Source organism: Hemiscyllium ocellatum, chromosome 13 (genome assembly GCF_020745735.1).
Source record: "Hemiscyllium ocellatum isolate sHemOce1 chromosome 13, sHemOce1.pat.X.cur, whole genome shotgun sequence".
Classification (NCBI taxonomy): domain Eukaryota; kingdom Metazoa; phylum Chordata; class Chondrichthyes; order Orectolobiformes; family Hemiscylliidae; genus Hemiscyllium; species Hemiscyllium ocellatum.
Window position 1 is genome coordinate 18403356 of NC_083413.1, and position 288358 is coordinate 18691713.

Sequence of the window (288358 nt, forward strand, 5' to 3'; positions counted from 1 at the left end):
CAGGTAAAATAGGAAAAATATATTTGGAAATCAGAGATTATTATGTGAATTCATCATATTATTTCTTGAATGAGTGGTGAAGGTTGGTAAAACATGTATGAGTTACAGTGTCTGTGGGCATGCAATGTTGGCAGGGCCAGGGGAAATCCTAAGAAGACAAAGCCTTCATTGTCCCCCCCAACCAATTTTGGTATTTCACTTTCAACTCCCTATAGTTCAAGGCCTCATTTCTCATGTTGAGTTGAGATTGGTCCAAGCATTAGAGGGTTTTGCACACAAACAAACAGATGGATAGCTTGACACTTTGCATTTATATAGATTATCTTATGCCTTTACCAAGGGCTGGAACAAAGATACCTTTCCTGTGTTTATTTGAGCAAGTCGTTTGGTGGCTCAGTGGTCAGCACTGCTGCCTCACTGCACCAGGGTCCCAGGTTTGATTCTGGCCTCATGTGACTGTCCGTGTGGAGTTTGCACATTCTCTCTGCATCTGTGTGGGTTTTCTCTGGGTGCTCTGGTTGCCTCCCACAGTCCAAAGATGTGCAGGTTAGGTAAATTGGCCACGCTAAATTGCCCATCGTATTAGGTGCTCCGGTCAGAGGGCAATTGGTCTGGTTGGATTACTCTTCGGAGAGTTGGTGTGGACTTGTTGGGCCAAACGGCCTGTTTCCACACTGTAGGTAATCTAATCATTCAATACAAAGCATAATTTTTTTTATGAAAACTAAATGTGCTGGAAGTACTCAACTGGTCTGGTAGCATCCATGAGCAAAGGAAAAGAGTTAATAAATTGAGTTGATGATGACTCTTCTTCATTGACTCAGAAGCAAGAACATTGAAAGAAGAGTCACACACAACTCAAAACATTCAATCTGTTTCTCTTTTCACAGTTGCTGCCAGGGCTACTGAATATTTTCATTAGTTTCTGCTTTTTTACACATTGTCAGCATTCATAGTTTTAATTTTATTTGAGATTTTGCTATGTTGTTTGACCAGTACAAACCAGTTGCAGGACCTTCCATTTGCATTTGTACAAATTATTCTGAATTTAATTTGGGGATTTGGCCAACTCATAGTTGTTTTGACTTTAAATCTCTATCTCAAACAAATATCTTATCTCTTCATTTAAAATTCACTTTGTGCCCTAGCTATCAAAATGTCTTGAAACACTTCACAGGTTGGAGTTTGCGGTAAGTAGTTAAGAAATGATGCCCAGTGTTTGTTAGATTTACACTTAACTATCTTCAAGGGGTTTTACTGAGTGGGTTTCATTCAGCAATACATCTAAGCAAAGTGTTGCCCTCTGCACTGTATCTACATATGCCATATAAAAGGTACAATTGGGGATAATGTGGTAGCATGCATTGAGGATTAATTAATGGACAGAAAATGGATCATTTTCAAGTAAACAGGTTTAAACTGACAAGGGTCAATACTGGAGCCTCAAATGTTTGCAATGCATGATATTGATATGGGGCCTGGATATAATGTATCCAAACTGGCCAATAGTGTAAAACAAATAAGTGGAATAGTCTATATTCTTGGAATTTAGAGGAATAAAAAGTAATCGCATTGATATGTATAAATGTTTCAGAGGGCTTGACAGGATGGATGCTGAGAGGTTGTTTTAGTCAACGAGCATATTTGGGACTGAGATCAAGATATTTTTGTGTACAAAGGGAACCAAGGAATCCCAACCAATGGGGATAGAGAGAAAAAGAGGAGTTGGCAATTGAGGTTCAGCCATGAATTGGACAAACCGCTATGTATTTACTTAGCCATTCACAGGTACTGTAGACTTTAATGGGGAGCTGCACATTTCTCAGCCAGGAAATGAAAGTTGAAATAATAAGTTCAATGGCAAGTCAAGTACAGAAAGTGAAATAAAAAGAGTGGAGGAATGATTGGATTAAGAGAGAATTTTTTAAAAAGTATTTAAAAAGAGCATATTTTTAAAATTCTGAAAATTGATATATTGTGAGCTTTAGGGAGGATAGTGACAAACATTAAAAACCATCATGGTAGGAAGGGGGAAGACGAGGCTGATGAAATTTGCTGCAGAGAAGTTTGAAGTGATACATTTTGTTAGAAGAATGAAAAGAGGTAATGTAATTTAAAAAGCACAATTCAATGCTTTTCAGGAGTAGCAGAACTGGAGCTAGATGGAGTATTCTCAAAATCATGCCCCCTAATCTGTGAGACAGACCAAAATACAAATGTCCCATTTAATCATCAAAGTAGTCAAATTGTTTCTCTTTATTACAGTTATCTAAAACAAGAGACTTTCACCATGTTTATTCAGTGAACTGAAGAATAACTTAATTATTAGAAACAAAACTCATGTTTTAAACACTTTGCCAAACTGGTTGTCAAATAAGCTTGTTTACAGGATTACACTGTGCTTCTTTAGTCCCAAACATGCGCACGCACACACACACACAAATATTTATATAGAAACAGGACGAGATTGGACAGCTCTGCAGATCAACCATACATAGAGAAATAGGAAAAAACCCTAGTAAAAATCCAGACTGAAAATGTAGAATGAGGCAATTTCCTCACTGTGTCTTTGGTTTCTTGTGAATGAGATTACATTGCTGTCAGCCACAAGGCATTGGATGATCCTAGGTTTTGACAGGATCGGTTTGACATAGGTCTTAGGACTAACAACAGTTCATCATTCAAAAACTATGAGGAGATCAAAATTATTGATTTTGCAACTTTCTGAATTACCCAATTAACACTTCACTGAGTTATTTCTTTAGCAGGTTTCCCTTAAAGATTACCTTTTATTCTGTGAGTGGTAGAGAGATAGTATTATTTCCTTGCAAGCTTCTCCTCAACTGAACAGTTCTCAAGTCTATAATAGAACAAGAACCAAAGGGTCAGAGGCTGTTGCTAGGCAACCTTCAGACTGACATGTTGGTGCAGTAGTTAGCACTGATATCTCACATTGCTAGGGACTCAGATTTGATTCCATGTGGAATTTGCACATTCTCCTTCTGTTGGTCTAGGTTTCCATTGAGTGCTCTGGTTTCTTCCCACAGTCCAAAGATGTGCAGGTAGGGTGATTTGACCAGACAAAATCGCCCTGTAGTGTCCAAAGATGTGCAAATTAGGTGGATTAGCCATGGTAGATGTGGAGTCACAGGAATAGGTTGGGATGGTCTTCAAAAGGTCAGTGAAAAATCAATGGGCCAAATGCCCTCTATATGCATTCAAGGAATTCCAGATTCTGAATTAAAGCCTTTTCCATCTGTTTCTCTAATAATTATAGGCTATTAATTGTTCTCTGATCTTACTTGTAAAAGCTTTTCTCCCAAAGCCACTGGACTTCATGCAAATAGCAGACAATCTTTACTTTTTTTTTACCTTTTGTCTTTTGATTACCAAAAAAATGGCATGATAAACCTTTCGCAACCCAGGAATTGTCCAATTGTCATTTTTTTCAATTCTCATAATCCACAAATATGTATGTGTTCACAACAGTGTGAACAAATCATTAAAAATGACAGGTTGAGCTGAGAAGCTGCTTGGAAAGACAGATAAGATTTTGACCTTAATAAATAAAAGCCTAAACAAAAAGAGCAAAACAATTCAGATGAACCTTTATAAAACACTGGAATATTGTGTCCAATTTTGGACACTACATTTTAGGATGGATGTGAAGTCATGCACAAAAAGGATTGTGGAAAATATTTCAGAGATGAGAGATTTTAGTTACAAAGATGGATTGAAGAATTTGATTGATTGACTGTCTACTGAAATTGAGAGGAGAGTTGATAGTGATGTCTAAAGAGATGAAGTATCTCGGCAGTGTAGATTTTGACAAACAGTTCACGTTTGCAGAGTTACAGAACCAAAGGATACTAATATAAGGTGATTGTAAAAAGAAGCAATTGTGAGGAAAATCTTTTTTCAGCAGTAAGTGGTTAGGATTTGGAAGGTATAGTGATTGAGGCAGGTTCAATCATCACTTTTTAAAGGGAATTGGGCAAGTACCTGAACAGAAAGCACATTTGAGCTGTAGGGAAAGTATTGGACAGCGAAACCAGCAGAGTTCCTCATGCAGTGAGTCAAAAGGACAAAGCAATTTAACTGACATTTTACTGTTCCCGTCTATTTTTATAAAATTATTAGGTGAAGAAATTCAACTCTACAATTGTAAAATTGTTTTCACAACAGTAAGATGCTTGGCAGTGACTAAGGCTAATTGTACTATCAAAGAAGGATAGTTGGACTAAAATTGATAAACCTTGATGTTTTGACGTAAATAAAGTCTATATCCACACTGCCAGTATAAGGACTTTAAATGCATTTGAGTAGGGATCCAGATTGTGAGGTGCTCCTTATGGGCTGCAACCTCGGAGTTTTCTGCAATTAGGCTCTGTCAGAATTTGCTGCCCCACTTGTCCATAATTAATGATGCGCGCTGATAACATCGTTGATACCTTCCCAGTGGTATCTCGAACAATGTATTTCTACAAAAGTTTGTTGACTCTCACGATCCAATAGAAAAGGTAGAGCTATCAAATTATGCATTAGAAGATACAAATTCAGGAATAAACAGCAGAGTAGAACTGCTAAGATTTGGTTTGTGAAGTCGCCTTGTGGATTTTGGGAGCCTGCATTCACCAGGCCGTGTAAAATTAATGGAATACTTTTGCAACCTAGTTCATATGGAGAGAAATATCACTGATTTAACCTGACAGAAATAAGGAAAAGTACACATTAAATACATTGATGCACAACTGCGTGATGCAGACTACAGGGCTGTCAGCACTGATTTTCTCTGAGGTAATAAAACTGTGACCATACAAAATTTATGGGCAAGTAAATGCCAACTGGTTCATCAGGACTACTCACACCTCATAACAGTTGAAACCTTACTGACTCCACACTTCTTCTCATCTATCCATACAATGTAAGGCAGACCCTCCCCCCCCCTCCCTAACCCACTCCTCCAGCTTCTGTCCTTTGTCGTTAAACTGTGTAATCTCCTGGGAGAGCAAAAGGAAGAGATACAAAAATATAAGATCTATAATGGAGCAAAGACCCTGTGCATTTCATTTATTCTTGGGAAAGCAAGCATTTCTGAAAAGACCCATCATTAAAGTGTGGAGCTTCTTACACCATTTTGGAGGGCAGTTCAAGGGTAACCAGGTCATTGTGGGTCTGGAATCACATGCCAGCCAGGCTGGCTAAGAAGGGCAGATTTTCTTTGCCAAAAATTACATCAACAGATGTTTTCATATGAAATAATTTCGTGATTATTAGTAATGAGACCCGCACTTAATAATTAATCAAATTTAATTTGCATTTGAAATTATGGCCCCACGGGATTAGTTCAGGCTTTTGTATTACTGATTCAGTTGCACTGTCACGTTGTTACTGGTCTCTTTTTAACTACTGTGATCTCTGCCCCATTCAGCAACCAACTAGTCCAGCTCCTTGCGTGAAGGGAATGTGGAGTTAACAGCTATCCCACTAGCAGTCCTGACAATCACTCTCCTCAGGGAAAGGAAGAACCACTGGATACCCAGTTAATTTCTACACTTACAAAGACAAAGGCACCTTGTCCATTTCTTTATACACTGTACCTGCTTATGAACCATCAGAAGCATCAAAAAGGAGAAGAATCAACATAGTTTTCACGCTTTTCAAGAGATCATTTAAAGCAAGTCTCCCAGTCCATTGGGGTTGGTCAATCAGTTCCTTTAGGTCAAGAATATTGGAAATCAATTTATCTTCCTTCATTCCTTGGTGAGGAAGGTTGGCCAGTGACTGTGGAAGTTATGAATACTCAACCGTAGCACTGGCTCAGAGTATTGAGAAGATCTTCCCTGCTCATTTTCAAATAGTGCAGTGAGATGTTTTACGTCCACCTGAGCGGGCAAGTGAGGTCTCCGTTTAGTATCCCATCAGAAAGACTTTTCCTACGTAAGGGCAGTGACCACATTTCCAAAAGCACTCAGTGGCTGTAAAACATACTGGGACATTCTAACACTATCAGCAGTGCTACATGAATGAAAACTATATTATTACCACAGCAGGGACCTCCTGTGGGATGTGAAAATCAGTGCTGACAACACTAGTCTGCATCCCGCACTTGTCCATCAATGTATTTAATCTGTACTTTTCTTTATTTCTGTCAGGTTAAATCAGTGATATTTCTCTCCATACGAACAAGATTGCCTTTTGTTTAATTCAACCAGGGGTCATAGTCGATTATGACCTCCGATTTGCGATGTTCATGAGTTCAAATTCTGTTTCAGAGATCTGAGCATATGCAGAAGACAGTGGCATTTTGATAATATCATGAGTCTAGCAGCCCATTTTATCAGCCTGGGATATCGATTGATTCCTGACTCTGGCGGTTGGTGCAGTTTAAATTCACTTCATAAAATAAGGAACATAAAAGCTATTTCCAATAATGGTGACCATAACTATCACTGATTGGTGTATCATCTGATACACTAATGTCCTTCATTACAGGGCAGTAATGAGACTCATCTCAAATACTATGTATCTACAGAAAGATATTAATGTTTTGGAAATAGTTCAGAAAAGGTTTACTGGACCAGTATTTGAAATGAGCACACTGTTGGATGAGGAAAAGCAAGGACTGTATCATTTGATATTTAGAGGAGTCACAGTTGACTTAATTGAAACATGTTAGATCCTCCAGGGTCTTGACTTGATGGATGTGAAAAAGATATTTCTTCTTGTGGAAGAATTTAGAACTGGAGCTACAGTTTAAAAATAAAGGCTTGTCCATCTAAGACAGCGATGAAGAAACATACTTTTGTTGCTCATAGAAAGTTGTAAGTCATTGATATGCCTTTCCTAAAACAAAGTGGATGCAGAATCTTTAAATATTTTTAAGGCTGACGTTGATGGTTTCTTGATTACCATGGGGATGTAAGATTTTTGGTGATATGCAGGAATTTGAAGTTAAAGCTAAAATCAGATCAGCCATGACCTTATTGAGTGGTGGAGCAGAATTGAAGGGTTGAGTTTTGTCCCTTGCTAGAATGTTTGCATGTCCTTTGGGGAAGGAGGTCTGACATCCTTACCTGGTCTGTTCTACATGTTGAGTCAAGGCCCACAACAGTGGTTGAATTTTCTTTGCCCTTAATTGCAATTGGGGATGAATAACAAATTCTGACCTTACCAGGGACACCCACGTCCCTTAAAAAGAATCGGGAAAAGGAATTCCTCCAGAATGTTTAAGCTCTCCTTGCTCAAGGACTCCCTTCATTCTCCTGATCTTCATAAATATGAGGCCTTCCCAAAGCTCAATTCTGATGGATGCCTGAACTGAATGTACATTTGATCCTGCCTGGAAACCATCTGTTGCTCAACATGCTGTTCCTGCCTGTTCTGCATGGACAGCTGACCAGGAAACATCCAAAAGACGGCATTGAATTAAAATCACACAGCCTTTATGAGACCAAGGACAGGCAGACAATGGGTAGGCACTGATCAATTGCCCCTCTGACTACGGTTTGGGTTCTTTGTGATTTCTACGGCTCAGTTTGGATCTGGTTTGCCCTCATAATGAGAGGGCTCTTCCATTGTAACTTGGGCATAAAGAAAAGAAAGCATTGAAATAGTACCTTTTGTGATTTCAAAACATCGCAAAGTGCTTTATCAACCAATCAAGTATTTCTTTGATGCTTTGAGATAGGAATTGCCTCGTTCAATTTACACACACCATGTTGGCACATACAACAATGTGTTAGTGATGTTTTAGGGATAAAAAATTGAACAGAACACCAAGATGAACTGCTATGCTTCTGTTTGAAATGGTGCCCTTGGGTTATTTAGGTTCACTTGGGAGAGCAGGCAAGGCTTAAACTCAGCTGCTCTTCCAAATGGTGGTTTAAGCTGTGAATGAAGTTGATTTGTTGAGGCAATGAGTTACAAGTGTACAGCTGGATCATTGATGTTTACAATCTCCATGAGGAGGGCTCAAGGAAGTCACCCTACCTCTGAGTCAGGAAGCCTGGTTTCAAATCCCATTAGCTCCAAAGTTGTGGACTAAAGTCTCTGAACAGGTTGATTTGAAAATATCTATGTGGCCCCCAGATATCTTGGAACTGTACACGGAGCTGTCCACCCTTACAGGGGGCAGAAAACTGTGGGATATTGATCCTTATAGCCAGCATGTCTTCTTTCCATGATCAAGGCTTTGGGAAGAGAGGAGGGGTGATCACAGGAAGACATGCTTGTAAATTAATGTTAAAAATCACACAACACCAGGTTATAGTCCAACAGGTTTAATTGGAAGCACACTAGCTTTTGGAGCACCGCTCCTGCATCAGGTGGTTGTGCTTCCAATTAAACCTGTTGGACTATAACCTGGTGTTGTGTGATTTTTAACTTTGTACACCCCAGTCCAACACCGGCATCTCCAAACTGTAAATTACTGAACACAATACTTACAATACAGAGTGAATTTATTTCTTTTTTGCGAGTGTACAGTGAATTAACATTGCAAGCCACTGGATAGTTTCCAATTAAAGTTCATAAATCACTAAAATTAAAAATGCTTCACTTTCTCTTGTTATGCAAATACTTTGCAGTTGCAAGTATTTTGGCTTTGACCATTTATTGTTTTATAACTGTTGTGCAACTACATTGCCTGGATGCAGCGTTGAATTATTTCAGGAATTATTAACCAATCAGAGTTTTGCTATATCTGCACTTTCTAGCAAAGTTTAAACAGAATGATCATCCAAAAATGATGCATTTTGCCTTTAGCATCCCTACCAAACAAACAATTAATGGTATGCTTGCTAATGTTTGTTTTGCCACTGATAACTAATTAGAGCTGTTAAATACTTGAATCACAGCCACAAAAACCCTTTCTACACACTAACTTGATTATGTCAATGAGATACAGAGAGAGGACAGGAGAGAATATTACATTAAAACGTAGCCACAGAGTAAAATGCTGGTTTTAAAATGCTTAAGGAGCATTTTATCATCAAGATCACTGCTGTAAATAGAAATAATTCAGAGCATAGAGGATTCTCATCTGAACAAAAATTGCCTTTGTTTTCAAGTGGGAAATTATCTAAAGAAATTCAGACCAAAAACAAACACATAGGATTAATTTACTGCAGTCTTTATCGTGGCTCACATTTCTATAACTGCTTTCTTTAAATAGAAACCCTTGCATTAAAATAATGCTTTATGAAATCTCCCAGAAACATCATAACTCTCTTCATGTATAGTGGGTTAGGGAGGCTGATTTGTTGTAGACAAGCTTGAGAGTAGCTAATGCACAGAAAGATCCCATAAATCTCAATCAGAAAAAGGCTAGTTAATTTTGTTTTGTCAACGGACTGATGGAGCATCCCAAGACAGATTCCTGATCTTCTTTCAATGTTCTGCTATCTTCAAAGTTCACCTTGATGGATAGAGCTTTAGTTCAATACCTCTTACAGAGAATGCTGTTTTAAAGAGAGTGACACTTGCTCAGTGTTGGCTATAAGCATACATAACATTCTTTGAATCTTCAAATACAGCCTACATTCAGATCTCCAAATCTGGTCTTTTGCTTCTTCCTGTGTTTTTTTAATGTGTATATTCCATCATTTTCAATTGCGTCTTTACCTGTAGGGGTAAAAATAGAACTGAAAATGGTAGAATATTTGACCTCCTAGGGTCAGTAACTCTGGAATTCTCTCTCTAAACTTCTCCACTTGTCTACCTACATTGTCATTGATATACCTTAAACCTATCACTTCAACACAGCTTTTGGTCATCTATCCAACATCTACTCATGTGGTCAGCATTAAATTCTCTTTGGTAATGCTCCTGTTAAGCACCTTGGGATGTATAATATGTAACTCAGAGAATAGGAGGATGCCACCAAAATATATTTCTGCAAAGCAGCTTCTTTTCTTCCTCTGGCTCGGTTTTGGGGGTCCAGAAGGGTTTTTTTTGGGATGTCTGAAATCACCACTTTGCTGAGTTTGCATCAGCAGGTCATACCATGCATCAATGTCACATATGATGAATGTACAATATCTAGAGATATGAGGCAAAGATGGATAACTGAAATTCACGTATAGAACAAAAAGGTTATGATTTCAGATCCTGTTACAGAAACTTCAGTACAAAATCTAGCCTTGCTCTTTCATCCAGTACCTCACTGTTAGGAGTGTCAACTCTCAAACAGAGTCACAGCGTTATAGAGATGTGCAGCATGAAAACAGATCCTTTGGTCCAATTTGTCCATGCTGACCAGATGTGCCAACCTAATATAGTCCCATTTGCCAGCAAATGGCCCATATCCCTCTAAACCCTTCTTCTTCATATACTCATCCAGATATCTTTTAAATGTTGCAATTTTACGAGCTGCCACCACTTCCTCTGGCAGCTCATTCCATACACATACCACCCTCTGCATGAAACAGTTGCCCCTTACGTCCCTTTTATATCTTTCCCCTCTCCCCTAAACCTATGCCCTCTAGTTCTGGACTCCCTGACCCCAGGGAAAGGATTTTGTCTATTTATCTTATCCATGCCCCTCATGATTTTATAAACCTTTGTAAGGTCACCCCTCAGCCTCCGACGCTCCAGGGAAAACAGCCCCAGCCTGTTCAGCCTCTCCCCATAGCTCAAATCCTCCAAACTTAGCATCATCTTTGTAAATCTTTTCTGAATCCTTTCAAGTTTCACAACATCTTTCTGATAGGAAGGAGACCAGAATTGCATGCAATATTCCAACCGTGGCCTAACCAATATCCTGTACAGCTGCAATATGACCTCTCAACTCCTATACTCTGACCAATAAAGGAAAGCATACCAAATGCCTTCTTCACTATCCCATCTACCTGTGACTCTACCTTCAAGGAGCTATGAACCTGCACTCCAAGGTCTCTTTGTTCAGCAACACTCCCTAGGACCATACCATTAAGTGTATAAGTCCTGCTAAAATTTACTTTTCCAAAATGCAGTACCTCGCATTTATCTGTATTAAACTCAATTTGCCACTCCTCAGCCCATTTGCCTATCTGATCAAGATTGCATTGTAATCTGAGGTAACCTTCTTCACTGTCCACTATATCTCCAATTTTGGTGTCATCTGTAAAAATATTAACTATACCTCTTAAGCTCACATCTAAATTATTTACATAAATGACAAAAAGTAGAGGACCCAACACCAATCCTTGTGGCACTCCACTGGTCACAGGCCTTCAGTCTGAAAAACAACCCTCCACCACCACCCTCTGTCTTTGAGCCAGTTCTGTATCCAAATGGCTAGTTCCCCATGAACTCCATGAGATCTAACCTTGCTAACCAGTCTCCCATGGGGACCCTTGTTGAATGCCTTACTGAAGTCCATATAGTTCACATCCACTGCCCGGCCCTCATCAATCTTCTGTGTTACTTTTTCAAAGAACTCAATCAAGTTTATGAGACATGATTTCCCAAACACAAAGCAATGCTGACTATCCCTAACCAGTCCTTGCCTTTCCAAATATGTGTACGTCCTGTCGCTCAGGGTTCCCTCCAACAACTTGTCCACCACCGAAGTCAGGCTCACTGGTCTATAGTTTTCTGCTTTAACTTTACCACCTTTCTTAAATAATGGTACCACATTATCCAACGTCCTGTCTTCTGGCATCTCACCTGTGACTATCAATAAAACAAAATCTCAGCCAGAGGCCCAGCAATCACTTCCTTAGCTTCCCACAGAGGTCTACAGTACACCTGATCAAGTCCTGGGGATTTATCCAACTTTATGCATTTCAATACATTCAGCACTTCCTCCTCTGTAATATGGACATTTTTCAAGATGTAACCATCTATTTCCCCATATTCTATATATGCCAGATCCTTCTCCACAGTAAACACTGATGCAAAATACTTGTTTAGTCTCTCCCCCAATTCCTGCGGCTCAACACAAAGGCCGCCTTGCTGATCTTTGAGGGGCCCCATTCGCTCCCTAATTACCGTTTTGTCCTTAAAGTATTTGTAAAAACCCTTAGGATTCTTCTTAACTCTATTTGCCAAAGCTATCTCATGTCCCCTTTTTGCCCTCCTGATTTCCCTCTTAAGTATAATCCTACTGACTTTATACTCTCCTAAGGATTCACTCGATCTATCCTGTCTATACCTGACATATGTTTCTTTCTTTTTCTTGACCAAACACTCAATTTCTTTAGTCATCCAGCATTTCCTACACCTCCCTTTCACTCTAACAGCAATATACTGTCTCGGAACTCTCGTTATCTCATTTCTGAAGACTTTCCATTTTCCAGCCACCCCTTTACCTGTGAACATCTGCACCCAATCAGTTTTTGAAAGTTCATGCCTAATACAGTCAAAATTAGCCTTCCTCCAATTTAGAACTTCAACTTTTAGATCTAGTCTATCCTTTACCATCACAATTTTGAAACTAATAGAATTATGTCACTGGCTATTAAATGCTCCCCCACTGTCACCTCAGTCACCTGCCCTGCCTTACTTCCTAAGAGTAGGTCAAGTTTTGCACCTTCTCTAATAAGTAAATCCATTCAGAAATTTTTCTTGTACACTCTTAACAAATTCCTCTCCATCTAAACCCTAAGCCCTATGGCAGTCCCAGTCTATGTGTGGAAAATTAAAATCCCCTACATAACCACCCAACTATTCTTACAGATACCTGAAATCTCCTTACAAATATGTTTCTCAACAAGCGCTCAACTAAGGCTCCGTCTTCCACCTCAGGTTAACATCAAAAATTCCATGCCATTATTTTGTTGAAGAAAAGTGGAGTGGTCTCCAGCATCTTAGTCAATATTTGTCCCTCAACTAATATCAGGAAATAGTTCTGAAGTAACACAAAACCTTAACTTTGTTTTCATTCCATAGATGCTGCCAGACCTGCTGATTTTCTCCAACCATTTCTGTTTCTGTTTGTTTCAGAACTCCAGCAGCCTCAGTTCTTTGTTCTAATGAAATTGGGTTTTTGCCATAATGGTTAAGAGATGATTTACTGCAGCATTTCCGACATTATATTTACTACTATCTTTCAAAATTATGAAATTAGCTCTAAAGTGCTTTGGGATGTTGTGAAAGGCATTATATAAATTCAATGTCTTTCATTCTTAGTTTTGATACATTATAATGTTGATTAGAATTGGTTGGCCCTGTTGTAGAAGAGAGGGACCGAGGGTTCAGAAAAGATTTACAAGGCTGTTGCCAGGGTTGGAAGATTTGAGCTATAGGGAGAGGCTAAATAGGCTAGGACTGTTTTCCCTGGAGCATTGAAGGCTGAGGGGTGACCTTAGAGAGGTTTACAAAATTATGAGGGGCATGGATAGGATAAATAGACAAAGTCTTTTTCACTGGGGTCCGGGAGTCCAGAACTAGAAGGCATAGGTTTAGGGTGAGAGGGGAAAGATATAAAAAGGGCAACTTTTTCATGCAGAGGATTGTACATGTATGGAATGAGCTGCCAGAGGAAGTGGTGGAGGCTTGTACAATTACAACATTTAAAAAGCATCTGGAGTTTATAAAATCATGAAAGACATGGATAGGATAAATGGTAGATGTCTTTTCCCTGGGATGGGGGATTTCATATATTTAAGGTGAGAGCAGACAGATTTAAAGCAGGCATGAGGGGCGTATTGTTTACGCAGAGGGTGGTTTGCGTGTGGAGTTAACTTCTGGGAAAGTGGTGGATGGGGGCACAGTTACAATGTTTAAAAGACACTTAAGTAAGTTCATGAATAGGGATGGTTTGGAGGGTTATGGATCGAGAGCAGACAGGTAGGGATAGTTTAATTTGGGATTATGATCGACATAGGCTGGTTGGATCAAAGGGTCTGTTTCTTTGCTGTATGACTCTGTGACTCTAAGTATACTTGGTTTCGGGTAACCAACACTGTGGTTCTAAGACAAAAGCAGGTAGTACTGGAGATACTCAACAAAGCTAGCAGTGTTCATGGAGAGGAAAACAGAGCTGACATTTCAATTCCAATCATCCTTCATCAGAACCTGAAGGGTCACTGGACTCAAAATGTTAACTCTGCTTTTCTCTGTCCAGATTCTGCCACTTCTGTTTCGTTTCTGCAGCAATGTCTGTTATTTTGTTTCAGATGCCCAGCATTCACAGTTTGTTATTGTTATTATAGTGATTCTGATAGAGTGGGACAATAAGCCACAGTTTCTGAATATCTCAATTCCTGGGTTCTCACTTAGGTCAGTGCCCAATGAGTTAAATCAGATTTTCCTACTCGCCGGATGCTGCCTGACCTGCTGTGCTTTTCCAGCACCACTCTCATTTAGACTCTGATCGCCAGCAAATCAAATTTCTGCTGAGCACGACTTGCATGATGTAAATGAGCTTTTGGCAATGATCCCTCCAGATCCTAGAAAGGTGATTGTATATGTGACAGCCAGTCAGCCATATTTGGGATAGTCTGAAATATGTTAGTTTGCACATCCATGCTTACAGTAATAAAATGATATGAGTTTAAGAGGGCAAGATAACCATGGTAACGGGATGATTAGAAGAGATTGAAAAAGGTTAATGCATTTGTCTGGCTCCATTTTGTTATTCTGTTTTTGTTTTGTTATTCATATATATATATATATATATATCTGTTTTGCTATGATTTATTAGTGATATATGCTAGAATGCAAAGATCAGAAGTAAGAATTGTATAAGAGATGTGGGTGAATCATTGTATGGTATTTCCTCATAGTGGAACTGAGAAAGATGATGCTTCAGTAAAAACACAGCCCCACATTACCGCAGAATGTACGTTTGTGACTTGCTGTTTTAGGTTATAAGTAAATATGAATAAGGAAGAGTTCTACAGTGGCTTTTCAAAGGGTGACACAACTTGCAAGGAGTGTTCTGGTAAATTGCAATTTCCTCAGTAACCTCAATTCCCATCATGTAATACAAACAAAACAGTTGTTTGCCTGGTTGGTTAACCTAAAAGAGCATTTTATTCAAATGAGTTAAATGGATGACAATGTCTCTTTAAGTGGGATATATTCAGATGCAGATTTACTGGAATCAGCAAAGTCAAGTAGAAGTGGCACCGATTTATAGTTTTCACAGAAAAATGGATGGAATAATAAATAATTTGCGATGAAAATTCTAAGAAATAAAGTCAGAATTTGACGCATTCCATCACCATAATCCAGATACCTTTTATTGTGGATTTTTGTCAACATTGGGTTTTACATCAGTTCAGAACATCCTAATGTGCTTTACATCAAAAGTGTACCTACATTAGTGTAGTCACTGTTATAATGTAGGAAACATGACAGCCAATTTCTACACTGGAAGGTCCTACAATAATAATCACATTCGTGTAATGTCTTCAGTACAATTAAATATCCCAGAGTGCTTCATACGAATGTTAAAAATCATGGTGTGACACCCAGCTACATAAGGAGACATTAGCATCAGCGGTTGTAAAAGTGGAGTAAAGAGGTAAGCTTTTTGAGGGGTACGTTAAAGGAAAAGGGTTTCTCAGGGTTGGGGAATCAAGGAGTAGAGGGCATCAGTTTAAGGTGAGAAGGGAAAGAATAAAAGTGAACCTGCAGGGCAACTTTTTTACACAGGGCATGGTTCACATACAGAATGAGCTGCCAGCGATGTGGTTGAGGCTAGTACATCAACAACATTTAAAAGGCATTTGAACATATATATAGACAGGAAAAGTTTAGAAGGATATGTACTAAGTGACAAGGAAAGGAAATTAGCATTGATGGACATTTTGGTCAGCATAGACCAGTTCGGGTCAAATGGCCTGTCTTCATGCTGAAGGACTCTACGATTCTGTGAAAAGAGAGAGCTAGAGAGGGAATTGCAGAGCTTAAGGGAGAACTAGCCATTTGGATACAGAACTGGCTCAAAGGTAGAAGAGAGAGGGTGGTGGTGGAGGGTTGTTTTTCAGACTGGGGGCCTGTGACCATTGGAGTGCCACAAGGATCGGTGCTGGGCCCTCGACTTTTTGTTATTTACATAAATGATTTGGATGCGAGCATAAGAGGTATAGTTAGTAAGTTTGCAGATGACACCAAAATTGGAGGTGAAGTGGAAAGCGAAGAGGGTTACCTCAGATTACAACAGGATCTTGACCAGATGGGCCAATGCACTGAGAAATGGCAGATGGAGTTTAATTCAGATAAATGCGAGGTGCTGCATTTTGGGAAAGCAAATGTTAGCAGGACTTATACACTTAATGGTATGGTTCTAGGGAGTGTTACTGAACAAAGAGACCTTGGAGTGCAGGTTCATAGCTCCTTGAAAGTGGAGTCGCAGGTAGATAGGATAGTGAAGAAAGCGTTTGATATGCTTTCCTTTATTGGTCAGTGTATTGATTACAGGAGTTGGGAGGTTATGTTGCGGCTGTACAGGACATTGGTTAGGCCACTGTTGGAATATTGCGTGCACTTCTGGTCTCCTTCCTATTGGAAAGATGTTGTGAAATTTGAAAGGGTTCAGAAAAGATTTACAAGGATGTTGCCAGGGTTGGAGGATCTGAGCTACAGGGAGAGGCTGAACAGGACGGGGCTGTTTTCCCTGGAGCGTCGCCGGCTGAGGGGTGACCTTATAGAGGTTTACAAAATTATGAGGGGCATGGATAGGATAGATAGACAAAGTCTTTTCCCTGAGGTGGGGGAGTCCAGAACTAGAGACCATAGATTTCGGGTGAGAGGGGAAAGATTAAAAAGGCACCGAAGAGACAACATTTTCACACAGAGGGTGGATGGAATAAGCTGCCAGATGAAGTGGAGAAGGTTCATACAATTACATTTAGAAGGCATCAGGATGGGTATAAGAATACTAAGGGTTTCAAGGGATATAGGCCAAGTGCTAGCAAATGGGACTTGATTAATTTAAGATATCTGGTTGGCATGAACGAGTTGGACTGAAGGGTCTGTTCCTGTGCTGTACACCTCTATGACTCTATGAGTGGGCAGACAGGGCCTCAATTTTCTGTTTCTGTGCTTCACCTTGCCAGGACTAAACTGCATAATAAAGGAGGCCTTGTGCTCATCTCCTCGGTCAAATGCACAATCATCTTGACGGAAGGGTCCTGACAGTCTGAGCCAAATACATTTATCGTTCCTAATTCCTGGTTTTCAAATGCCCAAAGCCCTGGCAAAAAAAAAACCCATGAATATCTTAAGTTAGACGCAGCATTTGAATAATTCCACTATTGTAGTGTGGAGTTGCGGAGGGGTAGAGGTGATCTGATAGATGTGTGTAAAATAAGACGACAGTCGCATTGCCAGTGTGTTAACATACGCTTTCTGTCTGACAGATTGAAGAGAAACGGACGCGGAGTGGTGGTGGTGGGGAATGATGGGGGGAGGTGTGTTCCAACTATGGAGACTTGGTCGGTGTCTGTGTCCCAAAGGGTATTGAGCCTGTGGATTGAATGGGGAGCTGAACCTCGCCTTGAGAGGGATTAACGCATTACTGAGGAAGCACGCAGAATTGATAAGAAACATAGTTTAAAAAAATCACACAACACCGGGTTATAGCCCAACAGGTTTATTTGGAAGCACTGGCTTTCGGAGCGCTGCCCCTTCACCTGATGAAAGAGCAGTGCTTCGAAAGTTAGTGCTTCCAAATAAACCTGATGTGTGATTTTTTTTAACTTTTGTACACCCCAGTCCAACACTGGCATCTCCAAATCAATTTGAGGAATATGGTCTGTTTGACCTGATTTTGACAGGGGCTGCAAGGGTGGGCATGCAGGATATGTTATAGCTGCTTTTTTTTTTGGTCATCTTCCAGAGGGATTACCTGGTTGGGGAAATTGGGTAAGTGTCTATTAACGACTCTGCAGGCGCCAATATTGAACGGCGGACTCGACGGACCAACCAGTATTCGCCCAATATGTCAAAGAAACGGCGCAGACCCCAGGGCGAGGGAAGGAATATTGGAAGATTTGTGCAGGATAAAGTTGCCAGGAATCGTGCGTCTGAATTTCGAGAGGCAGAGGGCCTGGGAATTCATTCGCAATGATTTAAGAATGTGTGTGCTCGGAGGGAGAGACGGCGATCCTGCCAGTGAGTCTGCACGACTGTCAGGCGGACTTCTGACAGGCAGCTCCTGGGCTCAGGCAAGTTCCAAGGCGTGCTCGCCGTCCACGAATAGAAAGCTCCAGGTCATGCACTCACTGAAGGAACTTGCGCGCTTCTCTCGGATCCTGGAAGGCAAACCCCCCCTCCCATCTTCTGCTCCTGCTTCCACCTCCACCCCCCGTCCTCCCCCCTCCCCTCCTCCTCATTTCCTCGGTGATTTCAGAATCAGCTGAACCACGTTGAGCAAGAGCCAGAGCGGCTAAATGTAGGATCAGGTTGCCGCTGGAAGATACATGTCGCTGGGGAGGTGCTGCTCACAAGTTTCCGTGTGATCCGAGCGGAAAGGCCGAGAGAGAGAGAGAGACAGACAGACAGACAGGCAGAGAGAGAGACTAAAGGGTCTGACCGCGGCTTAATGGTGGTGTCTATAACATTCTCCTTCTCTCTGGGCTGGATTGGGGAATTGACACTATCACCTGGGAAATATCACCATGACTGCCGCTGCCTGTGTTCTCGGTCTGATTGGCCAGTGACATCCAATGACACTGGAGCAAGCCACACAACAGATACCTGGTAAGTTCGCTCTGTGTGTGTGTGTGTGTGTGTGTTGTCTTCATGAAGGCAACTGAGAGAGAGAGAGAGGGGGAGAGAGAGATAAACAAAATAGTTCTACACATTTTTTTTAAAGAAAGACGGTGCTAAATGTGTGATGTTTCTGAAATTTGAACCCTGACATTTGTTTGAAGGTGATAGCATCTCACTAAAGACTTGTTGCATATCCAATAGGTGGAACCGAGGTCCAGGGCATATAATTCCATTTGCAATCAGCCTGTAAAAGATGCCTTATGTTAATCAGGAATGCGTTCACCTCTAAGCGTTTGACAAGGACTTGGTTAATGGATCACAGTTAGTCAAGTGTTTGAATGATATTGACAACACATTCATATCCAAAACAAAATAATAAATACATGAGGAGGTGGAATGATCTGGACAGTGGTCTGAGGTAGAGGGTGGGTTGAAGATTACCTGTCCACTTTCACTGGAAAGCTGACCCCATCCATTGCCAGTGTTGACCTTCACTCGACGCCCCCTCCCTCAAAAAGCTTTCGAAATTCAATTTCAAGGAATTGTGTTTTTGTTAGGTTTCGGTCAGGGGCTTTGTGGGGTTGGGGATGATTGCGGGCCAGGGGCTGAGGAGAGGTAGAGGATGCCTTGCTTTCCTCCAAAGAGGAGCTGGAGAAGCCGACGGGTGGCCTGCGTGTTTGCGGGTGAGCTGCGTCCCCCCTACTCCCCTCTCGACAGCCAAGTCCCCCAGCCGGTGATCGGGACCCGGGCGACAGCACGACGTGACTTGAAGTGGTTAAAGGTGATCCACACATCAGCGGCAGCTTATTTCAAAACCAACAGGTCGGCAGAAAAAAAAAGCGAGCCTTTGGACTTTCCGCTTCGAAGCTTAATCTCACTTTGCAGCGTGACACAACCTTTATTCACGCCCTTCTGCTCAACTTGTTCGGTACAGAGTCTATTGCCCGCTCTGAACTTGGTCTGAAATTAAAGCACCCCGGGAATTTTCCATCCCATTGACTGACGCGCATCTTTCCATGCCATTTTCTACTCAGGAATCTTCAGCAGATTTTTATTTCAGATGCTCAAGATCTGATCAGTTCCCTATGACCTCACCCCCTTTAGTTTGCCATCACCGGGATAAAGTCCAGGACACCAGTTATATATAAAGAAACAATCCCAGCAACAACAATAAAAATAAGAACACCCTCCTATCAGAGATTCTTCTAAGCGGAGGAGACAGTTCGCCAAATTTAAAACTTGTATTCCCAACGAGAAGGTTGTAAAATGAGAATATAGTCACTATCGTATTACTTGCAATAGACGCGCCCCTCTGTTTTACGGTTGAAGGGTGCTGTGATATCGGATACAAATCTGTTACAGTAATTCTTCTCGCTGCACACCCCGTCCTAAAGAAACTAGTGACCCCAGGTAGACTCGGGAGTACGCTGTCTAAACGGTAACAGTTGCTGAAGCATGTTGTGAATACTGTTTGCCCTATGAATTTGGTATTTCTTGCGAATTGCCCTCGAGATGGAAGGCTCCAACAAAAGGTGTCTTAATTTCAACAATATTCAAGTTCTGTTTTATCACATGTCACTAGCACACAAAAAATGTCAATACCAAATTAATTCTATCCATTGGCAAACCAGCTGGATGCGTTTGGAACAGAGGGGCTAGATTTTATGTGGAACTGTATCTGCAGTTTCATATCCCAACAGATTGAATTCATTTTTTTAATATAACTCAAATAAACCAATATCAACTTTCATTCCTAGTCTCCCAAATACATCATTTGTACATCCCTCTAAAAAAAATGTAATTATGCTGGCTTGATTCGTTGTTATACACATGTAAGTGATACTTTAAACAAGAGATGCTCTGCTCTCTCTCTGAACCCACTATTCCACCCCTCACCCCATTAACTCACTTGTTCATTGTTTTCACTCCAATTTCAGCTCTCCTGTCTCTTCACCTAACAGCGTACAAACTAAAAGCAGTGGATCACACACACTTTCACCTTGCTTTCTTCAGAGGCCAAACTTGTGACGTAGCCTTAGATATGTTTGAAACGTTTCATCTCAGTCTGAAATTATCCTTAGCCTGCGCTCCCCTGCCCCCCAACACCCATGTTTTAGAGTCTTCAACCAATATCTGTGTCTATCTAAGTTAATACAATTGCCGTTGAAATGCTGATCAGGCGTTCCCTGGGCGCCAGACGCGAATGGTCTTTAACCCCCGATTTGATTGTAACAGCGCATCCAATAAAGCAGACTTGATGATTATTGGTGTTTTTGCTCTGACTGTCTCGCAGTTCCGGGGGCTGGTTTATTGCACCAGATCTAAACAGTTACCTTTCACTTCTCCTATGTCACTGCCCAGCAGCTGTTAGGCTGCTTCTCTGCTCTGTGTAAGTACACTCTGATACGCCACTCCCAAATAACACTTCGGAGTCACTCTCTCACTCCCAAACTTTACAGAACTAAAGTTAGTTGCAAATTTTTACTTGTTCTTCCAAGATACCAACGCGACCCAAATTTATTACCAAGTTGATCGGAGGGCGCCTCTCTATAATTTTATGACATCCGTGACTCTCCATCGCCCAATTAGTTGCATTATATTGTTCTTTCGGATGGAACGTGTCTCATTTACTTTGCACGATTAATGTGAAAATAGTGCACTTGTCTGGTTAAAATCGCTCTGTGCACGGCTGTTAATTCTGTCAAAGGGGGAAATCTGATGAGGGAGACAAGGAATTGCATCCTGTTTGTTCCTCGGAGCTGAGTGTATGCCTGGAATTCCCTTTAGATTCAAGGGGGATGTTCTCTGAGTTCAGTTTGCTCCAGGGATTCACAACAAAGTACACATGCTGGTCGTTCTAAAGTTGGCAAATTATATATTTTGGTGCAACTGCACAGAGGCTGTAATTATTTCAAAACTCGAGGAGACAGAATGTTGACTTCAGGACACCGTTTAAAATGATAGTGTAGATAATCATGGATATGGACGTTCGGTGGGTGCGGTTGATATAATCGAGTACACCGATTTTCGCTCTTATAACCGTGCAACATCTGGGGAAGGTGGTTTGGTAGAGCTGGCTATGGAAGGGGTTTAACTATGCGTTTGCTCTTCAGGTGGTTGTTATGGGCAAGTCTGAAAGCCAAATGGATATAGTCGAAAGGAACCCGCAAAAAACGAAGAAGTCGTGGAAGTCATGGAGCTCTCTGGAGATCGGGCTGACCACCATCGTGGTTTTACTGATGATTGTAGTCATTGCTTTGATCGCTTTATATGCAACACGCAAGGGTGAGTGCGGCAAAGCCACGTCTGTAAATGTCCAATTTTGCACCTATTCGTTTCTCTGTGTGTATGTGTTTGTGTGGGGCGGTGTGGGTGGAGGGAGAGGTTAGAATCCTGGTTTTACACAGGATAAAAATAAAAAGCCATACCCTAGTGCTTCGGGCAAATAGAATCACCGATGTAGCTTTTCATCCGAAGGTTGTGACAATGTCCCAGGCTTGCTCATAGACGGCCAGTTGAGGCAGTACGTTGTTAATGAAGCGTTACATGTCGTTATCGTACATGGGATTTTGGGTGCTGCCTATGCGGCCAGTATTTCCATCCCAACTCCAGTACCATACAGAATGCAGTGAGAATCCCAATGATGATGCCCGCCAGTGGGGAGCAAGGGGAGTCTTTTTGCAAGGGAGAGATGCAATGCAGTTTGTCTCCAGACTTAACGCAAGTTTAGGGATCACACTTCGGGCGCTGAGATCTTCCCAAGACGATGGGAATGATGGTTCCAGTTTGAAATTTTACAGCTGTGTGTGTGTGGACTGGTGGGGCTTACGTTTGCGCGCCTCCTGGCTTGGTTCATCTCTTTGTAATTTCCATTTTCAACCAAGGGAGCCAGCGACTCAAAATGCTGGAGAAACTCAGTAGGACTGGCAGTGCCTGTGGGCAGACGAACCGAGTTAAAGTTTCTATTCCACTAGGACCCTTCTTCAGAATGGGCTGGCTCTGGCTGAACTTCCCAAAAATTCTCGGTTGAAGGGAACTCTGCTCGTTGGAGGAACCCAAAGCGCTGAAGTGTAGGGAAGGGACAGTCCGTGCAAAACGGAACCGCGTTTCCAGCGCTGGGGGCAAGGCGAAGGCATTGTTTTCGCAATAGGATAGCGAATTGATTCTGATTTTTAACATAATTAATCCGAACAACACCAGGTTATAGTCCAACAGGTTTATTTGGAAGTATCAGCTTTCGGAGCTGCTCCTTCCTCAGTGAGGTGGGATACTTCTGTCCGACCCCTCCCGCCTCCCACAATCACAATCCTTAAAGAGGAAATTCTGGCGTGTTACATGGACTTATACAAACTCGCTACAAATTAAAATGACCCCGATTGATTAATCTATTTGTGGGATTAAAAGGGGGAAATCTGGTGTTTTCGTTCAGATACAAGAGACGCTGTTGAACACGGACAGGGAAACTCCCACTGCCCCTAGCTTCTGCATATTCACATCAGAAAGCGCTTTGTGGCCTCACACATGCTGTTTTGCTGGTGCCTGAGCTGGAATCCCGCCAGAATTTAGATAAATGTCAATGACTTGTCACTTCATAAACACTTAAATAAAAATAAAATCCGTTCTCTATATACCGTCCTTTAGTGTTATGATAAATAGCATCTCTTACTGGACCTCAGATGAAGACTAATCGCGTTATATTGTACATTCTGCGGTTGAAATCCTGTGCAATCCAGATATATTCGAAACAACTTGTTCTGAGAGTATATTGCACTGCTCTGGGGTAGGTGGGACCTGAATGCAGACCTCTTGGCACAGAGGTAGGGACACTACCACCACGCCAGAATAGTCTGCCCAGCACTATCTATATGGTCTGCACAAATTATGGTATACTTTCACTAATTACTACAATGTTGCCATAATTGGAGTTCTCCAGTCAAATAGCACTGAAGGTGGGCCATTCGGTGCATTTAACCCATGCTAGATCTCTGTAGAATGGTAGTCACTTGCATTCTCTCACTTTATCTCCAATTTCAACCCAATAGTTTTTCTTTGTTTGAAAAGTATATTGCAGCTTTTATGTTAAAATCACAAGAACTTGAACAGGGAAGGAGGCGACTTTGTCTGTCCTCCGGTGCTTCCCTTTGAAAAAGTAGAAGTAGATGTTGACTTCTGGTTTGTAACTGGAAATGGCTTTCCATTCTCAAGTGCCCAGTAAAATCCCAGTAAATACCATGGAATATTAGTAGGAGAATCATCAGTAAGTGTTCCAAATCATGACAGCTATCTAGGAATACAGGGATGACATGGAATATTGTGTTGAGGTAGACTAACAGCCATGATCTAAAATGACAAAGTAGGCTCAACGGGCTGAATGCCCTTCTGTCTTTTCTGTATTTCTATCTTTTGCCAATGGCTTTAAATCTGACCTTCAGTTTTTGAGTCACTAACCAGAGGGAAAAACCTTTATTGATCATGTTAAAACTTTCATCTTGAATTCACCTTGGAGATTCTAATAATTGTAACTTTACTAATCTTCCTTCATAACTGATGTCCTTCAGCTCTAGCAACAGCCCAATAAATCTCTGCTTTCCTTTTTCTGAGGCCTTCGTGTCTTTCTGTAGTGTGCTGCCAAGGTGTGCGTCTATCTCTGATGCTTAGCCAGTTGTTTTCAAGACATAGAGCAAAGAATAGTACAGCAAAGGAATAGGCCCTTCAGCCCATCAATGTTTGTGCCGACAATGATGTCAATCTAAACTAACCCTACCTGCCTGCACATTGTCCATATCCCCCTTTCCTTGCCTGTTCATTTGTCTCTCTAAACGCCTCTTAAAATTTATTATATATCTACTTTTACCACTTTCCTGGTAGCTTTCTCTACTTACAAGGAGACCTGGTGGTGAGCATCCCTGCCTCTGAGACATCAAACTTTGGTTTCAAGTCCCACTCCAGGACTTGACGGTCAGAGAATGTACATTCATAATGCAGCCAAATGATTTGATATTAGCCTATGAATTCTTCAATACATCTAATTGTTACAAGCTTTGAGAGCTGCTCAGCTGTACATGGTGTGGAATGGTACCTCCAAGAGTTAGCATCTGGAAACAGACTGGCAATCTATTCCAGGAAAAAAATAGTGATGGAAATAAGCACGTGCTTTGCCTTCTTCATGTCACTAGATATGAGCAAGATCTTATAAGGTAATGAATATGCTTTTTTCTAACCATTTATAAACCTATCCTGCCACATTTGTTTCTATGGATACCAAGGTCACTGCTCATCAACACCTATCAGACTTGGACCATTTTTAGTGTCTTGCCTTTTCATATTAGTTTTTCCAAAGTGCATCTCTTCACACATTGCTTTATTGAACTCCATCTGCCATGTTTCTGCAGATTTCAAATCTTATGTCATTCTGAAGGCAACGGCTGGCCTCCTCACAATCTATTACATTTCCAAGTTCTGTATCATCTGCAAAGTTTACACTGCTGTTCTTTAAACAGGGCTCTAGGACACCCATCTAAAGTAGGAGATTGTAATGGACTCAAAAGATTCAAGAACTGTGGACGACAGGACAACAAAGAACAAAGAAAGTTACAGCACAGGAACAGGCCCATCAGACCTCCAAGTCTGCCCAATTCAGATCCTCTACCTAACCTGCCACCTATTTTCTAAGGATCTGTATCCCTCTGCTCCCTGCCCATTCATGTATCTGTCGAGGTACATCTTAAATGATGCTAATGTGCCTCTACCATCTCCGCTGGTAACGCTTTCCAAGCACCCATCACTCTCTGTGTAAAGAACGTACCACACATATCTTCCTTAAACTTTTCCAACCTCACCATGAACCTCTAGTAATTAAGTCCTCCACTCTAGGAAAAAGCCTTTTGCTATCCACCCTGTCTATTCCTCTCATGATTTTGTCGACCACAATTAGTTCCCCTTCTCAATCTCTGTCTTTCTAATGAAAATAATCCTAATCTACTCAAACTCTTTTCATAGCTAACACCCTCCATGCCAAGCAACATCCTGGTGAACCTCCTCTGCACCCTCTCCAAAGGATCCATATCTTTTTGGTAAAGTGGCAACCAGAACTATACGCAGTATTCCAAATGTGGCTGAACCAAAGTTCTATACAACTGTAACACGGCCTGTCAACTCTTGTACTCAGTACCCTGTCTGATGAAGGAAAGCATGCCATATGCCTTCTTGACCACTCTATTGACCTGCATTGCCACATTCAGGGTATAATGGACCTGAACACCTAGATCTCTCTTTACACCAATTTTCCACAGGATATTTCCATTTACCGTATAGTTCGCTCTTGAATTGGATCTTCCAAAATGCATCACCTCACATTTGCTCGAATGGAATTCCATGTGCCATTTCTCTGCCCAACTCTCCAATCTATCTATATTCTGCTGCATTCTCTGATAGTCCTCTTCACACTATCTGCTAGTCCACCAATCTTAGAGTCATCTGCAAACTTGCTAATCAGACTACCTATACCTTTCTCCAGATCACTTATATATATCACAAACAACAGTAGTCTAAACATGGATCCCTGTGGAACACCACTAGTCACAGTTCTCTATTTTGAGAAACTTCCTTCTACTACTACTTTCTGTCTCCTGCTGTCCAGCCAGTTCTCTATCCATCTAGCTAGTACACCCTGGACCCCATGCGACTTCAATTTCTTCATCAGCCTACCATGGGGAACCTTATCAAATGTCTTATTTAAATCCATCTGTATACCAACTACAGCCCTTCCCTCATCAATCAATTTTGTCACTTCCTCAAGGAATTCTATTAAGTTGGTAAGGCATGACCTTCCCTGCACAAAACCATGTTGCCTGTCACTGATAAGCCCATTTTCTTCCAAATGTAAATAGATCCTATCCCTCAGTATCTTCTCCAGCAGCTTACCTACCACTGACGTCAGGCTCACCGGTCGATAGTTACCTGGATTATCCCTGTTACCCTTCTTAACCAAGGGGACAACAGTAGCAATTCTCCAGTCCACCAGGACCTCACCCGTGTTCAAAGATGCTGCAAAGATATCTGTTAAGGCCCCAGCTATTTCCTCTCTCACGTCTCTCAGTAATTTGGGATAGATTCCATCCGGATCTGGGGACTTATCCACCTTAACGCCTCTTAGAATATCTACCACTTTCTCCCTCCTTATGCTGACTTGACCTCGAGTAAACAAACATCTATCCCTAGCCTCAGCATTTGTCATGTCCCTTTCCTCGCTGAATACCGATTCAAAGTACTCTAAGAATTTCACCCATTCTCTCTGATTCCACGCATAACATCCTTCCCTTGTCCTTGAGTGGGCTAACCCTTTCTCTAGTTATCCTCTTGCTTCTTCGATATGAATATTAAGGCTTTGGGATTTTCCTTAACCCTACTTGCTAAAGATATGTCATGATCCCTTTTAGTCCTTTTTCCTTGTTTCAAACTGGTCCTACTTTTCCGATATTCTTCCAAGGCTTTGTCTGTTTTCAGTCATCTAGACCTTGTGTATGCTTCCTTTTTCCTCTTAGCGAGTCTGACAATTTCACCTCTCATCTGTGGTTCCCTAATGTTGCCATTTCTATCCCTCATTTTCACAGGGACATGTCTGTTCTGCACTCTAATCAACCTCTCTGTAAATGCCTCCCACATAGCAAATATGGATTCACCTTCAAACAGCTAATCCAAACCATGTTTCCCAGCTCCTGCTGAATTTTATTATAATTGGCCTTCCCCCAATTTAGAACTCTTCCTTTAGGACCGCTCTCATCTTTGTCCATGAATATTCTAAAACTTGGGAATTGTAATCACTATTCCCAAAGTAATTCCCTGTTGAAATTTCAACCATCTGGCTGGGCTTTCCCTAATACCAGGTCCAGTATCGCCTCTGCTTGAATTGGACTATTTACATACTGCTCTATAAAACCCTTTTGGATGCTCCTTACAAATTCTGCTCCACCTAGACCTCTAACACTAAATGAACCCCAGTCAATATTGAGAAAATTAAAATCTCCTATCACCACCACCATGTTGTTCCTACATCTTTCCATGATCTGTTTAAATATTTATACGGGAAAAAGTGAGGACTACAAATACTGGAGATCAGAGCTGAAAATGTGTTGCTGGAAAAGCGCAGCAGGTCAGGCAGCATCCAAGGAGCAGGAGAATCGACGTTTCGGGCATGAGCCCTTCTTCAGGAATGATTCCTGAAGAAGGGCTCATGCCCGAAACGTCGATTCTCCTGCTCCTTGGATGCTGCCTGACCTGCTGCGCTTTTCCTGCAACACATTTTCAGCTTAAATATTTATACCCCTATCTCACATTTGCTGTTGAGAGGCCTGCAGTACAGCCTCAACATTGTTACCGCACCCTTCCTATTTCTGAGCTCTGCACATATTGCCTCACTACTCGAGTCTTCCATTGTGCCCTCCTTCAGCACAGCGGTGATATCCTCTCTGACCAGCAAAGCAACTCCTCTACCCCTTTTCCCTCCCTCTTTATCCTGCCTGAAGCATCTATATCCTGGGATATTTAATTGCCAGAAATTGAGAGTTTAGTCAGAAAGGAAAAGGAGCCATATGTGAGGTTCAGGAAACTGGTTCAAGATAGCTGAAAAGAACTCAAACAAAGAAGTGGGGGGGTTAAAAGGGACCATGAAATATTTTTTGGCAAACAGGATTAAGGTAAATCTCGGTGATATAGGTAGCAAGATGATAATTAGAGAAAGGAAAGATCCATTCAAGGACCAAGGAGGGAGTTTATGTGTGTAACCAGAGGAAGTGGTTGAGGTACTTAAATATTCTGCATTGGTGTTCACAAAAGATGGTGATTGTCAGAAGAAGTATTCAATACTCTAGGGCATGTTAATACAAAAAAGAAGGAGGTGTTGGCTGTTTTGAAAAGCATTAATTTAGCCCAGTCCCCAGGACCCGGTAGATCTATTCCAGAATGATAAGGGGGCAGGTGTAGAAATTGCTGGGGCCTTATACAAGATCTTTGTATCCTCTTTAGGGCACAGGAGAGGTTCCAGAGAACTGGAGGACAGTCAATATTGTTCCTTTATTTATGAAGGTCAACAGGGATAATCTGGGACTTTGCAGGATAGTGAGCTTTATGTCAGTGGTATAGAAATTATTGGAGAAGATTCTTAGGAATAAGATAGAGTCATAGAGATGTACAGTATGGGAGCAGAACTTTCGATCCAGCTTGTCCATGCCAACCGAATATCCCAACCCAATCTAGTCCCACCTGCCAGCACCCGGCCCATATCCCTCCAAACCCTTCCTATTCATATACCCATCCAGATGCTTCTTAAATGTTGTAATTGTACCAGCCTCCACCACTTCTTCTGGCAGCTCATTCCATGCACGTACCACCCTCTGCGTGAAAAAGTTGTCCCTTAGGTCTCTTTTATATCTTTCCCCTCTCACCCTAAACCTATGCCCTCTAGTTCTGGACTCCCCCACCCCACGGAAAAGACTTTGTCTATTATCCTATCCATGCCCCTCACAATTTTATAAACCTCTGGAAGGTCACCCCTCAGACTCCAATGCTCTAGGGAAAATAGCCCCAGCCTATTCAACCTCTCCCTATAGCTCAGATCCTGCAACCCTGGCAACATCCTTGTAAATCTTTTCTGAACCCTTTCAAGTTTCACAACATCTTTCCGATAGGAAGGAGACCAGAATTGCATGCAATATTCCAACAGTGGCCTAACCAATGTCCTGTACAGCCGCAACATGTCCTCTCAACTCCTGGACTCAATACTCTGACCAATAAAGGTTTAGTCCCATTTGGAAAAATACAGATTTATTAGCAAAAGGCAGCATGGTTTTGTGCAGGGAAGATCATGTTTCACAAATGTGATTGAGTTTTAGAAAAACTGACAAAGATGATTGATGAGGGCAGGGTAGATGTTGTTTATATGGACTTTAGCAAGGAGTTTAACAAGGTCTCTCAGGACAGACTGACACAAAAGCTTAAGTCACATGGGATACACGATGAGCTAGATAGTGAACTGGCTTAGTCATAGAATGATTTGGAGGTGCTAGAGCTGGACTGGATTGGACAAAGTAAAAAATCACACAACACCAGATATAGTCCAACAGGTTTATTTGGAAGCACTAGCTTTCGAGACACTGCCTCTTCATCAGGTGGTGAATAGGCAGCACCTTGAAAGTTAGTGCTTCCAAATAAACCTATTGGACTACAACCTGGTGTGTGATTTTTAACTTGGTCATACAAGGCAGAGAGTGGTGGTGGAAGGGTATTTTTCAGAGTGGAGATCTGTGACCTGTCGTGTTTGGCAAAAAGTGACACTGGGACACCTGTTATTTATGATATAAATCAATTAGAGGACAATGTAGGTGACATGATTAGTAAGTTTGCAGACAAAGATTGCAAGAGCAGATCATAAGGAAGATTGCCAAAGGATACAGCAAGATAGAGGTAGGCCAGAGCACAAAATTCTGGTGCGGCCACATTTGGAGTATTGCGTACAGTTCTGGTCACTGCATTATAGAAAGGATGTAGAAGCTTTGGAAAGGGTTTAGAGGAGATTTACTAGGATGTCGCCTGGTATGGAAAGAAGGTCTTATGATGAAAGGCTGAGGGACTTGAGGCTGTTTTCATTAGACAGAAGGTTGAGAGGCGATGTAATTAAGACATATAAGATAATTAGAGGTTAGATAGATTAGACAGTGAGAGCCTTTTTCCTTGGATGATGATAGCTGGCACGCGGGGACATAGCTTCAAATTGAAAGATGAGAGATAAAGGACAGAAATCAGAGGTAGTTTCTTTACTCAGATAGCAATAGGGGCATGGAATGCACTGCCTGCAATAGTAGTAGACTTGCCAACTTTAAGGTCGTTCAAGTAGTCATTGGATAGGCATATGGATGAGAATGGAGAAGTGTAGCTTAGATGGGCTTCAAATTGGCTCCACAAGTCAATGCAACATCAAGGGCCGAAGGACCTGTACTGCACTGTAATGTTCTGTGTACTATGTACTTGGGTGGAGAAATGGCAGATGGAGTTAATCTGAACAAATGCAAGGTAATGCATTTTGTAAGATGTAATGCAGGACGAAATTATATAGTAAATGACAGAATCCTTAGTAGCATCAACATACAAAGGGATCTAGGTGTACAGGGCCACAATACCGTGCACATAGTAATACAAGTTTATAAAATGGTCAAGAAAGCATAGGGTATTCTTGCCTTCATCAGTCAGAGCATAGGGAATTAAAAAGTGGCAAGTCATGTTTCAGCTGTATAGAGTATTAGTTGAGCCACATTTGGAATATTGTGTACAGTTCTAGTTGTCTCACTACCAGATGATGTGGAGGCTTTGGAGAGGGTATAGAAACAGTTTACTAGGATGTTGCCTGGTTTGGAAGGTATTAGCTATGAAGAGAAACTTGGTTTGTTTTCTCTTACATTTTGAACAATGAGGGGTTGAGTCTGGAAAGAATGGATAATTAGAGTCTTTTTCCCAGGTTAGGAATGTCAATTGCCAGGGAACATAGGTTTAAAGTAAAAGGGGGTAAGTTTAAAAGAAATGTGAGAGGCAAGTTTTTTACACAGAGGATGGTAAGTGCCTGGAATTCATTACCAGAGGAGGTGGTGGAGGTGGATACAATAGTAATGTTTAAGAGGCAACTTGACAGATATATAAATAGACAGGGAATAGAGGGATACAAACTGTGTGGAGGCGAAATATTTTTCAGTTTAGAAAGGTGCCATTTGTTGGTGCAGTCTTGGTGGGCTGAAAGGCCTGTTCCTGTGCTGTTCTTTGTTCAAAACCTGGTTCTTGGTGAGTATCATTGCACATCAGTTTCCATTCACTACAACCCTCTGCTTTCATATCACCTCAGTCCGAATTTCTGAGGCCAAGTTCAGAGCATGCCTGTTGCTAAGTCAAATATTTAGGATCAAGTCCCACTTGAATTCAGTGTTGCCTTTCAAATGAGATATAAAACTGAGGTTCCATCTGTCCTGTTAAGTGGGAGATAAAATGTCCTGTTGCACTATCTTGGGTAGGTTGTATGATGGGGGTAGAGTTGAGGTATGTGGGAGGCATGTGGTGAAACACAGGGGAACTCTCCCAATGTGCCTTGACCAAGATCAGAGAAAATAAATCTCCACTCATAATCACATTGCTGTCTGTGAGAACTTAGTGCATGCCTTTTATCATATTGCTGACACACAACAGTGGCTATATTTTTGAAGTTAAAAATTACACAACACCACGTTATAATCCAATGGGTTTATTTGGAAGTACAAGCTGTCGGAACACTGCTCCTTCATCAGTAGCTAGTGGGACAGGATCACTCTCACTCTTATACAGTCTCATACACACACTCCTATACATGCTCACACTCAAACTTACACAGGCCCTCTCTCATACACACACTAACTCTCAGATGCAAACATCCACACACGTTCACAAACACACCCTCTCACAGGCATATACTGCATCACACTCGCAAACATAGTTTATCAAACACTCAGACAGACACACAGACACGAACACAGTCTCTCTCTCTCTCTCTCTCTCTCTCTCTCTCTCTCACACACACACACACACACACACACACACACACACACACACACAAACATATAAGTTTATGGGATGAACTTGCATTTGCAGATTTGTATTTGCAAATACATTCTATTTTATTGAAAAAGCACACTATCTGTCGGCATTCAGAACATTTGAGATTTTATAAATTCCTACTTTAGAAATAGAACTAGACTGGCTCAAGATTGGGATACAGACAAACTCTAACCTCATAATTTTAATGCATTGTCTGATCTGAGATGTCACCTTTTTTAAAATCAAACCTTAAGTTATCTAGGGACAGTGACTTGAAAGAAGTTCTGGGATTTACATACTAATAACTCAAAACCTGAATTCCCATTCTAAGTGTTTAAAAATTTAACAGCAATCTAGGTTTGTTCAATACTTTGCATCAGTTGTATAACACGTTGATCTTTTACTATAAATTCTGTGTCCTATGCTCCTGCTCCACTAGCTACCTGATGAAGGAGCAGCGTTCCTAAAGCTTGTACTTCCAAATAAACCTGTTGGACTATAACCTGATGTTGTGTGATTTTTGACAACATTTTTGAATGCTTCCTAATTGGTTGTAAAGCATTTTGAAGTGCCTCATGATTGGGAAAGATAAAATCGAATATGCAAATTGTTTTTCTTTGTGTTTTCCTGCATTTCCATGTAATAATTGGAAACAAATTTGAGGAATTGATATTAATTGATACAATCACATTCGTGTTTTTTTCTAACATTATACAAAGCACTAGTCAGGCCACAGCTGAATACTGTGAACAGTTTTGGGTCCCTTAACTAAGAAGATGTACTATCATTAGAAGCAGTCCACAGAAGGATCACTGTTCTGATACAGGTACAGAAGGAATGTCTTGTGAGCAGAGATTGAGTTAGTTGGGCCTGTGCTTGTTGGAACAATGGAAGGTGACCTTGTTGAAACATTCATGATTCCTATGGAGTTGGTAAGGTCGATGGGGAAAGGTCTGTCTCCATGTGGAACAGCCTAGGACTAGAGGGCATAATCTAAGATGTCATATTTAAGACACAGATTTTGCTTTCTCGAAGGTAGTGAATCTGTGGAATTTTTTACTGCAGAAGGCTGTTGAGGCTGGGTTGTTAAGTATATTCAAGACTGCAATAAACAGATTTTTTAACCAGGAAGGGAATCAGACATTGTAGGAAAATGACAGGAAAGTGAAGTTGAAGATTCAGAACAATCATAATCTCATTGAATGGGGGTGCAGATGTGAAAGGCTGAATGGCCTACTTCTGGTCTTACATTGGATGGTCACATTACAGCAATGTTTTCACATGGTTCAGATTCAAACCAGCTTCAATAATAAAAAGGGAAATTGGCTTTTGTGTAGCTGAACGGCCTGCTTCCACACTGTAGTGATTCTATGATTCTGTGTTGAGGGCAAGACGAAAAGTTTCCATAAAATGGATTATCTTTCAGCTTCACTCAAGTACTGTACTACTGTACTGTACTACCAAATGGTTATAGTCTAATGTAGTGACGATGATTAAAGGACAATTAATTAGCTACAGAGACAGCGATCAATTCCTGTTCTCCTTTCAAAGGAGTGCAAGGGCATCTTTTATGCACAATTAAGAGGATAGTCAAAGCTGAATGGTTTACTTCTATTCCTATACCTTGTGGTCTTAACATCTCACCTGTCAGTACAATACTTCCTCAGTACTGTGTCAATGTGCTAGCATTGGTTTTTATACTTTAAGCACTGGACTCGAATGTGAACTCAAATTCACTTGCCTCCGAAAAAGAGTGCTACTCACAGCTAATACCGCTGCAAAAGAAAATGCAATTAATTTCAGGAAGGCCTACATTTACAAAAGCATAGTCCCTTCATGGCAGTCAAGATTGTAGCCGTCGGTTCAAATCCCACTTCTCAGTTTTTTAAAAAATGCAGTTCTCTCTTACAATTGAATCTATTTCCATTAAGTTTAAAAACCTTGCTTTCCAGATCATAACTATTACCTTTATTAAAAGATTTCCTCATGTTGGCCCCCATTGTTTTGTCAATTATCTGAAACAATGTCTTCTTTTTACCAATCCTCTGTGACTGGTAATTTACTTACTTCATCAAAGCTCTTCATGTTTTATTTAACACATCTGTCACATCTTTTCGAAATATTCTCTGCTCTAAGGAGAAAAAAAATGTTTTCTTAACCTCCTGAAGTGAATTGGAGTCCCTCACTCTTGTTGCACTTTAGATAAATCTTTGCTTAATGCTGCCTAAGATCTTGGATACCCTTCCTTGGGTATGGTACAGAGAGTTTAACACAAACTTCAGCTAGGGTCTAGTCAGTGTTTTATATAGGCTTAGCTTAACTTCCTTGCTTTTGCACTCTCTGCGTCTATTGCTGAAGTATAGATTAGCATGTGTTTTTTCAACAGTTGAAAAGTGTGATGTTGGAAAAGCACTGCAAAGCAGTCAGCGTCAGAGGAGCAGGAGAATCAACATTTCGTGCAAAAGAATGGCTTTTGCCCGAAACGTCGATTCTTCTGCTCCTCAGATGCTACCTGACTGGCTATGCTTTTCCAGCACCACACTTTTCGACTCTGGTCTCCAGCCAACTGCAGTCCTTTTTCCTAGTGTGCTTTTTCAACAGCTTATTCAATTTGCCCTGTTACCTTCAAAGAATTGTATACACAAATCCCCAGGTTCCTCTGATCCTTCACCAACTTTAACAGTGTCATTGTATTATTTCTCCTTATCCTTCAGCAAAAAGCATCGCTCTTTTATCTCTTACCCACTGACCTGAATAGTTTTGCACCATCGACTTTAGTAAAGAGCGCAGGAATCTTCGTTAGCCTTTTGCTGTACTCTTGCTGAATTGCACACCATCTTTTATGGGATATTTTCTCTTTCTCCCAGATCCTCAAATCCTTTTCTGTAGGTCTACCATATTCTTGTTTAAATTTGCTAATGTTGACTTCACTCTGTTCTTTAGACTCAATATCTTTATGTGAGCCATTGATAAATCAATTTGCATCGTTCACTCCTGCTATGCTGTAATTGGGATCAGGTTGACTTTGTTAACTACGAGGTTCTTGATTGGAGTTGTTAACCTCGGCAGACTAGGAAAGCATCGGCTGACTAATATAACCAGAAAATTAGAATCTCCTCAGTGGAGGATTGATATCAAGCTGGCTGGCTGCAGCCAATGTCCTGTGCACTAGCAAATAAAAGGTGACTTGATGACGCGACCTGGCCACTGTGCATTTACTTCATGCTGTTATGTCTTCTCCAATCACCATTCCCACCTCAACTCCCTCAGTGCCCTTCAAATATTTCTGACTTTGAATCTGTGCTCCTTTCGTCTGGACATCTTGCTTGCTAACAACACAGTAGTTATCATCATCATTCATATATCGATTTTCATCTGTAACTCTGTTACACGGATAGTAGCAATACACAGTCTATACTCCTAGCCTTCAATTCATGAAATCTCATTTAACAGTTTTGAGGAATTTAGCAAAGCAACAATCTAGATACTTTTAATGACCGAGTTTGCCTCAATGAGTTTTTCAGCTAACCTGCACAGTTGTATCTAAGATAATCTGGTGAGTAGTACATGAGCCCAAAGGGATTGGGTAGCTTAGTAAAGTAGAACAGGGACCATTCATACCTAGAATTTGGATCTGTGTATGTATATAAGCCAATGTAAGCACTTCACGCCACAGGCAGCATCTACTGACTCCGTCTAGGGTTGCCAAAACCCCAGGATAATCCACGAGTCTCCAGTAATTGAATAATTTCAAGAGCACTGTTGCAAACAAAACACTGAAGAAAAATAAAATGGGGGCATTAAAAATAATTTAAAAATACAAAATTACAATCTTGCGTTTTAAAAAGTTGTCTTTGAACAAATTGATTTATTAATTGTGCTCAGATGGGAATTGGAGAGGACACTGAATTGGGTCATCAAGGATCTGTTCACTCGCCAATTGACTGAAGGAGGTAGTGTGCCATGATAATGGCCTGTTTGACAATTGATGATGGGAGTGAGGACATGAGGTTGAGAAAGGTGGGGCCTCATGTCATGAAAACTCTAGGACTACATCCGTACAGAGTCATCAACCCTAGTCCTGCCTCTGTGCCAATGGTGAATGGCAGATAACAGTATTTACATAATGTGAATTCAAAGTAATGCTTCAGAGTTAGGATGACAAAAGCTTCAAAGTCAAACGACATAGTAATATTCCCTCCCTATACTCCACAGATCACATAGACAGCTACAATTCAAGAAGATGGCTTACCATCACCTTCCAAAGGCATTAAATGCTGGCCCAAACAGTAACGGCCACATGCTAAGAATGATCAATTTTTCAAAAGGACCTCTTATAATCTTCAACACCTTGGTCAGGTCACTGTGCTGAAGGACATATAAACCAAGTTTATGCAAACTTACCTGACAGAAGAAAACACGTCCTGAAAGAGGAAGGGGAAGTAGAGGTGATGAGATTTAGGCCTAGAATTCCAGAGCTTCGGGCTTGTACAATTTAAAAGTTGGATTGTGCAAGAAACTCAAATTGAATGGACACACAGATCTTGGCAGGTTGTATAGTTTAGGATGATACAGGGAAATGAGGGATGGATTGAAAAGCAGTATAAGAATTTTACATTGGGTCATTGTGGGTGAGAAGCCAATGCAGATCAGCAAATATAAGGTTTGTAGGTACACAGGCTGTGTTTCAGGTGCAGGCAACAGATTTCTGGAGAAGCTCATGTTAGCAGAAGCAGGAACAAGTGATGGGAGACTTTTGTTCTGCAGCACAAATTGAATTTGTGTGCACTTTTACGGTAGGACAATTTCCCAGGCATCTTGTGAAACAAATGCCTATGGAATATATTAGTATCTTAGGTGCAGGAGTGAAGCCAAAACCAATAGCCTTAAAATGAGTTGGATTCATTCTTTATAAATTGGATTCTGTAAGGTTTTAATTTGTTTTACAGGAGGCCATGGCTTGATAACAACAACTCAGTGAAAATAGTGGTGAATAATTAGAATGCTAATAAAGAAGATTGTACAGTCTAATTAATTATGATAGTACTGGATTATGGGATCACTCATGATTATTTCCTTTGTTTCTCCCCAGATAAAACATGTACCACTCCATCGTGTGTATCAGCAGGTAAGTTCATTTAAAAAAAAGCAAACTGTCATTGATATACGACCGTCAGCCTATCTCTCTAATTTTGCACCCACAATATCAAACATAATAAATCCCAAGTTTAGTCATAAAATAAGTCTCATTCTCCTTCACAGAATGGCTGCCACAGGGTTGTGGAGTTACCTCCTACACTTTGCCATTCGAAAAGACCCTCCAAACTCTGAATGCGTAGCCCAAAGGCAAATTAAGCAACAGATCCCTCAAACACTTTATCCTTCCTCTAGTCAGCGTAAACTCTTATCAGACTACCTCTACATCTGTTAGCTGTTGCTCGTTACCACACAGTCTGCTCGTTTCAGTCTGTAATAAATGTTATTGCCCTCAACCACTTACCTGTTACAGATCTTTCCTTTTTATTGCATTTGCACAAAGCATGACTGACCAATGTCCACCTATCAGCCCATGGCAAAAAATTGAAATTTCTGGAAAACCCACTGTCAGTTGGCTGATTTAATTACATGTCCACAGTCATTTAGTTTGAGGTTGATCTCTCATATCTGTGAGCTATGGACAGTGGCAGAATCACTTTGGGAATTTTGCCCATTTTTTAGTTCTGTTGCCATGGTTCTAGTAAAATATCTGCGGATGTGTATATATTCCTGTGACTTTGTTTATTCTAACGTTTTGACCAGGTACAGAAGGATAACTGTCTCTCTTTTCCAACTCCACATTTGAATGCAAGAGGTTTTCTAAATTAAAGCATTCTGGACTGCCAATTCAGTATGCTTTTTATAGAATCACTACAGTGTGGAAACAGGCCCTTTGGCCCAACAAGTCCACACCAACATGTAACCCACGCAAATCCATTCCCCCTAACTAATAATCAGGATCCTATGGGCCATTTAGCATAGCCAATTCACCTAACCTGCACATCCTTGAATTGTGGGAGGAAAGTCATGCAGACACAATGAGAATGTGCAAACTCCACACAGACAGTCACCCAAGGCTGGAATTGAACCCAGGTCCCTAGCGCCATGAGGCTGTAGTGCTAACCACTGTGCCACCCCATGTATGTGTACATTACTGCTTGCAGTCTTGTAAGAAATGGACAGTTGATTAAGTAAGCAGATAATTTCATTGCTAAAACCCACTCGGCTAACAATGGACAGTGTACAAATCCACGTTGCTTCTCAAGAGTGCACACAAACATACCCAAGCCGCAAAATATGTAGAAAGAAATAACTTTACACGATATCAAATCTTTCAACTTGGCAAATAAAAGCGAAGCCAATAATAGGGCAGCACAATACTCAGTGGTTAGCACTGCTATCTCACAATGCCAGGGACCGGGGTTCGATTCCACCCTTGACCACTGTCTGTGTGGAGTTTACACATTCTCCAGTGCCTGTGTGGGTTTCTTCTGGATGCTCTTTCCTCCCACAGTCCAAAGATGTGCAGGTTAGGTGGATTGATTGTGTTAAATTGCCTACAGTATCCAGAGATATGCAGGCTAAGTGGATTAGCCATGGGAAATAAAGCATTGTCAGGTAGGAGGGTGGATCTGAGTAGGATGCTCTTCAAAGAGTTGGTGTGGACTCAATGGGCTAACTGGCATGCTTCCACATTGGAAGGATTCTATGAAAAGATTCACTGACTAGTTAAATCTGCATGTTTTGGTTCTCACTTAAACAGTTGCTTTGCAGTAACGGCTGGTTATTGCTCTACTATAGAATTCATCGATAATGAATTGAAATCTCTTAAAATTCTGTTTGCAACAAGATGGTTTCCTGGTTGATTTTCAAGCCATAATCCTGACTCTGATCAGAAAGTTCAGAGAGTAACATTTGGTCTGGCAATTTATAAAGTGTCAGCCCAAATCAAAATTTAAACGTGTGCCAAAAATATTGTGTCACATGATTTCTCTTTGTTGATTGTCTATTCTAGTAAATATAAAGGATTGGCTCATGTCTCTCATAGTTCTCATTAGCCATTACTTATTTATTGCTCATTCATAATTGCCCAGAGGGTGAGTTAAGAGTCAACCCCATTGTTGTCAGTCTCGAGTCATATGTAGACCAGACCCGATTAGAATGAGATTTACAACAATCAGCAATGGTTACACAGTCACCTATAAGCTTTTTATCCCCAGGTTATAATAGATTTATATTTCACCAACTGCCATGGTGAGATTTAAACACTCGTCCTTAGGCCAATAGCGATTGCTAGCCGACCGATGTTACTGCTGCCTCTCAATAATTATTCTTTAAATTCCCAGGCTTCTGAATTATCCATTCTCCAACTTAATGGGATAGGAAGGAGTCAGGTCATTCTCTAAGATTTTGGATATCATTCCTTGTTTTAGTGACATGTTCTTTCCTGTTGAATTTTATTTTAACAAAAAAGTACCTCATGTGAAAACAGTTGAGGGAATTGCAGTTTATTATATCCAACAGTCCGCCTTCATCAGATAACATTGAAGTGTTGAGGCTCTGGGTCAGTTTAAAATCAATCAAACTGATGCTGATAGATTTTTCATGGGCAAAGATAATGGAGTTAAGATACCATTGAATTGAATCGAGTTGAGTTGAATCTGCTTATAGGTTAGCTCCTGAACCAGGCTCAAGGGGGTAAGCCTATAGGCAGAGAGGAAACGGTAGCAAAGCCAATGACATAGAGACACAGAGTCATGCAGCGCAGAACCAATCCCTGCCATACAGAATGACAAACTAAACTAGTCCCACCTGCCTGGCCCATAGGCCTCCAAACCCTTCCTGTTCATGTACCTATCCAGATATCCTTTGAACATGATTGTACACACATCCACCACTTCCTCAGGAAGTTCATTCCAGACATGAACCACCCTTAGTGTAAAAAACTTGTTCCACACATCTTTTTTAAATCTCTCTCCTCTCACCATAAAAATGTGCCTGCTAATCTTGATAACCCCATTCCAGGGAAAGACAGCTTCCATTAACTCCATCAAACCTCTTATGATTTTATAGGAATTAATGTAAAAAACAAAAACATCATCTTCTGATCCTAGTTACTCATTGCCACTTACTGCCCATACTTAAAATTAACATCCTGACCCCACTCCACCATTCTATTTGACTGTTGGTGATCTTAACCTTAACTCAATTTCCCTTCTTGGTCCCATCACCCTTGCCTCACAAAATATCTGTCAGCCTGTATTTTGATTTTGTTTTACTGACCCTCAACAAAATTAAGCACCTATTCTCATACAAAAATCAAACCTTGCATTTAAATAGTGCCTTTCGTAGCCACTATCTACCCATTTGATATAACCAAAAGTGTCCTCCTTGAAGTGGAGTCACTGTTGTAAAATGGGATACACAGCAAGCAATTTGTATGCAGCAAGCTCTCACAAACAGCAATGTGAACATAGAATATAGAACAGTACAGCACAGTACAGACCCTTTGGCCTTCGATGTTGTGCCAGCTTTTTATCCTACTCTAAGATCAGATTAACCTTCTTTGTAATATATTCCATGAGCCTATCCAAGAGTTGCTTAAGTCACCCTAATGTATCTGACTGTACTACCACTACCAGCAGTGCATTCCACACACCCACCACTCTGTGTGTAAAGAACCTACATCTGCTATGTTTTTGTGATGATTGAGGGATTGGCCAGAGCACCAGTTATAACTGCTCTGTTCTTATTCAGAATAGTATCATGGGACCTCTTATGTTCATGTGAAAGAGCAGAAGCAGGTACTGGTTTTAAAATCTCAGCCAAAAGAAAAGATAAATCATTTAGTACATTGATGACTTAGCCACCAAAGGAATCCTTATCTTGACATGCTTCATATATTTTCTGATCTTCGTGCAAAATTCATTGCTTTTTTTAAACTTACATCTTTATTTGACCCCTCAGCTGCCCGTATTGTGGTGAATATGGACCAAACTGCAGATCCTTGCAAAAACTTTTATCAGTATGCCTGTGGAGGATGGTTGAAGAAACATGTCATCCCTGAAACCAGCTCCCGATATAGTACTTTTGACATTCTGAGAGATGAATTGGAAGTCATCTTGAAAGGTCAGTCGAGGTTCTAGAAATCAAATATTAAGATTGAGCATTGAAGACATTTTACAGGCCACATTACCTTCGTTAATTTGGTCAATAATTTCAAATTAGAATCATAGAATTGTTAAAGCAAGGAAGGAGACAATTGGCCCATCTACCGTGTTGTTCTCATCATCTCCTTATTTCATCTTAAGCTCCATGCCATTATTGGTCAGTGTATTGAGTATAGGAGTTGGGAGGTTGTGTTGCAGCTGTACAGGACTTTGGTTAGCCCACTTATGGAATATTGCATTCAATTCTGCTCTCCCTGCTATAGGAAAGGCGTTGTGAAACGTGAAATGGTTCTGAAAATATTTAAAGTATATTGCCAGGATTGGAAGGTTTGAACTGCAGGAAGGTGCTGATTAAGCTGGAGCATCAGACACTGAGGGGTGACTTTATAGAGGTTTATAAAATCATGAGGGCTATAAATATGGTGAGGAGACAAGGTCTTTTCCCTCAGATAGGGGAGTCTAAAACTAGAGGGCATTGGTTGAAGGTGCAAGGGGAAAGGTTTAAAAGAGACCCGAAGGGCAACATTTTCACACAGAGGGTGGTGTGTGTGTTGAAAGAGCTGCCAGAGGAGGTGGTGGAGGCAAGTACATCTTCAATATTTAAAAGTCACCTGGATGGGTACATGAATAGGAAGGGTTTAGAAGGATATGGACCAAATGCTGGAAAATGGGACAAGATAAATTTAGGAAGTCTGGTCAGCATGGATGAGTTGGACCAAAGGGTTTGTTTCTGTGTTGCACATATCTATGAATCTAAGTTAATTAAACATAACTGATCCATGTCGTATTAATGCTGGCTTTCATTGTCCAACTCACAGTATTTTCTTTTTTAATCTTTCATGTTGTGCTTGGCTCTGTTGAACTTACTATAGTTGCTGGTTCTTTAGAACATAGAACGTAGAACATAGAAGGATACAGCGCAGTACAGGCCCTTCGGCCCTCGATGTTGCGCCGACCGAATCCTACCTAACCTATACTAGCCCAATAACTTCCAAATGCCTATCCAATGCCTGCTTAAATGACCATAAAGAAGGAGAGTTCACCACTGATACGGGCAGGGCATTCCATGAACTCACAACCCGCTGTGTGAAGAATCTACCCCTAACATCTGTCCTATACCTACCACCCCTTAATTTAAAGCTATGTCTCCTAGTAACACCTGACTCCATTAGCGGTAAAAGGTTCTTAGTATCTACCCTATCTAAACCCCTAATCATCTTATACACTTCTATCAGATCTCCCCTAAACCTTCTCTTCTCCAATGAGAACAGCCCCAAGTGCCTCAGCCTTTCCTCATAAGATTTTCCTACCATTCCAGGCAACATCCTGGTAAACCTCCTCTGCACTCGTTCTAAAGCTTCCACATCCTTCCTATAGTATGGCGACCAAAACTGCACACAATACTCCAGATGAGGCCGCACCAGAGTCTTATACAACTGCAACATGACCTCAGGACTCCGGAACTCAATTCCTCTGCCAATAAAGCCCAGTACACCATATGCCTTCCTCACAGCACTATTTACCTGGGTGGCAACTTTCAGAGATCTGTGTACATGGACACCAAGATCCCTCTGCTCATCCACACTACCAAGTAGCCTACCATTAGCCCAGTAATCCATCATCTTGTTATTCCTACCAAAGTGAACGACTTCGCACTTAGCTACATTGAATTCCATTTGCCACATTTCCGCCCAGCTCTGCAACTTATCTATATCCCGCTGTAACCTACCACTTCCTTCCTCACTATCCACAACTCCACCGACTTTTGTGTCATCCGCAAACTTGCTTACCCAGCTTTCAAGTCCTTCCTCTAGATCATTTATAAAGATAACAAAAAGCAATGGTCCCAAAACAGATCCTTGTGGTACACCGCTAGTAACTGCGCTCCAAGATGAACATAATCCATCAACTACTACCCTCTGTCTCCTTCCAGCCAGCCAATTCCTAATCCAAACCTCTAATGTATCCTCAATGCCATACCTCCGAAGTTTTAGCATTAGCCTACCATGGGGAACCTTATCGAACGCCTTACTAAAATCCATATACACAACATCTACTGCTTTACCCTCATCCACTTCCTTGGTCACCTTCTCAAAGAACTCAATAAGGTTTGTGAGGCACGACCTGCCCTTCACAAAACCATGCTGGCTATCCCTGATCACGTTATTCCTACCCAGATGTTCATAAATCTTATCCCTTACCATTCTCTCTAAGACTTTGCCCACCACTGAAGTCAGACTCACTGGCCTATAGTTGCTAGGGCTATCCCTACTCCCTTTCTTGAACAATGGGACCACATTCGCTATCCTCCAGTCCTCTGGTACTATTCCTGTTGACAACGACGACATAAAAATCCAGGCCAATGGCTCTGCTATCTCCTCCCTAGCTTCCCATAGGATCCTGGGGTAAATGCCATCAGGCCCAGGAGACTTATCTATATTCATCCTTTCCAATATTCCCAAAACCTCTTCCCTGCATATTTCCAGGGCATCCATTCTAATTATTTGTGATTCCATATTCACATCAGCAACAGTGTCCTGTTCCTGAGTGAATACTGAGGAAAAGTACTGATTTAATGTCTCTCCAATCTCCTCCGCCTCCACACACAACTTCCCACTACTATCCTTGACTGGACCGATACCTACCCTAGTCATCCTTTTATTCTTGACATACCTATAGAAAGCCTTTGGGTTTTCCCTAATCCTACCAGCTAAAGACTTTTCATGTCCCCTTCTCGCTTCTCTTAGCTCCCTCTTTAGCTCCTTCCTGGCTACCTTATAACACTCAATCGCCCCTACTGAACCTTCACGCCTCATCTTTTTTGAACAATAGTGTGATAATTGCAATTTTCCACTCTTCTGGCACCAGCTGAGTTTGAGAAAGATTGGAAAACTGTGGCCAGTGGATCCATAATTTCCATACTCACTTTCATTCAATATTCCTGGACCCATCTCATCTTGTTCTGGTATCTGTTCAACATGAAATACCTTCGCATAAACCAAATCATCCACCGACATTTCCGCCACCTCCAAAAAGACCCCACCACCAGGGATATATTTCCCTCCCACCCCTTTCCGCCTTCCGCAAAGACCGTTCCCTCTGTGACTACCTGGTCAGGTCCACGCCCCCCTACAACCCACCCTCCCATCCTGGCACTTTCCCCTGCCACCACAGCAACTGTAAAACCTGTGCCCACACCTCCTCTCTCACCTCTATCCAAGGCCCTAAAGGAGCCTTCCACATCAAAGTTTTACCTGCACATCCACTAATATCATTTATTGTATCCGTTGCTCCCGATGCGGTCTCCTCTATATTGGGGAGGCTGGGCGCCTCCTAGCAGAACGCTTTAGGGAACATCTCCGGGACACCCGCACCAATCAACCACACCGCCCCGTGGCCCAACATTTCAACTCTCCCTCCCACTCTGCTGAGGCCACGGAGGTCCTGGGCCTCCTTCACCGCCACTCCCTCACCACCAGACACTTGGAGGAAGAACGCCTCATCTTCCGCCTCAGAACACTTCAACCCCAGGGCATCAATGTGGACTTCAACAGTTTCCTCATTTCCCCTTCCCCCACCTCACCCTAGTTCCAAACTTCCAGCTCAGCACTGTCCCCAAGACTTGTTCGGATTTGTCCAACCTGCTTAGCTCCTTTTCCACCTATCCACTCCACCCTCTCCTCCCTGACCTATCACCTTCATCCCCTCCCCAACTCACCCATTGTACTCTATGCTACTTTTTCCCCACCCCCATCCTCCTCTAGCTTATCTCTCCACACTTCAGGCTCACTGCCTTTATTCCTGATGAAGGGCTTTTGCCTGAAACGTCGATTTCGCTGCACTTTGGATGCTGCCTGAACTGCTGTGCTCTTCCAGCATCACTGATCCAGAATCTGGTTTCCAGCAGTCATTGTTTATACCTCATTGAAATACTCACAGCCTATCCAATACCTCCTTTTCAACAAGAGTAAGCTCTTCAAGTATCTGAACTAGCTCCCTTTCCACCATGACCTGTAAAAACTCTCCTTCCTTGGCAAAGATCAACAAAGTATTCTTTCAGTACCTGGGCAATGATCCCTAGTCTATCAATAAATACATTTTTTTGATATATTATTGACCCCACTCCTCCTTTTACAACCTTTTCGCAACTCTTTTGCTATCTTTATGGTAGAAGACTTTGTTCGTTGCCAGGCTGTTTTCATACTCCGCGTTTTTTTTCAATTTCCCTCAACCTTCTCAATTTAGTCTAGTTCTCAGTTGTAATATTCTTCTGAGATCTGTCAAGGGCACTTTCATTCTTCATGGGAATCTCTATCTCTATTATTTATCCATGGATTCTGGGTTTGTTTTCGCTACTGTTTTTCTTTGTGGAGCATATACCAGGACATTCTATCTCCTCTTTAAAGGTAGCCCAATGTTCAGTTATAGTCTTGCTTGTCAAGATTGATTCCATTTCGCATTTGATTCATTCTTATCCCATTGAGGTTCATTGCCCTGGTTAATTATTCTTGTCATTTTTGATAGACAACCTCACTTAAGGGAGAAATTTTCTTCTCTCTAAAAGAACTGACAAGGTTGTTACCATCTTGCCAGGGACAAATCTCCCTCTAATTTCTCCTTCTCAACAGCTCAAAGTGTTTTTCTCGTTCGCCCACCATTAAGGCCCTTGAGTAGTCAATTCACGGCCATTCAAGGGCCTCACCTTCCCATTTCCCCATCAGCTGCCACCCTAGCATGCAGGAAAAGTGGCTAGTTTCTCAATTAGGAATCAGGATGACCAGCTTTTATAGGTTAGTGAGTAGAGGCTTCAAGTTGCCCAAATCCTGGGGGCAAACGGAGACAGAGATTGGAGAAAAGAGGGTGGTCTCACAATCACACCTTGCCCTTACTGCCGACTCTCCCGCCAACTTGCACTCCATGAGTACAATAAATACTTACCTCCTCACCAATAGGTCCCCTGAGGAGTAGGCCTCAAATGGCTGACCTTAGGACCATGAAACAGTTTGGCTCTTATTGGTTGGCAGCTCTGGCAACCCAACAAAGCTGTGTTGGAGCTTTTATTCACTTTCCACAGTTTGCTGGTTGGTTCTTAATGAGCTGTTTGGCATGTGGTATGGTGAATCACCTCTGAATACCCACATTATAAATATATACATGCGAAAATTCCACTCTGTGGTATCACAATCACTGTTCCATAAATATTTCCCTGCGGACTCCTGATCCACTTGCTGCACCGCATTCCTGAGAACCAGCCTCTTTTATTGTTGGACTATATATATAATATATACACACACCATATTACAAAATACTCCTGAACACACTTTAGGATCGCCTCTCTCTCTCTCTCCCTCTCTCTCTCTCTCTCTCTCTCTCTCTCTATATATATATCCTCTAAATTACTCCTATCTGAATCTAAATTTAGACAATTAAAGTGCCAGATTACAACTGCACTATAATCCTTGCATATCTCTGTAATTTACTTGTAAACTTTGAGAAAGGACATGAAGGGAAAGCATAGAATTAAAGAAACCAAATAACATTAGAAATAAAGCATTAAATTTACAAAAGTAAAAAGTATCAAGTCATATAGCTTAAATAAAGATTTCAAGCTTTCTGGGAAAAGCAGGAAGTCCAGCTCTGTGCAAAAACAAGTTTAGGCAGCCTTGAAACTTAAAGTTCGTTATTAAGGAGGAACAGAAACCACAATGTAAAGGAAGACACATTGACAGATGATTTCAAACTTAAAGTACGTAGGAGAAAGGACAGTAGAGGTTTGGATAAAGAGTTTACTGATCAAGCACATGAGGTGAAAAATGATAAGGAATGGGCTTAAGACGTGAAAGACAGTCAGTAATCGGGTTTAGATAAGGACATGAGGTGATGAGTATGTGATTAAACGTTAGGGGATACCAGCAAATAATGTCATCACCCAAGTCAGTACAAACGGTCACAGTGGCAGCTTTTTGTTATCGCAACTCTAGATCACAAAATCAGTAATGTAATTAAATGATCATAGTCAGCAAAAGACGAACATAGGTTTATCATAAGCATAGCAGGAATGTGGTGAGAACATCATGTTCATTAGCAGATGTTTGATTGACATGCTAATTGGGTAAAATCTGTATAAATACTGAAGATTGAGAGTGCCACTTTGGAGTAGTCCGAGAGAGCATTAGGTTGGTAAGTGTCGGTGCCACTACTCTGCTCGGGTTTTCAAATCTCTACTTAGATTAGGACTTAGTGTCTTACTACTCAGTAACTGTGATACCGTATTAAATTGTGAATGATTAAATAAATGTACTAAAATCTTTATGAACTGCTTGTAAGAATTTTATTCCAGGCAATTGAATGATCTCAGGGAAAGAACCAGGGAAGGTTGAGTAGACTCCGGTACAGAGTCCTCCCTTGCCCACAGAAGCTCTTGGGGAGGCTTTGACAGCTTGTACATCTTTTCAAATAGTTGGTGGCTTATATCTAAAAGAAAAGAAAGATTTTCGGTCCCACAACAAATTACAGAGTTGTGTGTGTGAGTAAACCAAGGAAAATTTGCTGTGATTTGTTTTTTCCAGCTTTTTCCAGTTGGGTGACATGGTGACTCAGTGGTTAGCACTACTGCCTCACAGTGCTGCAGACCTGCATTTAATTCCACCCTCAGGCAACTGTCTTTCTGGAGATTGCACATTCTCTCCGTGTCTGCGTGGATTTTCTTTGGGTGCTCTGGTTTCCTCTCACAGTCCAAAGATGTGCACGTTAAGCGGATTATCCGTAGGAAATACAGGGTTAAAAGGATAACATTTGTGGGGTAGTTCTGGGTGGGATGCTATTCGGAGGGTCAGTGTGGACCTGATGGGCCAAATGGCTTCCTTCCACACTGTAGAAATTCTATGTTTAAAATCTCCCGTCTATGAGGTGAGAGCCTAGCATGAAATGACATTGATCAAACTCAGTCCACATCCAGCTGGCCCACAGGAAAAATCTATTCATAAGTTGGTACAAAATTTGTGACTTCTGTCCAGGTGAATGGTTTAATTTGGGAAACAAAAGCCTACCTCACAGCCTGCATTTTCTGAGGTGAAAGTTGAGGCAGGTTGAACTAGTGAACTAGAGGGAAGTTTATTGCACACTCAAATGTGATGCACTTTACTTGGAAGGGGGTTGGTGCTTATGTATCGAATTGTGAAAATGTTTAACTTGCTGGATGGATGATAGTGCAAATAACAAATCTATTATCTGTTTGATAGCCAGCTGTAACTTCCTTCCTTCCCCAAGTGAAAAGGGATGTGTGTATGAAGTGGGCCCCCATCAAGATCAATGTTTCCCTAGAACCCTCTAGATTTTGTAGTCTTTCAGAACACCAACTTCTTCAAATGCTTAGGATGAAACTTCCCAGACTGTGAATGATATGGGCATTGGCGAAAGCTGGGAGAATCCTGTGAGATCAGTCTTGATCTCACAGTCTAAATGCAGTCACTGTCAAGAATAAAAAAAATCTCATTTTCCAACAGTGTTGAACAGTGAGACTAGTTTCTCACGAGTGAGCAGTGAGAGGCTTATTTGTATGCATTAACAATCACATCATGTATCAGCTCACTTTGTTAATATGAAGTTTCCCATTTTTCCACCCACCAAAGGGAAACTAGGCAGCAGTAATTCCTGACTTGAAAGTCAAAATTAAAACTTGGCGACTCCAGGGTAGTGCTTACTTCTGTGGGCAGCTATCAGTCACCAGCATCTCAGGACATGCTCCATGGGGGTACTGATGGCATACACTCCCTCCATTTGACAGGACTTCCAGGTTGCCATAGCCAATCACCCTCCGTTCAACATGTCTGGCGCAAATGTACAATGTAGGGCAGCTGCAGACTGTAACCACTCAACCGGGTACATGATTGGACTTAACAGATGGCATTGGTGCCAGAAATCCTGGAAGTCTCAGCAGTGGCCAGTACATCTGTCTGTTGTGACTGGGAGAAAACAAAAAGAGGCATCATTGGGTGCATAGGCAATGAGGTGAGTATGGGACAATAGTGTGTGAAACCTCACTAGTGCTCACAGAGAGAAACTCACTGTAAGACTTGCCAAAATTGTATGCTGACTTTTGGCTAACTTCAGCCACATGTTACTATCCTCATGTAGAATGCCCAAACGCAACCCTTTTATGTGGCAAGTTTTGTTGGACTTGCTCCAATGTCAAGTTTTCAAAACAAACTTTGTCATTCATGTGCGTATATACACTTTTCCTATTGACTACTGACTGCTGACGGATGAGCTCCAAAGAAATTTATACTCTCCCACCTCCCCCCACCACTCAAAAAAAAAGCAAACTTAGTTGAGGACGATCCAAGCATTTACAAGAAAATTATGCTCAGAACGATTATGCTTCGGCCAGGTTATTTTTTTGCTGATTGTTTGTTTGTCAACTTTGTGATTTACCGTCTAAATCAATGTTCAGTCATTATCCTGGTCATAAATTATAATTAGTTTTTCCACAATAATGAGCAAAAATGCTCAAAATGCAAGTCAGAATAATAAGTTACAATTTCAGATAGTGTCTTTTATCATTGAGATACAGGATCTTAAAAAAAAGGAGCAGGTCATTGAGACCCGTGAGCTTGTTCACCATTTAATTAGATCATTATTCATAGATTCTTTACTCCATTCGGCTACCCTTGTTCCCTCTATATTTGCCTCATATCAACCCACCTAGCTTAGTTCTGAAAGCTCTTGAGGCTTCAGGGACATAGAGTTCCAAATATGCACTACCCTTTGTATGAAGAAGTGTTTCCTCATTAGATAACTACATTATCCTGCTCTAATTTTAAGATTATTCCACCCTTTCTTGATTCCCTTCCTCCAATGAAAGGAAACTTTTCTTTTCCACAGCAAAGCTTTTAATATTTTCATCAGCTCATTCGAGTCTCTCCCTGTTTGGTCCTTGCAGATACCAACAGGAAAATTAGTTCAACATTACTTGAACAAAACAGATGATAGATGGATTTAATCATCCTTCAATGGAAAATACTTTGGTAAAGGTTACATTTTGTGCCATGGTCACCTCATCTACCCAGTGGAGATGTGGACAAAACTTCACCAATGATAATATTCATATCTGGTCAGTGGCCAGTTGTGATTAATGTGGGGTGAACCACTACCATTTACAAAGACTGTGCTTTTGTTGAGTAGGATCTCAAGTTGTATTATGCAGATACATCTTTTTAATCATAAACTGTGTAGTTCATGTGCCCTATGGACTAGAGCATTCCTCAGCATACAGCAGATTCAGCAATGTGTGATTAGGATAGTTATCTACAGGTCATTTACAAATGCTGACTGTTCCTTGATATAAATGAGTCATAAATTTTTAACTATAAGTGTAATAAGGCGTTTTGCAAACTAAAGTCTATGAAGTTGCTGTTATAACTTTTCTAATTTTATTGCTTTCTTCATTTTAATTGAGACAGGTTTAATGTGTTTATATATTGTGCACAGAACCCATAACATCCTGTATTTTTGAGGACCATATGGATACTGAATACTGAAAGAAGAGAAATTAGATTTAAATGGACATAGTTAATGAGTTGAAGAAAAGATAGGAGTATAAAGATGGGAACTAAATCAGACTAATTTTGTACTCCTTGGTTTGCTGTTTGCAAAACTGAACATGCTGAGTGAGTGAAAACCTTTGTCCCAAATTAAAAATGCAATGTCAACCGTCCTTGGCAGAGTGCAACAGCATCTAAAGGAATACACCTGTTACAATTTAGAGCTACTTTTTAATTATTTTCATTGGCTTAATGTGCCTGAGTGCCATTTCTAATAGATGATCAGTAAAGGGATACTCCTGCTGATTGTCTGAAACTTCTCCTTTCTGAATCCTCTCCACTGGCCTTTGTCTTTCCGAAAGCACAGTGCCTTGAGTGAGACATTCCAGTAGAAATTCTGCCAGTGTTCTGCACAAATTTTCATGCTTTTGTACTCTGTTCCTATTTAATAAAGTCATTGATCTGATATATTTTATTAACCATTTTCACATGCTGACCTGCCATTGTAAATGCACCACAATGGTGGTGGCACAATGGTACACAGTTGGGGAAGGCTGCCTGGGAGTCATTGGTGTTGATTTTGAACCCATTCAATCTTACGGCATTAGGTCAACTATCGGCAAGGAAACCTCCTAACTACCAGGCACACCAACCTCCTTTTAGCTGTCAGCTGGTGAATCAGTACCTTCCAGGTTGAGCTGGACTTGCATTGATTTGAAATTTTATTAGTTTTATTGTCACAGGTGCACAGATGAGTACAGTGAAAGGTTTATACGTTGCTACTTACCCCACCATCTTAAGTGTAAAGGTGCCTAGGTACAGCTTCTTCAGTTCCAGATTAGTTACAATGTAATAATGTCACCAACACATGGCACCATTTTAGATAGAGTGTACCTTGGTTCAGTCCTTAATTACAGAGTAGAGAACTGAAGCAAAAGAGTTACATTACAGTTATACACAGTATAGTCATAGGTCAGAAAGACAAGAAGCAAGTTAAAAAGACAAACATTACAATGTCTTCCTAAGGGCTGTCCCAAGTAGATGAGCGCAGGGGCTTTGGAGAAGCACTGAGGGTGATGAGGGCAAAGAATGTACTATAGATGCAGGACTTCAATGACTATCACAGAGTGTGACTCATTAGCACCACTACTGATTTGAGCTGGTTGAGTCCTGAAAGATTTAGCTGCAAGAGGGATTCTGCAATTGTTGGTGGGCAACCTAACCAAAGGACAATCAAGCTTGGCCTCATCCTCACCAATCTGCCTGATATAAATGGATCTAACTCTGATAGGATTGGTGAGAGTAGCCATACTATTATCTTGTGGAGGCAAAGTCTAATCTTCACTGTGAGAAAACTCTCTGCTGTGGCACAATAGCATGAATGAATAAATGATATATGGGTAAATGATTTATTGTCACAAATATGGAGGGAGATGCAGTCAAAAGTATTCTGTCACCTCAAGTCTGTGCTATTTTGATGTTCAAAAGAATAAAAACAAATGGCTTAAATGCAATTCATCTTCATCACCAGAATCACAAACACAGCTCCAGGACTTCTGCAAGGCCCCTGCTTTGGGGCGATCGCAGCCAGGAGCATGCTAAGTGGATATATTTAAACAGATCGTGCAACACACTCACGTGGCACTGTGAATCATCAGTAGCAGCAGAATTGTATTCAAACACAATGTGTAACCTCATGACCTGGCATATTCCTCAATTTATCATTCCCATCCAGCCAGGAGATCAAAGCTGGCTGAAAGGAAGGCATGCCAGAAGGAGCACAAGGCGTACAGAGAATTAAGTGTTAACCTGGTGAAGTTAAAAACAGGACTACTTTAATAACAAGTACCAGAAACTGCATGTGATAGACAGAGATAACTGATCTCACAACCAAGAGATCAGAGAGAGTACCATTTTGCAAAAGGTTAGTTTGTACATTAGAGAGATATAGTGGCTTAGTGTGGCCTCTCAGTGCCAGGGATCCTGATTCAATTGCATCCTTAGGTGACTGCCTGTATGGGTTTCTGTCAATTGCTGCTACAGTCTAAAGCTGTTTAGGTTAAGTGTATTGGCCATGCTACATTACCCCATCCTGTTCAGCGATGAACAGGTTAGGTAAATTAGTAATTGGAAATTTGGGATTACAGGTGTAAGGTGGGGTGGTGGGTTTGGGTGGGATGCTCTTTGGAGGGTCGGTGCAGACTTGTTGGGCTGGATAGCTCTTTCCGCACTGTAGGGATTCTAGATTCTTGCAAGGACTGAGGCTGAAGCACCCACCTAATCGATGGCGCATCTCTGCCTCCTCTTGTGGTCCTCAGCATCTCAGAAGCCAATCTTCAACCAATTCAATTCAATTGACCAATATGGCATCAAGAATCAGCGGAAGGTTGGATACTGCAATATTCTGAAAATCGTAGAGAAGACCTTGATTCCAAAGTTAGTTGCTCACCTAGACAAGCTGCTCCAGTGCCGCTACAACACTGCTATTTACACAAAAATATCGTAATTTGTGGGGTGCCCTTTGCACAAAAGGCAGGACAAATCCAATCTAGCCATATACCCCCCTATTTATCCACAACAGGTTGCCAACAGTGCTATAAGGTGGCACATGGTCAGCAATAATCTGCTTGCTGATACACAGTTTGCATTCCACCAGGATCATTCGGCACCTTCACCTCATGACGGCCTTAGTTCAAACATGGGAAAAAGAACACCAGAGGTAAGGATGACTACCAATGACAACAAAATTGATGTACAGGGAGATCTGGGTGTTCAGGTCCATTGTTCCCTGAAGGTGGCAACACAGGTCAAGAGAGTGGTCAAGAAGGCTAACGGCTTGCTTTCATCGGACGGGATATTGAGTACAAGTGCTGAGTACAATTTTCATGTTACAGTTGTGTAAGACTTTGGTTCAGCCACATTTGGAGTACTGCATACATTGTTGGTCACCACATTATCAAAAGGATGTTGGTGCTTTGGAATGGGTGCAGAGGAGGTTCACTCGGATTTTGCCTGGTATGGAGGGTGCTAGCTATGAAGAAAGGTTGAGTAAATTAGGATTATTTTCATTAGGAAGACAAAGGTTGAAGGGGGATCTGATTGAGGTCTACAAAATCATGAGGGGTATAGATAGAGTGGATATCAAGAAGCTTTTTCCCAGAATGGGGAACTCAATTACTAGGGATCATGAGTTCAACGTAAGAGGAGAAAAGTTTAGGGGAGATATGCATGTAAAGTTCTTTAGTCGCAGAGGGTGGTAGGTGCCTTGAATGCGTTGCCAGCGGAGGTGATAGTGGCAAGCACGATAGCATCATTTAAGATGTTTATTAAGAGGTTTATAAAATCATGAGGGACATGGATAGGATAAATAGACAATGTCTCTTCTCTGAGGTGGGGGAGTCCAGAAGTAGAAGGCATAGGTTTATAGTGAGAGGGGAAAAGTATAAAAGAGATCTAACGGACAATGTGTATGGAATGAGCTGCCACAGGAAGTGGTGGACGCTGGTACAATTGCAACATTTAAGAGGCATTTGGATGGGTATATGAATAGGAAGGGTTTGGAGGGATATGGGCCAGGTGCTGGCAGGTGGCACTAGATTGGGTTGGGATATCTGATCGGCATGGACAAGTTGGACCGAAGGATCTGTTTCTGTGCTGTACATCTCTATGCCAATGTGACTCTATGTATCTAGACAGATACATGAATGGGCTAGGAGCAGAGGGATACAGGTCCTTAGAAAACAGGCGACAGGTTTAGATTGAGGATCTGGATCAATGCAGGCTTGGAGGGCCGAGGGGCCAGTTCCTGTTGAATGTAATTTTCTTTGTTTTTTTCCTTTGTTCACTAGTTAGTCATACCTCTGGCAAACGGTCGTAAAATAAACAAAGTGATGGCCAAACCCGATAGGTGCGCCAGAATCTGTGGGGAGAGAAACAAAGTTAATATATTCAGTCTGATATGACTCTTCTTTGGATCTTGAGGCAACTTCAACATAAATATTACTTGCCACTTATGAGCTCAAGCCTGGATGTTGTTCAGGTCTTCCTACTTATGGATACAGGTGATTTCAGTTGCTGAGGAATCAGGAATGGTATTGATCATTGCACAGTCATTAATAAACATCCCATCCCCTGATTTATGATGAAGAGATGGTCATTGATAAATCAGCTGAAGTTACAGTTCTTGGGACACTGCCCTAAGGACCTCCTGCAGAGATGTCCTGGGTCTGAGATGACAGGCCTCCAACAACTGGAACAAGCTTCCTATTTGCATTTTTATGACTATTGGACAGCGCAGAGTGGTTTACAGCCAGTGAGGTATTTGTGTTTTACAGGGAACACAGCAACTAATTTTGGACACAAATAAAATTCATAAAAAGCCATTTAATAATGAGCAATGAAAGGCTTAAAGATGTTTACTTAGAGATATGTTTGTCTGTGAAACTGTTGAGGTGGGTATCTCCCCTGTTATTCTTTAAGGTAAACAAACCAGATAACAGTTATGTTTATTGCCTTATATGAAACAAAATGCAACAGAAAGTGCAGCACACCTTCAGTACAACACTAGGGTATCAGTCTTCATTTTCATGCTTCAATTCTGGAATGCAACTGGACCCCAGAATCTTGTTTCTCAAAATTACAGCTGGAAGTGTCTGATAATTGAAAAATATGTTGTGGGAGGAAGGATTTTTTTTTGTGATCAATCAGACACATCTAGCTTTGCACTTCCCCGTTTTTCTTTTCTCGTCTATTTTATTTTGCTTACCTCTTTGTGAAGAGCTTGGTCATGGCAACAGCAACGGCAACCGCGAGTGGGCCCAGCAGCACTGATTCGAGTAGGCCCAGCAGCATGGGCTGGAGTAGGTCCAGCAGCGTGGACTCGAGTAGGCCCAGCAGCACGTACTCGAGTAGGCCCAGCAGCATGGGCTGGAATAGATCTAGCAGCATGGACTCGAGTAGGCCCAGCAGCATGGACTCGAGTAGGCCCAGCCAATGTGGACTCTTGGCAGTGGCCTCTGCATCATCAAGACAATTCTAATGCTGACTAATGGCTGCTGCTGCGGAGGCATGTTTGGGTTCCTAGTGGCACAGTGGCAGTAGAGGCATATTTGGACCCAGTAAAAGACCCAGTGGCATTGGCGGTGGCTGCAACAGTGAGGTGGGCCTGAAGTTGACCCATAGCAGTGCAGTGAATGGGACTCATTCCTGGCCACCAGATCTATGGCCCACGATGGAGTAGTTAGCGGGAAGGACTGTAAAGTTGGACACTTCCTTTATTTCTTCATTTTTCTGCCATTATATTCTATATTTTTGTTTGTTTTTCTGTTTTAGGGCGGCGCCAGAGTGGGGCGACGCTGTAAACCACTTTTCCCTATATCTTAGATACACATGCCAATAAATAAATTAAATTTTACTTCCACTTCTATCTTCTGTCCTTTTTCAGATGTTTGCATGCAGTGCTGTGTCTGTGGTATAAAATGGATATATAAGCCCTAGCAAAGATACAAAAAAGAGATTTCAAAGAATAATATCAAAGAAGGGTTCGATTCCAGCCTTGGGCGACTGTCTGTGTGGAGTTTGCACATTCTCCCTATGTCTGGGTGGGTTTCCACTAGGTGTTCTGCTTTCCTCCCATAGTCTGAGGATGTGCAGGACAGGTGAATTGGCCATACTAAATTGCCCATAGTGCTCAGGGATGTGTAGGTTAGGTGCATTAGTCAGGGGTAAATGTACAATAGTAGGGTAGGGGAATGGGTCTGGGTGGGTTACTCTTTGGAGGGTCAGTGTGGACTTGTTGGGGCCTGTTTCCAATGATAAGGAATCTGTGGATCTTAAAATTATATAGGCATCAATGGATATATCTAGAGAAAAAAGTTTCCACTCCAAGGATTTTTTTTTTGCTGGGACATCAGTGTTAGATAGTCTGTAATGAATCCAATAAGAAACTTAGCCAAAACTTCTTCACTAAGTTACAGCATGGAAAATGCAACTATGGAGAATAATTGAGGCAAATGGTATGGATGTATTTTAGGGAATAGTAGATAAATACAAGAGGCATTGAGGAGAAATACAAGGATTTGAAGGGTATGCTGCTGGAATGTGCTGGAAGAGGGCAGGAAGGAGCTGGCACATGAAGTCACGCCAAATGGCTGATCTTTTTTGTGTGTCATCACAATGGGAGGATTAATGGTCTTTATGCATGTTTGATCAATAGCTAGTTCCTTTTATTGGAATTATTTTCCACCCACTAATTTAGAAAACACTAAGATAAAGCACCATACCCTTGGGTCAATAAATTGAAGGAATGTGATTGCAATCTTATCTGCTTGAATGTTCATTAATAGCAAGCTATTGAGAAGAACGCAGATAAAATAAATGAGACTCATAAAATCCATTCTAAATCCAATCTGATTCAAAACATTGCTTGCTCGCGACTAATGAAGTTAAATGCACGCCATTATCTTTGTCAAATTGCTTTGCCAAGTGCACACCAGAGAATATCTGCTTCATGAACCAAAAGTTAGACATCTAGATATCAAAGAACTTTGAATTACAGAAGCACCTTGCACAGTGCTGCTTAATTGCACATGAAAAGAACATGAAGCATGGATGGAAAATGTAAATATGACCTTATAAGCACATTACATGTGCCAACTATAGTGTACTCTGCTCAGCTCCTTAGCCTCTTGCAGGAACATTTGCATAAATGAGTCTCAATCAATGAAAGTAATCAACGAAAATGCTATCCCTTTCCCCTTTAGATTTCCTTTCTTGTTAAATAGCTCTCAGAAGAATGAGGGAAGGAATTTCCATCTGTGTTACTTTTTGTTTATTCATGGGTTATGGATGTTGCTGGCTGGGCTGTCCAGAAAGCAATTACAATTGCTAACACCTCCTCCTTGTGAACCTCAATCTCATCTAGTAGAAAGTGAGGACTGCAGATGCTGGAGATCAGAGTCGCCAGTGTGTTGCTGGAAAAGTACAGCAGGTCAGACAGCATCCAAGGAGCAGCAGAATCAACGTTTCAGGCCAGAGCCCTTCATCAGGAATGAGGCTGGGAGTCTCGGGGGTGGTGAGATAAACGGGGTCGGGCTGGGGAGAAGGTAGCTGAGAGTGGATGGAAGTATAGTTAAAGGTGATAAGTTGGAGAGGAGGGTGGTGCAAATAGGTGGGAAGGAAGATTGACAGTTGGGACAGGTCATGAGCCCGGTGCTGAGCTGTAAGGTTGGAACTGGGGTAAGGAGGGGAGAGGAGAAATGAGACAACTGGTCCACCCTCCTCTCAGACCTATTACCTTTACCCCCACCTCCATCCACCTATTGCACTCGTAGCTACCTTTTTCCCAGTTCCACCCCCCTCCCATTTATCTCTCCACCCTGAGGCTCCCAGCCTCAGTCCTGATAAAGGACACTGGCCCGAAACATTGATTCTCCTGCTCCTTGGATGCTGCCTGACCTGCTGTGTTTTTCCAGCAACACAATCCCGATCAATCCCGTCCAGTGTAGCAGCTTGTACCTCAGTCTTCTCCTCGATAACATTATCTTTTTCCAGTGTGAATACTGGCAAAAAGTATTCTTTTAGTGCTTCTTCTATCTCCTTGGACTTCAAGCACAACTTCGCACTACTGTCCTTGATTGGCCCTAATCTTACTCTGGTCATTCTTTTATTGCTGATATACCTATAGAAAGCTTTAGGGTTTTCCTTGATCCTATCTGCCAATGACTTCTGATGCCCCCTGCTGGCTCATCTTAGCTCTCTCTCTAGGTTTTTCCTGGCTAACTTGTAACTTTCAAACACCCTAAATGAGCCTTCATGTCTCAATTTAAAATAAGCCTTCTTCCAGTTGATAAGAGATTCAACTTCTTTACTAAACCATGGCTCCCTCGCTCGACCACTTCCTCCCTGTCTGATCGGAACATACTTATCAAGGACATACAGTAGCTGTCCCTTGAACAAGCACTACATTTCAATTGTGCCCATCTCCTGCAGCTTCCTTCCCCATCCTATGCATCCTAAATCTTGCCTAATGACATCATAATTGCCTTTCCCCCAGCTATAAGTCTTGCCCTGTGATATATACCTATCCCTTTCCATCGCTGAAGTAAACATAATCGAATTGTGATCACTACCAACAAAGTGATCAACCTACCTCCAAATCTAACCCCTGGCCTGTTCAATACCTATTACCAAATCCAATGTGGCCTTGCTGCTTGTTGGCTTATCTACATACTGTATCAGGAAACCCTCTTGCACATGTTGGACAGAAGCTGACCCATCTAAAGTACTCAAACTATTGCATTTTTAGTCAATATTTGGAAAGTTAAACACCCCCATAACAATTCCCCTGTTACTCTCGCTCCTGTCCAGAATCATCTTTGCTATCCTTTCCTCTACATTGTTGGGACTATTTGCAGGCCTATAGAAAACGCTCAACAGGGTGACCTCTCCTTTCCTGATTCTAACCCCAGCCCATTACTACCTCAGTAGACAAGTCCTCAAACGTCCTTTCTGCTATCGTAATACCGTCCTTGACGAACAATGCCACACCTCCCCTCTTTTACCATCTTCTCCGACACATCTAAATCCTGGAACTTGCAACAATCATTCCTGTCCCTGCTCTATCCATGTCTCCAAGATGGCCACAACATCGATGTCCCAGGTATCAACCCATGCTGCAATTTCACCGATCTTATTTCGGATGCTCTTGGTGTTGAAGTAGACACACTTCAAACCACCTTCCTGCTTGCCGGTGCACTTTTGCGACCTTGTAACCTTAATTTCTGACCTCATTACTCTCAACCTCCTGTACACTGGATCTACCATTTAGGTTCCCAACGCCCTGTTGAATTAGTTAAATCCCTCCCAAAGAGCATCAGCAAATGTCCCCAACCCCCCCCAGGATATTGGTACCCCTCTGGTTCAGGTGTAGACTATCCTGTTTGTAGAGGTCCCACCTACCCCAGAATGAGCCTCAATTATCCAGGTATCTGAAACCCTCCCTCCCACACCATCCCTGTAGCCACGTGTTCAACTCCTCTCTCTCCCTATTCCTCATCTCGCTAGCACGTGGCACAGGTAACAAATCAAAGATAACAACCCTGTTTGCTCCAGCTCTAAGCTTCCATGCTAGCTCCCTGAATTTCTGCCTTAAATCCCTATCCCTTTTCCTACCTATGTCGTTAGTAACTAGGTGGATCATGACTTGGGGCTGGTCCCCCTCCCCTCAAGGATCCCACAAACACCATCCGAGGTATCACGAACCTTTGCACCTGGGAGGCAGCACCCCAACCGTGAGTCTCTCTTGCATTCCCACAGAACCTCCTATTTGTCCTCCTAACTATGGAGTCCCCAATTATCATGCTCTGCTCCTCTCCCCCCTTCCTTTCTGAGCAATAGGGACAGACTCTGTGCCAGAGACCTGTACCCCATGGCTTACTCCTGGTAAGTTGTCCCCCCAACAGTATCCAAAACTTGTTATTGAGGGGAATGACCATAGGGGAATCCCTGTCCTGCCTGTCGGTTCCCTTTCTGTCACCTGACAGTAACTCATCTGTCTTTTTCTTGTACCTTAGGTGTGACAATCTCCCTGTATGGCTTTGATTAATTCACCTTGCCTGGACATCCCTTTGGGCAATTTAGCAAGGCCAAACCCCCTAACCTGCACATCTTTGGACAATAGGAGGAAACTAGAGCACCCAGAGGAAACCCACGCAGATACAGGAGAATGTGCAAACTCCACACAGTCATGCAAGGGTAGAATCAAACCCGGGTCCCTGACACTCTGAAGCTGCAGTGCTGACCACTGAGCCACTGTGCTGCTGATATATGTTATAGAGTTACATGTATGCTGGACCAAGCAAGGACAGCAAATTTCCTTCCATAGCGGGCATCATTGAACCAGGTGGATTTTTACAACAGAGATAATAATGACCCCCTAATAATCATCATTACACTAGTTATTTATCCCAGGCCCTCTTGGGGAAAAAAAGACCTCAGATTTCACCTTCTGCCATGGTGGGATTTGAACGCATGTCCATACCAGAATTTAATGGTTATCAGTCCAGTTAATGTTACCACTACATCATTGCTTCCCCATTGGAGCTGATATAATTAACTCGAATTGAACTAACTCAATACTTATCCCTGGTATCTTCCACCCCACAAAGTGTCAGCTATAGCTCAGTGGCTGGCATTCTGAGTTATGAAGTTAGAGATTCAAATGATATTGCAGAGACTTGAGTGCATTGAGTGCATAACCCAGATTGATGTTTGTGTGCAATACCCTGGAAGTGTCATAATGTCAGTGTTACTGTCTTTCGATAGGACAATAAATGAAAGCCCTATCAATCTGCTTCAGGTGAATGTAAACGCTCAAACACTGTTTTTTCAGGTAGTACATTATAGTTCTCATTTTGTGCTGGCCGGTATTTATTCCTGAATCAACATATAAAACAGATAAGTGGGTCATTTATTGCCTTGTCGCTATGGGGACCATGCAGAGGAAAATTATTTGCTGTGTTTCCTATATTCCAGCAGTGACTGTACTTAAAATGCTCTTCACTGGTTATAAAGCACTTCTGAACTTCCTGAGGTTGTGAGAGGCACACTTAGAATCACTTCTTTCTTCTTTAAAGTGTATAACTTGATAGCCAAATCTGCATCTTCACTTCCTCTCAACATCTTAGAGATGGGTGATAATTTCCCCCCTTTTAAACCACTGTTTCAAGAATATGTTTCTGAAATGTAATCTCTCATTAATAGTCTGCCAATGAGTAATTACATCCTAACAACTGAAAGCTACTTCAATCAATTGGGATAAATGATTTTGTAAAATAATTCACCGCTTAGTTGGAATGCAGTGAGCAAATGAAAAGTATAATACATCAACATTCATTTTCAAATACTTACGCCCATTTGCATCTGTTACAATCATGTCATATGGAGCCAAAGAGCAGGAATCACATAGCTCAGATGGAAGCCATTTGATCCAATCTGTCAGTTCCAGTTCTTTGAGAAAGCTATCCAATTTATCCCAATCCCCCATTCTTTTCCCATGAATTTATCTTACTCATCTACAATTTACCTCATTCGTTTTGCAAATTACTTTTGATCTTTTGGGTGCTGTCGTCCAGTCAATAACAAGTCACTGAGTAAGAATACTTTTCTCTCATCACTCCCCTGCTTTTTCTGTCACTTATGCTAGCTCTGTATTCTTTGGTTACTGATCATTTGTCCATTAAAAACAGTTTCTCCTTAACTACTCTGTCTATCCCTTAGAGTCTCTTAACACTCTCTGTTTAATGGAGATTAATCCCAGATCCTCTAACTATTCTACACTCTTGTTTCATGGAGTTGCCACTCAATGGGATCCTTAAGTAAGTTAGTAGGAGGTCTTGCCATGCAGAAAATCAGTCTTTTTTGTGGTCGCTTAGAGGTTGCCAAGAGGGGGAGGAGGGGGAATGTGGTAGTCAGGAACCCTTGTTGTCAGGCACTCAATTCTACATCGAGGGATTTAGACTTGGGATTAGGGGCACTGCTGCCACCTCACCTGACTGATTGGCACTTAGATGATTAGATTAGATTCCTTACATTATGAAAACAGGCCCTTCGGCCCAACAAGTCCACACTGACCCTCCAAAGAGTAACCCACCCAGACCCATTCCACTGCCCTATATTTACCCCTGACTAATGCTCCTAACGCATGCACCTAGTTAAGCATGCACATCTTTGGATTGTGGGAGGAAACTGGAACACCCCGGAGAAAACCCACACAGACACGGGGAGAATGTGCAAACTCCACACAGACAGTTACCCGAGGCTGGAATCAAACCTGCGTCCCCTGGTGCTGTAAGACAGCTGTGCTAACCACTGAGCCACCATGCCGCCCCACTTAATTTGATGGACTTTCTCCAAATAGCTATCAATTTGAGTAAACAATGGCTTAGTTTTAAAACAAAGGCACACATAACGTATGCAAATATTTCAAAAAATCTAATTGACCCAGAAATCCCGTAAGTTATATAACCAAAAAGAGAATAAACACTCCCTAGTGTCAAATTGCCTTTGAGCCAAAGTTACACTGATTGTATTCATTTAATTGCAAGTTCAGAATTCTTGTGTTAATGCCAGCTATCATTAGGAATAGATTATGTACAACATGTGCAACAAGTATGCCATGTGACTGAATAGGCAATAAATTATGGCTGAGGATTTTAAATTTCATTGATTAAATACAACTGGAATTCAAAGTGAGAATCAATAATAGTGACCAAAATTGTCACAAAAGCCCATCTACTTCACTTATGTTCCACAGGAAAGGAATTCTGCTCGCACCACATGATCTGACCTGTTTATCATTCCAGAAGCACAGAAAAGCAGTTAATTCATATGTGCCCTGTGAAATGATTTAACAAGTCACTTAGTTACATTCAAGAAGGAGGCTCACTCTTTTGTCCTTGAGGGCAGTTAAGGATGGGCAGTAAGCGCTCACCCTGCCAGTGGTGACCACATTTAGATCATGAATATGTTTGCTACCACCCATGCAGGTCATGGGTTTATCAGCAGCAGAATTATATTCACCACAATCTGTAACTCGTGCCCCTATATATCCCTTACCTCGATCAGCCATGATATGAGATGTTCAACTCAGGTTGAAGAACTCAAGTGTGGAATACTGGACATATTGAAACTGAGCTACCAACAAGGTAAAACAATAGCTACATAAGAAGCTTGTTGTGGAAAGAGCTAAGTGAGCCCATAGGATCAGGTCAAAGCTCTGCAACACTGCACAATGGGTTCTAAATGTTGTTAGACAATTGAGAAGCTAATGTAGAAAGAAGAATTCTTGAACAGCCCCATCGTCAATGATTAGGCAGCGCAACACATGAATGCAAAACGAAATATTGAAGTGTATGCAGCCATCCTCAGTAGGATGTACTCAGCAGATAAACCTTCTTGACTACAGGTCACTACCATCACAATTCAGTCTTCAGGCAATTTGAATCCACTCCACGTGACATCAGGATACAACTAAATGCACAGAACACAGAACATCTATAACCTCAACAATAGCCCAACTGTAAAGCTGAAGGTCTGTGCCCTAGTACTACCCATGCCTCTAACGATGCTTTTTCAATATAACTACAATATCCACACCTCCCCAACTCTGTGCAAAATTATACATTTACGGTCCAAGTGCAAAAACTTGCAAATTCAACGCAGGCAATTATGATAGGAAGAAGAAGATGAGGGACAGGAGGGTGTCAAGTTCCTAAGACTGACGATAACCAACAAATCATCCAGAACTTTCCACATAGATGCAAGAAGGTCAAGAAGGCACATCAACTGCTCTTCTTACTCAGGCGGTTCAGGGAATTTGGCTTGTCCATAAGGACCTTTACCATGTACCATTGAAAGCATATTGTCGGGGTGCATAACACCCTTGAATGACAACTGCTTTGCTCAGGACTGCAATAAACTACTGAAGGTGGTGTGCACAGCCCAGGCCATCACAGAAGCTAAAGTTTCATCCATGGACTCTATTTCCACCTCTTGATGCTGTGGAAAGGTTGCCAACACCATTGAAGACCCATCACACTCTGGTAACGTTCTCCTACAACCTCTTCTGTCAGGCAAAAAATACAGAAACTTGAACACATGCACAAGCTGGCTCAGGAACAGCTTCATCCTGGCTGTTATTAGATTGATGAATGGACTCTGAAATACTGCTGATTTTTCTAATGTTGATTTTGTCTTGTGCATGCCCTGTGAGACATAACTTGTATGCCTCTGTCTGAGTTTTTTTTTCCACCTTATGATCTATTTGTCCTTGTTTGCTATAATCTGCCTGTACTGCTTGTCAACAACGCTTTTCACTGTTCTTAGGGTTAGGGAACATGACAATAAATAAATCAAATCAAATCAGTATAAGTTAAACAATATAATTCTAATGGTGTTTCAGGAACAGAGGGATGGGCACATATGTATACAAATCTTTGAAGTTAACAAACAGGTTGAGAAGGCTGCTACAAAGGTGAATGGGATCTTCCACTTTATGAATTTACAAACTTAAGGACATATGCTTATCCTTTATAAAGTACTGGTTTGACTGCAAACTGAAAATAATGTTCATTTCTGAGCATCATGTTTAGGAAGAAAGAGATCGTAGAGATTGCAAAAGGAATTCACTCAAACAGTGCTTTATAAACACTTTTCTACTGTGAAACCATTTTCAGGCTTAAAAATTGTTTTACCTTCCCTGTGAGAGTGTGGTATGGGGAAGGAGTGCACAGAACAGAACCACATGGCAGCTATTGCTGTTTATGAGTTGAAATACTTATGAAAGTTAATAACATGGCAGCTAGGATAATCTCTATGGATTTTGCCAACATGGACTTCTAAGAGATATGTAATCAGATTCCACAAGGAGGTAACCTTATGAATTGAAGGTAACCATATGACATTAGTGAACCAGACAGGTTTTTACAAAAATAAATGATGGACTTACTATCATCACTGCTGTGACCAGGACCTGGATTTTTATGTGGAAATTGGATGTGTACACTCAGCATTCCTGGCTCCAATTTTCCCCTAATATTTACCATACAATGCCATTTTGGGTTCTGACTTCCACTTTGGGAAGCCCTGCATTAGAATGGGACCAAGAATGAGGGATTCTGGTTATGTGAAGTTGGTGGAGTCTGCATTTCAAAAAGGAGATAAACAAGGAAATTCATTAAGGTGTTCAAAGTCATGAGGGGTTTCCATTGAATTAAATGAAAAAATATATCTGCTTACAATGCCAAGGGTCAGTGACCAGAGGATATAGATCTAAGGTGGCAAAACAACCAGCAGCAGGGACAAATACATATTTGCAGAGTGGGTTTTTGTCATCTGGAAAACATTGCCTGAAGATGTGGTGGAAGCAGATTTATTTATAATTTCCAAAAGGTGTTTGGATTTATTTCATTTGTCTAAACACTTGTAAACTGAAAACATTTGTCGATTGAAGGATCTTGGAAGTGGTAAAAGGATAACATTTTTCTCTGAGGATAAGTCTTTGAATGCTTTTTGTTTTGTTTGCTATTGATTTCAATAAACATTTCCTACCTAAATTGTGGCTCTCCCCCCAAGATTGTTTCTTTTTTCTTCATTAATTCTTAGCGTCATAAATTTGGATATGAACACAGGCAAAGTTTGATGTGTTTCAGGATTTTCCTATTTCATTTGCATTTTCATCTGGATACTATTATAGAGACAGAAAAATTGAACTTTGTTCTCAATTTGCACTTAACAAACTCTTTGATGATGGAATTAACTGAGGCCTTGGACAAAAATAAGTATATGAAAGTGAACCAGCAGAGATTTGTGAAGGATGAAGCTTGTCTAACTAATCTTGTTGAAATACTTATGGAAGTTAATAACATGGCATCTAAGATATTCTCTATGGATTTTGCCTACATGGACTTCTAAGAGATATGTAATCAGGTTCCACAGGAGGAATGAATGAATTGGAGGTAACCTTATGACATTAATGAAACAGATGGGTTTTTACAAAAATAAATGATGGACTTATTATCATCATTGCTGCGACCAGGACCTGGATTTTTATCTGGAAATTGGATGTGTATACTCAGCATTCCTGGTTCCAATTTTCACCCAGATGTACATATCTGCTCTGCCTTAAGGAGCCAAAGCTATTTTAACAAATGGAACAGAGACCTGAGACAGAGTAAGGAGGATACCAGTTAGGGAGTGTTTCTAGGCAGGTGGGCTGTCTTGGGGTTTCAGTGTCCATGAATCAAGCATAAAGAATATGACATAAAAACATCCGTTCAGCTTTCTCTCTCACTTTCCCTCAATACGCCACATACTGCCCATCCGCATTCATGCAAACCTATGCCACCTCTTGCTTTGTACCTAATTCAAAACCACTCATAGTAGCCTCCAGGCAAGCTAAACCTTATGCCAAGCTCAATGACTCTTCATAGCCCTAATGCCTAGCTATTTCCCTCCCTCAACCTCAATGTTCATATATGGCCCTTAAGGCAATTTGGTGCCAACCATGCCATCATGCACCAATCTTTCCACTTAACTTGACAATTCTTTAAATGTCCATAACTTCATAAGTTCATAAGATGTAGGAGCAGAATTAGGCCATCAGCCCATCGAACCTGCTCTGCCATTCGATCATGGCTGATATGCTTCTCACCCCCATTTTCTTGCCTTCTCTCCATAACCCTTCAACCCATTACCAACTTAAAAATCTGTCTAACTCCTCCTTAAATTTATTCACTGTCCCAGCATCCACCAAAAAATGTTTGAACAAAAGAATAATGTGAGCCTAGATTGGTTCCATGATGAGTAGAATTCAGAATTCATGCAAAAATGAGATAGAACTTTATTTAAGTGTTTATTGTAGACTTCACTATATTAAAACAATTTTTCATTCATAAAACCCATTTCCTACATTTACATTCCTTCAACTACATAAGCCTTATAACAACAAAACTCATTGAAGTGTCCAACCTTTATAGCAACAAACATTGGAATCCATAGCTTTCCTTATAATACTACTCCATGAATGATTTCACAACCAATCATTATCACAGCAGGATGTCTACCATTCCATTGTTTGAAGAACATTGACACAATGGCTATAAACTCTTGGACTTAAGGGTGACTAGTGCAGCAACATGTAACCACCTCCTCCAATTACTGTAATTAGTTTTGAGGTGCTTTGGGATACTTTTTTGATTTGAATGTCACCAGGTAAATGCAAGACCTTTCTTTACAACAATATAAATCATCCCTGCAGTGCAATGTTACATAATATTTTGCAATACAGAAACAAGACACTTGTTTCATGTTGATTTGTGTCAGTATTTATGTTGCACATAATTTACACTCTGAACATATCCTTCTTATCCTTTTAACCTCATGTATTTTACCTAATCTTCTTTTAGATGCATCTATGATATTCACCTTAGCTAGGCATTGTGGTAGCAAGTTCCACGCTCCTTCATTAATAACATTTCTCTTGATTTCCCTATAAGATTTAGCAATGATCAATTTGCATTTATAAGCTCCTATAAGCAGAAACTTCTGTACATTTATCCTAGAAGGTACTCTTATAATCACAAAGTTCGCAATTGAATCTCTTCAGTTCTTTCCAATTTTTTTTCTCTCTGAAAGCTCAGAAACTTCATTTACCAACACTTGATTGCCCTCCAGCCATGAAGTATCCTCATGAGATCCAATACAGCATGTTGTACATTTATCCCTGCTGTGTAGGCATTTATCCTTTTGTTTATCACATTACTGACGCAAATGGAAACCACATCCTTTGGCATCTAGCCATGTCACTTTAGATGAGTGAGAAAGTCAAGTTTAAGCAGATTGCTCCCTCACTGATGTGCACTTTAATCAAAGAGCCCAAATATATTCTTAAGTGCCAAGCTTTCCCAAATTAAGTCTTTCTGGAGCATTCATCATTCCCTTAGTCAAACCAATATGTTTCAATATGTAGTACATTTATCTTGAGCCAAATATTTGAACTAATCAGCTGCTCGTGTACATTTAGGACATTCAGTTGCTACACTATCTGCCTGTTGTCAAAATAAAATTGCTTTCTTTGTTTGATTTTCTTTTGGGAAAATGTAATGGTTTGAAAATCCCCATGCAAAGATGTGAAGAAAAAGGCACATGCTCAACTTAAAACTCTTGCTGCCTGCATGCCAAAATTACTGGTGTAAGTAATTAAAAAAAAATCAGATTTAACTGTGTTATAACTGCTCTACTGGGTTGATAACAAAGCGTAAAAGAGCAAAATTATGTAAAAAAAAGAGATGAAACAATATTTCCTTAAGCACAGAAGATTGCAAACTTAGGAAGTTAAGAACAGTGGAGTGCCACAAGGATCGGTGCTGGGCCTTTCTGTCATTTACATAAATGATTTGGATGCGAGCATAAGAGGTACAGTTAGTAAGTTTGCAGTTGACACCAAAATTGGAGGTGTAGTGGAAAGCAAAGAGGGTTACCTCAGATTACAACAGGATCTGGACCAGATGGGCCAATGGGCTGAAAAGTGGCAGATGGAGTTTAATTCAGATAAATGCGAGGTGCTGCATTTTGGGAAAGCAAATCTTAGCAGGACTTATACACTTAATGGTATGGTCCTAGGGAGTGTTACTGAACAAAGAGACCTTGGAGTGCAGGTTCATAGCTCCTTGAAAGTGGAGTCGCAGGTAGATAGGATAGTGAAGAAAGCGTTTGGTATGCTTTCTTTTATTGGTCAGAGTATTGAGTACAGGAGTTGGGAGGTTATGTTGCGGCTGTACAGGACATTGGTTAGGCCACTGTTGGAATATTGCTTGCAATTCTGGTCTCCTTCCTAACGGAAAGATGTTGTGAAACTTGAAAGGGTTCAGAAAAGATTTACAAGGATGTTGGCAGGGTTGGAGGATCTGAGCTACAGGGAGAGGCTGAACAGGCTGGGGCTGTTTTCCCTGGAGCATCAGAGGCTGAGCGGTGACCTTATAGAGATTTACAAAATTATGAGGGGCATGGATAGGATAAGTAGACAAAATCTTTTCCCTGGGGTTGGGGAAGAGAGCACAGGTTTAGGGTAAGAGGGGAAAGAAATAAAAGAGACCTAAGGGGCAATTTTTTCACGCAGAGGGTGGTACGTGTATGGAATAAGCTGCCAGAGAAGTGGTGGAGGCTGGACAATTGCAACATTTAAGAGGCATTTGGATGGGTATATGAATAGGAAGGGTTTGGAGGGACATGGGCTGGGTGCTGGCAGGTGGAACTAGATTGAGTTGGGATACCTGGTTGGCATGGACAGATTGGATGGAAGGGTCTGTTTCCATGCTGTACGTCTCTATGACTCTATGACTCTAATAGTGAGCAGAAATAAGCAATTCAGCACTTTGAGCGCACCAGTCAATACAATCACAATTGATATGATTATGTCCTAAATCCCACTTCACTGTCTCCTTCACCACTCCTCTGAACCCATGACTCCATTTAGCGATCATAAATAGTTGATACACCAGCTTTCTACAGATTACCAGACTACACATGACTTATTTACCCCAACTTGTTTTTCTGTTAGTTAGTTGGTGCTTCATCCAGAGGTCATCAAATTATTTAATATGGTTGTTGGGTTAATTGGGTTGATAAAAGGAAAATATTTTTCTGGTTATAGGAGTTTAGAACAAAGAACAAAACCTTAAAGTAGATCCAAGCCATGCAGAAACAATTTCAAGAAGCAACAAATATTAGAATCCATAGCCCTCCTAATAATACTACTTCATAATTGATTTTGCAATCAATGATTATCACAACAGGATGTCTACCATCCCTACCATCCCATTGTTTGAAGAACATCTTCATACGAAAGGTTAGAAAGGACTCAACATATTAACTCTGCTTACAGATGCTGCCACAACTGGTTCAGAAATGATTTACAAGGATGCTGCCAGGGTTGGAGGGTTTGAGCTACAAGGAGAGGCTAAATAGACTGGGGCTGTTTTCCCTGGAGTGTCAGAGGCTGAGGGCTTATCTTAGATATGTTTGTAAAATCACGAGAGGCATGATACAGTAAATAGGCAAGGTCTTTTCCGCAGGGTGGGGAGAGTCAAAATCTAGATGGTATAAGGTGAGGGGGAAAGATTTAAAAAGGACTTCAGGGGCAACTTTTTCATGCAGTAGGTGGTGCGCATATGGAATAAGCTGCCTGAGGACATGGTGGTGGCTGGTACAATTACAACCTTTAAGAGACATCTGGATGGGTGCATGAAAAGAAAGGGTTAGAGGAATATAGGCTGAGTGCTGGCAAATGGGACCAGGTAAATTTAGGATAGCTGGTCGGCATAGATGAGTTGGTCAGAAGGATCTGTTTCTGTGCTGTACACTTCTATGACTTGATGCCCCTACCTGCTGAGTTTTGCTAGCAATCTTTGCTTCAGAAAGCTATACCCTCTCTCCCAAAATGTTGTGGAAGCTGTGGTCAATTGAAAATTTCAAATCTGTGGATATTGCTTTAATTTAATACATAGGATGTGGATGTTGCAGCCTGGCCAGTAATTAATGCCCAATCCTAGTTGTTGTTAAGAAGGTGGTGGTTGAAATAACACCTCAGAGGCTGGTATCCCATCACCAAGTTGCCATTTATTTACACGTGGAATGCTCTTTTCACTGATCAAGCTCTCAGCATGAACAGAACTTCTGACACTCCTGTTAATATCTGTCAGCCAGGGCTCCCTGATTGTACCAGATTAACAGCTGCAATCAGGGAATTCATATTCTATGATGTCCACCTGGCTGACCTCATTAAAGTGATGAGCTGCTTTCTCAAACTACTGCAGTCTGTTTTGTTTATGTAGACATTCAAAGGTGTGAGAGGGGGCAATTCAGGATTTTGATCCTTTGACAGTAAAAGCATGGTGATATATTTCCAAATCAGGATGGTGAGTGACTTGGAGGGGATCCTTCAAATGATATTGTTCCCATCTATCTGCTGCCCTTATCCTAGATGTATGTGTTATGAATTTGGAAGCTGCTAAGGAGCTTCAATGAATTTTTGCAGTCCATCTTGTAGATGGTTCACACTGCTGTTACTGAGCTTCAGTGGTGGAAGGAGTGGAAATGTATCAATGTCAGGTTTTTCAAGTGTTTATGGAACTGTATTCATCTAGGCCAAGTGGGGAGTGTTCCCTCATACTTCTGACTTGTGGCATGCAGGTGATGGACAGGCTTTGGGGAGTCAGGAGGTGACTTACTTGCTGAAGGATTCCTAGCCTCTAAGGCACTGCAGTTTCTGATCAATAATAAACCCTAGGTTGTTGATAGTGAGGAATTCAACAACGCTGTTGAATGTAAAGGGTCATGTATTTGAGTCTCTCTTGTTGGATATGATCATTGATAGGCATTTCTGTGGAATGAATATTACTTGTCACTTGTCAACCCAAACTTAGACATTGCCCAAATGTTGCTGCGTTTGGACAAAGTCTGCTTCAGCATTCGAGAAGTGATGAATGGTGCTGAACATTGTATAATCATCGGCAAACATCTCCACTTCTGACATTATGATGGAGGAACGGTCATCAAATGAAGCAGCTGAAAATAGTTGAACATTACCCTGAGGAAATCCAGCAAACATCTCCTTGAGCTGAGCTGACCGATCTTCAAACATAATGATCATCTTCCTTCGAGCCAAATATGACTCCAACCAGGAGAGAATTTTCCACCTGACTCACATTGATTTTAATTTTATGAGGAATCTTGATGTCATATTCAATCAAATGCGGCCTTGATGTCAAGTGCAGTAACTCTCACCTCATCTGTATTGGTAACAGATGTGTCTGAATGGATTTAAAATGCAGATCAGCCATGATCCAAATTATTGGTGTAAAAGGCTCATTGTGCTAAATGGCCCACTCGCATTCAGCATTCCTTCCTCAATAAATTAATAATTAATAGCTACAAAATTATTGGTTGGGTTGAGGATGAAATTCACTGCTGAATATTGAATGAGTAGCTAGGATCAAAACGTTCTCAAAAACTAATCGTTGGTCTAAATTGAATTGGCTGACCTCAACTGAGCCAATGTTAAAAGTGACAAAAATTCACCTGGTACCCTGAACCGAACTGTTTGTCTTGCCTGAAAGTGATGCATTCCTGTGTTAAATAGGTGAAGCGGCTCACTAATGTGGCTATTTGGTAAGCAGTAGGATATGTCTGATGATTCAACAATGACCTTCACGTTGCAAGGAGTTCCTTCAGTCTCCTGCTTGGTCACAGTTGGAAATTGTTGGTTCACATCATCCCTCACATCCCATTCCTCAGATAAACCTAGGCAAGGCCATAAACAGGAAAGTAGCCATTTTGCCCCTCATGCCTGAATATGGCTTATTTTCCACCTCAGTCTCACTTTGCAGCCCTCGCCCCATTTCCCTGGAATTCCCTTAGTATCTAAAAATCTATCAATTGTCATAAATGTGCTCAGCATCTGAGTCCTTATGTTTGTTTGGAGTAATATTCAAGCAACGGAACAGGAAGCTTTCCTGATAGGCTGAAAGGATGAGGTGTATGAGGAAGCTGTGCTGTGAGTAAAAAATAACATGGATAATCTGACCCATTTTGTGCAACTCTCAGTTACAATAGGAGGCTGGGAAATCCTCCCAGAGTTTTCAGCCAAAAGGCTGAAGGGAAAGAATGGGGCGTTACGTCTGGATGAGGAACTCATTCAGAGTTCCCACTGTCCACCCATGACTACACCAAGTGTGCAATGGAATCAACAGAGACTAGCCATGACTCCAAGTCTGAAACATTTCTCACTGTGCGTTGTGCATGCAATTCTGATATATTTGTGGAGTTTGCTAAAGAGAATTCAATTGCAGCATTGCCCATTGTATATCATACAGGAGTGTCCATTTGTATGTTTTTAAATAAAGTGAGCAGTTGAACACATTTTATTCCACCCTGCATAAAATGTCCCATTTCAAGGAGTTATGAACCTGCATTCCAAGGTCTCTTTGTTCAGCAACACTCCCTAGGATCTTACCATTAAGTGTATAAGTCCTGCTAAGATTTGCTTTCCCAAAATGCAGCACCTCACGTTTATCTAAATTAAACTCCATCTGCCACTTCTTAGCCCATTGGCTCATCTGACCAAGATTCCATTGTAATCTGAGATAACCTTCTTCACTGTCCACTACATCTCCAATTTTGATGTCATCAGCAAACTTATTAACTATACCTCTTATATTTATATCCAAGTCATTTATATAAATGATGAAACGTAGTGGATCCAGCACCGATCCTGGTGGCAATCCACTGGTCACAGGCCTCCAGTCTGAAAAACAACCCTCCACCACCACCCTCTGTCTTCTACCTTTGAGCCAGTTCTATATCCAAATGGCTTGTTCTCCCTGTATTCCATGAGTTCTAACCTTGCTCATCAGTCTCCCATGGGGAACCTTGTCGAACGTCTTACAGAAGTCCATATAGATCACATCTACCACTCTGCACTCATCAATTCTTTTGGTTACTTCCTCAGAAAACTCAATCAAGTTTGTGAGACATGATTTCCCACACACAAAGCCATGTTGACTATCCGTAATCAGTCCTTGCCTTTCCAAATACATGTACATCCTGTCCCTCAGGCTTCCCTCCAACAACTTGCCCACCACTGACACCAGGCTCACTGATCTATAGTTCCCTGGCTTGTCCTTACCACCCTTCTTAAACAGTGGCACCATGTTAGCCAACCTCCAGTTTTCCGGCACCTCACCTGGGATTATCAATGATACAAATATCTCAGTAAGAGGCCCAGCAATCACTTCCCTGGTTTCCCATAGGGTTTGAGGGTACACCTGAAGAGTTTTGCCAGCATTTCTCTGTCTTTGGTTCAGATCTCCAGCACACGCAGTTATTTGTTGCATTTTACTCAAAATGTTTTTTTTTCTCCCATTTTGTTTGTGGAAACTATGTGCAGCACTGTGGCAAAGGAGCAGGGGAGTTTCACAAAATGGATATTTCTTTCTGGACAGAATTTTGAAAACTTTAATCAATAGTCACGATGAGGGCTTGTAGAGATACACTTGTGAGTACAATTAAGATAGGGATCAGTTCACTTTAGACCATTTCCATGTTTTACTCTGGCACTGGCTGTCTGCATACTTGCCTAGGATATCTTGCCAAAGGCTGCCAATTAAGAGGTCACGTTCAGGACTGCATTCAGCTAAGGGCAGTGCACAGCTTCCTGAGCTTTACATTGATGGTTACCAGACCACTGTCAGTCTCAGAGGGGGAAGTGTAAAGTCAGTTCCATTTAAAGTTGTCCTCCCAAGACCTTTGGATTTGTTTGAACAAAACACTGACTATCATCTGTGAAGCCACTGCTCTAATGGAAAAACCTATGGACAGGAAGGCTAGAAACAGCAGCTATAACCCCATTGTGGGTCCTGGGCGGTGGTATGCTGCGTGTGGAGAAGATACAGAGGGGAGGATGGAACAGGGCTTGGGGGAACATGTGGCAGGTGATCTACACTCCTCCCCATCAACCAATGGCAGAGCAGTCAAGAGCTTGTTTTCTGACAAAGGTCTTGAAGCCGGCATCTACTAGATAGGTTCCACATTCACAGAGCTGGAGCAGGCAAGATGAGTTCAATGATCTTTTCTTGTGTTGTATGCTTCTGTAACTCCATGTTGTCATGTGAAAGAACAAACAAATTCTTCCACTTAATTTATGTTGATGAATCAGGAAAAAGGCAAATTTGCACAAAGGGAAACAAATGTGGTCTACTTAAAGCAATAGATTAACATACACATAAGTTCATGAAATTCCTTCGCGAAGAGTGAAATAGTTAGGTGGTTATTTTTGACGAACACAACTTTGATGGGCTGAAGAGCCTTTTTCTGTTCTGTAGACTAATTAAGAGAAACCTAGTGTAAATACTTTTGATTTAATTTGATATTTTGTTGTCATGTACTGACCCAATTCATGGGGTTACAGGGGAGAAGCTCTTCAGCCACGTTCTCAAACCCCACTCCGGCCTATCACCCTCACCTTAACCTCCTTCCACCTATCACATTTCCAATGCCCCTCCCCTAAGTCCCTCCTCCCTACCTTTTATCTTAGCCTGCTTGGCACACTCTCCTCATTCCTGAAGAAGGGCTCATACCCGAAACGTCGATTCTCCTGCTTCTTGGATGCTGCCTGATCTGCTGCGCTTTTCCAGCAACACATTTTCAGCTCTGATCTCCAGCATCTGCAGTCCTCACTTTCTCCTAGAGTATATGGCCTGTACTGGCATGGAATTGCAAACAAAATCCTGTAAAAGTGCAAACAATGCAAGAGACAATCATTTTAATGGAGGCACACTGAACAAATTCCATGCTAAATACTGACAGAAGTAATTCTGGTGTAATGTATATATTTTAGATTTTAGTGTAAGTTCTGACACATTCCAGATAACAATGCAACTACTTAGCAACTGCATGAGTTTCCATTGTGTATAAAAATGATACACTCCAGTAAATCTAGCTCCGACTGCAGAAACAGTAAACCCCATCTCATATGCCGAAGAAAACCCAACAGGAAATTCCACTGTTTATACTAACACTTTCGAAATAATCAATAGTAAATACTGGCACAATACATGGTATCCTGCTAATACTGACACACTCCAGAAAATTAAACACAGACATTGATACATTAGAGGAAGTTCGAAAAGGCACAATACTCAAGATTGTATTGCAATTAATTATACTTTGCAGACAATGTGGACACTTTAAGAAAGCATACATTGAAGTACTGACACATTAAATAACTCTAAATGCTAGGAACCTCCAGAAATTCAAATTTAAACACAGGGACACTGTAAAACTGCTCACAATACTGACATATATTGGAGATTGTCCATTAAACTATTCTACTTCAAATGCTGACTCACTATGGGAGATTCCATCGTAAAAACAGAGGAATTTCAGAAGATTACAATGTAAATATTGACACATTCCAGAAAAAGTAAACACTGAGAAAAGGTGGGAAATCCAATTGAAGCGACTGACACATTCCAAAGAGTCTCATTGTAAATACTGACTCACTCTCTGAACTGCCTTGTCAGTATTGATACACACCAGGAGATTACACAGTGAATGTTGTTGCACCACAGGAAATCCCACTGTAAATCCTGTTTAACTGCAGGAGATTTTAATGCATATGCTGACTCATTCTTAAAAAAAGTATTCTCCTTTAAGTACTTAGAATCTACAGTAAGGTAGATAAACTAGTGGCACAAAATGATCTATGTGGACTTCAGTAAGACGTTCGATAAGGTTGTCCATAGGAGACTGTTTAGCAAGGTTAGATCTCATGGAATATAGAGAAAACTCACCATTTAGATAAAGAACTGCCTTGAAGGAGGAGGATAGAGGGTGGGGGGAGGGGGGGGGGGAGGGTTGTTTTTCAGACTGGAGACCTGTGACCAGTGGAGTGCCACAAGGATCGGTGCTGAGTCCAATACTTTTCATCATTTATGTAAATGATTTGGATATGAACATTGGAGGTATAGTTAGTAAGTTTGCAGATGACACCAAAATTGGAGGTATAGTGGACAGTGAAGAAGATTACCTCAGATTAAAATGGCATCTTGATCAGATGGGCCAATAGGCGAAGGAGTAGCAAATGGAGTTTAATTCAGATAAATGGGAGGTGCTGCATTTTAGAAAAGCAAATCTTAGCAGGACAATGCATTTAATGGCAAGGTCCCAGGGAATGTTGCTGAACAAAGAGACTATGGAATGCAGGTTCAAAGCTCTTTGAAAGTAGAGTCACAGGTAGATAAGATAGTGAAGAAGGCATATGGAATGCTTTTCTTTATTGGTCAGAGTACTGAGTACAGGAGTTGGGAGGTCATGTTGCCACTGTACAGGACATTGGTTAGGCAACTTTTGGAATCTTGTGTGCAATTCTGGTCTCCTTTTTATTGGAAGGCAGTTGTGAAACTTGAAAGAGTTCAGAAAAGACTTACAAGGGTGTTGCCAGGGTTGGAGAATTTGAGCTATTGGGAGAAACTGAATAAGCTAAGGCTGTTTTCCCTGGAGCGTCGAAGGCTGAGGGGTGACCTTACAGAGATTTATAAAATCATGAGGGACATGGATAGGATTATGAGACAAAGTCTTTTCCCTGGGGTGGGCGAGTCCAGAACTAGGGGGCATAGGTTTAGAGTGAGAGGGAAAAGAAATAAGAGACCTGACGGGCAACGTTTTCATGCAGAGTGTGGTGCGTATTTGGAATGAGCTGTCAGAGGAAGTGGTGGAGTTTGGTCCAATTGCAACATTTAAAAGACATCTGGATAGGTATATGAATATGTTTAGAGGAATATGGGCCAAGTACTGGCAAACAAGACTAGATTAGTTTAGGATAACTGGTCAGCATGGACGAGTTGGACCAAAGGGTCTGATTCCAGGCTGTACATCTCTATGACTCTAAACAGAAATAAATGGTTTAGGTCTAATTGCCACTACAAAGGCATGCTTATAAGGTGATCAAGGCTGAGAAATAAACGTCCCAAATTACAAAACACTTCAAAAAGACACCTGATTTCATTTATTGTTGTCACATGTACCTAGGAACAGTGAAAAGTTTTGTTTTGAGTGGAGTACAGGCAGATCGTACCATACAAATTTCATTAGAGTAATCAAACAGAGTGGAGAATACAATGCTATGACTGCAGATAAGGTGGACAGAGAATGAGATTGGCATTAAATTTAAAATTTGAGAGGTCCATTCAGAAGGCTAATAGCAGCATGGAAGAATTGTATATGTGTATACAATTTTCTGTGACGGAAGGTGATAGGTAGAATGGAAAGGGAAGAGTAACCCAGATAGTATAGGATATGGATAAAAATAAGGGCATCAGTGAGAGTGGATGGCATCTTAGAAGATCAAGAAGTAGAAACAATGTGGGTAGAGATTAGGAATAACAGTCAGAAAGCACTAGTGATAGTAGTTTTAAAGATCCTTTAACAGTAGTTATACAATCAAACACAGCATTAAATAAGAAGTGATTGAAACTTGTAACAAAGGCTGTGTGAGGCTGAAATAGGTGGAGCGTTGGTCTTTCAGGAAATTGGGTGTACTTAAAAGCAATACTGAACTGAAACAGGATGAAAAACATCCAAGGTTATTGATGGCAGTGAGTGGAAATTACAGAGGCACAATCTCTAAACTTCTCAATCTCCCTTGGATTGGGTGGTGATGCTGAAGGACTGGAGAGTTACAAATGGCTTGTAATATTGATCCAGCAATAGAGACCCTCTGTAGTGATGAAATTTCTATAAACAGCTATTCTGCACAGAATTAATTGTCACATGGAAAAGTTGAAAATGTGTTGCTGGTTAAAGCACAGAAGGTCAGGCAGCATCCAAGGAATAGGAAATTCGATGTTTCGGGCATAAGCCCTTCATCAGGAATGAGGAGAGGGTGCCAGGCAGGTTAAGTTAAAAGGTAGGGAGGAGGGCCTCCTCCCTACCTTTTATCTTAACCTGCCTGGCACCCTCTCCTCATTCCCGATGAAGGGCTTATGCCCGAAACATCGAATTTCCTATTCCTTGGATGCTGCCTGACCTGCTGTGCTTTAACCAGCAACACATTTTCAACTGTGATCTCCAGCATCTGCAGACCTCATTTTTTACCCTGTCACATGGAAAAGCCTGGATTGATTTTATTACAACCCATTAGGTTGTGAACTACAAATTTAGCCCCCCCATTCCTGGAATCATAACAAACATTAAAGATTTATTTTCTAAAATATGCACAGTATCCTAAATTATCTGACTTTCAGACTAAGACTGATAGAAAGCAGAGATCAGATTTATGTACCAAACAAGAATTATAATTTATTGTAAGTAATTAGCCTGTAGCTATAGGCAAACAAATATAAATCATTGGCATATCAATACTAACTAAAACACTAATCCATTTGCAAACCCTCCCTTAATATACACACAACCAAAAAAAAACAGAAAATAGTTTATTAACAGAGATAGAAAAACATTGAAAGTCATTTCTGTGATCTTTGCTTCCCAGTTCTAACATTCGGGTGATCTTACTTTGCTAAATTAGGCCCATTGGTCTTCAATTGGTAATACCATAGACCACAAGACATAGAAATAGGAGTAGGCCATTTAGCCTCTTCAATGAGCTCTGTCATTGAATAGGATTATTGTTGATTCAACACATCTCATGTCCATTTTCCTGCCCTTTCCTTTGATTCCTCTCCTGATCAAAAATCTATCCATCTTAACTTTAAATATGCACAAGGAATCTGTCCCACAGTTCTCTTTGACAAGGCATTCCAAAGACTCACAACTGTCTAATAGATGAAATTCCTCCTCATCTCAGTCTTAAATTAGTGCCTACTAATTCTGCCCTCTGATCCTATGTTTGCTGGTCTTTCTCTAGTCTGCAAGAAATGCAAAGCAACTCATTCATTTGCAAAATGAATCTGATTGATCAATTCAATAATCATAGCTCACAGAGACTGCTGCAGGAAAGTTAATCAATTTTCTTCAAGTAATTGTTTACTGCAGAGAACAGCCAGCTTCTGTTAGGAAGAATAACTGCACACGCTTCTGTGAATTTCTCCCTGTGTGTCATATCTCCGTAACTTATTCCAGTCTGCTCAGTTAGCTGAGAAACAATCTCAGTTTCACTTGTAAATGACACATCAGCTCATGATCGTCTGCACTTTTCAGGAACCCACAGCCACAAAAATAGAACGCCTAAAATGTCTCAAATTAGTTGCTGTGAGATTATACAGCCAACTTGCTAAATTCCTGTTTGAAAAATGTTTCTTTCTCATTGCTTTCCATAATTTTTAAAGACACAAAATAAAAAGACATAGCCCTTACAATTTGGAAGAATTAACATGGATTTGTTAAGGGGGAATTATATATAAATTGGTGAAGAACTTTTGAAGAGGTAACAGAAAGGCTTGTTAGGGGAAAGGCTGTTGATGTGGTGCACAATGATTTCCAAAAGGAAATTGATGTAGTGATGTTGAAAGACTGGTGAGAAAGGCTATAAGCCATGGAATAATAAAGCTAGTAGAAATGCAGTTACAGCTGAACATGTGTTGCTGAAAAAGCACAGCAGGTCAGGCAGCATCCAAGGAGCAGGAGAATCGACGTTTCGGGCATGAGCCCTTCTTCAGGAAGGGCTCATGCCCGAAACGTCGATTCTCCTGCTTCTTGGATGCTGCCTGACCTGCTGCGCTTTTCCAGCAACACATTTTCAGCTCTGATCTCCAGCATCTGCAGTCCTCACCTTCTCCTAGAAATGTGGACACAAAACTGGCCAAAGGATAGAAAACAGTGGATAATGATTAATGGGTATTTTATGAGGTTGGTGGAAAATTTGTTGCTGAGTTCTCCAGGAATTGGTTTTAAGATCTTTGCTTTTGCTAATATGTATACATGATCTAGATATTGGTGTTCAGGGGGCAAGCTCAAAGTTTGTGGCTGACACATAGCTTGAGAAAACTGTAACGTATGAGAGGAACAGTGTAGAACTTGAAAATGACATTCACCAGTTGGGGGAATATACAGTGTAGAACATAGAACAGTGCAGCACAAGAACAGACCATTTGGCACACCATATCTGTGCTAACCATGATGCCATTCTAAACTGATTGCATCTGCTTGCATATTGTCCATATCCCTCGATTCTCTGCCTGTTCAAGTGTCTGTCTATATGCCCCTTAAATATTGCTATTCTGTCTGCTTCTACCACCTTCGCTGACAGTTGATGACAGGTATTTCTCTGCCCAACTTTCCAACTAACCTATATCTTGCTGTATCCTTTGATAACTTTCCTCATTATTCACAACACCACCAATTCTTGTATCGGCTGCAAACGTAATCATCAGACCGCTTACATTTTCATCTAAATCATTCATATTAATTACAAACAATAGCGGTCCCAGCACTGATCCTTGTTGAACGCCATTGGTCACAGACCTCCAGTCAGAAAAACAGCCCTCCAAATCTAACCTCTGTCTTCTATGACCAAGCCAATTTTGTATCAAACTTACAAACTCACCTTGAATCCCATGTGACTTAATCTTCTGAACCAGCCTACCATGAGCAACCTTGTCAAATGTATACAATAACCCCCACTCTCATTAGTAGTCTTCCTCACTTGCTTGACAAACTGAATCCAATTTGTGAGTCAAAACCTCCCCTGCACAAAGCCATGCTGACCCACTGGAGTGGATGGATAGGAGGCAGATAAAGTTCAAAGCTGTGAAATATGAGTTGATATGCTTTGGTAAAAAGAAATTGGAGAGACAGTTAAGCTAAAGGGTGCCATCTTAAAGGGTGTGAAGGAGAGCTGGTTATATGTGTGCATAAATCATGAAAGTTGGCAGGACAGAAAGAGTAAAGCATACTGTATCCTGGGCTTCATTAAGAGGGGCATAGAGTTCAAGAGCAGAGATATAGAGGTTTATAAAATCATGAGGAGCATGGATGGAGTAAATAGATAAGGTCTTTTCCATCAATAAGGAGTCTAGAACTAGAGGGCGTCGGTTTAGGATGCGAGGGGAAAGATTTAAAAGGGACCTAAGGCGCAAATTTTTCACATAGAGGATGCTGTGTGAATGGTCTAAGCTGCCAGAGGAAGTGGTGGAGGCTGATACAATTGTAACATTTAAAAGGCATCTGGATAAGTATGCGAATAGGAAGGGTTTAGAGGGATATGGGTCAAGTGCTGGCAAATGGGACTAGATTAGGTTAGATATCTGGTCAACATGGACAGGCTGGACTTGAAGGGTCTGTTTCCATGCAGTACATCTCTATGACTCTACGTTGTGATGAACTTATACAAGACACTAGTTCGATCTCAGATGACTATTATGTACCATTTGGGTGTCACACTAAAGGAAAGATATGAATCCATTGAGGAGAGTCTAGTCGAGATTTACCAGAATTATTTCAGGGGTGAGATTCTTGAGCTCTGAGGAAAATTGATGGAACTGCTTTCCTTCAAAAGTAGAAGGCTAAAGAGGACAATTGATAGAAGTTTTCACAATGAAGAAGGGCCTAAGAGAATCAATACAGAGAAATTGTTCCCACTTCTAAATGGAATGAGAATTAGAGGACACATTTACAAAGTGTTTTGCAAAGGAAGCAAGTACAAAGAGAAAGTATCTTTTCCACACAGTGAGTAGTTAGGGGATGGAACATGCTGCCTGACATTGGATGATTACAATCACAATTACAATTACAAGACACAATCTGCCTGGTTACAGCAAGCTGGCAGGTGATTGGCACTATGCTGAATTGTTCATAGAGCTGCTGCTGACACAATGGGTTAAATGGCTTCCTCCTACGCTATCTGACAAGGTGTTGAGCTAGATGGTCATACTGAGTACCAGAACTGACTCAATGGGCCATATGGTCTACTGCAGTTCCAATTGCTTATGTTGTTATGGTCTTGGGCTCTCACTCAGAAAATCCCCACACTGAATTGCAAGTACAGATTCTATTCAGAACACTCACAGTCTTCAGAAACTCCCACTGATAATGGCTACACCTTCCAGGAAATATCATTGTTTACACAGGCTCAAACCAGAAAATTGGATGAAAATTCACACATTTAAGCAAATGCCACTGCAAAAACTAGCACAGTCCAGAAAATCCAGTGTAAACACCAAAGCACTTTAAGTTATTTCATAAAATAAAGAAATACTTGAGATAAAGCTGGAGAAACCTAGCAGGTTTAGCAATATCTGCTGCCAGACCTGCTGATTTTCTCCAACAATTTCTGTTTCTTTAAAAAGTTATTGCGTCACTGATTGTTCAAAGGGATCAGTTTGTAAGAGGTTGAGGCCAAAATGTTATTTTTTTTAAACAAGGATTTAGAAATAGTTCTAAGGGACAAAGAAATCAAAAGGTGCAGGGAGAAAACAGGAAGAGGATATTGAGTTAGAATATCAGCCAGGATACTATTGAATGATTGGCAGCGTGGTGTCTTAGAGGTTAGTACAGCTGCTTCGCAACACTAGGGACCTAGGTTCAATCCCAGCCTCAGGTGACTGTCTATATGGAGTTTGTACATTCTTGCCATGTCTGGGTGCTTGGTTTCCTCTCACAGTCCAACTATGTGCAGGTTAGGTGCATTGGACACGCTAAATAATGCAGGCTTGATGGGCCAGTCATGGGAAATGCTGGAGTAGGGTGCTGGGTCTGGGAAGGATGCTCTTCTGAGGGGCAGTATGAACTCGATGGGCTAAATGCTTTCACACCATAGGGATTCAATGAATGGTGGAGCTGTCTCAAAGGGCTGAATGGCCAACTCCTACTCGTGTTTTTATGTAAAAATAACAGGCGATTTTTTCGTAATTGCAGATGTAATTTCAAAAATGTAACTGTAAATTATGACCCATCTTATGATATTTTTGTGTAATACAGACAGACATCAGTAAACTCTGACTGCAAGAAATTCCACTGTAATAATGTCACTCTCCAGATAATCCCAAAGTGATACTTTCCAAAAACTTCCATTGCAAATGTTGACAGAATCCAGACAATTCCACTGAAAATACTGGCTATACATTAAGAGATGCTACTCTGATAAATTCAGAACTTCTAACTCCAAGGAAACATGCACTCAAGGATGTCTCACTATAATTACTGACGCACACCCCCTGGGAACGCAGTGACGAACTCTTGAGACGTTCTGTTGCAAATTTTGAATCCCATTATTCAAAACACTGACTCATTCTGGGAGATCTCACTGAAAATACAGAGGCACTCAGGAACCTATCACCCTCCAAAAACGGCAGCAGGTACTGTAAATACAGATACAATTAGGAGCACTTAATTCTAATTAAGGTGATTCCCCTTGTGGATCCCATTGTAAAACAAAAGACAAATGCTGTAGTGTAAAAGGAAGAGGACAAGAATCTCCACGGTTATCCCCTTGAGACCAATTATACCTGCTCATCATCTTATTTAGACCTTTGCAACATGAAACCATTGCAACAAAATTAGGCCATTTGGCCAAATCGGGACTGCTGCACCATTGATCACGGCTGATATGTTTCTCAACTCTATTCCTTAATCCCCTTACCAATCAAGAACTTATATATCTCTGTCTTAAAGACATTCAATGACTTGGCTTCTTCAGGCCTCTGTGGCAGTGAGTTCCACAGATTAACCACACGCTATCTGAAGAAAGTTCTCCTCATCTTAGTTCTAAAAGGTCATTCCCTTTACTCTGAAGCTGTGCCCCTGGGTCCTTGTCTTTCCATTCAATCAAAACATTTTCGCCATGTTCTCTCTATCCAGGCCTCTCAATATTCTGTGAGTTTCAATCAGTTTCCTCCTGTCCTTCTAAACTCTTCTGACAGGCTGTTCATCTCTAAGTGGGATTATTCTTGTGAACCTCATCTGGAATCGCTCCAAAGCCAGCACATCCTTCCTCAGATACGGATCCCAAAAAATTCCAAATGCGGTTTGACCAGAACCTTATACAGACTCAGCTGTACATTTCTGCTGTTGTAATCTAGCCCTCTTGAAATGAATGTTAATGTTGTGTTTGCCTTCCTGACTGCCAGCTGAATCTACATATTAACCTTAACCGACTCCTGACCTAGGACTCCCAAGTTCCTTTTTGTCTCAGACATCTGAATCCTTTTCCCACTTAGAAAATGGTCTACGCCTCTATGCTTCCTAACACAATTGCATAACCTCACACTTTGCCACATTGTATTCCACCGATTACTTTGCCAGTCTCCTAGCCTGTCCTTTCTGCAGCCTCTCTGCTTCCTCAATACTATTTATCTTTCCACCTACCTTTGTGTCATGTACAAACTTGCCAACAATGCCCTCAGTTTCTTTATCCAGATATTTCATGTGTAACATGATTACTTGGGGTCCCAACATCAATCCCTGCAGAACTCTACTAGTCACCAGCTGCTATCCTGAAAAAGAACTCTTTATCCCTATCCTATGCCATCTACCAGTCAGTGAATCGTCTATCCATGCCAATACCTTGCCCCTAACATCATGAGCTCTTATCTTGTTTAGCAGCCTCCAGTGCAGCACCTTGTCAAAGCTTTCCTGAAAATTCAAACAGATCACATCCACTGACTCTCCTTTCTCAAACTTTTGCATTACCTCTTCAAAGATTTCTAATAGATTGGTCAGGCATGACATCTCCTTGGTGAAGCCATGCTGGCTCAGTCTTACATTATCATGCAATTCTAAGTACTCTGCAACCTCATCCTTAATACTGGATAATAATTTAGTGCTGGTAGAGGTGACAGGGCAGCCGATAGTCAGGTTGTGGAAGCTGTAAGTTACTGAACAGTTGGGGGTGAGTCAAGGCTGTCTGAGGACATTACCATCACTGCATAAGAGGGTCAGCAACTCATAGCTGTCCACTTAGTTTTACACAGGCGGCAGGGCTTGTGGTCACTTGAGATTGTAAACATGGTCAACAAGGCCTGACATCGTGAATTAAGAATAATGGGGACAAGGCTGCCACATGCAGTTCATCAGGGGCCCACTCAGGAGAAAGGCTGCAGTTGGCATTGGGGACAGAACAGGGTCAAATTCAGGGTGATGATGGACACTGAAACGGAAAGATGGGTAGTTGAACAGCAAATTGCAAACTTGCATGATAGAATCAACCACTGAAGGGGGAGCTATCTCCAGATGAATGAGAACCAGTACCACAGTAGACCAACACAGTAGTCAAGCTGCTCTCAATCTTCACAAAACAACATACAAGAGAATCAGTCAGTCCTTAAACCAAAACCAAACTCAGATATAGATCCAGACCTGGTCAGTCAAATATTTCACCTCCCATATATTATGAAGAAAAGAATCAGGAATGTTTTAAGCTCTCCCCATATCTTGTTAGCACCCTCCCTCAAAACATTGCTCATGTTGAGGAGATCCAACACCAGAGCAGCTGCTCCAGATAGGCTTTCTACAAACTACAGTAGTCAGTACTTGACAATAAAGAACTCCACAAGTCAACATAAGTCCCAATGTGCAGAGAAGTTGTCATCTCCACCCAGCCATACTGCAGTGAGAACAAAACTGTGTATCAGCAATGCTGAAGAAATTCCACCAACATTGCCTCCATCGCATTCTCTATCCAAGAGGAAAACAAACACATGCAAGTGTCCTTCTTGAAGCCAGCTCAGCAAACATTTAGCTAAACCTCTGCAAAATCAATAACAGTAGACTGGACAGCATGTGTGGATGGCCAATAAACATTTCTCCCATTATGGCCTGGTTGCAGCTAATGGTTGAAAGTCATTATTGTGCAAATGGTCATATTCCAGTTGTTGCTAAATCAAGTCAACATGAGGAACTATTTACCAAAATGTAGCTCTGTGATATTTAATTCCAAGATGGCCCTATCACTTTGTCTCCATTGACCATGCTCGCTGTCACTATACTGATCTCCAAGGCCCTCTCCTTTGTAAGTTGATTATGATGGAAACCTACCAGTCCTATCTCTCCAGTCCACTGTGTCTCCTTGGTGTTCTGCACTCCTTTCTCCTGCAAGGAGTGAATGTGTGAGAAATGCAATATGTTGAGAGAAGGGATGGCCAACATTTGTGGAGGGTGATTGTGAAAAGTGTGCTTGAAATGGTAAGAGGTTGAGTGTGAGTGTGCGATTGAGATGTGAGGAGATGAATTGTGAGTGAGGAATGGGTGTTATTTTGAGGAGTGCTGAGTAGGAGACAGCTTGAGATGGAACAGAGTGATGAGATTTGACGATGTCATAACACCTTTCCTGTCCCGATGAGATCATTGCAATGTCGACTTCTCCACTTCCTGATGCTACCTGGCTTGCTGTGTTCTAGCCTCCTGCCTGTCTACTTTGGATTCCAGCAGCTGCAGTTTTTTTTATCTCAAACCGTGTCTACTTCCAGATGCTGGTATCATGGGAAATAACACTTGTTTGTATGCCACAGCAGATATTCCTCCAAGATCTGGGAGGTAGGGTGTAGTGTCACCCTGTATATCTTACTACCTCATCACTACAGTTATTGCCCCCTGCCTAGAATGGATCCATTTAGTCTCTTAACTAGGGACCTCTAAATTAGGTTACAGTTGTCACCTTACCTGCTTTGATTTACTGGGAAACAGTTTTTAATTTATTCATAGAATGTGGGTACCACTGGCTAGGTCAACATTTGTTGCTCATTCTTGGTTGAGCCTTTGAACCGAATGGCTTGTTAGGCCATTTCAGAGGGCACTCAGTGTCGACTACATCGCTGTATGTCTGGAACCACATGTTGGCGTTGGCCAGACCAGGTAATGATGACAGATTTCATCTTGGTTTTTATCTTCATCTCTTTTATAACAAAGTTAAAAATCACACAATACCAGGTTATAGTCAGACAGGTTTATTTGGAAGCACTAGCTTTCGGAACGCTGCTCCTTCATCAGGTTTTTAAAACAATAATTGACAGTGGTTATGACCACCATTAAGCTAGCTTTCAATTCCAGATTTAATTAAATTAAAATTTCACCGTCCGCTAAATAGGATTTCAACCAGTGTCAACCAGTAATCGACGATGCCCTCCACCGCATCTCCTCCACTTCCCGCTCCTCCGCCCTTGAGCCCCGCCCCTCCAACCGCCACCAAGACAGAACCCCACTGGTTCTCACCTACCACCCCACCAACCTTCGTATATAGCGTATCATCCGCCGTCATTTCCGCCACCTCCAAACGGACCCCACCACCAGGGATATATTTCCCTCCCCTCCCCTATCAGCGTTCCGCAAAGACCACTCCCTTCGTGACTCCCTCGTCAGGTCCACACCCCCCACCAACCCAACCTCCACTCCCGGCACCTTCCCCTGCAACCGCAGGAAATGTAAAACTTGCGCCCACACCTCCTCCCTCACTTCCCTCCAAGGCCCCAAGGGATCCTTCCATATCCGCCACAAGTTCACCTGTACCTCCACACACATCATCTATTGCATCCGCTGCACCCGATGTGGCCTCCTCTACATTGGGGAGACGGGCCGCTTACTTGCGGAACGCTTCAGAGAACACCTCAGAGACGCCCGGACCAACCAACCCAACCACCCCGTGGCTCAACATTTTAACTCTCCCTCCCACTCCACCGAGGACATGCAGGTCCTTGGACTCCTCCACCGGCAAAACATAACAACACGACGGTTGGAGGAAGAACGCCTCATCTTCCGCCTGGGAACCCTCCAACCACAAGGTATGAACTCAGATTTCTCCAGTTTCCTCATTTCCCCTCCCCCCACCTTGTCTCAGTCGGTTCCCTCAACTCAGCACCGCCCTCCTAACCTGCAATCTTCTTCCTAACCTCTCCGCCCCCACTCCGGCCTATCACCCTCACCTTGACCTCCTTCCACATCTCCATCACCCCTCCCCCAAGTCCCTCCTCCCTACCTTTTATCTTAGCCTGCCTGGCACCCTCTCCTCATTCCTGATGAAGGGCTTATGCCCGAAACGTCGAATTTCCTATTCCTTGGATGCTGCCTAACCTGCTGTGCTTTAACCAGCAACACATTTTCAACTTTCAACCAGTGTCACCAGAGTATTATATTAAGCTCTGGATTACTAGTCCAGTGACATTATTGCAAGTCAGCACTACTATTGTGTGAGCTGCTGAATGCTGTGGCTTACTTAAGTAACAGCAGCAAAACCACCTCCAAGATCTTTCAAGTTCTGGACTTTCTGTCGACCTTTTATTGTTTTGAATGTTTAAATGTCATCTCAGTTTTCTTCAAAGAGAGCAAAAGCTACTGGAGACCCCACATCTGATTTTTCTCCAAGGAGCATTCCTGGTGATAGCATGTCAGTGGGAACAAAATCAGGCATCAGATGTCATTTTCTAACAGTCCCTGCCAACAGAAATAATAAAAGGTGACTGGTCAGAATTACAACTTTGGAAAGAAAGTAATCAAATCTATCTACAGTATTATTATTAATTCTGTTTTATCCAATAATTATTCAGCAATGAACGCAGCATGTCTTAGTTACAGTTGTTCAGAGATTTAAAGTGACTTTTGCCAAATTGACATGAATTCAAGTTGGGAGACAAAGAAATGGCTTTGGGATGCAATTTTCTTTGATTGGCTTGAAGACATAAAGTTTACTCTTTGCATTAGTCAAGCAATGTTATTGCTAACAAAATAAATGCTGTTTGTTCTTTATATAGCTTGGACCAGGGAATTATTTGTAAGGGCAGCATACATTAATTGAATACAACTTTGATAAGTCTTTAATTTTGTCAAAACAATGAATTCTGCAGACATAGGAAGCAATGGTTAAAACCTACAAATGTAAAACTTTTAGCAAAGCACGATTCACCAATTGGGTGTGTAGGATTAATAATATTGCAACAGAAGTACAATCTATACACCTATTTATTGCAGATGTGCAACATGGAGATATTATTGGACAAATAATTGCAGGTAAACCAGGGTATCAGTCAAACATCAGAGCCATGATAGGTATTGCAGCAGAACTATTTAAGAAAAACTTGCAGAGCTATATAAGAAAGAAGAATAGAACGCTTAATTTTCTTCTGAACGCGTGGAACTAAAATTTCAGCTCACAAAGCCGAATGAAGAGCTGAAAGTGAAAGGAAGGAATCAGATTGAACTACAAATTCTGTACCATCAACCCAATAAAAAGATTGGCAGTTTACAGGAAGATCTGGAGCAAATCACTTGTATGTTAGATCAGGCTCGGCTGGAGCAGTTACAGAACTGTCAGCTTGCACTCAGAGCAATGACGGAGAAAATGCAGACCTACATAAATGGGTAGTTATACATTATGCACACAAAAAGGAACTGAAAATCACTTATGGGCCAGTTTATCAATTCAAATATACAGGAAGCCAAACAATTACTGAAGAATCAAATGGAACAGGTCGAGGCTTCTCAATTAAATAAAAAGGAAAAAAAATTAAATTGAATGGACTGGACATTTATTGGAGCAGGTTGAGGAGAAAACAAAATACTGGACCATTTGGATGTTAAAAGTTTCATAGCATTCAAAAAATGCCATTTTAAAACCAAAAGCTTCAATATGAGCTAGAAACTGTGAAGGACCAAAGACCAAAATGCCAAAAACATTTGAATACCTTGAGAAATGTGGTCAGTCAATGGATAATCTGGAAGAAAACTTGCCTGTCATACATCAGAAACAAATAGTGGAACATCGACTACAGTTCATGAAAGAAAAACTTGACAATGAATGACAGGCAAAAGTCAGGTGGCACAGTGGCTCAGTGGTTAGCACTGCTGCCTCACCATTCCAGGGACCTGGGTTTGATTCCAGCCTTGGGTGCCTGTCTGTGTGGAGTTTGCACAGTGTTTGCGTGGGTTTCCTCCCACAATCACAAGGATGTGCAGTTTAAGTGAATTGCACCATAGTGGTCAGGGATGTGTAGGTTAGGTGCATTAGTCAGGGGTAAATATAGGGTAGGGGAATGGGTCTGGGTGGGTTACTCTTCGAAGTGTTGGTGTGGACTTGTTGGGCTAAGGAGTCTGTTTCCACACTGTAGGGATTCTAATTAATACCACAAATGAGTATGGTAGTCAATAACATCAGCAGACGAGATCATCATCATTAGATTTAGACATATTATTAAATTAGCAGTATAATTAGAGACCTTTGAGCTGACTTTTTAAATGAAAGATTATTTTGGAAATGAAGGGGTTATTTTACACTCATCTTGCCTTTAAGGGAATTCACTTTCAAAGATTCCACATGCTGTGTATGTTAAATGTTGTGACTCTGCCTGGATGTTTGACAGCTGTGAGTCTGTAAGTTACACACATGAAAATCAATGGGTTTTCTGTAATCTCTGCTCTATAGCTTGTATATGTTTTATAGTTTCAAATAAACTAACCCACAGTGTTAATCAATCGCTGAAGAGCAATTGGTCATTTGACCATTATTATTATCACGACAGGACCATTTTGCATGGAATGTGTTACAACTCACAAAAGTCAGAGAGACCCTGGAATTGGGCAGGAGCGGGCTAGTTAGCATCCTGATTGCAAAGATTGAAGGTTGAATTAAACAGAGGGGAGGCAGAAAGAAAATGAGCCCACGTGAATGTGATGGGAAACCAAATGAGATTATTCAGAGTATTGTTAAGAGAGTTATGCAAGCTGCTTAGAGGCATAGAGTTATAGAGATGTACAGCACGGAAACAGACGCTTTAGTCCAACTTGTCTAAGCTGGCCAGATATCCTAAATAAATCTAGTCCCATTTGCCAGCATTTGGTACATAGCACTCTAACCCTTCCCATTTGTATACCTATACAGATGCCTTTTAATGTTCATGATTTGGAGATGCCGGTGTTGGACTGGGGTGTACAAAGTTAATGTTGTAATTGTACCAGCCTCCATCACCTCCTCTGGCAGCTCATTCCAAACATGCACCATCCACTGCAAAAAAATGTTGCCCCTTAGATTCCTTTCAAATATTTACCTTCTCACTATAAACCTATGCTATCTAGTTTTGGACCTACCCACCCCAGGGAAAAGATCTATTTACCCTATCCATGCCCTTCATGATTTTATAAACCTCTATGAGGTCACCCCTCAGCCTCTGTGTTCCAGGGAAAAGAGTGCTTGTCTATTCAGCCTCTCTCTGTGGATGAAACCCTCCACACTGGGAAACATCCTTGTAAATCTTTTCTGAACCCTTTCAAGTTTCACAACATCCTTCCTATAACAGGGAGATCAGAAATGCATGCAGTATTCCAATAGTGGCCTAACCAATGTTCTGTACAGCCACAACAAGACCTCTTCCAATAAACATACTTATTTTCCTGCCATTTTTCCCATAGTCCTTGATTCCGGCTGATTTGAGGTCCACTCCTGCATTGACATCGCTAAATTAAATTCGATAATTTATGCTGAAGAAGATCTTCAGCCCTTCTAGATTTCCTTTCTGCAGTATTTCCTGGGGCATTTTCATTAAATCTGAATTTCATTATGATTTCAAGGCCCCAAAGCATGTTTCCTGGGGTCTGTCTGTATATTGAGTTAGCATTCAGTAAAAGAAAATGCCTAATTTTCCATTTTTTGTCTTTAATTTTTAATTACAGCACTTATCCATGCAAAATTTATGTGAACCTTTCATAATTTTGGATAATTCTATTAGATCCCCTCTCTTCACAGCAGAGAAAAGACACAACCATTAATCGTGCATCCAACATAATTTCCTCAATTTCTGGGACAATTCCTGCAACCCTATGATTTTATGAATTGAAAATAAAGGAGGAAGCCAGGTTCTTCTGATTTGATCTCACTAAAGTGGAAAATAGCTTAAAAATGATCTCTCGGGATTGATATGTCAGATGTTCCAATATTCTGCTTCTTTTATAACCAACTTTGGAAGATTTTGCTGATGGTAGTTCATTTCCATTGAGATCACAAACATCAACCTTCCTTCTGCCAGATCTCAGAACCATACCTATCCCTTTATTAAATTGCATCTGCTTACTAACCAACCTTCTTCAGAAACTTGAATTTGGATGTATCAATATTCCGGAATTAGTGCTGCTCCCAAATTGATATTATCAGAAAAGTTGAAACTCTGGACACACTTCTTTGTTATAATTGTTTCATAAAAATTGGTAGAGGTAAGGTTGCCATAGCCACAGAAACTCCTGGTGTGTGGTTTATCCTGATGGTTACTACATCTCAGGCAAGGGGAGAGGTTGAGAAAGAAAATCCTTCATTGTAACCTCAGCTAGTGCTGGAATTGAATTCATGCTGTCACCATTATTCTGCATTGAAAACCAGTCATCGAGCCAAATTAGATTATCAACCCCTTATTAAAAAAGTTTGCATCCCTCTGACTCCAACTATTTACTACATTGATGAAGTTATGCCATTGTCCAAGAACCACTGTCCATTGGCACCAGTAGGTTTTTTTTATTTTTGCTGGGGATGTGAGTGTGGTAGCACTTAGTGATGAAGGGCTTGTGCCCGAAACGTCGAATTTCCTGTTCCTTGGATGCTGCATGACCAGCTGCGCTTTAACCAGCAACACATTTTCAGCGCTTAGTGACCAGACTTAATTGCTCAAGAAGGTGGTGAAAACCTGCCTTTTTAAGCTGTTGCAGTCCATGATAAAAAGATATATCCATAGCTCTGTTGACACTACATCTGTCCATCTCCAAATGGTCTAGACTGGCCTAGGACTGATACCAATGCCAGAAATCTAAAGTCTTCCCTCCTGCATCATTTCTTTATCCACATGTTAATTCCTAGTTTTATTCCTAGCCAGTGATGTGCGATTCATCATTAAAGGTCACACTGTGATCTTCACATATGTCAGTATGTTGTGAGTGCTACCCAGAGGGCAGTTAAGAGTCAACCACATTGCTGGGGTTGGGAGTCACAGCTAGGCCATACCAGTTAAGGACAGAAAAAATCCTTCTTGAAAGAACATAAGTGATGCAGATGGATTTTTACAATGATCGAATGGTTGCCATTAGTTGAGTTTTTCTTTTAGATTTTATTGAATTCAAATTTTATCATCTGTCATGGTGGTATTCAAACCCATGTCCCCAGATTATCAGCATTGGTTTCTAAATTATTTGTCCAATGACATTGTCACTACAATCGCTGCCTTCCCTTAATTTCTTGGCGTGATTCTTCTTTCTGCTGAATGTCTTTTGCAACTTAAACTGTTCTTAACAGTTTTTCATTCTGTCCCTGAACTTTCTTAGTGATAAATTGCTTTTGCATCATTAAATTCATCATTTTGAAACTATTGGCAGTCCCTGTGTTGTGAAGAGGTTCCATTCTGGAGTCCCTTTGCAATTCGATTTGTATCCAAGTTAGAACACAATGCAGGCCAATATAATGGAGCCATTCCTAAGTACAGGAAATGCTCCAGTGTTGGATCTTTAAAATTAAACCCCTGTTTGGGATAATATTTGTAGATATGAGTGTTAGTAAGTCAAATGCCCCCTGCGTTATGCTCCCTTTTCAGCTTTAATGTTGTAAAATGTAGGAACAGAATTAGGCCGATAGACCTGTTGAGTCTGCTGGCCCATTTCAATGACATCATCGGCTAATCTTCCCAAATACATTTTTTCTGACTTTTCTCTAGAGCCTTGATTCCTTTATTGAGTAAAAAATGTCTATCTCAGCTTTGAATACACTTAATGACCCAGCTTTGATATCCCTTTACAGAAAGAATTCAACTGATTTATTACCATCTGAGGGGAAAAAAAAGTAACTCCTTGTCTTTGTCTTAAATGAGCAACCCCTTTTTCTGTGATTTCCTTTTTATGATTCTTAGTATATACCTCAGTAATATAAGGGGGGGCCCATCAGTTTCTTCATAAGGCATGTGCACCATATCTTAGTCAAAAATCTGATGATGCACTAACCAGTACCAAAAAGGTCAATGGACAACAACAGGATAGACTCATTGAGCACATTGCTGCACAATGGCATTGATTCTCATAGGACAGAAGAAGGCCATTCTGCCAACCATACTTGTGCTGTCTCTTTGAAAACACTATCAAATTAGTCTATGCTGGGTAATTCCATGTTAGCTATGCAAATTCATGTATAGAACCAATTCTCTTTCAAATCCCACTATTGAATTTGCTTCCACCATCTTTTCATGGATGGCATTCCAGATCATAAAAATACTCTCCATAAGACAAATTCTCTTCGCTTTCCCCCGATTATTTGCCAAGTTCCAGAAATCTATTTCCTCTGCTTACCGATTCACTAGGCATTTTATGCTTCACGTCTTGAACCTAATGCATTCTTAAAAACAATAAAAAGAGAAAACTGCTTCTTTAAACTCTCATTTGTATCATAATGTTTTCAAAAGAAACATTGTTCATGCAGAAGCCAATTAAGAAGGTGTATTTGTTCTGTAAAGGTGGGATGAATTTATATTGACGTCAGTTAGGTGACCACAGACATCTTGCCTTCAGAATATTCTGTTCCAATTTGGAGACTTTGTATGGTACAGTTTGCTGCCTTTGTTCTATTTTGCTTTCGTCAGTATGGCATAGCAATTTACATTAAACGATGTCCAATAACTGAAATGTGATAGGCTAATGCATACCATTGACACATGTTGAAAAGATTTACAGGTTGATATTCAATCTGTTTGACGAGGTTATGAACACAGATTCCTTGGCCATTCAGTCCTGGAGTGCGACTCGAGCCTGGGGACCTTCGGGCTTAGAGAGAGGACATTTGCACACTGTGGGACAAGACCTCTGAAAGAAAAATTAAATCAGAGATAAACTGGGGAGTTTTTTTTATTTAATTGTGGGTCATGGGTGTCACAGGCTGGGCTGACATTTATTGCTCATACCTAGTTACCTTTGACGAGGTGGTGTTGAGCAATTGGAGGGCTGACTATTTAATTATGGCTGAGTAGCTCTGACATTTAATATTTTAAGTTTGTTTAATTTGAAAAGGTAATTAATATGAAATGAGTTGAGAAAATTCATCTGATAATAAACTTGGCAATGCAAGTTATCATGAAGTTGTTCAGATGAGAGAAAAGTTTTTTTTTCCTATTCAAAACACAATATTTTATTCCTTAAAGGTCACATTACAGATTTCTTACAGTGTGGGAACAGGCCCTTCGGCCCAACAAGTCCACACCGACCCGCCAAAGTGCAACCCACCCAGACCCATTCCCCTACATTTACCCTTTCACCTAACACTATGGGCAATTTAGCATGGCCAATTCACCTAACCTGCACATTTTTGGACTATGGGAGGAAACCAGAGCACCCAGAGGAAACCCACGCATACACGGGGAGAATGTGCAAACTCCACACAGACAGTCGCCTGAGGCGGGAATTGAACCCAGGTCTCTGGCACTGTGAGGCAACAGCGCTAACCACTGTGCCACCATGCCGCACGGTGCTCTGGTTTCCTCCCATGGTCCACAAATGTGCAGGTTAGGTGAATTGGCCATGCTAAATTGCCCATAGTGTTAGGTGAAGGGGTAAATGTAGAGGAATGGGTTTGGGTAGGTTGCGCTTCGGCAGGTCGGTGTGGACTTGTTGGACCGAAGGGCCTGTTTCCATACTGTAAGTAATCTAATCTAATCCCATTGTTTAACTGCCAAAAGAATACATTGCTTAAAATCTATTATGTCCCTTGTTGGGATATAATTGTAAATTGAAAATCAGTAAATCTTTGGTTCCAGGTCAGGAAAGCAAAGTACAAACTAATAGGCTTTCGATGCTCTTTTTTGAAATAAATTATTATGATATTTAGATAACGTAATGAAGACAAGAGCAGACAGGAAAAGAAAATGATCCCTATTCTTGCTGTTGATCTTAATGTGCATGTTACCCAGTGACTTATTCAGAGTCAAATAATTGGGTGGAGTTGCTAAATGTTTCCAAATAAGGGGCCAAATATTTTTAAATCGGCTTCTTAATTAATAAAAACTTTTCACCTCATATTCCTTATATGAACATTGAGTTAGATCAGAAGTAGGCCCTTAATTCTCTTATTACTGAAAAATCTATCAATCACTGTCTCAGATATGCTCAATGTCTGACTCTCCATGGCTGTCTGGGATAGAGAAAGAGAAATAGTAGCAAAGGGTTAATGTCAGCAGGCCAGTAATCAGAGGCCCAGGTTAATGGCTGGTGGATCTCAATTCAATTAATAAAATCTAGAAATTAAAGCTAATCGCAATAACATTGACTATGTAACTGTCATTGATTGTTGTAAAAACCTGAAACCATAAAATGCAATGAAGAGGCAAGTTCTGTAATCCAACTGTATTATTTTTAGCATCACTTACAAGCTGTTTTGGAATGCTTGAGTTGAGAACTGGTCAGTAGAAATAATTAGCTGGTATGATTGCCTTTGAAAAAAATTTAATTTTAGTTATTGCAATCAAGTATCTGTCCACTTAAGTAAACCAGTCATGTTATCATTAAAGGAAGATTTAGGGCTTCCATTTTGTTGTGAGTTACTTAAAGATAATATTTTATTCATGCAAAGTTATAGAATTTTCTGGCACAGAACAGAGCTGTTCTGCCTGCTATGCCTGCATCAGATCTTTGGTAAAGTTATCCTATAATCCAAATCGTTTCTTTTTCCTGTAGCCCTGTAAGTAGCTTTGTTTTAAATCAGTTCCGAACTTTTCAAGTACAACAGAAATCTTTAATAACTCAAGAGTCAGTACAGGGAACTATGCAGAGACAGAAAGAAGAACATAAGAAATAGGAACAGGAGTATACCAGTTGAACCTTCAACAATTCTGTAAGACTGCGGTTTATCAGATTGTAGCCTTTCCTGCCTATCGCTCATGATCTTTGAGCTCTTTTGTTGATCACAAACCTGTCTAGCTCAACCTTCATTGATCATTCATTGATCGAGACTCCACTTCATTCCAGAGAAAGGAATTCCAAAGAAAAAAAATTCTTCTCATCTCTGACTTAAATCGAAGATTGCTTGGTTTGAACCTGTACCTCCGAGTTCTAGATTCTACAATGGGGGAAGCATCCTCTCCATGCATATCTTATAAAGCCTTCTTGGGATCTTAGAAGTTGCAATCACATCTCAGTTTTAAAACCTCCAATTGTATGGCCAATCTGCTCAATCTTTCCTCATAAGGCAATCCTTTCATCCCAGGAATCAACTTAGTTTACCTTCTCTGAACCACCTCCATTGCAAATATACCTCTCCTGTTGAAGAGGTATTATTGGTTTTAGCAAAACCTGAAACAATTGTAGCAAGCTTTTATATTATACCCCTTCTATAATGTGCAATTTCCATTTGCCTTCCTAATTATTTGCTGTACTAGTAAGTTAATACTTTTGTGATTCATGCATGAAAATTTGCAGATCCCTCTGTAGCACAGTATTCCAAAGTCTCTTTCCAGTTAAATAATATTTGGCTTTTCTATATTTACCACCAAAATGTTCTCCATCACATATTCCACATATTGCTCCATTTGCCAAATTTTCACTCAGTCACTGAACCATGTTATATTCATTTGGAGAGTTTTTGTGAGGTTCTTCAAACATGCATTCTTCTCTAACTTTGTACCATCAGCAAATCTGGTTCCAACAAACCAAGTTTCCTCATCCAAGTATGATGTAGGTTGATAGTAATTGTCAATATTTGGGAACTTGGGTTGAAAATGAAGGAAAAATAGGTCTTCATTTTCAGTTCTGTAAAGGTGATTTGATTTATTTAACAAAGGTCAGAAAGTCATTTTTGATCAGTGACTATAAAAAAAATCATTTTTCAGAAAGCTTCTGATTTAAGTAACTTAATTAGCTATTGAAAAAATAATTTGCTGCATATTTACAAAGTTGAGGTTTTATGATTTCTACAGAAATAAATGGTCAGAAGTCAGCAGTACATTGTGGTCAAAATAAGAGAATTCATCCATGCGGAAGGACAGCTTTTTTTTTGTTAATCAAAATCTCCAGACTGTGAGAGTTCAGATTATAGAGGTCTCTAGCTTGTGACCATTTGTAAAAGTCTCAAGGCTGTCAAGAAAAAAATGATCAAGACTACATTACTTAGAAGTTGAGTAAAAAATCTAAAAGAATTAAAAAGAAGTGTTACTTTGCTGCGATTGAGTAACTGTAAAGGCGTTTGCTGGGGCAAGTGCGAATCATTTTTGTTGTTTATTAGATTAGATTTACAGTGTGGAAACAGGCCCTTCGGCCCAACAAGTCCACACCGACCCGCCGAAGCGCAACCCACCCATACCCCTACATTTACCCCTTACCTAACACTACGGGCAATTTAGCTTGGCCAATTCACCTGACCCGCACATCTTTGGACTGTGGGAGGAAACCGGAGCACCCGGAGGAAACCCACGCAGACACGGGGAGAACGTGCAAACTCCACACAGTCAGTCGCCTGAGTCGGGAATTGAACCCGGGTCTACAGGCGCTGTGAGGCAGCAGTGCTAACCACTGTGCCACCGTGCCGCCCACATTTATGTTAAGGTCTTTCTAAATTGTTACATTCATAAAGCTTGTTTTCTTTTGTGTAATAAACATGTGTTATTTTGCTAATGGCTGCCTCTTGTGAACATATTCAACGACAGAACACTATGATAACCAAACTGCAAAGGTAAAACCTATGATCTATTAAGTCAGGTTTGACTCTGGGATCTGTTGGATCAGACCAGACAAAACAGATGGACAAAACATAGTCATTAAGATAGATTGCAAACTGTTGAAACACTGCCATAGATTCCTGTGTCATTCCACCAGTTGCAGTTTGTCATGCAAAAATTCCCCATTTATCCCATTTCCTGTTAATTAGTCAATCCTCAAATCCATACTCATCCATGCCCCAAACACGATGAGTTCTTATCTTGTTAGTAACCTTTCTGTGTGGTTTTATTAAATTACTTTTGGAAATCAAAATACATTCTGTTACTGTTTACTTTTATCTATCTTGCCTGTTACATCTTCAGAGCACTCTGGTAAAATTGCCAAACACCCTTTCATATTGACTCAGATTGTGTTTATGGTTTTCTATATAATCCCATTACAATTTCCTTAATTACGGATTCTACCATTTTCCAGTGACAGGTGATAGGTTAACTGACTAATAGTTTTGTGTTCTCTGTCTCCATTTTTTATTGAATAAAGATGTACGTTTGTGGTTTTTAAGTCTGCTGGCATATCTCCAGAGGCAGGCCCTGGAAGGTCTCAAACTTGAACCCTAAGCTAGCTGAGTTAGCTGCCAAAACAGTAGCAGGTCACTAATATGGATCCAAGTAACCTTCAGATGGGGACAGTTTGTCAATGATTCCCACTCTTAATGACTGTCAATCAGTTCAGACAATGAGTGCTGGCAAGGCAGTGAAGAGTGATGGTGGTTCTTTGCAGCCAAATGATATTAAAGCATAAATGGAAGGGCAATCATTCAAAGTAATGAATTTTGTTATACAGAATGAAGGTCAATTTCTTACTAATCTTAAAAACTGAAAAGGCTAGAAGCAGTTGATCATTCAACATCTGTGGAGAGAAAGACACAGAGTTAACTGTTCAGGTCCATGAACTTCCAGCTGAACTGAAAGATTTTATTTCAGACAGCATCTGTTGGTGATGTGTCTACTCTTACCAGTTATATTTCCATTTGACACTTTTTTTTTACTTCCTTACTGGTTACTTTTGCCATCCACTTTTTTTTGTCATTTCATGGTTGCTGCCTTCCATTGTATTGCAGACTTTCCATTTTCTTTTTCCCCTTTGTCTTTTTCTTCTCCGAATCTCTGAAACACATAGTTCTTTCCTAGCACTACCTTGGATCATTGGTCAATGCTTATTGCTTCTCTGTGATGACTCCATGGAGTTCCGTGCACCACATCCTCAATCTGTCTCAGCAGATTTTTATTGTCAAATCACCTGTTGATTTGGGCTGAAGCATTATTTTGACCACTGCTATCAAACCCCCTCAATCTCTTTTGGCTCAAGGAGAATTGCTCAAATGTGTCTAACCTGACCTTGCAGCCAAAATACCTCACCAGTGGTACCAATCTGGTCAATCTCAATTGTAACATCTTAAAGTCCATCTTGAAGTGTGGTGACCAGAACTGGATTTGGTGCTTTGGTTGTAGTCTAACCAAAGGTGCATAAAGATGGTCAGTGAAAACAAGTTAGTGAAAGCAAGGAGAAAAGAATAGTTGAGATTTAATTGAACCGAATGAAAAATATTCAAAAGATACTGTAAGCACTCAGATCTGACATCTGTTTACTTGTCCAAGTGAAAGGCTTTCACTCAAAGGACCTATTCTGAGAATGCACCTTCATTATTTTCCAGTTGATTTCCAGTACTGTGGGAGGCCATTTCTACCACCTTGGAGATTTGTGCATCTAGACTACTTCCCATCTGTCAAGGAACCTGAGTCTCTGGTGCTGTGAGGCCATAGCGCTAACAACTGAGCCACCATGCCACCCTTCTGTTGTGTTGATGGCAGAGCTTGGGCATAGATTCATACTCCGACTCATATCCATCCAATGCTATTTTGAAAGTGTCACCTCTAATTGTGTCAGCAATTTATGGCTTGTGGTAAAATCCATAATATACATATTATAGGTTTGAACCTGGATTTCAGAAAAGTGGAAGATGGACATGGGTCCCCAAGTTGTTACGTCCCCAACCAACCTAACCCCAGTGACACCCTGAACTAATTAAAAGGTCCAGGCACTATTAACATTTTTTTGGGAGTACATGCAATTCAGAGGCCATCACTTCCGGCCATTTGATTGGCTAGCAACTCTTATGGGTGGGTCTTCGATCCCCAACAAACAAAAGATTGACAGCCTTTGAGGTGTGTTGAGTGGCTCACCTCTTAACCTTTCCATGGGGCTATGGGCCACTCCCTCTGCTCCACTCTCAACAGCAAGCTCAACTCTCTATCTTTCATCAGTTTATCTAACCCACAATTATTCCATAGTGACAGAGCCCAGCTCTCCAGTGCCCTGCCCACACGTGAGACTGAAACTATCATTGATACTGCCGAGTTGCAGGACAAAGCCATTATTCACAAATCCCATCACTTGTAGGATAGCGATGGCGTCTGCACTGGCTTTCACAATGATTTTGCCATCATACTGGGCTCATGGCCCAATGAATTTCCAGTCACTATTTCAATGGCGCTCAATTGAGGATCTTCACTGTTTACAATGATTGCACTTGTGTCAGGAGCTCCTGTTATTAACGATTAACTCCAGAACTTGACACAGTCTTTTAAATGCTGCAACAACAACTGATTTCCATAGTAAGAGGTTTGCACTAAAATTTATCTTTGATGATGAGAATTTGCTGAGTCTACCCCAAAAATCCCCAGCAATGCTGCCATAATAACCAAAGGTCACAAGCATTACACATCATCTAAGAAATTCCTGGTCAAAGATCAGACAATAAAAACAATGTAATTATTTAAATATTTATCAGTTAAGGGTAGCATTGTCATGCTGAGTCAGTGGAATGGGTTCAGATTTCACTCCAAGGATTTGACCGTAAATAAAAGGTTGATGCCCTCTGTACAGTGTTGATGGAGTGCTGCTCTGTCAGAGGGGCATCTTATAGACAAGGTGGCAATCCAAGGTCTCATTCACCCTCTCAGTGTAAAACATTCATGAAGCAATTTCAAAGGCAAGCTCTTCCTGGTGTCCTGTAGCTATCCATCTCTCAAGCAATATCGTTAGAATGGATAAGATTATTGCTTATTTTGTTATTGTCTGTGGGATTTTGTTATGCACAAATTGGTTGCAGAGTTTTCTACAATAATGGTAATGTTAATGAAAGTACTTCATTGGTTATAAAGTGCTTTGGAAAAGATCAAGGATGTGAAAGTCACTATGAAATGCCATTTTCACAAATCTGCAAAACCCACAATAACAATGATTTGGAGATGCTGGTGTTGGACTGGGGTGTACAAAGTTAAAAATCACACAACACCAGGTTATAGTCCAACAGGTTTAATTGGAAGCACACTAGCTTTCAGAACGACGCTCCTTCATCAGACAATCACCTGATGAGTGAGCGTCTCTCCGAAAGCTAGTGTGCTTCCAATTAAACCTGTTGGACTATAACCGGGTGTTGTGTGATTTTTAACACAATAACAATGTTTGCTTTTTGGGCGTCCCACCTGGTGATGCCTACTGTATATGATTATCAGTGATAAGAGATGATCTCCATAAAAGGCACTTACCGCCCATGTTTGTCCCCTCAATTAAATGCAGAAAGACCATTCATGACTGTCAATTGAATTTCAACTAAATTAACAAATCTGGAATATAAAACTAGACTCAGACACAGTGGCAGTAATAACTGTCACTGGTTATCATATAAACTCACTTCATTCAAACATGTCCTTTGGGGATGGAAATCTCCCAAAATTATCCAATCTGGCCTCATGTGACTCCAAACTCGTAACAATGTGTTGACCCTTTAACTGCCCTCTGAAATTGTGTTGTAAATCATTCTACTCAAGACCAATTAGGGACAGGCAATATTGGTATTGCCGGCAATGCCCACATTCTGTGAAAGAATATATATTTTTTTAGAAATCTTCCTGCCACGCACACATACTAGGGCAGTGATGGGGAAATTATGAGGATCTCACCTGCCATCCTTCTTTTTCTCTTAATGAAATGCCCTGCTACCAAACATATCATGGAGGAGTGCATGAAATTCTATCCAACATTTCAAAATTGTTCACAAAGACTCCTTATCATGTGAACCTAATTACAATGTGGGCACATTATAAAAATTAGCTCCGAGATTAAGCTGCAAATCTATTAGAACAATATTTGAAATTGTGCATTGATGGCAATTTTACTTTCCTGTGTATTGTCACTTTTTTTTGTTGCTATGGGAACTACAAGTAGGCTGTGGAACCTTCTCTGTCCTCAATAGCTCAGTGCCTTTTTAATCTATGGAAATTGTGGCTGTAGCTGTGAGGCATTTGGAAGTACAGGTGATTAAAATGTCAAATTGCAATGAAGCTTTTGTTGGCATTGCAACCGTTGAAGCAGTGTGCTATTTGTGAAATGATCATCTTGAGCTTGAAGGTGTTTTTAAATAAAACAGCTGTTGAAATATTGCTGGCTTTTCCAGTAAAGGTCTGCCACTGGTGAGGAGTGCAGGTAAGCATACCATTAATTCAAAAGATCATCTTCAGCACCCAGTATTCAGCTTGCCAAATTTGCACAAGTGAGAAGGTTTGTGTGTTGATTTTAAGTAAATGATTAGTGTGGCCATTTTATGGCACACTGAAATTGTAAGCCTAGTGCTCCCATTTTAAGACAATTCGCATAGAATCATGGAATTTTACAGTATAGTAGGAGACTATTCAACCCCATCATGTCTTTTCCAGCTCCCAAAAGAGTTATCCAGGTAGTGCCACTCTCCAGCCCTATCTCTCTAGCCCTGTAAGTCCATCGCTTTCAAATATATATCCAGCTTTCCTTTGAAGCTTCCAATGGAATCCATCTCCACCATTCCCCCAGGCAGTGCATACCTACTCTTCACAACTCTCTGCATAAAGAGGTTTCTCCTCATCTCACTCCGAGTTCTCTTGCAGACAAGCGTGAAATTGCGATCCCTATTTTTTATTCATTAATTTGCTACATTCTGTGTCAACAGTGCCAAGTCCTAAAATATCTACTCCCATGTATAAAATTTTAAATTATCTATAATTCTATTTGGATTTGTACATTATGAGTGTAAAATGGGAAAATGGTAGGCTCTTGTTATGTTGGCAGTCAGCAAGGATTTACTACTAACACTGCTTCCTTGTAAAATTTTGACCTATATAGTGTTGGTAGCAAGTTCTGTTTCTGAAGGCATCCAAGGTGGTTAGTTCCAGCAGTGAAGAATGCACAATGTAAGTAGAATCTAGTCATACACTAATATTGAGCCCTGATGCTAGATCTCTATTGATTATTTAAGAGAGAGGGTGATTGGAGTTGACAGTTTTCTTCCAAGTTATGGTTTTCATTATCGTGTCCAATTAATCCTCCAGTTATTTAGCAAAGCTTCTTTAGGTATGTGTAATGGAAGTGTTATGCTATCTTATTATTATTAAGCATTTTGGGTTCTGATATAGATAGAATGAAGTATAGCTTTAATTAGGCTTGGTTTTCCATATTGTATGTTGTTCGGAAAGTTGTTTACATGCAGTTAGAAGTTAGTCAGGGCAGAACAAAAAAGTCTTCAGCAATTTAGAAGTTAGTAAGAGAAAGCTTCAGAAACAGAGGTGTTTAAGGTGTCACAGAGGAAGGCATCCAAAAAGACTTTTGATTGCACAAGTTTAAGGAATACATGTTAAGGGATAAGTGAGATGTGTTAGCAGTTTATTTAAAACCTCACAAAAACAAAATAACTACAGAACTTAGTGAACAGTAAATGTAAACATTTGTTGGAAAAACAAAACAAATATAGTTGTGGTAAATAAACAAAGAACATTAAAGTGGAAACAGAGTTACCCTTCACTGGGGTTTTGTGAGGGAACAAGGGTGAAATCTTTGTTTTTGCTATTTGTGATATGATGATTTCAAATAATTCTGACATAATAGAATATAGTTTACTTCTCCAGTTTTTTGTGTAATGAAGCCTGATTTCCTTTTGTTAAAAATACATTGGTACTGTCTTATGAATATGTTCAGTAACTGTCCAGGACAATAAACAAATTATAAGGAAGAGCTGTCATGGTGACAATGTCATTGGTCTAGTAATCCAAAAGTCCAGGTTAATGTTATCGGGATGTAGGTTTTGTCAGATTCTAGTCAATGGTAAGCCCCCGGATGTTGATAGTAGGGGAGTCAGAGTTGTAGTGCCATTGAATGTCAAGGGTTGGATTCTGTTTTGTTGGAAATAGACATTGGTTGCCATTTGTGTGGTGTGGATGTTAGTTACCACATATTAGATCAAGCCTGGATGTTGTCCAAGCCCTGCTGCATTTGCATACAGCCAGGTTCACTATGTGAGGACATGTGAATGGTTCTGCACATTGTACAATCATGAATGAATGCCCTCACCTCTGACGTTATGGTGGAGAGATGGTCATTGACAAAGCTGAGATAATTGGGCCTACGACACTATGAGGAAAACTTACAGTGATGTCCTGGAGCTGAGATACTTGAACTCCAATGATCACACCCAATTCTTTGTCCGAGGTATAACTTCAACGAACAGAAAGATTTCCCCCGATTTCCATTGACTTCAGATTTGCTGGAGCTCCCTGATTCTATGGTCATTCAACAGTCCTTTGATGTCAAGGGCAGTCACCTTCATTTCTCCGATTGCGTTTCACTCTTTCGTCCATGTTGGCGAAGGCTTTAATGAGGTCAGGAGCTGAGAGGCTCTAGCGGAACTGAACTGATGATCACTGAGGAGGTTATTGTTGAGATAGTACTTGACAGCATTGTCAATGGCACCTTCCATCACTGAGAGTAAGCTTTCTGTATTGCTGTGTAGATGGCAGTGTTGTAGCTGTTCTGGAATTGCTTGACTATTGTCAGCCAGTTCTGGAGAATAAGCTTTGATTATATTGACAAAATATTGTTAGGGCCCTTAGCCTTTGCAGTGTCCGGTGCCATCAGCTGTTTCTCGATATGCCATGGATGAAGACTGGTTTCTGTGATGCTGTGGACATCTGAAGGATGCCAAGATGGATCATCTATTTGGCTGTCTTCTGGCTAAAGAAAAAGCCTTATCCTTTTGCCAAGTGACTTTTCTTTATATATAATTATAGCCAATGAGTTTCAACAGATTAGCGACGTGTGGAATGCAATGACAAATGCAATTCTGAGGTATTTTGACATATTTGTTTACAGCTAAAGAAGGACTTTTGAAATTTGTTCATCACTGTTGTGAGGCAAGAAAACAGCAGTTAATTCTTCTCCAGAATATCCTACAGGTAATGATCAGATGAGGTATTGATTAGATCATTTTAGGGGTGCTGATTGAAGGATAAATATTAGCCCAGAATGCAAACCATAATTCCCTTGCTCTTCTTTGAAACAATGCTGTGGTGCTTTTTACAGATAGGGAATTAGTATAATGTCTCATTAGTCTGACAGCAGTAATTCTGCATGCTGCCAGTATTTGAACTTAGTGTGTCAGCCTGGCTTATGTGTTCTGCTTTCTGTTATTGGAATTGAACCAATGACCAATTCTGAGTGACCTATTTATTGAGCCATTGATGATACCAGGCGAATGACTTCAGTACGTTAGCCTAAACTGCGTATTTCAAACAACTTAATTTAATTTAACACCAAACATATTGCCATGTAAGAAATACCAATTATCTGTGAACCAGTGACTTCCAAGATATCTGTGATAGGTAATACTTTGCATCTGTGGTTGCAAAGTAGGGATTGACCTGAGAGGAATTGGAGTTGAAGGTCATTCTCTGTAACCTGTTAATTTATAGCCTGTTAGAGAGCTTGCATAGCTGGAACTGCTGACAAATTCCACATGTCAGCAGAGGTGAGTTTTAAACTGTCCTGATGTACTCTTGTAACTGCATCCAATGCTGGAATGCACTGATCGTGAGCTTTACTGTATTGCTGTTAAGCACATGTAGATTCATTGTTCTGCAACTAATATTTAGCGTGAAGATGGGCATTGGGAGGTCATGTTGCAACTGTACAGGACTTTGATTAGGTCACTTTTGCAATACTATGTGCAATTCTGGTCCCCCTGCTACAGGAAGGATGTTGTGAAATTTGAAAGGGTTCAGAAAAGATTTACAAGGATGTTGCCAGGGTTGGAAGATTTGAGCTATGGGGAGAAGTTAAATAAACTAGGGCTGTTTTCCCTGGACTGTCGGAAGCTGAGGGGTAACCTTATAGAGGTTTATAAAATCATGAGGAGCATGGATAGGATAAATAGACAAGGTATTTTCCCTGGGGTGGGAGAGACCAAAACTAGAGGGCATAGGTTTAAGCTGATGGGAAAGATTTGAAAGGGAGCTGAGAGACAACTTTTTTTTATGCAGTCGGTGATGTGTGTATGGAATGAGTTGCTAGAGGAAGTGTGGATGCTGGTACAATTACAACATTTAAAAGGTATCTGGATGGGTATATGAATAGGAAGGATTTAGAGGGATATGGGCCAAATGCTGGCAAGTGAGACTAGATTAATTTAGAATATCTGGTCGGCATGGACGAGTTAGACCAAAGGGTCTGTTTCTGTGCTGTACATCTCTATGACTCTATAAGTCTATGTCAGCAATGCAGTCCAGCTAACATTGTCAACTTTCCAAGATTGTCCTCCATTCTAACCATAATCCTATCACAGGGAATTAAACAGTAACCTACTGAAAACATTCTGTGGAGAATAATTGTGGCTGATTTAATTTCCATAAGATTTCTTCGGTTTCTAGGTTTTTAGTTAACAAAAAGAAATGGAAATGAAGGAGGAAAAGAAGCTGTTTGATTATTCAGGAAATGAGATCATAAGATTGAAGAATCTTCACTCCCCAATTGGACAGGGGTTGGCAGGGTATCATGATGATGGACCAGTTGGGTGTGCAGTATAGAAGTTTGAGACGTGGCAGAACAGTTTGGAGACCGTGTTCTAACATGTACAAGAATACATCCAACAAGAGTTGACAATTGCAACCCCACACTTGTGTTTGACTCTGCTTGTCCACTGGAGATTGACAGTTACATGACTCAAAAGGCAGTCATAAACTAGAGAAAGTAAGGTCTGCAGATGCTGGAGATCAGAGCTGAGAGTGTGGTGCTAGAAAAGCACACCAAACCAGGCAGCAAGTGAGGAGCAGGAGACTCGATGCTTCAGAATCCTGATGAAGGGCTTATGCTGGAAACATTGAATCTCCATTGATTTCCTGACAAACTCTGACCTAAAATACTTCAATAGAAGAGGCAGTCATAAAGAAAGTTGCCCATATAGTATCAGGAAGGGATGACAGAGCAAAGGAAGTTATGTAGATTTTGTTGCAGGCCATCCACTGAGTGATTAATGGAAAAAATAGGTTTGAAGTGCTGAATGGATTACTCTTCTTCCTATTGTTATTGTGATCATTGAGCTTGGGTGAAATAATTTCATATCATTGAGTGGTGATGGAAAAGTTCTCAGAGCGACTTGAGGAAAACATGTCTCTGTTGTCTTGCTGAAACTAATGACTTATTTTTCTTTGATTCCAGATGTCCTTGAGAAGCCAGACAATGGAGATCCTGAAGCGATCAAGAAAGCAAAGACGCTGTATAAATCGTGCACAAATCAAAGTGAGTGCCATTGGATAATCTATCCATTTTCATGTACGTCTTGATGTGTACTAATGTCTTTCCTTTATCTTTACTTCAGCTGCCATTGAAAGCAAAGGTGGGACACCACTAATTAGCATGATGACCGGTGTATTCGATTGGCCAGTCGCAATAGACAACTGGGACGAGAATTACAGTAAGATCAGAACATGGTTTTATAATGCTTGATGCACTTTTGCATTTCATTCAAATTGTTCAGTTGAAGAAAGGAAAGTCCACTAGTTAAGTTGAAAGCACAGGTTCCTCCTACAATGCGCAAAGAGCCAATGTGGCCCATTGAGCCTACTCTAACCCTCTGAAGAGCAAACCATTCCGACACCATCCCTGAGCCTATCCCTGTAATCCCACATTTACCATGGCTAATCCACCCCATCTGCGCAATCCTGAACATGAGGGGGCAATTTAACATAGCCAATTCACTTAACTTGTAAATATTTGGACTGTGGGAGGAAACTGGACCACCTGGTGGAAACCCATGGGGACATGGGGAGAATGTCTGCACATAGTCGCCTAAGGCTGGAATTGAATCTGGGTCCCTGGTGCTTAGGTAAAATTGCTAACCACTGAACCACTGTGTCTCTGTCACTGTCATGCATTAAACAATGTGCTCATGCCAGTTTTGCAAGTCCATTAATTGCAGCTCTCTGATGGAATCATTATAGTTTGCTGTGTGCATAGTTAATCAGGATTCTAAAATTGAAGATGTGGCATCCAAGTATGTAGACAATGCTAACATTGAGGGCCATATAATAAGGTGGAGAACTGCACCAATGCACAGAAAGGCTTCAAAAGGTTTCAGACCACACAAATCAATGGGAAACTAAGGTGGCCATTGCAAAGTGTGAGGTAATAGGTGGAGGCTGCTTAGCGCTTGGAAGCTAAGATTTTCAATGGAATAACAGGAAAAAGACACCAGGGAATCTGGATACATAAAAAGTAACAGCATGTTGTTAAGATCTTAACGATGTAGACCAATAGCTGTGAATGGCCCAGTTAGTAACGTATAGCAGAATTAATATCCAGTCCTCAACCAAATCCCTCCAACTCTCCACACAAATGTTTGGGAAAGGATGTCAATGCATTGGCAGCAGTTCAGAGATGGTTTACCAAGCTACCTGGAATGGATACATTGCCTTAAGAAGAATGATTGGACAGTGAAAACATACGTCCACTGGAGTTTAGAGAAGATGACTTATAATTATAGAATCACTCAGTATGGAAAAGGGCCTTCAGCCCATCGAGTCTCCACAACAAAAGCCTACTCTAAAAATCCAAAAGAATTATGGAAGCTGGAAATCAGAAACAAAAACAGAAACTCAGCACTGAAGTGTTATTGGTCCCAAAACATTAATTCTGATTTCTCTCAACAGATGCTAAGTTTTTTCCAAAAAGGACTCCAAATCCACCCTCCTCCTACTTTCCAGCACTTGGCCCATTGCCTTGAATGTGATGACATTTCACGCTGTTTGATTTCCTGCCTCAACTATTCTCCCAGGTAGTGCAGTCCAGATTCTTAGCACCCTCTAGGTTTATTTTTTAATTCACTTGTGGAATATGGGCATCATTGGGAAGACATCATTTATTGCCAATTCCTAGTTGCCCTTGAGAAGGCGATGGCGAGATGCAATACATGTGCTGTAGGTTGACAAATAATGCCATTAGGGAGTGAGTTCCAGAATTTTGACTCGGCAACAGTGAAGGAATGGCAACATTTTTCTAAAGTCAGGATGATAAGTGCTTTGGAGGGACACTTGCACCTACTACCCTGTCCTTCCAGGTGGAGGTGGTTGTGGGTTTGGAAGGTGCTGTCTGAGGAGCTTTGAACTTCTGCAGTGCATCTTGTCGATAGTACACACGGCTGCTCCTGAGAGTCAGCGGTGGATGGAGCGGATGTTTGTAGATGTGGAGCCAATCAAGTGGACTACTTTGCCCTGGATGGTATCATGTTTCTTGAGTATTGTTGGAGCTGCACCCATCCAGTCAAGTGGAGGGTATTCCGGCACACTCCTGACTTGTGCCTTGCAGATGGTAGACAGGATTTGGGGAGTCAGGAGGCGATTTACTCGTCATGGTATTCCCAGGCTCTGAGCTGGTCTTGTAGCCATTATTTATTTGGTGAGTCTAGTTGAGTTTTTGATCAATTGTAACTCAAGAATGTTGACAATGGGCGACTCAGTATTGGCATCACCATCAAATTTCAAGGGACAGTGGTTAGATTGTCTCTAATTGGAGATTAATTGTGTGGAATGAATGTGCTGGTGAAAACTTTTTCCTCAAAACCCCTCTAAACCTCCTACCTTTCACATTAAAGTTGTGATCCCTTGTTATTCAACCTCCAACATCAGCGAAAGCTGTTTCCTAGCCACCTCATCCATGCCCCTCATAATCTGTTACAACTTAATCAGATCCCCTCTCAGATTTCTCTGTTCTAAGATTTGATTAAATGGTTTGATTAAAATAGATGCAATCCTGAGAGGTCTTGACAAGGTGGATGTGGAGAAGGCATTTCCTCTTGTGGATGAAGTTAAAGTCATGGATCACTGTTGCAATACTAGGGTTTGCAAATTTAACACAGATCCGGGGAAGCTTTCCAAAGGGTCATGTGTCTGTGGAACTCTCTTCCTGAAAAGATGATGGAAGCAGAGTCTTTGGTATTTTTAAGGCACAACTGGATAGAGTTTTGATAAATGAAGAAGTCCGATTATCGGAGAAAAGAGGGAACATAGAGTAATCGGATGAACCATGATCTTATTGAATGGTGGTGCAGGTTTGAGGGGTGAAATGATCTACACCTGCTTGCAATTCATGCACAGATTAAGGTCATAAAATTGCTAAGTACTTGAGTGCATTTCTAAGAAAACTAAACATCTTCTAGGGGGAAAGTGTTACAGATGGGTACAACATTGATTGTTGACACACAGGCTGATGTAAAGTCCTGGCCTGCGAACCTCCTACAACCTGCTGAAGAATTTTTCATTTTGCATTGGACAAGGGAATATTCTTTGAAATAAAGGTTTTCCAGTTTGTCATCCTGTTTTGTATTTGCTTTCTCCTAGGTAAAAATTGGACACTTGAGACTGTCCTGTCAACATTGACTGCCAGATTTGGAAAGCGTGTCATCATAGACTTTTTTGTTGGGACAGATGACAAGAACTCCAATGTTTACATAATCCATGTATGTGACTTTGATAAAATTCTCTATTGCAAAACTGCCATTTTGATGCATTCTTTTACAAAATATTACTTTTATGCATAGCATGCACATTTCAAATTTCTTTTTGTCTGATTGAAAAAGTCACGCTGGGGTAGATTTTGTAAATGTATCCTCATTACAGACTGTAAGGAGGAAAGCTAAAAGAGATGAGGATTGAATGGATCATTGTTGGAATGAAAAGAAGAGGTGGGATGGGGGTGGGGGTCTATAATTCTACCAGCAGGTTCTGGAGATTCATTGCTTAATTCCTAATTCCCTGACCAGGCTAATTCACACATTGCCAGCAGCACATATTGTTAAAACAATATTACTTTGTCATTGATGTCTAGGTCAAGATTACACTTCAAAAATTTGTAATCGATGTAACATTAAATGTATTTTAACTTTTGGTGAATTAACAGATTGATCAACCCCACCTAGGCTTGCCTTCCCGGGATTACTTTGAATGCACTGGTGCTTATAAGGAGGTATGTAGTTTTTAAATTATGTTTCAAGTGGTTTTAAATCTTGAATATAGAGTATAACATGAATCATACATTAGGTTAGGGAAATGTTTGACAGAATAAATAAGAAGCAACTGTTTCCTTTGGCAAGAATGTATCAGAGAATTAAGATAATTGATCAATTAATAATGAGATAAATTTAGAGAGGTAAGAGGGAAATTTGCTTTGTGGTGCTTTAATTTGGAATGCATTGCCTGAAAATGGTGGTGGGAACAGAGTTGGAGGTAATTTTACAAAGAAATTGGACTGTGTGTGATGCAGAAAAGAGAAGTAAAGTTCAATGAATGGGTTTGCAACTTGAAAGACTGGGCAGAGAGGTGGTGAGCTAACTGGCCTCTTCATATGTTCTGTATTCCAAGAAGCTGGAATCAAACACACTTAACATCCAGTATCGCAAATCATATCTCACCACCTTGGTCACACTGAAACCTAATTGTATAGAGGCTAAGTCTTCAGACACATCAACCTTCTCAAGATTAGCTGATTAATTTTTCACTGCAAAAACTTAATAAAACAGTTGATGCTGTGTTTAGTTTTTGAAAGGCTATGGACTTATATAAATTAGGAGCAGGAGTAGGCTATTCCATCCCTCAAAATTGCTCTGCCCTTCAATAAGATCATGACTGATCTATTTACTCCACAATCCCACTAATGCTGTAAACATTTGAATCCCTTGCTTTTGAAGAATCTATCCACCTCTACCTGAAAGAAAAGGTTTCTATTGCCTTTTGAGGACGAGAATATCAGTATTAGAATTGCAGGTCCCTGAAGCACCAACCTTAAGATATTTTTAACCAATGTGTTCAGACACATGACTGGGAAAGGGGGGACTTTCAACTCTGGCCTACTGGCCCAGAGGTACAATGGTCAACCTTAACAGCTTCTCTTATTTCTGTTTCTTCTTATTGCCTTTGTGTGGAGACGCAGAAAATGGGGGAGATACTAAATGAGTATTTTGCATCAGTATTGACCGTGGAAAAAGATATGGAAGATATAGACTGTTGGGAAATAGATGGTGACATCTTGCAAAATGTCCAGATTACAAACCAGGAAGTGCTGGACGTATTGGAACGCATAAAGGTGGATAAGTCCCCAGGACCTGATCAGGTGTAGCCTAGAACTCTATGGGAAGCTAGGGAAGTGATTGCTGGGCCTCTTGCTGAGATATTTGTATCATCGATAGTCACAGGTGAGGTGCCAGAAGACGGGAGGTTGGCAAACATGGTGCCACTGTTTAAGAAGGGTGGTATGGACAAGCCAGGGAACTATAGACCAGTGACCCTGACCTCGGTGGTGGGCAAGTTGTTGGAGGGAACCCTGAGGGACAGGATGTACATGTATTTGGAAAGGCAAGGGCTGATTCAGGATAGTCAACATGGCTTTGTGCGTGGGAAATCATGCCTCACAAACTTGATGGAGTTTTTTGAAGAAGTAACAAAGAGGATTGAGGGCAGAGCAGTAAATGTGATCTATATGGACTTCAGTAAGACGTTCGACAAGGTTCCCCATGGGAGACTGATTAGCAAGGTTAGATCTCATGGAATACAGGGAGAACTAGCCATTTGGATACAGAACTGGCTCAAAGGTAGAAGACAGAGGGTGATGGTGGAGGGTTGTTTTTCAGACTGGAGGCCTGTGACCAGTGGAGTGTCACAAGGATCGATGCTGGGTCCTTGGCATTTTGTCATTTACATAAATGATTTGGATGCGAGCATAAGAGGTACAGTTAATAAGTTTGCAGTTGACACCAAAATTGGAAGTGTAGTGGACAGCCAAGAGGGTTACCTCAGATTACAACAGGATCTGGACCAGATGGGTCAATGGTCTGAGAAGTGGCAGATGGAGTTTAATTCAGATAAATGCAAGGTGCTGCATTTTAGGAAAGCAAATTTTAGCAGGACTTATACATTTAATGGTAAGGTCCTAAGGAGTGTTGCTGAACAAAGGGACCTTGAAGTGCAGGTTCATAGGTCCTTGAAAGTGGAGTCACAGGTAGATAGGATAGTGAAGAAGGCATTTGGTATGCTTTCCTTTATTGGTCAGAGTATTGAGCACAGGAGTGGGGAGGTCATGTTGCAGCAGTACAGGTCATTGGTTAGGCCACTGTTGGAATATTACATGCAATTCTGGTCTCCTTCCTATCTGAAAAACTTGAAACTTGAAAGGGTTCAGAAAAGATTTACAAGGATGTTGCCAAGATTGGAGGATGTGAGCTATAGGGAGAGGCTGAACAGGCTGGGTCTGTTTTCCCTGGAGCGTCGGAGGCTTTATAGAGATTTACAAAATTATGAGGGGCATGGATAGGGTAAATATGCAAAGTCTTTTACCTGGGGTCAGGGAATTGAGAACTAGAGGGCATAGGTTCGGGGTGAGAGGGGAAAGATATAAAAGGGATCTAAGGGGCAACTTTTTCACGCAGAGGGTGGTACGAGTATGGAATGAGCTGCCAGAGGAAGTGGTGGAGGCTAGTACAATTGCAACATTTAAGAGGCATTTGGATGGGTATATGAATAGGAAGGGTTTGGAGGGATATAGGCCGGGTGCCAGCAGGCGGGACTGGATCAGGTTATGATATCTGGTCGGCATGGATGGGTTGGACTAAAGGGTCTGTTTTTGTGCTGTACATCTCTATGACTCTATCTGGAGGCTAAAGACAGCAATAGGTTGCAGTTGGAGTGTAGTGTGCAAAAATGTGAGATTGTTCATTTTGGCAAGACCAATGACTGCAGAATTGTAAAGTGGAGAGGTATTGTAGTGCTTGAGTCAACAAACGCTAGCATGCAAGTGCAGCAAATTATCAAGAAGGTTGATGGAATTCGACCATTTATTACAACTGAATTGTACATAAAAGTAGGATGTTGAGCTTCAGTTATACAAGGGCTTTGGTGGGAAAATATCTGGTGCACTGTTTGCAGATTTGGTCTCCTTTCAGGAAGTATATAAGTACATGAATTTGGATGTTGTTTACCAGATTGATATCATGAATGAGCAGAATGTCTTATGAACAAGGATTGGGCAGACTGGGATTGTTTAAATGAGTGAGGGGTGAATTGATTGAAGAATGTAATATTGTAGAAGATGGTGACAATTGGGATCTAAAATGGATATTTCCTTCTGTGGTTAAGACCAGAGCTAAGGGACATGATTTAAAAGATATAGTCTAAGTTTTAGGACAAAAGTGAGGAAAATAATTTTCCCAGGGTGTTTTGCAACTTTGTAGATTTCTCCCTTTAAGCAGAGGATGGGGGGTGGGGGGGGCGGAGTTGGAGGGGCAATCATTAATTTTTCTTGAAGTGGAGGTGGATACATTCTTGTTGGGCAGGGAAATCAAGGGTGAGTTGGGAATGGAACATTCATGACATGAACAGATCAACAGTGGTCTGATTGAATGGCAGTGCAGGCTCGTGGAGCCAAATGCCTAAGTGTGCTCCTGATTTATGTTCCCACTCTATCCAGTGGGCTGGGATGAAAGGAGAATGCAGGGTGTGGTGGTGGAGAGCTTGTGATGAAAAGGAAGCAACGCCCTTTGCTCAGCCTCCAGTGTACCAGGATTCAGCTTCCCTGCTGTAGGTAAAATCCAGTGGTGGTGGAGGATGTCCTATTACTTAGCTGCTTCTGGGTCTCAGTTGGCCCAGAAGTGAGAGATCCCTGCTGTTAATATCACTGTGGGGACAGGGAATGGGGAGTAGGCAATGGGGATAGCATTAGTGTTATGGCACCCCCACCTTTATCTCTCAACTAATCTACCTCCTCTTCCACCCTTTGCTGGGTGGGGTGGGCAGTTACTGTAAAACTCTGGCCAACATTTTCAATGTTTAGTCTCATCAAGCCAACTTCTGCTCCAAGCTATAGCTGTTAAATTTTGGAACCAACTTTGATTTTTAAAAAAAAGGCACAGACTTACCATATGGATCTTTATTCCTTGAAATTAAGTTGACAGTCTTTGTTGATCACAAGCCTGTGAATCTGTTTTAATGAATGCAATTACTGGAGATCATTTGTTCTCTTTTTGCAGATGTAAGGATGTTTGGGCTTTAAACTCAGTGAGGCATTAGATTGTGAATGTGGCTGGTATTACACATTGATATGGATTTTATTACTAGGAAAGCATTTAACTTAATAATACCACAGTTAGTTCAGTATGTAACCTCGGGCCATCAAAAGCAATGCGTGTCTGTGGAGATTCTGAAATGTTTATTTAGTAAATCCATTGACTATTAGATTAGATTACTTACAGTGTGGAAACAGGCCCTTCGGCCCAACAAGTCCACACCGACCCGCCGAAGCGCAACCCACCCATACCCCTACATTTACCCCTTACCTAACACTACGGGCAATTTAGCATGGCCAATTCACCTAACCCGCACATCTTTGGACTGTGGGAGGAAACCGGAGCACCCGGAGGAAACCCACGCAAACACGGGGAGAACGTGCAAACTCCACACAGTCAGTCGCCTGAGTCGGGAAATGAACCCGGGTCTCAGGCGCTGTGAGGCAGCAGTGCTAACCACTGTGCCACCGTGCCGCCCACTAAAATATAAATGGCCAACAATTTCAGCTAGATTTCATACTTTTATAAAACAAATACAGAGAATTGTGGAGAAATTCAGCAGGTCTGGCAGCATCCTTTGGAGAGAGAAACAGAGTTAACAATTCGAGTCTAGCATGACTCTTTTTCTTGATCACTTCTTAATCATTTGCAAATTGTAACCTTATGGACATAGAATAGGCTGCTCCTGCTCCAATTTTGTATGTTTGTTGGAATTATTTTAACTTCTCACACACATGTCCAATATCTAACTCCCCACTCCCTATGTGTCTCAAAGATGATGATTCAATTCAGTAACTTTCCATAGGGAGCAACAGTTGGTCCCTCTCTCCGAAAAGTGGGCTCAAAAGTTTAAAAGACAAGGCTGATGTATTTGTCCACCTTCAACCAGCATGCCGAGGAGATCTCAGCCTCCCCAGCAATCCCAGTCTTCAGATAATTTGACTTGCTTCACATGATGTCAAGAAATGTCTGGAGACACTGAGTACTCAAATGCTATGGTCCAGATAACATCCTGGCAATGGTACTGAAGACTGAATAGTACTTTGTGTGGATTGTGCACATTCTCCACATGTCAATGTGACTTTCCTCTGGGTGCTCCAGTTTTCTCCCCACTCCAAAGCTGTGCACATTCGGTGGATTGGCCATGCTAAATTGCCCATGGTGTCTAGGGATGTGCAGTTTAGGTGGATTAGCCACAGTAAAAATTATATGCAGTGTTACAGAAATGGGGTGGGAGCTGGGTCTAGATGGGATGCTCCTTCCAAGAGGATCAGGACATACTCAAAGGGCCAAATTGCCTCTTTCTGCATTGACTTTTGCATTAAGAACTAGCTACACCCATGTATAAACATTTCCAGTAAAGCCACAACATTGGCATCTGCACAACAATATGGGAAAAATACTCAGGTATTCCTCTGTGCGACAAGAATGATAAATCCAACTCTGTCAATTACCAGTCCACAATCTACTCTCAATCGTAACTAAAGTGCTGGAAGGCATTGTCAATTATGCTATCAATCACCAATGAAAATTGTTCTGTTCGGACCTCTGCAACTTCTGAAGCTGGATGTCAGTGCTCCAAATGCTGTCATTGTGCTGGTCACCATGCACAGGCCCTCAGAGCATTTGCAGATTAGAAGAAACATTGCTTAATAGCAGCATTTACAATGTAATAACCTGTTCACTGTGGCTGAGTCTGGGCTCTCCCAGAACCATTCAGTTGCTGCCTCAATACAGCTTTAAGCCAAACATGGAGGAAAGAGCCGAATTTCAGATGTGAGGTGAGAGTGGCTGTTTTGGTTATTGAGGCACTATGTATCTGCATATGGTAAAGGATCCTAGCAGAACTGGAGACAATGAGAATCAGGGTGAATATTTCCCACTGGTTGGAGTCATACCTAGCACAAAGTAAGATGGGTATGGTTGTTGGACATTAGTCATCTCAGGTCAGATCGAGAATTGAAGGAACACCTCAGGCTATTATCTTTGACGTAAATGTCTTCATCTGCTGGATCAATAATCTTCCCTCCATCACAAATTCAGAAGAGGGACTGATGATTGCTCAATGTTCAACATGTCTTCAAATACTGAAACAAGCTGTGTCAACAGGAGACCTGGACAACACCCAGACTTGAGAAAATAAATAGCAAGTAACATTCATGCTATCATCTGGAGCAGTGACCATCTCCAATAACAGAGAATTAGCCATATTCTTCAAATTCAGTGGCATTGCTATTGTTGAATACCAAATGTCAACTTCCTACCATTACTTAGAAACTGAACTCTTTTGTGGCTCGAAAAGCAGATCAAATGTGAGCAATCTTTAAACAAGTAACTCACTTCCTTTCTCCCCTGTGTCTGTCCACTATCTACAAGGCATATGTCAGAAGTGTGATGGATTACTCCCTTTGTGTCTGGATGTGCCTGCTCTAACAACGTCCAAGAAGCTTGACTTCAAATGGGACAAAATAGCTCACTTGATTTTGTACCCTATTCACTACCTTCACCATTCACTCCCTTCACCACTTGTGTCATTTATAAGTGGACTGCAGTAACTCACTAAGGGTCCTCTGATAGCACCTTCCAATCCCATCATCTCTAGCACCTAGGAGAACAAGAGCAGCTGCTGCATGGCAACACCGGAAGAAACATCAAAGAAGCGCTTCGCAGGAGGCTCCGGAGCACTGATGATGTCGCCTAGCCAGGGGACGAAATGTTTGCAACAAAAACTTCCAGCTCGGCGAACAGAACCACAACAACGAGCACCCGAGCTACAAATCTTCGCACAAACCTTGAACTATTTGTTTTGTTGTACAGCTTATCCTCCAGTGTAAATATTCAGTCGGTCAACATGAAGTTGGTCATCAACATTATCATATAGCATCATGCACTGGAGATTATTGGAGGTGGGAGATATCTCCATTTTAAACATTTCTTTCTTTGTTATTGTAATAACTCTGCTAAGCTAAATAAGATAAAGGCAGTGATACATCTGTAAAGTAGCAAACCAGAAAATGTGCAAACACATGGTAATTTTTCCGACAGTGGCTTCAGGCCTTTAAATGGTGGTCACCTTTGATCCCAATAAAAGCTGATAATGGGTTACATAGATGCACTTTCCAGCTGTACCTGTGAACAAGTTCATCCTTGGTATTGAAGCTACCAAGGCAATTAAGACAGTTGTTTCACTGTGGCAGAGTCCATATTATGAGTGTCCACAAGTTGAAAATGAGATGGCTAGGAAAGTGAAATGCTTAGATTAGATTACGTACAGTATGGAAACAGGCCCTTCGGCCCAACAAGTCCACGCCGAACCGCCGAAGCGCAACCCACCCATACCCCTACATTTACCCCCTACCTAACACTACAGGCAATTTAGCATGGCCAATTCACCTGACTTGCACATCTTTGGACTGTGGGAGGAAACCGGAGCACAGAGAAAAATCATGCAAACACAGGGAGAATGTGCAAACTCCACACAGTCAACCGCCTGAGGTGGGAATTGAACCCAGGGGTCTGGCGCTGTGAGGCAGCAGTGCTAACCACTGTGAACACAGATGGGACTTCTTGACCCAAGGTTAAAGCAAATTGGGGTGTACGTAACCTGTGCATAATAATACAAGAAATAAGAACAAGATTAGGATGTATGGTACCTCAGGTCTGTTCTACCATTCAGTCCGATTGTCATTCGGTAGTACGGAGCATGAGTATTGCTGGAAAAAAAAGTTCTATTGAAGCTTTTTGTCTTGCAGTCAGCAGAACAATTTTGTAAGAAAAGATATTGTGAAGGGATTTAACAATTGAGAGGAAGTGCTCATTACTTGGCAAGTGTATTCTGACTGGCAGAAGCATTGCCATGGAGAATGCATCAGTTAGCAATGACTGACAGCTAACTCACAAACCTTGTTTAAATTCTGTAGAAGGCAGAATGACTCTGATGGTTCTGATTCCATGACATATGAATTGGAAAATGGTTGTCACCGATTTTGTTACATGTATACAGGCACAGTGTGTGTACATGTTCTTTCTGTCTACAAAGGAGCCTATTTATTAATATATGTAGCTTCCAGTATGTGTAAGTATGCCATACTGTGATCCTAGTTGAGTTAAAAAATGTGGTGCTGGAAAAACGCAGCAGGCCAGGCAGCATCAGAAGAGCAGGAGAATCGATGTTTTGGGGCATAAGCCCTTCTTCAGGAATCTTCTGCTCCTCGGATGCTGCCTGGCCTGCTGTGTTTTTCCAGCACCACATTTTTCAACTCTGGTACCCAGCATCTGCAGTCTCACTTTCTCCCTGTGATCCTAGTTGACAACTGTAAGTTGATTCTCAGCATAATTCTTCATGCACTCAGCATGATGTAGCAGATGGTGGACCATTGCAAAATCACATCAAATATTGGACATGGTGTTTGCAAGTTTTGCGAGTGCTAGCTGGCTGAGTATAGTCAGTACCTGACTTCTTGCAAACAACCAAAGTGATATGGCTGTTTAACATGATCTGCTGCTCCTTTGAACATATGGCCTGGATGCCTAACATCACACAGGCTTTTGAAAATCACGATGCTCGTCATTTTGTAATTTGATTGGCAGCTCAAGATGTTTTGTTTTTAAGAGAATTTCAATGCAGTTATATTTAATAAATGAGTTTTTTATGAAATAATGATTTGTTAAAGGACAATTAAGAAGTTATCTCATCATGTGTCCTAAATCTTACCAGTGCTAGATACAGGGTGAGTTGGTATTGTTGGTATAAAGGACAAAAGGATGCAGTTGTTGTCTGTTAATATTGTCTGAGTTGCTAATAAATTAGCATAAGGGCCATGGTTACTGGTTACAGGTGTGTAGGTTGGCGTGAAAGTTTGAGTTGCTATGTGGATGGGTACACAGACATCAGAAGGGCCGAGCGAGCTGAGTGGAGAGAAAAAGGTGACATTGTTTGGCATAAATGGAGCACAGGCAGCATGAAGAGTGAAAGAGGAGATGGGAGGGCTGAGTTTTTATTTACAGTTTTGGCTTTTTTGCTATATACATGGCCAGGTGCACCAAGGCAGGCCTTCCACCCAGTCCACCACCTCAAACAGAAGCTCCTGCACTATTTGCAGTCCAACTTCCACAGCTTCTGAATAACCTGGATCAACTCACCTTCCAATAAACGATAGCCCCCTTCACCTCTACCAGCCCCAAATGTAAACCCCAACCTCTTGGATAGAGAAGGGAAAAGGTGGCATCATGGTAAGTTCGGTTGTAGTTTATATGATCTCAGCAGCTTTTCCTTCTTCATCTATGAAGATACCTCCACACGATAAGAAGTGACACTTCCCAGCTGGGCTTGACCCAAGTGCATCTGTTCAGTTGTTTCATCTTGGTTCCACGACACTAGTCAAAGATGTGCAGGCGACCAAACCCACTAGAGAAATGGACAGGTTGACCATTTGCTTTGTTATCGTGAAACTTGCCGCATGCTTTGTCAGGGATGCCTGAGCATAGATCAGCTGTGTTTATACTTCAGTCACATAGGAGTCATTGATACTGTTGCACTGTTGGAAATCTTAAGAAGGCAATAGAAAAATATTTTGCATTTATACAGCACTTATCACAAAACACAGAATATCCTAAAGCATTTTCCAAACACTGGTGTATTGTTGCAATTGAAATCACTGTAATGGTACAGGTAGATAAACACCACTACAGAACAGCCTCAATTATCCGAACCAAGTTGGGCAGGGAGCATTTTGTTCGGATAACTGATTGTTCAGATAACTGATCTGATCACAAACAAAGGAAGCGTTTATAGGACCTTGAGATATTGTTGCAACAATCTGGAATTTGGATAATTGATGTTTGGATAACTGAGGTTATTCTGAATTGCAAATGTAACCGTATTATTTATTTGGCGGGTGGGGAGAAGATGGAGAGACAAAACAGATAATTATAGTCCAGTCAGCCTAACATCAGTAATGGAAAAATGTTGCAGTGTATTATAAAAGATTTAGAAAGTATTCACGGATTTGAACAAATCCACTGGAGTTTTTTTGAGGATGTAACTCATAAAATAGGTAAAGGAAAACCAGCGGATGTGATGGATATGGATTTTCAAAAGAGGTTTAATAATATCCCACATAAGAGGTTAGTGGCCAAACTTAAAGGACATGAGATTAGGTATAGTACATTGGCATGGATTGAAAATTGGTTGAGACAGGAAACAGAGAGGGAATAAAGTGGTCTCTTTGCAGGAGATAGTCAGTGACTAGTGGGTACTCAAGAATCAGTGCTTGAGCTCCAGCTATTCACAGTATATGTAAATAACCTGGATAAAGGAATCAAATACAACATTTCCAAGTTTGGGCAAGATAGTAAGTTGTAAGGAGAATGCAATGAGGCTTCAAGGTGATTTTGACAAGTTGAGTGAGTGGAAAAACACATGACAGATGCAATACATTGTGGTTAAATATGAAGTTATACAGTTCACTGTGAAGAATATTATGTCAAATAGTGATATTTGTGAAATATGAATGTACAAGGTGATCTGGGTATCCTTGTACACTAATCAATGAAAGCAGACAGGCAAATATAACAGGCAATCAGGAGAACAAATGGCATTTTGGGTTTTATTGCCAGTGGATTTGAGTAGGAGTGTCTTGCTGCAGTTACGCAGGACTTCGGTGAGACCACACCTGGAATATTACATTCCATTATGGTCTCCTTATCTAAGAAAGAATATATCCACTGTGAACAGAGTGCAATATCAGATTATCTACTGTGGTAGGAAGTAGAATCCCCTGAAGTGACATTGGTTCAACTGTGACTATATTCACTGGAGTTTAAAAGGATGTGAGGGGATCTGAACAGATGAAGTTCTATAAAAGCTGGACAGACTAGATGCAACTAGTCTTTCCCTAGTTGAGGAGTCTAGAACCAGGGATCACAATCCCAGGACATGAAGTAGTCCTTTTAGGACTGAGGTGAGGAAAACTTTCTTCACTCAGAGTAGTGAACCAATGGAAGTCTCAACCACAGAAGACTGTGGAGGCCAAGTTGCTGACTATATTCAAGAAGAGTTTGGTACATTTTTAGATATTAAAGGTTTTAAGGGATGTAGGGAGAAAGCAGGAACATGGCATTGAGGTAAAGGATCAGCCATAATTATATTGAATGATAGAGCAGGCTTGAAGGGCCGAATAGCCCACTCCTGCTCCAAGTTTCTATCTTTCAATTTATCAGTTAAAACACAACACATTCCCCAAATAGCGGTGTAACAGCGGATAATAATCTGTTTCAGTGATTTGATTGGCTGATAATTATTGGACATACTTTCTGCTCTTCTTCAAACCATGGCATGGGATATTTTGCATTCGGAGTCGAAGAGTGTGATGCTGGAAAAGCACAGCCGATCAAGCAGCATCCGAGGACTAGAAGAATCGATGTTTTAAGCATAAGCTCTTCCTCAGAATCCTGATGAAAAGCTTATGCTAGCAACATCGATTCTTTTGTTCCTCAGAAGCTGCCTGACTGGTTGTGGTTTTCCAGCACCACACTCTTTTACTCTGATTTCCAGCATCTGCAGTGCTCACTTTCCCCATATTTTACATTCACCTGAGAGGACAGATAGAAACAGAGATCGACATTTGGCACCTTCAGCAATGCAGCACTGCCTCAGCACTACATTAGGGCGTCAGTCTATATTACATGTTCATTATTTTGCAGTCAGAGACGAACAACCTTCTGCAGTAGTCAGAGGAATGGTCCATGTTCTTTCTTTTCTGTGCTTTTTGCTATCTGAAACCATATAGGCACCTGATTCAGTGCCTGTTGAGGTTATTTAATCTTTCAAATGATATGGTTCCTAGAGAAGGTTAAGCTAATTTTTTTTTGTAGTAATAATGCTGCTAATAATTGACTCTGTTTCCTCTTATCACTAAGTTTTTGCTGATGATCATGCTCAGTAATTAGGATGCATAAGTTCATAGGCAGTGCAGACATTTGCCAATTTTGAAGTGGTCCTTCATTCTTTGATTGTTGACAGGCAGCAATAACCACGATGGTAAGCATGGTGTTGTATTCTAACAAAGCAGGTCCAGGGAGCAATTCCATAGGTCTCTCTTTTTGAAGGGGTCTTGCATTTTCTCTACAGCATCCTCCCCTAGAGTGTAAGTTATGTTATGACTTCAAAGATTCCATGTTTACTTTTACCCAAGGCTGCTACCTTTCCCAGTGCAGTCTTTTCCAATACGTAAGACATGTAATTGGCACTCCAGATGAGTCTAATTTTCCAGCAAAACAAATGAGCAACAGACAGTTAGTATTGGACTGTCTTCTCAAAACTCATATATGCAGCTCTTATGCAGATGAACTATAAGCTATCTTTTTGACATGGTCAGATGAAAAGCAGGTTTGTGAACATTTTTTTTGATCACTGTGGCTGCATTTGCTTCCTTGGCTAGTCGATGGTGGTAAATCTTAAGTGGATATTCACAAGTGAATTTTATTTACCAATATGTAAAACATTCCGAACCAAGTTAGTATATAATGTCACCATAGCCACATCTGCAGCTAGTTAGCTGTTTCCATTGGATCACATTATTCGAATCTGAGTGTGTTTGAGGTTGTTTTGTTTCAAACTATCTGAAATGATGTGGTTTTAGAGTCACAAGCAGAAATAGAGAATAAGTCATAAAGTCTATTTCCACTTAGGAGTTTGTTTCACAATTTAGTTAGGTCATCACAAATATATCTCCCTGTCTTGATTCCCTGACACTTAAAGCTTCTCCTTAATAAAAAAGTTCAACTTAGAAGGTATATGGATTCAGCAACCAATGATTTTAGAAGGCAAATTGCCACGAGAAGCGGAAAAAATTGAAAGAAGCAGTCTTGGACGATATTCATAACCCGTTGTCAATGAAAAAGGCACACATAAAGGACTTTGTGCATAACTTGTTTGGACAGAACCTGGAATTCCATCCTTATCAGGATTGTGGCTCTCCCTATAATGCATGGAATGGAGCTGTTCAATAAGGTATCTTGCTACCACCTTCTCAACGGCAAGTAGAGACAGGCAATAAAACCTGGCCCAGCCAGCAACATCCTATGAGTGGATTAACAGTAAGACTGCCAATCTCTGCGGTGCTCCCCTTGGCAATGCCCTGGCCAATCAAAAGCCTAGCTCCATGTTCTGAGGTTAATCAGCAAATTATTATTGACAGTTATTGGACCCAACTGGATCACCATACTAACCATGGTCCCACCAATCAGCACTCTCTTCTCATGCTATTTAAATTAATATTTCTTTTCAAGGTTTTGTTTCTCAGTCATGATACATGCAAGATGAAAAGCGTTGCATTTTTCTCTTTTTAACAAAGTTCAAGTTCTGTATTTCCAAGGAATGATGAGATACAATCAGAACTTAACTGATCTTATTACAACAACTACCTCCACATGAAGCTCCTTCTACTAGCCTCGTCTCACCTTGTCAATATGGCCTTCTATTTCTTTCTCTCACAAGAATCAGAAGTACAGTATCAACATTTTTACGTGACACCAAACTAAGGGGTACTGGTTATTACTGAGGAAGGCAGCAATAAAATCCAAGACCTTAATACATTTGCTGAATGAGCAAGTATATGTTCAATAATAAATGCTACATTTTGACAGAATAGATGGAGTAAGATGCACATGGCTTGCAAAATAAAATGGTGTGGAAGTGTAAAGGATTGTGGGATACAGATTTGCCTATTATTAAAATCAGCACCGATTAATAAAGTCATAAGAATTGCAAACAAAGCAGAAGAGCTTTTGTTTAAGTCTTGAGTGGGATGGGAACATCACTGTCATGGTCAATATTTGTTGCCCATTCCTGATTGTCTTTAAACTGGCTGTTCAGAGAATTTCAGAAGGCAGTTTAGAGTCAACCATATTGTTATAGTTCTGGAGTCAAATGTTGATCAAACCCAGGTAAGGATGGCAGATTTCCTTCCCTAAAAATCAATAGTGAACTAGATGGGGTTTTAGGACAATGGACACCTTTAGACGAGCTTCCAATTTCAGATTTTTTTACTGAATTCAAATTTCACCTCTTCAAAATGGTGGAAATGATTCCCTGAAGATATGATTTCAGAACTAGAGAAGATTAGTCAAAACTTATGTCAAATCCTGCTTGCACCACACTGTACAATTCTGGTTTTCACATCATGAAAGGAATATAGAGGCATTGGGAAGGTGTAAAAGATTTAGCAGGATGATATCAGAACTGAAGGGTCATAGCTTCAAATAGAGATCTGCTCGCCTTGGGGTCCTTTTTACCCGAAAAATAAGACTGCAAAATTATACTATTGGCTATTTTAACAAAACTGGTGGGAATCTAGATTTTTTCCAAGACAATTATGTATCCATTTATTTACTTCCCTACAGACATGTCAAGCTTACTCGATGTTTATGAGAAATGTGGCTACATTGGTTCGTAAGGACAAAGGATTAACCATAAATAGCTCCCAAATTGAAGATGATATGAATATGGTTCTGGAGTTCGAGAAGGAGTTAGCTAATGTAAGTCCTTTTATCTTTTTACTGTCTCTTATGTGCTTCCTCACATATACAGATAAGATATGGTGAGTTGATTTCACTCCATGGTACTGAAAATAACTGAACTATACAGAACAAATATCTTGCGTGTTCTGACTGAAAAAAGACAGTTATTTGAGGTTGTAGTGTTGTTATCAGTCATAAAATCCAAGCTTGGAAAGAGGAAACTGAGTTTTGATTTGTGATCCTTGGCTCAGAATTTTTAAAAATTATTTTATGGAGTATGGGCTTTACTGCCTGGGCCACAAAGGGGAAACAACCTTTTACATCTATCCTGCCAAGCTCCCTATGTTTCATTAAAGTGTCCTCTCATTCTTCTAAACTTCAAAGAGTTCAAGCCCACATACTCAATATCTCCTTACAAGAAAATCACTCTGTTCATGGGATCAACATAGTAAGCCTTCTCTGGGCTGCCTTCAATGCGAGTATGTCTTTCCTCTGATGAAGGAACCAAAACCGTTCACAGATTCCAGCTGTGATCTGACTATGCATTACATATTTTTAGCAAGACCTCCCTAGTTTTAAACTCTATTTCAAAGGGAACAAAGATCAACATTTCATTTGCCTTCCCTATTACCCATTGAGCATAATGTTTGCATTTTGTGTTTTATGTACTATAATATGTCAACCCCTCTTTTCCATATCTTTCTGCACTTTTTCCCCAATTAAATAATATTCAACACTTCTATTCTTTTATAATAATTTTCCCATAGTACATTCTGTCTGCCTAGTTTATTTTTAACTCATCAATTAACCTTTCTATATTCGCTTTGTATACTAACCTTGCAAACATGCATTCACATCAGTGTCATTAATAAATATTCTAAGTAATTATGGACCTGACACTGATTCCTATGGCACTCCAGTTGTAGGTTGCCATCATGAAAATGTCAGTAATACAAGTGTTGTCTTTCAGATGAAATACTAAGCTGTGCTCCCAACACCACCACATGCTGCCGCACCCCCTCCCCACCCCCCCACCATACCCCAACACCAATCCTCACGACTATACTCTGCCTTCTCAGAAAGATGTAATGGATTCTATAGCATTACTTTCAAGAAGTATGGGCAGCACAGTGGCTCAGTGGTTAACATTGCTGCCTCATAGTGCTGGGTTCGATTCCAGCCTTGGGCAACTGTCTGTCAAGGGTTTGCATGCTCTGTGTGTTTGCTTGGGTTTCCTCTGGGTGCTTTGGTTTCCTATCACAATCCAAACATATACAGGCTAGGTGACTTAACCATGCTAAATGCCTACAGGATGTGAAGAATAGATGCATTAATCAGGAGTAAATGTACAGCAATAGGGTAGGGGAATGAGTTTGGGTGGGTTACTCTTCGGAAGTTTGCTGTGGATTTGTTGAGCCAAAGGGCCCGTTTCCACACTGTAGGCATTCAATGATGAAGTGTTGGGGAGTTCCTCCCAGCATCCTGGCTAATAATTATCTGGCAATCAACATTACTCAAATGCAATAATCTGCTTGGAGGATTCTGCTGTGTGCAATATGTCTTCCTACCTTAACATAGAAAGCACAATCCAACAGTGCTTTAATTTTACTATCTTCTGGGATGTGGGTGTAGCCAGCCAGGCTAGCATTTGTTGTCCATTCCTAATTATCACTGAGCTGAGTGTCTTGCTGGGCCACTTCAGAGTCAACCACATTGCTGTAGGCTTGGAGTCACACCTGGACCAGACCAGGTAAGAATAGCAGCCTTCCCTTAAAGAGATTAGTGAACCTGGTGAGTTCTTTCAGCTGTCTATGATAGCATTGTGACTAAGATTAGTTTTCAATTCCAGGGGCTGTCAACTGACAGACCAGACAGAAGCCAACCCCACAGCCAGATTGTGCTATGGATGGCCGGTGTTGCCAACTTTTAGGAAAGTCCTGCCTTTGGTACCTGCTGACCAACTTGATTAATTGGCAGCTCTATCACACTAGGCTGTATCAATGATCGATAATGGGCACTGCTCAGTCTGTGGGAAAAACCCTGACATACTGTAGATCCTGGCCACCCCAAGAAGGTGAGCACCAGGGGTTTAGTGTGGGGAGGGTAACCTTGAGCCCAGAGAGTGGGTTGAGGAGGTCATGTTCTGTTGAGCAGGCCATGTGGAAGGAAGAGATCACAACCCCAATGACGACAGGACACCCACTCAAAATGAAATGCCAACCTACTTTCCTGCCTTTGTTCATGTAGAACTTTTAAAGCAGCTTATGGACCTACAAGTCATAGTGTTTTACAGAATGGAAGGAAGTCTTTCAGCCCATTCGGATCATCAAGTACCCATCCATTCTCATCACATTTTCCAGCATTTCAGCCATAGCTTTCCATGCAATGAAATTTTTCTAAGAGTTCATCTGTATTCTTCTTAAAGCTGAGATGGTTCTGATCCCCACCACCTTTTCAGACAGTGAGGTTTGGATACCCAACACTCTGTGGGTGAAAAATATCTTCCTTAAATAACATCTAAATTTCTAACCCCTGACCTGAAATCCATGTTGTCTGGTTACTGACCCTTTGACCAAGGGGCAAAGTTTCTTCTGATCTACCTTATCTATGCCCCTCGAATTTTGCATACCACAGTTAGAACCCCCTGCGGTTTTCTGTCCTCCAAGGAAAAAGTGCCAGCCTATTTAATCTGTCCTCATAGGTGGAACATGCAGGCCCAGGCAACATCCTGGTGAATCTCTTCTTCACAATCTGTAATGTAGTCACATCCCTTGTATAGTCCACCTGTGCCCTAAGTAATATGTACAGTTCCATGATAACCCCTCGTTCTTGTATTCAACTTGCCTCAAATAATAAAGGTAAGTCTCCCATATGCCTTATTAAGCACCTTATCCAATTTTTCCTGTTGTCGTCTTGGCTGTGTAGATATGCAGGGCAAGTTCCCCTAATCCTCATTGATCCTACTATTTAATGTGTTCTCCCTTTCTTGTTAAATCTCCCAAAATGCATTACCTCACACGTACCTGGATTGAATTCCATTTGCCACTACTCTGCCAGTCTGATCAAACTGTCTGCATCATCCTGTAGTCTAAGGCTTTCCTCCTCAATGTTTGCCACACCACTAAATATTGTGTCTTCTGCAAACATACTGACCAAACCTCCTACATTCGTGTCTGGATTATTAACTTACATATTCAGGGCAAAGGACCCAGCAATGAGCTCTGTGATAGGCCACTGAACATGGGCTTCCAGTCACAAAAGCAACCTCTGCTTCCTGCAAACTGTTCTGGATTCCATGGGCTCTTACCTTCTTGACCATACTGCCATGTGACCCATGGGAAAAGCCTTACGCAGTCCATGTAGACTGCATTAACTGCACTACCCTCATCTGCACAAGTCGTCACCTCTCTGACAAAATCAATCAAACCTGTCAAACATGATTTCCCGCTGACAAAGCCATGCTTACTCTCCTTGACAGTTTCCTGATCCATCCCTACCACCCTTTTGAATAGTAGCACCACATTAGTATCTTACCCTCCTTTGGCTCCTCTCCTCTGACCAGAGATCAGAAAATTAATGTCAGGGCCCCTGCAGTCATCTTCCTTGCCTCCCACAGGATGATTGGATTCATTTCATCAGGGTTTGGGGTCCAATTGAACTTGAAGCCTGTGAAAGCTACTTATACCTTTTACCTTTCAATTGTAATTTGTATCTCATAGTCCTCCTCCCTAAATTCTGTACCTACATTTCCCTATAATGAGTAGAGATGCAAAGTACACTCTTATCCATTGTTGCCAAATAAGTACATTATCAGGATAAAATGGGATTCTAACAACTTTAGTTAATCTTTAATTATTTTTTAGATGTGGGGTTAAGCAAGCCACCTAACTGTCTTGTGTGCTGTTACACCACATACACACCCAGTAGGGTCGTGTAATATCCAGCCATGATTTGTTTCAATCTAATAATACAGTGTGATTCCCATCAGTTACGATGTTCTCTACAATAAGGTAACTTTGCAGAACACCTAAGTTCTACCTGAATAAAAGACCATGAGCTTCCAGTTGCCTGTCGCTTCAACGCACTACTTTATTCCCTGGTGAAAATCTCGGTTTCAGGTTTGTTGTGGTGCTTCAGTGAAGCTCAGCCCAAGCTGGAAGAACAGCACCTCGTTTTCTACTTGGAAACTCTACAGCTTTCTGTATTCAATATTGAGTTCAACAATTTTACAGCTTGAGTTTCTTCCATGTCCTACTCCAACCCCCACACACCAGGCCTTGTATCACATAGTTTGCTATTACACAAAACCCATTATTAGCCACTAACAGTTCCCAGTAATAACTATACGTTCATCCTTGCCTGATTGTCATCTGTTCCTTTGTCTGACCAATTGTTCTTCTCTCCCATCTGGCTCTATCTCCACTTATCATTTACTCCTTACCCCCTTCTCCCACCCTATCTTCTCCATTAAAAAAAGAAACATTTTCCTAGCTGCTACTAGTTTTGAGGAAGGGTCACTGGACCTGAAATATTAACTCTGATTTCTCTTCACAGATGCTGCCAGACCTGCTGAGCTTTTCCAGCAATTTCTGTTTTTGTTTCTGATTTCCAGCATCTGCGGTTCTTTCAGAATTGTTTTTTGTTGCTCTGGAGGGATTTGAACCCATGTCTGCAGGGCATTAACCTGAGCATCTGACTTACTTGCCCAGTGTTATTACCATTGCACTTCCACTGTCTCCTCAATTTAGTAGCTGATTTAAAAAAAATCTTTGGAGTGTTCTGAGTTTATAGAAAACTATATAAATTCAAGTTTTCCTTTCTTTACCCAGGCAAGTTGCCATTAAATAAGAGGAGAGTGGCTTATGCTGCCCCTTTTAAGCTATAGAATCTCACTAACTATGGTTGGAAGGATAAATGTTACAGCTATCTCTGAACTGGCTTGTGTGCTATGTAAAGTTAATCCTTCAGTGTTGATAATCAAAGCTTGTGTGGAACATTGGTGTGCCTCCAAGATACTTGGAAATGTAAAACAGCCTGAAAGTCTGCTTTCGATAGAAAGGCAAAAGGAGAGAAATGGGCTGTTTGTGCTCCATGTATTCTGCACATTTTCGTTTCTGCTTCACAGCTCCAAACTATAATAAGGAGCTTTCTAAACACTCTTATTGCATGCAAGCTCTGTAATTCGTCCCACATTTCGTGGGCGTCCATTTGGCTCAAGGTCACTGAAAATAAAAATAAGGAGAGAAGTACAACAGGTGCCTGACTCACTATCAAGCATTTTACACTGACACACAATGTCAAAATTATACCCCTCAGTGTTCATTCTGATGCTGAGTATTCGTACATTAATTGCTCTTTCATCAGGATTCTTTGGAGATAATATTAAATTGTTTTCTTTGTAACAGTCCTCATCAGTCTTGTGTTACTGGAATATATTATATTGCAGTGCCCCAGTGATTAAGCTTTGCATATATTTACTCAATTCAGATAAAATTGCTCTGTCCATTTCTTTGCCATGCAGTTAATTAGTTTAAAATAAGTTTGCCAGTAAACTGTGTATCTCTAAATTTCACTGCTGGATCATTATTGGCAAGGTCCTCATCTCCTTTGGCCCTAAACTCCAAAATTCCTGCACAAAACCTCTCCCTCTTGACTCCTCATCCTCCCCTAAGCTTGACAATTCTGTTGGTAAACATTGCCTGCATCATTTGCTTTTCTTTATCATCTGTACTAAAATCACCTTTGTTTTGGCTGGCTGTCAAAAGTTCTTTCTGTATGAGTTGCTGACTTAAGAATGTTTCATTATGTGAAATATGCTGGAAAAATAAAATGGTTTCTGTTGTTATTGTCCCTTTTTAAACTGCCCATAGTGGAACTTGGCCTGAGGATGTTAAACATTGATGTAACAACACCAAAATTCCAAGTGTGCAAAAGCTATGCTTTGATTTTCTTCTTATCTAGTAATGCTAGGCTAACTTAGCAGATAACTTGCTTACTTTATGAAACTCAGCAGACTGCATGTTCCGGAACAACTACAATCAGAATCCTACAAACAACTGGCTTTGATTGCTAGATTGTAAAGCAGTACTCGTGTTTTCCTGCACGTGGTGAACAGAACAATTCCAATCCTCTCCTACTCTGCTCAGTGGAGCAGTGAAGTGCAAATTGCAATTTAGTCAGAATTTTTATTAACTTTAAACTTAGCTTGGAGGCAAGCATTTTAAGTCCTGACTTCTGTGCCAACCCCACTGCTGACTCATGGTATCACTATATGAATCCAAAGATGTAGCCATGGTAAATGCAGGTTGCGGGTTTTGGGAGGTGGGGTGGAGAGAGGGGAGTGGCGTTGGTTTTGGCAGCTCTGAAAATGGGCCACTTCCACCACACCACTCTATCCAATGACACCTCTGACAATGAGCCATTTCCATTGTATCACTCTATCCAATCATGCCTCTGACAATGGGCCATTTCCACTATATCACTCTATCCAATCGTAGCTCTGATAATGGGCTATTTCCACTGTATTACTTTATCCAATGGCACCTCTGTCAGTGGGCCATTTCCACTTTATCACTGTATCCAATCGTATGTCTGATAATGGGCCATTTCCACTGTACACTGTATACAATTGTACCTCTGAGAATGGGCCATTTCCACTACACCACTCTATCCAATGGCACCTCTGACAATGGGCCATTTCCACTGTATCACTCTGACCAATGGCACCCGTGACAATGGGCCATTTCTACTGTATCATTCTGTCCAATCCTGCCTCTGACAATGGGCCATTTCCACTGCATCACTCTATCCAGTGGTACTTCTTACAATGAGCTATTTGCACTCTTTCACTCTCCCCAATGCCATCTTTGCCTCAGCAAACCTGGGCTAATCCAATGTGGGGTCCTCAATCTAGCACTGGGAGTATCAGATCATATTCTCCAACTTCTGGAGTGGGGCTTGAACATGCAAACGTCTGATTTGAAGACAAGAGTGCAACACGCTAAGACACAGGTATGGCACTGAATAACTTGTACTATTTTTGCACAATTATTGTTTTGATGAAATAACGTGATAAAATTGAAATAAGCTAATAAGAATATTCATACCAAAGTATTTTATTTCACAGGCAACAACCAAATCTGTAGACAGAACTGATCCTAATCAACTCTACCACAAAATGACTTTGCAAAACGTGACCGCAAACTTCCCTATCACAGTTGATGCTAAGGTAAGATGGTTTCTTGAATGAAATGATGTGGCTTGCCAGAATCAGAAGCTAGTGGATAGAGAATGGAAACTATTCTCCCATTGATATCAGTGTGAATGCCACTGGAATGTTGCAGTGAATATTGCTGGAATGTTGCAATATGCCAGCACACTATTGTATTTTAATGCAAATTAGACAGATTTTCTTTTGAAAATAATACCTCAGGATCCAGTATATGAACAAATTGAAGCATGATATGAGAGGAGTTCACCCTGCTTGAGAGGAAGATTAGATTACTTACAGAGTGGAAACAGGCCCTTCGGCCCAACAAGTCCACACCGACCCGCCAAAGCGCAACCCACCCATACCCCTACATTTACCCCTTACCTGAACACTACGGACAATTTAGCATGGCCAATTCACTTGACCCGCACATCTTTGGACTGTGGGAGGAAACCGGAGCACCCGGAGGAAACCCACGCAGACACGGGGAGAACGTGCAAACTCCACACAGTCAGTCGCCTGAGTCGGGAATTGAACCCGGGTCTCAGGCGCTGTGAGGCAGCAGTGCTAACCACTGTGCCACCGTGCCGCCCACAATGAGCTTTTGAACCTCCGATGGCTAAAACTCTCCATATCATCTCTGGCTCCATGTATGCTGTTTGATCGAGATTGCTTGTTATGTTAAGTCACAACACCATTACCTTTTAGAAAGAGATGGTGGAAAATTAACCAGATGGGTCATGGTCTTTATTTTTCTAACAATTTTGACAGTGTTGTCTCTTTACAGATTTCTCTAGTAGGTTTTAGAAAGCTAAATAAAGTGCATCTGTTGAGAAATTCATGGTGCCAATTTGAGTGGCTGAGAGGGAATTGTTTCTGAATATCATGAGGGGCCACTGAGCTCCACTTCTGTAGGTGATCCACAATTAGCTGGCGATCTGGTTAGCTGCTGAATTCCTGGCTTTGTGTGGAGTAGCCAAACTCTGCTGAGGCCATTGGAGATGAAATAGCCCATTGCCAGTGGTGGCATTGGAGAGATTGATGGAGTGGAAATGGTCCATCAAGAGATGTGGTATTGTAGAGAGTGATGGAAAGGAAATTATCAATTGACAAAGGTGCCTTTTCAGAGAGTGATGGAGAGGAATTGGCCTGCTGATAGAGGATGCAGCTGCTTAAGATTAATCTGATCTGATTCTGATGTCACAGCAATCTTTGGAATAGTCTTATTCATCAACAAAACCCTAATTTTAAATCCCTCAAATTTCACTGAACTGCCAAATTCACTTCAGTGGATTTGAACTTGAAAAATACTGTTGGCCATTTCAGTGGCTGAACATTTCAAGAGTTGATGATATTGGTTCATGGTTTTGTTTTAAATTAACAAAGAGGGAAAGCTTTAGCCAAACCAACATAGAGTCCTAGAGTCATAGAGATGTACAGCATGGAAACAGACCCTTCGATCCAACCCGTCCATGCTGACCAGATATTCCAACCCAATCTAGTCCCACCTGCCACCCGGCCCATATCCCTCCAAACCCTTCCTATTCATCCATCCAAATGCCTCTTAAATGTTGCAATTGTACCAGCCTCCACCACATTCTCTGGACGCTCATTCCATACATGTACCACCTTCTGTGTGACAAATTTGCCCCTTAGGTCTCTTTTATATCTTTCCCCTCTCACCCCAAACCTATGCCCTCTAGTTCGGGCCTCCCAGACCACAGGGAAAAGACTTTGTCTATTTATCCTATCCATGCCCCTCATAATTTTGTAAACCTCTATAAGGTCACCCACCAACCTCCAACACTCTAGGAAAAAATGCCCCAGCCTGTTCAGCCTCTCCTTGTAGCTCAGTTCCTCCAACCCTGGCAACATCCTTGTAAATCTTTTCGGAACCCTTTCAAGTTTCACAACATCTTTCCGATAGGAAGGAGACTAGAACTGCAAGCAATATTCCAACAGTGGCCTAACCAATGTCCTGTACAGCCGCAACATGACCTCCCAACTCCTGCACTCAGTACTCTGACCAATAAAGGAAAGCATACCAAACGACTTCTTCACTATCCTATCTACCTGCAACTCCACTTTCAAGGAGCTATGAACCTGCACTCCAAGGTCTCTTTGATGAGGAACACTCCTGAGGACCTTACCATTAAGTGTAAACGTCCTGCTAAGATTTGCTTTCCCAAAATGCAGACCTCGCATTTATCTGAATTAAATTCCATTTGCCACTTCTCAGCCCATTGGCCCATCTGGTCCAGATCCTGTTGTAATCTGAGGTAATCCTCTTTGCTATCCACTACAGTTACAATTTTGGTGTCATCTGCAAACTTACTAACTGTACCTCTTATGCTCGCATCCAAATCATTTTATGTAAATGACAAAAAGTAGAGGGCCCAGCACCGATCCTTATGGCACTCCACTGGTTACAAGCCTTCAGTCTGAAAAACAACCCTCCACCACCACCCTCTGTCTTCTACCTTTGAGCCAGTTCTGTATCCAAATGACTAGTTCTCCCTTTATTCCGTATGATCTAACCTTGCTAATCAGGCTCCCGTGGGGAACCTTGTCAAACACCTTACTGAAGTCCATATAGACCATATCTACTGCTCAGTCCTCATCAACCTTCTTTGTTACTTCTTCAAAAAACTCAATCAAGTTTGTAAGACATGATTTCCCACTCACAAGGCCATGTTGACTATCCTGAATCAGACCTTGCCTTTCCAAATACATGTACATCCTGTCCCTCAGGATTCCCTCCAACAACTTTCCCACCACCGAAGTCAGGCTCACCGGTCTATAGTTCCCTGGCTCGTCTTTACCACCCTTCTTAAACAGTGGCACCACGTTTGCCAACCTCCAGTCTTCCAGCACCTCACCTCACCAACATATTAGCTGAAATATGAACAGAAATTGCTGGAGAAGCTCAGCAGGTCAGGCAGCATCTGTGGAGATAGAAACAGAGTCATTTGGAGTCCAATCTGACTATTCTTTGGAATTGAAGGTTCTCTCACAGATATTTCCAATCCTGCTGGGTATCTCCAGCAATTACGATTTTGTGCCAAAACTTCTCTAACCATGGCATTTGCCTTTTTATCTGCTATAAGCTTATGTGATTTGTGAGAAGGGAGTAAGAATTATGTAACTACAATATGTAACTGGCATAAAGACCTAAATCAATCAAGATGTAATTGAATTGTGGATTAGTTTTAAGATGGCGATGGTTCCAAAAGGCTTAGTAGATTGATACCTAAATGAATGGGTTGCACTAGTTTGACAGATTGAGCTTGTTTCCACTGGAGTCTAAAAGAGTGAGAGGTTACTTGATCAAAGTGAATAAGTTTCTGAATGTTCTTGAAATATGCTCCCTCTTGTGGATCAGTACTGAGCTGTGGCTCACTGTTTCAAAATGAAGAGTCACCCTTTGAGAGCATTGAGTATAGGACTTGGGAGGTCACGTATCGGCTGTCCAGGACATTGGTTAGGCCATTTTTGGAATCCTGTATGCAGTTGTAGTCTCCCTCCTATCAAAAGGATGTAATCAAACTTGAAAGGGTTCAGAAATATTTTAAAAAGATGTTGCCAGGTTTGGAGCATTTGAGCTTTAGGGAGAGGCTGAATAGGGCTGTTTTCCTTGGAGTGTCGGAGGCTGAGGAGGTCCGACATATAAAATCATGAGGGGCATAGATAGTATAAATAGACGAGGTTGTTTCCTTGGGATGAGGGAGTCCAGAGAGGGGAAAAATTTAAAAGGGACCTCAGGGGCAACTTTTTCACACAGAAGGTGGTGCGTGCATGGAATGCGCTGCCAGAGGAAGTGATGGAGGCTGGTAGAATTACAACGTTTAAAAGGCATCTGGATGGATATATGAGTAGGAAGGGTTTAAGGAATATGGGCCAATTGCTGTAATATGATATCTGCTTGGGTTGGATGAGTTGGACCGAAGGGTCTGTTTCTGTGTTGTACATTTCTGTGATTCTATCACTGTAACAAGGATGAGGACAATTTGTTTTCTCAGAAGATTGTGCAACTTTGGCACTCTGCTTCAGAAGGCCGTAAAGGGGAATCGTTGAGTATGTTTAAGAAGGAATTGGAAAGATTAATGTTAATGTGATTTGTGAGAAGGGATTAAGAATTATGTAACTACAAAATGTGGAATTCAAAACAAATGCAGACAGCAATGATCTTATGGAATGATGCTGTAGACTCCAAGGTCTCCCATTTCGTATGAATCTCCTCTTGATCTTATGCTTTACATTTTATTGTTTCAATTTTGAACAGCTGATCAGATCAGGTGCAACATCCATCTAATCTAATTCCTTATTGAATGGAATGGAGTGTGATACAGGGTAGGGGATAAAACCAGAGTTCTTATCAACCCGTTAGATTCGCCGAGGTTAAAATTAAAATTGCCTCCAAATGTCTACTTATAAACATAAGGCAAATGAATGTTCAATTCAGACTAAATTGAATCAAGAAAGTCAAAAGGTTTACCAGATGTCCTAACTGAAATCGTGCACTGCAGCTGCATCCTGATCAGCATTAGCTGACTTAATAAATGTAACTCATTTTGAAAACTTCCAATGAATTAAGATTGACTTTGACAGGTCAGTAGTGTAAAGCACAGCCTGAATGACATAATGGGAATACTTTGGACTATTTTCATTAAAATTTGAAACTATGAACATAAAAACAGAATAGGTCATTTATCCTCTGAACCTTTTTTTACATTTATTTATGGGATGTCAGTGCATCACTGACCAGTCAGAATTTATTGTCCATTTTCCCTCAAGTCCATAAGATCATAAGATCTAGGAACAAAAGTAGTCTATTCAGTCCATTCTGTTCTGCCATTCAATGAGATTATGGTTGACATGATAATCCTCAACTTCACTTTCCTGTCTTTTTTCCCTCTAACCCTTGACTCCCTCACTGCTTAAAGGTCAGTCTATCTCTGCCTTGAATATTCTTAATGACCCAGCCTCTACTATTCCCTGTGGTAAAGACTTCTTCCTCTGAGATTGGGCTTTCTCGTCCGAGATTCTCTCACAAAGAAAAAACATTTGAGGAAGGACAGGAGATCGGCATTAAGTAATATAACCTGTAGAAGCACTGTCAGCTGACTGGCCTTTTCTGCATCTACTCTCTCAAATCCGATTAGAATTATGCATATTTCAATAAGGTTGCCTTTCATTCTTCTAAATTCCAACAAACATAGGTCCAATCTAATTAACCTCTCCTCATAAGAAAATTCATCCATACTTACAATCAACCCAGTGAACCTTCCCTGGATTACCTTCAAGGTCAGTATGTCATTCTTTAGATAAGGGAACCAGAATTGTCCAGTGTATTTCAGTCTGACCAGTGGCTTGTATAGTTTTAGTAGGACTTAAGTTCAATTATGACTTCAGACTTCAGTTATGAGAATAGATTGAAAACGTTGGCACTTTATTCCTTGAAGTGAAGAAGGCGGAGATTAAATTTGATAGAGGTTTTCAAAGTCATGAGTAGAAAGGATAAGCTGTTCCTGCTGGTAAAAGAAAAAAAGAATGAAAGGGTATAGATTTGAAGGGATGTACAAATGGACAAGAGAATAACCCTTTACACGCAGCAAGTAGTTAGGCTGTGGAATGCACTGCCTTGAAATCTGACAGAGACAAGTTCAATTGAGGTATTCAAGAGGCCATTGGCTTATTATTTAGATCAAAATGCTGTTCAGAGATATGGGGAAAAGACTAGAGATTGGCATTAGGTGATAGAACTGGTGCAAGCACAATCAGCTGAATGGCCTCTTACTGTGTCAAACTGTAATTCTACAATTTCCCTACTTCCATACTCAATTCCAAGTACCTTCCCCAATACCTAATGAACTTGTGTGCAATTGCTTTTTGTTTTATGCATGAGGACTCTCAAATCCCTCTGTGCTATAGCTTTCTATAATATTTCAGCATTTAAATAATATACACCACCTCCATTCTTCCAGTTGAAGTGCATTACCTCACATTTCCCATCATTATATCCCATCTTCTAAGTTTTTTGCCTACTTAATTAATCTGTCTATATCTGTCATCCACACAGTTGTCTTTGCACCTATTTTTGTGTCAATCGCAAACTTGGCTAGAGTCCATATAGTATCGTAATGGTGGAGCCTTCATAACCGCTGTTGATCATGTGACTTAGGTAGACATACAGTGCTCTGAGGGAGGAAGTTTCAACGACAGTAAAGGAATAGTGATATAGTTGCAAGTCAGGATTTTTAGACCTGCCAGTGAATGTGTTGCCATATATCTTCTGCCTATCCCTTTCATGATAGCAGTACAGTGCTATTGGAGCTGCAGCCATTCAGTTAGATCATCATCTGCAATGGAGGGCCATATTGTTCCCCATATGCTGTATACTAAAGTTAATTAAAAACCTAGCTTTTTCGGATTTAAAATTTACAATTGATCTTATATTGGTTGCTGTTTATGGAAGCAAGCAATTAACTTCTATCACCCAATAAAGAGTCTAGAATCACAGAGTCACACAGACTTATTGCACAGAAACAGATCCTTTAGTCCAACCAGTCCATGCCAACCGTAATCCGAAACTAAACTAGGGCCACCTCTCTGCACTTGGCCCATATCCCTCCAAATATTTCCTTATGTCTTTTTCCAAATACTTTTAAATATTGTAACTGTACCTGCATCGATCACTTCCTTTGGAAATTCATTCCATACAATAACCACACACTGTAAAAAAAAATGCTCTTCATGTTCTTTTAAATCTTTCTCCTCTCACCTTAAAAAAATATATGGCCCTCGTCCCCCACCATATGGAAAAGACACCTACCATTCACCCCTCATGATTTTAAACATCTCTAGAAAATGTTTAAACCTACTACACTCCAGTAAAAAAGATCCTAGCCTATGCAGCCTCTCCTTATAACTGCACTTTCCCGTTCCTGGCAACATCGAGAGAAATCTTTTTCTGAATCCTCTGCAGCTCAATAATATCCTTCCTATAACAGTGCAAACAGAACTAAACACAGTACTTCAGAAAGGCCTCACCAATATCTTGTAAACCCTCAACATGACTTCCCAATTCCCATACTCACAGGTCTGAGCAATGAAGGCAAGTGTGTTAAATGCTTTCTTAACCACATTGTCTACATGTGACACAAACTCCAAAGAATTATGTACCTGAAGCCCTTGGTCTTTTTCTTCTACAACATTAGCCTCGTAACTTTTTTTTTGCACAATCTGACACTAATTTGCAATCTATTCCCCTTGGTACCGAATTTCCAACTTGGTAGAAATAGCTGACTGTTTAATTGCTCAACACCTTTTCTGTCTGTTTTTGGAATTTTTAAGTAAAATGTGTAAGGAGCTGTGTACTCGGAGTTTGCATCAGCACTTTCTTTCTCTCTGTACTCATGCTTCAGACAGGCCATTGCTATCATTGCTCATTCTTAATTATCCTAAGAAGATGGTGTCAGCCTGCTTGCTGGGCTATGTCAGGGGGCAGCTAGGAGTCCGCCATGTGGGAGTGGGATTGGAGTCACATATATAATCCCAGACCAGTAAGGATCATAGATTTCCTTCTCTGCAAGGTATTAGTGAACCAGGTAGGTTTGAACAATAACTTGTGCACTTTACAGTGATTTTTGGTGCTGATAATGCTTAATATCTTGAGTCTCTTTTCAAGTGACAGCTTATTGAGATCATAAATGCTAAGTGTGAGAGTATGGAGTTTTCATTTGTTTACTGATTATTAAATATGAAGTTCAGTGTTCAATTCCTGTGATTTGTAAATATGAATTTCCATGTTCAGTTTCTGTGTTTTCTTATTTAAGGAATTCAGCTGGAAGAATTTCATCAAAGAGATTCTCTCTACTGTGGACCTGCATGTGACAGATAATGAACCAATTGTTGTTTATGCTCCAGAATATCTTGAGAAGCTGGCACCTATTCTGAGTAAATATAAGCCGAGGTATGTATACAAGAATTAACATGATGTAATGTCTATTTGCAGCATTTATTGTGGGCCTCCGGGGTCATGCATGTTGGTTGGAGAACCAGCTAGAGTCTGGGGATGTGACTTTTTAGGAAGGCCTTCCATGTTGAGTACCAATCATGCAGTGAGTCTCCCTGGTGTCAAGGACACCAGCGCTTGGAGTCTTAGGGTTTGAGGGAATCAACAATATGGGATTGGAGAGGAACAGAGCCTTACCAATACTTTCCCCACACCTTTCCTGATGCCAGGTCTGTCAAACAGGTGGATATCATGACTGCCAGTGAACAAGAACCACCTGCAGACAGTGTTTGCTTTCTGATTGCCCCCTATTGGATCAAAACCAGGGTTTTGCCAAATGAGACCCTTATATGGGTATTAATTGCCCCATTAAAGGTTGGTATAAGGTGGGAAGGCCAATCATGACCTTTCCTGCCACTGATTTCATTGAGGCTGAGGTGGGAAGTTGGCAGGGACCCTGTCAGTGTTAGGAATATAGGTCAGTCTAACAGTAAGACGAAACAATTCCATTGCAGGTAATGCTCATTGCACTTTGTCTTTAAGTTGGATAGTTAGGGTTCTTGTGATGCAGTGATAGTGTCCCTACCTCTGAGATAGGAGGCCTGGGTTCAAGTTCTACTTGCTCCAGAGGTGGGCCTTAACAGATTGATTAGAAAGATAAAGATTCTTCTTCCTGATCTTTGGGCATTGATGTGGAGAAGTGTGACCAGGTTGGAGGGACTCTTTATGGGTGTGCTGCTGGGCCTGGCCAATTTGGCCATTAACAGGTCCAGGTTGTGGAGAGGCTTGTATCTGCCGACTGTCTGCCCTTTGTGCTCAGGAGTCCTTGGAAAGGGAACACAGTGTCCACCAATAATCAAAATGCTTTTAGAGAATGGTGGGCCCATTAGGCGGTGGAGTGACTTATCCTCCCTTCCAATTCCAGTTGATTTAGCCCCCTCTCTCTTTCTCTCTCACCTTTGGTGTTTTGTATTGCCCTTGCCAAATGTTGCACAAAATTTGATTAGTTGGAAACACGGGTGATTTACTGGTGATGGACAATATTTGAAATGTCCTACAGATGATTTAGTGGTGGTCAAAAAGCCGTTTAGTTGTGTGTAATAACACTTCCAGATATGAGAAGAAATTTTCAAAAATACAGCTGGGTTCTTGGCCATGGAGATTAATTGTCCCTGACTGCCTGACCCTCTTCTCTGACATGTCCATTCCCTAGTGTACTTAGAGAAGCGGCATGCTATGTCCAGTAACACCCTCAATGCCTTTAGAGAGATGGTTGGACAGCAATATTTCTCTCTCCAACTCCATTTTAAATTAGTTCCTTCTCTCTTTGCCTATCCCCTCCCCATATTTGTTATTGTTGCACTGCTCCTGATGGATAGTGCTTGTTAGTTTATTAGCTTCTTAGTTGTTGTTTTAATTTGTAACATTTGGTGATTTGGTGGTGGTGAAAAAATATGCAGATTTGTGTATGGCATCTTTGAACAGAAAAATGGAAACAAGTTGTTTTCTTCACCAGTGGGGTGAGAGACTTGTATCAGGGAAAGGATCTAGAAGGGGAAGGTGGAAACTGGTATTTATGTTAAACAATGGATTTACAATAAAACCTTGGAAATCTCTGCCTCTTTCACCGATTTGGTATCATTCTGTTAAAGAATCTCTACTTTCCATATCTTGTCACCAAACTCAATACAAAAGGAGGCATTAAATTCCGTTTTATTTGAAAAAATGAATGCTGTTGTAACTTAACCCTTCTCGATTAATATATATCATTATTTATTAGCGTCAGATAATAGGCCTGCGATACTCAGCTAACAAAATTAGCATAAGATCACTCCTGATTGCTCTGCTGCAAATGTGTTGCTGGTCAAAGCACAGCAGGTCAGGCAGCATCTCAGGAATAGAGAATTCGACGTTTCGAGCATAAGCCCTTCATCAGGAATAAGAGAGAGAGAGCCAAGCCGGCTGAGATAAAAGGTAGGGAGGAGGGACTAGGGGGAGGGGCGATGGAGGTGGGATAGGTGGAAGGAGGTCAAGGTGAGGGTGATAGGCCGGAGTGGGGTGGGGGCGGAGAGGTCAGGAAGAGGATTGCAGGTTAGGAGGGCGGTGCTGAGTTGAGGGAACCGACTGAGACAAGGTGGGGGGAGGGGAAATGAGGAAGCTGGAGAAATCTGAATTCATACCTTGTGGTTGGAGGGTTCCCAGGCGGAAGATGAGGCGCTCCTCCTCCAGCCGTCGTGTAGTTGTGTTCTGCCGGTGGAGGAGTCCAAGGACCTGCATGTCCTCGGTGGAGTGGGAGGGGGAGTTAAAGTGTTGAGCCACAGGGTGATTGGGTTGGTTGGTTCGGGCGGCCCAGAGGTGTTCTCTGAAGCGTTCCGCAAGTGAGCGGCCTGTCTCACCAATATAGAGGAGGCCACATCGGGTGCAGCGGATGCAATAGATGATGTGTGTGGAGGTACAGGTGAACTTGTGGCGGATATGGAAGGATCCCTTGGGGCCTTGGAGGGAAGTGAGTGTGGAGGTGTGGGCGCAAGTTTTACATTTCCTGCGGTTGCAGGGGAAGGTGCCGGGGGTGGAGGTTGGGTTGGTGGGGGGTGTGGATCTGACAAGGGAGTCACGAAGGGAGTGGTCCTTGCGGAACGCTGATAGGGGAGGGGAGGGAAATATATCCTTGGTGGTGGGGTCCGTTTGGAGGTGGCGGAAATGGCGGCGGATAATACGTTGTATGCGCAGGTTGGTGGGGTGGTAGGTGAGAACCAGTGGGGTTCTGTCTTGGTTCTGTCCTGATTGCTCTGCTGCAGCAATGACATGCATTTATGTAGAGACTTTAAAATAGTAAAAGACATTCCAAGGTTCTTCACGAGAGAGCGAGATGGACTATGATCCAAAGAAAGACTTATTTCAGACAGGCTGAATTGAAGTGGGAGGTTTGAAGAAGGAAAGCGAGTCAGAGAGGCTGAGAGCTTTTCGGGTACAAATAATGAGGCCATAGCCAATGATAGTGAAATGAAAGTTCAAACTGGCCTTAAGAGGCCAAGATAAATTGAGACAAGATTGAGGCCACGTTCTTTGGGAATTAGGCTGACCAATCCTTCAATCCATTCACCATCGGGACAGATTACCTGAAGGTGCTGGGAATATCATTTGGAGGGATTGGGGCGTGCGCAAGATCATGGGAGAAGTGCATCACGAAGATGAAGCAGAAACTGGTCTTTTGGGAGCACTGATCTCTGTCCATTGTGGGTGAAAACCTGGTCATCAGGTGTGAGGCACTCGATCTGTTGTTGTGTATGGTGCGGGTCTGGCCCATCCCCCAAAACTGCACAGTTATAGTCACCTGAACCATCTTCCCCTTCATCTGGTGGCCTAAGATAGACTGTGTCTGCAGGGACTCCATGTGCAAAACTCTGGACAAGGGGGAAGAATATACGCAATGTTGCCCTTATCCTGATGATCACCTTTGAGTGTGGCTGCATCAAGTTGTGTGTAGATCCTCGTTACACAAACACCAAGTGTCACCACATACTGAGGCCCTCCCTACTTCCAGTGTTGTGAAGGATAACCTCGCTGCTGCAGAATACTCCCAATAGTTGGATCGTTCCATTATACTTGTCCTTCTTGGAGAAACTTTCAAACAAAATCACCTTTGCCCACATTCCATCAGGAAGTAGTCAGCAAGTACTGTCCTCCGGACGTTGAGGGAAAAGGAGAGGATGGATCCTGTCTCGTGGTTTCCTGAGCAGAATGGCTCAGTCATTTGGCAGAATGCCTCATCACCAGAACTTTCCAACAAACATCAAGACGTAATTTGTCTGGTGATGAGGAGGGCACAATCTGTCATATCCTTCATGTACACCTGATTGGTCTGTGCCACCACACGCTGCCCTCAAAGCAGCTGCAGTGGGGTTGAGACTGTCACACATCTCCTTCTGGAATCTGCCTTTGCAAAGAAATTCTGGAGGAAGGTGCAATTGTTTTTATTAAGGTTCAGCCCGAGCAGCTCCATCACGTGGGACTCTGACCTCTACGGTCTGTTCCCTGGGACACACACTGAGACAAACATCGACTGCACTTGGAAGACTGTCAATTCAGTGAAAGACGCTCTTTGGTTTGCCTGAAACTTGTTGGTCTTCCAAAACAAGAAGTTGACCCCAACTGAGTGTTGCAAATAGATATGTAGTCCAGGACTATGTGCTGAGGGACACACTAAAGCTTCGGGCAGCTGCTGCCAAGGCACAGTGGAGAAAGATCACCATCTGAAGTCTTCCTGCTGAAGATAAATGGGGGTCTGTTCAGTTTTCAGGCTCTCCCAGTGTCTCAAATATATGTAAGTAGTAATTATGTATGTATAAGAGTGGTCTTTGGTTTTGTGAACAGAGTCAAAGTCAAAGTTTTTGTTTATTTATTTGATGTGCAACTGTACAAAAGTGAACTGCATTTCTGACCTTGTATATAAACAAAGATTTTTTTAATGAGCATATTACACTTTTGAAATATGAGAAAGGAACTGAAGGAGGTAGGAGCTGCATGAGAGACCGGAGCTGAATGCCACAATGTGCTCAGATATTATGGAATTCAAGGAGGTCACAGATATAGGGATTCTTATCGGAATATGTTGTATATGCACGTCAATTAAGGACCGATTTCATGTTTATTTGTAATGGTTCATCTCAAAGGTAATATGCCATTCATTATAGTTTGAACTCTCAAATGAGGAATAGCCATTTGAGTGAAACATTGAATGGTTTCTGGTAGTAATGAAATTGTAGTCCAGTATCTGATTCATAAAACAATTGGCTTATGTAATCTGCAGGGTCCTTCAAAACTACATTATATGGAGGCAAGTGATGGATCTTGTGGGTAGTCTGAGCTCTGCCTACAAGGAGACAAGAGCAGCGTTCCGGAAGGTGGGACCGAGATATCTTTTAAATACTCATAAGCTGTTCACAGCTTTACCTGCAACGTAATTAGTTGATGAACGTAATTGATTCTTTTAAGTGCACAGTGGCAAAGAAAGGTTGCATTTAGTGCACACACACACACACACACACACACACCAGGGGTTGCACTTACTGTCTATGTGGCCTCATTGCCTGTGATGTCACTGCCAGCACCCCCACAGCCAGCTGTCTGCATCAAAGAACAGGACCAAGAAAATTAATGTCTTTCAAATGTTTAAAAATCAGCTGAAACCCTAGTTTGAATCAAAGATAACCCTCCACTGCAGAAAGAGGCTATTCGGCCCTACACCAACCCTTCAAACAGCATCCCACCCAGAGCCACCACATCTCTGTAGCCCCGCATGTGCCATGGTTAATCCACCTAACCTATACTTTTCTGGACACTATGGCCAATTTAGCATGACCAATCCACCTAACCTGAAAGAAAGTGAGGATCGCAGATGCAGGAGGTCAGAATCGAAAAGTGTGATGCTGGAAAAGCACAGCAAGTCAGGCAGCATCCAAGGAGCAGGAGAGATAATGTTTCGGGCATAAGCCCATCAGCAGGACTGTTGGGGGGGGGGGGTGGGGGGGGTGGAGGTGGGGGGGGGGGTGGGGGGGGGGGGGGGGGGGGGGGGGGTGGGGGGGTGGGGGGGGTGGGGGGGGGGGTGGGGGTGGGGTGGGGTGGGGGTGGTGTGGGGGGGGGGGGGGGTGGGGGGGGTGGGGGGGGAGAAGGGGCTGAGAGATAATTATAAGTGTGAGGGTGGGGCTGGGGGTAAGGTAGCTGAGAAGGCGATAGGTTGATGGAGATGGGAGGGGTGATGGTGATAAGTCAGAGGGGAGTGTGGAGTGGATAGATGGACAGGTAGAACAGGTCAAGAGGACGGTGCCGATTTGGAAGGTTGGATCTGGGATAAGGTGGGGGGGGAGGGGTCATGAGGAAACTGGTGAAATTGATGTTGATGCCACCAAGGAGACACAAGTCCTGGGCCTCTTCCACCACCAGATCCAAGCCCCCAATTTCTGGAGGAAGAGCACTTTATCTTCTGCTTTGTGACCCTCCAACCACTTGGCATCAACATTGATTTCACAATTTCCTCATCTCCTCTCCACCCCCCATCTCATCCCAGGTCCAACCCTCCAACTCGGCACCTCCCTCTTGAACTGTCCTACCCGTCCATCTTCCTTCCCACCCACGTGTTCCACCTTCCCCTTTGACCTATCACCATCAGACCACCCCCCCCTCCATTTCCTTCTACCTATCACCTTTCCAGCTAGCCTCCTCCCAGCCCCATCCCCACTGTCCTATTTATCTTTCAGACCCCTTCCCCCTTCACCTGCACCTACTTATGCCTGCACCTTGGATGCTGCCAGACTGGCTGTGCTTTTCCAGCGACACACTTTTCGACTCCGACCTCAATCCACCTGTCCTGCACATCTTTGGGACAAAACTAGAACACCTGCTGAAAACCCACGCAGATGCATGGAGAACTTTCAAATTCCACACAGACGGGGGGTCACCCAAAGCTTGAATCGAACCTGGGGTCATGGCACTGTGAGATAGCGGTGCTATCCACTGAGCCACTGGGATCACTATTTGCTCACTATACCATCCCCAAGACATGCCCGCTGCACTCCCTACACCTCCAAGGTTCCTCCTCACTCATGCCTGTACTACCCTGCTATTCATTGTCTCCAGGGTAAGCAAGTGGGTTAGTGAGCAGAAGCACCGAGTGGGGTCAGCAGGTTGCTGGACAGGGGAGAAGGGCATTGGGGTAGGATTAGAGACAAAAAAATCTGTAGATGCTGGAATCCAAGGTAGACCAGCAGGAGGCTGGAAGAACACAATAGGCCAGACAGCATCAGGAGGTGGAGGAGTCCACTTTTCTTTATGTTGTTCTTTTGTGGAACACATCAGAGAGTGCAGTGTGGAGAAAGTGTACAAACGATGTCAACAGCAACATGGACAAAGCTGTGGGACGACTATACGTAGACTATGCTTTTGTTGGGGAGAGTAAAAAAAGGTAATATTATTCCTCAATTAAAACATCATAAGAGATGTGTGCTTTTTAAATAGTTGTATGAAGTCATATTACTAAGGCTGCTCACCACCACCTTCTCACGGACACAAGTGCAGGTCCAGTCAGCAATGTTCACATCCCAAGAATAGTTAAAAGAAAATAAATAATTTGGTATTGGAAAATCCAAGTTCCCAGCACAAATAAAAGTTGGCATTGATCAAATACAGATGTTTGCAGTTCCAAGTCTGCTGTTATGTCTTTGAGAGAGGACCTGTTCAAGTGTTCCAATTGTCGAATTTTTAAAAGACTTGTTGCTGTCAATAATAGGCTGAAAAACAGGGCCACCAGGATTCCTAACGAGGCCAAGCTACAGAGACCTATCATATTGCCCATGTCCCTCTACCAATTGGAAGCTACTTTTTTAACAATCCAATGAAAGAAAAGACTTCCCCTTCTGGAGTGCCTTTACATAACCTTGGATATCCCAACTGAGTACTTTCGAAGAAGGTGTAACCCTTCTTCAGGATGGGGAGCGGGTGTGAGGGGAGCTGTAGATAAAGTGGGTTTGGGGCTGGGTTTTGGGTGGACAGAGGAGTGGTGTGGGTAAGGTAGGGGTAGGTGAACACATATCGAGGGTGCAACCTGTTTGGTCGATAGGAGGAATGAATCCATTGATAGCTAGAAGGAAGGGAGGAATGAAAGGGAGGGGTAGGTGCTGGAAATAGAGTCAGGAGAAGGGAAGGGAGGTTATTTGAAATTGGAGAACTCAATGTTGAGTCCTCCGGGCTGGAGGAGCACAACAACAATTAGAGTTGCTGATGATTCCTCCAGTGCCATTGGCTGCACACATAAGCATATGGGGAGAGTTGGTGTTGGCTTCCAGCACCAGGATTCATGTTAATTACCTCAGTGACACTACCATTATGTTCTGGTGCATTGGCAGCTGTTACACCAACAGCCAAGTTGGGAGAAAATCTACAGAAATGCTATCCACAGTGACATCTAGAGTTCAGAACCTGAAACTACACCATGATTGTTGACATTGCAAAACTGAATGGGAATTGTTAACACAGAAATTGATAGTGATAAATGTTAAAAGTATGAAGTTTATAAACAGAACTACACATTCTCAGCACATTTTTCAACAAAAGTACTACTAGGAGAAATGTAAAATGTTCTGTCAACTTGTTATCAGTCATTTTGTTCTTTCTCAGAAAATCAAAATGTACCCAAACAAGTTTAAAATGGAAAGACATACTGTAAGCATTTCTCACAACTACATCCTCTTCAAACGGCTTGGTACACTCATAGGGGAAGAATTTATTTCTGATTTGATTCCACTCCATTTTGGATTCCTACATAAAGTTGGCAGCAGTTTTGTTCAGGTTAATGCAGCCTAATGAAATCAGCCGTTCAAATATAAATGTTTTACCTCATGTTTCTCTTTTGTTTTGCATCATGCAGGCTCTTTATGGAACAACATCAGAGAGTGCAGTGTGGAGAAAGTGTGCAAACTATGTCAACAGCAACATGGACAAAGCTGTGGGACGACTTTATGTAGACGATGCTTTTGCTGGGGAGAGTAAAAAAATGGTAATATTATTCCTCAATTAAAACATCATAAGAGATGTGTGATTTTTATATAGTTCTATGAAGTCATATTACTAAGTCTGCTCACCACCCTGGCCAAGTCAACAATGTCGCCATTCCATGAATAGTTAAAAGAAAATAAATAATTTACTATTGGCAGGTCCAAGCTTCCAACACAAATAAAAGTTGGCATTGAGCAAATCCAGATGCTTGCAGTTCCAAATCTGCTGTTAAGTCTTTGAGAGGGGACCTGTACAAATGTTCCAATTGTTGGACTTTTAATGGACTTGTGAATAACTTGTTGCTGTCCACAATAAGCTGAAAAACAGGGCTTCAGGATTCCTAATGAGGCCAATCCACAGAGATCTACCATATTGCCCATGTCCCTCTACCTATTGGAAGCTACTTATTAAACCATCAATTCAATCCAGTGAAAGAAAATATTTTGTTTTCTCTTGTGCCGTTACTTAACCTTGGATATCCCAATTGAGTGCTTTTGAAATGCAGACAGTTTGGGAAACACAGCAGTTGAGTTACGTATAGCACTCTCCTATAATCAGCAAGATAATAAAGACCAGATAGTCTGGTTTAGAAGAAAAGCCAAGCAGGTTGAACATATGCTCATTGACATTTTAGAGACTGCAAGATTATCTTAGTGAAGCATCGAAGATTCAAGGGACTTGCTAGCTCAATTGGTAAATCTCAGACTTCAAACCTTGCAGGCAAAGGTTCAAGAACTTGCCTGGGTACTATTTTCAGAATGGTACATGTGTCAGTAGTTAGTACTGCTGCCTCACAGCGCCAGGGACCCAGGCTCAATTCCAGCCGCAGGTGACTATCTGTGTGGAGTTTGCACATTCTCCTTATGTCTGCACGGGTTACCTTCAGGTGCTCCTGTCTCCTCCTACAGTCCAAAGATGTGTAAGTTATTTGGATTGTCCATTCTAAATTGCCCTGTATTGCACAGGGATGGGCAGACTAGGTTGATTAGCCGTGGTTAATGTGGGTCATAGAGCCTTAGAGATGTACAGCATGGAAACAGACCCTTCAGTCCAACCCGTTCATGCTGACCAGATATCCCAACCCAATCTAGTCCTACTTGCCAGCACCCAGCCCATATCCCTCCAAACCTTTCCTATTCATATACCCATCCAAATACCTCTTAAATGCTGCAATTGTACCAGCCTCCACCACATCCTCTGGCAGCTCATTCCATACACATGCCACCCTCTGCATGACAAAGTTGCCCTTTAGGTCTCCTTTATATCTTTCCCCTCTCACTCTAAACCTATGCCCTCTAGTTCTGGACTCCCCGATCCCAGTGAAAAGACTTTGTCTATTTATCCTATCCATGCCCCTCATAATTTTGTAAACCTCTATAAGGTCACCCCTCAGTCTCCGACACTCCAAGGAAAACAGCCCCAGCCTGTTCAGCCTCTCCCTGTAGGTCAGATCCTCCAACCCTGGCAATATCCTTATAAATCTTTTTGGAAACCTTTCAAGTTTCACAACATCTTTCTGATAGGAAGGAGGCCAGAATTACATGCAATATTCCAATAGTGGCCTAACCAATGTCCTGTACAGCCGCAACATGACCTCCCAACTCCTGTACTCAATACTCTGACCAATAAAGGAAAGCATACCAAACGCCATCTTCATTATCCTATCTATCGGCGACTCTACTTTCAAGGAGCTATGAACCTGCACTCCAAGGTCTCTTTGTTCAGCAACACTCCCTAGGACCTTACCATTAAGTGTATAATTCCTGCTAAGATTTGCTTTCCCAAAATGCAGCACCTTGCATTTATCTGAATTAAACTCCATCTGCCAGTTCTCAGCCCATTGGCCCATCTGTTACAGATCCTGTTGTAATCTGAGTTAATCCTCTTCGCTGTCCACTACACCTCCAATTTTGGTGTCATCTGCAAACTTACTAACTGTACCTCTTATGCTTGCATCCAAATCATTTATGTAAATGACAAAAAGCAGAGGGCCCAGCACCAATCCTTGTGGCACTCCACTGGTCACAGGCCTCCAGTCTGGAAAAACAACCTTCCACCACCATCTTTGAGCTAGTTCTGTCTTCTACCTTTGAGCTAGTTCTGTATCCAAATGTCTAGTTCTCCCTGTTTTTCGTGAGATCTAACCTTGCTAATCAGTTTTCCATGGGGAACCCTGTTGAAAGCCTTACTGAAATCCATATACGTCACATCTACTGCTCTGCCCTCATGAATCTTCTTTGTTACTTCTTCAAAAAACTCAATTAAGTTTGTGAGATATGATTTTCCATTCACAAAGCCATGTTGACTATCCCGAATCAGTCCTTGCCTTTCCAAATACATGTACATCCTGTCCCTCAGGATTCCCTCCAACAACTTGCCCACCAAATACACCAGGTTCACTGGTCTATAATTCCCTGGCTTGTCTTTACCACCCTTCTTAAACAGTGGCACCACATTTGCCAACCTCCAGCCTTCTTGCACCTCACCTGTGACTATCGATGATACAAATATCTCAGCAAGAGGCCCAGCAATCACTTCTCTAGCTTCCCACAAAGTTCTCTGGTACACCTGATCAGATCCTGAGGATTTATGCACCTTTATGTGTTCCAAGACATCCAGCACTTCCTCCTCTGTAATCTGGACATTTTGCAAGATATCAACATCTATTTTCCTACAGTCTATATTTTCCATATCCTTTTCCACTGTAAATACTGATGCAAAATATTCATTTAGTATCCCCCCCATTTTCTGTGGCTCCACACAAAGGCCATCATGCTGACATTTGAGGGGCCCTATTCTCTTCCTAGTTACCCTTTTCTCCTTAATATATTTGTAAAAACCCTTTGGATTCTCCTTAATTCTATTTGCCAAAGCTATCTCATGTCCCCATTTTGCCTTCCTGATTTCCCTCTTAAGTATACTCCAACCTTCTTTATACTCTTCTCATGATTCACTCGATCTGTCCTGTCTATACCTGACATATGTTTCCTTCTTTTTCTGAACCAAACCCTCAATTACTTTAGTCATCCAACATTCCCTATACCTCCCAGCCTTCCCTTTCACCCTGACAGGAATGTATTTTCTCTGGATTCTTGTTATCTCATTTCTGAAGGCTTCTCATTTTCTAGCCGTTCCTTTACCTGCGATTATCTGCCTCCAATCAGCTTTCGAAAGTTCTTGCCTAATAAAGTCAAAATTTCAACTTTTAGATCTGGTCTATCCTTTTCCATCACTATTTTAAAACAAATAGAATTATGGTCGCTGGCCCCAAAGTGCTCCCCCACTGACACCTCAGTCATCTGCCCTGCCTTATTTCCCAAGAGTAGGTCAAGTTTTGCACCTTCTCTAGTAGGTACATCCACATACTGAATCAGAAAATTGTCTTGTGTACACTTAACAAATTCCTCTCCATCTAGACCTTTAACACTATGGCAGTCCCAGTCTATGTTTAGAGAGTTAAAATCCCCTACCATAACTACCCGATTATTCTTACAGATAGCTGAGATCCCCTTACAAGTTTGTTTCTCAATTTCCATCTGACTATTGGGGGGTCTATAATACAATCCCAATAAGGTTATCATCCCTTTCTTATTTCTCAGTTCCACCCAAATAACTTCCCTGGATGCATTTTCAGGAATATCCTCCCTCAGCACAGCTGTAATGCTATCCCTTATCAAAAATGCCACTCCCCCTCCTCTCTTGCCTCCCTTTCTATCCTTCCTGTAGCAATTGTATCCTGGAACAGTAAGCTGCCAGTCCTGCCCATCCCTGAGCCATGTTTCCGTAATTGCTATGAAATCCCAGTCCCATGTTCCTAACCATGCCCTGAGTTCATCTGCCTTCCCAGTTAGGCCCTTTGCATTGAAATAAATGCAGGTTAATTTATTAGTCCTACCTTGTCCCTGCCTGCCCTGACTGCTTGACTCACTATGGTTCTCAGCTGTACCTGTCTCAGATCGGTCTCTTTCCTCATTATCTCCCTGGGTCCCACCCCCCACCACCTTAATAGTTTACATCCTCCCAAGCAGTTCGAGCAAATTTCCCTGCCAGTATACTAGTCCCCTTCCAATTCAGGTGCAATCCGTCCTTCTTATGCAGGTCACTTCTACCCCAAAAGAGATTCCAATGATCCAAAAATGTGAATCCTTCTCCCATACACCAGCTCCTCAGCCATGCATTTATCGGCTCTATCCTCCTATTCCTGCCCTCACTAGCTTGTAGCACTAGGAGTAATCCAGATATTACTACCCTTGAGAACCTCCTTTTTAAATTTCTGCCTAACTCTCTGTAATCTCCCTTCAGAGTTTCATTCTTTTCCCTTCCAATGTCATTGGTTCCAATGTGGACAATGACCGCCTGCTGGCCCCTCTCCCCCGTGAGAACATTCTGCACCCTCTCTAAGACTTCCTTGATCCTGGCGCCAGGGAAACAACACACCATTCTGCTGTTTCTCTGCTGGCCACAGAAACATCTGTCTGTACCTCTGACTACAGAATCCCCTAACACAATTGATCTCTTGGAAGCCGACGTACCCCTTGTTGCATTAGAGCCAGTCTCAATACCAGAAACTTGGCTGTTCGTGGTACATTCCTCTGAGACTCCATCACCCCCTACATTTTCCAGAACAGCATACCTGATTGAAATGGGTATATCCACAAAAGACTCCTGCACTAGCTGCCTGCCACTCTTACTCTTCCTGGAGTTAACCCATCTATGTGACTGTATCTGAGACTTTTCCCCCTTCCTATAACTGCCATCCATCACATACTGTTGCTGTTGCAAATTCCTCATTGCTTCTATCTGTCTCTCCAGCCCATCCACTCGATCTGATAAGATTCGCATTCAACAGCATTTATGGCAGATGTAATCCTCAGTAACCCTTAAATTCTCTTTAAACTCCCACATCTGACAAGAAGTACATATTTCTGCAAAGCCATTTTTGCTCCTTCACAATCTACAGACCCAGAAAATAATACCATCTTATTCCCCAGGTTAAATTAATAGCTTTATATTTATAGACTTTATAGACTTATATTTTAAGTTTAATCAAGAGACTTATCTCCAAAAACATATAATCAAGAAAGAATCCAATTTACCCACTACTGCAGCCTTTCTCTTGGACAGACTTAAAACAACAATTAACTTTTCTGATTCAGTGCTGTGAAATTCGCCCAACAGTTCCTCCAAGATTAGTTGTGAATTTCACTGTTTGTTAATTTTCCCAGATGCACTTCAATGTCCAGCAATACACGAACTCAAACAGCAAAGGCGGTAACTGTGCAGGTGTTCTTTCTCTTTCTCTTTCTCTTTCTCTTTCTCTTTCTCTTTCTCTTTCTCTCTTTCTCTCTTTCTCTCTTTCTCTCTTTCTCTTTCTCTTTCTCTTTCTCTCTCTCTCTCTCACTGTCCTCACCATGTGCTTCCTTTGTCTGCTCTTCTTCCTTTTAAACTGCTTTTGTTTTGACTTTTTTTTCCAAAGTTCCAAAACAATGCAACAGCATATAAAACAGGAATTGCTGCTCCTGGAATTCGAGGAAATCACCTCCAACACCTTAAATACCTCAAAAAAAGGAGCAGCTCTTACAGCCAGAAATTTTTCCTGTCCTCCATCTTGGAGTACCCAGAATCCTTATACAGGGATAGAGCAGGGTCTAGATCTGGGTGGGATGCTGTTTAGAGGGTTGGTGCAGACTTGATGGGCTGAATGGCATCTTTTTGCACAGTAGGGATTCTGAGGGGACTTGGAAGGATGAAGGTTAAGAAGATGTTTTCCCTTGTGAACTGAGCAGCAGAGTGAAAATGTAGGTAAACATGCAAAGCTGTATTGTCAATAGAGGGCCATCAAACGTGATAATGTACTAGCTGTTCCATCTGTTGTTCCTTTCAAACCTTACCTTTTAATTTCTTATCAGCTTACTACAAAGTTTATTGTTGTAATGTTTGGAATGAAAGCATGATTAGGCAGATGACAAAAGATAGTTATACTTGCACCACACTGTCTGCATTAAGTATAAAGATGTAAACAGACCCTGGAGCAAATATGTATTTTTAAAAACTGCTCATGGACGTCGCCAGTAATTTTGAAAGAAGAAAGAACAGCAACCGGTAAATAAGTAATCAATAGAATCGTCATCATAGTCCATCTAATTAGTTAAAGGTTAACTTTTTTTAAATCAGAAATAAAATCCTTGCCTCTGTCAATATATGGAAAGACATGGCAGCAACCAAACACAATAATCAGACTATACTGAGGGACAAAACTTTGTGTCCATTAAATAAACTTTGTGCCATCATAAAATATGTTAATCAAATGTCCTCTAAAGTATTTATCTACAGATTCTTTCCCTTCACTTTTAAATGAAGAGTCCCATTAAATCTAACATTTATCATTTTAACAGCATCTTGAAATTATAGTCAGTTTGGACTTAACCAGAATAAAAAAAAACAAAAGTTGTGAGACCATACTCCAGTTGAAGTTTCTCACCTGGAGGGAAGGCTGATCAGGGTATGATGTGTCATGGGCATTGTGCCTGTTTTGCTCATTCCCAACTTTTAAAAGACAATGGATGAGATTTTCTGCTCATTTCTCACTTCATCAATTCTTTGATGGATTTTTGTTTCATTTGTTTATGGGATGTTGCTGGCTAGGCCAGGCTCTGCCAGAGGGCAGTTCAGAGTCAACAACATTGCTGTAGGTCTAGAGTCATATGTAAGCCAGAACAGGTAATGATGGCAGATTTCCTTCCCAACGGACATCTCTGAACCTGTTGCACACAGAACATTAGCCTGGGTTCTGGACTACTAGCCCAGTGATATGACCATGGTGCCACCATTTCCCCATAGTTTGGATTTGAATGGATGAAGTAACGTATATGCAAAAAACCTTGGAGTGTAGGTTCATAGCTCCTTGAAAGCGGAGTCGCAGGTAGATAGGATAGTGAAGAAGGCGTTTGATATGCTTTCCTTTATTGGTCAGAGTATTGAGTACGGGAGTTGAGAGGTCAGGTTGCGGCTGTACAGGACATTGGTTAGGCCACTGTTAGAATATTGCATGCAATTCTGGTCTCCTTCCTATCAGAAAGATGTTGTGAAACTTGAAAGAGTTCAGAAAAGATTTACAAGGACGTTGCCACTGTTGGAGGATTTGAGCTATAGGGAGAGGCTGAACAGGCTGGGGCTGTTTTCCCTGGAGCGTCAGAGGCTGAGGGGTGACCTTATAGAGGTTTAAAAAATTATGAGGGGCATGGATAGGATAAATAGACAAAGTACTTTCCCTGGGGTGGGGAATTCCAGAACTAGAGGGCATAGGTTTAGGGTGAGAGGGGCAAGATATAAAAGAGACCTAAGGGGCAACATTTTCACACAGAGGGTGGTACGTGTATGAAATGAGCTGCCAGAGGAAGTGGTGGGGCTAGTACAATTTCAACATTTAAAAGGCATTTGGATGGGTATATTATTAGGAAGGGCTTGGAAGGATATGGGCCAGGTGCTGGCAGGTGGGACTAGATTTGGTTGGGATAGCTGGTAAGTATGGACGGGTTGAACCGAAAGGTCTGCTTCCATTTCTCTGATTCTATGACTCTTTTGTATCATGGTCTAATTCAGTTTATTAATTATGTGCATTACTCCAAAGATTTATTGAGGTTTTTTTTTCTTGGATGGCACTTCAAACCAAGACCCCATGTGGAGATGATCCTTGACATAAATTGGCAGAAGGACAGAGGAGACATCTCTGGTGTCCTGTCCATTGTTAATGTCTCAATCAACTTCATGAAAACCAATTTACCTGATAGTTATCACATTCTTATTTGTGAAGAGCTTGCTGTGCTTTAATTGGCTATGTAATTGTTACATTGCACAAGTGAGTACTTTTCGCAAGTGCAACATTATTTGCAAAGTATTTTGGGACACAGCTATCTTGAAAATGTTACATAAATGCAAATCTTTTCCTTGCTTTATGTTTTGTTATGTATTATAAATGAATATGTCTGCCTCATAGGAATGTAAGAACAGATATAAGAACATTCAACCTGAAAGATAATTGATACCATTCTTCAGTGATTTCAATCTCACCCTACGCTAAATGTTCTCCAGCATTTCCTGTTCAAGAGGTCTTGACATAACCACCTTTACCCAAGTCACCTTCATTGTCAGGAACCATACGTAAATGCTTAATAATGATGTTTCTGCTTGAGATCAAAGAGTTTCTTTTATTCCGATCCTCATCCTTATTAACCTCCACATTGCCAAGATTTTGAACATGTCTACTTTTTAAGGTCACCTCATCAACCTTTATTGCAGAAGGACACTAGTGACTTCCTGTGCTGAAAAATGATTTTGTATGATGAACAGATGCTTGAAAATGGAAACCGTGCTTTCCAGGAATGCGTCCTCGGCTGCTTCCTATTGAACACATGGGTCATTATTTCAGTTTGCTTAAAATAAAGGGTGAAGATCAGGTCACAGCTCCCTTCAACAAATAGATAACTTCCATAATCGTAAATGTATCAATCACAACTAGCTCGTATATCATTCAATTACATTTTGATTGATCATTATTCTAACTCTAGTTATGCATCTTCATTATATAAATTGATTTCAGTGTTGTCACTTTTTGATTGATGTTCAGCATCAGCAGCTTTTTTATGGAGAGAGAAGGGTTACATAACCCAAAAAAGAATTTCCATTACCCTTTCTGTGAAGAAATGCATCCTGGCATTGTCCTTAAATGACCTACCTCTAGTTTTACATTTTTGCCCTCTTGTTCTGGAAATATTCAAAGGAGGGATATATGTTTTTTTCCCCTTTCTATCTATCCTAAATTGGAACACATTCCAGTGATTTCATTAAGGAGAAGAATGCAGCCTTCGTTTTCTCCAGGATTTCAGATGTACTAGCACCTGCAGAGAAAGTGGACAAGGGCTTTACAAATATAATATAATGTGGAGAGATTCACACAGCAGAAACATTTACCTGAAATTTATCTCAAAGTCAATATTTCCCACATAACTTTTCATCTGCTCAGTACTGCTTGTGCCTGGAGCATTTTTTTGTAAAATCTATCCCCATGATTTCAGCATTTTGTTTGTCTACACTCTCATGCGCCAATCGTGGGCTATTGATGGTTACAAAAGTCTTTCGGCTAACCCAGTGATTCATCTACAAATCTCCCCAGCCATTCAATTCTGAACTTTCTTGTAACCACTTGTACCTTTGTCCTGCCATTCCTGATCTTGGGAGAGAAAGCAGATTCTCTCTCACAACTCAATCTTGTTGATGTTTAATTTGATTATCATAGAATCCCTACAGTGTGGAAACAGGCCTTTCAGCCCAACAAGTCCACACTGGCCCTCCAAAGAGTATCCCACACAGACCCATTCCCCAACCCTATTATTCTACATTAGCCATGACTAATGCAACTAACTTACACACCCCTGAACACTATGGGCAATTTAGTATGGCCAATTTACCTAACCAGCACATCTTTGAACTATAGGAGGAAACCAGAACATCTGGAGGAAACCCACGCAAACATGGGGAGAATGTGCAAACTCCACACAAACAGTCGCTCAAGGGTGGAATCGAACCCGAGTCCCTGGCGCTGTGAGGCAACAGTGATAACCACTGAGCCACTGTGCCACCCATCTTTAATGTTTCTCATTTAATCTCACCTGTGTGTCGTCTGAACTCAGCGAATATTTTATTTTCTACTCATGCCTCCAGGTTGAAGAACTAATTGAGCAGATTCGTGAAGTTTTCGTACAGAATTTGCATGAGCTCAGCTGGATGGACGAGCAGACCAAAAGGAAGGCAGAAGAAAAGGTACACAGACATAGTCATCTGTTCCACTGATATTTTTAGAACTTTGAAAGGATTGTTTAATATTTTAAATTTTATTGTATGCGATGTGGCATCAGTGGCAAGGTGTGCATCTGTTGCCCAAACCAAATGGTTCAGGTGTTAAGAAGGTTGTTAAGAAGGCATTTAGTACATTTACCTTCATTGCTCAGACCTTTTGAGTAGAGGAATTGGTCTGTCATCTTGAGATTGTACAGGATATTGATGAGGCCTCTTCTGGAGTTCTGTGTCCAATTCTGTTTGTGCTGTGATAGGAAGGATATTATGATGCTGAAAAGGGTTCAGAAAAGATTTGCCAGGCTGTTGCTGAGAATGGAAGGTTTGGGTTATAAGGAGAGGCTGCCTAGACTGGGACTTTGTTCACTGAAGGGTAGGAGGTTGAAGGGTGACCTTATGGAGGTTTATAAAATCATTAGAGGTATAGATAATATGAATGGCGGGTGTCTTTTCTCTTGGGTGAGGGATTTCAAGACAAGGGGGATATTTTTAAGGTAAGAGGAAAAAGACTTTTTTAACAGAGTGGTTCGTGTGTAGAATGAACTTCCAGAGGAAGCGATAGTTTCAGGTACAGATACAGCTTCCAAAAAAACACTTCGATAAGTAAATGTATAAGAAAGGTTTTCAGAGATATGGCCAAGTGCATGCTGGTGGGATTAGTTTTGTTTGGGATTATGGCTGACATGGACTGGTTGAACTGAAAGGTCTGTTTCACTGCTGTATGACTCTAAATTGTCATTGAGATGGTGGTGATAAGCTTCCTTTTTCAACTAACTGCAGCCCATGTAGTGCAGGTATGATAATAGTGGGCGGCACAGTCGCTCAGTGGTTAGCACTGCTGCCTCACAGCACCAGGGACCCAGGTTCAATTCCGGCCTTGGGCAACTGTCTGTGTGGAGTTTGCACATTCTCCCCATGTTTCCTCCAGGTGCTCCTGTTTCCTCCTACAGTCCAAAAATGTACAGATTAGGTGAATTGGCCATGCTAAATTGCCCATAGTGTTAGGTGCATTAGTCAGAGGGAAATGGGTCTGGGTGGGTTACTCTTCGGAGGGTCGGTGTGGACTTGTTGGGCTGAAGAACTTGTTTCCATACTGTAGGGAATCTAATCTAATAATGTGATAGCAACGTTACTGGACCAGTCATCCAGATTAATGCTTTGGGTAACATGGGTTCAAATTCTTATCCTGTGAATGTGAATATTGACCCAGTTTACTCAGCATCTCAACAAAGGATAACACTGTGATCTTAACTTCACTGTGGGACAACTTCATGAACCTTTGCTGCAACTCTATCTTTGCACATAGAAACCAAATATGCATATGATATTCCAGGTGTGATCTCATCGAAATCCTGTAACACTGTAGCAAGACCTCTTCATTCCTGTTTTTCAATCACTGTATAATGAAGTTCTTGCATTTGCCTCCTTAACTGTTTGCTTTGCTTGCATGATAACTTCTTATGTTATAAACGTAAGATACAGGAGCACAAGTAGGCCATTCAACTCATTCAGAATGTTCTAGCATTCCATTAGATCTTTGCTGATCTGATCATCCTCAACTCCACTTTCATGCCTTTTTCCCCATAATGTTTGATTCCCTTACTGCCTGAAACTCTAACTCAAACTTGAATGGTCTTTCTAAACACCCTCTGAAAAACAACACTTACTAGTTTTGCATCTTTGTAAAAATGCTGCTTTCGTATTCTTTTGACCAAAGTGAATAATTTCACACTTTCCCACATTTACCCCTATCTGCTATCTTGTTACTCATTCATTTAAACTGTCTATACCTTTTGTAGTACCTCTACATCGTCCCCAGGGCTCATGTTTTGACTTAGCTTTAGATCAGCAGTAAACGTTGATACATGAATAATACAATATCTCTTCATTTATTCATCCATGGGATGTAGGTTGCAAGCTGCCCCATTATTTATTTTCCAGAAGGCAGTTATATTGTCAACTATATTGTTGGGGGTCTGGAATCTGAAATTTGTCAGTCAGACCAGAGCATAAAAGAAATAGTGAGCCTGATGGATTTTTACAACAATCAACAGAAGCCACTATTCAGCCATTTTTAAAAAAATACCTGATATTTCTTATTGAATCCAAATTTCATCATCTGGGATTTGAACCAGTGCCCTCAGATAATTAACTTGGAGCTCTGCTATTCCAGGGACAATACCATAATACCTCCCCACATCTAAATTATTAATGCAGACTGTAAATAGCAGAGGGTAAAAAATGAGGTCTGCAGATGCTGGAGATCACAGCTGAAAATGTGTTGCTGGTTAAAGCACAGCAGGTTAGGCAGCATCCAAGGAACAGGAAATTCGACGTTTCGGGCATAAGCCCTTCATCTTGATGAAGGGCTTATGCCCGAAACGTCGAATTTCCTGTTCCTTGGATGCTGCCTAACCTGCTGTGCTTTAACCAGCAACACATTTTCAGCTGTAAATAGCAGAGGCCTCAGGACTGATTCTTGAGGCACTTCCACTAGTTCCAGCCTGCCAACTTGGAAATGTTAACATCCTTTCAGGCGATGCATTTCAGCTCACTACAGGCAGCTGCATAAAAACAAAAAAAGGTCTTGTAATCTCATCTGATTCTTTTGCAAATTACCTCAAAAATCTAATCATGTTCTTAATGTCTACTGATAGGAAACATAAGAACCATAGCGCTTAATGGCAACACTAAAATATTTGACCCTCAGACCCTGTCCGAAACATGGAGAAGCTGTAAAGTGATAAGCCTAGAAGTGTCGATAAGTGTAGAACAAAAATATGGAGGATTGAATGATAAGGAGATGTTGGGTAAACACGGGTTTGTGCTCTCTGAAGTATAGAAGCTTGAGGTAATCTAATTAAGGTGTTTACAAGGATTTGATAGTTACACTCAAAATCAGATTACCTCTAATACTCTTGCCCACTCCCTTGAATCAAGGTGGTCTTTCTGGAAGACCAGTTTTCAAATTCTAATCTTCTAAACTCAATTTCACAACATTCTGTTACTGTCCCCTCAAATCTGGCATTTCTGTAATAAACAATTTTGGAAATTAAAAGTTAAAAGACTTCATCATTTTCCCTATGTTAAGACTCCACTTCCCTGCCTCTTAGAGACCAAGAGCAATTTTCACTTTTTGTTTGTTCCAAACATACAGTGAAGTATGCTTCACTGTTCTCTATTTGGCTTCCAAATCTGGCTTCCGTGTAATCCCTTTTTCCCACCATCATCTTGTCCAACTATTCATCTCTGGAACAGTTAAATACTTTTTCTCCTAGTTCTTTTGCATGCCCCTATTCTGCAGTGAATGTACCTCAGGGCACAGTTTGTTCCTGTGCAAATTACTTAAATATACATATTAAATTCCCTTTGTTTGGGTCAGCTTAGCATGAAAAAAATGCAGTAAAGTTTGACACAAGTGCTTTCATTGTTCATTCAAGCACAGAACTTAGTCAGAAAATGTCAGGGTGGATAACCACCTGGGTGGAAATCTATGGTTTTGGATGGACTGCTCATTGTAGAAGCTACATGATTGTCATTTTCATTCAAATCAATGAAATGGTTGGGTAGTCTGCTTCACTGTGATACACCAGGAAGGATTTTTTATGTAGTAAGTTGTAATGATTTGGAATAAAGGCCAAAAAATGCTAGTGGAAGCTGATTCAATGGAGACATACAATGGGAATGAATAATTGTTTGAATGTAAAATATACACAGAGCTATGGGGAAGAGCAGGAAAGTAGGACATGACAAAATGGGTGTTTTGGGTACCCTTTTCAAAAAGCCAGCATGGTATTGTGGACCAAACGGCGCCTTCCTGTGCCATAATATTTTATGCTTCTTTTAGTATCCTAACAGTAATAATGTGAATTCTCCTACCCCAAATCTCTTAAGGTCCTCAGAGAAAGCACAACTTGTGTTTTGATAGCAATTTTATTACTAATACAGAAATAATTCCCACATATGGAACTCCTTCCATGACTTCATGGGTGTCTCAAACCACTTCACTGCTAATAAAGTGTTTTCAAAGTTCCATCACTGTTGTAATGGAAACAGGGCAGTCAATTTCTGTCCAGCAAGTTCCCACAAACAACAGCGCTGTAATGACTAGTTAATTTGTCTTTTCGACGGCTGTTGGCTGAGGGATGAATAGTGTCAGAACACTGAAAAAGTTTCACCCGGTCTTCACCACATCACCCTGTGGGATATCTTACTACGAGCTGAAAGGGTTGTCAAATTCTCTTTTCAGCATCTAATTTGAAAGGCAGCACTTGGATACTTCCTCAGCTTGAACTCATTATTAACAGTAGAAATAAAATAGATATTGCTGAAAATAGGCAGCTGGACTAGCAATACCAATGGGGAGAAAAGCAGAGTTAAGATTTCAGGTTTTTGACCTTTCATAGTCTTGTATTATCTGTTCATGCTGGTGTAGGAGTTGGCCAGCATTTATTGGCTATCACACGTTGCCCTGGAGAATGTGGTGGTGGTGAGATACCTTTTTGTACTGCTGCAACTTATGTGCTGCAGGTAAACCCACAATGTCATTAGAGACAGAATTCCTGAATTTTAACCTATAAACACTAAAGGAGCAATAATATATTTCCATAGGAAATTTCACCATGTTTCATGATAATGAGTGACTTGGAAGGTACTGGTTTACCCATGTATCTGCTGCTCTTGTCCTTCTAGATGGTAATAGTCATAGGTTTAGAAGGTGATATTTCTCGCTGAATTTCTGCAGTACAACTCCTAGATAGTGCACACTGCTGCTACTGAGAGTCAATGATGAAAGGAATCAGTGTTTGTGGACATGGGCTCAATCAAGCCAGCTGCTCTGTCCTGGATGGTGTCAAGCTTCTTGAGTGTTGTTGGAACTGCACTCACCTAGATAATTGGTGATTATTCCACCACACTTATGATTTATGCCTTGAGTTGTTCCCTGGCCAATATCTCTGTCTCAGGCTTGCTGCAGTGCTCCAGTGAAGCTCAATGCAAGCTGGAAGAATAGCACTTCATTTTCCGCTTGTTAACTCTACACCCTTCTGGACTCAATATCAAATTCAACAATTTTAGGGCTTGAGACATCTCCCATGTCCTTACCCCAACTCCCACACACCAAGCCTTGTTATCAGATGGTCTGCTATTACATGACACCCATTGTTAGCCACTAATAATCCTTATCAGTAGCTACTCATTCTCCTAGGCTGAACATTATTCTCTCATTTGTTTGTCCAACTGTTCTTCTCTCTCTTTGAGCTCTACCTCCACCTATTGTTTACCCCTTACCCCGTCCCCACATTCTATCTTCTGCATAAAAAAAGCTTTTCCTAGCTGCCATCAGTTCTGAAGAGTCACCTGACCCAAAACATTAAAACTGATTTCTCTTCACAGATGTTGTCAGATGTTTCTGCTGTGTATTTCCAGCAATTTCTGTTTTTGTTTCTGATTTCCAGTATCCACAGTTCTTTAAGTTTTTATAGCATGAGTTGTTCTTTTTCTCTAGGCTAGAGCTATCAGACAGAGAATCGGATATCCACCTGACATCAAAGATGATGCCAAACTGAATGCTGAGTACAAAATGGTAAGTCACTACTATCATTTCCTGCTTATTTTGTCTCAATCATTTTGCCTGTAAACTCATTGAATTCATAAAACATTGGTACAATTCTACAGCAGATTTTATCCTTACATATCGTATAATCATTCTACTCTTCTAAACCCAATTGTAAGTCTATCAGAATTACTGACAATGTTCTTTCACCTTCTCTGCAGCCATAACATTGCATTCTATTACTCTATTACTCCACTGCACTTTGTATGGTATAGCCTGTCTGTACTGCACACAAAACAACACTTTTCATTGTACTTAAATGTATGTGACAACAATAAATCAAATCAGTTACATCCCAAATTTTCACAATTGAATCCAAAACCAAAATGGTCAATTTTAATCCCAGAAAATGGGTGTGTTTTGAGTCAACTGGAAGTTAAAATTTACAAAATGAAGAACAAACCACCTCAAGCCCACTTCAGGTTTTGATGAAGGCAGAGACTGACCAATCCAAGTCACAAAGGAAATGCAACTGGCAAAACATTTTAAGGACCCTGGGAAGCCATTTTTACTTTTATTTTCTTTTTCATTCTGGCTGGGCTTCTAGGTGTTCAGGAACCCCAGCAGGGAAAAAGGAGCAAAGAACAGCTAGATTCATAATGCCTTCATGTGATTGTGTGTCAGGAAGTTATATTGCCCCACAAACAGGCTGCCATGTAAATGCTTCCCCCCCCGCCCCCCCTTTCACAAATGGTGTGCTACCATCTCATCACTGACTAATGTTCCTCCTCACAAAACTACCATAATCTTCACAGCCTCCTGATCCGTTCACCTGGCCCAGTCTTTCCCAGTTTCACTACTGACTCCTGTGGTCCATCCTGTTCATCAGGGAAGCTGGAGAAAAAATATTAAGAGACACTCTACAGTTAAAAGATTCTGATATTTAGGAGATTCAGATGTATGGGCTTTTCATTTATAATTCCCACTGTCATCTCACCCATGCAATGTGTAAACCACAAGTTTTGGGAAATATATGAGGGGCAGCTGATTTGCAACAGCACACACAAAAGCCTGGACATCATGTCAATACACCCTGTGCATTTTGAAGTTAGAAATCTGAATTTCTCTTCTTGGTTCTCCAATCTTTCCAGGGCCTCACCCCTCCCTGTCAGTGTCACTTCCTCCAGCCCTGCAGGTTTCAGAGATGCCAGCTCTGATACAAGTCTTGTGTGTCACTGATTTTCATCATTCCATCATTGGCAGGCATGCATACAATTGCCTGGCTCCAAACCTCTGGAGTATCTTCCCTAACGCTCTCCCTTGCAATGCCTCTTCCATTCACTTAAGATACTCTTGCAAACTTGGATCTTTTAAGACATCATTGGATATAGAGTCATTGAGTCATAGAGATGTACAGCACGGAAACAGACCCTTCGGTCCAACCCGTCCATGCTGACCAGATATCCCAACCCAATCTATCTATCTTAATATCTGCTGCTCTAGTCTTCCTTTGAAACAGCTCAAGGGTTTTACTCCGTTAAGAGGTTTCTCTAAATGCAAGTTGCTGTTCTCATTGTTGACTGTGGGTGGAATACAACCAGTGGCAATTAGCAATTCTCTGGAAAGAGATGCTGGAAGCTGTAGGTTGCAGAATTGCTGTGTGAAATGTGTCAACTTAAAGAGTTAAACAATGCATATCACGAGTTTAACATCAGGGTATGTTGATGAGATAAATCTGTAGGTGATTTCGAGAAACCCGACTTAGAATCTGATGCAACTGAGTTCGATTGTTAAGGAGACAACAAAAAATGGCATGATTTTGGATCAAACATTAGTCTAACACTGGAGGATCATAACTTCAAAAACTATGTTTGCTTCGGGTGAGGTTCTGTGTTTACTGGAGAAGGGCTTCTGTGATGAGTTGATCACCATTGACGACATTGTCAAGCATTGCGGGTTTTTGCAGATACAAAGTTTCTGTGCTTGCATTCCAAACAGGTCCTAAATACAGTTTAGCTGGATTGAAAAGAGGATTGCATTAATATTCCTTTCATGATCTATGATAGTGAATTAGATGAGTTCAAATCATCCAGTCAAATAATGCTCATAGCGAAGTAAGAACTGTTGTTAATATTGCATCTTTCATGACTTTAGGATGCCCCAATGAACCTGATAGCCAATTTGTACAATTAATTTGCACACAGCATGATCTTACAGGTAGATATGATTTAAATTATTAGTGATTTACTGATGTGAGATGGTTAAGAAATTGCCATTAGCCTTGAGGCAGGTGAGATACACCATGTCCCTCTCTGCTATGATTATTTTTAGTGTCTACCTACCTAATGTCATCTAAAGAAACTGTTTTCAGAATCATAACTCCTCAATAATGTACAGATTTATCACTCATATTGTACTCTGGAGTGGGACCTGTGTGTACAATACGATTCAGAAATGTGAGTGCAAAGTTCATCCACAGCTGATCTCAAGGAAGCTGATGTCTTAGCCTCATTTACCTTCCTTTCAAGATCCTTCAGAGGCTTTGGTTGCAAGGAAATAAGGGGCCATTTGCATTCTCAGGTCAATACAGAAATTTGTCTCAGGTGATCAGTCTCTGACAAGCTCTCCGTGTATGACTTAGGAATAATTGATCAAGTTATTTTACCACCTGAAGCCCCAATATCTCCACACGATCTTTCTTTATAGCCTTTGTGGCAGAAGCCCTGTATAATACAAGGTAAGACTTTTTTTATAAGCACACTTCGTTAGTTTTGAATTACATCGCTATACTTTCTGGTGCCGTCTCCATGTGTTTTTTTAATCCTGGGCCTTCTTGACAGAATCCCAAGGCCAAGATTGCATTTATATCGGGAGTTTCACCCAGCTTTGTTATTTTTAATGCTGTTATCAATCTCCAATGCTGAGACAAGGAGACGCGCTTATTAATCTGTCTCTAAATGTTTCCTTGTTTAAAGCCCTTCTACATTGGCATGATTTGTCTTTGCAGAATATACAATTGCTAACAAGATTTTGTCTTCAATAAATTGACCATCCTTCCCTTATGCCCACAGTTCAGTATTTTTGGTGTTTTTGGTCTGTGCCTTCTTTCACCTCAATGTCCCATGTTATCGCTATGAGATAAACTCCACACATGGGTTCAAGCCAAAACTGGTTTGCACACATTCATATCAAAGATGTAAATATAGGGCTTAAGCAGTTTTAAATATGTCAAAAAAGACAAATGATGCATTGGTTTACGAGAAACTACTGCATAGAGAGATAATGCAGAAACAAAAATATGCAGAAGCATAGAAACAAGGAGTCATTCATTTTAGGTGTTGAAGGGCTAGTTTAAAGCAGCTTGATGGACAGGAATGTTAAATGAGGCCAAGTTGCCTGTTTTCTGAAGAAACAATGTTGATACTCTATCAGGAATCAAAAGTTCACAAGGCTTTTCAGTATGAACTAATCTTGTGCTCATCCAAGTGGGTCATCTTTGTTTTTCAGCCTAATGGTGTCACAAGATAGCACTGACTTTCTTTAATGGTATTAACTCTTTCAGGGTTTTCTTTAGTTCTTGGTTAGTTTAATGTATTTTTCTTAGAATAGATCCAAGAGTCATAGAGTCATAGAGATGTACAGCATGGAAACAGAACCTTCGGTACTCTTCCATGCTGACCAGATAACCCAAACCAATCTGGTCCCACCTGCCAGCACCCAGCCCATATCCCTCCAAATACTTCCTATTCATATACTTCCTATTCATATTCATGATTCCTGAAGAAGGGCTCTTGCCTGAAACGTCGATTCTCCTGCTCCTTGGATGCTGCCTGAACTGCTGTACTTTTCCAGCAACACATTTTCAGCTCTGATCTCCAGCATCTGCAGTCCTCTTGTTTTCCTATTCATATACCCAACCAGATGCCTTTTAAATGTTGCAATTGTATCAGCCTCCACCACATCCTCTGACAGCTCATTCCATACACATACCACACGCTGCGTGAAAACGCTGCCCCTTAGGTCTCTTTATATCTTTTCCCCCTCACCCTAAACCAATGCCCTCTAGTTCTGAACCCCACCAGCCCAGGGAAAAGATTGTCTATTTATCCTATCCATGCCCCTCATAATTTTATAAACCTCCTTTGAGGTCATTTCTCAGCCTCTGATGCTCCAGCGAAAACAGCTCCAGCCTATTCAGCCTCTCCCTATAGCTCAAATCCCCCAACCCTGGCAACATCCTTGTAAATCTTTTCTGAACCCTTTCAAGTTTCACAACATCTTTCTGATGGGCAGGAGATCAAAATTGCATGCCAAATTCCAAAACGTGGCCCTAACCAATGTCCTGTACAGCCGCAACATGATCTCCCAACTCCTGTACTCAATTCACTGACCAATAAAGGCAAGCATACCAAACACTTTCTTCAGTATCCTATCTACCCGCAACTTTACTTTCAAGATGCTATGAACCTGCACTCCAAGGTCTCTTTGTTTAACAACACTTCCTAGGACATTACCCTTAAGTGTATAAGTCCTGCTAAGATCTGCTTTCCCAAAATGCACACCTAACATTAATCTAAATTAAACTCCATCTGCCACTCCTCAGCCCATTGGCCCATCTAGATTGTGTGTTAAATTGATTTGAGCTGCAAAAGATTTGGTAGGCTATGATAGAAAGTAGCGTCACTTGGGAACCCATTGGTGGTTGGCAGTTGGAATCTCAGCAATGATCTTTCTTCATGCAAAGTTGTACAAAATGAACACCAACAGGTTCTCTGAGCGTGGTGACCATTATGGCTAAATCTGTTCCTGAAGAAGGGCTCATGCCCGAGATGTCGACTCTCCTGCTCCTTGGATGCTGCCTGACCTGCTGCGCTTTTCCAGCAACACATTTTCAGCTCTGATCTCCAGCATCTGCAGTCCTCACTTTCTCCTAAATCTGTTCCTAGCCTTACACAGCATCAATATTGAAAGCATCTTGCAAAAATCATTGGGAAATAATTACAACAAGAACAAAGTTGATATTTTTTCAGTCTGTGTTTTAGCCCACTCCATTTTTCTGATTTTGTTTTCCCAACTTGAGCCTCATAGCCAGTCTCTTTGTCTTACCGCTGATGGTCATACCTTCAACCTTCTAGGCCTTGTAGGTTCTGGATTTTTCTATCCTTGATCTTTACACCTTCTCCAATGATCCTCCACACAAGCTACGTCTCTAACATGTGTTAAAAAAGTTAAAAGTAGATTTAACTCCTACAGCATTAAGCACAACCATCAAATGTCGCAAAGCACTTTGTAGCCAATAAAGTCATTTTTAAGTCCAATGACGGTTGTATTATATGAAATAGAGACCAGTTTGCAAGCCCCAACATGTGCCTTGTGAGAACAGTTAGTGACTCAGATTTGACATTATATTTGAGGAACAATTATTTGCAGGGATACTGGGGACAATTCTTTATGTCTATTGTTTGAGGCCCTCCCATGTTAACTGTGCTGTTTTAATGCAGTTACCTTCTGTTCGTAAGCATGTTTGACTTTAATTGCATTGCTTAACCACTGTCAGTTATCCCTTCAGCTGTTTGGACCTTATGGTCTGGAATTACTGCTTTTAAGCTTCTCCACCTCCCGCTGTCTTTTATTTAACTGGAAGTAGTTGTTTTCCAACTATGATGTAAAGCTTTCCTATGTGGATGCTAGAGCAGTACTAGCAACAAATCAACGTCCAGTCCGCCATGTGATTAGAGAACTTGTGTAAAGGGTATATGAGGCTGATAACTGAACTGGAATATGAAATAGGTCCAAGATAATTGGTCTGCATTGTTTTCATTCAGTTGAATTTCACCATCGACGAATATTTCACCAACATTCTTAGTAATATGGAACTGGGACAACGGAAGAACCTGAAGAAACTCAGACAAAAGGTTAACAAAGAAGTGTAAGTATTCCTTTATTATTCTGTTGTGCACTTGAAGTTGTTTCTAAACTTGAACATTTGCTGCCGTACAACACCAGGACAGGACGGTCTGTCACCAGAGAAGGCCGTTACAGGGTATGATGTGGAGAACTTATTTCTTGCTTACTTATGGTGTTTTCTTCAGGCATGTACTGTATGAAAGGGCAATAGTAACAGATTCAGTTGTCACTTTCAAAGAGAATTTGGTAAATACTTGTGCAGAATTACAGGATTATAGGGATAAAGCTGGGATTAATTGGATGCATCCAACAAAAGAATGAGCACAGATACAGTGGGCCAAATGGTTATGCTGTGCTGCATCATTCTGATTCTGATTTATTTCTGTACTGGAAACCAGAAAAAGGTTTTCGCTTGTGAAAAGAATCAGCTCTGTGTTGGGTAGCTTTCAACTTGCCTCCATCCCAATTTCTGGTAGTTCTAATACAACTGTTTTCAACTGTATTTGAGTATCATGATAATAGATGTTGGGGGAGTGGGGAGGGCGGGGTGCAGTTAGCTGAGCTGTCTGGACAAATGGTTTGTGATGCAGAGCAGCATCAATAGTGAGGGTTCAATTCCTACACTGGCTGAAGTTGCCATGAAGGACTCTCCTTCTCAACCTCTCCCCTTACTGTGGTATGGTAACGCTCAGGTTAAGCCACTACCAGTCATCCTTCACCAATCAATCAGCCGTCCGATGGTCTGATTAGTTAACAACAACGTTGCCGTTTTAATAAAAGTTCACGTTCATTTTAATAAATCTTCCTTGCACACCCACAATGTTGCACACTGTACCACTCAAAATTATTCTGACTGAAGATTTCAGGAATGGAGGGAAAACAATTTCCAATATTGAAATCATGACAAAGAATGAATCTCAAAGTTTTGAAATCCAAGTTTGCTGGCATCTGAGTTTTTGATTTAGAAAGAAATTTAAGATTCAAAGGCCATTTTACCTTAAGAGGCTTATCTTCTGCACAGCATTAATTTTAAGCCAATGTGCTTACTATTTTCTAGTATCCCTTTCTCCCTTATTCTTATAAACACTATCTTTAAGCTGTTGTCATCCATTCAATCATTATCTCATTATGTTCTTCATACATCCCCTATTCATGATCATGGGACAGTTGTCCCAGTCTCAAGGTGAGGACATTAGATTAGATTCCCTACAGTGTGGAAACAGGCCCTTCAGCCCAACCAGTCCACACTGACCCTCTGAAGAGTAACCTACCCAGACCCATTTCCCTCTGACTAATGCACCTAACATTAACATGGCCAGTTTGCCTGACCTGCACATCTTTGGATTGTGGGAGGAAACTGGAGTACCCAGAGGAAACCGATGCAGACACTGGGAGAATGTGCAAAATCCATACAGACAGTCGACTAAGGCTGGAATTGAGCCTGGGACCCTGGTGCTGTGAGGCAACAGTGCTAACCACTGAGCACCCATGCCACCCTCAAGAAAGCTGTTGGAGTGAGAACAGAGATCACTCCATCCCTAGGTGGCCGTGAACCACCAACCTTTCACTGACCAATTGGAATACTGTACATGCGTTACTCAAACATTTTTCTGGCATAAAATTCACTAAAGAGGAGGAAAACAACAACAAACTGCCATTCCTAGATGTTGCAGTAAAGCGAACAGCAATGGGGAACTTCAAACCAGTGTCTATAAGAAAACAGCACATACGGACCAAATACTGAACTACAGAAGCAATCATCCCAACACCCACAAACGAAGCTGCATCAGAACATTATTTTAATGAGCCAACACACACTGCAGCACAGAGGAACTATGCAGAGCAGAGAAAAATCACCTATACCATGTATTCAAAAGGAATGGGTACCCAATGAACATAGTCCATCGATTTTTCAGTAACAAACTCAAACAAGCAGACAAAACACATCCAGAAACCTTAGCCACTCTCCCCTACATCAAAGACATCTCAGAAATGACTGCCAGACTACTCAGACCCCTTAGCATCATGGTAGCCCCCAAACCCACCAACACACTAGCAGCTAATGAACTTGAAAGACCCTATACAGACAACAAGCAAAACTAATGTCATATACAAAATGCTGAGCAAGGACTGTAACAAACACTACATTGGACAAACAGACTGAAAACTAGCCACCAGGATACATGAACACCAACTAGCCACAAAAGGACATGACCCTCTCTCACTAGTATCCTTACATATGATGAAGAAGGACACCACTTCGACTGGGACAACACATCCATCCTAGGGCAAGCCAAACAAATACACATACGAGAATTCCTAGAAGCATGCCATTCCATCCGGAACTTTATCAACAAACACATTGAGTTAGACCCCATCTACCACCCCCTGAGAAAAGGAACAGGAAGTGACTTCACCATAAGAAATAACATCACCACAGGAAATGACATCATCAAACCAAACATATAAATGGAAAGCCGAAATTCTCAGCATTGCATCCCTGAGGGCCACTGAAAATGTTACTTAGTAGGGTAACAAAACATCTAGAAATGAACCTTGCAACTCAGTGAGCAAACCAAAACCTCAACCTGAGCTACAAACCTTCTCAAAACTCGATAGACAGAAACTATTTCTGATAGTTGTTGAGTCTAGAACTAGGGGAATAGCCAAAAATTAAGCCTGCCTTTGATAAGAATGAAATCAAGAAATATGCAAATACCATATAAGTTTGGAATTCCCTTAAACAGAGAACAATTGATGCTTGATTGAAAATAAATTTTAAATATGAAATGCATTTTTTTGCCAAAAGTTTAATTCAGAAATGTGGGACAAAGACACACATATGAAGTTAGTTCACAGCCCAGTCATAAGCTCATTGAATAGCAAATAGTCTTGAAATGGTAGTTGGCAATTCATGTTCCAGTATTCCCATGTTTCTTTTCTCTATATTTTTAGGATTTAATGGTCACTTTGCAGTAATTGCACTGGATTACACATATGTGTGTATCTCTCTTTTTTTAATTTCTCAAAGCAGTGTGCTATTTTCTTCAATTAAATTTGTTTATCTTTTTGCACCCTTCTCTCTCACCTTCGTTTCTTCAAGTTACAAAGTTTGGGGTCAAGTATTTTTCCACTTCTCCATTTTCTCTCATTTGTTCATGTGATTCAGGGTGCTACTGACTCGGCCAGCATTTACAGCCAATCTTTAATTGTTCTGGAAAAGACGGTCATGTAGTTTTGAATCATGACTGTTCTTGGGGTGTAGGTATCCCATAATGTTATTAGGAATTGTATTTTTAAATTATACTAGTTCATTGCTAAAAGTCTGTACTGTCTTGTATGTATTAAATCAAGAGATGATTCTGTTGACTAGAATACCATGGTGAACAGCAACACTGGTGTGAAATTTCAATCATTCATTTGTATCCATTTAAATTAGGCTGATTAATTTTCATCCAACTGCCTTGGTGGACAATTCACTGGATCAGGCAGAAGCCCAGTTTGATGCCCCACCCACTACCTTCAAGGAAGAGTAAAGTTGGTGGCATAAAACCAACACAGTACTTACTCCCATGAAGTACGTGGACACTGGGTTAGGATAAAATTGACTCCTCTTGTTCAGAAGGCCCACAGTTTTGTGACAGAGCTTCCTGAGGGAACTTGTTTGCTGCCATGACATCCAAGTGGTGGGTGGAGTCAGCCCACAGAAAGAAATTAAATTACTTACTTCAATAACCTGGTCATATTTATTTGTGGGATTTTGACATCGCTGGCGAGATTAGCATTTACTTCCTATCCCAAAGTAATCCTGAAAAGCTGGTAGTGACCCATCTTGAACTACTGCATCCTGTGTGGTCTAAGTACAAGCACAGTACTATTCAGGAGGAAGTTCCAGGATATTGACCAGCAGCAGTAAAGGAATGATGATACAGTTTTTACTCAGGATGGTAAAAGAGTCAGGGTAGTGGCATTATCTGCTCTCTTTGTTCCTCCAGGTTGTAGAGGTTACAGGCTTTTTGCAGATATTATTGGAGTTGCTGCAGAGCATCTACATGGTACATATTGTTGCCATTTTGCAGTATTATTTGAAGGAATAAATTATTAACATAATAGATGAGGTGCCTCATAAGACTACTGTTTTACTGGATAAAGTCAACTTCTTGGCTGTGCCTGGAACTTCACTGATCAAGACCATGAGTGAATATTCCATCAAATTCATGGTTCTTTTGTAGACGATAGGCAGGTTTTGCTGAATTAGCGTTTGAGTAACCTTACTGCTGCTTTTGTAGCCATAGTATTTTTGTGGCTACGAGAAAGTGATATTGCAGATGTTGAAGAGCAGAGTTGAGAGTGTGGTGCTGGAAAAGCACAGCATAGTCAGGCAGCATTTCCCTTCATCAGGAATGCCTAAAACGTCAATTCTCCTGCTCATCGGATGCTGCCTGACCTTTGTGCTTTTCCATAACCACAATCTCGCCTATTTTAATGGCTAGTCTAGTTCAGTTCCTGCTCAATACGAACTCCCAAAATGGGAGTTGTTGATATTGGGGGAAATTTGGAGATGATGATGTCATTAAACAACAAATGATGATGGTTAGTTTCTCTATTGCTGGAGGTAGATATTGCCTGACATTTGTGTAGCACAAATGTTGTTTGCCACTTGTCAGCCCAAACTTAGATATTGTCCAAGTCTTGCTGCATTTGAACATGTACTGTTTCAGTGTCTCAGGAGTTGCGAATGGTGCTGAACATTTTGCAATCATCAACAAACATCTCCACTTCTGACCTTATGGTGGAGGAAAGTTCATTTTGAAGTAGCGAAAGAGTGTTGGGCCTACGACATGACCCTGAGGAACTCCTGCAGAGATGTCCTAGACCTGAGGTGATTGACATTCACAACCATCTTCCTGTGGGCCAGGCATTACTCCAACTAGTGGAACGTTTTCCCCTGATTCTCATGCACATCACTTTTTTACAGGAGTTTTCACTGCACACTTTAGCAACTCTGCCTTTGAGTTTTTGGAAAAGTGAGGGAGGGAGAAGAAGGTCCATCAAGTCCTTTTAATGAAACTAGACCCCTGTTCTAATTGACTGGAGGCAATGCATAAGCTTAAAGTCACAACAGGGATGGAATGTGCGGAGAATAATCATTTTATGTTTGAATGGCTTTCTAGGTGGATTTCTGGAGCTGCAGTAGTAAATGCCTTCTATTCATCCAGCAGAAACCAAATAGGTAACACCTCTTCATTAAAAATCTAATAATTCCTTACTTGCATCATTAAAATGAAATGTTTTGCATGTTACTTGTGTTATCCAATCTGCTGACTCTTTATGTTTTACAAATGCAGTTTAAACATAAACAAATGTCAGCCATTGATTATAATAATGCTTGTTGAAAAAGATGGTTCATTGTGTTTTTATTTATTAGATACTGTAGCCCTTGCTGCTACCCTTGAATAGTCAAAGAAATGGGTTATCTGCATTTTTCAAACAGTTAATAAAATGCCTATAATTCAGGCCATTTCACCCTACTGTTCTGTGCTAGTATTTAGGGTTCACATGCGCCACTTCTCAAACCTCTTCTTCATCTAAACTCATTGGGTGTATTCTTCTGTTCCTTTCCCACTTAAAGCTCCTTCTTCTGTGCATCTATATTATTTGCTTCAACTACTCCCTGTGGTTTGTGAGTCCCACGATCTCACCAGTTTTTGAGTAAAGACATTCTATTGGACTTGAATTCTATTTTGGACTTATTAATAGTTGTCTTGTATTTATAGCCCCTAGGTCTGCACTCTATCACAAATATCTACTATGCGTTTGCCCTATTAAATTCTTTCATGATCTTAGGGGCAGGTATTGGTCACATTTCAGCTCACCCTTTCCTGAAGTAGAGGGACTAAGCTTTTGAGTTCCAAGGGTTTTATTCCCATTGTTTCAATTCCTGTAGAGAGCCATAACTTTGAAAAATTAAAATGAATTCTCCATGACCAACTGTAAGATTCCACAAAAATTATGTATTAAGATTTTTGCCAGCATGAAAAAGTGAAGATGGTGGTATTACAGTGATAGTGACACTAAGGTAGTAACCCAAAGGGAGAGTTTGGGGATATGGGCTTATGTCCTACCATGCAGATGTTCAAATGCAAATTCAATTAGAATCTGGAATTTGAATCAATATAATAACAACCATGTAACCATTGTCAATGTCCTTTATAGCAGAAATCTGCTGGCCTGCTTATGTGGTTGATTGTTAACCACCTTTTCAAATGGCCCTAGCAAGTTGAAGGATAAATAGGGATGGGCAATAAATGCAGGCCCAGCCAATGAAGCCCATGCAAGTGACATCTTAGTCTATTATCCTCACAAGTACATTTTATCAATCGGAAAGTCAGCTTTCCTCGACATCCTATTTACACAAAGTAGTCTGTTTCTCTGCCTGGCACAGGTTCCCTCTCTAAGTCCCTGACACTGAGACTCCACGTCTAGAAAGACTAACTGCACTTGTTTTCGGGCCAGTGTATGAAAACTGCACTTGATTCTTCATAGATTTCAGCTGAGCTTCTTGCCCCTCAGTAATCATAAGATTTCCAATTTTTATTTTCATAGGTACAATTTGAAGTTAAACTGTTGCCGGATATTAATTATAACAGTGCTTGTTGGAAATTTTGATTCATCATGTCTTTATTTGTTGGAACATATGGGCCTGGCTGCTACCTTTGAATAGTCAAACCAATTGGGTATCTGCATTTGTAAACAGTTAATACAGTATCTACAATACAGGCCATTTGGCCCAACTGTTCCATGCCTATGTTTAAGTTTCATAGGCGAAGAAATCTCATGGGCCAGTCTCTCCAGGCAAAGTTTTCTTTTCCAACCATCCTCCATTGCAGGCCATTCTGTTTTACCTTAAGTTAAAGGAGATAGTTTAAAGCATAGCCACATTCTTAAATCTCACATTCATTAAAAAAAATTAAGAAGTTAAAAGTACGCATTGTTGTAGGACAAGCAAGGCCTTTCATCAACACACAATCATTCACGTATCAAATTTCACATGTTTTCACAATATTGAAGATGTTCCCAATCTACAAACAAAGATATTTAAGCAGATAATCTGATGCTGATTGAGCATTAAATATTATCCATGGAAGAATTGATCTGCTCTTCTTTAAATCATGCTGTGGGATCTTTTATTGACAGGGCAGATATTTGATCAGCTCTTCTATTCCTGTCTACTTCATTTTGCCTTTATCTAGCTTCCACTTAGATGGATTATTCACTACAAATATACCTTCAGCAAATTTCCGTTATAGAATCGTACAGCATGAAAGCAGATCCTTCGGTCTCATGCTGACCAGAATCCCAAACTAAACTAGTACCACTTGCCTGCTCTTGGCCCATGTCCTTCTAAACATTTCTTTTTCATGTACTTAACCAAATGTCTTTAAAATATTGTAACTGTACCTCATGTCTTCTGGAAGTACATTCCATACACAAATGACTCTGTGTCAAAAAAAAGCTGCTCGTGTCTTTTTTTAAAAATCTTTCTCCGCTCACCTTAAATGCGCCCAGCCCTGAAATTCTCAACCCGAGGGAAAAGAGACCTGCTGTTCACCTTATCTATACCCCTCATTATTTTTAAACCTCTATAATGTCACATCCCAATCTCCTATGCTCCAGTGAAAAATGTCTCAGACTATCCAGCCTCTCCTTATAACTCAAACCTTCTAATCTGGGCAACATCCTGGTAAATCTGTTCTGAAGCCTTTCTAGCTTAATAATATCCTTCAAGCAATAGGATGACCAGAACTACATACAGTACTCTAGAAGATGTCTCACCAATGAGACCTCTTCTAGAACCTCAACAACACATCCTAACTCCTATACTCAAAGGTCTGAGCAATGAAGGTAAGCGTACTAAATGCCTTCTTAGCCACCTGTCTACATGTCATGTAAACCTAAACACCCTCGAGGGTAAGGAGATTTTTCCAAATTTCTCTTTAGATTTAATTATATTCCTTGTACTGGACTGCACCACAAGTGGAAATAGCTTCTTCATGTCTATAGTATCAAAACAGTTTCATAATCTTAGCAACTTTTCTCAGGTCATCCTCGATCTTTTTCATTGAAGGTAAGAATTCAGCTTCAGCCTCTTCTCAGTTTTGCAGTCTCAGTGTCAAGACCTGTCCAGCTGGCATTAGCTCATTAAGCTCAGACCAAACATAAAACCTTTTTAATGTGCCTGGCCCAGTGTCAGATGGGACTAATTAAACACAATGAAAGAATGCAGTTAGTACATTTGACATGACAGCATGCAGAGTTCCATGGAAGGAAAAGGGGTCAGCTTGATGTAAATGTTTCGTGAAAGGCTCTTGTGAAGCATCTAATGAAGTAGACATTTCAATATCCCCAATATAAATTGATTTTAGTATCAAGGAGTTTCGCTGGAACAACCATGTTATTCCAAGCTGAAATAGTGCAAACCAAAGTTGCCCCAATGACAAATAAATGGCTATTATTGACACTTTTAAACTCTTAAATAATTTCTTTATCATGCTGAGGAGTTGGAAAGAAAGCTACATCACACCTAAATCCAATGCTGTTTGTACCAATAACTTAACTAACTTTAATTCCTCTGTACGACCACCGTTATATTGTCTCAGCTATATTTGTCTCCCAGTCCACCAAAGACTCCGATTTAAAATCCCTATTCACATGTTCACTCTCTCCACATCCTCACTATTTCTGTATTGTCCTCCAGCTCTTCAAACTTCTAACATCGCTGTTCCCTCACAACACTGATCTCTTGCACATCCCTAATTTTCACCACTACCATTGACTGCCTAGCCTTCAGCCAAAAGTCCCTAAAATCCTGGAATTCGATCCCATATCCTCTTGACCTCTCTTTCTCCTCTTTAAAGCCTCTCTTTAAATTTACTACTATAACTTTTTAGGACATTATACTTGCTGTAAAATCTTCTTCTTTGGTTTGGTGACAGATTTTGGCTAAATCTGCCCATTAACTTAGCTATTCAGCTCCAGTGACTCTCAAAGGGTGCCATCAAGTCACAAAAGGGTGAAAATCTCGTCCTGAGCCAAGTAACAGTCCAGTATCCGTTCAAGAGGCTAGAGCTTCCAGACAGGCCTTGATCCAGAGCAGTTACCTCTGCCCTAGTTTCTGATTTGGCTCAATGGTTAACACTCTCCGGTTCAGAAACTCCTTCATTGGATTTATTAATGATGATCTGGGCGGCACGGTGGCACAGTGGTTAGCACTGCTGCCTCACAGCGCCAGGGACCTGGGTTCAATTCCCACCTCAGGCGACTGACTGTGTGGAGTTTGCATGTTCTCCCCGTGTCTGCGTGGGTTTCCTCCGGGTGCTCCGGTTTCCTCCCACAGTCCAAAGATGTGCGGGTTAGGTGAATTGGCCATGCTAAATTGCCCGTAGTGTTAGGTAAGGGGTATATGTAGGGGTATGGGTGGGTTGCGCTTCGGCGGGTCGGTGTGGACTTGTTGGGCCGAAGGGCCTGTTTCCACACTGTAAGTAATCTAATCTAATCTTTGCATTTATGACACCTAGTTTTGGACTTGCCACGTGTTTTGACATTTTCTTATGTTTACCTGAATTTAACCCTTTAATAGACATGAACTTTTCTATCGAATCGTCCCTCGACATTTCTCTGTAATATTCACGGCTAAATAGAGTTGCATAAGGTTTGCATAAAGATTTGTAGCTTGAATGCTGGTTGCCGTAATTGTGAGTTTATTCACCAAGGTGGGAGGTCAATTTGCTGACGTTTTGTCCCCTGTCGAGGAGACATCTTCAGTGCTTTGGAGACTCCTGTGAAATGCTGCTGTACTGTAGCTTCTGGATTTTATTTGGTTCCTGTTGCTTCCAGTTGCCGGTTCCAGTTGTTCATTGTAGTGGCCATATATTGGGTCCAAAACTATTAGCCATACGCACAGATGACAAGGATGACATACTCAACTTGGACAACACAACAATCATAGGACAAGCCAAACAGAGGACAGCCAAAGAATTTCTAGAAGCGTGGCACTCATCCACAGACTCCATCAACAAACACACAGACTTAGACCCAATATACTGGCCACTACAATGAACAACCAGAACTGGCAAAGGAAATAGCAGGAACGGAACCAAATAAATTCCAGAAGATGCAGTACAGCAGCGCTTTACAGGAGGCTCCAAAGCACTGAAGATGTCACCTGGACAGGGGACGAAATGTCTGCAAACAACTTTCCAGAACTATGGCAGATTTGCACAAATTAACAAGTGGTTATTGGTGGTGGTGTTAACTCAGTGGATAGCACTGTCATCTCGGATTTGAAAGATTTTGGGAAGCCAAACACTGCAGACTCGAGCACATGGATTGCCATTTTAGTGCAGTGCTGAGGGGGTGCAGTGCATTTTGGAGGTGCCACTGTTTGAATGAGATGTTGCACCAAGGTCCCAACCTCCTCTTCAAGTGGATGACAAATCCCCTAAAGCACTACTTGAAGTACAGAAACTGTTGGCAAGGGGAGGGTGAGGGGTAACTTGTGAAGGCCCTGGTCCAGGAGAGCAGATAGTATGAGCTGGCATTTTAAAGATTACAAAGAAACAAGGTAAGGACAAGAACACTATAATGATCATTTCTCTTTCTGGTTATTAACTCTAGTTTATTTTATGACAGTTTTCCCAGCTGGTATTCTTCAACCACCTTTTTTTGAAAAAGGACAGCCGAGTGCATTGAACTTTGGTGCTATTGGCATGGTCATCGGCCATGAAATCACTCACGGATTCGATGACAATGGTAAGACTAACCAGTTAGTTCTAAACTTCAGAGATTGTGAGATTTGGCACTGAGCTGGAATTCTAACAAACCAATTTGTATACCTGATGCAGGTCGTAACTTTGACAAAGAAGGAAACCTCATGGACTGGTGGACTAAACAATCAGCCAAGAATTTCAAAGCCCTCTCACAATGCATGGTTTACGAATATGGGAACTTTTCATGGGATCTGGCAGGTGGACAACACGTATGTCAACAAATTAGAAATCAAATTCTTGTTTACATAGATTTAAACTGTATTAAAAAAAACTTTAGACTCAACCAGGCCTTACAAGCGTTTGTCCTCCACTTGAAGCTTCTCCCATCTTTCACCATTTAACTCCGTCAATATAATATTCCACTCTGTTCTGATTTGTATGACACCAGGTTATAATCCAACAGGTTTATTTGGAAGCACTAGTTTTCAGAGCGCTGCTCCTTCCTCACCTGATGAAGAAGCAGCGCTCCGAAAGCTAGTGCTTCCAAATAAACCAGTTGGACTATAAACTGGTGTTGTGTGATTTTTAACTTCGTACACCACAGTCCAACACCGGCACCTCCAAATCCTGATTTGTATGCTTTTGCTTAAATGCAATGAAACGTATAATTAATTTGCTCTGTTGTCTTCTTCACCTGTAATAGCAAGATCCATTTTCTCAGCACTCTCTTTTAATGTAGATTCTTCTGATTTTTTTTGGCTATCTTATTTTGATGGGTTCGAGCTGTTCTCTTCCCATAAGTTAAAAACTTCTCTGTGTGTTGACTCTTATCAGAACTTCCAAAATTAGGAAGACCATACTCCTGTAAACCAGTGTTAGTGATCACTCCCAGAGTCTCTGTGATGCACTATACATCGCACTGGAACAGGATGCCAATGCTACTATGCCTCCAGTAAATGCTCATCATCTGTTTTCTCATCCTGCTCTCCATTTCGCTCACCATCCCACTCAGTTGGCGCCGTGACCATCTCATTCTAGGCCCATCATTAGCTCCCTCTCGTGTGTGGCTCTGCTCTCTTGATCATGGGGAGCAATAAACAGTGTGAGAGAGCAGAGCAGTGAGCAGGAGGTGAGTTATGAAGACAAGGTCCAAAGTGAGATGGCCAAGGAGACAGCAAGTGGATGAAGAACTAAATGTGAATGACACAGCCAGTTATTGGCTGTGATGTGGCAAGCAAATCTGGTATTCTGGCAATCAATCTTCTCTACAAAAAAAACTGTTAGACTAGCAGAGTGGGATCACACAGCTTTTAAAACTCTGCACATCAAAGAAACAGTAGAAAACGACATTTTCTTGGTGCCACTCATTAAAATATCTTAATGTTGCTTAATATTTATTGATCATATTCTTTGATGCAGGCAGCTCTTGCAGCATCTGCAGTAGTAGCTTACTATGCATCATGACTTCAGTTGTTGTAAGGGCAGTCATCGTGGCAAAAAACTTAGCCTTTTTATAGTATAATAAGCAGAAATTTACTCAGTCGATCAAGTCTAGATTGACCAAGGTCAATAGAAATTCAGGAATTGTTGGATAAACGCAACAGTCCGGCACCAGCTGTGAAGTGAAAATTCCTGAAGAGTTTTTTAAAAAAATGTGTTTCGGATCTCCAACATCCGCAAGTCTTTGCTTTATTTTAAGGTTCAATACAAATTTTGTAGTTCTCAATTCATTTGGATTAATAACTGACAATTCTGACCAAACAAAGAAGGTTGAATGAGGCAAGTGAGTACTGATAGCAGAGACTCCTAAGGAACAGCTCGTTCCAAATAAAAGTGTCAGCAAAATGATAGGTCAGGTGCTTACAGAAATAAAACAGTTGCACAGACTTCAGCTTTTATTCTTCTGCTGAGTTGGGCTACGCTGTAGGCTGTTGGAAAACAAACATGGTACCACTTGCTGAACTCTATGCGATCACTTTTTCCTGAAAACTAGATATTTGTGCACATTGGCTAAGAGACCAGATTTCTCCTTCTCACTCCCCCCAACAAATCTTCAGTGCATCTCCTGTCACTCATTGTCTAACACTCACACATATATGGCATTTTTAATTAGGTTCCACAGGGCAGTTAGCTACATTATGTATTTTACCAAAAAGTGTAAACATCAAAGAGATGGAAATGGTGAATAAGATACATACAAATTGCAAATGCAAACAGGCCATACAGTGCAATTATCTTCCATGAACAAATATTCCAATCACACTTACCCATCTCGTCCTTAACCATAACCCTTGCCTTTTATTCACCTCTCCAGCTTAGTCCAAATGTTAACATATAGCAAGAACTTCCTTCAGAGCTCTGACTTCACCAAATACATAGTTGGATAGGAGAAGCTGTGTGCAAATTCCTGGCCTACATTTTCTGCCTGGACTACAAATCCAGAAAATAGCATCATAATGGGCGAATTCCACCTCCCTAACAAGCATTATTTGGTGTGAGATCTGTAATGGGATGAAATTCACAAAAACCAAAGTGAACAGTCTTGGAAGACACTGCATTTGCTCATTTAATCCATGTTATGATTTTGTTTTTCAAATCGCAGCTCAGTGGCATTAATACATTAGGAGAGAACATTGCAGATAATGGAGGCATCAGACAAGCCTACAAGGTGAGTCAACTTATTATCCATGGGTAACAGCAAAAACTTACATTTACAGTGTGTCACTGAAAAAATCCCTGTGTGGTCAAAGCTTTCCATCATATCCTTCTCCGGACAATTCACAAGAATACCAACCTAAGGGGAAGATCAACACATATGGCAGCATGGTGGCTCAGTGGTTAGCACTGCTGCCTCACAGTGCCAGGGACCTGCATTCAATTCCAGCCTCACGCGACTGTCCGTATGGAGTTTGCACATTCTTCCCGTGGCAGCATGGGTTTCCTCCGGGTGCTACGGTTTCCTCCCACAGTTCAAAGATGTGCAGATTAGGTGACTTGGCAACGCTAAATTGCCCATGGTGTTCAGAGATGTGTTAGTTATGAGTGAATGTAGAGTAGGGGAATGGGTTTGGGTGGGATACTCTTCGGATGGGCGGTGTGCACTTGTTGGGCCGAAAGGCCTGTTTCCACACCGTAAGGATTCTATGGATATACTGAATGAAAGGAGAATGCTAATTTGTTGGCAGGGGGTCTCTGATTGGTAGAGATGTTTGCACGGAGAATAAACTAATTAAAGATGGTCAAGCAGTAATAGCTAGGCCTTGCTTAAGTTTTAAATAAGCCATTAACTGTTAAGGACATTGCCCTGAGAAATTAAAAAACACTCTATATGGCAATACCTCTACTTATCAGAGTCCAAGTGACAATCAATCAGCACTGTTCTCTCATACAGTATATATATTCCCTTGATATAGTATTCTTGCAAATTGTCCTGATGCATACAGGATGAAAAGCTTAAAAGAAATGTGTTTTTCAACAAAATTCAGGTTCAGGATGAACAGGCAGTGTCCTTAACATAGTAAAACCTCCTGTGGTACTTCACAATTGACTCCAAGCCGTATAAGGAGAGACCAGGAGATGTGATCGATAGCGATGTCAAAAGTAGATTTTAAAGAATGTATTTAAAGGTGACAAGATAGGTGAAGATATTCCTACTGAGTTTGAATATGAAACTTTGGGTTGTAAATATATTTCCCTTCAACTGGTTCTCTTCACTGTTAACATTGTTAAACATGTACTATACTTCACATAATGTAGAAACTGGAACAATTGTCAGGTTTGTGCATTAGTATTACTTTGCAGTCACATGACTGGTTGTAACAGTGCCAGGTACTGGAACTCTATCCAGTGTTGCAGTCAGCTGGTGAAAGTGCTATTCAGTTTGGCTATTTGTGACATGATAGAGACTGAGCAGCACTACTCTGGAGAAGAAATGTGGATCCATTTGTCTCATGAGGTTCCAGAGAGGTATTGGGTGGCCCACATACTATTGGGCTTGTTTAGGCTTCTATGGCCAATTAATGGTTTCTTAAGGGCCTTAACCAGCCCCTGCTGGATTTTTACCCAAGCCTGGGCAAAGCTCACATCTTTCCACTTCCTTATCAGAAGTCCAGCAGCTGCTGTTGACAAACAAGTGTTGAGCAGGTACACCTACTTTGCAGGTGCCTTCTCTCCTGCGTCCAACAAAGGTATTCCCCAGTCACCCACCACAACCATCATCCGCAAGATCATTATATAACATACCCCTCTCTTAATGAAATCGTGGCCTCTTGAACCTGTCCTCACCCTAATTGCCCCACTTGTTGAGACCCTTGGTGGGCATGCCTGTAATCCTAGCTGTGACCACTGCTTCTGGCTGGTGCTGTAGAGTCAATGAAGGTGCTGGTCATCTGGTTTGAGGGAGATTTCACAGTATCATAGAATCCCTACATGTGGAAGCAGGCCATTTGGCCCATCAAGTGCACATCAGCCCATTAAAGAGCATTCCACCCAGACCTCCCCCCCTCCCCCCCACCCCCCAACAAACCATGGCAGTAACCTTGCATTTCCCATGGCTAATCCACTGGCCTACAACCTCTGGACATTATGGATAATTTAGGAGGGCCAATCCACCTAAGCTGTGCATCTTTGGACAGCGAGAGGAAACCGGAGCACCTGGAGAAAACCCATGCAAATACAAGGAAAATGTGCAAACTCTACACAGTCACCTGAGGCTGGAAGCAAACCCAGGTTTCTGGTGCTATGCGGTAGCAATGTTAATGACCATGCTGCCCTCAGGAGAAAGGTTGGAAAACTCATCATTAAAGCTGTTCCAGCTTCAATGTTCTGCAAGATTATGAGAGCAGCGGGGATCAATCATTTTGCTGGGGGGGAAAAAGACAAGGGATTATGATATTGTATAAAATACAACCCTCTGCTTGAGACAATGAAATAGTAATTTAACTTGTATTCTTTACTGGACTAAATATTACTGGATGTTAATGTCATAAGATGTTAATGACGCAAGCTGTTATTAGTGTATGAATCAGCCAGCAAGTGATATGGTGTGTACTGCAAAACTCTGCAATTTGCTGATTGATGCTGTTGCACTTTTTGCTTTGCACCAATGACTTCCTGACCTTTGCCCCTCTGGTACCTTCAAGAATTGGTTGGGTTAGAACTTTAATTGACCATTGAACTCTCTGCAGAAATGTAAAACTTACCAGTAATCATGTAAGTAACATTTTGGAAACGTGATTATTGTTAATGATTGTGAAAGTTGACAGAGCCTCTGTTGATCACTGGCCTTGTCGGTTTCTTGACCCATAATTGTCCCACTGCTATCGTGTCAGCTTCCTTTCCTGCAAATATCAAAGCATGTAACTTGGCAGGAAGTACACTTCAGGAAGTTGTAGGCACACAACTCCTCAACTTTCTCCCATTAAACTGCATGAATAACAATTTGAATCAGCTTAATATTACCTTGGAATAGTTAAAGAGTTTCCATTGCACGGTAAACAAGAGGAAGTGTTGGTAACAGCTGAAAGAGAAGAAGATAAGATAATGTTCTCAGTGCTTTATCAGAAGGATATACCTGAGGCTTTGACTCAGGTGGTAAGAAATGTGGTAAGGAAAAGCCAGGGAACTGTAGACTGGTCAGCCTAAAATCGGTGGTGGATAGGTGTTGGAGGGAATTCTGGGGGACAGAATTTACATGTATTTGGAAAGGCTAGGACTGTTTAGGGATTGTCAGCATGGCTTTGTGTGTGGGAAAAATCATGTCTCATGAATCTAATTGAGTTTTTTGAAGAAGTAACAAGGAGGATTGATGAGGTTAGAGTGTTGGACGTGATCTATATGGACTTCAGTTCGACAAGGTTCCTCATGTTAAACTGGTTAGCAGTGAATCCACTGCTTTTCATCATTTACATAGTTGATTTCAATGTGAACAAAGAATGTATATTTAATAAGTTTGCAGATGACACCAAAATTGGAGGTGCAGTGGACAGTGAAGGAAGTTACCTCAGAGTGCAACAGGATTGTGATCAGATGGGCCAATGTGCTGAGGAGTGGCAGGAGGAGTTTAATTTAAATAAATGCCAGGTGCCTGCATTTTGGAAAGACAAATCAGGGCAGGTCTTAAACACTTAATGGGAAGGTCCCAGGGAGTGTTGCTGAACAAAGAGACCTTGGAGTGTGGGTCCATAGTTCCTTGAAAGTGGAGTCACAGGTAGATAGGATAGTGAAGAAAGTATTTAGTATGCTTTCCTTTATTTCAGAGCATTGAGTATACAAGTTGGGAGGTCATGTGACAGCTGTACAGGACATTGGTTAGGCAACTTTTGGAATATTATGTGCACTTCCGACCTCCCTGCTACCGGAAGGATGCTGTGAAACTTGAAAGAGATCAGAATAGATTTACGAGGATGTTGCCAGGGTTGGAGGATCTGAGCTATAGAGAGAGGCTGAATAGGCTGGGGCTGTTTTCCCTGGAGCGTTGAAGGCTGAGGGGTGACCTTATAGAGGTTTATAAAATCATGAAGGGCATGGATAGGGTGAATAGACAAAGTCTTTTCCCTGGGATTGGGGGGGGGTCCAAAACTAGAGGGCAAGAGAGTGAGATTTAGGGTGAGAGGGGAAAAATTTAAAAGGTATCTAAGGGGTAACTTTTTTACACAGAGGGCGGTGCGTACAAGGAATGAGCTGCCAGAGGAAGTGGTTGAGGCGGGTAAATAACAACATTTAAAAGACATCGGATAGGTATATGAATAGGAAAGATTTAGAGGGATATGGGCCAAGTGCTGGCAAATGGGATTTGTTTAATTTAGGATATCTGGTTGGTATGGACAAGTTGGACCAAAGGGTCTGTTTCTGTGCTGTACACCTCTATGACTCTGATTTATTTGAGTCATGATCCATCCTGCTTTCTTTTCAAATATATACAGCATTTCTGAGAAATCCAGTCGTTTCTAATCTGCCACATTGGTTGTATATTTACAGGCTTACCAATTACATGTGAAGAAAAGTGGGAAGGATAGCCTGCTCCCTGGGATCGACCTGAATGACAATCAGCTATTCTTCCTGAACTTCGCACAGGTCAGGCCTGCTACTTTCATGTCAGCTCAGATGAAGAGTCATCTAGACTGGAAATGTTCACTTTCCTGCTCTCCATGGATGCTGCTTTGAATTGCCAGATTCTGCAGTAATTTTCTCCTACAGCTATTTTATGCTTTCTTTTGCTTTCAACCTGTCTCAGTAGAATTGAACAGCAATTAGGCCAACTTGCAGTATTTGTGCCAGGATACCAGTTGATAAGCCATGTTTTTTTTTCCCATTTTATCCATCCACCCACATTCTCCTGAAGGCTGTTCTCAAGCTCCTCATAGTTTATTCAACTTCCAAATCTCATATTGTTTTCAGACTTTGAAATTATGCTGTTTTACTGAACCCAGTAAAGGTCTTTTGCCCGAAACGTCGATTTTACTGTTCCTCAGATGCTGCCGGAACTGCTGTGCTTTTCCAGCATCACTCTAATCTAGACTCTGGACCCAGTTCAAGACTATTGATGTGTATTGGGGTGAGCAGTGCTCCTAATCTCCACTCTGGGAAACATTATCCCACTCATGTATTCAACCTGAAAAGGAAGGGATCTTACTTGTTGATTTCTATCCCTTAGTCAGTTTTATGTCCGTGACACTCCCTTTAATTCCATGAGGTCATATTGGACAACATAAGATGGAGATTGTTATTCTTTCCGGTAAGAACTGGGCTGAGGGAATGGTACCTGTGTGAACTCAGGCAAGCCCTCTTTTATATTAGACTGATGTGTGATAGGAGCTTGACACAGCTCCCCAGGCTCTCCTCCATTGAAGTGGATATTGGTGTTGAATTGGCATGGCATCACCTCTCAGGTTGGACACTGGAATTCAGGCAGGGACTTTATTTTATTGGAGAGTAAATGCCTAAGGAAGTCAATAGTCCACTCCTTTCTCAATTGCCCACAAGAAGGGTTTGCAGTTTACAGAGTAAATGTTTTACATTCTTGGCAATCACAGGAGATCACTGAAGATTGCTAAGTGGATGACTGATAAGTGGTCAAAAAGGGCCCTTTTATCAGTTTCAGCCTCATAATCTACCTAAAAGTGAGGCTCAATTTCCTTTCTCAGACATCAATTGGGATGTATAAAAAATGAACTCCATAATCAAGCACTGGGATCAATGCCTTCATAGCTTGAGTAGAGCCCATCTCATTGCTAACTTGATGTTTTTGACACATGTTTTATGTGCATTTTATGTATTCCAATTTCTTCTTTGAGATTTAATTCCTTTAAAGTGCTTTTGGATTTTACTAGTTAAATTAATTTGGCAAGCGAGTTATGAGGGAGTTATGAAGTGGCATGGTGCACGTAGGTTAAGTACATTATTCAGGGGTAAATATAGGATAATAGGGTTGGGGAATTAGTCTGGTTGGGTTACTCTTCGGAGGATCGATGTCGACTTGTTTGGCTATAGGGCCTGTTTCTATGATATCAAGTATCTCCCTCTGAACATTTTCGGGATTTGTTCTGTCTGGCTAAGCATCTTGCATAATTGATGTGTGGCTGATCTCAACAGGAATAATTAAATTCCATTGTGTGTTGTGGGGGCACCTTTAGAATCAGCTTCAGCTGTGAAGCTCCCACAACCGTTTGGTTTTGAACAAGATAACAGAGCAATAAGATCACAAATGTGGTAACTGAGAGAATGAAAATAGTTATCCATTTTATTAATTTTGGGGAAATTAGTTTGTTGTGTAGCATTTTAAACCAAACCAACAGTCAAAGGTCACACAACCTTTGTTTTATATTAATGAGAAAATAGTCTCTACTGGAAAGCCAGTAGACTTCTTCAACAATAGTGTTTTAAGCAGTTTATTTATTATTCTATAATAACAGTGCAACATATGATTTAAAAACAGACTGAAATTTCGAGCTACACAGCAATGACACAGGATAGGCACCATTAAGTAATCTAATTAAGGAGGGGAGGAGGATGTTGTCACAAACAAATAATCCCAGATAACATTCATGTACCCTATCACAAAAAGAACTGAAATCCTTACGGAATCTTTTATGTGGAAAACAGTGTGAGAAAGTGTGAGATTTGGCACTTTGATTGGAAGGATAGAGGCATAGACTTTTTTTAAAAATGAGGAAAGACCTCAGAAGTCTGAAGCACAAAAGGACTTAGAAGTCCAAGTTCAGGATTCTGTTAAGATTAACATGCAGGCTGTTTTGGCAGTTAACGAAGGCAAATGCAATGCAATTCAAGAGGCTAGAAAATAACAGCAGGCATTGTTCCTGAGGATGTATAAAGCTCTGCTCAGACCGCATTTGAAATATTGTGAGCAGCTTTGGGTTCCCTATCTAAGGAAGGAGCAGATCCAGAGGCGGTTTACAGGAATGACCCTGAGAGTGAAGAGCCTGTCATGTGAGGAGTGGTTGAGGACTCTGGGTCTGTACCCGATGGGGTCTAGAAGGATGGAGAGGGATTTCATTGCAACTTATAGAATACTCAGAGATCTGGGTAGAGTGGACATGGAGGAAATGTTTCCCCTAGAAAGAGACACTAGGCCCCCAATGGTACAACCTCAGTGAAAGGACAAACATTTAGAGCTGAACTGAAAAGGAATTTCTTCAGTAAGTGGGTTATTAATCTGTGAAACTCATTGCTGCAGAGGGCTGCAGAGGCCAAGTCATTGAGAGCATTTAAGACACAGATAGGTTCTTGATTCATAAGGGGGTCAAAGATTAAAGAGAGAAGGCAGGAGAATGAGTGTTTCAAATGGTGAAGCAGCTTTGATGGGCTGAATGGCCTAATTCTACTCCTATATATTATAACGATCAGCTTAGGAGCCAGGGATTCCCCTGATGTACTAATCTAAGGTATAATTTGTCTGGTTAGAATGCAAAACATAACACTGTATCTCAGTATATCTGACAATAATAAATCTAATCAAATCAAATCAAATCACTTCGATGAAATGTGCTATCTGTAATTGTAGAAACAATGTCCTCACTGAATTTCTGTTCAGAACAGAATTGCAGGATCAAGATGGGTGCTAAGGAATAATAATCCAGCTGGCTTTCCTTCAGAGATGTGTTTTTGATAATGTTTACTGGAACCAGCCATATGCCTCCCATATCTGTATTGAGGTTGATGCCTTTTTTGCACTTTGTAGTGTTAGCATCCAAGAATAATTTTTCCATTATTGCTGTCCAGTTCAAAAGCACCAGTTTAAGTGTCAATGATATTCCCAAAAATTACCGCCCATTCCCAATTTCTCCAAAAAGTCAAAGAGTAGGCTTTCTTGCTTCACAATAGTGAAAGTTCTGTTACATAGGAAGTTACAAACTTTTGGCCTGATAACTTTGAAGGGATATGTCCAATATACCCAATTTGTTAAGAAACAATATTCAAAACATGTGAACATATGATTTAAGAATCCATTTTGTAATTAACACAAGCACCGGAAGTGCTAGTCCAGGATTCTCTCAAGGTTAACTTGCAGGTTAATTCTGTGATTAAGAAATCAAATGTAATGTTATCATTTATCTCAAGAGGGTTAGAATATAAAAGCAGCAATGTGCTTCAGAGACTTTATAATGCTCTAGTTATGCTCCATTTAGAATATTGTGTCCAATTTGGGCACCACACCTCAGGAAGGACATACTGGCACTGGATCGTGTCCAGCAGGGATTCACACGGATGATCCCTGAAATGGTATGCTTAACATACGATGAACAGCTGAGGACCCTGGGATAGTATTCATTAGAGTTTAAAAGGTTGAGGGGAGATCTAATAGAAACTTACAAGATGGCTTATAAAGGGTGGATGCTGGGAAGTTGTTTCTGTTAGGCAGGGAGAATAAGACCCATGGGTACATCCTTAAAATTTCCATTAATTTAGGATGGAAATAAGGAGACATTTCTTCAGCCAGAGAGTGGTGGGCCTGTGAAATTCTTTGCCATGGAGCACATTGGAGGCTGGGACATTAAATGTCTCAAGGCAGAGATTGATAAATTCTTGATCTCGCAAGGAGTTAAGGGTTATGGGGAGAGTGTGGGTAAGTGGAGTTAAAATGCCCATCAGCCATGATGAAATGGCGGAGTGGACTGGATGGGCCGAATGGTCTTACTTCCACTCCTATATCTTATGGCCTTATGGTCTTACTTAAGTCCTCCATTATAATTCATGTCAGGATTTAAAGCATATTCATTGTACTCTGAAATGTCAATATAAAAAATAGAATTGATTTTATTCATTGCTGTCAGAGCTTGCATTTTTCATGAAGCTGCAGAACTAATTTCCAATCACTATTCATTAGCTTTCAAGAGATTTCAGACATGCAATTAAGGATTAAATAGTTTTTTATTTTCATAATAAAAATACCATAATGGAGCCACGTCTCACTGTGCAGGACACCATCAAGGTTAAAAGGAATAAACAAGAACCAGAGTGTGAGGTGAAGAGGCTTTCTGTACAAGTTGTATTCTGGAATGGACGAATTGGATAGCTGTTGCAAAGAACAGTACAGACTTATGGGCTGAATAGTCTCCAAATTTGAGGAGAAGATAAAAAAAATGGTGCTATGGTTAGATCACAAAAAATAAATCATTGACAATTGGTGTTTATATAGCACATGTAACATGCGAAAACATCCTCAAGTGCATTACAAGAGGTTGGGCAGATTGGGGAAGACGGTGGCTGGTGGCAAAACACTGAATAGTTTGAAGACAGGGGTTCAAATCCCACCACATCCATTGCTGAGTTTAAATTTAGTTAATAAAGGTTTGACATTGAATGCTAGCCTCAGTAATAGGGGCCATGAATTGTTGTTAAAACCCATTTGATTCACTAATGTCCTTTAAGGTAGGAAATTTGCCATTCATGTCTTGTCTGGCATACACCAACATGTCCCTGTGTTATTTTGTCCAGTGTGGCACCTTTGCCTAATTTACCTTAAAAAAATTGGAGAAAAAGATAATCTCAGGCTGTGACAGATGAGGTTGTTTCAACCAAGTTCCAATTTAAGATACATGATTGGATGGTGTAATAAAGTTATCCCTATACCTTACTGTTGGTAGAACGCTTTGTATCAGGATTAGGTGATTCAGTTCTCAAGCCTGCTCCATCGTTCAGTAAGTGTGTTTTTACCTGCCTGAGCTCCATGTTCCTTCATTTTCTGACTAACATTGTTGATCTCAAATTTAAAATAATTAAGTTAGCCTCAGCTGCTTTTTTGTGGTATGATTCCACGCATCTACCATCCTTTTCAGACCTTATCTCCTGAATAAACTGGGTCTGATTTTGAACAGTAATATCATTGATCAATATCATTATGTAGTTGTCCTCTGTTGAGGCAATAGCACCAAGTAGTGACCCTTTCCATATCCCTTCAAAATTCACAAAGGTCCAACTTGAGGAAGTGAGGAGGAATCTGTTTGCACAGCAGGTTGGCAAGCTTTGGAAGGCACAGACTGAAAGGATGGTGGAAAGGTTTCGATTAGCAGAATTAAACAGACATTTCATGTCAAAGCTTGTGTGAAGATGGTGAAAACCAGGAGAGTCTATGGAGCTAGTTGAACAGCTTTTTTTCAAATAGCTAAGAGAAAAACAGTTTCCCTTTGATCCATATGATTCTTTTTTTTTCAATAGCTAGAATGTGATGAGAATATACCCAAAAAGATGGCTCTTGTGTTGCTGTGGTAATGGTAGTATCACTCCCTCTGGACCAGAGGTCTGGGTTCAATTCCAACCTGCTCTATAGGTGTGTCACAATAGTTTGGTTCAGATGCCATAACTTGAGCAGCTTAAAATGTGTTTGCACTGCAATGACTGTAACTTATTGCCTTATCAGGTATGGTGTGGAATATACAGACCAGAATACGCTGTCAACTCCATTAAGACTGATGTGCATAGTCCAGGCAAATTCAGGTGAGGGCTTTTACTTTTTAGCATGTAATCTGATTTGTAAGTTTTCCTAATTTTATCAAAGAAACCCATAAATTAATCCTATGTAGTAGAGACTGACCTACCTTCCAACCTCCATTACCATGATTTCACATTAAACTATGCTTTCCAATCCTATTTCACATTAAGAACATTCAACATTCATTTTTTTTTTATTGACTTTCATTAGCTCTCAGTATATCGACATCTCAATTTTATAATTCTTATCCTTTCAATCCCTCAATGACTATACTCCTTTTGATCTCTATGAATTCCTCCAGCACTACAACCTGTTGATATATTTGAGTGCCTCCTGTTGTGGCCTCTTGTGCATCTTCAGTTATCTTGATCTGCTAATGGAAAATGTGACATTAGCTCTCTCAACTCTATGTCTCCAATTCCCTTACTAAATTTCTCTGTCTCACTAATGTTTATCTGTTTTTTGAAAATATCTACTGTTTGGCTATGACCCAGTATTACATGACAGATGCAAGCCAATTCAGAAGTACAGAAACACACATGAGTAGACTATACAACCATGCAACAAGTTGAAGTAATACCAAGACCAAAGGCGAATGTTTGAGACATTTTGAGATCAATCAGATCAGCTGTAGGACATTGCGATAGAAACTCCTCAGAGTAGTGTCTTCAGCCTATCCACCTTCAGCTGCTCCACCAACCTTTCCTCCATCTTGAGACCAGATACTGGGATGGGCACTAATGATTACACAATGTTCAACACCATTCACAACATCTCAGGTACTGAAATAACCCATGTCTATACACTGCAAGATCTGGACAGCATTCAGGCTTGCACTAGGAAGTGGAAGGTCACATTCTTCCCCACACAAGTACTAGGCAATGACTATTTCCAACAAGGCAAAATCTAACCATCTCCCCATAATATTTGATGACATTGCCACCACTGAATCCCTAACATCCTGGGGTTGCCTCTGACTGGAAATTAACTGAAGGAACTATATAAATACTGCAGCTACAGTGTCAGGTCAGCAATTGGGAATTCCATGGCAATTAGTTCACCTCCTGACTCCCCAAAGTCTTTCCACAAGGCAAACATCAGGAGTATGGTGGATTATGAGGGTTTTAAAGAGTATAGTTAAAGTTGTGTAGTAGCGGCTTAGTAATCCTCAATCATAGAACATAGAACAGCATAGCACAGGAACAGACCTTTTGGCCTGCCATGCCTGTGCCAACAATGATGTCATTCTAAACTAAACACATACATCTGCACATGATCAATTTCCCCTATTCTCTGCTTGTTCATGTGGCTGTGTAAATGTTCCTTCAAACTTGCTATCGTATCTGCTTCATATCTGCAGCTTCATATTCTGGACATGTATCACTCTCTGGTAAAATAATTGCTTCATACATTTGCTTTATGCTTTCCCCCTGTCACCTTAAATTTATGCCCCTTAATATTTGAAATTTCCAACCTGAGAAAAAGATTCCAACTACCCATTATATTCATACCTCTCATAATTTTATCTAGAGTCATAGAGATGTACAGCACGGAAACAGACCCTTCGGTCCAACTCGTCCATGCTGACCAGATATCACAACCCAACCTAGCCCCACCTGCCAGCACCTGACCAGGCCCATATTTCCACAGGTTACTCTTCAGCCTAGCAAAAATAATCTAAGTTTGTCCAACCTCTCATGATAGCTAAAATACTCCAATCCAGGCAACATCTTGGTAAACCACTTTTGCACCCACTCCAAACCCTTGACATCCTTCCTATAGTGTGGCAACAAGAACTACACACATTACTCAGAATATGGCCTAATTAAAGTTTTATACACCTGCAACATAACTTGCCAACTTTTATACTCTAACTAATAGCCCAACCAATGAAAGTAAGCATGGCATATGCTTTTTTCACATCTTTCCACTTGTGTTGCCACTTTCAGGGAGCTATGGACTTGCACCCCAAGATTCCTCTTTTTATGTTCATGCTCCTAAGGATCTTGCCATTTACTTGCCATCAGTGTGAATACTAATATGAAGTACTCATTAGGATCTCATCCACTTCCTGTGGCTCCACACATAAACTCCCTCCGTTTTCCTTGTGTGGATAATCCTTTTCCTAGCTACCATCAATTCCATCTTTTGATCTCCTTTTTCGTAGCTACCATCGATTCTATATTTTCTCTGACATGTGTTAAAGTTAAGTGAATTTATTGCAAATGACATCATTTTCTGTTGGTTGATGAAACCTCAAATGAATTTGCATTTGACCTGAACAGTGCCAATCAGGCAAATAGTCATCTTTTGTGGTAATTGCAGATGTGTGATAGTCTGTGAAGCAGTGGGCATAATTATCTCCACAGTTACTTTGTGACACACCACCACCCAAAAGTTTCCCACATCATCCTGACTTTGAAATAAATTGCAGTTTCTTCACTATCACTGGGTTAAAATTCTGGGACTTGCTACAGAACAGCACTATAGGTATAATTCCACATCAGGACTATAATGTTTCAAAAAGACTGCTTACCAGCACTTTTGAAGAGACATTAGGGTTAGGCAACCAATGCTGGAACACTTGCATCCTCTGGCAGAGTAATTTGAAAATTCCAAATCATTGTTGATCTATATCTTAACTCCATCTGCCTGCCTTTGTCCAGAAATTCTTAACATCCTTACTGAGCAAAAAAAAATCTAAGTTTCAGTTTTGAAATTGTCAATGAGCCCCAAAATCAGTCTGTGCAGAGTGTTCTGATGTGTTCTACTTTCATATGAAGAATACTTCCTAATAGTCTAGCTCTAATATAAAAGGTTATTTTCCCTGAAATCTACTTGTTCTTGAGTCACCCACCAGATGAAATATTTAGTCCTTTCCACAATATAAAACCCTCTAATCGTCTAAAACAACTCAATTAGATCACTCCTCCAGCTTCTGGATTCAAATGAATATAAATCTAAACCTGTCCTCATTTTTTAAGTTATCCCCATCATTGTTTGGGGAGAGGATCACATGGTATTGCCAGAAGCTCAAAGTTCAACATCACTCCAGAACTTGATTGCCAAGGACATTGTACTCATAACACAGTCAACTAATTGGTAAATCTTTCCAACATGAACCAATAGCAGGTAGGAGGACTAGGAGAGATTCCTGTTCAGCCATAGCATGGGAAGAAATTGGAACTTTAACCATCTCTGTTCTATAGCTCGATACTGCAGCAAGCGTCGAAATGTGGACTCCTGTGGGATGTGGGAGCCTTTGACTCTGTTGGCTAGACAACTGATATGGATCAAATTGGTGGCAACAGCACATGGTTCTATCCTTGCTCTGGCTATGCTGGATCTGGAATCCAGGTTAGAGTAGTTCTGGAAAAGCACAGCAGGTTAGGTAGCATCTGAGGATCAGGAAAGTCGATATTTCAGGCAAAAGCCATTCATCAGGAATGAGGTTGGGAACTTTGGAAGTGGAGAGACATCTCTCCACCTCCGAAGTTCCTAGCCTCATTCCTGATGAAGGGTTTTTGCCCGAAACGTTGATTTTCCTGCTCCTCCAATGCTGCCTGACCTGCTGTGCTTTTCCAGCACCACTCTAACCTTGACTCTAATTTCCAGCACCTGCAGTACCCACTTCTGCATGGATCTGGAACCTGTCTCATTGACCCTTGGGAGAGATCACAGTGCTGTGGGTCAGATCAGTTTCTCGGTTGAGGTTTGTTCGAAAAAGACCATTCTAGTGAATTTTGACTGCACTAATTCCAAAGCAATACTCAGATGCTCAGAATGAAAGTACTCCAGATTGGCTCCTACCAGAGCTTTGTACAGCTCTTTCCATTCCAGCTACCTTCAGAAAAAGGCAAATGTTCTCTTTTTAAATTAATTCTGGTACCTACTAGATTTAACTGATATAACCCCAGTGTCTGTATAGCCAACATTTATGGACTGTAAATTGAATCTTGATTTTTATTTTTCTTATATTACAGAGTTTTAGGATCTCTCCAGAATTTTGAAGAATTCAGTAATGCTTTTCACTGTACAAAGAATGATTACATGAATCCTGAACAGAAATGCCGTGTTTGGTAGCCAAACTGTTCCTGCTGTACTTAATATTGTCTAGAATGTCTTCTTCCAGGATTTGTAAGTGGATGATATGCTGAGCTGGAATGAATCAATTTGTATTTTGTAAAAAGGATAAATTAATGCCCTTTTGTTTTTGCTGATACCTCATATCAATCAAATTACTCTAAAACCGTTAATGCCCAACAAATCATTTGCCAAATAAAATGAATTGATAAGTATTGTGACTGCATCATAAACCTCAGTTATCATATGGTTTCAGTTGTATGCAGTCCCAATTGGAAATGTAGAGTCATGCATTCAAAAGCAAAATGCTGCAGATGCTGGAAATCTGAAATAAAAACAAAAAATGCTGGAAATACTCAGCAGGTCAGAGCACCATTTGTGGAAAGAGAAAGATGGTTAACTTTTCAGGTTGATGACCTTTCATCAGAATATTGCTTGTGTTTGTAAGCTGTGTGCACTTAAAATAGCTACCACTGACTTAAATAAGGTCATATGAAGGTAAAGGGAATGTGGTGATGTGATCAGTGTTTTAACTGCTTGGAGACTGTAAACAACACGTAACAGAACCACTTAGTAAACAAATAGAGGTGAACAAAATGAACAGGTCTAAATTGATTAGAGTCTCTCCTACCAACCAGAAAAATCAATCAATTGCTGTGATTTTTAAAATTAGAATAGAGAGAATTATAGTGAATTGAAAGGTAGAAGGTTTAACAGTATTGATATTAATGACTGGGAGAAGCTCGTTACCAACTGTTTAGAATGGTGACAACTTACCCCAAAGCTGCATCATACCGAGTCGCAGTGTCTCACTGATAAGATAGTAAAAAAAAGAATAGGAAGCCAGATCCCACTACCTCATGGGACATCCTGCCCCATGTGCCAAAGATAAGTGGCTTAAGAATTAACTGCTCAGTCACATGGAGACTCACATACTGAGCACACTTGAGTAGACATTCCCTTTGTATTGAGGGATAGTCGACAGTGGATTAATGAACTGCAGCTTCTGTTGTTGATGTGGGGAAATTTGTCAATTTGTTCAAAGCAAACTCGCATAAAAAGCAATACAATAATAGTCAGATAGTCTGTTTTCTATTAATGTTGATGGAGATTTAAAAACAAGGGTTATGAGAAACTATAATCAAACGTTGAATAGAAAATACAGCATTTATTAGCTTCTGATTGTTCTATATAAGTGAGACCACAGATATCGAACTTGAAGTAAACCGTCCCCGAGATACATTTTTTTCCCTCATAGTAGTGAAATAATGTAAACATTCTGGTAAAAAAAATCACAGTATTAGTATTTTGTCAGGTATAACTACTTGATCTGTTGTATATTAGACAGAAAGTTAGGATCATTTACAACTTTTGGAAACTTTATCCTAGGAGTGAAATCTCCTAAATGGTTGGAAAATCGATCATGGATGCTTTATGTCCACATTTCCAACTGATGTGGCTGCCTAACAGACTGGAGATTTGTAGGTTCAGCATGTAATATGAAACATTATTTTAAAAGTAACCTTTCACAGGAACCAAGATGAAAAGAATAGGATGTTCTCGTCAATGGTTTGCATTGTTCAGGGTGCCTACTGTGCTCTATTGGTCATGGATTCCAATATATCACAACACTGACTGCACTTCAAAAATACTTAATGAGCTGTAAGATGCTTTTTCATGTCCTGGCGTTGTAGCAAGTGCTGTAATAATGCAGGTCTTTCCTGTTGAATCCTTTGTTTGTTTACATTATTCCCCCATCTGAACCTTTGATCAGAAAGTAGAAAAGTGATTATTTACAGTAAATAGTTGTTCTACTTCAGATAAGCTAAGAAACTAGAATTTTTATTGTATTCAGAATTATTTTATGCAAAAATTGCATGGTTCCTGCTGCACATTGCAAGTGTAGAATCATGAGCATTCTCTTGGATATTGCTTCACAATTCATAATCCCTTCTTGAAGTCAACCATTTGAGAAGTCAATATTGCCTAACTTTTAAACTGAGAGCCTTCCAATATTTAAACATAAAATTTGCATCTGAACAACTTTTTCCAGCACTCCCACAAAGTGTGTATATTTTGAATTAGTTCAGAGTGGATGCACAGGCATGACTCACCAAATGGTCTGCCTTTGTACTTACTCAAGCTGAGTCAAATATCAATGCCCCCTCTGCCTTCAAATGAAGATGCACCACAGTGCTTATTTCCAAATTCACCTTCATCCACTCTTCAGAAATTTAACAACTTAGACCATGGTATAAAAGTCATTAACTCATCTCCTGACTCCACAAGGCCTGTCTACAACCTGTAAGGCATCTCAGGACTGAGATGCAATACTCCCCCAAATTCCCCGGATATGTGCATCTCCAACAATACTCAGGAAGCTCAACACTATCCAGAATAAAACAATCAGCTTGATTGTTACCCAGTCCACCATCCTCATTCCCTCCAGCACAGAGGCTGTGTACCATCTATAAGGTGCCCTGTAGCAATTCACCAAGGCTCCTCAGACAGACTGTGGGCGGCACGGTGGCAGTGGGCGGCACGGTGGCACAGTGGTTAGCACTGTTGCCTCACAGCGCCAGAGACCCGGGTTCAATTCCCGCCTCAGGAGACTGACTGTGTGGAGTTTGCACGTTCTCCCCGTGTCTGCGTGGGTTTCCTCCGGGTGCTCTGGTTTCCTCCCACAATCCAAAGATGTGCAGGTTAGGTGAATTGGCCATGCTAAATTGCCCGTAGTGTTAGGTAAGGGGTGGGTTGCGGGTCGGTGTGGACTTGTTGGGCCGAAGGGCCTGTTTCCACACTGTACGTAATCTAATCTAAAACCCACGACCACTACCATCTAGAATGAGAAGTGCAGCAAAAACATGGGAACACCACCACCTGCAAGGTCACCTCTGAACTACTCCTTATCCCTGACTCTGAAATGTATTGCCATTTGTTCAATGTTGTTGGGTCAAAATCCTGGAACTCCCTGCCTTACAGCAGTCTGCGTACAGTTCAAGAAGGCAGCTGACCACCACCTTCAAAGGACAACAAGGGAAGGGCAATAAATACTGGCACAGCCAGCGATAACAACATTCCATAACTGAATAAGAAAAAATGACTAACCAACCAAAATGTGAGCAGAACAAAAATAAAAACTATAGAAAGAAAGTATATGTATCTGACATAAAAATGGAGAAAATGCAGCCGGTTAGTCAGTCTCAGTGTGAAAAAGATATATTGAAAACAATGGTGATATTCAGATGAAGGATTCTAACCCAAACATAAACTGCTCTTTCTCTTTCAAATATTAATCTAATAGCTGTGCCTGTGTATCATTTTGTATTCATTTAAGAAATATTAACATCATGACTTTCCATTCAGCATGTTAGCATAGCTGAAGGTGAAACTCTGTATTTGCAGGGTTTTTTTTGTCAAAGCTGTGTGTTGTGCTAAATGCTTGTCATTGCGCTAACACTGACTTTGTGGGGATCTGCAGTATAGGTTTCAGATCAGTGACTCTAAACAGTTGATGTTCTCGTATAAAAGTTTAATTAGCAAACAGTGTGTTCCTCCCTGAAGTATGGTGGTGTAGATACTGGTTCAGTACTTTAAGTAAAAAAGCATTTGCAAGAGAACAGCTGAGATTATTATTTCTATTTCATGACTTGTTATTTAATTTATCTTCAGCTGCAGGGAAGCATTTTCCCTGCATCTATCACCTGCACACGCTCCCAACACGTAAACTTCTCAGGAGATATTCCAGTGTATTCTGGATAAATTTTGGGAGGCTCCCTCACTGTCAGTGGAATCTTAACAGCAGGTCAAGAAAGCAGAGCTGCATTTTGTTGGAAATTTTCCTCTGGTGAATTGAACAGACGGGAAATCTGCATTTAGGCCACAGGGTGGTTATTCTGCAAAGCTTGACCAGCTGTGAGCCAGTTCATTATTGAAGATAAATTGCATGCTGCTCAACAAAAAAGGAAAATGTTTCCTAGGTTGTATCTCGTTCCTTAAAAAAAATCATAGATTTTTTTCCAAAAAGAAAGGCTATATAATTATGTCACAAACAGCAATCATCCCTACAAAATGTTGATTTAGTATGTTGAATTTAAATCATTTAATGCTACGTTAAAAAAAAATCATTTTATTCCCTTTTGGGAATCTGTTTCCAGGAAAATGGACCTGACTTTCAAGTTCTTTTTGACACTGTTTTGCTTTGTTATCTGGTCCGCCTTGTTTTCCAGATGTTACTATAAGTGAATAAGATAAAATATCTTAAATGATTTTTGACACATCTGCCAGTTGTTCATCTGGATACATAATAAAATAGAATCAGTGCACAACATAGCTGTGAGTGTATTTAGTGCAATAAAGTGCTCTTCAATCTTACCTTAAAATTTGCAACCCTCCATGTGGTTTTTAAATTTCTCTATGGCCTTAACCATCCCTATCTAGTATATCGCCTTCAGTGCTATAATCTTCCAAGATGACCCTTCTCCGATCCTGGCCTCTTACATATACCAGATTTTCATTGCTGTATTATTTATAGCCATGCTTTTACTACCTCATCCTAAGCCATGGACTTCCATTCCTTAAACTCTCCAGCTCACTACCTGTTTGTGTTCCTTTAACACACTCCCTTGTACTAACACTTCGGCCAACATTTTGGTCACTTTGATCTAATATCACTTTCTTGTGGCACTGTCAAGTTGATTTACCTAATGCTCCTGCAAAGCTCCTTGGGACACTTGTACTATTTTGAAGGTGCTATATGAATATAAATTGCTATTATAATTAGTCTCATCCATTGAAGTTGAAGATTGGGTAACATCCAATTGGTTCCTTGCCAAAGTAACTGTTGTTCACACATGCCAACCGATATCCCTAACATTGAGTTAAAGCTGAACCCAGTCCTTTCCACCATCTGCCATGTACACAAGGTGCTTTCCATAATGGCTCAGCCAGTGGAAAATGAGAAATTCGGCAGATATATTTCTCGTTTTAAATCTCCAATTACCATCTCAAAGAAAGTAATTGTACAGATTTAGCTGGACATCAGCGGGCCATTGTTATTCCAAGAATGTTGAACATTCTGCCACAATGTATGGGAAAGCACTAAGTAGGAGAGTTTCAGCCCCGCTAAGATTCTAATAATTGGCTCCATTCCACATCTGAGGGGAAAAGGCAGATGTCCAACCCTGTATGAGCTGAACTTCAGGCTTGTTCAGTTCAACAGACCACACCAAAATAGCTTCACTCTTCTGCAAATAGATATATTAACCATCTCATTTATTGACATTTCTGATTCACCTAACATTTCTGTGAGATTCTAGCTTGCTTTGTTGCTTTCTTCAGCCTTTTCCTGGCAGGTTTGACACAATTGACATTGGGAATATGCAGCAATTCTCATTTTGCCTGAATTTCAGCATTTTCATCGAGTATGGTGTCAAGTTGTTTCCTGGTACGTTAACTTTGAATCTGAAAAATAATCTGGTTACCAGATCAAAGCAATGCACTTTTTCTTTTCAAGCCTCATATCAATGGAGAAAGTCAAGTGAGCAAAAGTCATTTGAAAGTCCAGTCCAGAATTCCAGTGAACATCGTGGGTGTTGTACATGAAAGGACTTCTTTTGTGACAACAAAGAAATTCAGCTTATTAGAAATAAGGCATTTTTTGTAGCATAATAAATTTAAAATTAAAGCATTAAGTGTTAATGATTTTCTAGATTAAACGTTTCTTATGAATGATATATGGAGGACTAAAATGAATTCCTACTATGTAATCAATTAAATAACTTACTATATATATGACACCAAAGATTTTCATATTTATTGTAACTATTGAGTACCTCTACAGAGTACTTCTGGCTTTGTACAGTTGTTGTTTCAATTATTGATCTTTTCTAGCTTATGTCCATTTTTAATCCTTAAATCACCCAGTAATGCTGGCAGTGCCACGTGATTGTTTCTTTTTCAAACAAGCGTGAAATTGGTCCACAAGACCTGAGGGTGACAATTGTTTAGTGTTATCTGCTACACACAGAAATGGAAAAGGCCAAGTGAATGTATCACTTGCATGACATTCTTGACTTCTTTGACACTGCATGTTGTGCAGGTATATTTGACCAGATTTTTAAATTACACATTCAAGGCATAGCCAGCATTTGTTGCTCACCTCCAATTGCCCTTTCACTATCACCTTCACCAAGGTTATTAGGGTTGGGCATTGAATACTGGCCCAGCCAGTGATACCATGTCTCGTGACTGAATAATAACAAAAGCAATCTTCTTGAACAGTTGCTGTTCATCTTGCATAGGTACACCTACAATGCAGATGACAATCTAATTTTCGGAATTTGGTTAAGCTAGAAAGGATTAAAAATCATGCTTTAATTATTATTTTGTTAACAATTTGCCTTAACTCTTTAACCTAGGGAATTGAGAACAGTTTCAAATTTTTGTTTCTTCCCAATGAGCCAGGACAGACTCTTGGGATATATAACTTGGTTCTGAGGTGGTATATCTGAATGTATTAAAAGCGGATGGCAGAGTGTAACAGTAATTTGAACCACTGAATGCTAAATGGCCTAATTGCTAAGGCTTCACCTTCATTTGAATCTGCATTTGACTATAATCTGAACTTGAAGTTCTACAACACAGTGAATTATGGGACACAAGGGCACAAAACAAGGGGTTGTTTAGTGATGAACGTGTGTCCTACAATCAACTGGAGATTTCTAGAACCACGTGTGAAATAATCCAAACCTTCTCATGCTGTTTGCAGAAGTCTCCTCAATGATTGCTGTCCAATCCATTAAAGGCAAATAACAGGCAGGTCTAGTGTGCAAGTTACTGCTCATGACCCAAAGTTGACATTTTGTACATAAGCTTTGTTGATTGTTATTTGAAAGGAGACATGCCAGACTGCTTAAGTGTCCATGTTACTCCACCAGCAGTAACTAGGTTAGGCAATTGACCAAGACATTTAAAAGACCATTGAAATTGTTTTGCATTAAAAGTAATGGAGATCATCACCTTGCACAGGCAGCTGATCGAAGTGAGCAGGAAAGCAACACAAATAAATCCATGCATATGTGTAAGCAAATGAAATTATTAAGTCTATGTATGACCCTACAACTAGGTGACATACCAATTTTCAAAGTCCTGGCACCAGTAATTTCTTTCAATGCAGAATTTGTAGCAAGCCTGCACCTTGCACCAATTTAGCTGGTTACATTGCAGAGGAAGGGAACTCACCCCCATTGCCTTCACAGTTTTTGTGAAACTGAGTCACCATCTTAAGGACAAATGGTCACAGCCCCTTAGAGGAGTGAACCATTGTCTGGATTTGGGACCCTTTTTGAAGCTGTGTTTAAAAGGTTTATGTTCCTCAATACCTTCCATGACACTTCCATGGACCTCTTGCATTCTCCTTGACTGCTCATCCATCATGCCCAATAGAATCAATTTACTGTATAATAATCATGAGAAATCTTGAAGTGCATGTAAAAAATGCCATCAATAGAAGTTCTGATCAGACTTCTGTTTCTCCAGATGGCTTAATTAAGAATTTTTGCCTGAGATCTAAGAAACTAATTAGCTCAGTTTCAGGGTGTTGGTTTACACTGATTGAAGGTTAGCGTTTGCTGAGATTCATTGACATCTTTATGATGTAATAATTAGCTATTCTTACTTTAAACTATTTCAATACCTATCTGTTTATTTGGACACAATTAATAGATATATAATACTGTCAAGTAAAGCTCCTTATTTTGATACTATAAAGGCTTTATTCAGTTGACACTTTTACAGGGTTATAAGAACAACAATTGTTTTTACAAGCAGTTTTTGAATAAGGTTTTACAAAAATGTATATTTCAAGACTTGCTATTACTATTATATGGCTTACTGGTTCTATAGTAAGTACGTAGTGAGCAGCAAGCAAGGAGGATGTGAGTTGTGGATGAAGGATTGGCATCCAGGTCCTGCATTCCTGGTGTGAAAATAATGCATGCGGAATGATTTCTATTGGAACCGGTCTCCTGAGTCAAGACTGTTCCCAATTTGAGGATCCTTCCTCAGTGGCAAAGTCATAGATCACCATCTTTCCTCCATGTACATTTACCTTACAGAAGGCTGTCTGAGTATGCCTAATGTCCTTTATGCTGTTATGTATAAATATTGTTGGGGCAATTGTTCACAGTGGCATGAAAGCATATTTTCAAATTTCTAATTGAATGCATATTGAGGACAGACGTTGCTTGGTTCCAGATACATTGCTTAGTTTCTAAAGAGCCCGAAGAATACTGGCTGTTTGATTTGAGACCATTGTTTCAATGTTTTTGTACTTTCTGATGTCTTATGTTAATATTAATTTAAATATCATTCTGTGGTGGGCTTCTTGTCATTTGAGGAATAGAGGTCTCTGAGTTTTAAATACAGGAAGTGTGGGTGTGGGGCTAAGGGATTTGCTGCCTGAGGTTAAAGAGTTAAAGCACATTCAAAAGACTGTACAAAGGGATTTGGTAATGATTTCTCCATTTTCTTTTTGAAGTTTGGCTTTCTTTTTAGTTTTTCTCCTGTTATAACTAAAATATTTGGACATCGAAAACTAAGCCACCATTTTCTGTAGTTTGTTTTGATTATGAAATCAATAAAATGCTTCAAAACCTTATTGCTTCTTTTCTTGCTTCCAATTTACAATATGTCCTCGAATTTTCTTTGTCTATCAGCATACTACATAGTCTTGCAAAGCAGGTCCAGATGGTAAGGGTGGAGAATGCTGTGCCAGTTCTGTTGCCACATTGAAAAAGATCCAAGTACGTTAATATTTGTATGGGGAATGTAATCTCCTTCTGCCAAGTACATAGTATTGAAATTGAGATTAACTTTTAGTGATACAAATAGTATAAAATCTAGTGGTATTATGAAGAAAATATAACATAAGTACAATGCTACCTAAATGAATTATTTGTGTTTTCTCCCTTTTAGATCTTTTAAGTAAAACAGTCTTCTTGGAGTTTAGCTCCATTTTGCAATTATTCAAAAATTCATACTCATTTATGAGCAGATCAAAGTAAATTAAATAAAATGCATTTTTATAGTGCTTTTCACCATCTCAACCTGCTTTATTTTGAAAGCAATTGTTTTTGGCATGAATACTATCAAGTTTCTTTGCATTCATTCACCAGGCGGGGAGGATTCCATCACACTTACGTCTTGTAGGTAGTAGATAGGCTCTGGGAAAGCAGGAGATGAGCTCCACACCCAAGAATACCCATTCTTTGTAAAAGTTCCAAAACAATGCAACAGCTTATAAAACAGTAATTACGTCTCCTAGAATTTGAGGAAATCAGCTCCAACATTGAAAGCACCTCAAAAAAGGAACAGCTTTTACAGCCATAATTTTTTCCCATACTCCATCCTGGATTACCCATAATCCTTCAAATCAGGGCAGGACATACATATTTAATGGTAAGGTCCTGAGGAGTGTTGCTGAACAAAGAGACCTTGGAATGCAGGTTCATAGTTCTTTAAAAGTGGAGTCACAGCTCAATACAATAGTGAAGGACACATTTGAGTATAGGAGTTGGGAGGTCATGTTGCAGCTGTACAGGATATTGGTTAGGCCACCTTTGGAATAATGAGTGCTATTTTGGTCTCTCTGTATTATGAAAAGATTTACAAGGATGTTGCCAGGGTTTGAGCTACAGGGAGAGGCTAAAAAGGCTGAGGTTTTTTTTTCCCTGGAGTGTTAGAGGTTGAGGCTTATAGAGGCTTATAAGACCAGGAGGAGCATAGATGGGGTAAATTAGGCAAGTTTTTTTTTCCCTGGGGTGGGTGAATTTGAAAATAGAGGGCATAGGTTTAGGCTGAGAAGGGAAATATTTAAATGGGACTTAAGGGACTACTTTTTCATGCAGAAGGTGGTGTGTATATGGAATGAGCTGCCAGAGGAAGTAGGAGGGTGCACAATTACAGCATTTAAAAGGCATCTGGATGGGTATATGAATAGGAAGGGTTTAAAGGGATATGGGCCAAATGCTACCAAATGGGACTAGATTAATTTAGGATATCTAGTCAGCGTGGATGAGTTGGACCAAAGAGTTTGCTTCTGTGTTGTACATTTCTATGATTCTAACTGCTCTTGAAGCCACAGTACATAATAACCCTCAGACTATTCTCAGTGGGGAGCATAATACTATTGAATATCAAGGAAGGTTATCCATCTTTTGAACTGTTTCAATGCTTATATGTTTATCTCGACACAATTGAGAAATAGGTAATTGTAAAAGCTTCACATTTCGATACAGTAAAGATTTTATTTTATTGACTCTTTTACAGGATTATAAGCACAACAATTCTTTTTCAAAGCAGTTTTTTGAATAAGTTTTTTTAAAAAGAATACATTTCCAGTCTTGCTTTATTACTATATGATTCACTGGTTCTATAGTGAGTGCATAGCGAGTAAGCATGGAAGGTGTGGGTTGTGGAGAAAAGATGGGAATCCAGGTCCCACATCCCTGAAGTTTAACCCTTTCTTTGTTGGAGAGAATCATTGCCTGGCATTTAAGTAATGTACACTATCAAAAGCAGTTAGTGAAATTAATCATGGGCCAAAATAAGGTTTGAAGTTGGAGTGGATGAAAATGTTACAGGGAAATTTTTCCAGACAAAGGAATGAGTTATGAGATATGGGGAGAAGCCTTCCAAGTTTTCTTGCACATTATGGTGTTTGCTGTCCCAGAGCTCTGTTTCCTGTTGATCTCTTCTAACAAATGACAGGATCCCTGTTATTAGAAATACTTCCTTTGACAGAATTAACACATAATCTCCCCAGCCTTTCCAATTATCCCAACAATCTGAAGTTGGGATCCTAATGCCATGAAGAGCCTTGACAAAGCCTGCTAAAGGGTTCAATTGGTTATAGATCTTCTATTGATTTGAGCTTCACCAGAGATGTGGGTGAGAAAGCTTTGCCAATGATGCCATCAAAATGAAACAATAAAGGATTTGAATACAGCAAATAGGCATTTGGAGCTGAATTTCCTGTTATACTTTTGCTAAGTGTCAGTTTTGTTGTGATTCATGAGGGCTTCTCCCCATGAGGCAAAGTCCTATAGTTGCGTGTTACTAAATGTGCCTCATGAACTGGCTAGCCCATACTTATGATAAGTTATATGCCAGGCAATGACCTGCTGTTATCTGATTCTTGCCTCATTCTATCAGACACTATGCCCAGAACCACTTAACACAACCAGGGTGTTCTGGAATGGGCCAGCATCTCGGGTGCTATCTTTAATACGTCCTTGTCCATGCCAGTTATTTGCATGGTCCCTGACATTTACCCCAGACATTGCATAAATGGGGAGAATAGCAATCTACAGGCAGGGACCTGGTGCTTCTAGACGGGTAGTGCAGAAGTGGGACATCCTCATTCCCAGCATTAACAGAAGAGGCCATGACACCATTCTGGTCCAACATTGCCATCTAAATCAGTGCAGTCTCATCCATCTGAAGGTCAATGACCCAACTGCTATCATCAAACAGGCCATTCAACCCACTGAATCCATACCAACACGCCGAAGAGCATCGCACCAAAACTCAATGTTCGACATGTAATCTGCATTTCCCACAGCTAATTCACTTAATCTGCATATCCCTGAACACTAGGGGCAATTATCATGGCCAATTCACCTAACCTACAATCCTTAGCTTGTGGGAGGGAATGCACGCAGGCACAGGGAGAATGTGCAAACTCCATATAGGCAGTTGCCTGAGGGTGGAGTCGTACCCAGGTCCCTGGCACAGTGAGGCAGCAGTGCTAACCATTGAGCCATTCTGCCACCCATGGCATTGCATCAAGAATATCACTACCTGCAAACCATCTTAACAAAAGTAAAATGATGGCTCTTACACCTCCAGACTCATCATACTATCTAAACAGGTATATGGCTTGGTCATAATGAGAGGCTGAGTACATTGTGCCTTCACTCTCTTCTCTTGGAAGAACGAGAATTGATCTTGGGGTAACATAAGGTCACAGTATGGTGGTGGCATGGTGGTTCAGTGGTTAGCACTGCTGCCTCACAGCACCAGGGACCTGGGTTTGAAACAGTCTTGGGCCACCATTTGTGCGGGTTTCCTCTGGGTGCTCCGGTTTCCTCCCACAGTCCAAATACGTGCAGGTTAGGTGGAATTGGCCATGCTAAATTGTCCATTGTGATAAGGGATATGTAGGTTAGGTGCATTAGTCAGGGTTAAATGTCAGGAATAGGTCTGGGTGGGTTACATTTTGGAGGGTCAATGTGACCTTGTTGGGCTAAAGGGCCTGTTTCCACACTGTAGGGATTCTCTAAAAGGGTTTGGCAGAACAAACAATGAGAAGTTGTTTCCCAAGGCTTAGGAATAGAAAGGGGATGAGAAATTTCTGCACTCAAGTAGTTGTGAAGGTTTGGAATTGTCAATCCAGACAGTTGTGGATGCTTCATCATTGAATGTACGTAAGGCTGAAATAGAGAGGTTTTTAGTCTTTCAGGGAATCAAGAGATAAAGGGAGTGAGTTGGCACAATTCAATGCAGAGCAATCATAGGAACATAGGATCAAGAATAGGCTAATCAGCCCCTTGAGCCTGTTCCATTATTCAATGAGATTAAGGCTGATCTGTGGCTTAGGGGAAAGTGAGGGCTGCAGATGCTGGAGATCAGAGTTCAGAGTGTGGTGCTGGAAAAGCACAGTAGGTCAGGCAGCATCTGAAGAGCAGGAGAATCAACATTTCGGGCATAAGCCCTTCATCAGGATCTGTGGCCTAACAGTATATACCTGCCTTTAGCCCATATGTTTTAATACCTTTGCTTAACAAAAATGCATCTATCTCAGATTTAAATCAATAATTGATCTTGCATCCACTGCAGTCTGTGGAAGAGAATTCCAAATATCTATTACCTTTTGTGTACAGAAGTGCTTCCTAACATTTCTGCTGAACTGGCAGGCCCCAATTCTCAGATTATGCCAGATTAGAGTGGCGCTGGAAAAGCACAGCAGGTCAGGCAGCATCCGAGGAGCAGGATAATCGATGTTTCGGACAAAAACCTTTCATCAGGAAAGAGGCTGGGAGCTTCAGGGGTGGAGAAATAAATGGGAGCAAGGTGGGGCTGGGGAGAAGGTAGCTGACAGTGCAATAGGTGGATGGAGGTGGGGGTGAAGATGATAGGTTGGAGAGAAAGGTGGGGAGGATAGGTGAGGCTTCACTGAGGCTCCCATCCTCATTCCTGATGAAGGGCACTTCCCCGAAACGTCGAATTTCCTGCTCCTTGGTTGCTGCCTTACCTGCTGTGCTTTTCCAGCACCACTCCAATCTTGACTCTAATCTCCAGATCTGCAGTACCCACTTCTGCCTCTCAGATTATGCCTCTAGTTATAAAATTCCCAAACAGTGGAAATAGTTTTTCAATTCTCCTGTGTTTTCCCAATAATATCTTGAAGACTTCAATTAGATCATCTCTTAATCTTCTAAATTCTACGGAAAACTTGCCTAATTTGCATAATCTCTCCTTATAATTGAAATCCAGGTAGCATTGTTATAAAGCAGCATTGTACTCCCTCCACAACCAATGTATTGTTTCTAAGGTACTGTAACCAGACCTGCTGACAATATTCCAAGTAGGGTCCACTAGGCTTTTGTGTGACATCAGTGCACTGAAGCTATACTGTAATTATGCTGTGGTCTCAACAAACTCATAGTCTATGGCCACCCAAAGATGTGCAGTTCGCAGAACTGTGCACACTAAATTGCCCATAGTGTCCAGGAATGTGCTGGCTTGGTGGATTAGCCACAAGAATTGCAAGGTTACTGGGATAGGATAGGGGGTGTGTGTGGATGGGCTACTCTTTGGAGGGTCAGTGTGGATTCAGTGGGTTGAATGATCTGCTTCCACACTGTAGGGTTTCTATGATTCTACCCCATTCCTCATTTGCTTGTAAGTCACTCTCAAGACTAATTATTCCATTTCCGCTTTCTAAATGGGTGGACTTCTCCCTCTTTCCTTCCTCTTACAACCTTTAAACTTTGACAATCCATGTTTTGAATCATCCACTCATTAATTCTTACTGTTTCTTGTCCTCTTTCTTGTTGGTTTTTTTCCTGCACTGTGTCCTTTGTGATTGGGTCTTGGCCTTTCACCAAGGCTTCTCAAATGAAAAGAGCAAGCTAATTTTAGATTGGAATCTGCAGGAGTAAATTAATCTGCCACTGAATAATTTTCCCCAGAAGGAGGAACAATTACATTGACCTGTAGTTGGACTGCTTGGAATTAATGTGTCCAAGTCAGCAATTAATATATCCTTTATGAAACTAGATACATTCTAGTCAGCTATATTACCTTTCAAAATGAAATCTTTGGTTTTATTCAATAGATAATGGGAGTAGAAACAGACAACTCCTGGTAACAGTTGCACATACGATCAATCTGTAAACATCTTTAAGCAGTTAGTATTTCTGGGAGGTACCCAAATACCTCACAATATTTCTTGTTTTTAATTAGTTTGTGTCAGAATTGGAAATAGTGTCTTTTTGTAATCTTTATGTTTAAAGGTGTAAAGTACCCTTACTAAACTTGTAAATAAATGGACAAAGGCACAATGAGCAAGTCATTACAGGGTCACTGGGAGGAAGGGTCACTGGACCCAAAATGTTAACTCTGAGTTTACTTCACAAGTGCTGCCAGACCTGCTGAGTTTTTCCAGCAGTTGCTGGTTTTGTCCCTGATTTACAGCATCCACAGTTCTTTCGGTTTTTATTTAGTATTTAACTCACTGCTACATCTCTTCCAGGCATGTCCACCTTGGAGATATTCTGTCCCTCTCTTCGAGGGATTTCCATTCCAATCTTTTACCTGTCCACCATCATTAATTTCACTCTCACCACTGGCGCTTGTCCAGATATTTGCTAAAACCCATTTCCACAGCCACAACACATTTCTCCAGGACTGCCTTCAGCTCAGATCCACCCCACGGTGGATTACAACTCAAGTTACAACTCATCCCTTGAGCTTTGACTCCACCCAGGATCACAGGTATCTCCAGGTCTGAGGAAGGGTCACTGGAACCAAAAGGTTAACTTTGATTTCTCTTCCCAGGTGCTGCCAGACCAGCTGAGCTTTTCCCACAATTCTTGTTGAAGTCATTACAGTATCTTTATGTGCATTTATTGTGCCCTACCTTTGTGACTTTAGCCATCCCATACCAACCATGAATCAATGAATTTTCCCAGTGAGTAACTGCGATACGTATCTCATGGATTTCCAGCTTGAATTCCTAATCGCCATAGAAGTAGCTAGTCTCAATCACAATGGCTATAAGTGGTCTTAGGGTAAGGAGAAGAAAGACTAGCCACGGTTCTTATCGTTAAGTGCTATTCTTAGAGACCTGCTTGAAAGTGTGTGTCACAGATATGGTTGCCAAAAGGACCAGGCTCGAACAAGGCACTACCACAATTGGATCTGTACCAAAAGAAAAAAATAGAGAGAAATTCTCACTCAAAGTGTATGAGAAGAAATTGTTTCATTGAACTAACTCACCCCCTGAATATTGCACTAAAAGGATATTTAACTATTGTAATAGGTGCTGGCACATTTTGGGATAAAGCTGATTCCATCTCATTCCCTCACCCAGTAGATCACCCAAATGGTCATTCTTTACTTGCAAGCTTCAGCATTGATTTGGGCGAATAAGCTGGCTGTGCATGTACCTGAGCCAAGTCTGATTCTGTCCTCAGCTATTAAGCCAAACATGTCTCCGTTCAAGCAGGATTTACCCTGGATGATAGGTCAGCAAAAAGAAGCATGGGCAAATTCCTCCAAGGACTGTGACTGATTGTACTTGCCTCTATGGTAACGCTGGCCCTGGTCAGCTGATTTAGTATACATCATAGGAATATGGGATCTCATATATTCCTTTTTGAGCTACCTACTGAATCACTTATACCAAATAAACGAGTATAGAGCTCAGGTTAGTTAGTACTTAGTACAAAGAATGCTTGAAAATGCTTTTTCATGTGCAGAATTTTAAAGACAATTCCCAAACACAAGACATAATGCCACATCCCTACTTGCTATTCATTCAGTAGCTCAATAAATTTCTCATTCCTGCTTTGGCAGCAATCCAGCACTTAATTGAAAACAAATAAATTGCAAAAGCATGTAAGCAAAGCAGCACAAAAACCATAATTAACTGACAGGAACACACTTGATCACTTATACATTTTTGGATACAATGTAGAGCCTTCTTATGTTTCAAAGACAATTAAGGACAATCTAATAGTAGTCTGTAAAAAAAGAGGGAAAAATAAACATGCAGGCAATTACTCATGAGCTACGTATTTCAGACAGATTGTCGGATGAGTTGTGGAAATGCAAACTTTAAGGAGGTTTTTTGTTTTTGATATTTGCCGATGAAAAACTAATTGCAAAGCTGAGGCAATAAATATTTTGAGCTCAAGGACATTTCAAGTCTTCGAGCTTCGTTAATAATTAAATATCAGCAATTAGTTTAAGTTTTCCAATGAAATCATTTGAATAAACAGATTCTTGTTTGATAGAGTTTACCCCGTCACGGATGATAGTGAGTATATCTCTATAAGTTATTTCACAGTGTACTTTTGTAGCATACTCTGTGCTCATTGACCTACTTTGGCTGTTGGTCTAGCAAGGTCTTTAAATTCTTCTTCTTGTTTCCAAGTTTCTCACTATCTCTGTAAATTCCTGCAGTTTTACAGCCTTCCAAAAACTCAGGGCCTTGGCAGGTGAGGGCACAGCTGGCAATGTTGGAGAAGCAGAGTTCTTAGAGGGTTGTAGAAAATACTGTCATAACCAACACCAAGAATACAAAAAGTGGTTTGCATGCAGGTCACACCTGGCTGAACACAAATCTCTCTTATTTTCCTTTTTTTCTAAATCATGGCTGCACTATCCTGGTGGGATTGTGGCTCAGTGGCACGGCTACCTCACAGCACCAGGAACCTGGGTTCGATTCCAGCTTCTGACAGCTGTCCGTGTGGTGTTTGCGCATTCTTCTCATGTCTGTGTGGGATTCCTCTCACAGGCCAGGTGATTTGGCCTTGCTAAATTTCCTGGGGTGTATCAGTTAGAGGCCTTAGTCTGTGGGAATATAGGGGAATGGTTTTGGTGGGATAGTCTTTGGAGGGACAGTGTGGACTTTTTGGGCCTAATGGCCTGTTTCCTCACTGTAGGGGTCCCATGAAAATCTCTTATACTAATTTTTGGCTACATTCTGATGCCTCTGCATTCCATAACACTTTGTCATTTTTTTAGGCCATGCCCTTGCAAGCCACCTAAACATTTAAGTCCCCATTTTGGTATTTATCATTCAAGAGAAAAATACAGTAATGTACAGAAATGTATCTGTTGTCAGTTGAAAAGGTATTAAAGGCAATCTGAGACTTCAGGTTGGAATGATTAAGTATATTTAAATGTAAACATGGACAAGCTAGTCTTGAAGACAGTTATGACTAATCTTAATGCAGACATGTGCCCAGATATTTATGGGCAGTTGAGAAGGAAAGAGGTAGTTGTGGCTCAGAGGCAGAGCTGGATATGACAGTCCAGGAGGCCTGCAACATCAGAGCTCTGACATAAGGAGAGATTTGCAGAAGAAAGTTCATGAGACATCATGAGTTGGGGAGTCTTGGTATACACTGAGAGGACTGGGGTAAAGGTCACATTTGAACATTGCTTTCGATAAAAAAAACTGTTGGAGAAGGATAAGGCTAACTGAATCAAAGGCTGCAGGCAAGTGTAGAGGATTCCACAGTCAAAGCTGTGACAATACCATGGCTTTAAGAGGTGTGCTTTATGTTAGTTCTTTTACAAAGAAAGGTTAAGATCGACTTGCCAAGCAGCTGTTCAAAGCCAATATCGAAGTAAACAGCTTCTGAGGTCTTGGTTTCTTTGAAAGCTGGAACAATAGAAGCAACTTGAATGGGTGAGGTCAAGTTCCCACAGAATCAAGATTTTTAGTTTTAGCTTGCTGTATTTGCTGGAGTCTTGAAGGTGGATCTAGAAGCTCTTACTCCTCTCTCTCTTACAGCTAAAAGCTAGGGTCCTCTTCCTGCTGCTAGAATTGAATGTGAAACAATCTATTTTACTGAATTTGCCTTTGGCAAGGGTGAGTTTATGGGATGTTACAATATTTGAACAATTAATTAGTCGTAGTTAATGTATCTATTATTTTGTTAAACGGTCTGTTAAGCCAATTCTTTTTTATCTTTATTTTGTCTGTATTTTAATTGTAGTTAAAAAAGTGTGTTTTAATTAATATCAAGTAGTTGACGAATTGAATTGCATTTGGAATGCAATACCTTACATTTACCATTAAAATAAGAAAATTCTCAGGTCTAGACTATCTTCTTGACATATTTTGAAGGGGTTTGGTGTGGCCTATAACGCAGTCAGTTAGGGCATCATTTGTGATTTTGAGCAGGGCGTTGCAGTACAGTGGCAGGCATGACATCTGATTGACAGGGTGACTGATGTTCTTATGTTTTGACAGCCTGAAAAGCCAAGCCACTATGATGGGACTCAATCAAACAACTTCATTGTCAACAAAGAGGGGGCACGGTGGCATGGAAAAAGAAAATCACATTTCATTATTAGAAAGCAGGGAATATCAAGAAATTATGATATAATTAGGTGCTGACAAAGACAAAAAATTATGATAGAATTAGATGCTGGCAAAGACAGCAAAGCCCACATTCCCTAAATGAGTTAATAAAAAAAACAGGAGGGTAAGAAATGTGTGGTGTTACTGGTGCAATCATTTTGCACACAGCAGAGTCCCACTAACAGTGAGATAGTGAATTTTATTCTTCATGTCTACTCTGGTAATGAATGTCAAAGAAATGTTGACCTGGCCACCTGCTAGGCATCATTTTCTTTATCAAAGAATATTAATGCTGCAAAATGAAAACATGAATAAACAAGTCAAATGACCTCAGTAAACCAATGTGGCCCATTTCTGTCACCCCATGCCTTCTCCTCCCATCCTGAGCTCCACATTAGACGGCGCTTTTTCTTCAGAAGTTAATAAATTGAGCTTGTATAACTAAGCAAGAAATGTTTGCACAAGGTTGTTCATATATCATTATTTGTTTGGCTGATGTGATTTTTTTCCATTATTAGAATGCTGCAGCTGATATGTTAATTGGAGCATACCGATAATGAAGCAGTTATTGTTGCTGGCATTTTTGTTACCTTCTCATTGACATGTTCCCCTCTTATTCAGTCATGCTATCCTGATCTTCATTTTCAAGCATAATGGAGTATACCATAGATCTTATCACTGTTATGCACCCTTGCCCTTCTCCAGTGTTGCAGCACCAATACATGCTTCGACAGGATGTGAGTTCAGCCAGCAAGACTAGCTTTAGTTGTCTAACCCCAAACATCCTTGAACTGAACAGTTTGCTATCCAAGAAATAAGTGTAGGTAGTTCTGCCCTTCTACACCATTCTGCCATGCAATGAGATCATGGCTGACCTTCCACAACAAAACCATTTGCCTGCACTATCCTTGTGGTCATTAATATGTAGAAATCTATCAGTCTCAATCTTGTACACATATTGATCGTGTCGACATATGACTCCAGATCCTTAGCAATGCAGTTGACTCTTAAATGGCTCTGAGGAGAAAGTGAGGTCTGCAGATGCTGGAGATCAGAGCTGAAAATGTGTTGCTGGAAAAGCGCAGCAGGTCAGGCAGCATCCAAGGAACAGAAGATTCGACGTTTCGGGCATAAGCCCTTCTTCCTGATATTAAAGGCATTGAGAGTGATAGAGAGAAAGTAGGAACATGGCATTGATGCAGATAACCAGCCATGATCATATTGACTGGCAGAGTAGGCTCAAAGAACCAAATGGTCTGCTCCTTCATTTAATTTCTATATTTTTACAACACAGCTAATTCCTTCAACAGAGAAGAATTCCATATCAGTAATGTACCATCATCTGTGATCATCAGTGTCACATCTTAAGCATCTGCACCAGGCAACCTAAAAGCTGAAATGATGCCAATATCTCTTGTGTTCTTGCTTCATTTGAAGGGCTGGTTGCCTTATAGGGATGGTTATTGGGGCACAAGGGCTGCTCTCTGCATCATGAGCAATAGCCCCTTTATGCAGCCTCCTGATTGAGCCCAAATGTAGCTACAACGCAGCCCATTCTTACATGGTGGAGCCATGGTGGAGCAGACAATAGATCTCCTGAAGATCAATCTTTGGCAGGCCATGCAATACAATCCAGAAAGAGTATATTACATAATCTTCGCATGCTGTTTTACTTAACATAGAGAACTTGGGCAGGCAAAGTGGGATGCCTTGGATGCTTAAGAGTTTGGAGAGCAGCAGGAATTGTCTAAGAATGAAGGTGAAGACATTGAGCAGGACAAATATCATCTTCAATATGATAGAGCAGTATAACATTGAGTCTAGTTTAGAGTGGTGCTGGAAAAGCGCAGCAGGTCAGGCAGCGTCCGAGGAGCAGGAAAATCGATGTTTCGGGCAAAAGCCCTTCATCAGGATTGAAGGCAGGAAGCCTCTAGGATAGAGAGATAAATGGGAGGCTGGTGGGGCTGGGAGAAGGTAGCAATGGTACAATAGCTGGATGGGTGAAAGTGATAGATCAGAGAGGAGGGTGGAGCAAATAGGTGAGCCAGGCAGAATCTAATAGACACCTAATTCAAGAGCATCTGAATTGGGAGTAGGGATCATTCACTGACTGTAAATTTCTTGTTGCTTGAAAGGCAAGCAGTTCTTGTTTATACCCTGAAGCAGATGAATTATATTTTGTTAGCTTTTATTCCTTCATTTTTTCTGTTGTTCAGTAAAAGTTAACTTTTTCAAATGTCTGAAAGCTTTCCAATGTGCAACGCTCCCACATTGAATAATGAGAAGATGTTATGCTCGGCTGAGCATTAGGAAAACAACAACATTCCTTCCAGCTGGATTCTAACATAGTATGGTACTGAGAACAGTGAGCCTGTGTAGATTCATCTTGGAGCTGCAGTTACTGTAAGAATCAGACGATGATATATAATGTAGGAATATATTTGCAAAAGGAATATTCTTTTTCATGTGCGGAATGAAAGGTTTTCTTGATTGTAGAGGTTGATGGAGTTGATGTGTCTTACACGAGTTGATGAGTTGAACGATGTTTTATTAATGTCAGGCCAATAGATAGATTCACATGCCAGTCTCATGGATTTTTCGCCATTGTGTGACTATGCCATATAGCATGATCAAGAATTCAAGAATATTTCAATGTAGAGCTTGTAGAATACTCACTCAAAATAAACCAAAGAACTGCGGATGCCAGAGATCTGAAACCAAAGCAGAAATTGCTGGTGAAACACAGCAGATCTGGCAGCATCTGTAGAAAGAACACACTTTAACATTTCAGCTCCAGTGACTCTTCATCAGGGAACGTCTTCATGTTGAAGAGTCACATACAGGCACACAGCATTCTCAAAGATCCATCCCCACCTTGGCAATGTTTTTCTACAACCTCTACCATCAGAGAGAAGGTACAGAAGCCTGAACACACACACCAGCCAGTTTCGAATCAGTTTCTATCCTACTATTGTTGGAAGATTGAATGGACTCACAAACTCTTATCATTTGACTGTACCTGTCTTTTTGTTTTTGCCACTGTTTACATATTATTTAATTAGCTATGCTACTTAACTCTGTGATCTGCCTGTATTGCTCGCAAGGCAAAACTCTTCACTGTGCCTTGGTACACGTGACAATTAATTCAATTCAGCATATGAAAAATGGTATGTGAAGTTGCAGTGCAGATTAAAAATTGTGGTACAATGTTGTGGGTATCACAAAAACACATCTGTCAGGAGATCGGGCTTGGAACTAAATATCCAAGGTAACACCAAGGACTGCAGATGCTGGAAACCAGATTCTAGATTAGAGTGGTGCTGGAAGAGCACAGCAGGTCAGGCAGCATCTGAGGAGCAGGAAAATCGACATTTCGGGCAAAAGTCCTTCATCAGGAATAAAGCAGGGAGCCTGCAGAGTGAAGAGATAAATGAAAGGGGGGTGGGGATGGGAAGAAAGTAGCATAGAGTACAATAGATGAATGGGGGTGGGGATGGAGGTGATAGGTCAGAGAGGAGGGTGGGGAAAGGTAGCATAGAGTACAATAGGTAACTGGGGGTGGGGATGGAGGTGATAGGTCAGAGAGGAGGGTGGAGTGGATAGGTGGAAAGGAAGGCAGGTAGGATAGGTCATGAGGGTGGTGCTGAGCTGGAAGGTTGGAGCTGGGGTAAGGTGGGGGAAGAGGAAATGAGGAAACTGGTGAAATCCACATTGCTGCCATGGGGTTGAAGTGTTCCAAAGTGGAAGATGAGGCGTTCTTCCTCCAGGCGTCGGGTGGTGAGGGACCGGCTGTGGAGGAGGCCCAGAACCTGCATGTCCTCGGCAGAGTGGGAGTGGGAGTTGAAATGTGGGGTTAATTGGTGCAGGTGTCATGGAGATGTTTCCTAAAGCACTCTGCTAGGAGGCATCCAGTCTCCCCAACGTAGAGGAGCAAAGGATACAATAAATGGTATTAGTGGATGTACATTGAAACTTTGATGGATGTGAAAGACTCCTTTGGGGCCTTCGATAGGGGTGAGTGAGGAGGTGTGGGCACAGGTTTTGCAATTCCCGCAGTGGCAGGGGAGGATGCCAGGAAGGGAGAATGGGTTGTTGGGGAGGCGTGGACTTGACCAGGTAGTCACAAAGGGAACGGTCTTTGCGGAAAGCGAAAATGTGAAATATATCCCTGGTAGTGGGCTCCGTTTAGAGGTGGCAGAAATGTCAGCAGATGATGTGATTTATGCGAAGGTTGGTAGGGTGGAAGGTGAGCACCAGGGGGGTTCTGACCTTGTTACAGTTGGAGGGGTGAGGTTTGAGGGCAGGGAGTGGGATGTGGACGAGATGTGTTGGAGGGCATCTTCAACCATGTGAGAAGGGAAATTGAGGTCTCTAAAGAAGGAGGCCATCTGGTGTGTTCTGTGATGGAATGGTCCTCTTGGAAGCAGATATGGCGGAGGCAGAGGAATTGAGAATACGGAATGGCATTTTTGCAGGAGGTAGGGTGGGAAGAGGTGTAATCCAGGTTGCTGTGGGAGTCGGTGGGTTTGTAAAAAAACATCAGTATCAAGTTGGTCGTCATTAATGGAGATGGAGAGGTCCAGGAAGGAGAGGGAGGTGTCAGAGATGGTCCAGGTAAATTTAAGGTCGGGATGGAATGTGTTGGTGAAGTTGATGAATTGCTCAACCTCCTTGAGGGAGCACGAGGTGGCGCTAATGCAGTCATCAATGTAGCGGAGGAAGAGATGGGGAATGGTGCAGGTGTAACTATGGAAGATGGAATGTTCTACGTAGCCAACAAAGAGACAGGCATAGCTGGGGCCCATACAGGTGCCCATGGCTATCCCTTTGGTCTGGAGGAAGTGGGAGGATTCGAAGGAGAAATTGTTAAGGCTGAGGACCAGTTCAGCCAAACAAATGAGACTGTTGGTGGAAGGGTACTGTTAGGGATGTCAGGAGAGGAAGAAACGGAGGGCTTGGAGGCCCTGGTCATGGCAGATGGAGGTGTAGAGGGATTGGATATCCATGGTGAAGATGAGGCATTGGGGCCAGGGAAACGGAAGTCTTGGAGGAGGTGGAGGGCGTGGGTGGTATCTCGAACGTATATCCAAGGATGAGCATCATACCAAAATGACAGGCAGATAAACAGAGGGGGTGCGATTGCCTACTAAGCCAGAAATGAAATGGAATCCATAAAAAAATGACATAATATCAAAAGGCATAGAATCTGTGTGGGGAGAGTTGAGGAACTGCAAAGGGAAAAAATACCCTGAGGGGATTTATGTACAGACCCCTGAGCAGTAGTCAGGATGTGGGAAAGAAAATAAACCAGGAGATAGAAAAGACATGTTAAAAAGGCACTATTACAAGGAAGACTTTAATATGCAGGTGAACTGGGAAAACCAGGGAATTTGTGGAATAACTGCAAGATGATTTTTTTGAAACAGCTTGTGGTAGAGTTCACTAGGGAACAGGCAATTCTGGATTTGGTGATGTGCAAAGAGGTAGACTTGTTTAGTGAGCTGAAGGTGAAGGAACCCTGCATTGCAGTGACCACCAAATTTTCGAATTAACCCTGGGGTTTGAGAGGGAGAAGCTGGAATCAAATGTTACCATATTATAATTGAGGAAAGGTAATTACAAAGACATAAGGAAGAAGCTGGCCAGAGTTGGTTGGAAGGGTAGCCTGCAGGCAACACAGTGGAGCAACAATGGGAGGAGTTTATGAGGATAATTTGAAAAGTATAGCAGCAATTCATTACAGGTAAAAGGAAATAAACTAAGAGGAGGATGAGGTAACTATGGCTGATATGGGAAGATAGGAGAAGCATAAAAATAAGTGAAAAGGCACACAGTGTAGTGAAGATCAGTGGGAAGCCAAGGAATTGCAAAGTCTTCAAAAACCAACAGAGAATGACTAAAAAAGCAATAAGAAAGAAGATGAAATTTTAAGGCAGAGCTTGTGATATAAAAGAAGTATTTTTATATATCAAGAGGTAAGAAGGTATTTTTATATATCAAGCATGGACATTGAGCTACTGGAAAACGAGGTTGGAGAAGTAGTAATACGGAATAAACTGAATTGGCACCATCAGACTTCACGATGGAACAACCCAGCAGCATATCAGAACTTCAAGAGGGTTGAGGGACATAGGTGAATGTAATGGACATCTCTAGGGAGAAAGTGCTGGGAAAACTGAAATGTCTGAAGGTGGGTAAATCACCTAGACCAAATAGACGAGACCCCAGGATTATGAAGGGGATGGCTGAGAAGTTGTGGAGACATTGTGGGTGATCTTTCAGGAGTCATTGGAACACAGTTGACTGACTGACTAGCCAGCTAACTATCTGCCTGCTTGCTTAACTGACCAACAGACTAAGATATTGGTCATACAGAAAATAAGATGTTGATATCTTATACTAGATCACATGTTCTGATGTCATCCAGCTGTCTCAAATAACCCTTCTGCAATCCATGTGGTGATACAAATAGCAACAAGCTATTTCTAAATACATCTATTTATACACCTCATGTGGAGCTACTTCTTTAACGGTTCTACATTCTATTTAACATTTATGCCCTGCCATATATTTGATTGTGGAATCCCTCAACAAGATTCTGTGAGTGCGCTAAAGGTGACATGGTGGCACAGTGGTTAGCACTGCTGCTTCCTAGCGCCAAAGACTTGCCTTCAATTCCAGCCTTGCGTGACTGTGTGGAGTTTGTATATTCTTGCCATGTCTGTGTGGGTTTTTGTCAGGTGCTCTGGTTTCCTCCCACAGCCCAAAGATTTACAGGCTAGGTGGACTGGCCATGCTAAACCGCCCTGGAATGTACAGATATGTGCAGGTTAGATGGGTTAATAATAGTAAATGGAGAGTCTGGGGATGCAATGGGTACAAGTAGGATGCTCTTCTGAAGGCTGGGTCAGACTCAATCGACTGATTGGAGTTCTATTCTAAGTTTGCAATATTAGACAATAGACAAAAGACAATAGGTGCGGGAGTAGGACATTCTGCCCTTTGAGCCTGCACCACCATTCAATATGATCATAGCTGATCATCCTTAATCAGTATCCTGTTCCTGCCTTATCTCCATAACCCTTGATTCCACTATCCTTGAGAGCTCTATCCAACTCTTTCTTAAATGAATCCAGAGACTGGGCCTCCACTGCCCTCTGGTGCAGAGCATTCCACACAGCCACTACTCCCTGGGTGAAGAGGTTTCTCCTCATCTCTGTCGTAAATGGCCTACCCCTTATTTTTAAGCTGTGTCCTCTGGTTTGGCACTCATCCATCAGCGGAAACATGTTTCCTTCCTCCAGAGGGTCCAATCCTTTAATAATCTTATATATATGTCTCAATCAGATCCCCTCTCAGTCTTCTAAACTCAAGGGTATACAAGCCCAGTCGCTCCAGTCTTTAGTGTAAGGTAGTCCCGCCATTTCATAAATTGACCTCATGAACCTACGCTGCACTCCCTCAATAGCCAGAATGTCTTTCCTCAAATTTGGAGACCAGAACTGCACACAGTACTCCAGGTGTGGTCTCACCAGGGCCCTGTACAGCTGCAGAAGAACCTCTTTGCTTCTATACTCAATCTCTCTTGTTATGAAGGCCAGCGTGCTATTAGCCTTCTTCACTACCTGCTGTACCTGCATGCTTACCTTCATTGACTGGTGTACAAGAACACCCAAATCTCTCTGTACTGCCCCTTTACCTAAATTGATTCAATTTAGGTAGTAATCTGCCTTCCTGTTCTTGCCACCAAAGTGGATAAACATACATTTATCCACATTAAACTGCATATGCCATGGATCTGACCACTCACCTAACCTGTTCAGGTCGCCCTGTAACCTCGTGACATCCTCATCACATTTCACCCTGCCACCCAGCTTTGTATCATCAGCAAACTTGCTAATGTTATTGCGAATACCATCTTCTATATCATTAATATATATTATAAAAAGCTGTGGTCCCAGTACTGATCCCTGTGGTACCCCACTGGTCACTGCCTGCCATTTTGAAATGGAGTCGTTTATCACTACTCTTTGTTTCCTATCAGCCAACCAACTTTCAATCCAAGTTAGTACTTTACCCCCAATACCATGCGCCCTAATTTTGTTCACTAACCTCCTATGTGGGACTTTATCAAAAGCTTTCTGAAAGTCCAGGTACATTGCATCTACTGGATCTCCCTCATCCATCTTCAGAGTTACATCCTCAAACAATTCCAGAAGATTAGTCAAGCATGATTTCCCCTTCATAAATCCATGCTGACTCTGACCTATCCTGTTACTACTATCCAGATGTGTCGTCATTTCATCCTTTATAATAGACTCCAGCATCTTTCCCACCACTGAGTTCAGACTAACTGGTCTATAATTTCCTGCTTTCTCTCTCCCACCTTTCTTAAAAAGTGATACAACATTAGCCACCCTCCAATCCACAGGAACTGATCCCGAATCTATCGAACTCTGGAAAATAATCACCAACGCATCCACGATTTCTCGAGTCACCTCCTTCAGCACTCTAGGATGTAGACCATCAGGCCCCGGGGACTTATCAACCTTCAGACCTAACAGTCTCTCCAACACCAATTCCTGGCAAATATAAGTTCCCTTCAGTTCAGGTCCTTCAACCACTGTTACCTCAGGGAGATTGCTTGTGTCTTCCCCAGTGAACACAGATCTGAAGTACCAATATTGGGTCTGTGGGACAGTAGATTTGAGATCAATGGTCAGGGATAATCTGTATTTGATAAAGGAAGATCAAGAAATCACATCATCTAATGCTCTTCCTACTTTTTATAATCTTACCTATTAGTTTTGACTTTGCATGGCAACAAATGGGAAAGAAACAGTGATGGCTGTTTTTTTCTGTGAAAACCTGCAATCTATTGAACACTACAAGCGATGCCTCATTATAGCTGAACCCAGCTCAGAGATTAATAATACAAAATGTTTCTTTGCTGGACAATGGTGCGATCCACACATAAACTAATGTGCAAGATAGGTTCAATTTGTTCACCAGAATCACATTACATACAGTCTGGAACATTATACATGAATTTCAGAAAGGTAAAGATATTTTAGTTTTGTGTACTTTAGCTACGGTCAGAGAGGTTAGTGACTTATTGCATTGGTGCATGGATGTAGAATCTCCAAAGTGAAAAAATATTTCACACTATGGGACTCTGACAGTAATTATATTGGCCTACTTTTATAGTAGAAATAATGATAAGGCTTATAGTCCTCACCATTAGTGAATGGTAAATGGTACAGTGACTTTCAGCAAATGTGTGAGTGCAGCAAAACACTATGTCATCAGATTACTGCTTTGCTCCTCTAGAAACTTTGCTCTCAAGGTATCTTGTTGTGAGATGCCACATTCAAGAGTATGGAAGGGCATGAAAGTGCAGTAGTCAACGATGAGGTTTCCACTAAACATGACAGAAAAGTGACAGCTTGTCCATCTAAACATAAGTAAACTGTGGATGGTGCGCCAAGTACAATTATTGTCAGGCCGCTTCTCTGTCATAGGCAAATCACTTTTACATTATAGGGCTGAACCTTAATTTCTTTATTGGCTAAGTATGAGTTATATTTGGTTTTTTGAAAGGATTTGAACACAAGACCAAGCAAGATTTTTGATTATATCTTGCCAAACATGACTCAATACCTAGCTGTTCAACCCCAAGGCATTCCTCTCGTTCAATTCTCATACTCACCACATGCTCTTCTCAGAACAATCAACACATTGTGGGATGTTCACGAGTTCCTTGCATCTGTGCCATGATTCAAAGGCCAATGCCCACCAGGAAAATCCACCATTGTGCCTCACTGACAATGTGATGGTGCAGCAGCTGCACATTATGCTGCCCACAGTACATAGTTGGCATGGCTGACCCTCTTTTACACATACAACCCCATCCTCTCACCCTAGTTGCTGTTGAACCAGCAGGCCATGCAATATACCTGTCCTTCACTACATCCCACATGAACATCCCCTGTAAGTCCCTAGCCCCATTGCCCACTGGACAACAACATCTTGTCATTCTCCAGTAGTGAAAAGTGAGGTCTGCAGATGTTGGAGATCAGAGCTGAAAATGTGTTACTGGTTAAAGCACAGCATCCAAGGAACAGGAAATTCGACGTTTCGGGCCGGAGCCCTTCATCAGGAATCCAGTAGTACAACACTACATAGGCAAGCAATCAAACAATTCAAAGCAAAATGTATAACGGTTTATGGTTGTCAATGCTATGCAAACAAAATGCTTGCATGATGATCCACATTTCAAGATGGCTTTCTGCATCCAGCTCTACTGCAAGTAGGTGTCAATCAATTCCTGTTGCTGGTCAAAGCACAGCAGGCCAGGCAGCATCTCAGGAACAGAGAATTCGACGTTTCAAGCATGAGCCCTTCATCAGGAATAAGAGAGAGAGAGAGCCAAGCAGGCTAAGATAAAGGGTAGGGAGGAGGGACCAGGGGGAGGGGCGATGGAGGTGGGATAGGTGGAAGGAGGTCAAGGTGAGGGTGATAGGCCAGAGTGGGGTGGGGGCGGAGAGGTCAGGAAGAGGATTGCAGGTTAGGAGGGCGGTGCTGAGTTGAGGGAACCGACTGAGACAAGGTGGGGGGAGGGGAAATGAGGAAACTGGAGAAATCTGAATTCATACCTTGTGATTGGAGGGTTCCCAGGCAGAAGATGAGGCGCTCCTCCTCCAGCCGTCGTGTTGTTGTGTTCTGCCGGTGGAGGAGTCCAAGGACCTGCATGTCCTCGGTGGAGTGGGAGGGAGAGTTAAAGTGTTGAGCCACGGGGTGATTGGGTTGGTTGGTTCGGGCGGCCCGGAGGTGTTCTCTGAAGCGTTCCGCAAGTAAGCGGCCTGTTTCAGATGCTGCCTGGCCTGCTGTGCTTTGACCAGCAACACATTTGCAGCTGTGATCTCCAGCATCTGCAGACCTCATTTTTTACTTACAGTCAATCAAATCCTGTCTGGTTTGTAGTAACCAATGCAGATGAGACTTGTTATACACAATGGGAGCTTCCTCCTCTCTGTCCTTAACCTCCTTCTTCTGATTCCTCAGCATGCATCCCATCCATCATCTTATTGCCTGCTTCAAATGTGCAGAACATGTAATGTCAGGTTGGACGATACTAGAGACAGCCTTCCAGATTAGTCCATGCTGCAGACTATAGCTTCAGCAGCTCAACCATCGACTCCACCACAGCCCTGGTCACAGCAGTGCAGCAACTTGGTGAAAGAGTCATACTGATGAGTCACCAGCACCTTCCACCAATTGAGAATGCCTGCTGTGCTCTGACTCCTTTCCCATCCTAAACCTACATCAACAACTGAACTTATATTGAATTCGGTATAATCCATTGTCATGCTTAAATGATAGATGATGCAACAATATTCCCCATATCCCACAACAAACTTGAAAGTTCCACAAGTGATGGGATGCTTTTGGCCAGCATTCTCCTCCTATTAATTCACTGCTACTAAATTCTGTACTATTGAGTTGGCAATGTTAGATTTGTAAGCACTTTTTTAAACCAGCATTTGAAGCCTAAGCATGTTCTATCACATGGATTGCAAATGGGCAAAGAACTGATTACAAATGAAATGTCGCTTGAATTTATAACCCATGCTTTGGGTGTTTGTCCCCACATTGTCCTAGCAACCAGCAAACATGGATCCTGCACTTTTGCCCATCAAACTGATACTGAGTCCTCCCACTTTGGGAGGCATTGTTCCAGCTGGTCTCCAATTAAATTTCTAGAGAACAACGAGGGTTATGTCAGGAAACAATCCTCATAGTTAACCCTACCATCACTGGGACAACAGCAACACTGTATCCCTCCTTCAAATACCTGACTGTCCTTTGGGTGCCGATCAGACCCCCAGCCCTGCAGCCCCCCCTTTTACCCTCACTTCGTGATCAATGAATGTACCGCAGGACTGGATTTGCCTCAGAATTCTGACTGACTTCAATGAACAGTCCCTAAAATTAACAGAACAGATGACTGACCATTATGTTTGCAGATTCCTGACAGACAATACATGATTCCCAGACTGCTTCTAATGGCCTTACAGGTCTGACTATTCTCTGGCCTGTAGTTGCACAAATCCATCTGATCATCACCAGTCAAAGCACATGACTCACTGTGGCCAGGTCCTGGTCTGTGTGAAGACTGTATCTGTGACTCACAATACTGGGATGCCGTGACAAACAGCAGGCCCCCTTAACTGAACTAAGATCTTGAAGATAAAGATAAGCAAACAAAATTTGATGTTAGGTAGATACAATAGGCAAGTAAGCCAGCAGACTTAATTAAACAGCAGGTTGAAGTTTGCTTTGAAATTTGTATCTGTTTGTATCTGTTTTCTGTGTTGGAATGGATAGTTCTATGAGTTGTTTCATTGCAATATTTAATTATACCAGCAATAGAAGAGTTTTGAACAAATCACTTAGGACAGTTCAGGTGCCACTGAAGATCAGGTTAAGGTTACCATAGCTAATACAGATGTGAGACAGGTGCAGACTTCATGTCAGGAGTCCCACTATTAGCTGTACTGCTGGGAAGGCAGCTAAGAAACACAAATCCTTAAACAGTCAAGAGCAGTAAGACATCGGAACTTGAGGAAAAGTTATAAGAATCAGTGGACAGCTAAATGTTGGAGTCAAGCCTGAGAAGAAGGCCTGGGGATTTAAGACAGAGGTAAGATCGGTGTCTCTGTGTAAGGGGAAGCCTTGAAGAACTCAGAAGAAGCTTGCACAGATGAATAGATCAAATGTGAGACAGAGGAGGAGGCTGCAAAATTTCAGAAATAGGGTTTGCTGGATGCCTCTGAGAAATCTTAGACTTCAGTAAAAATCTTATGGCAAATTTAGTTTGAAGAATTGGAGTTATGCTTCTGAACGAGTACAGGAGTGTAGCTTCAGAGACCAAGAGAACATAAACTCAGGTAAGAAATGTGATCAACAAGAATAGGAACAGTCATTGGGGCAGTCTATAATGAAGCAGCTCTTGAAAGGACATTTCAAGGTTAGAGCAGTGGAAGTGAAGAATTTTATTATTTTGTTAAATTTAATAAACTAGCACCAATGCTTCAGTGCTGTTGCTGAGAAATCCATGGGATTAATCAAAATTATATTTGGGGCTATTTGATGTATACTTTGGAGTGTTCAATCACTGAGGATGACCCTTGTTTACCAGATGTTACTTCTAGGAGCTAGAAATAAGTTGTTCATGTATTGTGGATTGTTTTACTGTTCTGGAGTTGCATAGAAACGTTTATTTGTTCTTTATATTGTGGCTTTATTCTTTTAATAAGTCTCTTAGAACTCACACATGGTCAGCTTTGAAAACAAGATACTGATGCCTAGCCAGATTGTAACATAAATTTGGTGGTCTGGTGATCAGGATTGTAGCAAACTGTTTAGTCCCACATTTAGAATGATTCAGGTACAGCATGTTTTTATAACCACAGTTTTATGGAGTTTCATATCAAGGTAATGTCTTTTAAAGCCCCTGTACTATGTAGTTAATCTTTGTTAATTGCCAGTCTGACATACCGAGTACTCAATTAAAGACATCAGCCATGGGTCAGTTGGTAGAACTCTTCGCTCAGCTGGTAGCACTCTTACTTCTGGATGGAAGGATTGTGAAATTAATTCCACTGCAAACTACTGTACACAAAAATTCAGACATACATCGCAATACTGAGGAAGCACAGAGCTATATCAGCAGTGTTATCCTTTACATATGACATTAAGCTGAGGTAAACATGGAACATCCATAGTACACTTTGGAAGAAATGTATAGGTATTTTCTCCAATATCATGGACAACAATTATTCCTCAACTAACATTTAAAAAATAGAAGTCCTGCATTGCTTTTTATGGGGATTTTCTGTGTTCAAATTAGCTGCTATATTACAACAGTGACTACCTCAAAAGTATTTAATTGGTTTCTGTGATCAGAGTGAGGTTAGCCAGCTGGACATCATTGAGTATGAGGTTCCTGATTGGGGCAGTTAACCTGATTCAATTAGGGAGTCCTGGCTGACACGTATAAACAGGAGTTCTGCTCATTCTGAGCTACCTGGGCCAGTGTCATGTACTAAAACACTTGTAAATAAAGGTGATTTGGTGATGGGATACCAACTTTCATGGAGTTGTTTCTGATAGCACTATACAAATGCAAGTGTCTCTTTTTTCGTCCATTAAGATAGCAAGAGCAGGCCATCCTACAATGGAAGACAAAGGCAAAATACTGCAAGGTGCTGGAAAATCAAAACAAAAGTAAAAAATACTTTGATACTGAGCGGGTTCAACAGCATCAGTAGGGAGAGAAAGACAATAAATGTTTTGGGTTTGTTGCCTTTCATCAAAGGATATAAAACAATTGATCAGAACACCTCATTCAATTTGTGCAACAGCATTGGCATAGAAGTTTGTCATTTTGGCGAGAAATAATATTGCAACACTGCTGGGGCTCAACATTTTGTAATTTTTAAGAAAAGCTTGGATGAAGGGACTGAAAATATGGTATTGCTAAATTTGATGATAATGCAAAGATATATAGGAAATAAATTGTTAGAGCCGCGTACAGGGCGATAAAGGGATATACAACGGTATATAAGGAAAGTGAGTGAGCTTAGATCTAACAAAGTAGAATGTATGAATACATAAAATTACCCATATTGGCAGGAAGAATAGAAGACATAAAACCTAAATGACAAGAGGTTGCAAAACTCTGAGATGCAGACGCATCTGTATGTCCCAGTGTTTGAATTCTAAAAGTTTATTTTTCAAGTTCAGCAATTAGAAAAGCTAATAGAATGTTATTTATTACAGGGAGAATATAACAGCAGGAATTTAATGCTTCACTTCACCTGATGAAGGAGCAGCACTCCAAAATCTTGTGATTTTAAATAAACCTGTTGGACTATAATGCAGTGTTGTGTGACTTCTGACTTGATCCACCTCCACATCAATTATACATGTCACAAATGTAGCCACATCAGGAGTACCATGTACAATATTGATCTCTTTATTTAAGGAAGGAGGTAAATGAGCTGGGAGCAGTTCCAAGAAGGTTCACTAAAATAATACCTGGAATTGATTGCTGGAGCTGCTCAGAAGGATTTAAACTAGTAAGGTGAGGAGGTGGGATCCAGGGAGATAGTGAGGAAAGAGCTCAATCTGAGACTGGTACAGTTGAGAATAGAAGGGAGTGGGCAGGCAGGGACAAAGTAGGACTAATAAATTAAACTACATTTATTTCAATGCAAGGGGCCTAACTGGGAAGGCAGATGAACTCAGGGCATGGTTAGGAACATGGGACTGGGATATCATAGCAGTTACAGAAACATGGCTCAGGGATGGGCAGGACTGGTGGCTTAATGTTCCAGGATACAAATGCTACAGGAAGGATAGAAAGGGAGGCAAGAGAGGAGGGGGAATGGCTTTCTTGATAAGGGATAGCATTACAGCTGTGCTGAGGGAGGCTATTCCCGGAAATAGATCCAGGGAGATTGATTAGCAAGGTTAGATCTCACAGAATACAGGGAGAACTAGCCATTTGGATACAGAACTGGCTCAAAGATAGAAGACAGAGGGTGGTGGTGGAGGGTTGCTTTTCAGAATGGAGGCCTGTGACTAGTGGAGTGCCACGAGGATCGGTGTTGGGTCCTCTTCATTTTGTCATTTACATAAGTGATTTGGATGCGAGCATAAGAGGTACAGTTAGTAAGTTTGCAGATGACACCAAAGTTGGAGGTGTAGAGAACAGCGAAGAGGATTACCTCAGATTGCAACAGGATCTGGACCAGATGAGCCAATGGGCTGAGAAGTGGCAGATGAAGTTTAATTCAGATAAATGCGAGGTGCTGCATTTTGGCAAAGCAAATCTTAGCAGGACTTGTACACTTAACGGTAAGGTCCTAGGGAGTATTGCTGAACAAAGAGACTTTGGAGTGCAGGTTCATAGCTCCTTGAAAATGGAGTCACAGGTAGATAGGGCAGTGAAGAAGGCGTTTGGTATGCTTTCCTTTATTGGTCAGAGTATTGAGTACAGGAGTTGGGAGGTCATGTTGCGACTGTACAGGACATTGATTAGGCCACTGTTGGAATATTGTGTGCAATTCTGGTCTCCTTCCTATCGGAAAGGTGTTGTGAAACTTAAAAGGGTTCAGAAAAGATTTACAAGGATGTGGCCAGGGTTGGAGGATTTGAGCTATAGGAAGAGGCTTAACAGCCTGGAGCTGTTTTCCCTGGAGCATCGGAGGCTGAGGGGTGACCTTATAGAGATTTACAAAATTATGAGGGGCATGGTTGGAGTAAATAGACAAAGTCTTTTCCCTGGGGTCGGGGAGTCCAGAACTAGAGGGCATAGGTGTAGGGTGAGAGGGGAAACATATAAAAGAGACCTATCGGGCAACTTTTTCACACAGAGGGTGATACGTGTATGGAATGAGCTGCTAGAGGAAGTGGTTGAAGCTGGTACAATTACAACATTTAAGCGGCATTTGGATGGGTATTTGAATAGGAAGGGTTTGGAGGGATATGGGCAGGGTGCTGGCAGGTGGGACTAGTTGTGTTGGGATATCTGGTTGGCATGGACATGTTAGACTGAAGGATCTGTTTCCATGCTGTACATCTCTATGACTCTATGATAGGTTGTTTTATGGGCTGGAATTGAACAGACTAGCCTTGTATCCATTGGAGTGTAGAAATGTAAAAAGGTGTCTTGATTGAAATGTATAAGATTCTGAAGGCTCTTAACAAGGTGTCAGAGAAGATGGTTCCACTTGTGGGGAAGTCCCAAACAAGGGGTTGCTGTTTCAAAATAAGGGGTTGCCCATTTAAGACAGTGATAATGAAAATTTATTTTCTCACAGAGGGTCATAAGTTCTTGGAACTCTTTCTTTGAAAACAGAGGGAGCAGTGTCTTTTAATAAAGCAGAGGTTGTAGAATCCCTGCAGCAAGGAAGGTGGCTATTTGGCCCATCGGGTTCATACTGACCCCTATGAGGAGGATTCCAGCCAGACCCAATCCCCTACCCTATCCCTGTAACCGTTCATTTTGCATGACTAATCCACCTAGCCTGTGCATCCCTGGACATTAGGTGATTTACCATGGCCAATCCACCTAATCTTTACATCTTTGGACTGTGGAAGGAAACCAGAGCACCCAGAGGAAATCCACACAGAGAGTTACCCGAGGGTCAAACGCGGGTCCCTGGCACTGTGACGCAGCAGTGCTAACTGCTAAGTCACCGCACTACCTGATAGATTCTTGTTAAGTAAGGGAGTAAAAAGAAAATCAGAGGTAAACGAGAATATAGAAAAACCAGATCAGCTATGATCATATTGAATGGCAGACCAGACTCCAGGGAACAAATGGCCTACTCCTGCTCCTAATTCATCCTTTTACATGCTTATAGCACATAGTAATAACCACTAGATTAAAAAAAATCAGTTTGTAGTGTGAAATACTTTCAAATGTTTCAATTCCCTTATATATGAATACAGATACATGTAATTCATCATTTCACTCTCAATTCGTTTTGCTTCTCATTCATATTGTTCATGGTTCACATTTATTATTTATTGGACTGGTTTGCATTACCATTTCAGATGGCAATTAAGATTCAATCACAGTGCTCTAGGTCAGCTGCAGATATAAACATGACTGGATAAGGGCAGTAGATTTCCTTCTCTCAAGGATCATATGAAGTAGATGACTTTTACAAAAGTCTAATAGTTACATGGCCATCATTATTAGTTTTGGTGTAATTAATTAATTAATTAATTGCTTTTTTTTTTCAGTCACCCCAGTGAGATTTGAACTTGTAGCTGTCTGCCTTCCTTTCTTCTTGAAATATCCCCTCTGCAGGGAATTATAATCATTGCAGACATTCCCAGGAAGGAGAATAACAATCTATCTGACGAGGAACAGCTAATAGAGACCAATTAGGCAGAGATGGCAAGGAATAGAAAGAGCAGAAAAAAATCATACGGAGCTTTTTAAGCTCTTTATTTTGAGAAGAGAAATGCAATGTTCCAGCACTGAAATCCAGCAATAAAGTATGTGTTAGAAATTATGCCACAAATAACATGAGTGCAGAAAAACACTATCAGTTGCTTTCAAGGTTACGCTTGGTATGACCAAGGCATATCTTACTTCAGTGCTGTTTGCTAATACATCTGAGAAGCAAATGATTTGCTCTTTTTGCTTCACTAACAACTGCATTCCAGACAGAATCAACCAACTGGGAAGCACTTTGATGCACCCTCAAAATGCAAAAAATTGCCCTACCAATACAAGTTCTCTCATTTGATAGACTTATGTTGATACAATGCTGAAGAATATCATTCAGCTCACAATGCCACTGCAAGCTCCTTCAAAGAGTTGACCCTTATTTCCACGGCCTGCCATTTCTTCATTGTTCTGCAAAATCAATTGAAAGCTACCACTGAGTCTGTGTCTACTCTCCCTTCAGGCAATTCATTCTAGATCATAAGAGCCTATTCTGTGTTTTGCCTCTTCCAAGTTACCAAAGTACTAAATTAAGGCTGAGCATTCATAACAATCTTCAGGTGAAAGTGCTGAATGGATGATCCATCGCAGCCTCCTCCAGTGGTCCCCATCTTGAAAAAGGACCCCTTTTGCCCAACTCTGTACCTTCTGACAGCCAGCCAATCCTCTATCCATGACAGTCCCTTGCCCCTCACACAATGGGCTTTTATCTTATTTAGCAGCGTCCTGTGAGACACCTTGTCAATGGCCTTTTGGAAATCTAAATGAATCATGTCCATTGGCTCTCCTTTGTCTACCTTACCACCTCAATTTTAACAGATTTGTCAGGCATGATCTGCTCTTGATGAAACTGTGGTGACTCAGCACTACTTAAGCATACACTTCCATGTACGCTGTAATCTCATCCTTAATGATGGACTTCAAAATCTTATCAAGGAAATGACCGTCACCAATAAGATACAATTTAACTACTGCCCTTTGACAGTTAGTGGCATCAACATCATTAAGTCTCCACTATCAACAACCTGGGGTTATTGTGGATCAGGAACTCAACTAGCTTCTCCTTACAAATATAATAGCTGCAAGAGCTGATCAGAAACTGGGAATACTGTGGTGAGCAATACTTACTGATCTCCCAATTCCCCAAAGCCTGTCCAATAAATTAAGGCTGAGCATTCATCACAATCTTCAGGCGAAAGTGCTGAATGGATGATCCATCGCAGCCTCCTCCAGTGGTCCCCATCCTGATAAAGGACCCCTTTGACTCAACTCTGTACCTTCTGACAGCCAGCCAATCCTCTATCCATACAGTCCCTTTCCCCTAACACAATGGGCTTCTATCTTATTTAACAGCGTCCTGTGGGACACCTTGTCAGCGGCCTTCTGGAAATCTAAATAAATCATCTCCATTGGCACTCCTTTGTCTAACTTGTTGTTACAAGGAATAAGTCAAGAATGTGATGGAATACTCTCCACTTTCCTGGATGGGTGCGGCTCCAACAGCACTCAAGAAGCTTGACACCATCCAGGTCAAAGCAGCTGACCTGACTGGTACCATATCCACAAGCATTTATTCCTCCCCCACTGATGCCCAGTGGTTACAGTGTGTACTGTCTACAAGATGCACGGTGGGAATTCACCAAAAATCCTTAGACTGTGGCTTCCAATCTCATGCCCATTTCCATCTAGAAGGACAAGGGCAGCAGACACATGGAACACCACTCCCTGCCGGTTCCTTTCCAAGCCACTCACCACCCTGCCTTAAAAGTATGTTACTCTTCCTTCACTGTCACTAGGTCAAAATCCTGGAAGCCCTTCCCAAATGGCATTATACATCTATCTACTATACATGGACTACAGCAGTTCAAGGAAACAGCTCACCACCATCTTCTTAAGGGCAATTAGGATAGGCAATAAATGTTTAAGACTAAAATTGGGCCCTTGAAGACATAAACAGGGGAATATATTACGGGGAACAAAGAAATGGCAGAAGAATTGAATTGGTACTTCAGATCTGTGTTCACTGGGGAAGACACAAGCAATCTCCCTGAGGTGACAGTGGCTGAAGGACCTGAACTGAAGGGAATTTATGTTTGCCAGGAATTGGTGTTGGAGAGACCGTTAGGTCTGAAGGTTGATAAGACCCCAGGGCCTGATGGTCTACATCCCAGGGTACTGAAGGAGGTGGCTCGAGAAATCGTGGATGCATTGGTGATTATTTTCCAAAGTTCGATAAAATCGGGATCAGTTCCTGCGGATTGGAGGGTGGCTAATGTTGTATCACTTTTTAAGAAAGGTGGGAGAGAGAAAACAGGAAATTATTGACCAGTTAATCTGACCTCAGTGGTGGGAAAGATGCTGGAGTCTATTATAAAGGGTGAAATTATGACACATCTGGATAGTAGTAACAGGATAGGTCAGAGTCAGCATGGATTTATGAAGGGGAAATAATGCTTGACTAATCTTCTGGAATTGTTTGAGGATATAACTCTGAGGATGGATGAGGGAGATCCAGTAGATGTAGTGTACCTGGACTTTCAGAAAGCTTTTGATAAAGTCCCACATAGGAGGTTAGTGAACAAAATTAGGGCACATGGCATTGGGGGCAAAGTACTGACTTGGATTGAAAGTTGGTTGGCTGATAGGAAACAAAGAGTAAACGGCTCCATTTCGGAATGGCAGGTAGTGACCAGTGGGGTGCCGCAGGGATCAGTGCTGGGACCGCAGCTTTTTACACTGATGTAGAAGATGGCATTAGTAATAATATTAGCAAATTTGCTGATGATACTAAGCTGTGGGGGGGGGGGGGGGGGGGGGGGGAGCAGGGTGAAATGTGAGGAGGATGTTAGGAGATTACAGGGTGATCTGGACAGGTTAGGTGAGTGGTCAGATACATGGCAGTTGCAGTTTAATGTGGATAAATGTATGTTTATCCAGTTTGGTGGCAAGAACAGGAAGGCAGATTACTACCTAAATTGAATCAATTCAGGTAAAGGGGCAGTACAGAGAGATCTGGGTGTTCTTGTCCATCAGTCAATGAAGGTAAGCATGCAGGTACAGCAGGTAGTGAAGAAGGCTAATACATGTTGGCCTTCATAACAAGAGAGATTGCATATAGAAGCAAACAGCTTCTTCTGCAGCTGTACAGGGCCCTGGTGAGACCACACTTGGAGTATTGTGTGCAGTTCTGGTCTCCAAATTTGAGGAAAGACATTCTGGCTATTGAAGGAGTGCAGCGTAGGTTCACGAGGTCAATTCCTGAATGGCAGGACTACCTTATGCTGAAAGACTGGAGCGACTGGGCTTGTATACCCTTGAGTTTAGAAGACTGAGAGGGGATCTGATTGAGACATATATATAAGATTATTAAAGGATTGGACACTCTGGAGGAAGGAAACATGTTTCCGCTGATGGGTGAGTGCTGAACCAGAGGACTGAGCTTAAAAGTATGGGGTAGACCATTTGGGACAGAGATGAGGAGAAACTTCTTCACCCAGAGAGTGGTGGCTGATTAAGGATGATCAGCCATGATCATATTGAATGGTGGTGCAGGCTCGAAGGACAGAATGTCCTACTCCTGCACCTATTGTCTATTGTCAATTGTTAGTCAGCCAGCAACACCCATGTCCCATGAGAGAATTTTAAAAATGCAAATGAAGTGTCTGCTAAATGAAGATTGTTCCTATTTTACTGGGCCACCCAGCAGAAACCACACCAGGCAACAAAGATTATTGTGTGTATGGAGATAATGTTCTTCCACCTGGTCATTTCACAGAGCTACAGTGCACAACAGGAAACACAGCTTGAATGCAATTGCAACTCTAAGTAAAATGTCAGGTGGATGGCGAAGTGCAGTGTGGAGAAAAAGTTTGATTATCACAGATAATGTACTGACAGCAAAGTAAGATAAAAGAATAAGACTGTACCATCCTGGTCTCCTTGTCGACATTTCTCATCAGTAGGCTGAAAACAGATTAGCTGGGCATTTATCTCATAAGATCCAGAAGGGTTGTTTCCTCCTGTGAGAAAGTCTGGCACCAGCGGGCATAATCAGCGTCAGGAGTCACATAGTTAACTCAGAACTAGAGAATTCCTTCTCCCAGTGGATAGTGAATTTGTGGAATTCTTTACCACAGTGGGCTTTAAAGGTTAAGTCCTTAAATATATTCAAGACTGAGATAGGCTGAGATTTTTAGTCAGTAAAGGAATCAAGATTTATGGGGGAAAGGCTGGAAAATGGAGTTGGGGATTATCAAATCACCCATGAACTCATTGAATATTGGAGCAACCTCGGTGGGGTAAATGACCTACCTAGGCTCCTACATATTATCGTTCTTTGTGGGAGCTTCCTATGGGCTGTACAGCGCCCCATGTTTACCTATTTAATCTCATATTATGCACATGGAATGCATGATGCAAAAAGAGACTTCATCCTTCTTCAGCTTTTCTTCCTTCCTTCCATAGCAACAAAGACAGCGAAAATTCTGAAAAAATGCTTAACCATTAGCAATATCAGAAATTCTTCCACAGTGAGACTACTTATACAATTCATCACATTTGAAGGTTTTACAATTATACCAGGTTTATAATCGTTTTCTGTGAGTAGAACTTTCTTGCTAGCATATCTAAAAATATCCTAATTTATTTATAAAAGTTCCATTTATCACTCTGGGCCATCTGCCTACTTTAATTGCATTTCATTTCCTCCATAATAAAAGCTCATACATTACTGAACTCTTTCTAAATCTTTCCAAGAGGTTAATGTATTAAAAATAATCACAGAAATTACTTTCATAAAACAAAGACATGACAGCAGCAGATATTTCTGCACATTACTGGAATTAATTAACTCTGGTAGACCTTAGTTGATTAGAAATTCAGGCGGTTGTGTAAAATGGACAGAAAATTTGCATTCATGCTTGAGTGTATTTATCCCCAACATACTCAAAAACTGCAATGAAATAAGACAACGTGATGTAAGAGCAGAAGTAGGCCATTCAGCCATCAAGGTTTATAAAATCATGTGGGACATGGATAGGGTACATCAGCAAGATTCTCTTTCCCCAGAATGGGGAAATCCAAAACTAGAAGCTATCGGTTTAAGGTGAGAGAGGAATGGTCTAAAAGGGACCTCAGGGGCAACTTTTTCACACAGAAGCTGCCAATTGCATGGATTGAATTGCCAGAAGAAATGCCAGAGGCTGGTACAATTAGAACATTTAAAAGGAACCTGGATAAGTATATGAATAGGAAGGGTTTAGAGGGACATGGGCCAATGCTGACAAATGGGACTAGATTAATTTAGGATATCTGATCGACATGGACAGGGTGAACAAAGGGTATGTTTCCGTGCTGTCCATCTTAATGATTCTATGACTCTATGACTGCTCTGGCAATAATGAGATTATGGTTGACCTGATACTGCTCATCTCCCTTAGTCCAATTACTATTGATTCACATTTCTGAGCCTTGAATATGCTTGACATTAAAATAGGGGAGGCACGGCGGCTCGGTGGCTAGCACTGCTGCCTCACAGCACCAGGGACCCAGGTTTGACTCCAGCCTCGGGTGACTGTCTGTGTGGGGTTTACACATTCTCCCCATGTCTGCGCAGGTTTCCTCCGGGTGCTCTGGTTTCGTCCCACAGTCCAAAGATGTGCAGGTCAGGTGGATTGGCCATACTAAATTGCCCATAGTGTTAGGTGCATAGACTGAGGGAAATGGGTCTGGGTGGGTTACTCTTCGGAGGGTTGGTGTGGACTTATTGGGCTGAAGGGCTTGTTTCCATACTGCAGGGAATCTAATCTAATCTAAAATCTGAAAACCTTTATTTTCACATGAAGACAAAATGGGAGTGTGGAATTCCATTTCACAAAGCATTGTTGATGTTGGGTCAATTGGAATTTTCAATAGAGGGAGATTGATTCATTTTGACAAGGGAATAAAATGACATCAGTAAAGACTTTCTCAATGAAAGTGAAGTGCAGACCAATCATGATATAGTTGAATGGCAAAAGAGGCTTGAAGGGCTGAAAAGCTGATTTCATTCCTACTTTTATAACAGCTAAGTTCTATTGCCACCATTAACTGAAGCAGGAAGTAGAGGTCAGGCTCATATCTACAACTGTACATTTTCATTTCGTATTTCATAATAAATTTCAGTCTGTTCTCTCTCTTTCCTAAACATTTCCGAATCAACCAGTTCAATTGTTATTACACAGCAAAATAAAATTAAAGCACTGCTGGGAATCTGAAACAAAAACAACAAGTGCAGGAGAAACCCAACAGGTCTGGCCGCATTTATGGAGAGACAAGCAGTTAATTTTTTCAAGTCTCATGGTCTTTTATCAGAACGGAAAGTAGTTGGGAAAGTGTAGTAAGTTATGCTGATGATGGGGTGAGGGAGTGAGTAGAGTATGTGGAGATTGTGCCCAAAGCCAGAGAGAAAGAAAATGGGTCAAGAGACTGCTGATGGAACGCCGAGAGACAAATGCTATCTAGGGTGCTAATGAGAAGTGTTACTGGGGGTGGAAGTGGATGGTCACATTCTGAGATTGTTAAACTCAATGTCAAGTTTTGAAGGCTATCAGGTATCTCAGCAAGAAAAAAGATATTGTTCCTCCAGCTTGCATTGAACCTTCTCGAACAATGCAGCAGGCCATTGAAAAAAATATTGGCATGAGAACTTGATAATGTGTAAAAGACAACTAGAAGCTTGTGGTTATCTTTATGGACAGAGTTTAGGTGTTTAGAAAAGTAGTTACCCACTGTACGTTTTGTCTCGCCAGTGTAAGGGGACCTCGCTGTGAGCAGTGAATACAGTAGATTAGGTTGTGAGAACTTTAAATAAGTTGCTGCTTCAAATAGAAGGTGTGTCTGAGCCCTTGGATAATGAGGAGGTAAGCAGACAAGTATTGCACCTTCTGCAATTACATGAGAAGGTGCCATGGGATTGTAACAAGGCATTAAGAGTGAAGGAAGAATGGACCCAGGGTGTCCTGGAAGGAAGAGTCCCTGCAGAATGCTGGAAAGGGAGGGTAGGGGAATATGTGTCTGGTAGTCGCTTTCTGCTGGAGTTGGTGGAATTAGCGGCTTATCATCTTTTGGTCCTTTTCCTGAAGGGGTAGAAAGTGAAGACTGGGACACCCGACAGTTGCTGGGTGAGGCAAGGGAAAAGGTGAGTTCAGCACTGCAGGAAACAGGTCAGACAAGGCTGAGGGGCCTGTCAACAGGCAGGAGGCTGGAAGAACACAGCAAGCCAAGCAGCATCAGCAAGTACAGAAGTTGATGTTTCTGGTGTAACCCTTCTTCAGGACTGGGGGCTGGCAGGGACAGAGTGGTGAAATGGGGATAGGTGAAAACAGGTAAAGGGTACAACCTGGTTGGTCAATGGGAGGAATGAATCCAGCAGGTGGCAGGGAGGAGTGGAAGGGAGGGAGAGGGGCTGGGAAGGGAGTTGGAGGATGGGAAGGGAGGTTATTTGAAATTGTTGAATCCTTTGGGCTACAGGCTGCCCAGGCAGAAGATGAGGTTTGTTCCTCCAGTTTGTAGTTTGGTTCATTGTGGAAATGGAAGAGGCAAGGAATGGTAATGTGGGCGGTGACTGGGAGGTCTGGTCGGCCCCTGCAGGCTTGGCCGTGATGCTCAGCAATCCATTTGCTAAATTTACATTTGGTCTCCCCAATATAGAGAAGACCACATCAGGAGCACCTGATGCAGTAAACTAGGTTGGAAGAGAGGCAGGTGACCTCTGTCTCATCTGTACCTGGGTAGCAGGAAATCCTTGATTGAATCCTTTGCAGATTTGAGAGTTGGTGAATTTGTAATGGATATCACTGGCCAGCCTATCCCCAGAAGTGGAAGCAGAGATGTCAAGGAAGGGATGGGAGGAGTCCATAGCTGTAAGTACACACTATATGAAAAAATGTTTATCTTTAGCAATGGTAAGGTTACTATTTTGAAAAGCTATATATTTTGTTTCCACATCCTGTTCAGGGCCTCAAATAATCATTCTTTGTCAAGTCACATGAATCTGATTTCAAGTATTTATCTATGAATCTCTCAAAAATGCAATCAGGAAAGTTTTTTTTATTATTATTCATTATTCAATGTGTATTTAGATAAGTTCACAGTTGCAATTCATTACTTGAGATGCCATATCTGATTGGACATGAACTGGAGATTCTATCACATGACCTCCTATCTCACCCAAAGAGTCATTATTTTCCATCTGCAAAATTCTTAGTCTTAATAAACAACAGAGTTCAAAGAAAACAAGAGGAAATCATAATTTGTTTTATTATTCCTATAATTTTCCTTCTGTGACTCTCCCAAGCAAAGTTCAACAAATTAATCTTCAATTCCCAAAGTCTCCAGATCCATCCTGATGGGTTAACAACTCCATTTATTGGTCAACCAGACTTATCAAGCTTGAAAGGGAGCAATGAAGTGATTTATTATCACTGTACTCAAGTGGACCAGGAACTGACTCCCACATTATGGTGAAAAGGGTTTACAAAAATATTTATTAACAAGGGGGAAGAGTCATGATTACAACAGTGCCAAAGCAGCAATTTACAATCAGTCTGAGCCAAGTAAAACATTATGAATGATACTGTCCTCCATTTGCTGGGCTCAACAAGATTTGGAAGAAATTGTTGATCAGCTTTTTTATGGAGCAATAGCAACTGGCAGGGAAATAAACGACTTCTGCCGTAAACCATGCGTTCTGTGCACAAACTTAATGAATTCTTCAACTTTGTAAAAGTTGCATGGAAATGTTTAATCATATTATGGTGTCTTATCAAGTGCGTAGATCCAGTGATACAAAGCAGACACACGCACACAGACACTTCTAGTGTTTGGGTCTGCAGCAGTCATTGGAGTTCTATCACTTCCACAGAGTCTCAACGCATGTCCTCAAGTTACTAGTCTCACTCAAGTGCCACAGAGAATTTATCAATGATTATTAAGCACGTAGAACGTAAAAGATAATCAGCACCAACATTAAGTGGTTGATTACCTTGAGCAGTTGTTCGTATGGAAAACATTTTGTTTAACTATGCAATCAAAATGATTGAGTGAAAATGATTATGTGTGCCATATGACTGTTGTTGGACTACTGGCTCATTATTTACTATGGCTGTGTATCATGCAGCATCTGCCTTCAGCAAAGCTTCTTGTATACTTAGTTTTAAGTGGCTATTGCCAGAATTGCAAGAATAACATCACAGTTAAGGGAAACTGGATATTTGAGCAAACAGGGCAAGCAACTGTACATCTCCTTAAATGATCAGATTGAAACTTTGGGGATTCTAACAATACTGGGGCTGAGAAGTATAAATTAGCATAGGTGCACTTAATGCCAAATCAGTCAAATGATAAAGCAAAGGAAGGAAAGATGGATTGCGAGAGGTTGAGGAATCATCAGAAAGGAAAATTTCAATGAGAAATTCATTTCAACATTTCTTAAATCATTTAAAATTAAAACTGAAGGAATGAGAGGTCGCATATTAATTTACAGTGGCAGAGCAGTTGATTGACAGTTATTAACACCGATTGTGCCATTTTAGACTGAAATACACAATACTGCACTTTTGTGGTGAATTTAGATTGTACCTGATGTGCAGTGTAAAACATTCACACTGCCATTGTATGAGGCAGATAATGAGAAGACATTTACTCAATGTTTGCGAAGATGTCAACTTGAACTTGAACTCTTTGAATCTAACTGCAACTCAGACCCTTGCCTGAAATGGTATAAAAAAAACAGTGAATACCATTCTCTCCAAATTAATGTGAGTTTGTTTCATTTTGTGAAGTAATATTGATAATCTGTAGTAGACTGTACCCAGTGACTTGTTGTAGGTGTATCCAATTTTACAAGTACAACATCCATTCCTCATGTCCAGCCAGCAGAACTGACATTATCTCACATCTCTAAAGGCAAACTGTTGCTCATATTGATGAAAATCAAACAGCTCCCTTAATACTTGAGTGAGGAGTTGCCTCAGCAACTGTTGCTTTGTGTGCCTGTGTTTCTGTGAAAGACCACCTTGTTAAAACCAAAAGTAAAAAATACCATATATCGGTCTGGGATCGATCTAACTTTTCCAGTAATGATATCAGTTGGGATCATAGCAGGATAGATAAATGAACAAAAGCAATCACACTTTACTGATTTTCACTTTCCCTCCTCAGAAGAAAGCAAACAATATCCAGCCAGAGAGCGGCAATATCCTGATGGTTTTATTACTGGACTGTTAATCCAGAGGACCAGGTAATGTTCTGAGAATTTGAATTTGAATTCAATTAAAAATATATGTAATTAAAAGTCTACTCCACGATCAATTGTCAGAAAAACCTATCTGGTTCTAATATCCTTCAGGGAAGGAATCTGCCATCCTAACAGGGTCTGGCCTATATGTGACTCCAGACCTACAGCAATGTGGTCAACTCTTAACTATCCTCTGGGAAATTAGGGATAGGCAATAAATGCTGGCCTGGACAGTAATGCTCTCATCCTTTGAATGAATAAAAGAAAGAAAAGTGATACTCTATGAGGACTTGGTTTGCTGAGGTTCCAGTTACATGCGATCTGACATCATATAACAGGCCATGCTGGGCAGCCTGGGGGCTCAGTGGTTAACACTGTTGCCTCAGTGTCAGGGACCCAAGCTTAATTCCAGCTTTGGGTCAAGTTTGTATGCTCTCCGTTCTTCCCATGTCTATGTGGGTACCCCTTTCCATAGTCCAGAAACCTGTAAGATAGGTGGATTGCCTATGCTAAATTGTGTGTAGTGTCTAGGGATGTACAAGTTAGGTGGCTTAGCCATGGTAAATGTAGGGTTATGGGGATAGGGTAATGGCTGGATTTGGGTGGGCTGCTCTTTGGAGGGCTGGTTCTGACTTGATGTGCCAAATAGGAGAAAGTGAGGACTGCAGATACTGGAGATCAGAGCTGAAAATGTGTTGCTAGTAAATTGCCAAATGGCATCTTTCTACACTGCAACCAAATGCCTCCTAACTACAAATATTCACCACTTATGTCACAGCCTTTCTTCAGAATGAGAGGAATTTTTTTGTGCTGTAAGGAAAATTCAGGGGAATTAGAGTGAATGGGACTTGTGTTCAATTGTCCTGTGGACTTATTACTTTTTTCTATGACAAGAAGTAATCTGAAGTTTAAACTCCATTTGGCAAAAGTCCGGAACACTTGCCTGTGGAAGGTGATCTCTCTAGCTGACAGACACAAAGTTAATGCGAGAGCTCCAATTGTTCCTTTTGCACCCTATTTGATTTAGACACTGCCCGATTTACAGTCTACAGTTGCTTCAGCAACTATAACCCAAATGTGAATTACTGAAAGGGGAGACTGGAGCTGTGAAATCTTGCCACCTAGTGTCAAACATAATTTACGAAGCTAAAGTTGAATTAATTTATAGCTGGGTGCTGCACTGATGCCATTGGCAACAACAACTTTGTTAAGTAATAGCCTTAAAAGAAAGCTGTCAGAACACTTCTCAATCCTAAGCCAGAATGTTAGCCTTTGTACAAAGTCTATGAGCTCATCTTCAAGAGGCATGAGCACAAATATCCAGACTATTACTCTCCGGAGGGTTTAAAACCGAGGCCCTGCTGATGATGCAAAGGGTAACACAAGAGCAAATATGTTCCCAGGACTGGGAATGATATGACCACCAGTGTGTAACAGCAAATGCTCTTGGGAAGAGGGTTGGGGACCTGACACCTAGGAAAATAGCACTATGTTAGATTTTTCAGGAATGTGGGGAAACTTTGATAGCGGTTTTAAATTGAAAAGTCAATGGTTGAGGAGGAAGAATGCTAAGGGAAATGAGACACAAGCTATACATGCAGAGGATTCAATTGGGAGGCTACTTAACATAAGACCGTAAGATATTAGAGCTGAAGTAGACTATTCAGCCCATTGAGTCTGCTCCATCACTCAATGCGATCGTAGGTGATCTGAAAATCCTCAATTCCACTTTCCTACATTTTCCCGATCATATTTGATTCCCTACCTGATTAAAAATATGTCTGTCTCAGCCTTGAATATGTTTAATGACCCAGCCTCATCAGACCTCTGTGGTAAAGAATTCCACAAATTCACTACCTTCAGAAGAAAGTCTTCCTCATCTCTGTCTTAAATGTGTGACCTTTAGTTTGAGATTATGCCCTCTGGTCCTAGACTTATCCCATAGGCAAAAAAACTTTTCACACCCAATTTTTTTGTCTCCAAAGAAGAATGCATTTTTCAATATATGTCTCTTAATTTATTGATAATCCAATGAGCACAGGCTGAATCTGTTCAATCTCTGCTCACAAGACAATGCCTCCATATCTGACATCAACCTTGGGAAGCTTTTCTAGACAGCCTTCAATGCCAGTGTATCTTTGTTTAGATAAAAGGCCCAAAGTATTCCAGCTGTGGTCTGACTAGTGCCTTATATAGAAGAAAGTGAGGACTGCAGATGCTGGAGATCAGAGTCCAGAGTATGGTGCAGGAAAAGCACAGCAGGTCAGGGAGTATCCAAGGAGCAGGAGAATCGACGATTTGGGAATTTCAGAGATTGTTTTTCCTGGAACTAATTGTCCTCACCAGTCTCTGATCGGGATCATCCCCTGCTCACCTGCATCTTGCCAGCCAATGAGGCTGGTCATCTGGTCTGGCTATTGGTCAGGGGTGGTACAATTCATTGGGATTACACACCATCCCCGTGTCTGTGTGGTTTTCCTCCGAGTGCTCCAGTTTCCTCCCACAATCCAAAAATGTGCAGGTTAGGTGAATTGGCCATGCTAAATTGCCCGTAGTGTTACGTGAAGGGGTAAATGTAGGGGAATGGGTCTGGGTGGGTTGCGCTTCGGTGGGTCAGTGTGGACTTGTTGGGCTGAAGGGCCTGTTTCCACACTGTAAGTAATCTAATCTAAATCTAATCTAATCTAAATTGAGCCCTGGAGTCATACTCCCAAAGGTTAAAATTTTTAAAGGTATGCACAGTATCGGTATTTACCTGACTTTCAGACCAAGCTTGATAGAAAGCATGGACTAGGTTTCAAAAATGAACAAGAATTATTATTGATTACAGGTTATTAAACTATAAATGCAGGTAAACAGATAAAAATCATTGGCATATATCATTAGTAACTAAAATTCTAATTCCCTTATAAACTTCATCTTATACACACAGACAAAATTCAGAAAATAGATCAGACCAGATTGCTGCAGATGCTGGAATCTGTACTGAAATGTACACATGCTGGAGATCACAACAGGTCAGGTAGTATTCGTGGAGAGAGAGTAAGTTAACATTTCAAGTCTATATGACTCTTCATCAGAGCTCAAAACATTAGCTTGCTCTCACTCCCTAGAGAAAATAGATTACTGCCAGAGGTGGAAAAACTGAAAAGTCAGTTCAGTGGTCTTTGCATTTGGAATTGTTAGCTTTTAGTTTGTATTGACTTTGGAAAGGCAACAGAGCTATTTTTCAACCAGTTCCGATGTTGAGATGATCTTTCTAGAGTTAGCCAGACACTTAATGTTCAGATATCTCCTGGAAGGTTTAATTGGTTTGTCAGAAGTACAGAGTAATGTATTCTCTTGGAAAATATATTGGATTTATCAATTCAAAATGAAAACTGTACAACATTTGCTGCAGGATAGGTAAATGGTTTTCTTCAGGTAAAACTGCATTTTTGACTGCAGAGAACAGGCAGCTTCTAACCTGGGAAAAGACATGGGAAGCTCTTCTGAGTACGAGTGACCTGTACAAGAAAGAGGGGTTGCACTTGAATTGGAAGAGGACCAATATCCTGGTAGGAAGATTTCTTAGTGCTACTCAGGACAATTTCAACTAGTAAAGACATGGGAGAAGCAGAAAAATAGTGAGAAAAGAGATAAGTATAAAGCTGGTACAGTTGAGAAGAGGAGCAAGTTGAAAGGTCAAGGTAGGCAAGAACAAGATAGAGAATGAGGTAAGAATAATAAATTAAACTGCATTTATTTGAAAGCAAAAGGCCTGGCAGGCAAGGCAGATGAACTCAGGGCATGGTTGAGAACATGCAACTAGGATCTTATAGCTATTACAGAAATGTTGCTTAGGGAAGAGAAGGTCAATGTTCCAGGGTATACATTCTATCGGAAGAATAGAAAGGGACAGTGGGAGGGGGGAGGGAAGCGAAGTGACAGTCAAGATTAGAGTAGTGCTGGAAAAGCACAGCAAGTCAGGCAGCATCTGAGGAGCAAGAAAATTGACATTTTGGACAAAAGCCCTTCATCAAGAATGGTTATGAAGGGCTTTTGCCTGAAACATCGATTTTTCTGCTCCTCAGATGTTGCCTGACCTGCTGTGTTTTTCCAGCATCACTCTAATCTTGGCTGTAATTCTCCAGCATCTGCAGCACCCACATCTGCCTGGGGGGGAAGTGAGAGAAGATGCAAGTGGGAACTTTGTTTGGAATAACATCACGGCTAGGAGAAAATGAGAACTCCAAATACTGGAGAGTCAGAGTTGAAAAGTGTGGCACAGATAAAGCACAACAGGTCAGGCAGCATTCGAGGAGCAGGAGAGTCAACATTTTGGGCATAAGCCCTTCATCATTCCTGATGAAGGGCTTCTGCCCAAAACATTGACTCTCCTGCTCTTCAGATGCTGCCTGACCTGCTGTGCTTTCCCTGTGCCACACGTTTTGTCTCTAACATTCTGGCTGTACTTAAGGAGGATATCCCTGTGAGTATGTCCAATGAAGTAATTTGGGTAGAACTGAGAAATATTGTCAGGGCTGATCACCTTATTGGGACTGTACAGTAGGCCCCCCCCCCCCCAAATAATCAACATGAAATTGAGAGGGTGAATAGCCAAGGTCTTTTTCTGAGCATAAGAGATCCCAAACCAGAGGGCATTAGTTTGAGATGTGAGGGGAAAGATTTGAAAGGGACCTAAGGGGCAACTTTTTCAAGCAGAAGGTGGTGCATGTATGAAATAAGAGAAAGTGCTGGAGGCTGGTAAAGTTCCAACATTTAGAAGGCATCTGGATACATGATAGGAAGATTTGGAAGGATATGAGCCAAATGATAGCAAATGGGATGAGATTTATTTAGGTTATTTGGTCAGCAAGGACAAGTTAGACTGAAGTGCCTGTTTCAGTGCTATACAACTATATGATTCTATGTATCTATATGGATACTTCTTTGCTTCCTTCTATCTTTATCTCTGCAACTTGTCTCCATCTGTAACCTACACGGTAATCTGAAAACCAATCCCTTATTTGCTGGCAAACAAAAGGTCTCTGTCATCAATAATTGGTCACTTGACTATAGACCGTTTAACTTCTTGTTGCTACCCAGCTGTACTTGAATTCAAACTTCCTTAGTTCTTCTTTGCTCAGAATTTAATTGCTGCTGGTTCAAACAGCTATGCTTGCCATGGGTATCAGGTAATTTGATATAGAAAACATGTAGCACACTGACAAAACATAGTTTTTTGAACAGTTCTTTCTCGTTTTCAGTCCACAGTATTTTTAAAGAAGACATAAAAATAAAAACGAAGACTTGGCCCTGACAATACCTGTGACAAATAGTTTAAGGTATTTTGCCATTATAATCAACAGAGACTCAAAGTCCTTGACTTTAATAGAAATGGGTGTAAATGTCCCTTTGCTATATGTTGTGTAATACATACTCTCTATTGCAGCAAGATAGCAATGAATAAGAAAATTTGGTGGGGTGTAAATGAGGCTGTTAATTCTTTAGCACAATTCACCCAGGAATAAAATAACCCCCCATGAAGTCTATAACTTGTGAATTACCCTGATGACCTAGATAAAGACTGTACCAGAAAAGCTGTTCATATCTTGGGTAAAATAATGGAAAATAATCTTATAAGCCAGTTCCTTTACCCAATATATCCTGTGTGAAAGTTCACATAAGTCAGATTCATCATGTGTACACACTTGTAGCTTGACTTCAAGAAAGAACATAAGACCAAGCAAAATAGGAGCATGAATAGTTATATTAAGAGTCTGCTCTGCCACCTATAGATCATATTAGCTGTTGACCTCATATTCACATTCCTCCCCTGTTTCCATATATCTTAATTCCCTTAAAGTTAAAAATCTATTTTCATCAGTCTTGAGTTTGCTTAATACCTAAGCATCCAAACTCAGTACAGAATTCCAAAGATTTACAACCGTTTTAATTACAAAACTTTTCAGTTCTAAATAGTTGACTACTTGTACCAAGACTAAACCACTAATTCTAGACTCTCCAGCCTGGAAAAATCAATCTCTCAAAACTTTCCTATCAAGTAATATCAAAACTTTTTGTGTTTTAATGAGACAAACTCCTACCTATTCTAAACTCTGGATATAGAAGAGTCATAGAGTCATAGCGATGTACAGTATGAAAACAGACCCTTCAGTCCAACCTGTCCATGCCGACCAGATATCCCAACCCAATCTAGTCCCACCTGCCAGCACCTGGCCCTCATCCCTCCAAACCCTTCCTAATCATATACCCATCCGAATGCCTCTTAAATGTTGCAATTGTACCTCTGGCAGCTCATTCCATACATGTACCACGTTCTGCGTGAAAAAGTTGCCCCTTAGGTCTCTTTTATATCTTTCCCCTCTCACCCTAAACCTATGCCCTCTAGTTCCCCACCCCAGGGAAAATACTTTGCCTATTTATCCTATCCATGCCCTTCATAATTTTGTAAACCTCTATAAGGTCACCCCTCATTGTAGCCTCTCACTTCTCATAGGTCAGTCCCTTGTCATAGGAATCATTTCAATGAAACTTCATTTTGAGGCAAGTGTATTTTTCCTTAGGTACAGTGACCAACTGCACACAGTCTGCCTTGTCTCAACAAGGCCAAAAAAAATCATAGCAAGACTTCCATACTCTTGTATTCTATGTAATAAAGTTCAACATGATTGTCTTCCTAGTTGATTTCTATACTGTCTATGACTTTGGAGCTATTCTTGTGCAAGGGCAACCAAATCTCTTTGAACAATGATCGTTAATAATTTCTCATCATTTTAAAAGAATTTCATTTTTCTATTCTTCCCTCAGCTCTGAGCGCAAAGCATGGAAATGGATAAATGCCCCAGTGCATAGAGTAGCAGAATGCACAAAATGTGAGTCAGCATTCTCAAATTAAACATAAGAAACAGGAATAGTATTAAACAACATCACTCATCAAACCTGCTCTGCCATTGAATTTGATTGTGGCTGATGTTGAGCTTCAACTCTACTCTCCTGCCGACCCCTTATGTTGTTTGGTCCCTGAGAGACCAAATATCTGTCTATCACAGACTTGACAGGGTAAATGTGGAAAGTTTGCTTCCCCTTAAGGGAGAGTCCAGGGTCAGAGGTCATAATCTCAGAACAAGGTTAATCGATGAGAGACAGAGATATGGAGGAATTTCTTCTCTCAAAGGGTAGAGAATCTGTAAAATTCTTTACATTAAAGGGCTGTTGAGGCTGGGTCATTAAACATATTCAAGGTTGAGACAGGCAGAGATTTAATCAGGAAGGGAATCGAGGGTTATGGGGAAAAGGCAAGAAAGTGGAGTTGAAGATTATTAGATAAGCCACATCCCATTGAATAGTGGACCAGAGTCTGGGCTTATTTGCTCTTATGTCTCATGGTCTTAAATATTGTCAAAGGTGGAGCCTTTGGTGCTGAAAATATTAAAGATTCACAATCCTTTGAGTGGTTACCTCTCCTTTTCTCAGACTGAAGTGATTGATCTCTCATACTTAGACTGTGCCCTTGGACTTTAGATCCCCTGAACTTGATGCTGATTCTTCCAACTTTCTCAGCTAAGTGCAAGATGTGTCAAGTTTGATGGTATTGTTATCGCTGCATGTCCAAATGAGGTTTCTCACCACATCTTACCAATCTCATCACATTAATTGCCGTTGAGCCCTCGTTGATGAGAATCATTTCCAATTTCCTTATTACACACAGTTCCTGGAACAACTCAGCATTCACCTGAGATTCTGGAATTGGTCAGCATCCCAGTGCAATATTAAAACGCTGTTGCACACCAAGACAAGCTCTATTAGTCTAGAGCTGCCCTGTATGATTCTGGATCAGTGGTGCTGGAAGAGCACAGCAGTTCAGGCAGTATCCAAAACACCTGCCCTGTATGATCCCTAATATTTGCACTGGGCTAAGCAGATAGGAAAATTGATGTTCGGCTCAGCAGGTAGGGACCTGGAGGGCTTGTTGAATGGGGTGGCACAATGGCAAGACTTTGTCTTCTCCAAGAACCTGCAGTGGAGGCCAGAACACTAAACCATGCCAATTTGGACTAAGGTTGCCACTCAGGTTAGAGTAGTAACTAGGGGAATGCCCAGCATTGTGGGAAGAAGATCAATACTCAATATCCTTCTCCATGCCAGCGGTATAAGTGTTACCGTCTTCCCTCTGATACCTCACACTTACTCTGTCTCTGATACTGGACTGACGTCCAACCAAGGTTCATGCTCTACCATTCTGACTAATGCCTGCAACTTCTTCCCCACTCACCCTCACCCATCCTAACAGCACTCATTCAGCATGTTGGGGAAGCCTCCGCTTCTGTACTAACAGCAATAGTTGTGCCACCCACTTCCATCTAACACAACATCTGTCCTTCTTTCTCATTCCACAAGCAAAACAGAAATATTCAAGATGGGTGGTTTGCTGTTCACCATGCTGCTTGAGAAGAGCAAACAAGATGTGGTAAGATGGATTGACATCGGGATTGGCCTTGCCTAATTTATCACCCACCTTGCCACAACCCACATCTCTCAAAGCCTGATAAAATTCCACCTAGTCCATCAACTTCTGTTGTATCAAGCCTCTGAAGAATTTTGTATATTTTGATGAAAGCAACTTTCATTTTTCTATGCTCTGGAGATGTCAACTAAATTTATTCTGTATCTCCTTAGGACAATATCTTCATCCCAGGTACTAATATAGTAAAATTTCATTGTGCTCCATGGTTTAACCTTCTCTGTGGCATTGTGACATTGACATGACATCCACAAGCATCCACTCCTTCCACCACTGATACTCAGTAGCAGTAATGTGTACTATCTACAAGATGCACGACAGAAACTCACCCAAGATTCCTAGACAGTACCTTCCAAACCCACAATCACTTCCATCTAGAAAGACATGATGTAACTGTCACATTACCCTTTATTAACAGAGCTACCACTCCTCCTTTGTCATTCTGTCTCTGAAAAATAATGTATACTCTGAAATGTTCATTTCCCACCTTCGATATCTTTGCAACCTTGACACAGTAATGGTTATAGGATTGAAATCTTTGACCTCTATTTGCACCATTAATTCATCTACCTTACTGCAGATGCTTCCTGCATTCAAATAAAGAATCTTTCATTTTTATTACCTCGATTTCCTGTGCAGGCAGTGTAATGTCCATTTTAAATAAGATAATAGCACTTTTGAGACACCAAAAGCAATAGTGGCCAACTGAACAGCATGTTGTGAAAACTCGACAACAGAACAGCATGCTGGGAATTGGATCAGGCCAGACAGACAGATATAGAAACCAGTTAGCTTGATTAAAGAAGCAGGACCCTTGGGAGCAGGAAGAACAGCCTTAACTTCAGCTCAGCCAGTTGTAATCAGGGTAATATAAATTTCTCTGTCATCTTGCACTTTCAAAGCAGATTTTAAACCAATGTGAGGGCATAGATATTTAAGAGTTGTAAGGTTATTGGGAAATTAGAGGGAAGATGGGTTCTATAGAATTGCATAGTCTTTTGTTTCAATAACAAAGAACCATATTTCATTATTGAGTAAAACGAGTTCCACTAAGTAAGCAAGTAGACACACGCGTAAGTGATTCTTACACCTGTAATTACCTTATGAGCTAATGTACAATTCTTCTTAAAATAGTTGAGCCTTCTGGTCTTGTTATGCTTGTCTTTACTCGCATCTCTACACTACTTCAAAGTTTCAATCTTTCGCTTTGAATTACTAAACTTCTCTTCACTGAATCCTGTCACCAGCAATTACCCACCTACCTACAACCTCCAACCTTGTCATTAGTTTAAGTCTTGTCTACAGCTCTATTTATACACCTGTCCATGATACTGGTCCCAATGTGGTTTAAGTTTCCAGCATTCACTGTCAAATTGAATGAAACCAGACGGATATGTAAGCAATTTACCTTGATTGACTAATGAAGAGGTGTTGCTGAGACAATGCTGCCAGGTGTTAGTGTAACAATAGGTCAGAGTTTCAGAGAGGTCTCTCACACACTTCAGACAGAACATCAACACGAAGAAACAGGAATCTTGTGGGCAGGTAGAACAGCCTTGACTTTAATTTGGCCGTCTGTAATCAGGGTAGTGCAAACTTCTTTATCATTTTGCACTTCCAAAGCAGATTTTAAACCCGTGTGAAGACATAGCATTTAAAAACTGTGAGGTTTCTCAGAAAATTAGAGGGAAAGTCTGGTTTAGAGAATGCATACCTATACTCTGTGTTTCAATGATAATAGACCATGTGTCACACCCTACCTGCAACCCCAACCCTGTAGTTAGTTTAAAATGTTTTCTACAACATGGTCCCAACATGGTTTAAGTGTAGTCCATCCCAACTGAAAAGCCTATTCTTCCTTGAGTCCTCAGGTCAGTGCCTTATGAATCAAAACGATTTCTTCACATGCCATTCTTTATCCAATGTCTTTAACAAAAGGGAAATATGACACAACTTGTATTTATATATAACATTTCATGGCTTCAGGATATCCTGATATTCTGCAATCAATGAGGTATAGGGTGTAGGTTTGCTCGCTGAGCTGTAGGTTTGACATCCAGACGTTTCATTACCTGGCTAGGTAACATCATCAGTGGCGACCTCCAAGTGAAACGAAGCTGTTGTCTCCTGCTTTCTATTTATATCTTTCTCCTGGATGGGGTTCCTGGGGTTTGTGGTGATGTCATTTCCTGTTCATTTTTTGAGGGGTTGATAGATGGCATCTAGATCTATGTGCTTGTTTATGGCGTTGTGGTTGGAGTGCCAGGCCTCCAGGAATTCTCTGGCATGTCTTTGTTTAGCCTGTCCCAGCCGAAATGGTGGGTTTTTTCATCCGTGTGTAGGGCAATGAAGGAGAGGGGGTCGTGTCTTTTTGTGGAGAAAGTGAGGTCTGCAGATGCTGGAGATCAGAGCTGAAAATGTGTTGCTGGAAAAGCGCAGCAGGTCAGGCAGCATCCAAGGAACAGGAAATTCGACGTTTCGGGGCATAAGCCGATGAAGGGCTTATGCCCCGAAACGTCGAATTTCCTGTTCCTTGGATGCTGCCTGACCTGCTGCGCTTTTCCTGCAACACATTTTCAGCTCATGTCTTTTTGTGGCTAGCTGGTGTTCATGTATCCTGGTGGCTAACTTTCTTCCTGTTTGTCCTACATAGAGTTTGTTGCAGTCCTTGTATGGAATTTTATATATGACGTTGGTTTTGTCCATGGGTTGTACTGTGTCTTTTAAGTTTGTTAGTTTTTTTTGAAAGTGTTGGTGAGTTTGTGTGCTACTAGGATTCCGAGGGGTCTCAGTAGTCTGGCTGTCATTTCTGAAACTTCTTCGATATATGGTAAGGTGGTTAGGGTTTCTGGCTGTGTTTTGTCTGCTTGTTATGGTTTGTTCTTGAGGAATCTGCGCACTGTGTTTTTTGAGTATCCATTCTTCTTGAATATGTCGTATAGGTGGTTCTCCTCTGTTTTTCGAAGTTCGTCTGTGCTGCAGTGTGTGGTAGCTCGTTGGAATAGTGTTCTGATACAGCTTCATTTGTGTGCATTGGGATGGTTGTTGGTGTAGTTGAGTATTTGGTCAGTGTTTGTCGGTTTTCTGTATACGCAGGTTTGTAGTTCTCCCTTGTCCTTTCTTTCTACTGTGACGCCCAGAAATGCGAGTTTGTTGTCAGTTTCTTCCTCCTTGGTGAACTTTATGCCAGAGTGGGTGTTGTTGATGATGTTAAATGTCTCTTCTATCTTGTTTCGTTTTGTGATGACAAAGGTGTCATCTATGTAGCGAATCCAGATTTTCGGTTTGATGGTTGGTAGGGCTGTTTGTTCTAGCCTTTGCATTACCACTTCTGCTATGAATCCTGGAAGTGGAGATCCCATGGGTGTGCCGTTGATTTCTTTGTAGACTATGTTGTTGAAAGTGAAGTGGGTGGTGGGGCACAGGTCCACTAGCTTCATGATGTTTTCGTTGGTAATGTGATTGATGGTGGTTGGGGTGCGTGTGATGGTCTGTTCTAAAAGTGTGGTGAGTGTTTCCTTTACCAGGTCGATGTTGATGGAGGTGAACAGTGCTGTTACGTCGAATGAGATCATTGCTTCGTCTTCCTCTATTTTGGTGTTTTTGATGATATTTAGGATTTCCTGGGTGGAGTGGATGGAGTGCTGTGACTCTTCTACTAGGTACTTCAGTCTCGCGTGTAGTTCTTTGGCCAGTCTGTAAGTTGGAGTTCCAGGTAGTGAGACTATAGGTCTGAGGGGGTCTCCTGGTTTATGGATTTTTGGTAGTCCGTAAAATCGTGGGGTGTTGGTCCCGTCGGGTTTCATTTTCTGGAATTCCATCTTGTTTAATTGTCCGGAATTGTGTAATTTTCTTAGGAGATATGTAATTTTGTTTCCTAATTGTGGGGTCAGGTCTAGCGCCACCTTTTGGTAGGTTTTGGTGTTTTCGAGTAGTGCATTGGCTTTCTCTATGTAGTCCCTTCTGTTCAGGATGACTGTGAGCCGACCTTTGTCTGCAGGTAATATAACAATGTTTTTGTCTTTTTTGAGGTTTTCTAGGGCTTTCTTTTCTTGTGTATTCAGTTTGTTTCCTTCCCTTTTTTGGCTCAGTGTATGTGCAACTGTCTGTCTGATAGTTTGTTGTGTTTCTTCCGTGAGATTGTTGTCCTTCAATGTGGTTTCTAATGCCACTAGGAAATCCTTCTTGTCAGCCTCTCGGTCATTGAAATTTAATCCTTTTACTAGTACCGCTTTTTCTGTGTCTGATAGGGTTCGGTCTGATAAATTCTTTATCCATGCCCCTGTGTTATCGGTTTTGTCTTTGTGAGTTTGTCAAGTTTTTTCTTCAGGTCCCGATTTTTCTTTATCTGTGTTTGTCGTTGTTTGGTGTTTATGGCTCGTTCTACCGTGCCTGTCCATTCTTGATTTGTTGCTTGTTTGAATAACTGTTTTTGGCACACAATTTCCCGGTTGTATTTTCGGAGTCTGTGGTGGGTGTCATTGATTAATTCTCGGAGCATTCTGTGACCGTTTTGTTCTGTTAAACTTCTGGCTTGAGGTGTTTTTATCGGCGGTTTCTATTGGAGACATTCATGCAGGAAGTACAGTTGTTCGCGGGTGGAACTCTCTCATTCCTTTCCCATCTTCGGGCCAGTTGTAGCATGTTGCGGCCATAGGTTTTCGCAAGGTTTGTGAAGGTTTGTAGCTCAGGATGAGGTTTAGGGTGTAGGTTTGCTCGCTGAGCTGTATGTTTGATATCCAGAAGTTTCATTACCTGGCTAGGTAACATCATCAGTGGCGACCTCCAAGTGAAGCGAAGCTGTTGTCTCCAGCTTTCTATTTATATCTTTCTCCTGGATGGGGTTCCTGGGGTTTGGGGTGATATCATTTCCTGTTTGTTTTCTGAGGGGTTGATAGATGGCATCTAGATCTATGTGCTTGTTTATGGCGTTGTGGTTGGAGTGCCAGGCCTCTAGGAATTGTCTGGCATGTCTTTGCTTAGCCTGTCCCAGGATAGATGTGTTGTCCCAGTCGAAATGGTGGGGTTTTTTCATCCGAATGTAGGGCTATGAGGGAGAGGGGGTCATGTCTTTTTGTGGCTAGCTGGTGTTCATTGTATCCTGGTGGCTAACTTTCTTCCTGTTTGTCCTACATAGTGTTTGTGGCAGTCCCTGCATGGAATTTTGTAGATGACGTTGGTTTTGTCCATGGGTTATACTGGGTCTTTTAAGTTTGTTAGTTTTTGTTTGAGAGTGTTGGTGGGTTTGTGTGCTACTAGGATTCCGAGGGGTCTCAGTAGTCTGGCTGTCATTTCTGAAACTACTTTGTAAGGTATTTTATATATATAATTCCATGCAACACCAGCTAGCCACAAAAAGACACGACCCCCTCTCCCTCATAGCCCTACACACGGATGAAAAAAAACACCATTTCGGCTGGCACAACACATCTATCCTGGGACAGGCTAAGCAAAGACATGCCAGACAATTCCTAGAGGCCTGGCACTCCAACCACAACGCCATAAACAAATACAAAGATCTAGATGCCATCTATCAACCCCTCAGAAACTGACAGGAAATGACATCACCCCAAACCCCAGGAACCCCATCCAGGAGAAAGATATAAATAGAAAGCAGGAGACAACAGCTTCGCTTCACTTGGAGGTCGCCACTGATGATGTTCCCTAGCCAGGTAATGAAACGTCTGGATATCAATCCCACAGCTCAGCGAGCAAACCTACACCCTAAACCTCAACCTAAGCTACAAACCTTCACGAACCTTGCATCAATGAAGTATATTTGAAGCATTATTACTGCTGTGATCTGGATCTGGTGTGTACTGGATAGATGAATACAGAACCATCTTGGTTACAGAAGGCACGGTAGTGGTGAAAGGGTGTTTTTTGGAATAAAGATCAGTAAGTAGTAATGTTCCACAGAGATCAGTGCTGGGATTGTTCTTGTTTGCAATATAAAGTGAGCTGGAGGAATATGTCGGTGGTCTGATTATTAAGTTTACAAATGACACCAAAATTGTTGGAGTTACAGAGAGGGAGGGGATTGTCAAAGGTTACAGTGGGATACAGATAGATTGCAGATTTGGGCAGAGAAATAACAGATTGCTGTTAATCCATATAAATGTGAAATAATGCATTTTGGAAAATCAAATTTAGGTGCAAATTATGGAATAAATGACAGAATCCTTAGGAGCATTGTCATACAGAGGGATCTTAACACACAAGTCCACAGATCCCTGGAAGTGGCAACACAAGTAGCCAAAGTGGTCAAGAAAGCATGCAGCACGCTTAGCTTCAATGGCTGGGGCATCAAATATAAAAGTTGCTAAGTTATGTCACAGCTATATCAAACCTTAGTTAGGCCACATTTGGAAAATTGCGTGCAGTTATGGTTGCCACAATACCAGAAGGACATGGATGCTTTGGAGAGGGTGCAGAAAACGTTTACCACGATGTTGACTTGTCTGGACAGTTTTAAGTATGAGGAGAGGTTGGATAAACTCAGATTGTTTTCACTGGAAAGATGGAGGCTAAGGGGCAACTTGATAGAGGTCTACAAAATTATGAGAAGCATAGATAGGGTGGATAGTCAGGTAACTTTTTCCCAGGTTGGAAAGGTCACCTACAAGAGGGTACAGGTTCAAGGTGAGAGGCAATAGTTTAGGGGAGAAGGGAAAACTTTTCATACACATGGTAGTGGGTGCCTGGAACAGACTGCTAGAAGAGGTGGTGGAAGCAGGCATGTTAGCAACAGTTAAGGTGTATCTGGATGGACACAGGAACAGGGGGCAAACAGAAGGAAGGAAACTGCATATGGGCAATAAATGGCAAGTCCAAGTGAGGAGTAGGAATTAGTCCAGGCTTGTTGGGCTGAAGGGTCTGTTTCTATGCTGTGTTGTTCTTTGTTCCATAATGTTAGAAAACGCTGCAAGTAAATTGTTGACAGCAAGCTGCCATGGCAACAATTGGCAGTTTAAATCAATTAATATGCTTTAGTGGTGTTGCTGAAATACTAAATGTAGATCATAGGAAGAGATCTCTTTTGTTGGCTGGTTTTTGCCCTAGGATCTTTTACGTCCATTTAAACAGGCAAATGCATCTCAGTTTACCAATTCATCTATCTTAATCACTATAGAACTCCATAACTCTTACACACTGTCAAAATAAATTAGGTGCCTAAGTCCGGGAGTGGAGGCTGGGGATCTGGGTGACTTAGACCCTCAATATTTTTAGTCAGATGTGAATCTGTCAGCACCGAGCAATTAGCAACAAGGGAGAAAATAGGGAACAGACATCAAAAGGAAACTTCAGAAGAAGCGAGCTGCAAAGTATGCATTTTAATAACATTTGCCAGTGATGCTTCTTACACGAATAAAACAAAAGGCATTGCACATTATTTCTCCAAGATGTATATTTACAATGCCGTGTTTGCAATGGCATAGGTCATGTTCAAATTATCACTGCATTCACATCCATCTGCGAAGCCTCCACAGCTGCCTGTTCGGGTAATGAATTGCCGTTTTTTTCTGTATGCAAGAAATTCATAACAGAATGTAATAAAACCGCAGAGGCTCAAATGTAAATTCAAAGATTAAAGCAAAATGAATTGTCATAAAGGCAATGGAATATTGAGCATCAGTGCTCCATTTTTTGATGAGGGACTTTATAACTTTCCGGACTCAACTCTGAGTTCAACAATTACAGAACATGACCACCTTAACTATTTTCTCAGATAGCAGAACCCACCAAAGGTTGCCAATTACAGCTTCACTGGAAATGCCTTTCATTCCTTAATTTGCCCCTTTACAATCCCCCTTTCCCTTGTGCTGTTAACTTCTTGTCTTCCCCCCGCATTCCATCAAACACAGGCCTTCCTTTTCGTTTGACCTTCCCAATTTTCCCTGCCTTTGTACTTGGGGGAAAAAAAACCCATTAGCTCCAACTTCTTCCAATTTCAGATGAAAGGTCATTGACCTCAAACATTAACTGAAGTTTTTTTACACACAAATGCTGTCTGACCTGCTGAAGGTCTCCAGCATGTTGGTGTTCTTCCTTATATAGCGATCTACAGTTTCATGATTTCACAAGTGAATAATTTACCTGCTGCTGTGTCCAACTCCTCAGGAGAAAATGTAATAAACGACCACAGAACAGCCCACTATCCAGGCCACCAGGAGAAGAGCAGGGACAACGTAACGCTGGTCTGCTAATAGAAGCATTATTTAACAACAATCAAATAATCTTATGGGATGGTGTTAATCATCTGTTATGTGGTGAGAAACAGTTTCTGCTTATAAAAAAAGCTTTCTGTGGTGAAGTCTTTTGGAACCTAGCCATTTAATTTAAAATGTACATTTATATAGTACAAGGTGTCCCAATATATTTCAATGCAGTGCAGTTGCTGATCAATTGCAGATGCAGCCCCAAATTGTACACAAGCTCACAGCAATGTAGTAATGACCTGGTAATTTGCCTTTATGATTTGGGTTGAGGAATAATCTTTTACTGTACCACTAGGGATACCATCACTGTTCCTCTCTAAAATAGTGCCATAGAATATTTCACATTCATCTTGAGAAGGCTGACCAAGGCTAAGATTAATGTCTCATTTAAACAAAATCACCTCCAACAGTGCAGCATTCATTCAGTACTGCTTTGGAAGATCAGTCTGAATTTTTACTCAAGTTCTGGAGTGGGACTTGAACTCACACGTTTCTGACTCACAGGTGAGTGTGTAACCCACAAAGCCACAGCTGACGCACAAATTAAACCGACAAATCCTGCTGTTCGTATCCAGAAAGTGAATTGCAGTGTGAACAGGAGAAGACACCCTGGGGACAGATCCTGCTAATGTGTGAAGGTGTAAAAGTGGGTGATAGAGAGTTGGCAGGCTTTGAAGTCAAAGTAAGTTATAATCAGGAAGGACGTAAATCATCCAACAGATTCATTATCACCCCTTTGCATGTGTGCATAGAGTTAACTTTAATACCACGCTTTAAACTGGGCTATTTGACCAGCTATTATACAGTTCATTTTTTAAAATATAGAATATCATCCCATAACTAAAGTTTGCTATTCAGAAGACTATTTCAGTGAAGCACTTTTTAAAATCTGCCTGGTTACCTCTAAGGAATTTACTGAGAAAAGAACATAAACGCACACTACTCCACGCAAAAAGAATAACGACTTACTGAATTGTTGCATTGTTATGTTGCAGGATTTACATCAAGTTGTAAACCTTTTCCACCTCACTTCCAGTGGTCAGAAGTTGCAGAATTATTGATGAATACTGAATAGTCCACTGTCTTTTCTAATAAGACAATATTACTGAACACCACTATACTGCAATGATCCCATTTTCTATTAGTCACAGCCAAAAGGCTCACAGCTCTGTGTTGTAAAGACTGGTGAGTATTTGTAACAGGAGGTGGGGCTCTCTTCACAATAGGGCAATATTTTTGGAACATTTGACATGGATATTCCATTCAGTTTTGTTGAATCCGTTCTGTATCCATAAGTGCAGACATACGACCTAATCCGTGTCCCGAACATATGGAAGTTCAAATTGGGAGATTTATTCACATGTGACCACACAATTAGAGATATTACATGTGCCATTAGGCACGCTATTTTAACTAACTTAGATCTTGATCACTGCTTCCAATTTCTCTTGGACATCTTGATCATTGAGGCATTTGAAATGATGAAGTGATTTTATAGGATAGGCAGAAAGAAACAACTATGTTTGACAAGGCAAGCATGATAAGATGGTACAGCCAGGTCATTCAGGGCTGATTACAGAAAGTACTTACTCACACGAAGGGGAATGGAAATCTTGGAATTCTCTTCCTCCCCACCAAAAAGAAACTGTTAGGGGTGGGAATCAATTGAAAAATTTCAAAAGGGCCCCTTTTTCTCAATTCATTCACGGGATGGAGGCTGGGCTAGCATTTATTGCCTATTCTAGTTAGTCTAGCTGTCTTCTTAAACCACTGCAGTACATTTTGTCCACGTAGATCCACAATTCCTTTAGTTAGGGAGTTCCAGAATGATCATCCAATGGTCTGAAGGAATCAGTGATATGTTCCCAAGTCAGGATGGTGAGTGGATATGAGGAGAATTTGCAGGTTGTGCTCATAGAGTCACAGAGATGTACTGATTCAGATGTGCAACACGGAAACAGACCCTTCAGTCCAACTTGTCCATGTCAACCAGATATCCAATCCAATCGAGTCTCACCTGCTAGCACCCAGCCCATGCTGACCAGATATCCTAACCCAATCTAATCTCACCTGCCAGCACCCGGCCCATATCCCCCCAAATCCTTCCTATTCATATACCCATCCAAATGCCTTTTAAATATTGCAATTGGAAGCCTCCACCACTTCCTTTGGCAGCTCATTCCATACACATACCACCCTCTTAGGTCACTTTTATACCTTTCCCCTGTCACCCTAAACTATGTCCTCTAGTTCTGGACTTCCCCCACCCCAGGTAAAATACATTGTCAATTTATCCTATCCATGCCCCTCTTGATTATATAAACCTCTATAAGGTCACCCCTCAGCCTCCAACGCTCCAGGGAAAATAGCCCTAGCCTGTTCAACCTCTCTCTATAGCTCAAATCCTTCAACCCTGGCAACATCCTTGTAAATCTTTTCTGAACCCTTTCAAGTTTTACAACATCTTTTTGATAGGAAGGAGACCAAAATTGCATGCAATATTCCAACAGTGGCCTAACCAATGTCCTGTACAGCCGCAACATGACCTCTGAACTCCTGTACTCAATACACTGACCAATAAAAGAAAGCATACCAAATGCTGCTTTCACTATCCACCTACCTGCGAATCCACTTTCAAGGAGCTATGAATCTGCACTCCAAGGTCTATGTTCCAATGTAATTGTTGTTCTTGTCCTTCTAGTTGAAAGTGGATTTGGAAGATACTGTATAAGATGTCTTGGTGAATTTCTGCAGTTAATCTTGTAGATGGTCCACACTGCTGCTACTAAACACTGGTAACAGAGGAAGTGCATGTTTGTGGCTATGTTGCCAACAGCTGGTTTGCTTTGTCCCAGGTGGTGTCAAGTGTCTTGGGTATTGTTGGAGTGCACTCAACCAGGCAAGTGAGGACTATTTCATTACAGTCTTGATTTGTATTCTGTAGATGGTGGACAGGTGTCAGAGAATCAGGAGCTGTGTTATTTGCTGCAAGATTCCTAGCCTCTGAAAAACAGTGATTAATAGATTTCTGTTTGAGCTATTAAAGTTTGTGGAACCAAGGTGGGTAAATGAAGTTAAGAAAGCGATCAAATGTGTTCTCACTGGAAGACTGAAGAGGTTCAAGGGGCTAAATAATCTATTCTTCATATTACCCAATTTACTTTGTTATGTCAGGCAGATGACCTTCTCATTCCTATTGTGATCTCGCCCTCCACCCACTCACAAGCCTTCTCCTTTACAGTTTTACTACCCTTATCTCTTTCCTTTGCTCTATACCTGCTTAAAAATTGTCACCAACTACCTTTCAGTTCCAGTTAAAGAATCATTAACCTGAAGTGAGATTTTTTTTTCAACTTGCTGTTGATGATTAATGAGTCATCTCGTGTCACAAACACTACCTGCAATTTTTACACAAGATCCATTGACATTTTCTGAGTTTATTGGCAAGTCGACTATGAAAAAAATCTTCAAAATATTAATTGATCCTCACTTCGTATTTATAAACTGATTGAAGAGTTTGCTGAATGGTTTATTGCCTTGGGATATTGAGATGTTATGAGATATTTTGATAGAGTAAATATGTTCTCCACTGGCAGGAGGATCAGTAACAAATGGGGCAGATGTCAGATTTAATTGGTAAAAGAACCACAGGGAAAGACGAAAAGAACTTTTTCACAAAACAAGATAGGATCTGAAATACCTTGCCTGAAAGTTAGGTTGGGAGATTGAACAGTAATTTCCTGAAGTGAAGTAAAATTACACTCCACATGAAGGAAATATGAATGCCTACAAGAAAAATAGCATGAGCGTGGGACTGAGTAGATAATTCTTTTAAAGTGCCATGGTGTGCCAAATCACTTTCTTTCGTTCTGTACAGTTGTGTCACGAATTATCTGCTCATTCAGGACGGTCGTGAGGGTGTTTTTGTCCCTACCATGGGGCAACACCTTGGGGAAAATTGAGCATTTTGCATGTAAAATTATAGTTTGAAAGCAATTTCATTTGACTGTATGTTCTTCTTTTAGTAGTTAAAAATCACGCTACATCAGGTTACAGTCCAACAGGTTTACTTGGAAATATAAGTTTTCAGAGCACTCCTCCTTTGTCAGGGAGCCAGTGGATCAGGATCAGAATAAAAGCAAATTACTGCGGATGCTGGAATCTGAAACCAAATGAGAAAATGCTGGAAAATTGCAGCAGGTCTGGCAACTTCTGTAAGGAGAGAAAAGAGCTGACGTTTCGAGTCTAACTGACCCTTTGTCAAAGCTGGTAAATTATAGTTTGAAAGCAATTTCACTTGACTGTATGTTTGTCTTTTGACAAAGTTTTGACAAAGGGTCAGTTAGACTCGAAACATCAGCTCTTTTCTCTCCTTACAGATGCTGCCAGACCTGCTGAGATTTTCCAGCATTTTCTCTTTGGGGAGCAGGATCAGAAAGCTTGTACTTCCAAATAAACATGTTGGACTACAACCTGGTGTTGTGTGATTTTTGCTGCAAATGTGTTGCTGGTCAAAGCACAGCAGGTTAGGCAGCATCTCAGGAATAGAGAATTCGACGTTTCGAGCATAAGCCCTTCATCAGGAATAAGAGAGAGAGAGCCAAGCCGGCTGAGATAAAAGGTAGGGAGGAGGGACTAGGGGGAGGGGCGATGGAGGTGGGATAGGTGGAAGGAGGTCAAGGTGAGGGTGATAGGCCGGAGTGGGGTGGGGGCGGAGAGGTCAGGAAGAGGATTGCAGGTTAGGAGGGCGGTGCTGAGTTGAGGGAACCGACTGAGACAAGGTGGGGGGAGGGGAAATGAGGAAGCTGGAGAAATCTGAATTCATACCTTGTGGTTGGAGGGTTCCCAGGCGGAAGATGAGGCGCTCCTCCTCCAGCCGTCGTGTAGTTGTGTTCTGCCGGTGGAGGAGTCCAAGGACCTGCATGTCCTCGGTGGAGTGGGAGGGGGAGTTAAAGTGTTGAGCCACGGGGTGATTGGGTTGGTTGGTTCGGGCGGCCCAGAGGTGTTCTCTGAAGCGTTCCGCAAGTAAGCGGCCTGTCTCACCAATATAGAGGAGGCCACATCGGGTGCAGCGGATGCAATAGATGATGTGTGTGGAGGTACAGGTGAACTTGTGGCGGATATGGAAGGATCCCTTGGGGCCTTGGAGGGAAGTGAGTGTGGAGGTGTGGGCGCAAGTTTTACATTTCCTGCGGTTGCAGGGGAAGGTGCCGGGGGTGGAGGTTGGGTTGGTGGGGGGTGTGGATCTGACAAGGGAGTCACGAAGGGAGTGGTCCTTGCGGAACGCTGATAGGGGAGGGGAGGGAAATATATCCTTGGTGGTGGGGTCCGTTTGGAGGTGGCGGAAATGGCGGCGGATAATACGTTGTATGCGCAGGTTGGTGGGGTGGTAGGTGAGAACCAGTGGGGTTCTGTCTTGGTGGCGGTTGGAGGAGCGGGGCTCAAGGGCGGAGGAGCGGGAAGTGGAGGAGATGCGGTGGAGGGCATCGTCGATCACGTCTGGGGGGAATCTGCGGTCCTTGAAGAAGGAGGCCATCTGGGTTGTGCGGTGTTGGAATTGGTCCTCCTGGGAGCAGATGCGGCGGAGACGAAGGAATTGGGAATATGGGATGGCGTTTTTACAGGGGGCAGGGTGGGAGGAGGTGTAGTCCAGGTAGCTGTGGGAGTCAGTCGGTTTATAATAGATGTCTGTGTTGAGTCGGTCGCCCGAGATAGAAATGGAAAGGTCTAGGAAGGGGAGGGAGGAGTCTGAGACAGTCCAGGTGAATTTCAGGTCGGGATGGAAGGTGTTAGTAAAGTTGATGAACTGTTCAACCTCCTCGTGGGAGCACGAGGCAGCGCCGATACAGTCATCGATGTAGCGGAGGAAAAGGTGGGGGGTGGTGCCAGTGTAGTTGCGGAAGATGGACTGTTCCACATATCCTACGAAGAGGCAGGCATAGCTGGGGCCCATGCGGGTGCCCATGGCAACTCCTTTAGTTTGGAGGAAGTGGGAGGATTGAAAAGAGAAGTTATTCAGGGTGAGGACCAGTTCAGTCAGTCGAAGGAGGGTGTCAGTGGAAGGGTACTGGTTAGTGCGGCGGGAAAGGAAGAAGCGGAGGGCTTTGAGTCCTTCGTGATGGGGGATGGAGGTGTACAGGGACTGGATGTCCATAGTGCAAATAAGGCATTGGGGACCGGGGAAGCGAAAATCCTGGAGGAGGTGGAGGGCGTGGGTGGTGTCCCGAACGTAGGTGGGGAGTTCTTGGACTAAAGGGGACAGGACCGTGTCGAGGTATTGGGAGATGAGTTCGGTGGGGCAGGAGCAGGCTGAGACATTTTTAACTTTTTCCACTCCAGTCCAATGCCAGCACCTCCACATCTTTTCATAAGCAACCAAAGTGTTGCACTGAGATGCCTGATATCAACATTCTGAGCTGGGAAGTGTTGCAACTAACCAAGGCTACGTTGTAAAGACAGACTTGGTTACATATGATAAGGAAGCTTATCTCAGCCAGTACAGCAGCTCCAGAAACTCAGTTAGCCTCAGTCTTCAAAAGCTAGGAAGGCATTTGCAGAAATGAACATAGCTGCCTTGGTGTTCCTAATCACCATAGTGTGATTCCCGTTTTGGAAAGTGGGCATGTATGCATTTATCAGGCCTAAGAGGACAGATGTGAAGCTCGTTGCAGGTGAAAAGCCTAAAAATACTCATCAGCAAGATTCGAAAGGGTTGATTGAACAAGATTCCAGATGGTACAGGGCATTTGTAGAAATGCACTTCAGTGACAAGACAACTTTTTCTGGAGACGAAAGTATATAGGGGGAATAGCAAGTGGAAAAAGTAACTGAGAGGAACAAAATTAGGGTTTCAGGCCAAAAAAAATCAACAAAAATAAGGTGAGGGATGGTGACTAAAATGTGATGGAAGAGAAGGGTTTCAGTATGAACACATTTGTAACAATTGTTATTGGAAGAGCAGAAGGAGGTTGCATTCTCATGATTTCAAATCAATATCCTTTTTATAACCTGGGAGTGAAGCGTGCTATTACAATGCATGTGAAATGGATAAATTCCTCTCTCCTGGCTAGAATCTTAAATCAGTTGAACTGAGGCAGCGGTCTCCTGGCCTCTGTGCTGAAAAAACATTGATTCATGTATCACAGAATGAGACCATTTGGCCCCTCATGCTTATGTCAGCTCATTGAAAGAATTATCAAGCAAGTCCAACGTCTCTGCACTTTTCACATGCTATTAAAATCTTGCTTTTTTTAAAGTTTAAATATTTTATTTCCTTTCTAAAAGATTTTCTTACGAACATTGTCTTAAACACTCTTCAAAAATTTGTTGATGGTGCACAAAATTTCTCCTAACCACTCCCCTTCCCATGTCTACTGATTAAAGCAGCTACACAATAAACTAGGAGAGAATTTTCACTTTTAGCATGGAGGCGAAAATGAGCACCCTGCAAGATCTTTATCTCTACAGACAGTGGGTAGTGGTTCTACATAGGACATAGATTAATTCACGTCACCTCTGAGCCAGAGGCTGTAGATTCACAGCCCCACAGCACAGCACAAAATCTAAACCAATAGACCATTAAATGACTGAAGGACTGAGGTGCTATTATTTGAAATGAGATATTGTATTAGGGCCACTTCAATTCTTTCAGGTGGGCATAGAAGATCACAGAAAACCACTTTGAAAAAGGTTAAGCAAATTCACCTCAGAGTCCTGAACAATATTCAGCCTTGAATCCACATGAAATAAAAAAGAACAGATTTCCCAAATTGACTTTGCTGTACATAATTGGCTGAAAGAAATTAAAACAGTGACGATATGCAATGAGGTATAAAGCCATCTCGAATATCCTATGACCATTAAGAGAATTGCATAAATGTGAGTCTTCCTTTCAAATATTGCTCACTTTTCACCCAACATTGAATCTAAAAATCCACCCACTCTGAATAGATTTGTTACAATCTCAGGAAAACTGTTGGAGGCTCCACTCCCAGCTGCAGTGAGATCTTTCAATCCCATTGTTTTCCTCTGAATTGTCAGTGGCTAAATTAAGAAACCAACCTTCATCAGCAGGGAGCTCAAAGTCAGTGGGTTCACTGGGAACTGATGGTTCTGGCAATGTCATGGAGAGTGTCATGTCTCATGGTTACTGAGACAAACAAATGCTAGATGTGGGCTAACAATAACCTTCATTTGCAATATCTCTGAAGGTCAACTGGAACAGCTCAGTCTGGCATTCCTGGCTGTTTGTGCAACATATGTCATTGAGAAAAATACCAACCAACTTGTAATCATGGATAAAAATGTTCCATCATCATGCTCAAAGGATTATGGAGAGCTTAACTTCACTTATTTGTTATGAAAATAACATCCATTTATATCGCACCTTTAACAATTGCAGAACTGAGCTGTTGTAAAGTATTATTTGCCAAATGTAAGTGCTGTTGTAATGTAAAGATTTAAAATGCTTGAAACTAAATAGAATCTTCCAAACAGTTCTGGGTTAGATAGCCATTTCAATTTCTCAACCATTGTCCAGGACCCTAAATTCAAACTTGACAAATACCAACAAAATAGAAATGAAACTTGTTACAGGTCAGAAAACTTTTAGCACTTTTAAAGCCCATCGTCAGGCAGCAGCTATTTGTAGCAATGGAAAACTCATTGAGTTTTATCCAAAATGTGCGCTCACAGATTAGTTGCATTGAAAATTAAATGGTCTGATCTCAGAGCATTCAAATTCAAAATTGATTGTTTAGACATAAGGGTGACAAAGTCTGGTCTTTGTCAGCAACACCTCCAGACATTGGTAAAACAAATCACAGGCTACGTTGTTTTGCTTCATAGTACATAATAATCAATAGTGCAACAGGAGCACACTTTAAACAGTTCAGTTATTTCTTCATGAAAAGGAACTTGTGGGCTGTTTGACATGATTTGCAATTTGCCGCCACATTTCAAGGCTCGAAGTTCAGATTTAATGTCAAGATTTTAACTCAAAACCCGTCTCCCTCATTTTGTGGCTAATGTGCGCCATTCAACTAAAATCACAAATCAGGTGGTTTGGTTATTATTATTGAAAAACAAAATGTGGATGTTGGAAAACTGAAACAAACATGGAGAATGCTGGAGAAGTTCGGCAGGCAGCATCTGTTCTCCGGGAAAAAGGAGATGGGGTGGGGCAGAGGTGCAAGGCATGGGTCAGATATGGCTGAAGCCCCATCAACCACAAAGTGGGAAGTTGTGGTCTTTGAGTGAGGAAAAAGGAGGCCATCTCAGAGGTAGCCAAGTGAAAGGTGACATCATCAGAACAAATGCAACAGAGATGCAGAAACTTGGAGAATGGAATCCTTGCAGGAAGCAGGGCGGAAGGAAGTGTAACTGAGGTAACTGTTGGCGTCAGTGGGCTATTGATGGATAAGCTATCCTCAGAAATGGAAACAATTACGTCAGGGAAGGGAAGGGATAGACCAAGTGAAGGTGAGAGAAGGATGGAATTTTAAAAGTAAAACTGATGATTCTTTTCTCCTAATTCGGTATGACAGCAAGAAATAACATCAAAGAAATCATGCCTGTATCAGAGAAAGAATTATAGGTGTGGTCCCAAGTCGGACTGGAACAAAGAATGTGCCATATAACCTGTAAAGAGACAGGCATCACTGGGGCCTATGTGGGTACCCATTGCCACACCTTTGTCTTAGAGAAAATTAGGTGTGTGGCAGGTGAAGCTGTTCAAAACGAGAACAAGCTCATCCAGGAGAGGCATGCTAGTGGTGGATGGAAACTCTTGAGGCCATTTTGCAAGGAAGATGCAGAGAGCCTTCACTCCATTTTGATGGGAATGGACACATAGAGAGATTACACACCCATGGTGAACAGGAAGCAGTTAGGACCTGAAAACTTGAAATTCTGGACCTGACAAAGTCAGAAGAATCTTGAATGTAAATAGGATGAGACTGAATAAGATGAGAAGAAAATAGGGTCAAGACAGGAAGAAATAAAAATACAAGGGAGCAGGAACATGTCTAGCAAGGCAGTCGTATTGTAGATTTTGGAAAGGAAGTAGAATCAGGCTGTGCGAGGTTGGGAGACTATGAGTTGGAAAGCTGTGGAGGTAAGATCTCCAGAAAAGGTGCAGTCTGTGACAATCCTGGAAACTGCAGCTGGCTGCTCAATGGTGAGATCATGATCAGGGGAAATAAAAGAATAGGAGGAACAGAGAAGATGGTAAAAGAGGTGGGGGGCGTGGCATTGCTAGTCAAGGACAATACTAAGGCTGCAGAAAAGACATTTGAAGACTCATCAACTGAGGTAATATGGGCTGAGATTAGAAACAGGAAGGCAGAGGACACCCTGTTGGGAGTTTTCTATAGGCCTCTGAATAGTTCCAGAGATTTAGAGGAAAAGATAGCAAAGATGATTCTCGATAGGAGCAAAAGTGACAAGGTAGTTATTGTGGGGACTTCATCTTTCCAAATATTGACTGGAACTACTATAGTTTAAGTTCTTTAGATGGGTCAGTTTTTGTCCAATGTGTGCAGGAGGGTTTTCTGACATAGTATGTAGACAGGCCAACAAGGGGCGAGGCCACATTAGATTTGGTACTGAGTAATGAACCCAGATTTGGAGATAAGTGAGCACTTTGGTGATAGTGACTACAACTCAGTTATGTTTACTTTAGCGATGGAAAGGGATAGGTAAAAACTGGATGCAAGACCTACAGCTGGGAAAAAGGCAATTCTGATGTGATTAGACAAGATTTAGGATGCATAGGATGGGGAAGGAAACTGCAGCAGATGGGCACAATTGAATTGTGGAGCTTATTCAAGCAATAGTTACTGTGTTTCCTTGATAAGTATGCACCTGTCAGACAGAGAAGTTGTTGAGCACAGGAGCCATAGTTTACTAAGGAAGTTGAATCTCTTGTCAAGAGGAAGAAGAAGGCTTACGCTAGGATGAGATGTGAAGACTCAGTTAGGGCGATTAGGAGTTACAAGGTAGCTAGGAAAGACCTAAAGAGAGAGTTAAAATGAATGAGGAGGGGGCATGTGAAGCTGTTGGCAGATAGAATCAGGGAAAACCCTAAAACTTTCCATAGGCATATAAGAGACAAGAGAATGACTAACGTAAGATTAGGCCCAATCAAGGACAGTAGTGGGAAGTTGTGCGAGGTGTCAGAGGAGATGGGGAAACACTAAATGAATATTTTTCATCAGTATTCACACTGGAAAAAGACAATATTGTTGAGGAGAATACTGAGAAACAAGTTACTAGACTAGATGGGATTGAGGTTCACAAGGAGAAGGTGTCAGAAATTCTGGAAAGTATGAAAATAGATAAATCCCCTGGGCCAGATGGGATTTATCCTAGGATTCCCTGGGAAGTCAGGGAGGAGATTGCAGAGCCTTTGGCTTTGATCTTTATGTCATCATTGTCCACAGGAACAGTGCCAGAAGACTGGAGGATCGCAAATGTTGTTCCCTTGTTCAAGAAGGGGAGTAGAGACAATCCTGGTAATTATAGACCCGTGAGCTTTACTTTGGTTGTGGGTAAAGTGTTGGAAAAGGTTATAAGAAATAGGATTTATTATCTTCTCGAAAGGAATAACTTGATTAGGGATAATCAACACGTTTTTGTGAAGGGCAGATCGTGCCTCACAAACTTTATTCAGTTCTTTGAGAAGATGACCAAACAGGTGGATGAGGGTAAAGCAGTGATGTAGTGTATATGGATTTCAGAAAGGCATTTGATAAAGTTCCCTATGGTAGGCTACTGCACAAAATGAGGGTCATTTCATGGTTAGAATCAAAAATTGGCTAGCTGAAAGAAGATAAAGGGTGGTGGTTGATGGGAAATATTCATCCTGGAGTTCAGTTACTAGTGGAGTACCACAAGGATCTGTTTTGGGTCCACTGCTGTTTGTCATTTTTATAAACAACCTGGATGAAGGCGTAGAAGGATGGCTTAGTAAATTTGCAGAAGGTACTATGTTCAGTACAGTTGTGGATAGTGCAGATAGATGTTGCAGGTTACAGTGGGACATAGATAAACTGCAGAACTGAGCTGAGAGATGGAAAATGAAGTTTAATGCTGAAAAGTGTGATGTGATTCACGTTGGAAGGAGTAACAGGAATGCAAAGTACTGAGTGAATGGTAAGATTCTTGGTAGTTTAGATGAGCAGAGAGTTCCCAGCGTCCATGTACATAAATTCCACAAAATTGACTCCCAGGTTGATAGGGCTGTTAAGTAGGCATACATGTGTTGGCTTTTATTAGTAGAGGGATTGAATTTCGGAACCATTAGGTCATGCTGCAGTTGTACAAATCTCTGGTGTGGCTGCACTTGGAGTATTGCATACATTTATGGTTACTGTATTATAGGAAGGATGTGGAAGTTTGGGAAAGAGTTCAGAGGTGATTTACTAGGATGTTGCCTGGTATGGAGGGAAAGTCTCATGAGGAAACATTGAGAGACTTGAGGCTGTTTTTTTATTAGAGAGAAGAAGGTTGAAAAGTGTCTTAATTGAGACATATAAGATAATCAGACAGTTGGATGGGGTGGACAGTGAGAGCGTTTTCCTAGGATGGTGATAGCTAGCATGAGGGAGCATAGTTTCAAATTGAGGAGTGATAGATTTAGGACAGATATCAGAGGTAGTTTCTTTACCCAGAGAGTAGTAAAGGTGTGGTACGCTCTGTTTGCAACAGTTGTTGACTCGCCAACTTTACGGGCATTTAAATGGTCAGTAGATAGGCATGTGGATGAGAATGGAATGGTGTAGATTAGATGGGCTTCAGTTTGTTCCACAGGGCAGCGCAACATCAAGGGCTGAAGGGCCTGTACTGTGCTATAATGTTCTATGTTCTATGTCCTGTTTCTATGCCTCTTCAATATCATATTGTTTTTTGTGGAGGTATAGAGTCACGAGTTGTACAGCATGGAAACAGATCCTTCAGTCCAATTTGTCCATGCTGATCAGATACCCTAGATTAATCTAGTCCCATTTGCCAGCATTTGGCACATATCCCTCTCAACCCTTTCTATTCAGGCATCCATCCAGATGCCTTTTAAATAATTTGCGAGAAAAATTGTGTGCTGTATTTTTATTTTACAACAAAACCTACACTTCAAAAATATGTCATTGTCTATAAAGTGCTATCAGATGCACAGAAGTCATGAAAAGATGAATGTTCTTTCTTCCTTTCTGTGATATTATTGATGACCACTGAATTTGTTAATTAGATCCTGAAAGGTGTTATATTAGCATGTGTTTTTCAGACAATTTCAGACCAGACACCAAGGTTTCTTTTAAACAATATTAATATATATGTGATGATATGGCAGCAGAGCTCAATGGTCTGAACTAGGTCAGTTCCAACCTTCTAGCAGAGTCTCTAACACAAGACTACTTGAGGTATATCAGAACTCACCTCAGAGATTCATCGGTATATGCATTAATATTCATTCCTTTTTCAAGAGGTGCCAACTGTGATGTTCTGGATAGTCATTTTGCTCTGTGCCAGAAGTGTAGGGGTTCAAGTGTCCCACCCTTTCAAGGGCAATTAGAGATGGACCAGAACCCAACAAGTGACAATCCCATCCCATGTTTGTACAAATGGAAATTGAAGACTGAAAGCCTGAGAACAATATAGTTCAGCTGGCAGTAACATCACAGCACAATTTTTAAAGTCAGGACCAGGAATGTGCATTTAAAAAAAAATGTTATTTTTGCAAGAGTTGATTTCCAGAGGACATGGTTGCAAGAGTTCCCTCAGGATGTGTTCCTAGGGCTGACTCTCATCAGGCATTTCATCAGTGACCTTCCCTCCATCGTAAAGTCATAAGTTGAGATGTTCACTGATGACTGCTTAGTATTCCATACCATTTGTGATACCTGAGGTACTGAAGCAATGGGAGGTAACTAGATTCTCACTTATTAGAGATGGTTGCTGTCTGGCATATCATGATGCAAATACATCTTGCCACTCATCATGTCACGTCTGTGTGCAGTCCACCTCTTGTTGCATGTGGACATGAATTGCTTCAGTACCTCAGGTATCACAAATGGGTTTGAATGTTGCTATCAAAGTCAACTTGGTGAGTTGATGCTTTCAATTTTTCATCTATTAGATTAGATTAGACTTACAGTGTGGAAACAGGCCCTTCGGCCCAACAAGTCCACACCGACCCGCCGAAGCGAAACCCACCCAGACCCCTACATTACCCCTTACCTAACACTACGGGCAATTTTAGCATGGCCAATTCACCTGACCCGCACATCTTTGGACTGTGGGAGGAAACCGGAGCACCCGGAGGAAACCCACGCAGACACGGGGAGAACGTGCAAACTCCACACAGTCAGTCGCCTGAGTCGGGAATTGAACCCGGGTCTTCAGGCGCTGTGAGGCAGCAGTGCTAACCACTGTGCCACTGTGCCGCCCACAGTGCTATGTGCTCATGGTGGAGGGAGTGAACACTCAAGGCGATGGATAGGTTGCTAATCAAGTGGGCTGCACTATCTTGGATTAAGTCAACCATCTTGAATGTTGTTAGAACTGGATTAATTCAGAGAAGTGAATATTCCATCACACTCTGGACTTGTGCTTTGGGCAGGTTTTTCAGGACTTAGCTAGTGAGTTATTCAGCACAGAATTCCGAGCTTTTGACATATTCTTAAAGCCAAAGTATTTATCTAGCTGGTCTATTAATGACAATCCTAAAATATTGTTGGTGGGGAATTCAAGACTTTGCCTATTTACCCATCCATATCCTTTCAGCACTGACCCTGTGAAACCTCTTAAGAATCTTAAATGTTTCAATGAGATCGCTTTTCATTCTTCTAAACTCCAATAAGTAACGTCCCAATCTGTTTAGCCGTTGTTCATAAGACAATCCATCCATATCAGGGATCATCTGAGTGAATGTTCTCTGAACTGCCTTCATTAAAACAATATCTTCCCTCAAATGCTGAAAACAGTTCTCCAGATGTACAAAGTTAAAAACCATACAACACCAGGTTATAGTCCAATAGGTTTATTTGGAAGCACTAGCTTTTGGTGTGCTGCTCCTTTATCAGGTGGTTGTGGAGTAAAGCTTGTAGGACACAGAATTTATAGCAAAAGTGTAATGCAACTGAAATTATATATTGAAAAAGACATGGATTGTTTGTTAAGTCTCTCATCTTTTAGAATGGGTATGTTGGTTTCAGTTCTTACGTATGTAAATCCCAGAACATTCTTAAAGTTACATTCTCAAGTAAACAATAGCTGCCAATTTGGCCAGATAATGCATTGAAAGTGTGAGGTGCCTTGTGTGAGGCTGTCTGTGCCACTATGTTCAGACTGATTGTAATCTAAAATAGGGGATTTATAGAATCTTACATGGAGTCATGCAGGTTTTGAGCAAAATAAAATGTAAATCTGCAAATACAAATTCATCCCACAAACTTATATGTGTTTGTGTGTGAATGTGAGTGTAAAGGACGATGTGTCTGTGAGACGGTGCAACTGTGAGTGTGAAAGCTCATGTATGAGAGAGGATCTGCGATAGTGTCTGGGTCTGTAGAAGTGTGTGCGTATGGGTCTGTAGAAGTGTGTGAGTATGTGCGCATGTGCTTGTGCATGTACATGTGCATGTGCATGTGTTTGTAGGTGTGTGTGTGTAGTCACCTGTAGTGTGACATGAACCAAAGGTCCCAGTTGAGGCCATCCACATGGGTACCGAACTTGGCTATCAGTCTTTGTTCGGCCACTTTGCGTTGTTGCCAGATGTGACCTCACCAGCACCTTTACAGCTACAATAAGACTTCCCTGCTCTTATACTCCAAACCCTTGAAATAAGGGCCAAATTTACATTAACTTTCTTGCTTAGGTGAGAGTAATGTAGTCGATATCATTTATATGGATTTCAGAAAAGCCTTTGACAAACCCATTTAGGAGATTTATCAAGAAGGCAAATGCATATGCGATACAAAGTAATTTGCTGAAATGGATTCAAATTCCCTCAGTTGTAGGAGACAGTGGGTGATGACAGAAGACTGTTTTAGTGAGTGGAAGCCAATGTCCAGTGATGTACCACTGGGATCTGTGCTCGGTCCCCTTTTATTTGTCATTTATGTAAATGACATAGATGACAGTTTGGGGATTTGGATTAGTAAATTTGCAGGTGACACAAAGATTGGTCAGGTAGTTAACAGTGAGGTTGAACTTCTTGGACTACAAGAAGATATAAATGGGATAGTCAAATGACAGATATCCCGCAGATGGAATCTAAGCCTGAAAGGTGTGAGATGATTCACTTTGAAAGGAGTAATTTGACAAGCAAGTATTCAATGATTGGCACATTCTGTGGAACATAGGGTCTTTGGAGTGTTTGTCCACATATCTCTGAAGATGGAGGGGCATACTAATAGTATTGTGAAAAAGACATATATAGTCATGGAATTATAGTATCCCTATGGGACACATGCCTTTATCTATCAAGACATAGATTACAAAAGCAGGGAACTCATGGTGGAGTTATATGGAACTTTAGTGAGACCATAGCTAGAGCACTGTGCAGTTCTGGTTGCTACATTATAGGAAGAATGTGAATGTGATTGCATTGGACAGGGTGCAGAAGAGACTCACCAGAATATTGCCTGGGGTGGAAAATTTGAGTTATGAGGAAAGGTTGGATAGGCTTGGATTGTTTTTATTGGAGCAGAGAAGACTGAGAGGTGACTTGATGGAGGTATATAAATGATAAGGGCCACGGACAGAGTGGATAAGGAGTAGGTATTCCCCTGAATTGAAGGTACAGTTATGAAGGGACACAGTTTCAAGGTGAGGGGCTGGATGTTTAAGGGGATAAGAGGAAAACCTTTTTTTATCCAGATGATGGTAACAGCCTGCAAAGCACTGCATGGGATGGTGGTAGAGGCAAGTTGCCTCATGTCCATTAAAAAGTAACTGAATGAGGACTTGGCACAACATAACAGTCAAGGCTGTGGACAAAGTGCTGGTAAATACGATTACATTAAAAGTCAGGTGTTTCCCATATGACTGTGCACACTTGATGGGCCAAAGGGCCATTTCTGCATGTATGATTCTACGATTACTTACCACACCTATATGCTAGTTTTCTGTGTTTCAGGCACAGTATCCTAAAATTCCAGATTTCTGCAAATTTTCTCCATTTACACATTACTCTTTTTTTAAATTTTCCCTTCCAAAATGGAAAACTCACATTTTCCTACATTATATTGCATTTGCCAATATTTTACCCACTTACCTAACTTATTGATACCTCTCTGTAAACTGTGTGTATATTTTCGCAACTTGCCTTACTACGTAGTTTTGCATTGTCTGCAAATTTTGCTACAGTACATTCACTTCCTTCCTCGAAGTCATTAATATATATTCCAAACGACTGTGGTCTCAGCATTGATCCCTGTGAATCTCACTGGCTACAGGTTGCCAACCTGAAAAAAAAATCAATTCACCCCGAGTTGGGAAATTGAACTGCAGTATCCCACAACATAGGGATGGATACTAACCAGAGTACTGACTAGAGACATGCTGACAAGAAAATACCCATACTCACCTTCATGTCATTGGGTAAGGCAATGTTGTCAACAGACTCACTGGACTATTTATTCAAATCAAAGCCCAGATATCGAGCTGTAGTGTTGATGTTGCTATTCCTGATTAGTCCTGTTATTCTTTGCTGTGTGCCATGCTTTACTATAGAATGGAATTTGCTGATCTGCTGGTATTGTTTTTCAAGGAGCTGTTGGAAACGATTTCAACTTATAACAAGATTGCCCACAAACTGCCCTTGACAAATTGGCTGTCCTCCAGGATTTCTGTCCCTTATTGCTGAAGAGCAAAGGCAGAAGAATGTGGTCATCAATCTTTTTAATGCCACAAATGTATGTGTGAAAACAAAAGGACAGTTTAAAACATTCAGCAACATTTCTGTCTTTTGCATGACATTCTTTGCTAGTAATTGTGGTCCTTTGAACATTTCTTTGGCAGGGATTTTATGGAAATTGTAACTAGCCTGATATAAAATTACAAGATAAATACAGAAGAGAGCTCATCAGCCCATTTTAGCTCATCCAGAAGTGAATAGATTACTTCAGTTCCCTCTCCATCCCTATTTAACTTGAAGAATTGTTTGACTGCCCCATTCAAAATGCTATTTATCCCATGGCCAATCTTTGCTTGAAGTTCATCTTGAAATTTATTTTATCAATTTGATGCTGTTTCCATTGTTCAAGTTTTTTTTAGCATTTTGTTCTAACTTTTCTTTAGGTATATCATCCTGTTTATTCATAAACCTGTATTAACCTCCCTTCAATACTAAAGCTGCCAACTCTTTCATATCATAGTACGATCTGCCATGTGGTTCTTTACTGCATCTCTTCTGTGGCTTGAACTTCCTTCATCACTACCGATGTTGAGCAGAATGTATCACATTATTATGGAAGTGCATTGATTTTTGTGGAGACTATTGAAAACCAGAAATATCAATTCAGGTGCCTGTCATAGACCTCTCCTAAATTTCCCTTTCTATTGATATGTTGTCTAGTGTGTGGGACCACTCTCAGGTGGTTCCATTCAAACTTATTTAATCAGAGCCAGAAAAACATTTGCAATTGCTATTTTCCTACCTCAGGCAATCCTTCCCCAAGGGTCAATCCTTGGCCCACTCATATTTTTCATCTTTTTGCTGCCCCTCAGTAGCATCATCAGGAACACAATATTTGTTTTTTACTGGATTTCATTTTTATATTGAGAACTCTACCTCAGCATTACCTTTCTCAATTCCCCTGCTCTTATTCAACTATCAAAAATCTACCCCAGGATGAGCAGAAATTTCCTCCAGGGACATATTTTCTGGTGACCTCTCTGAGTTCTGCTCCATAGTAATTGAGTCCATCCTTCATCCTGGTAACCACATGAGATTAAGCCAGTTTATTTGCAACTTTGTTATTACACTGGACCATGAAATAGTCTTCCAACCCAATATTGACGTTCAACAACTGCTCCACAACATCACCCAACCTTCGTCCTGTGTCAGCTCATCTGCCACTGACACGATCATTTGTGCCTTCACTATTTCTGGACTCAAGTATTCCAACTTACTCCTGACTGGTGTCCCACATTCTACACTCCGTAAACTTCGGGCCCTCCAAAACTTTGTTGCCCTTGTCTTGATTCACAGCCAGTCCTGTTTACCTATTGCTCCTGTACTCGCCAACTAGATTGGCTCTTGGTCAATTAACATGCTGACTATAAAATTCTTATCCTTGATTATAAATTACTCAATGATTTTAATAGTTCCATCACTGTAATCCTTGCTAGCCATGGGATTCTCTGAGGTATTGACACTGGTCTTTTTAATTGTCCAGTGGTCAGTTAAGTGTCAACCACATTGCTACTGGAGACACATGTAGGTTAGACCAGGTAAGGACAGATTTCATTCCCTAAAGGGCATTAGTGAATGAGGTAATTGCTTTTTTACTAAAACGGAGGTGTTTATGTGATCACAATCTTTTTATTCAATTCAAATTTCACCAGCTACCATAATGGGTTCTAAAACTATGTCTCCAGAACTGTAGCCTGAATTCTGGATAACTAGGCACCACTAAAACTCACTCCACTTACTGGACAAAGTCACATGCATTAGACAGTTCATTTCAGGAGATATTTTCCAACAGCACATGGCAACTATTCAGTTATTCACTAATGTATTCTAATCACGACCTTCAATGCTATTCCGAAAGTTACAAAGACAAAATGTTGTCATCCTAGCAGTATGCTTTGCCAAACTGTTTCAGAAAGCACTGGCTGGAATCTTTGGCTTGCTGAATAGAAATTCCAGATTGTCAAATCTGTACTGTGAATCATCCAAACAGTGACAGAGCTTGATATAATCTATCAAAAACAGTCAGAAGTTACACCCAAAACTAAGTGCAACAATTCCACTTCAGAAACTACTGTTGTAATACAAGTCACAAGTCACACGACACCAGGTTATAGTCCTTCAGGTACATTTGAAACCACAGAGATTTCACAGTGTTGCTCCTGATGAAGGGGCAGCACACCAAAAGCTTGTGGCTTTCAAATAAACCTGTTAGACTATAACCTGTTGTGTGACTTCTGGTCTTGTCTACCCCAGTCCAACAATGGGACCTCCACATCATGTAATACAGACTGACACCCCACATTAATGCTTGTTCCTGTGGGATTACTTTGCTAGCCCCTAACTTTAACCTAAACTCAGCTGCCTCACATTTAAACAGCAAACCATTTTGGACAGTTCTTCTTAACTCATACTTATTAATTTATTTGCTTTCATGGCAGTGATTTTGATGTTTTTGCACATTTGAACTATTCAGTCTAATAGCAGCCACACAGCTCAGTGACTGAACTTAGTGGCACTCTGCACGTAGACAGAAAGGTTTCTGAAAATTGCTTGATCCAAAATTAGTGCCCATCGAATCTCAGGAGGCAACCCTTGCCCACGATAGCACAAGACAGCTGTTCAGAGGCATTGTTTTATTAGTAAACCAATTTGTGTCCTGCCTAAATTTGGGTAGAACCTTGACTTTTTTTCATTACATGGGAATACCACCATCAGCAAGTTCTCTGCTAAGTCACTCACCAACTTGACTTGGAAATATATTGTTATTCCTTCACAGTTACTGTGCCAAAATCTTAGAATTCCCTCAGTAAGGGCATTATGGGTCAACCCACAGCAGGTGGACTGCAGCTCATCATCACCTTCTCATGACAACCAGGAAAGAGCAATAAATACAGGCCCAGCCAACAATGCCCATGTCCCACAAGTAAATGGAAAAAATAAGCAAGTGAAAACAATTCAATAGCATATTTTACATCTGTCAATGGAGGGGACTATTGAACCTGTCTCTATTCAATGCTGCTGTATTAAGAGACAGTCTCCATAGTTAGAATAATTAGAGCAAAGATTTCAGTGTTGATGTGGTGAATTTTATTCTTGTTTACTCCTTGAACAGCAATTGTATTGAAACTTCAAAAATAGCCTAAATTAATTGAGTAGAGTATGGTCATAAGAGTGGACTAGATAATTCACCATTGCAAACCCATTTTGCCCTATTCTAGATTATGATTGATTTGTATCTTAGCTTCATTTCCATCAATGGCAGTTTCTAAAAGTTATAATTGGCCCCTGGCCCCATGGGCTTTGTGGCGAGATAGAAAGTTCCAGATTTCCACTCATCTTTGTGCAAGCAGCTGCTTCCTGTCATCACCCCTGAATAACCTCGTTCTAAATTTGTGATTATGCCTCTTTGATCTGTATTACCACAATAGGAGAAATAGTTTCTCACCTTTTGCTAACTCAAGTTAGTTGGTTAAGACATTGTTAATTTACTTAATAATAGGTTTCTTTACAGAATGTAAAATGTATCGGCTTCTTAACCATGTCCCGGTAATCTCTTTATAATTGCTCTCATTCATTAATTAAACCAAGCCCTTGGCCTTTGCATATTAACAGTGTAATTAACATTCCATTAATGGAATCCATTTCATCAATTCCTTTAATCACTTTATGCAACTCAATTGCATTACCCTTTAGTCATCAAATAGTTGTTTGCTAATACAGAGCATGAATATTGCTGAAAAAAACATACACTTTTGATATAGCTATTCACCTCACACAATTAGTGAAAATACCAATTTTAGGGGAAAAGCAACATTTATACTTCATAAAAGAAAAGTGCAACCAATTTAGCTTGCCAGTTAGGTTCAAAGTGTGGTGCTCCTGCATGTATTCGAAACTTCAAAAATTAATACTGAGGTCTGTTCTTTACAGACAGAGAGAGGACGTACATGCACTGTGTCTGTTTCAACCCAATAAAAAAGGCGACAGCTTCATTTCTTGGAGCGATGCCTTGACCAATTAGAGTCAACGTGCCCAGCTTAAAACTTGTAACAATGCCTGCCAGTTAACTGCCAATTATTATCAGTTTAGGGGAAACCAATCAGTGTCCGATGAGTGAAAAGCAAAAAATCTCAACGAACTTAGTTTTCTTTAAAACCTTTAACATTTCTATACTCAAGGAACTAGAAACGTAGTCTACACAACCTGTCATTATAACTTACTCCTTACAGTTTGATATCATTCTGGTGAATCTATTCTGCAACCTCTCCAATTTTGCTTCTATCTACCCATATACTGTACGACTTAGTATTCTAAGCAGAGATGGGCATAAGATCCTCTATTCTTTGTTTGAAGTCACTTATAAATATGGTGGAAGAATGAGGCCCTCGTGCAGGTCCTTGAGGGAGACTACTAGTCACACCCTATCAACTGGAATTCATTTCTATTATTCTTGCACTCTATCTCCTAAATCCTAATCAATTGATGAACCATTATAAAAAGTTATCTGTAATTCTAATTATGAACAAAATGCAAACTTGCAAACTAGGAGCAGGAGTAACCCTCTTAAGTCTGCTCTGCTATTTGATGAAATTATGGCAGACCTGATTGCACCCTCAATTCTACTTGCCTATTCAACTTCTATGGTCTAGATTAGAGTGATGCTGGGAAAGCACAGCAGGTCAGATAACAGCTGAGGAGCAGGAAAATCAATGTTTCAGGCCAAAGCCCTTCATCAGGGCCCTCTATATTCACCTTCTATATATTGTCAATGAAGAACTTATATTACTCAGCCTTAAAGTTATCTAATGATTTTGCCTCCACTGCTCTTTTGACAAGGGAATATCATAGACAAAATACTCCCTAAGGCAAACAATTCTCCTGACCTCAGTCTTAAATGGAAGACACCTTTCTTTTTAAACTGTATTCTCTAACTCTAATCTTTCCCATGAGGAAAACGTACTTCCAGCATCATGCCATCCTGATTTTGTTCACTGCCTCATGTGTGGGATCTTGTTGAGCAGAAGGGTTTTAAACCAAATTTCCTGAAGCTAATTTACACAACATAGGAGAGAGATCTGGAGTATTGGTGACTATCTCACAGAAAGCAATGAATGTGCATCTCAAAATGTTGTTAGCGTTCATATTGCAGTATTAAAAGTTTAACATAGAAAAATCATACAGGAGTAAGTCATCGAACCTCTTGGTGCTGGCCAGTCAGCCATCCATTAACATCATAGTTGAACCTTTACATGAACCCTGTACTAAGTCCAAAGATGTGCGGGTCAGGTGAATTGGCCATGCTAAATTGCCCATAGTGTTAGGTAAGGGGTAAATGTAGGGGTATGGGTGGGTTGCGCTTCGGCGGGTCGGTGTGGACTTGTTGGGCCGAAGGGCCTGTTTCCACACTGTAAGTAATCTAATCTAATCTAATCTAATCTAATCTATCTTTGTATTTGTTGTATCTCTTCTTATCTAAAATTTCTTTTAATCCTGGTCTTGAATGTGCACAATGACTGGTCATTCACAGCCTTCTTGGGTAAAGAATTGTAGTGTTGGTGACTTGGCAGGAGGTTCCACTGACTATACTTCTTAGGAAAAAGAAATGATTTACTCACCATTTCTGTCATTACACCTGGGGTTTTCCAGGTACTTTTTGACACAGTCACAGCAATCACGACAGCCTCAGCCAAAATTCCTATGTAAGGTGTAGATGTCACCAGCAAAGCGAACATTTGTTGTTCATTCTTAATTCCCCTTGAACTGCATGGATTTCTAGGCTATTCCAGGGGATATTACATTCCGGTGGAGTCACACATTGGTAAAGACAGCAGGTTTTCTTCCCTGAATGGCATGACTGATCCAAATAGATTTTAATGACAATCCATGATAGTTTGATGGTCACAGTTATAGAGTCATAGAATCATGGAGATGTATAGCATGGAAACAGACCCTTTGGTCCAACTTGTCTATGCTGGCCAGATGCCCTAAATTATTGTAGTCCTATTTGCCAACACTTTCCCTATATCTCTCTAAATACTTCCTCTTCAGATACACAACCAAATGTCTTTTCAATCTTATAATCATACCAGCCTCCACCATTTCCTCTGGCAGCTCAGTCCATACATGTACCACCTCTGTATGAAAATGTTTCTCCTTCGGTCTCTTTCTAATATTTCCTTTCTCACTTTTAACATAT

The 288358-nt window shown here is 41.2% G+C and overlaps 1 protein-coding gene and 1 long non-coding RNA gene across 5 annotated transcripts; one reads left to right on the forward strand and one right to left on the reverse strand.

The window, feature by feature from the left end:
* The first annotated feature begins 18297 nt into the window (after positions 1 to 18297).
* On the forward strand, positions 18298 to 209190 carry LOC132821793 (neprilysin-like). Of its 4 annotated transcripts, none has more exons than XM_060834584.1 (23): positions 18298 to 18636; positions 21762 to 21933; positions 37349 to 37384; positions 41260 to 41421; positions 109235 to 109315; positions 109395 to 109490; positions 112411 to 112529; positions 112970 to 113035; positions 127527 to 127661; positions 134770 to 134871; positions 142689 to 142825; positions 147678 to 147771; positions 151290 to 151418; positions 161138 to 161236; positions 166776 to 166853; positions 172649 to 172752; positions 177905 to 177963; positions 183423 to 183542; positions 183635 to 183768; positions 186102 to 186167; positions 190478 to 190573; positions 196377 to 196453; positions 200432 to 209190. In XM_060834584.1, the coding sequence occupies exons 2-23, from the start codon at positions 21771 to 21773 to the stop codon at positions 200529 to 200531; spliced, it is 2253 nt and encodes a 750-aa protein (XP_060690567.1). In that variant the 5' UTR covers positions 18298 to 18636; positions 21762 to 21770; the 3' UTR covers positions 200532 to 209190. The 4 variants fall into 4 exon arrangements, with proteins under 4 accessions (XP_060690567.1, XP_060690570.1, XP_060690569.1 ...); XM_060834587.1 differs by lacking the exon at positions 18298 to 18636 and adding an exon at positions 21020 to 21037; XM_060834586.1 differs by lacking the exon at positions 18298 to 18636 and adding an exon at positions 21079 to 21114.
* A 54931-nt stretch (positions 209191 to 264121) lies between these two features.
* LOC132821444 (uncharacterized) lies at positions 264122 to 265472 on the reverse strand. Its single transcript, XR_009645316.1, has 2 exons — positions 265218 to 265472; positions 264122 to 264229 (listed from the first exon to the last, which is right to left on the reverse strand). It is a non-coding gene; the product is annotated as an uncharacterized LOC132821444 (long non-coding RNA).
* Between the last annotated feature and the right edge of the window lie 22886 nt (positions 265473 to 288358).

Coding starts and splice junctions, on each gene's coding strand:
- LOC132821793 (XM_060834584.1), top strand. CDS start 21,771: ATGGGCAAGTCTGAAAGCCAAATGGATATAGTCGAAAGGAACCCGCAA. Junction 21,934..37,348: donor TTTATATGCAACACGCAAGG/GTGAGTGCGGCA, acceptor GTTTCTCCCCAG/ATAAAACATGTACCACTCCA. Junction 172,753..177,904: donor CAAAAGGTTAACAAAGAAGT/GTAAGTATTCCT, acceptor ATGGCTTTCTAG/GTGGATTTCTGGAGCTGCAG.